Source organism: Phocoena sinus, chromosome 19 (genome assembly GCF_008692025.1).
Source record: "Phocoena sinus isolate mPhoSin1 chromosome 19, mPhoSin1.pri, whole genome shotgun sequence".
Lineage (NCBI taxonomy): Eukaryota > Metazoa > Chordata > Mammalia > Artiodactyla > Phocoenidae > Phocoena > Phocoena sinus.
This window is the reverse complement of record NC_045781.1, coordinates 2,643,854-2,885,403: the sequence shown is the minus strand read 5'-3', so window position 1 is coordinate 2,885,403 and position 241,550 is coordinate 2,643,854. Positions and strand designations below refer to the sequence as shown.

Genomic DNA, 241,550 nt, shown 5'->3' with positions numbered 1-241,550 from the left:
ACATAAGCTAATACTCAGTCTGTATTCTTCGTCTCCCAATTTTCTGTTGCCGCTTCAGTTGAGTCAGTAATCAGTGTCAACATGTGACTTTGAAGGAACTTTTTTTTTTTTTTTGAAGTCTAGTTGACTTACAATATTGTGTTAGTTTCAGGTATACAGCATAGTGATTCTTTTTTTTTAAAAATTTATTTATTTATGGCTGCATTGGGTCTTTGTTGCTGCAGGCGGGCTTTCTCTAGTTGCGGCAAGCGGGGGCTACTCTTCACTGCAGTGTGCGGGTTGCTCATTGCGGTGGCTTCTCTTGTTGCGGAGCTCGGGCTCTAGGTGCGCGGGCTTCAGTAGTTGTGGCACGCAGGCTCAGTAGTTGTGGCCTGCAGGCTCTAGAGCGCCGGCTCAGTAGCTGTGGTGCACGGGCTTAGTTGCTCCGCGGCATGTGGGATCTTCCCGGACCAGGGCTCAAACCCGTGTCCCCTGCCTTGGCAGGTGGATTCTTAACCACTGTGCTACCGGGGAAGCCCCTGAAGGAACTTTTGATCACTCTGCCTTTCGTATTATTTGAATTTCCCCCACAGCATGTTACCTATTCAAAAACTAAAACTAAAATTAAATAATGCGATGATGACCCTTCATTCAATGCTTATAAGGTGTCAGGCCCTGGCTCTTTATTTTTTAACTTTTTAAAATTCATTCAAGACTTTGTGGAGTCCTCCCGACAAGGCTTGGACGAGTAGGATGATGGCTTCCAATTTACTGATGGGGAAACTGAGCCCTGGAGAAACAGAGGCATTGGTCAGCAGCCAGAGAGAGGCAGAGCCAGGATTCGCGAGGGTCCGGGGACCCCAGGCCGTCCTCTACCACGCCACCACCCCACTCAGGCTAGAACTGAGTCCCTCCCCTGGGGGGCTGCAGGGCCTGCCGGGCAGCTGCTGGGCTGGAGCTGAAAGGTCAGGCTGCAGAGCTGGCCACCTGGGTCCCCCAGCGGGAGGGTGAGAGGGGCCGCTGCAGGCCTCTGGCCCTCCCCAGCCCCCCCAGAGGCTCACTGATGATCCGGGGAGCTTTACACCTCCCCATTTAGCCACACTGCCGCGTGGGGTCACCCAGAGTGACCGGGAGAGGCAGGTGTGATGGTGCGGGGGGGAGGCCCAGCCCAGGCCCCAGGGTGCACACACCCCTGTTAAAGCTGGGCTCTGGGCCTCCTGCCTCCCCACGCCCCCGTGTCTGCTGCTCTCCAGCTCCCGAGGACTCCTCCTGTGACTGTCTCCTGCTTCTGTCCCCCTGGCCAAGTGTCCAGCTGCCTCCATGCCTCAGTTTCCTCCTCATGAAATGGGAGCAATTGCTGGTCGTACTCAGAGCATTATTGTCAAAGAAACATTTAGAGTTTGTAACATATTATACACTGACAGTACATAATGATTGTACGTGATACAATCACAAATGCAACATACATGATCTTATATATAATTGTATATACTATGGACTATCATATATGTGAGGTCTGGTATATATCTTATATATTATTTATATACTTTATATATTTTTCCAAATAAAATATTTACTGAAAGATCACATCAAGAATTAACTGCACTTCAGGGCTTCCCTGGTGGCGCAGTGGTTGAGTCCGCCTGCCGATGTGGGGGACGCGGGTTCGTGCCCTGGTCCGGGAGGATCCCACATGCCGCGGAGCGGCTGGGCCCATAAGCTATGGCCGCTGGGCCTGCGCGTCCGGGGCCTGTGCTCTGCAACGGGAGTAGGCCACAGCGGTGAGAGGCCCGCGTACCGCAAGAAACAACAAACAAACAAACAAAAAAAGAATTAACTGCACTTCAGATGTTGTGCAGTTGGGGAATTCCCTGGCGGTCCAGTGGTTAGGACTCCGTGCTTTCACTGCCAAGGGCCCAGGGTTCAATCCCTGGTCGGGGAACCAGGACCCCGCGGGCCACATGGCATGACCCTCCCCCCCCCAAAAAAGAAAAAATGTTGCACAGTTGATTACTCACCTGCCCACCCCCATATCCTTGGACCAAAAAAAGAGATAAAAAGAAAAAGAAAAAAAAAACAAACCTGTAACATTAAATTGATGTGTCTCGTCCGGAAAGAATAAGATTACATACTAGTAGGGCAACTCTTGGCCATTAGCAGTTTTCGGGGTGCGTCATGAAGACTGGGCTGCCCTCCCCTCTGTGTTCACGAGAATCATGCTGGTTTCTCTCTGTTGCACCCGGGCAGGGGGCTCTGTTCCTACAGGCACTGGATAAATACTGTTAAACAAAATAATGGATGAGAACACTAGACATAGCACCTAGAACAGAGCGATTGCTCAGCGATACGATTACTCTCAACAAATACGCTGATGGCAGTTACAACAGGCCAGACACTGTGCTGGGGGCTTTCTTCACCCGTGCAGGAATCTCACGGAATCCTCACCACCTACCTGTCAGAGTGGCTCTAATATTTTTCAAGGCACACGCAGGCCACATATGACCCCTCACTGCCTGTCTGTCTGACCTGGTCAACACAGCAGTACAAACCCTTGCTATGGTTCCTCGTGCAAAAGAACATTTCAGGCACACACACACAAAATATCCCAAGTAACCATAAGAAGCACCTCCATGGCCACCACCGTCCAGCTGAAGAAATATAACTTTTCAAATATAACTGGAACCCTCTGTGTACTTACCCTTCTCCAAGTCCTTCCCTTCCCTCCCAGAAGTAATCACCATCCTTAAGGAGGTGTTGTTGTATAAACAGCATCAAAGGTTAAATGTTGTATAGATAGCATCACCTCTCTGACCTTCGCAGCTTGCTTTTGTTCTCACCAGCTCACCCCTATGAGTTTCATCCGTGCGGTTACACGGAGCTCAGGCTCACTCTTTTGCAAAGATGTTGAATAGTCTAGTGTATGGACACATTGTTATTTTATGGACGCATTCTTCCGAGCATGGACATTTTATTTTCCTCCACTATCGTGCTCTTCCAAGCAGGGGTGCAGAGAATGTTCTTATACGTGTTGCCCTGTGCTGAGTGGTACACTTCATAGGGCGCTGGCCTCAAAGTGGAATTCCTGGGTCGAAAGAAAAACGCGCAGCTAAGTTCTTAGATATTGCCACGTGGCTCTCCAAGGTGGCTGTATCTGACATCGCCTTTTTATTTTTATTTTTGAGTCCGCAGGTCTCTCGGAGAGTCTCAAGAAAGCTATAGAGACTTGCACTGTCTGGTATGAAAGCCACTAGCGGTGTGGAGCGCTTTCGCGCTTGAAACGTGGCTTGTCCAAACTGAGATGTACTGTGAGTACAAAACAGACCCCGGATTTCAAAGACTTAGCACGAAAAAGAGAATGTAAACTACCCGTTGATGATATTTATATTAATTACATGATGACGTGATAATGTTTTGGATATACAGTCGAGCTCATCATTGGCGGATTCCACATTTGCGAATTTGCCTACCCACTAAAAATGCTCCTGTGACCCCTGGATCTAGAGCACAGCGCTTTCGCGGGCATGCGCAGAGCAGCCAACAACGGGAGTCTCTGACACATGTTCCCAGCTAAGGTTGAACAAACTTGCATCCCGTAAACGAGTGTCCTTTTTGCAGTATTGGGCTATTTCTTGGTGATTTTACACTTTCAAACGCCTCTCCAGACATGAAGCCCAAGTGCTGTCTAGTGTCCTAAAGGCTGGGATGGGGCTTATGGAGAAAATGCATTTTAGATAAGCTTCCTTTGGGCATGAGTTACAACACTGTTGGCTGTGAGTTTAATGTCAGTGAGTCAACAATATGCATATTAGACAAGGTGCCTTTAAGCAGAAATACACATAAAACAAGGTTATGTATAAATCAGTTAACAACAACAGCAACAAAATTGTGACCAAAGTCTGGTAGGCAACTAACCCTGTATTTCCCCCCGGGACAGTGGCTCAGCATCAATTATTCAGTGTTCACTATGCCATTATAGACCATCACTACCGTGAATAAGGAGAATAAACTATATTGAGTGATGCCAGTAAAAAGAATATACTGTATTGAGTGAACTAAAACATATTAGTTACTTTCACCTTGTTTCTCTTGCACTTTTGTAAAAATGGAAACAGGATTTAGCAGACAACATCCAGGTTTACAGTCCCTGCCAGATCTCTCTAGAAATCTAGAGACAGTGGGCTCAGAATCAGGGCATTCTCCATGTCCACTGGGCCGCAGGCCAAGGGCCTGGCTGCATCTTCTCCCATGTGGACCATCAGCCCCGCTTCCTGCCCGACTCCAGTCTCTCCCCCTAGGGTGAGCCCCCGCCTCCGAAGGCATCTTCCTGACACTCAGAGATATCCTTTGTCCCTCAGCTTCTCAATAGCATCCCCTGGCTCCTTGTTCGTTGCCTTTGGGAAGGAATCCAAGCTCCCCAGCCTGGCCTCTGAGCTCTCCCGCAGCTGGCACCGGCCCCATCTTATCTGCTGCTACACCCATCTCACCTAACACCTCAGTCACAAGGAAGGACTCACAGTTCCTAGGGGCACCCTGGATTCTCTCTCCCTCTCCTTGGGAAATGTGCATAGGGTGAGGAGGTTGACGGATGGCCGAGTGAAGGCCGTGTGTCATGACTTCATAAATCCCGTGTGCTTAGCGATAATTATAGCTAGTACTTACTGAATTCTGTGTATTACCAGACCCTGTGCTAATCCTCGCTGCAGCGGGGAGAGGTAGATCCTATTATTAGCTCCGTTTTATAGTTGGGGAAAGGGAGGCTTGCCGAGATTCAATCTCTTGCCCAGTGTCCTGCTGGGGGTCACGGCAGAGTCGGGACTCACACGGGGACAGTTGGGCTCCACGCTTCACACTCTGGGCCTCTCTGCTGGGCTATGTGTCTGCCGGCCAGGAGCTGGTGACACGTGTGCGTCTAGTGTGCTGACTGTTCTTGTTTCCAATCAAATTCAACACGCATTTCCTGCGGCCTGAGGTGAGCAAAGAGCAGCAGATAGATTCTGTCCTTGCCGGGAGGAATCTGGGAGGAGTCTGGAGGGTGTCGAGTACAGGGATGCAGGCAATTATGAGGCAGGGTGTTACCTGCTCTAACGGAGGTAACTCTGAAAGGTGCTGATGGGACAATGGGTGGAGGAGAAAGAGGCTTCTGAGCAGAAGCCAGTGGTGACTGGGACTCAAACAGAAACAGATTAGTTAAGGGAATTCCCTGGCGGTCCAGTGGTTAAGACTCGTGCTTTCAACTGCCGTGGGCCCGGGGTTTGATCCTGGTCGGGGAACTAAGATCCCACAAGCCAGGCAGGGTGGCTAAAAAAAAACAAAAAGGAAAAGAAAAGAAAAGAAAAAACAGATTAGTTAAATTTAACTATGGAGCACCTGCCCGCTAGGGTGTATCCAACAGGGTTGCAGGTTCTGGGGACACATCAGAGAGCAAAGGGAACAACTCCCACCCTCAGAGGCAAATCTCAGAGATGGGGAGGGGATGAGTTGTCGCCCAGGGAATGGGTCACTGGCGGGGGGTGGGGGTGCGATGCCTAAAGGGTGTGGTGCTTCTTTTCAGGGTGATGGAAATGTTCTGAAAGTGATCGTGCTGATGGTCACACAACTCTGTGACGGCACCAAAAGCCCCCAAGTTGTACATTTTAAATGGGCATGTTGTGAGGTATGGGTATTATATTTCAATAAAGCTATAAAAAAAATCCCTGTCCCGGCAGAGCACACATTCTAATCAGAGGCCCCAGCGACCTGACGTATTGGACACCCAGATCATTTTAACACCCTCCCCCTCCTGTACGTAACAGAAAGATTTTCAGTCATTATCATGCATCCTTCTTGATTTGTGTTTTTTATTTCTCTTTTTAATTAATAAACTTATTTTTTGGAACTTTTAGGCTGACAACAAAATTGAGTGGAACAGGCCTTCCCTGGTGGTCCAGTGGTAAAGAATTGCCTTCCAATGCAGGGGACATGGGTTCGATCCCTGGTCAGGGAACTAAGATCCCACATGCCGCAGGGCAACAAAGCCTGCGCGCCACAACTACTGAGCTTGGGCGCCTCAACTAGAGGGCCCGTGTGCTGCAAACTACAGAGCCCACCTTCTCTGGAACCCATGGACCACAACTACAGAGCCCACATGCCCTGGAGCCTGCATGCCACAACTAGAGAAGAGAAAACCCTCATGCCACAACTAGAGAGAAGCTGGCGCATTGCCACGAAGACCCCATGCGCCTCCACGAAGTTCCCGCATGCTGCCACGAAGACCCGATGCAGCCAAAAATAAATAAATTAAATAAATAAATAAATAATAAATCTTAAAATAAAAATTGAGTGGAAGGTACAGAGATACACCCCCTCACCCCACCCATCATAGCCTCCCTGTTACCAACATCCCCATCAGTGGTACATTTGTTACAATCGATGAACCTATATTGACACCTCATTATCACCCAAAGCCCATAGTTGACATTAGGGCTCACTCCTGGTGTTGTACATTCTATGGGTTTGGACAAACGTATCATGACATGTATCCACCACTACAGTATCATACAGAGTATTTTTGCTGCCCTAAAAATCCTCAGCGCTCCCTGCCATCTCCTGGCAACCCCTGATCTTTTTACAGTCTCCATAGTTCTGTGTTTTCCAGAGTGTCATATAGTTGGAATCATACAGCACGTAGCCTTTTTAAGATTGGCCTCTTTCACTTAGCTGTATGCATTCAAGATTCCTCCATGTCTTTTCGTGACTTGATAGCTCATTTCTTTTTCGTTTTTAAATTTATTTATTTATTTGTTTGTTTTTGGCTGCGTTGGGTCTTTGTGGGCTTTCTCTAGTTGCGGCGAGCGGGGGCTGCTCTTCATTGAGGTGCGTGGGCCTCTCATTGCGGTGGCTTCTCTTGTTGCGGAGCATGGGCTCGCGGCACGCGGGCTCAGTAGTTGTGGCTCGCGGGCTCAGTAGTTGTGACTCACGAGCTCTAGAGTGCAGGCTCAGTAGTTGTGGCGCATGGGCTTAGTTGCTCCGTGGCATGTGGGATCTTCTCGGACCAGGGCTTGAACCTGTGTCCCCTGCATTGGCAGGCAGATTCTTAACTACTGCGCCACCAGGGAAGCCCCCTCATTTCTTTTTATCACTGAGTAATCTTCCATTGTGTGGATGTAGCACAGTTTATTTATCCATTCATCTCCTAACAGACACCTTGGTTGCTTCCAACTTTGGGCAGTTATACATAAAACTGCTATAAACATCCATGTGCTGGTTTTTGTGTACATGAGTTTTTGACTTATTTGAGTGGATACCAAGGAGCACAATTGCTGGATCATATGGTAAGATGATGTTAAGTTTTGTAAGAAACTCTCCCATATATAACAAATAATTTATCATCCTTTTCTGGATTTGTTACATTTTAAATGTATATATATGTGTGTATTTAAACATATGTATTTATTTTTGGCTGCGTTGGGTTTTTGTTGCTGTGTGTGGGCTTTCTCTAGTTGTGCTGAGAGGGGGCTACCCTTCGTCGCAGTGCACGGGCTTCTCATTGCGGTGGCTTCTCTTGTTGCGGAGCACGGGCTCTACGTGCGCTGGCTACAGTAGTTGTGGCTCGTGGGCTCAGTAGTTGTGGCTCACAGGGTCTAGAGCTTAGGCTCAGTAGCTGTGACACATGGGCTTCGTTACTCCGCAGCATGTGGGATCTACCCGAACCAGGGAATGCGTCCCCTGCATTGGCAGGTGGATTCCCAACCACTGCGCCACCAGGGAAGCCCTAAGTATATGTATTTAAAACGTCATGGTAACATTTGCAGCAAATGCTCAGAACTTAGACCAACAAAAGATATTTTGCAGGGAAGCACTGACCTTGTTTTACCACTGACCTTGTTTGCAATCGCCCGTGTGTGGTAAAAGTGAAAAGCAGACCAAACCTTTAATGGGTTTTATTCTTGCTTTTATATCTTCTGGGTGCAATATTCCCTTACTACCTGCATCTAGGGCAGAACCCTTCCACAGTCCCCACCACGGAATGGCACTGAGGGGAGATTCCATTTGACACCAAGTGGATAGGCAGAAATTAGGAAGTAGGGAAATGGGGACCCTTAGGCAGCGCTGGGGGTGTGTGTAGACTGGTGTGTCCTTCGGGGGAGCGAGAGGGAAGACATTCCCAAGTGTGAGGACTCCCCTCCTGGTGAACACCCTGTGCTGGTAGCCTTCCGCTTGTCCATCTCTCTCCTCTCTGTCTGGGTCATTCCTGCTGACTGTGTTACCTGGGCTGCATCTGACTTCTTGGGTTCAGCCACTGGAAGGTGTCATTAGGCTGTCGGCCAGAGGTGGGAGGAGTGCGGGACACGTGTTAGGGCTCCCAGGTCCCTCCTGGCCAGGCTGCCAGCGTGACAGTGGCACTGAGCTTGAGCAACTCGCTTCATCTTTCTGAGCCTCAGTTTCTCCCTCTGTCAAGTGGGAGTGAGGCGTGTTATAATCCTCCCTTCATTAACGTGTTGGACAATTATTTGCTGTGTATCTCTATCCCCACTTGAAAGACATGGAAAGAGGCTCAGAGAAAGAATTCGTCAGATGATTTAACAACAACAACAAAAAGTTAAGCACCTACTGTGTGCTAGGCTGTGCTCTAGGCTCTAGGAGCCCAGCGGGAAAACTCAGCCACAGTTTGCACCCTGGAAGATGACACATGTAGGTAGGGATGGTTTATGGGTTGAAGCCCTAACCCCCAACACCTCAGAACATGACCTTATTTGGAAACAGGGTCATTGCAGATGTAATTAGTTAAGAGGAGGTTGTACTGGAGAAGATGGGCCCTAATCCATTACTGCTGGTGCCCTTTCAGTAAGACGGCCAGGTGAAGACAGCAACACATGGAATAACACAATGTGACGAGGAAGGTGGCGATCAAAGTGATGCATCTACAAGCCAAGGAAGTCAAGGATTGTTGGTCAACCACCAGGAGCCAGAAGGAGGCAAGGAAGTCTCCCGTGCAGGCCTCCGACGGAGCACGGCCCTGCCCACAAAGGATCTTGGACTTGCAGCCTCCAGAGCTGTGAGACAGTACATTTCTGTTGTTGTAAGCCACCTGGTTCATGGTACTTTGTTATGGCAGCCCTAGCAAACCAAATACAGATGGATAGACTTGAAGCAATTAAGTAATCAAAGAAACCAACTTACTTTGGCAGTGAGTGCCCTGAAGGAAACAAAACAGAGAGATTGTATTTGTTTTCTGTGCTGGTAACAAATTAGCACAAATGTAGCAGCTTAAAACAGCACCCGCAGGACTTCCCTGGTGGCGAAGTGGTTAAGAATCCACCTGCCAATGCAGGGGACGCGGGTTCGAGCCCTGGTCCGGGAAGATCCCACATGTTGTGGAGCAACTAAGCCCATGAGCCACCACTACTGAGCCCGCGTGCTGCAACTACTGAAGCCCACACGCCTAGAGCCCGAGCTCTGCAACAAGAGAAGCCACCACAATGAGAAGCCCTCGCACTGGAACGAAGAGTAGCCCCCGCTCGCCGCAACTAGAGAAAGCCCACACGCAGCAACGAAGACCGAATGCAAACACAGCACCTTCTATTAGCTCACAGTTGTGAGTCAGGAGCTTAGGCTGGCTTGACTGGGTTCTCTGCTTGGGGTAGACAAGGAGGTTCCCGCCTCCTTGCTGGCTGTGGGCAGAATCCGCTCTGTTTTCAGAGGCTGTCTGCATTCCTTGTCGTGGGATCCCCTCCACCTTCCAAGCCAGCAACGGAGAATCTCCCTCCTGTAGAACGCCCCACATGCTTTGAGTCTCTTTTTCCAGGAAGAGCCCCATCTCTTTTGGAGGGTCACATGATGAGGCAGGCCCACAGAAGACCCAGTTCCTATCTGAGATTTGGAACCTTCATTCCAGCTGCACTGTTCCTTCATAGCAGCACCTAAATCAGCGTCTGGCTGAATAACTGGGAAGAGGTGTGTATTCACCCAGGGAGCAGGGATCTTGGGGCCCTCTTACCTGGGCCTATGACAGGGGATCGCTAGAGAAACATGGCATGTAGGGTGGGCCTCCTGGAGGAGGGGTGAGGGGGTCATCCCAGGCAAAGAGGCTCGCCCGTCCCAGGCCACGAGGTGAGATAGCTGATCTGTGCTAGGAACCAGCAGAGTTGTTGAGGAGATGAAACCAGAAAACGCGTGTGAAGTGCCTGACACCAGCGAATGGGCAAGGTAATAAATAGTAGCTACACTTATCCCATTATTAGAAGTCTGGAGGCCGCCCAGCTCTCTCTCTCTCTCTCTCTTTCTTTGACCCTCCCTCTCCCGGTGACCTTGGGTGGGTCATGTCCCTGATTCCACATCGGGGTCCACCAACACCCCCCTCCCTCTTTGAGACGAAAGAGCTGGTTCGGGAGGAGGGCAAAGGAGGGCAGCTGGGGCTCGCGCAGCCGGGTGAGTGGCAGCAAATATTTATGGAGGCGTTCGGTGCCAGGCACAGTGCTGGGCGTGGCGAGATAAGGGGCTGTGGAGGGTGGGGACTTGGCCTCGGAGGCTGAATTCCAAACTGCCCGCCCAGGGGGCCAGGAACAGGGGGTAGAAACCGCTGTGGGGCTGGTGCCTGGGAAAGGTGGGTGTGGCTCTGCGTGGCTGGATGTCCACGGGCAGGTGGCTGTCCCCTTGGAGCCTCAGAGCCCCTCACGTGCTCAGGTCCCTAGCTTCTCTGGACCAAGTCTTCAAACCCTCCTCAAAAGCCCTCCTCGGTCACCCAGCTGAAGTCACATCTCCCATCACACGCTGGCCAGAAACTCCTGCTTGTTGCTCAGTACTGCTTCTCTCTCTCTATTTTTAGTTTTGGTTTTATTTTTTTACTGACGTATAGTTGATTTACAATGCTGTGTTAGTTTCAGGTGTACAACAAAGTGCTTCAGTTACACACACACACACACACACACACACACACACACACACATCTATTCTTTTTCAGATTCTTTTCCCTTGTAGGTTATTACAAGATATTGAGCCCCCTGTGTTTGCTTCACTAGCTCTTGATGGCACCTGGCATCCAAACACAGGTGGGCTTCAAGGAAATACATAATGTGACATTGGACTATAATATAAACTATTTATATGAGATAATGTTGTAGTTGACTATCACCCAAAGTATAAAAGAAACGTCTGTGGATCCATACGGATACAAATAAATGATTGGGAATTCCCTGGCGGTCCAGGGGTTAGGGCTCCGAGCTTCCCCTGCAGGGGAGATAGGTTCCATCCCTGGCTGGGGAACTAAGGTCCCGCAAGATGCGTGGCGTGGCCAAAACGAAACAAAACACACACAGAAAACAAACAAATGATTGAATAGATAAATAAACAGGGTAAGGAGAAGGGACAGAATTCGCCAAAAGTGTATCTGGATACTTCCCCTCCAGAAGGGGGGGAGCTTTCTTCCCCTCCCCTCCATGTGGGCTGCAGCTCAGCGACTTGCTTACAAAGAGTAAGAGTCTGGAACGGGGAAGGGGCCACTGCACAGCGTGGAAACCACCAGGTGAGGCAGGTTAACGTCTTCAGTGGTAGTCACGTGGGTAAGGCGCAGCCCGGGAGCGCTGGGCACGTGGGCGTGGCCTTTCTTCCAGGGATTCCTCAAAATGGTCGGGATCATGAAAGACCAAGACAAGCCTGAAAGGTGACCACAGACCAGTGGAGATTCAGGAGGCAGGAAGTAAGGCCACGGTGGTGTCCTGGGTGGGATCCTGGGACAGAAAGCTATTAGGGACAGTGAGTAAAATCTGAGGAAAGGGTTGCATCTGCCAGTATTGGTTTCTTGGTTTGGGATGGTAGGGACATGATAACATTTGGGGAACCTGGGTCAGGGGCACACAGGACGGCTCTGACCATCGTAGCAACTTCTCTGTAAATCTAAAAACGATTCTAAAAGAAAAAGTTTGTTGAAGGAGAAAGGCAGGCAGGCATAAGAGGACCTCTGCTCCCACTCTCCACCAGTCTGTCCTCCAAACAGAAGCCAGAGGGAATCTGTTAAATCAGGAGAGGAATTTGTGCTACTCAGGTGTTCTGTATCTCTCAGAATTCATCAGATGGTAAGGTCTCAGGCATGCATTTCACGGAATTTAAATTTTATCAAGGACAAGAAGGTTCAATAAATATTTGATATCTTGTTATGTTATTCATGCTGAAGTATTTAGGGGAGATGTGGTCTAATGTTTGCAAATTGCTTTGAAATGAATTTTTAAAGGATAGACGGATGGGGACCATCTGTATTTCCACTCAGTTTTTCTGTGAACCTAAAACGGCTCTAGATAGTAAAATTTATTTATTTTAAAAAGATGGAGGACTTCCCTTGTGGCACAGTGGTTAAGAATCTGCCTGTCAATGCAGGGGACACGGGTTAGATCCCTGGTCCAGGAAGATCCCACATGCCGTGGAGCAACTAAGCCCATGCGCCACAACTACTGAGCCTGCACTCTAGAGCCCATGAGCCACAACTACTGAAGCCCGCGCGCCTAGAGCCCGTGCTCTGCAACGAGAGAAGCCACTGCAATGAGAAGCCCGCGCACCGCAACGAAGAGTAACCCCCACTCGACGCAACTAGAGAAAGCCCACGCACAGCAACTGAGACCCGACACAGCCAAAAATAAAAATTTTTTTAATTTTAAAAAGAGTTTGCATGCCACAACTAAGACCTGGCACAACCCAATAAATAAATAAATATTTTTTAAAAAAAGGGGGAAAAGGCAAGTCAAATTATGCCAGCCTCTTGTTGAATCCCTTTGGGGCTCTGTCTGCATTTCTTTGCTTTTTTTTTTTTTTTTTTAAGATTTTTTTTTGGTGTGGACAATTTATTTTTTAAGTCTTTATTGAATCTGTTACAATATTGCTTCTGTTTTATGTTTTGTTTTATTTGGCCGTGTGACATGTGGGATCTTAGCTCCCCAACCAGGGATTAAACTTGCACCCCCTGCATTGGAAGGCAAAGTTTTAAACCACTGGACCGCCAGGGAAGTCCCTCTGTCTGCATTTCATTTGGAGAAGAAACCAGAGTCTTTGCGAGTTGCTACTGGATCTGGACCCCCATCCCCGCCTCCACTCAGGCTGGCCTCTCTGCCCCCTGAACATGCTGGTCACATTCCCACCTCAGGACCTGTGCGTGCACTGTGCACCTCCCCTGGGACACATCCCCAGTTACCTGCGAGGCTCCCCCCTTTGGCTCCTGTTTGGACAGGCCTGCAGTTCCCACCCGACCCCCACCTCGTCCTGCATCACCCTGCTCCATAGCATCATCCCCTCCCAAGATGCTTCATCACTTACTTGCTCACTGTGTTTTCATGTCTGTCTCCGCCCACCAGGATGGATGCCCCACGTGGGGAGGGATTTGTGTCTGTTTCATTAGCCGGTGGACGATCAACACCTAGGACAGTGCCCAGCCCAGAGTGGGAGTTCGGTAAGTATTTGTTGAATTGATGTCCTAAGTATATTTGTTTATCTGCATCCCCTACCAGAATGTAACCTTGTTTGCTTGTCCACTGATGTGTCTCCTACCTGTAAGCACATGTTGCTCAATGAATGAATGAATGAATGAGTGATGAGTGAACAAGGTTAGGGTGAATCCTTGTATAAGGGGTTAAGAGCACAGGCTTTGGCATGGGTAACAACCCAGACTTTGATTGTGTCTGAAATTGGGGAGGGAAGATGCCGTCTTGGGGGACTGACCCCTTCATCTGTGGGATCTGACGTCATCCGCAGGTAGACAGTGTCAGGACTGAACCGAACTGCAGACACCCAGCTTTAGCTGCAGAACTGCTTGATGTGTGACAAATGTCACACACACATTTGGTGACCGGAAGTGTCAGAGGTGAAGTAGTCCATGAGTAGTGTTGTAGGAGAGTAGAGAAGAAAACCAGAAGAGTTTTTCTTTGCATACCTGGAGTAGTCATATTCATAGGGCCAGAAAGTAGAAGGGTGGTTGCCGGGGGCCGGATGGAGGGGGAACAGAGAGTTATTATTGTTTAATGGGGACAGAGTTTCAGTTGGGGACAATGAAAATGTTCTGGAGATGGAGGATGGTAATGGTTACAGGACAATAGGAGTGTCCTTAATGCCACTGAACTGTACACATAAATGGTTAAAAAAGGTAAATTTTATGTTATGTTTTACCTCAATAAACAAAGAACTGGAAAATGAAAAAAAAAAAAAGAAGAGCACAGGCTTTGGGACCACAATGCCTGGGGTCTTATCCAGATCTGCTACTTACTAGCCGTGTGACCTTGGGCAAGTCATTTCACCTCTCTGTACTTGAGTTTCCTTCTCAGGAAAATGGAGCCCCCTTGGGAAGCCCTCATGCATTGCTGGTGGGATGGTAAGTGGAAAATAGTCTGACAGTTTCTTAAAAAGTTCATTGTAACCTTCCCACACACTATGGCAATTCCACTCCTGGGAATATGCCCAAGAGAAACAGAAGCATACGTCTACGGGAAGACTTATACACACATGTTCGTAGCAGCACTATTTATAACAGCCCAAACCCCCATTAACAATGCACTGATAAAAAAAAAATGCGGTCTGTCCATATAATGGAATATTATTCAGCCGTAAAAGTAATGACGTGCTCTTACAATTTACAACATGGATGGACCTTGAAGACATCACGTGAAAGAGGCCAGATACAAAAGGCCACATATTGTATGATCCATGTCTATGAAATGTCCAGAAAAGGCAGATCTCCAGAAAGTACTTTAGCGGCTGCCCGGAACTGCAGGTGGAAACGGGACGTGATGATTAATGAGCACGAGAGATCTTACTGGGGTGATGGAAATGTTCTAAAATTGGATTGTGGTGATAGCTGCACAGTCCTGTGAACTTACTAAAAATCATTGAATGGGACACTTAAAATGAGCGAATTCTGTGGAATGTAAGGGATACCTCAACAAAGCTGCTTAAGAAGAAGAAAACAGAGCTCATAATAGTATCTATCTAATGATGCGAAGATTAAGTGAGCTAATCCACGTAAATCCCCCCAGAAGGAGATGTAGGGTAAATGCTCAAGAAATGTATTTTGTATTATTATTAACAAGTGTGTTGAGATTGTCCGTGTAAGATGCTCACCACAGGGAAAGACAAGCAATAGGGTTAGATTCATGAACACCACTACTGTTGCTTCATAATAATACAAATTACTTGGTTATGTTACCATTTCCTGTGCCTGTCCCACATACGTGGGCCTCAGTTTTCTTATCTGCAAAATGGGAGAACTGGGCTCCATCTCTAAGGCCCTTTTCTTGCCATAAGTTCTGTATTTTGTTCTAGGAATGTTTCTCTTCGGATGTGGCATGTCAAGGTTGAGGAAGCGTATGGGGTGGGGGAAGGTGGTGGGCAAATCTGTAGTGGCAGGGGTTGCCTTGGGGCTTGGAAACCAGGATGTGTGTGCGTGTGCGGGGGGAGCTGGAAAGGTGGGTTGTGTGGCTGGGAGCTGATTGTGAAGGTCACATGGGCCTGATGTTGTGTTCAGGGCATGGAGCTGGTCCAGCCTAGGTTCAAATCCTGTGTCCACCAGTTCCTAGCCATGGGATTTTGGACAAGAGACTTCCGCTCTGAGCGCTGTTTCCACCTCTGGAAAATGGTGAGGATGTTTCCCATCAAGAACTAGGATTCCATGAGATCATATTTATAGCAACCTGGGAGAATAATAATAACAAAGCAACAACAGCAAAGACTTCCTCCCAGGTGCCAACCATTGTCTTCAGCTCTTTCCACAAAGTAACCTTTTTTTTTTTTGGCTGCGCTGCCCGGCTTGTGGGATCTTAGTTCCCCGATCAGAGATCAAACCTGGGACCTCGGCAGTGAGAGTGCGGAGTCCTAACCACTGGATCGCCAGGGAATTCCCCAAAGTAACCCTTTAATGCGAAGGACTCAATTCATATTAGTGATCACAGAAGTAGGACAAGTGCCTTCTTAGCTTTAATCCTCAGTTTGCCCCTTCTATAAATGGGGCTATATAAACGTCTCCCTCAATGAGTTCTGTCCATGAGATTGTGCTGAAAAGTTTTCTGGCCCACATTGGGATGTGGTAATAGGGAGGCACTGAAGGTTCCTGGGCGTGGGGGGAGGTGGCTGGCCTGTGAAGAAAGCATAGCCCAGCCCCCCTTCTCCCCAACACCCAAGGTTAAGTTACAGATTCCTGTAGGATCTAGTGCATTGGAGAACTCAGCTCATTTGGAAATCCTAATTTATTTGTGCCAATATTTGATTCTTATCCGTCTTCCCCACTGGTCTGTAAGCTCCATGAGGGCAGGTGCTCAGCTGGTCTTTGCCCCCAGCATCCAGCACTGGGTGGTAGTGAACACAGGGCTGATCAAACAGGCTAGCACGTGTTGAGTGCTTCCTACGTGCCAGGCACCGTTCCAAGGGCTCGGCTAAGATGTGTCTCGTTACCTCTTGGACAGAGGGAATTCTGCAAAGCTCTGGGTGGTCATCATCTCCCCTCCCTGACTCTCAGCGGCCCTCTTTGCAGCTTCCCGCCCGCCCTCCCTCTGCCTGTGTTTCATCACACCAGGGAAGCAAACTTCCCTCCTGAGCCTCCAAGACAACTCGGTTTGTTGCCCTGGGAAACAAGCATGATGTCACCCCTCTCTGGCCTGGCCTTACAGGTGTCAGGATACCTAAGTAGTTAGTGTCATTATCTGCATAGAGCAAGGGAGAGCTGGGGAAGGCAGGATGTCAACGGGAGGAAAGAGAAGTTTAAGGAGGATTGGCTTGGAGACATCCTCCCCCCCGCCGCCCCTGCCCCACTACTAGGACCTAAACAAATGGGTTAAACGCACACACACACACACCTGGAGGATATGTAGAAAACGACGCTCCCCAACCCACCACCAATTCCTTGCGGTTTCTCAAACATGTAGCACCCAACCACCTCACACGCAGCCTTTGCCCCTGCTCTTCCCGCCCCTCCACCTGTCTTTGAAGGTCAAAGGTCAGATGTCATCTCCCCAGAGGCCCCGCCCTCCCCACGGGCTCCCTTTTCACAGTGCCCTGTAGTTTTCTTGGAAGCCCCTTACCAATACCTGATGTTATGTTGCAGATTGGTTTATTACCTAGGGCAGCAAGGTCCAGTGGAACTTTTTGCGATGTGGAATGTTCTAGATCTGTGCTGTCCAACAGCGTAGCCACCAGCCACAGGGGGATACTGGGCACTTGAAACAGTGTGACCGAGGAAGTGAACTTTTAATCTTATTTCATTTTAATGTAAATGCATTGATATTATTCTCAACTGGGAACAGCCGCCCGGGGCTAGTAGCTAAACCGTATCAGGCTGTGCAGAGCTACAATTCCAGCCCCTCACAGTGTGGCTTTCTGTGGGGCCTAGCACTGCGTCTGGTAAATGATGAATGAACACAAGCAGGGATTCCACGTAGGGATCCCTGAAGATGCCCAGGGCAGATGGCAGCTTGCCTTCTTCCACTCCTGTTTCTTGTGAGTTTCCTGCTTGGCTGAGAGCCCCATGGTCCCTGATGTGCTTATCTGCATCCTTCCCGCTCTGAACCCAAGCTCCGAGCCTGGTGGACTCTTCAGCTCTTTCCACAGCCTGCTCACCCAGATGCCCTCAGCCAGCCCTCACTCCCACAGACAGCCCCACTCTCTCCAGTTCCACGAACTCACATTTATTCACAGACAGACAAAGGGACAGGGACAGACCTTTGCTCACTGGGGACCCCCCATAGGGTCTGGCAGTTCCAAAGAGGTGATGGTGTCCAGTGTGTGTAACAGGGGACAGCCAGGCCGGGGGCCCCCGCCTCAGTGTCCATCCCTCTGGCCAGTGTCCCCCACCTCCTGAATCAGCGTCCTGCCTTCAGAAGTGGGGTGAGCAGTTTCTAACCAGCATCAGGGGGGTCTGGGGGTGGGCGATGGTGAGGGAGGGGCGGCCCAGCCTCCTCCCTCCTTAGTGTTGAGGGCTAGAAGGGGAGGGGTGGGTACACAGAGGAGGTTCCTCTCCTTCAACTTCCCTCCTTCATATTGCAAACCGGGAGGTCAAACGGAGGGGCTGAGGATGGGTGTGTGGGTCAGGAGGCCAGGCCCCCCAATCCGCGCAGGTGAGCCTTGCTGTCAATCTCTTCTTCCTCCATCTCGAAGGCCGAGTGGTCTTGGCTGTCAAAACAGGAGGCGCTGAGGAAGACGGGGGGTGCCGGCGGCGGCCGAGGTGGGGTCCCCGGGGAGGGCGGCTCCTCCTTGATGTGTGCGATGGGCAGCGGAAGCCCTTCCTCCTCCTGGCCAGCGGGGGGCGGCGGGGGCGGCGGGGGCGACGGCGGGGCCTGGGCCTGGAGCGCCTGCTGCGCGGCGGCGGCCCTCTCCAGCTCAGCGCGGTGGCAGCGTTGGTGGCGCAGGAGGCTATAGGCGCGCGAGAAGCGCCGCGAGCAGTGCGGGCACGGGTGCGGGGCCGGACCGCCCGCGTGGACCTGCGCGTGGCGGGCCAGGTCGGCCAGCCGCTTGAACTCCCGCTGGCAGCGCACGCACTGGAAGGGCCGCGCCCCAGAGTGGGTTACCCCGTGCTGCCGCAAGTGCGCACGGCGCCGGAAACCTTTGCCGCACTCGGGGCACCAGAATCGGGGCTCCCCGGCGGGGGGCCGGGCCGGGGCGGCATCCCCTCCGTTCTGCCCGCCTTCTCCACCCTCCGAGGCGCCCCCACACTCTGCCCCTTCGCCCCCCTCGGGCCCCTTCCCTGAGGTCCGTCCGCCCGACACCTTGTCGTCCTTCTTGCCCGCCGCGGGCAGCGGGGCCAGGAGGCTGAGCGCGCCGTGGACGCGACGGTGCTGGCGGAGGTAGGAGGCGAGGCGGAAGGCCAGGCCACAGTCCGTGCACACGAAGGGACGGTCGGTGGAGTGGACCAGCCGGTGGCGGGACAGCGACCAGGGCCTGGCGAAGGCCTTGAGGCAGATGGAGCACTGGTGGCGCTTGGGGCGGGGCGGGGGCCCCCCTTCGCCCTCCTGTTCGCCCTCGGGGCGCAGGCACGGGTGCGCTTTGAGCTCGCCCTTGGTGGCGAAAGCTTCACGGCAGCGGAGGCACAGCAGCGTCCAGTCGGCCTGGAGCAGGACCTGCTTCTCCTCCTGCCGTCCGGCCGCCAGCGCCAGCTCGGCCCTCAGCTCCGCCGCCCCGGCCTCGGCCTCCTCCTCCTCCGACTCGCGGGGCTCCGCGCTCGTGGCGGCCGCCAGCGTGGCCGGCTCCCCCGCGGACCACGTCTCGGGCCGCGCCGCCGCCTCCGCCTCCTCCTCCGCGGCGCCCGCTGCTGCAGAGGTGGGCTGCTCGGCGCCCTTGTCCTGCGGGCTCCAGCCGGACCCGGCCGCCTCCTTGGCTGCCCTCTCGATGGCCAGCTCGACCCCGCCGCCCGCGTGCTCCTGGGCCAGGTGGCGCCTGAGCTGGGCAGGCTCAGGGAAGGTGCGAGGGCAGGCGGCGCAGCGCAGCGGGGGCTGCGGCCCGTGGCCACGCAGGTGGCGCGAGAGGTGGGCAGGCCGGCGGAAGGCCTTGGGACATAGGGGGCAGGCATGGGGCCGCAGGCCCGAGTGGCTCAGCCGGTGCCGGGAGAGGTAGTAGGGGAAGCGGAAGAGGCGGCCACAGGTGGGGCAGGGCAGGGGCGCCCGAGGAGCTCCAGCGCCCCCCCTGCCACGGCCTCGGCCTCTACCACGGCCTCGGCCACGACCCCGGCCCCGGCCACGGTGAGGTGGGCTGCCCTGGGCTGGTGGAGGAGGCTGAGGATCCATGCCTGTAAAGAGATAGGGAAAAGGTGGAGATTTGGGGAGGCAGGGGGGTGCAGAGAGAGACAAGGAGACAGACAAGGAGACACAGAGAGGGTCAGATATTTAGCCGGGCAAGGGAAGGCGAGACAGACGAAAAAGGCCGAGATGAGAGGCAGAGACCAGGAGAAACAGAAAGGATGGTGAGAGGCAGAAACAGGAGAGAGAGATGGGGACACCCAGCAGAGACAGAGATGAAGAGAAAACAAAGAGATTTAGGCAGAGATGGTGCAAACACAGAGATCAGAGGAACCATGGCAGGGTGGAGGGAGGGAGAACAAGACAGAGACAGTAGAAGAGACAGAGGCAGACAAAGTCAGTGAACTGCTTTTCCTCCAGGGGCCCCACTGGAACGTATGGGGAGGGGCTGGGAAACAGCCCTTGGTGCCGGAGTGGAGGGGGTGGGATTCAAAATCGGGAGGCCCCGGAAATGGAGTGTGGGTGCCCAGTCGCCAGAGTCTGGGAGAGGCCGGGAGTAGGAGGGCTCAGACTCTTGGGCAGGGAGGGGGCTAGGGAGGGAGGGGGCGAGATCCCGGGCGCTGAGGTTGGGGGTGTGTGGGGGGTTGGGAGATGACCGGGGTCCAGCCCCTAGACTTCTGTACGTGGTGGGTATGGATTCCTGGGTCCCAGTGGTGGAGAGGGCTGGGGGGAGGGGGCTGAGCCCCCAAGACAAGGGAGAGGAGGGGGCTGGGGGCCCAGCTGCTCGAAATCTCCAGCGAGGAGGAGGCTGAGGGCCAGGGCCCTGGACCCCCCCCCCCACGTCCCCGAGGAAGGCTGCTGGGGGTCGGGAGCCCTAGGTCTCCAAGGGGGGGCCGCGGTCTCCCCGCTGGGCCCAGCCTTTGGTTCCCCGCAGGCATGATCTGCAGAACTGGGGCCGCGGGCCGAGGCCTTGCAGATTTCTGAGCCCGGGGCCTGGGGCTCGCCCCGATGACTGGGCGCCCGGCTCTTACCTCCGCCTCCTTTGCTCCTTTCTTCCGTCCCCGCGGCCGGCCGAGCGCGGATGGTGGTGGCAGGGAGGGAGGGCCCCGAGCGTGGTGGGGGGTGGAGGAGGCTGGGCTCGGTGTCACCGCCTAAGCCTTCCCCCCGGAAACCCGGCTTTTCGTCCGAGCCTGAGAGAGGAAAGACTGGCTGGGAAGCCGGAAGATGGTGGAGGAGGAGACCCAGGGGGCGGGGAGGGGGGCGCGGCTTGGACTCCTGGGTTCTGTAAGGGGAGGGGGCTGGGGCCCCGTCCTCTGGGCTCCCGAGGGAGGAGGGGGCTGGGTCCGGCCCCCCTTCTTACCCTCCCCAACAGACACACATATTCATTCATTCCTTCAACAAATACACATTTATCAGGTCCTGTCTGTGCCAGGCACTGTGTTGGGCGAGGGGGGTGGCCGGGAAAGGAGATGAATGAGGCAGTGACAGAGGCTTCAGGGAAAGTACCGGCAATCTGGACTAAAACCTGACAGCAGCCTTCACGTAGGTGCCTGAGCAAGCGACTTTCCCTTCTCTGAGCCTCAGTCTCCTCCTCTGTGATAAACCCCGCGTATATCCACTTGACCCTAAGAGACCAGTTACTCATTTTGCAGCATATAGTCACTCGATCCTAAGCCACCAATATTAACTGAGCACCTACTATGTTCTAGCTCTGTCCTTGGTGCTGGAGCTGCAGTGGCAAAGACAGAGGCCGCTGGACCCTGTCCATAGGGAGCTCAGGGTCTGGCCGAGGAGGCAGACAAACACAGATCCAATGGCCCTTCTGGAGAGTGTGCTCTAAAGCCAGAAGCAGGATGCAGTGGGATTACAGGGAGCAGAGACAACACTGAGTGAGAGTGATCCCTGAAGGCTTCCTGGAGGCAACGATGTTTCCGCTGAAACCTGCAGGATGAAAGCCGAGGGTTAGGAATGGGAAGCGGGAGGCAAATGGAAATGGGAGAGAAATATACCAACACAGACACTATTCTTCTGATAGTTCTACTCAGAAACATGCCACAAACGCTGTCTGTACCAGGTTAATCGTTGCAGTATTGTGCGTGACTTCGAAAGACAGGAAATGAGCTACCTGCCCATCGGTCAGGGATTTGAGTGATAAATCGTGATTGATCTACCCAGCAGAACGCTATGTGTCCATAAAAACAAGAATGAAGAAGTTCACTTCCATGTAAAAACATGGAAAGGCTCCAAATGATAACGGAGAAAACACGGAAGGTGGAGCACAGCCTGCAGCCTGTTCTGTCTGCACTTACCAGCGGGTTGCCTCTGGGAGAACTGGAAGGAGAGAGAAGAAACTGGCAACATTCTAGCTCCCAGGCCTGAAACTTACTACTCTCTGCCCTTTTGTACTTTTGGAATTTGAAACCACGGGAATGTGTTTCATACTTAACAAAGTAAAGGAAAAAGAAACAAATGATGGGGGATAATAAAAATAAATACAATGAAAATAAATGATAGCTTACTCTTGTAAGTGCTTTACAAATACAAGCCCATTTGTTCCTCCTTACGTTAAGAAGTGTGTAACATTCTCCCATTTCACAGAGCAGTAAAGTGAGGTACTGAGAGGTTTCAAAGTAGTGAGTCTAAGTCTTTGCATTTCACAAAGAGATGGGAGAAATGATGGTGAGGAGCATGATTTTTCAAAACATCTGGTCAATAATACTACATTTTCAAGGACGTATACATATAGAGCAGAAGTCTAAACACATCCATGGAAACAGTAAGCACCAAATTTGGGGTAAGAGTTACCTTTGAGAAGGGAGAGGCAATCAGATCTTGGAGGGGGGGAGGTCTATGGAGTCAGGTGTACCTCTTATGTTTTAATAAAACTGGTAGTCAATATATGGGTGTGTGTGTGTATACTTTTTATTTGTTGAAATACATGTAACATAAAATTTACCATTTTAACCATTTTGAAGTGTACAACTCAGTGTCATTAAGTACATTCTCGAGGGGAATTCCCTGGCTGGGCAGTGGTTAGGACCCTGCGTTTCCACTGCAGGGGGCACGGGTTGGATCCCTGATAGGGGAACTAAGATCCCTCCTGCCATACAGGGCGGCCAAAAGCAAACAAAAACAAACAAACAAACAAAAATTCACTAGTTCCACTATCTAGTTCCAGAACTTTTTCATCACCCCAAACAGAAACCCGGATCCATTAATCTGTCATTCCCCATTCCCTTCTCCCCCCATCTCCTGGCAACCAATAATCGTCTTTCTGTCTCTTTGGGTTTGTCTTCTGTGGATATTTCATATCAATTAAGTCATCTAGTATGAGGTCTTTTACGACTGGCTTCTTTCACTTAGCATAATGTTTTCAAGGTTCATCCACATTGTAGCGTGGGGCAGCACTTCGTTCCTTTTTGTGGCTGAATAATATTCCACTGTATGGGTGTACTGTATTTTTTTTTTTTTTTTTTTTTTTTTTTTTTTTTTTTGGGTATACTGTATTTTGTTTATCCATTCATTTGTTCATGGACCTTGGGTTGTATCTACCTTTTGGCTATTGTGAGCAGTACTGTTATGAACATTTGTTATGTATAAGTTTTTCTTTTAATGGCTGTTTTCAGTTCTTTTGCGTATATACCTAGGGTGTGTGAGTGTGTTATTATTTTATTATCTATATTTTGAAGCCTTAATATATATTTTTTCCTAAATGAAAGAAACGAATTCAGGAATGAGGTTGAGGGGAAAGAAATTTCAGAGAGATCAGCGTGTTGTATGTGTGTGTAGGCGTGGGCGGAGGTGGGGATCATGTCCTGGGGGAGATTTGGGGCCTTGGATTGGGGCATCAAAGGCGGCCAGTGTGGTGGAGAGAGGCCGGAGCTGCACGAGCAACTATGCCCGGCGTCCTAGTCCAGGCTGAATGCTGGACGCATTCCGAGTGTACTGAGAAGCCATTGAAAAGGTTTTAAGCTGGAGAGTCACAAGATCCGATTAGTGTTTTAGAGAAATTCCTGTGGGACCCGCGAGGAGGCCCGGCCGGATGCAGGGGAGAGCAAGGCGGGGAGCAGGAAGGAGGCGGTGCCCGGGTCCAGGTGAGAGATGGGGGGCCTGGGCGGGGCCGGCCTCGGGCAGGGGGCGGGACCTGGCGCTGATTGGCTCAGGGCTGCCCTCCTGGATGCCATTCCCACCGCCTCCACCTCCTCATTGGCTTCCCTGCTTCGGCCCCCCGCCTCCCTCGCGTGCAGTCTCCAGCACCTAGAAATCACATCACTTCGCTCCTGCGCTGAACGCCGTCCCGTGGCTCTCACCTCTTCCTCCCCACCTTCCTCGTCTGCACCTCACGCCCTACCGTCTGAACCCTGGAAGCTCCCTTCACGGATTCCTGTCTTTCTCCCTCTGCTTCACTCTGCTCCATCCACACTGCCCTCTCTGCTCTTTCGGACTCAGGGCCTTTGCACGTGCAGTTCACTGCCTGGAATGTCCTTCTCCTAGCTTTCCATAATTTTTCCCGTACTCCCCTCATTTCTTACAGATCTCCCCACAGACACCTGTCCCGTTCAGGTTACCTAAAACAACCCTCCTGGGAATTCCCTGGCGGTCCAGTGGTTAGGACTCCGCGCTTCCACTGCAGGGGCCATGGGTTCCATCCCTGGTGGCGGAACTAAGATCCCACAAACTGCGCAGTGCGGCCAATAAATAAATAAATAAAAATAAAATAGCCTTCCTGACACCCTCTAGTCCTTGCTCTGCCCTAATTTTCAACTTTGTACTTACTGCAAACATTAGGCTACTTTTCCTATTTTGCCTGTTTCCCCTTCCACATGGAATATAAATTCCCAGGGAGTTTATATGCCAGGCTTCGCCTGTGTAACTGCTCTACCCTCAGCAAGCCTCGCATATCAAGCAGTATTTGTGGGTGAATAAAGAGGGACGAAGGGTGAGGAGGAGTGAGGCGAACTCGGGCCTCAGGTTTTGGAGTGGGGGGCGCCCTGGAAGGGGAGAAGACTGACGTGGTGGGGAGATGCGAAGCGCATCACATCAGATGTGAGCGGGCGGTGCGGGTGGCTGGCTCCACCTGTCCGCATGTGAGAGTCAGCTCTGCCCACAGAGGCGTCGGAGTCGCCAGCGTCTGGCTAGTAACTGATGCTCTGGACCGGTTGAGATTACCCCCAGGGTAAAATCCTCCCCCTCTGCCTTCCAGCCTCAATTAGCACATTGATAAGATGCGGCCACGAGTTGGGGACGAGGTCCAACCCACCACCTGGCACTGAGACACTCGGGAAAGGGGACGAGTCCCTATTGCTACCCTCTCAGAAGAGAAAGGATTGGAGTGGAGGTGAGGTAGGCAGGAGGTCCTTATTCATCACCCCACTGCCTGGCGGACATCTCCATGACAACCCTGGCACTTTTCCAGGCCCTCAGCTCTGGAGGCCGAGCCAGTCTCCAAGTGGGCAGGTCTTGTCCCTGGGGGCGGCACCTATATCTAAGGAGGCGGGTCTTGTTTTTCCAACGCGAAGGATTTTTTTCCCCCCCCAAAGGGGTGAGTCTGATCTCCCTTCCTGTGCACTGGTGGCAGAGTGGAGAAGAATGTCTCCAAGGTTGAGCGTTCCCAGGGGCCGACCTGGAGCCTTTTCAAATGGGCAATTGTGGATCTCCAGGCAAAAATGTCTTCCTTGAATGCCAAACTCTTACTTGTTTGCCTCCAAACTTATCTCCCTCCTTTAAATGTTTTTCCTTGTGAAATATAAGACGTATAGATGAAAGGGGCACGATAAAAACGCACAATTTAACAAATAATTATAAAATAATCACCAGATTAAGAAACGGAATGTTGGCAGCCACCCCACAGCCCATAGAAGGTTCCACCATGTCCCACCCCGAATTTAACCCATCCAACTCCACTGTTCTGAGTTTTATGAAAAAAAAAAAGTTTTCCTTGCTCTTCTAGATGGCTCACATCCACAAGGCATCCTAAACAATATTACAGTTTAGTTTTGCTTGCTTAAATGTTATAGAAATGGAATGGTACTCTATGTACCTGGTTTCTTGCGTCCAGCTTCTTTGTAACTTTCATTCATGTAATTTTGTGCATCTGTACTCATTCGTTCTCTTGCTGTATAGTATTCTATGGCACAATATACCATCATTTATTTATCCACTGTATTGTTGATGAATGTCTTTATCTGTTGGGGCTACTATAACAAAATACCACAGACCAGGTGGCTTATAAGCAATAGAAATTTATCGTTCACACTTCTGGAAGCTGGGAAGTCCAAGATCAAGGTGCCAGCACGGTCACCTTCTGGTCAGGGTCCTCTTCCTTGTTCACAGGCGTTCCTTCTCGCTGTGCCCTTACCTGGTGGAAGGGGGTAGGGGGTCTCTCTGATGCCTCTTCTATAAAGGCACTAATCCCATTCATGAGGGCTCCACTCTCTTGACTTAAGCACCTTCCAAAGGCTCCACCTCCAAGTACCATCACATTGGGCCTTAGGATTTCTTTTATTGATTTATTAATTTATTTATTTGTGGGCTGCGTTGGGTCTTGGTTGCTACGCGCGGGCTTTCTCCAGTTGCGGCGAGCAGGGGCTACTCTTTGTTGCGGTGCGCAGGCTTCTCATTGCTGTGGCTTCTCTTGTCGCGGAGCATGAGCTCTAGGTGCACGGGCTTCAGTAGTTGCAGCATGCGGGCTCAGTAGTTGCGGCGCACAGGCTCTAGAGCACAGGCTCAGTAGTTGTGGCGCACGGGCTTAGTTGCTCCGCGGCATGTGGGATCTTCCCGGACTAGGGCTCGAACCCATGTCCCCTGCATTGGCAGGCGGAGTCTTAACCACTGCGCCACCAGGGAAGTCCCGGCATTAGGATTTCGACATATGAATTTGGGGTGACACAAACATTCAGCCCAAACCAATGGACATTTGAGTTGTCCTGAGTTCAGGGCTGTACATTTTGCTGCTGTGAATGTTCTTATATGAGTCTCCTGGTGCAGGTGAACATGAGTTTCTCTAGGATTCGTGCCTATCTTTGTCATATGGATATCTTCAGCCTTATTAGAGCATGCCAATCTCCCAAGCGTCTCAAATTTAAGAATCTCAAGATGGAACTCCTGACCCCTCTAGCCTCCACCCGAACTTGTTCTCTCTCCGTTTTCTGGTCTTAATACAAAGCAGCACCACGCAACCAGTTCCCAGCCCCGCCCCCATTCCTCCCTTTCCATTACGCAGGCGCACACATAACACACGCTCTCACATTCCACCTCCAGAATCCATCTTGGGCTCACCTAGTTCTGTCCATCCCTCTGCTCCAGGTCCCCACACCCCTCTCCTGGTGGACTGCAGTAGCCTCTGCTACATTCACTGCCCCCTCCAGTCCCTTTTCCACTCAGCAGACAGAGGGACCCTTGGAAAGTAAGAGTGGTCACATCCCTTCACACTTACAGTCTTGCTTGCCATTGCCCACAAAGCACAGTAAAATGCCCATCTTGGCCCACCAGGGTCTGTGTACCCTGACCCCTGCTTACCTCTCCACCTCATCTCACCCCTCCCTCCCCTCCTGGGCTCATCCAGGTGTCCACCTGGCCGGCCCCTCCTCGACCTTCTGGTCTCAAATCAAATGCGACCTCTGCAGAGAAGCAACCCCCCCCAACCTCCTCCCTGCTGGACCACCCCACCTAAGGTGGCACAGCCCAGCCACTCGTTTTCTTAAAGAGTTATTTTGTTCACTGTTGGATACCCAGAGGGGGTGACAGCACCTGGCACTGGGTACCGGAATGTAATCTAGCCCTTAGGAGACAATCTGAGGGGCCCGCCCATCCTTAGATGGGCGGATCCTAATCTAGGGGAAGGATCTAGCGGCTAAGGTACAAATTTGGTTGCCTGGGAGACAGAGTCTAAGGGGCGGGGCCTCTTCCTAGGGGTAGGACGTCTGTAAAGAGTTTGGTTTTCAGGGGGCGTGTCCTATGGGATTGAAGGTTTCTAGGGGGCATATCCGTCCGTTGGAGGTGGATTTTGTAGTTAAGATGCAGGGTTTCACTTAGATGAGATCGAAACCATCTCTGATATTAAGAGGGCCATGCACTGTCTAAAGGACTCGAAGTTTCTCAGGTGGAAGGAAAGATCTGCCTCTATTTAGGAGGCCTGTCCTAAATCAGAGGGGGAGGAATCCCCACCTACCTAAAGCCAAGGATCAGAAAATGAGACGGCAGTGGCTGACAGGACAAGGTTTATTGGGGTCCAGGAGACACTGGGGAGTGGGATAGGGGGCAAGGTCGAGGCTCACAGGGGGAAACCCCCTAGCCAAATCCCCCTTCCCCTTGGGGTTGGGAAGAACACAGAGACAAACTGACAGAGATGGAGAGAAAGACCGACAGGTGCTACAGCAGAGTGGGAGGGATACCCCAATGTCCCCCACCTCCCACTCATGAGTTCACATAATGCGGAATGACGTGGACCTGCCCACACGCTAGAGGAAGGGGAGGAGTGCCTGCCGTATGCATTCTAAGGAGGGTGGGGCGCAGGTGGCAACCTGGAGCAGCCCATTCCAGTGGACAGGGCGTGAGGGTATGTGTATCTGGATCAGTCCATCCCACTGGGCGCAGGAATTTTGAACCAGGCTATTCTAGTTTTTGGGGGTGGGGGAGATCATTAGGGTCGATCCATTCCTTAGTAGGGGAGGGAGACCTAATTGGGGAAGGGGTTGAGGGCAGGGGGCAACTACCCTGGTCCTCTTTCCGCATAGGGAATAAAGTCGGGGGAGGGGAGAGGCAGATTCCGGCTATATCCTTTATCTGGGGGCACCAGTGACTCTGGTGGGTAGCATTTGGAGGGGATCCAGGGAAATCCGGCGACATGGCTCCCCCCCATTCTCCGGATCAAGGTCGTCGGAATGATGGCTCTTAGGGAGAGGGCCAGTCTTCCCTTGGGGGAGGGGTGCCCATCTTTTATTGTTGGGCCCGCAAGATGAGAAGTACTCGTGGAGACCCATTTCTCATTCCTAGGTCCCGCAGCTTAGGAGCCTGTTGATTTGGGGGTGCTCAGCACGCATTCCGGGGGCCTGGAGCTGAGGAATCTCTCCGTTTATTCGCTGCCCCCCCAGCTCAGGGGCCCGTGTCTGGGTCTGGAGGGCCGGGGCCTCCCTCGTGGTCCCTAGGTCCCTTGGCCCGGGCCCTGAGTCCAGCCCTCGGGAGGGGTGGTCTAGCGGAGGGGCGCACGGCCTGGCCACGTCAGTCCATGCCCCGGTGCAGCTTCAGGTGCCTGGAGAGGTTGCTGAGCGTGATGAAGCCCTTGCCGCAGATGTGGCAGGGGAAGGGCCGCTCGGTGCCGTGCAGCAGCCGGTGGCGCTTGAGGTAGCACTCGTGGCGGAAGAACTTGCCGCACTCCAGGCACGGGAACGGCTTCTCGCCCGTGTGCACCAGCACGTGCCGCTCCAGGTCCCGCGGCGAGCGGAACAGCTTCTCGCACTCGGAGCAGCCGAAGATCTTCTTGCCGCGGCCCGAGCCGGACGCAGGCTCCCCAGACGCGGGCTCCCTCTCTGGGGCGGGCGCCGCCGCCTCCTCCGCACCGCCGCCCTCGCCGTGGCTGGCGCGCCGGTGCTCCTCCAGGGCCGCCAGGGCCGCGTAGAGGGCCCCGCAGTGGCCGCAGCCGTAGGTCGCGGGGCGCGAGTGCGCCTCCAGGTGGCTGGCCAGCGCCGCCGCCGACGCGAAGAAGGTCCCGCAGTCGCACTGGTAGAGGGTGTCTTCCGACGGCTCGGCCGCGGCCGCGGGCGCAGGGGCCTCCCCGCCGCTCTCGGGGAGCAGGCCCCCCAGCTCGGGCACGCCGCCCCCGGCGCGGCCCAGGAGCAGCCTGCCGTCCCAGGCCGTCTGAGCCTCGCCTGCCTCCGCAGCGCCGCCCTCGCCGGCCGTCTCGGGCACGGCGCCAGCCCCGGAGACCCAGGCCTGCGCGGGGGGCGCGCCCGGCCCCTGCAGGTCGTGGGTCAGCTTGTGCCTCTCCAGCAGCGCGGGGGCGTTGAAGTCGCGCTCACAGCGCGGACACTTGAAGGGCTTCACGTCGGTGTGCGCAGCCCAGTGGGCTGCCAGCTCGCGGCCCTGGTCGAAGCGCCGCGCGCAAGCACCGCACGCGAACGGGGGCAGTGAGGCCGCCGCCGCGGCCGCCGCCTCCGCCAGCCCCCAGCTCCCCGGGCCCGCGCCTGCCCCTTCTGGGCCCTCTCCGCCGCCAGCCCCCGCGCCCCCGCACACCGAGCAGGGCCCCACGTTGCAGCAGACCGAGCACGGAGCGCTCAGGGCGGGCAGGCCTGGGCCGGGCTGCAGGGGGGACGGGAGCACCCCACGGTGCTGGCGCTTGAGGTGGCGGCCCAGGCTGGAGCGCGAGGAGAAGCGGAGCTCGCAGACTAGGCAGCAGTAGGGCTTCTCGCCAGTGTGGACGACCTGGGAGGGCAGGAGGAAGAGCCCAGCGTCAGGGCTGAGGGTCTAGCCTGCGGGACAGATTCTTGGCCTCCCAGAGAGATGCGGAGGAAGCTCCCTGCCAGGTCCACAGGGCCAAGATCTAGCTTCAACCCTCTCATTCTTGTTCTCTGCTTCCGGCCACGTTAGCATGCTTTTGGCCCCTCCAGCCTCAGGATCCTTGCACTTGTTGTTCCCTTTGCCTGGAATGCTGTTCCATGGTGGATTCCTGCTCTTCCTTCAGGCCTCAGCTCAAATATCACCTTGCCCTGACCTCCCCCCCCCACACCGTGTGGTAGCCCATAGCTCTCCCCTCTTTACTCCTACATATCAGATGGTTATTATTGCTGTTGTTTTAACTTCCTTCCCAACGCTTCTCCTTTCCCAGATCATCCTTGCCTGTGTACCTGCTTTCTTGCTGATTGTCTACCTGGCTATGGACCACTCGCAATGGAATGTAAGCTCTCCGAAGGCGTGGACTTTATTGATTTCACCTTGGTATCCCAGGTGTTGGGAGCAGGGAAAAACATTCAATAGGTAATTGCTGAGTAAAGGAATTAAGTACATACGTGGTAAATCTATGTTTAAAAATGGTAACGGAATGATGAGCACAAAGTTGCAGACGCTGGCATATGAGAAGAGGCATGGGAGAGGGGAGGTGCATAGAGGTGGGGCAAATTTACTGTGAATGTTTTAGTTCCTGGGTTGGGTGGAGCCTGAAAGAGAAACAACTCATGCTTTGACCGGTCAGGGTGCTTCGATGAAGAGGGAAGGAGGGAGGGAGGGAGACAGAAATTTTCTTAGGGGCCAGCTCTCTGTTGCCCATAGTGGGTCCCCGGGGCTCCAAGGGCGAGTCCAGCCCAGGGAGGCCAGCTTGGGGCCGACCTGCAGGACTCACCTGGTGGTGCAGCAGGCCGGTGGAGTCTCGGAACCCCTTGGGGCAGGCGGAGCAGCGGTAGGGCCGCTCGCCGGTGTGCGAGCGCAGGTGGTTGGCCAGGTTGAAGCTGTGCTTGAAGCCTTTGCCGCAGCGCGGACACGCGTGAGGTTTGAGCGCGGTGTGCCGAGCGAAGTGGCGCCGCAGGTCCGAGCGGTAGCGGAAGCTCTTGCCACACTCACTGCAGTGAAACGGGACGCGGGGGGCAACGGCGGGCGGAGCCGGGGCAGGGACCGGGGGCGCTGGCAGCGGGGCGTCATCCATGGTGGCGTGGTGCGAGGGCAGTGGCGGGTGGGGGCTCTCTCTGGAGCGGGGAGACATGGAGTGGGGTGAGGGGGCCACGTCCCCATCAGCCTCCCCCTATCAGGCTCCTTGGACTCACAGACCTGTGAGGCCCGGCCTACTACCTTATAAGCCACGCCCATCTACCCAAGCCACATCTACTGCTCTTTAAGCCCCCCCCCTCTCCTACAACCCCTTCCACCACTCATCTATCTTCCCAATCACTTCCAAGTCACTTCTAAGCCACTGAATGCTTTTAAGCTCTCCCCTTCTTTGTGAATGAACTCCCGCCCCGCTCTAAGCCCCGCCGAGTGTGGTTAAACCCCACCCACTCGTGTTCAGGTCCCGGCTACCCCTTCCAAAGTCTCCATGTTGTTCCTGAAGCCTCTTATATTCCTTGATAAGCCCCTTCCCCTCCGAAAGCCACTCCCACTCTTTTTTGAAGATGAAAGTCATCTTCACATGAAGATTGACGACATTCTTAGCCAATGACAGTATGAAAATTTGGGGCTAAGCGCACCTGAGTCAACCTTCCAGGGAGACCAGGACTAGTCCTGGAACCTTGGATAAAGCCAACTGATTCTCTTTCCATCTGCAAAATAGGAATAATGGGAGGACCTACCTCATGGAGTGGTGGTGAGGACTAAGCAAACTTGTGGCCATGCGTGCGGTGTGCTTACTGACGCCTGTGCACAGCAAAGACTCAACAGGTAAGCTGTTTTGATTACCACTATCTGCAAAGTTCCTCCGAGTTTCCTCTTGAAGTCCCCCATCTCTTCCCCACTAAGATCCGCCTCCTAAACCCCACTCAAGTTTCCCTTTAAGTAAACCCCTTCCTTTCCAAGACCACCTGCCACTCTACCTCTCTTCCCATCTCAGCCCTTCCTCTCTGACACCCTCCCCATCGTAAGTCATTTCACCTGCAATATAAAGACTTGCTATTTCCACTACGACGCCCCAAATTACACGCTTAAACCCCACCCCCCTATGTCCACCACTTCCTGAAAGCCACATCCCTAGACAAACTCCACCCCTTCTACTCTAAGCTCCTCCCACCTCCACACCGAACCCCTTTACCCCCTCAGCCCCAATTAGGACCCTTCAACCTAGGGCCCTCCTACCATTCTCACTGAGCCACGCCCCTTTGTCAAACCTCACCCCTTTGCCTAAGCTCCTCCCACTTTCTACCCAAAGCCCCGCCCATTTCCACTCTAAACCACGCCCACCCATTGCTCCGCCCCAGCCACCACTAAGCCCCGCCTCCTCCCCACGCAGTCGCCCGCGGGACTGAGCCCCCCTCCCCAGTCAGCTCGAGGACCCAGGCCCCTGGAGTCGGCCTTTTGTACCCCTCCCCCCTGTCCCTAAAAGGTGCGGCCCCGGGCGCCCGGGGCGGGGGCAGGTCAGGCTAGACCCGCAGTCGGGCGAGTCCACCTTGCTCGTACGGAGCGGGGGTTCTGGAGCCCTGAGGCGGCCCCGGGAGGCCGGGAAAGTCAGTCGGCTTTCCTCTTTAATTACTTACACCTCCCTCTGGGCGCCGACATTTTGGGCAGCGGGGGTAGCGTCACTTCCACCCGGGGGGCCCCTCGACTTCCGCCTCGGCTCCCTTCTCCCCCGCACTCCCCCTTTCTCCCGCCTTCTTGGCTTCCCTCCTCCCCGCCGCCCTCCCCTCTCTCTCTTTCCCGTCCCTTTCCTAGCTACTGGAGGTTCGAGAAGCCAGGGTGGCGCCATCTTGGGTGAGGGCATGGAGAAGGGGCGGGGTTTAGGGTGGCCCCCGGCGCCATACAGGCTAAGGGCAACAAGCTCAGCGCGCACGGCCTCCTCCCTGCGGTATCGATGCTGGCGGGTGTTAACATAGATGAGGGCTGACATGATTCCCTTTTCGCAGCCTCAGGCTCCTCCTGGGTAGGATGTAGAGTTGCATCAGGAGAAGAGAGAAATCGAAGTTCGCTGATCTGCGATAGAGATAGGATAGAGCAGGCTCCATCTTGTGCTTAGGCTTCCCGTGGGCTTTGAAGCTAATCAGGCGCCATGTTACTTACGGGAATGAGGGGCCATTTTCCCGCTCTTTATCCTTTCGGTACCTTTCTTTGATTGGGTCACCCGGCTGGGTGCTTTGTGGGAGGAAAGACATTTCTATGTGTTTGGGATGTGTTGGTGGGGTAATTTCCCGTTCGGGGCTAGCGAGGGCGACGGGTGCGCAGGCGCGGCTTGCCGACGGGCATATGACCGGCTCTTAGGACCCAGCGGGTCCTCTTTGTTCCCCGCGGGCGCGGGCCCGAAGGGGAGGGGGAGGGGAGGGAGGGGCCGACCGGCATCCGCTCCGAGGGGCGGGGCAGTCCCGCGCGCGCGCGCCGCCGAGGGGCAGGGCCCCCTCGCCCCCGCCCTTTCCCACGCGCCGGCCCCGCGCCCCCGCGCGCGCACACTCGCGAGTCCAGGCGACATGCAAATGAGGTACCCGAGAGGCGGGGGGCCCGGGTGGGGGGAGAGGAGCGGAGGGAGGGGAGGCCCGGGGCCGCGCGCTCCTGGAGCGCGCCCCCCACCTGCTTCTGCTCTTGCGCTCGCTGAAGCGCGCGCGCCGACCTCGCGCCCCGCGGAGCCGGCCCGCCTGGGCGCGCGCGCGCAGACCCCCTTCCTGGCGGCCCTCGCCGTCCGCGGCCCGGCGCCGTTCATTGGCCGCCGCCCCCGCAGGGCCCGCCCCGCGCAGTCGGTGCTCACGGGCGCGCGCCTACACCGGGGTGGAGGAGGGCGGGGGTCAGGGGCACCGTTCCAGAGTCCCGTGTTCTAGTCCAGGCAACCCCAGCCGAGCGAGCCGTGTGATCATGGAAAAGTGGCTGCCGTTCTCTGGACCTTAATCTGTGTGCTTGTTCCAGTGGGGTGCAGTGGCACCTGTAACCCCTAATCCTAACTGCACCTGTGCTCTCCTCCCCCTCCACTTTATTACTCCCCAGTCCCATGGTCCCAGGCTTTGCTGCTGATGGTGGTGTTGGTGATGGTAGTTCATTTGGTGCTTACTGTATATATGCCGACCGACAGCCCTTCTGTATCCATTTTACAGAGATGGAAACTGGCTCAGATAGGCAAAGCCACTTGTTAATGAACGGTAGAGCTGGATTCAAGCGCAGGACTAAGCGACCTATGATGTCCCTTGGGTCCATTACTTCTCACTCCCTGGGCCATTGGGGTCCATGAGATCAAGTCTTGGCCCTGCCGCGTACCGCCAGAGGGAGCTGGGGCAACTGATTTCACTTTCCTGTGCCTTGGTTTCCCCACTTGCAAAATGGGCGTGATATACCCTTATTCAGAGAGTTGGTGTGAGCCTTAGCTGCTCACCGTGAAAATAAGAGCTAATATCTCCTAAGCACTTCCGTGTACTGAGCACTTTATGTGCGAGTAGGTGGAAGTATTCATCCTGTTTTGCAAAAGGCTTAGCTGACACTCAGAGAGGTGAGCACCTTGCCCAAGGGCACTACACAGAGAGTAACAGACTCAGGAATCGAACCCAGAACCTCTGGCTCCAGAGCCCACACTCTTTAACAGCTCTGATATATGTCCACATCCACAACTTAGGGGCAAACATCACCTGAGACCAATCCCTTTCTTCTTCCAGTCCTGACCCCCCTTCTCTCCCTCTGTCACTTCTGTCAGAAGGAGGGACAAAAACATTTCTGAGCCCTCTGTAGCTCTTCTGTTTGATGGGTTCTCTGTTTTGAGGATCGAAATACTTGCCTGCACCCTCAGTTGGACTCTATCCTCCTTGGAAGATTTTTCTCTATTTTGGCTCAAGTTGACCCTGAATGTCTAGGAGGGGTTAGGGAGGTCTGGGAGACACCTGTGGGGCTCAGGGCAGTGCCTGTTTACCAACTGGTACAGGATTATCTTACTATTTTACCCACTAGTGTGGCTTTGTGCGTCCAAGTGAATGTTGGCCACGCCCAGGTCGACAGACTCGGACCCAGGGATGGCGAGGTTTTGGGGGACAAGGGCGCTCCATACCCACCTGCACTGACGGCTACCCCTTCTCTCCTCTTAGCCCGGCTCCAGTGCCCAGACCCAAGCCCCCCACTGCTCAATGGACACGCCCAGCCCAGACCCGTGGCCTTCGCCTTTGCCCGGGGAAGAAGAGAAACCTCTGGCCTTACCTCCTTCTGTTCCCCGGGGCCGCCGAGGCCGACGTCCCGGGGGGGCCACCTCCTCGAATCGGACTCTTAAGGCCTCCCTCCCTCGCAAGCGGGGCCGCCCCCCCAAGTCGGGGCAGGAGCCCCCACTGGCACAGGGGGTGACAGCCCCGGTGGGCAGCGGCGGTGGCAGTGACCTCCTGTTGATCGATGATCAGGGTGTGCCCTACACAGTCTCTGAAGGGTCAGTAGCAGGCGGGCCCGAGAGCTCTGGCCCCAAGAAGGCCCCGCACTTCTGCCCGGTGTGCCTTCGGGCCTTCCCCTACCTCTCCGACCTGGAGCGCCACAGTATCTCACACTCAGAGCTGAAGCCGCACGAGTGCAAGGACTGCGGCAAGACCTTCAAGCGATCCAGCCACCTGCGGCGGCACTGCAACATCCATGCCGGCCTTCGGCCCTTCCGCTGCCCGCTCTGCCCCCGCCGCTTCCGAGAGGCGGGCGAGCTGGCCCACCACCACCGCGTCCACTCCGGGGAGCGCCCCTACCAGTGTCCCGTCTGCCGGCTGCGCTTCACCGAGGCCAACACGCTCCGGCGCCATGCCAGGCGCAAGCACCCCGAGGCCATGGAGGCACCCCTGGGTCCTCGGGACCCAGGACCTGAACCACCGTGGGACGACGAGGGTATCCCGGCCACGGCAGGGGCCGATGAGGAGGAGCTGGAGGGGAAAGAGCTGGCTTGACCCCCACCCCCGGCCACTGCTCCCCAGGCCAGGTTTAGAGCTGGGCGCTCAGCTGGCACTGAACCTGGGCAGGGAAACTGGGACACATTCTTGTCTGGTAGTCTTCCTGTTGTGGGAGAAGGTCGAGGGTGAGGACGTCCACTTCCGGGTCCTGCAGCCTTCTGCCACCCTCCCTCGGACTGACAGGCCTGTGGAGGCAGGGGCTGTGGAAATAAATATCTGCCTACTGGCTTCCTGTGTGTGTTCCGTGATGATCCCAGGGCTGGCGCCCCTCTTCTCCTCCCTTCAAATGTTCTTCCCCGCTGCACCACCCCCTTGTCATGTGCCTCGTTAGCTTGGCGCTAAAGACTGGCTTGGGGGAAGATTTTGACGCTTCTCCCATCTCCAGTGGACCTCAAAGCACTCCCTCTAAAGGTCCACTCTTAACATTGAACCTTCTGTGCAAACGTGACTCTAGGTGCCCCGCCAACCCCCGGCGCCGTTCTAACCAGATTCCCGGAAATTCTGCAGCCACCACTTTGGCCCATCTCTGTCCTGGCACTGTTTGCAGAGAAACACTGAGTTGAGGGTTGTGTGCGGCAGTAACAACTTTGGTAGGGCCGGAGGGGCGGGGCTAAGGACTCATGAGGCGGGGCTGAGGCTGAGGGGCGAGGCTTGTAGGGCAGTTAGGTGAGAACTGTGGGCGGGGCTGGCTGAGAGCTGGCTTGGGGCTTAAGGAGGTGTAAGGGTTGACGGGCAGAAATTGAGAGCATTTAGAGGGAATGGATAGCGTTTATCTGAGGGGAGGGGTTTCAAGGGGAAACTGCAGGAGAGCAAGGTGTTAGGAGAGGTAGGACTTGAACTGTTAAGATGCTGAGCGGTGGGTATGACTGCTATGCAGGCCAAGGGGAGAAAAGGGGGTACCTAAGAGGAGTAACGAAGGAAAGCCCCTGAGGGAGGGGGCGCTTAGGAGGAAGAGCTGAATAGAATCGGGCTTAGCTGCTTGAGGTGGGGCCGAGTTAGGGGCGAGGTTTACAGAGAGTATACGGGAGGGACCGTGTAAGGTGTGGTAAAGCTGTGGTTCGAAACTTCAGCCTGCATCAGAATCACCTGAAGGGTATTTTAAAACCCAGGTCCTTAGGCCCTACCCCCAGGGTCTCTGATTCAGGAAGTCAGAGGCAGGGGGATCTGAGAATTTACTTTTCTAACAAATTCCCTGGTGATGCCAATACTGCTGGTCTCCAAACCATACTTTGAGACCCACTGACTTCAGAGAACGCTTTGGAAGTTCGAGGCAGAATTAATTTAGCGTGAAAGTCATGAGAAAGGTGGGACTTAAATGCTATGGACGGAAGGGGCGGGGCTTAGACGCAGGGGCGCGGTTCTGCCTAAGGAGCTCTGAGAGGAGGGGCTTATGAGGGAGAGCTGGAGTTCTAGAGATTAGGGGATTGGAGGCGGGGAAGAACAGGGTAAACTTTACGGGGCTGGGTCGAGGAGGACGGATTCTGAGACGACGGGTGGGGATTATGATAATTAACATCTGAAATAGGCGTGATTCGGGGACCAGGGCGGGGCTTAAATGTGAAATTTACATGAGGGGCGTGGCTTAACCGGATGTCCGGAGGATGTGGGCGGTGTCCTAAGAAGAGGCGGGCGCACAGGACGCAGGCGCACTATGCTCAGCTCGCCCACAGGAAGCGGCCGGGTCTTCCCCCGCCCGCTGTCCCGTGCCAACGCGCAGGCGCACTTCCCCTTCCCGGTCGCCGCCGCCGCCTCCTTTTTCCGCTGCTCCACGCCGGCGCCGCGGAGACGGGCGCGATTTCCGCTTCCGGGCGGACGGGCAGGCGGGCGGCGCGGGGCTGCCGGGGAGGGGGAGGGGGCGGCACTTCCGGTCGGGCCCTCGGGTCTCCCCGGAGCGGCGGCGCCTCCTCCGCCTCCTCGGCTTCCTCCCGGCGGAGACCCCGGCGCCGGTGAGTGACGGGGCTCGTGGCCCGGGGTCCCGGGGGCAACGTGGGCGGGGGGCCCCGCCCTGGCCCGCCCTGGTCCCCAGAACGTTCCCATCAGTGCTTCTCCCGCCGAGCCCGCGCCAGGGGCCCCCCAGTGACTGCTCCCCCAAAAGGCTACTCCAGATATCTCCCCATTAATGCCCCCATGTAGGACAGCTGCCAGAGCGCCCTCATTCGTGGCGATGCCCCCAACTGCTGCCAGGGCCCCCCCACTGAGGCTTTCTCATAGGATCTCTTCTACATACCCCCCCACCCCGTCATTGCTTCCTCCAGTACAGCCCCCAAAATGCCACCGGCATTGCCCGTCCCCATGCAGGGCAGCTGCCCGTGAACCCTCCCTTTAGTATCCCCTGTAGGTTGCCTCCAAAGAGTGTGGCATTTGTGCTTTACAGCAGATCTGTCTCCCATTATTTCTGTCTACACACAACAGCCCCCAAAGCTCCTAACCAGCGCCCCCCCCAAAACGCCCCCTTCATTAGTGTAAAAATACTTTGCATTCTGGTCAGTGGCCAAGAATGCCTTCTTTCATTCTCCAATTCCCCCCCCCCCCCAATAATTCCCCTTGAGAATAATCCTTTCAATCACCGACACCCCTCACCCGCCCCCCCCCCATAAACAGCTCCGTCTAGAGTTGTGCTCTCACACCCACATCCTCTCCCCCTTTAGGTAGAAATGGCTGCCAGTTTAGCCCCAGGCTCCCATGAAACACTCTCACCCCACCCTCCTCCGGGTCAGCTCCTGTCTGCCGTGCTCCCACAGAGCAGTGCCCTACGTGAGGCTTTACCTCTCAGGATGCTGTCTTCCCCTGCCCCTGGCAGCTCTCATCCTGACCTTCCACTTCTCACTCCCTTCTCCTGGACTCCCTGAGGAAGACTCCCAGCTCCACTAGGGCATGACTTTTTTCCCTAGACATTCATTCATTCGCTCTTTACAGAATGAATATACACTGTTCTAGGTCTAGGACGTACATCCATGAAAGAGAGAGACACACACAGTCTTTGTTTTGTGGGTCTTTACAGTCTAGTTGAGGAGACAGATCAAAAGCAAGCAAACAAACAAGACCAATGCTGTTTTCTGGGTTTTCTGAGTCTTATTCACTTATTCACTGAAGTTTCACTTCAGAGGTGAAACCTGAATTAGCAGAGGCAACTTCGCCATGTAAAGATGTGGGTGAACTGTTCCAGGCATCCAGGCAGAGGAAGAGCACGTGCAAAGGCCCTGAGGTGGCCGTGATCGTGATGATCAGAGGGGCGGCAGGGGAGGCCAGTGAGGTTGGAGCAGAGGAATTGAAGGGAAGAACGAGGGGAGAGAAGGTTTGATCTCATAGGGCCTTAGAAGTGAGGGCATTGTGATCACTCACCTGGCCTTTGTCAGCTCTACAGAGCCCAGAATGTTCTACATTTGTTCATTCTTTCTTTTATTCAACAACTGTTTAATGAACACCTATACACACTGGGGATGCAGCAGAGAACAAAACAGACAAAATCCCCTGTCTTGGTGGAGTGTATATGCCAGTTCATGGGGCACAAAATTAAAAAGCAAACTACAAATGTTTGTGTGAAGAAAATACAGTAGGATAAGGGCATAGAGTTACAGGGGCTGTGGTGTCAGAGGGCGTGGCAGGAAGGCCTCTTTCAAGAGATTCCTGTGATCCTCTTGTCACCCCCCCCAGAAAGCCACACACCAGAAAGTTACACCTGTGTGTAAACTCCTCTCTTGGACAGCTGTGGCCCACCAGGGGGCTGCCTTACTGCTCCCCTCCCCCGAGAGTGAAATGGTTACAAGGATGAGCCCTGGATCCCACCAGCCGTCGTATCTCTGAGCAAACTATTCCCTATTTCCCAGGCTTCATTCATTCACTTATTTAACAAATACTTGAGACAGGCCCTGTTCTAGGTCCTGGGGATAGAGCAGTGAACAAAACAGGTACAAAATCTTGACTGCTTGGACCCCGCCTCCTAGAGTGGGAGCCCAACAGCAAGAAGACAGACACAGACCATATGGTTTGTCAGATGATGCTGACAGGACAGGAGAGAAAGGAAGGAGGCTGGGGTGAGCAGGAATGTTGGTTTGAGTGACAGGTTACAGTGGTCTTGGAGCACCTCACTGAGAAGACAGCATCTGAGCAAAGACGTGGAGGAGGTGGGGGAGTGAGAGCCTTCCAGGCAGAAGCAACAGCCAGTGCAAAGGCCCTGGGGCAGGAATAGAGCTGGCACGTTGGTGGAGCAGCCAGGAAGCTGCTGGAGCTGTGGAGGTCATCTCTGACGCGCTTTAAGATGGTGTCACTGAAGGTTTTGAGTGGAGGAGTGACAGTGACATGGTTTGGCCTTAGTCCTCCTGTCTACTAAATGTGAACAGTAGTAATGCTTATCAGATGAGTCTGTTGTGAGGTCTGCTTGAGACAAGCCACATAAGACACCTAGTGCGGTGCTGGTTAGCATTCAGTAAATGCCAGCGGCTAGTCCTGGGGCTGAGTGCCAGGGAAGTGGATGGGGCAAAGTATCTTTCCAGTATAAGGTGGAGAGAGGGCTTTCCTTTATTTTGAAGAGAGAAATACGCGAAGACAGCATGGGAATTCCCTGGCGGTCCAGTGGTTAGGACTCCACTGCTGTGGGCCCGGGTTCGATCCCTGGTTGGAGCTAAGATCCCACAAGCCATGCAGTGCGTCCAAAAAAAAAAAAAGGAAAGACAGGATGTTGTAGGGGTAACAGCGCGTACTCTGGAACCCCACTGCTTGCCTTCAACTCATGGCCTTGCCACTTGTTAGTGGTATGACTTTAGGAGATTAATTGACCTCTCTGGCCTTCAGTCTCTTCCTCTGTAAAATGGGGTTAATAATCCTAACCGTCTTCTAGGGTTATTGGGAAGATGCATTGAGTCGACACATGTAAAGAATTTAGGAGGGTACTGGACATGTAAAAAGCACTTGGTTCAGTGTTACGTGTTACTACTATTGTTATTACAGACTAGAGTTTCATCACAAGGCAGCTTTGTTGTACCAGAATGGCCCACAGGTCCTGGCATCAGAGAGACCTGGAATCTAATACTTGCTTTCCCCTCCACTGGCTACATGACCTTAGGGAAATGACCCCCACTTCTCCTCAGTTTCCCTACGTATAAAATGGGTCCAACATGGTACAGCACTATTATGAGGCATCAAGGTGATGGTACGTGTGAAACTGGTCAAACAATAAACACGAGTTGTCATGATTGTGATTGCGGTTGCTGTGGGACTCCGGCCCCTTGGGAGGGGTTCCCCCCATCACACCACTCTGTGCATGAAATCCATGGCACATCTTCCCTTAGAAAGATAGCAGTTTGAGGCTTGGGTCCCCTGAGAAAGGAAATGTCTCTCATTTACCATTGGAAATAGTTGTGAGCCTGAGCAGTTGTGTCCCCCAGGAACACCCACTGTGCCTCTCCCAGCAGCAGTCCTTCAGCATCTGCCCACCTGCCCTTGGGGCCCTCTTCGTAACCTCACTTCCACCGGAATTCATTCTCCTGGGAACGCCCTGCCAGTATCAGCTCCATCTCCACTAAATGTCCCCCTTCCTCCCTCAGGTAGTTCTGGCCAGCATAGTCTCATCCCGTCATTCATTCAACAAATACGTATCAGTAGACATCTACAGCTATAAATTTATCTCTGAGCACAGCTTTAGCTGCATCGCCTGTTTTGGTATTTTGCTTTTCCATTTCTTGTTCATCTAATTTTCCTTGTGATTTCATTGTAGACCCCCTGGTGATTTGGGAGGGCGCTGTTTAATTCCCACATTTCAACAAATATTTATCAAGTACCCACACTGTGCCAGGTGCTGTGCTAGGTGCTAGGGGCCCAGTGGTGAAAAAGACAGGCCAAGTCTTCACTGTCTTAGGTGAGGAGGCCAGACAGTAAATACACAGCAAAGGAAATATACGCAATAAGTTGGTGGCAATGACTGTGGTGAAACAAATGCGTCAGGATGAGGGGCTGGTGAGTGGTGGGGTTAGAGGTCTTCCCTCTCTTGGAGATAACATCCGAGCAGAGACCTGAAGGAGGCACGGGAGGGAGCCTTGAGGTCTGGGGAAGAATGTTCCAGGCAAGAGGGAACGGCCTCACCACATCACTTCTCCATCTGTTCAGGATGGTAAATACCTCCCCCAGCCACGTGGCCCCTTCTGTGAATGCCCCTCATAATGCAGAGAGCACCCACAAATAAGGCTCCTGTCCCCATGGTTCCACCCTCCCCTTCGTCCTCCTCAGGGAACAGTCCTGTGTGTGTGTGTGGTGGTGGTGGTGGTAGTGGTGGGGTCCAGCCACAAACTTGCTCTGTGACCTTGGCCAAGTCACTTGCCCTCTCTGTGCCTCTGTTTTGTCAAATGGGGATAACAAGAGTCGCCGTGTCAGTCTCACAGGACTGTGCTGGGGATTCAGTGAGTTAGTGTGCGTGACCTGCTTGGAAGGGTGCTGGCCTGTGGGAAATGCCCCGGCAGAGCTAGCTGTTAACATGTGCTCTGATGGAGGCGAGCCAGGGCGGGGCTTCCTTCCTGGGACCCCCTCCTCCCATGCCCCCACCGTAGCACCCTAACTGCTCCCCTACTCCCTGCACCCTTCCTCCATGTACTTTCTCCCTGTCCCCCAGCCCAGCCCAGCACCGTCTCCCAGACTCAGGTTCTGCCCACAGGCTTCCACAAGCACCCAGGCACTCCTCTGCTTCTTCCGGAGGTCAGCTTAACTAGGGGAGTGTGAAGGCCATAGGATGTTGAGTCTCATCCAGGGACACCCAGAGCTGGAGGCTAAAAATACTGACCTCCGGGCAGGTGTGGAAGAGACACTCACCTTTCACCTGTCTGGGGAGACAGTCAGCCAGATGGATGGGGGTTGATGGGCCCTGGCGTTGGTAGCCCCCACTGCCCCCTGTGGTGGGCTGGGCGCAGAGCCAGCGAAGGGGGATGGCGGCCAAGAACCATGGCAGACCTTGCGGGCCCTTCTCCCACTGGCCTTCCACCCGCTTAGTGGAGGCGTTGCCCGAAGTCCCTGGCGGGTCTGAGGCTCAGATCAGTTGCAGGAGACGAGGTTGGGGGGTGGGCAGGCAGGCATGGACAGCTGCAGCCTGCAAGTGGGAAGTCCTGTAAAGGAGGTGCCCAGAGAGTAACTGCCATCCCGGACGGGGCAGGAACCCCGCACCCCCAGGGGCAAGGACAGGAACCCACACTCCCGGAGCATCTGCCATCAGGCTCCTCCTAGGTGTGCGATGTCACTGAAGGTACAGATAGCTCCAGGGGCTGAATGAGCTCTGCCAATGGCTGTGTTTCCTTACCTCCTATTTCAGCCCCCTGAAGCCCCCCTGCCTTCTGGGGGTCACCGCCCCCTTGTAGAAGTGGAGAGGGTGTGGGTCAGGAAGGAGACGGGACTTGAACCCAGGGCCGGGGCCCACGTGTTTCCTGCTGTCAGGCTGCCCAGCTGCACTGCTGTAAGTTGTTCCGCCAGGCAAGCAGAGTCTCTTCCTACCCAGTAAGAAGAGTAAAAGAATGCCCCCTCCCCACACTGCCTTCATCCCAGCTGTCCTCATGTGTCCTGATTTCCTCTTTGTGCTACTAGCAGTGGGAGGGATAACTAGAGTCCCGTCCAGTGTGCCGGGAAGCATCCACCGACACACATAGCTTGCTGGGTCCTCACAGCAGCCCTGTGAGGTAGGGATGTGCTCTGTCACCTTCATTTGTAGATGAGGAAATCCAGGCACAGAGAGGAACTTGTCCTTGGTCACACAGCTAGAGAATGGCAGGGCTTAGATTCAGATCTGGCATTCTGGCTCCAGAGGCCACCCTCTTAACCGCTCTGATGGAAACTTATCATTTGACAAAGGCAAAACCTGAGGGGATTGAGAGCAGGGGGCTGGGGATAGTGTGTGTGTGTTGGGGGTGAGGGGGCTACAGAGCAGAGGGCCTGGGCAGACCCAGAGTGGAGGCCTGAGAGAGTGTGCACAAGGGAGAGAGAGCAGAAGCCAGGGATGCTGGAAGAATTAGAATCTGAGGAGAGGAAGTCGGGGGCCTGCAGGGTCTGCAGGGTGGATAGAGATGTGTGAGAAGCCTAGAAAAAAGGGGAGAGAGAGAAGGCATCCGAGAAACAGCAGGGAGACGAGGAGCGAAGAAGACTCAGAAAGGGGACAGGCCAAGGGGGAGAGGTCAGTGGGGCCAGCGGAGCCAAGAGGAAGGCTGGCCTGTGGGGTGGAAGGACAGAGGGACGGGTGAGCAAGGCCGGACGAGGAGGGAGCGGATCTCGAGCCGGTGGGTGTGCGTCTTCCAGTGCCCGCAGCTGGGGGACCCCGCGCGAGGCCCTGCCTCCTCAGCCCCGTCCTCCTCTCTGCAGGGTCCCCCATCTCCCACCCGCCCAGGATGGAGGCCAACGCAGCGGGCAGCGGCGCCGGGGGCGGCGGCAGCAGCGGCCTAGGGGGCGAGGACGGGGTTCACTTCCAGAGCTACCCCTTCGACTTCCTGGAGTTCCTCAACCACCAGCGCTTTGAGCCCATGGAACTGTACGGGGAGCACGCCAAGGCAGTGGCGGCGCTGCCCTGCGCCCCCGGGCCCCCGCCCCAGCCGCCGCCCCAGCCGCCACCCCCGCAGTACGACTACCCGCCCCAGTCCACCTTCAAACCCAAGGCCGAGGTGCCCTCCTCATCCTCGTCGTCCTCGTCGTCCTCTTCGTCGTCGTCCTCCCAAGCCAAGAAGCCCGACCCGCCCCTGCCGCCCGCCTTCGGGGCGCCCCCTCCTCCGCTCTTCGATGCCGCCTTCCCGGCCCCGCAGTGGGGCATCGTCGACCTCTCGGGACACCAGCACCTGTTCGGGAACCTGAAGCGCGGAGGGCCGGCAACCGGGCCGGGGGCGACGCCGGGGCTAGCTGCCCCCACGGGGACGCCCGGGCCGCTCCCCGCGCCCTCGCAGACGCCGCCGGGCCCCACCGCGGGGGCGGCCTGCGATCCAGCCAAGGACGACAAGGGCTACTTCCGGAGGCTGAAGTACCTGATGGAGCGGCGCTTCCCCTGCGGCGTGTGCCAGAAGTCCTTCAAGCAGTCCTCGCACCTGGTCCAGCACATGCTGGTGCACTCGGGGGAGAGGCCGTACGAGTGCGGCGTCTGCGGCCGCACCTACAACCACGTCTCCAGCCTCATCCGCCACCGTCGCTGCCACAAGGACGTGCCGCCGGCCGCGGGGGGCCCGCAGCAGCCAGGCGCCCCGCTCCCACCGCTGGGCCTGCCCGCGCCCGCCGCCGCCGCCGCCCCCACCTCGGCGTCCTCCGGCCCCCCGGCCACGCCCGCCGCCCCCGCCGACGGCAACGCGACCCCCGCCGCCCCTGCGGGTCTGGGGGTACCCCCTCCGGCGGCGGCGGCGGCGGCGGCGACAGGGGGCGGCGACGGCCCGTTCGCCTGCACGCTCTGCTGGAAGGTGTTCAAGAAGCCCAGCCACCTGCACCAGCACCAGATCATCCACACGGGCGAGAAGCCCTTCTCGTGCTCCGTGTGCAGCAAGAGCTTCAACCGCAGGGAGAGCCTCAAGCGGCACGTGAAGACGCACTCCGCCGACCTGCTGCGCCTGCCCTGCGGCATCTGCGGGAAGGCCTTCCGCGACGCTGCTTACCTGCTCAAGCACCAGGCGGCCCACGCGGGCGCGGGCGCGGCGGGGCCGAGGCCCGTGTACCCCTGCGACCTGTGCGGCAAGTCCTACTCGGCGCCCCAGAGCCTGCTGCGGCACAAGGCTGCCCACGCCCCGCCCGCGGCCCCCGACGCGCCCAAAGACGCGACGGCCTCTGTCCCGCAGCCCCCGCCCACCTTCCCCTCGGGACCCTACCTCCTACCCGCCGACCCCCCGGCCACAGACAGCGAGAAGGCGGCGGCGGCCGCGGCGGCGGTGGTGTACGGCGCCGTGCCCGTCCCGCTCCTGGGCGCTCACCCGCTGCTGCTCGGCGGGGCCGGTACCAGCGGGGCTGGAGCCTCGGGCGCCAGCGTCCCCGGCAAGACGTTCTGCTGCGGCATCTGCGGGCGCGGCTTCGGGCGCCGCGAGACGCTGAAGCGCCACGAGCGCATCCACACGGGCGAGAAGCCACACCAGTGCCCGGTGTGCGGGAAGCGCTTCCGCGAGTCCTTCCACTTGAGCAAGCACCACGTGGTGCACACCCGCGAGCGGCCCTACAAGTGCGAGCTGTGCGGCAAGGTCTTCGGATACCCGCAGAGCCTCACCCGCCACCGCCAGGTGCACCGGCTCCAGCTGCCCTGCGCCCTGGCCGGGGCCGCTGGCCTCCCCGCCAGCCAGGGCGCGACGGGGTCCTGTGGCCCGGGCGCTTCGGCCACGTCCGGGGGCGCCGCCGATGGACTGAGCTATGCCTGCTCGGACTGCGGCGAGCACTTCCCGGACCTCTTCCACGTCATGAGCCACAAGGAGGCGCACATGGCGGAGAAGCCGTACGGCTGCGACGCCTGCGGCAAGACGTTCGGCTTCATTGAGAACCTTATGTGGCACAAGCTGGTCCACCAGGCTGCTCCCGAGCGCCTGCTCCCGCCCGCGCCCGGCGGCCCCCAGCCCTCGGATGGCTCCAGCGGCACCGATGCGGCCAACGTGCTGGACAACGGGCTGGCCGGGGAGGTGGGGGCGGCCGTGGCGGCGCTGGCAGGGGTGTCTGGGGGTGACGATGCGAGTGGGGCGGCGGTGGCCGGGGGCGGCGGGGCTGCTGGCGCGGGCCCCGAGCGCTTCAGTTGTGCCACGTGCGGCCAGAGCTTCAAGCACTTCCTGGGCCTCGTGACTCACAAGTACGTGCACCTGGTGCGGCGGACCCTGGGCTGCGGCCTCTGCGGCCAGAGCTTCGCGGGTGCCTACGACCTGCTCCTGCATCGCCGCAGCCACCGGCAGAAGCGGGGCTTCCGCTGCCCGGTGTGCGGCAAGCGCTTCTGGGAGGCGGCCCTGCTGATGCGCCACCAGCGCTGCCACACGGAGCAACGGCCCTACCGGTGCGGCGTGTGTGGCCGAGGCTTCCTGCGCTCCTGGTACCTGCGGCAGCACCGCGTGGTGCACACGGGCGAGCGGGCCTTCAAGTGCGGCGTGTGCGCCAAGCGCTTCGCGCAGTCGTCCAGCCTGGCGGAGCATCGGCGGCTGCACGCGGTGGCCCGGCCCCAGCGCTGCGGCGCCTGCGGCAAGACCTTCCGCTACCGCTCCAACCTGCTGGAGCACCAGCGGCTGCACCTGGGCGAGCGCGCCTACCGCTGCGAGCACTGCGGCAAGGGCTTCTTCTACCTGAGCTCCGTGCTGCGCCACCAGCGCGCGCACGAGCCGCCGCGGCCCGAGCTCCGCTGTCCCGCCTGCCTCAAGGCCTTCAAGGATCCTGGCTACTTCCGTAAGCACCTGGCGGCTCACCAGGGCGGCCGGCCCTTCCGCTGCTCCTCCTGCGGTGAGGGTTTCGCCAACACCTATGGCCTCAAGAAACACCGCCTGGCCCACAAGGCCGAGGGCCTCGGGGGGCCTGGAGCAGGGACGGGCACCTTGCCCGGGAAGGATGCCTGACCAGGGCGCGCGGGGTGGGGGGGGGTGCTTCCCATCTGCCGCTCCAATCAGGTGTCCTTTTCCGGACTCGCCCCTTCGGGAGGCTGATCAGACTCCTTCCCCTCCTCTCTTTGTCCCATCCATCCTTCAGAACTTCAGACAGACTAGCCTCCTTCAAGGCCCATGTCATGCAAACTCAAGACTGAACCACTCCCATCTGGACCTCTCTGGCCCCCTTCTCCTCCTATCAGACGCTGAACTTGATCCTCCGTCCAACCCCGTTTTGTAACCCTCATCAGTGCCCTGCCCCAGCAGCTGTTCAGTCCCCCAATCAGCTTGGTGGAGATGGGCCTGAACCGCCCCTCCCCCTTCCTTTGGAATCTGGCGGGACAGTGGAGTACAAGCAGTTTGGGAGGGCACAGGGGGGACTGGGCGCTCTTGGTTTGTGGGGGTGGGGGGCGGGTGGCAGACGCGGCTTGTACAGAGCGGAGAATAATAAATCTTATCAACAGGGCCGCTGGAGTCCTTTCTTGCCTCCCAGGGGGAGGGGATTAAGCACTGACAAACCGAAGGTTGAGAAGTTTTGTTCCCTGGGATTTTGATTTCCTGACACCTCCTGCCTCACCCTCGCTCTCTCTGCTTTTCCTCCTTCAGCTGGTAGTTACCAAGGGTTCACCATATCCAGGCTCTAGGCTTCCAGTCGGGCAAATGGGAGATGAACAAAGCAGGTAAGTCGCTGCTTTCGGGAACTGACGATGTGCCTATACTCCTTCCCCTTCAAGAAGCTTTTGGCATTTGTTCACTCAGCCAACATTTCCCCAAGGCCCCTGTCTGCCGGGTCCTTCGATGGACTCTGGGGAAACATGAATTGGACGTGTTCCTTGCCCTCGAGTGAGATGGAAAAGAACCGGTCAACCATTACTGTGTTCCAGCCTTGTGGAGATGCGTGTTTATTATACACCTCGCTCGTAGTAACCTCTCCCTCCAGGGTGACTTAGGCGAGCTTCAAAAGCCCTTTCACAGCCCTCATTGTGGTTCTTGGAACAGTGAAACATATGACCTGCAAGGTTCATTTAGTTATCCTTGTTGGAAGAGGGTGCTGAGCTCGTAGAGAAGAAAGAGGCCCCAAAGATCCCTAAGAAGTTCGTGGTAGCACTGGGACTACAGTCCGGGGTCCCTCAATACTGAAACCTGAAGACAAAGCCGGCTCAGCGGGCACTGCCTAGGTGAGTCCGGTTTGACCCACGAGAGGGCGGCAGTGTGGCCACCATGCTCTAAGGCTGGAGATCCAGCAGGCGACAGACCTCGTACCAGGGCTCAAAAGTCACATGGATGTGGACCACCATAATATAAAGGACATGGAAGTTTCACCGGGGGCTGAGAGCATGGAAGAGTCACTTTATCAGACTAGGGGACTAACCAAGCTTCCTGCAGGAGGAGGAGGAAGATGCCCGAAGGACGACAGAGCCACAGGAGCTTGCCAGGTAAAGTGGGCAAAGAATTCCAGGTGGAGGGTTTTGTGTGTCTAACTCAACCCAGCTCTTCCAGAGAGTTTCAGATAGATTGGTACGGTTTGAGAGGCTGGCGGTAGGAGGCTGGATACTGAAGGGCCATGAATTCCCAATAGCGGGGCTTGGGTGATCTCGTAGGCCCGGGGCTGGCAGCTGGTAGCTGCTGGATATAAGACACTGACACATTTGGTTTAGCCCATACATAAAAAAAAAAAAAAAGGCTGAGTTATCTGCCAACATTTGAAAATCAAGAGATTTTACATAATACGAACTAATGGGACTTCTGAAAAATTTGGAAGATCTAGCAACACAGTCTGCATCCTCCCGGGGTCAAGTAGCCGTTGCTCCCTTTGGACGTGGCATATATCCTCCAGTTTGCTGCCATTTCCCCGGCACTGTCAAATCCCAACGCTGAGCCCGAGTGTCAGTGGTCCTATCTCACCTCGCTGGTCCTGGTGTTTCCCCTCAAAGCCGGCTACCTTCCTCACTTAGTTACATTGCCACCACAGTTCCTGTAGGCACTCACGTCTGGAATCCCTTCTCACGGCCACAAGGAGCTGTGGGTTGGTGACAAGGTTGGGGTCTGAGTTTTGGAAGGATGGATCCGCGTGGCCACAGTATGGAGAATGAAGCGAGCAGGGCGTGGACGTGTGAGACCACTGTCGGCTTGGTCTACAAGAGTAGTGATGATGAAAAGAAGCGTTCAGATTCCAAAGATATTTGGCTGAACAGCAGGAAATTGATAGGGAGTCAGACAAATGGATGAAGGAGGAAAAAGACTCAAGGAACCTGCCAAGGCTTCTAGCTTGGGTGGTGATGCCAGTGATGGGAGACATGGGCGTTTCCTTGGTAAAAACTGAATTCTGTTCCCCTTATGAGTTGTCTGTGGGACAACTTATGGGGGTGTTGGGTGAACAGGAAGGGGTGCAAATCCAGGGCTCTCCCACCTTTAGTATCCTGACACGGGAGTCCCTTCGTTTTGCCAAACTTCCCTGACCCCCAATCCCATAGCTGAACGACATAGCTTCTTTGAATAGCCAGACGCTGTCTACCCCATTCTGAAGATGAGGAAACAGAGGTTTGGAGAGAGTTGCAACTCACTGCTGGGGCCAGGACCACAGTGGCCCTTGTACCCCCAGCCCTGGAACACAAGACCAACATAGAGAAAACCCTTCATAAAGTCCTTTAATGGGAACAGAACTGGAGGCTTCCCACCTGCAGCTCCTCCTCTGCCCAACCCCCCAGTGACCCAACTCCTGTTCCCCAGCCGCCAGACACCAGCCAGGCCACCACACTGCCACCCACCAACCATTCCTTGGCATAGCTTGGGACCAGGCTGTAAGCCGTTTGCTTCAAATTGGGAGTGAAGGTAGTTAGAGAAACTTGAGGCTACTTTGTAGACCTGGGGGACCATGGGCTCTGAGCCTGAAGCTTTAGGAGGGGGATGTTAGGTGACTGTTCATGGTCTGGGTTTTCAGTTGCCTTGGAAGAGGAGTCTGGGTGGCTTAGGGAGGGACCACATAGGAGCAGGGCTAGCAGCTCCTGCAGTCAAAATTCTTACGGTCAGGCTTCCATCCTTGTGACCTGAGCGCTCTTGGCTATGACTTGGGGACCCTCTGGCTTTGAGGTGATGGGGTCCCAGTCTCTTAATGGAGGACCCGGTGGGCGTCTTCTGCCTGAGGACGGGTAGGCATCCCATGGTCAGTGCAATGCAGTGAGGTAGGCAAAAGGTTCCATCCTGGTCCCCCCTCTGCAGTGCTCAGCTCTGCTGCCGCAAGCTGTGTCTTGCGCGAGGACAGCCCATCAGGGGGGCAAATGGGGCAATGAAATGGAGCCCGTGTTCCTTGCGTTTTGCTGGGCATCCACAGGGCTGCCTCTGTGCCTTCCTCTGAATCTCACGGGGGTGCCGTGTGGCTCGTGAGCGTCCTGAGCCCGCTTCTCCCTCTGCTCGCCCACCCTGGCCGCTCATGGCCATCTCTGTGGGCTCTTACGTCACCTCTCCCCCAGCCTCTCCCCTTCCTCCCCCGCCTCCGTTTCCCACCCACCCCTCCCCTGCAACCTGCCGCCTACCTCCCACGTTCCTGCTCTCTCAGACTACTGGTCGATCTCCACCTTCACTTTGGCGGTCTCCCCACGTCCCTCTTCCAGAGTGTTTCCTGCCTCACACCCACTCCCTGACCCGTCGGCCCCCGATGCCAGCTGGCTTCCAGAGTCTCCCAACCCCGGTCCCGGCCCGTGGAAGTGGGTGCGCTGATGCTTTCGGAAGTTGGAGGAGTTGTTGAAAGTGCGATCGCAGAGGGTGCAGCGGAAGGGGCGTTCTCCAGTGTGGATGCGGGCGTGGCCGCTGAGCACCGAGGACTGGGTGAAGCCCTTGCCGCACACGCCGCAGTGATAGGGCCGCTCGCCCGTGTGCACCCGCTCGTGGTCTCGCATGTCTGAGGAGCGGCGGAACGGCTTGGCGCAGAACCTGCAGGCGAAAGGCTTCCCCACCGCCGCGCCTGCGGCCGCCGCAGCCATCACCACCTCCGACCTCTCCTGGGGCACCCCGGGCCGCTGTTCTTGAGCCGCCGCCGCCTCCGGAGGCCTTTGAGAGGTCCCCGGCTCCACCCCGTGTCGGTGCTGGTGCCGCAGCAGAGGTGCCAGGGCCTTGAAGGCCCGGGGGCAGAGCGGGCAGCGGTAGGGCCGCTCTCCCGTGTGCAGGCTGTAGTGGGCACGGAGGCTGGCGGGGCCTGGACAGCTGTGGCCACACACATGACACCGGCTTGGGTCCCCACCCTGCCCACCACCCTCAGCCCCCGCCAGGTGGCCGTGTTCGTGGAACAGCAGCTCGGAGACCAGCCGGAAGACAGCCGGGCACAAGGCACAGTGGAGAGAACCTGGCTCCGGGGGCTCAGGTACCAGCGTGGTGTCCGTCACCTTCACCACCTGGATCTCGATGAGGTCACTTGGGGGGGTGGCCGGGCGGCTATCATCAGGCACCAGGACCTGGGTGAAGCGGGGGTGGGAGGGGGAAGAAACAAGGAGCCTGTGGAATCTGCCTCAAGGCCTCCCCAACACGCCTTATTAAACACACTTACTAAAACACACTCTGTAACATACTGAGCCCCTTAATTTCTAGATTCGGCTCTCCTTCCTCTGAGATTCTGCCGTATGACCACCAAGACTTCCCCTCCTGTCCAAAATACATCACAGATCCAGCCATTTCTCTCCTCCACCCCACTTACAATTAAGCCAATCATTTCTTGCCAAGTCCCCTGACCCTCTGAATGACTCTGTTCCTACACCTGCTCCCTTATAACCCACCTCCCCAAAGCAGCCCGAATGACCTTTTGAAAACGGAAATCAGACGGCAGTCATTTTCCCACTCAAAACCCTCCCATGATTCCAACTGCTCTTAAAATCCCAAAACGCCATCTACTATCCATCATGATCTGGCTCCCGCTTATCTCTCTGACCCTAGTGTAAATATAAGCCAGCACACAGCTGACTTCTCTCTTCTAAATTTAGTTTCCCTACCCCCCAACTCTGTCAGCTCACTCTTTTTTATAGAACGTAACACAATAAGTCTCGTCTATTGTCTCTCTTCCCTACCCAACTGCAAGCTGCAAAAGAATACAGCTTATGTGTCTCATTCACCTCTCCATCTGTCTAGCCCAAGTAGGAGCTGAGTAAATGTCTGTTGAATGAATGGTTGTCCTCAGATACTCTCCCATCCTGAGTGGGGTTCCAAGGTCACCTGGAGCAGTCATTTCTCCCCCCAAATCCTCCCCTGGGCATCAGGACGCATCACTCAGACCCTTGCAGAATCATCCCCCCACCCCAACGTGCATGCCCCAACCATAACCCCACACCTTTGTCTTTCAGGGTCACCTTCCCAACCTTCCACCTTAGAATTTCTGAGGCCCCGCCCTCTGAAGGCTCCGCCCCCTAATTAGACAAACTTCATCCCTGGGACTCCTCTCTCTGGACCTATCACCAGCTCAGATGTTCCGCCCAACCCCCCTCCTCAGGCCCCACCCCCACCCAGGCCCCGCCCCTCCACCCTCATAGGCTCCGTGCTAAGCCCCACCCCTCGCCCACCCCGAGAAGCACCGCCCCCAGGGCCGGAGCGCTAAATACCTTCCCCGCCCAGCCCTAAGCCCCGCCCTGGCCCCGCCCACCCCTGCGCCCTCCTCCCGCCTCGAGCTCCCCGCCCAGGCCCCTTCCTCGCCCGCACCAGGTCCGGAGGCTCCGGGGATCTCGGCTCCGGGGCCGCTGAGCTCGGACTCCGGGGCTCCGGGCGCGCAGCGGCCATCTTGTGCCCAGGCCCCGCCCCCGAGGCCCGCGGTCGCTCCGGGAGGGGGCGTGGCCTGGGTTGGCGTCAGCGCCTCGGCGCAGGCGCACTGGAGGACGGGCCGGGGCTTCCCAGGAGCCGGGTCTCCCCCTCCCCGGGGAGAAAGTGATGAATTTCTTCCTAATTGCCTGTCACTTCCCGCAGGAGACAGCTTGCGTGGGTTACTGGGTGGCTGCGAACTAATTCGAATTTCTCTTTTTAATCTATATGAGTAAGCTCTGGCAGTCAGTTGACACTGACCAGAATTGAATAACCTTTGTTCTCCTTTCATGTTACACGTTTTTGTGGTCACCTCCTCTGCATGGCTTGTGATAACCCAGTGAGGCAAAGTTTATGCATGTAAGGTGTTTAAAGTCCGTTTGCAGAAAGATACTCAGCAAACAGCAACACTGGTGATACTGGGATTTATTTGCAAAAGACCTTAGGTGGTGTGACGTTTGGGAAACGCCTTTTTTCTCAGCCACGCGCAACGGCATGCGGCATCTTAGTTCCCGACCAGGGATGAACTCGTGCCCCCTGCAGTGGAAGTGCGGAGTCTTAACTACCGGACCGCCAGGGAAGTCCCGGGAAATGCTCTTTTGGAGGAAAGAGCCCAAAGACTGGCGGTTTTCGGCAGCACCAAGGACAGGGCTGAGGCCTTAGCCCTCCAACTGTTAATTTCATGGCCTGGCTGCGTGACCTTGGAGAGGTCAACATACTTCTCTCGACTGTGCCTGCATTTTCTCATGTACAAAAGTGTAGAGGGTTGTAAAACCTAATAAGAAAGAGATATGCAAGATCTTTGGAACAACCTTAAGTTGTTTTCTTGGCGGGGCAGGGTAGGAGATGCTAAACATGAAGGTCCTTCCTAAATGCTCTGTTTCTCCTCCTTATGGGAACGTGATTAAGATTGCATTTTCCTTTGCAGTTAGACGTGGCCATGTGATTCCCTTTGCCCAATGAACTGTAAGTGAAACCAATGTGTGTCAACTTCAGCACAAGATAAGAGCCTGCAAGCTGTTCACCACTTTCCATCCAGGCTGTTCTGTGTGTGGGGATCTGTTGGGTGAAGTGAAGTTTCCATCAGCCTGAATTCCAGAGTATGTATCTACAGTGACCAGAAACTGATGCTCATCTTCCTTGGATATATAGCATTTAAAATTATCATTTGTTTGATTAAAGCCACTGAGCTTTGGGGTTGTTTGTTACTGCAGCAGAAATCTATTGTATCTTGACTGATAAACCTAGGGAGTCTTTTTTATTCTTCTTTTTCTTTTTTATTTTGGCTGCATTGGGTCTTGGTTGCTGCAGGTGGGCTTTCTCTAGTTGTGGCGAGCAGGGGTTACTCTTTGTTGCAGTGCGCGGGTTTCTCATTGTGGTGGCTTCTCTCGTTGTGGAGCGCAGGCTTTAGGCGCGTGGGCTCAGTAGTTGTGGCACGCGAGTTCAGTATTTGTAGCGCGTGGGCTTAGTTGCTCAGCGGCATGTGGGATCTTCCCGGATTGAACATGTGTCCCCTGCACTGGCAGGTGGATTCTTAACCACTGTGCCACCAGGGAAGTCCTAGGGAGTCTTTTCTTAATTTTATTTTGAACCATTTCTGTATACAAAAATTATTTGGAATCATGTAAATGGCTCCCTATCCTCACTAATAAACTTAGAAGACTATACAACTTTACAGAAGCAGTCTAAGCCCTCTGTGTAACCCCCCATCCATTTTCCTCCCTCCCTCCCCTGAGGTTATTAGATTTTGCATTTTCTGCTTATCATTCCCACGCATGCCTTCCTATTTTGCTACATATCTGATACAACAGGATATTGTTCTGTGTATGTTAACACATTTAGGATAAATGATATCATTTCAGTGTAAGCTTCTCTAACTTTTTGCCCCCTCGACATTGTTTTTTATATTTGTAAACATGGATACCTGTAGTCTAGTCACTCATTGTCAATGCTGGTGTGATAGCCCACTGGTGATGATGCCATAGTACATTTTTTCATTCTCCTGTTGAAGGACATTGGGTTGGTTCCAATTTTTTTCCTTTTTATTGAAGTATAGTTGATTTACAATATTGTGTTAGTTTCAGGTGTACAGCAAAGTGATTCTGATATACATATATATATACATATATATTCTTTTTTGGATAGAAATATTCCTTTAAACATTTTTTTCCGTTATAATTTATTACAAGATACTGAATATAGTACCCTGTGCTATACAGTAGGTCCTTGTTGGTTATCTTTTTTTTTTTTTTTTTTGCTGCAGAAAGCTTTATTGTTTCCCTTTGGCCCAGGGCTCGCAGAGGGCTCCAGGGCGGTTAACAAGCTGCCCAGTGGCTGCAGGGACAGGCTGCAGGCAGAAGCCCTGACCCCAGAGGGGCTCCTCACAGGCCGCTGGGCTCCAGGGGCTCCTAGTGGTGCCTGAGGCTGAGCCTTTGGAAGAGACACTCGCCCAGCCCAGCCTGGGGGCCGAGCAGCCTGCGGAGGTTGGTCAGGTGGTCGCCCATCTTCTTGATGAGTTTCACCTGCTCATCCAGGAAGTGGCTACAGGAAGTCCAGAGGTGGAGTCTGCGCGGGCAGAGCCCAGGGCCTGCGGACCCACAGGGCCTGGCGCAGGTTCTTCTCCGTCAGCCGGGCGGCTTCCACGGCGTCCTGGGCTTTACCCACGGCTCCTGGGACGGCTTCGGCACGTCCTGGAAGAGGGCGCGGCCACAGCGCTGCTTTTGCCTTTTCCAGTGAGCTCGGGCCGTCCGGCTTCTCCTCGGCCAGTTCGCGAAACGATGTCTCTGGCCCTCGCGAGCTGCTGCGTCGGGTCGGAAGAGAAGCGCAGAGACAGGTAGGTGTGGGAGAGCGGCAGATGCACGTTACCAGGTGGGTGACTGCGGCCTCCACCTGGCGGAGTAATCGTGACGAATCTGGGAGCTCATGCTTGGTCGGCAGTAAGGAGCTAAGCTCAGAAAATGGTGTTGGCTGGTCCCGGAGGGCGAGGAGAGCTGAGTGGGTGATTCCAAGGTTGTGACTGGAAAAAAGCTTGGAGGGTGGTCAGAGTCTGGAGGAAGGGGCGCCCTTGGGTCTGTTCAGTCCAAACACTGTGGAAGCAAGAGACACACGCGTGGCACCGCCCAGCACGCTACCGGTTATCTATAGTACTGTGCTTCTGCTATAGTACGACCCCATACTCCCCATTTATCCCTTCTCCCCATTTATCCCTCCCCCTACATTTCCCCTATGGTGACCATACGTTTGTTTTCTATGTCTGTGAGTCTGTTCCTGTTTTGTAAATAAGTTCATTTGTACTATTTTTAAGATTCCTCACGTAAGCGATACTGTATAATGTTTGTGTTTCTCTTACTTACTTCACTTAACATTACCATCTCTAGTTGCATCCATGTTGCTGCAAATGGCGTTATTTCATTCTCTTTTATGGCTGAATAGTATTGGATCATAGATATATGATGGAATAGGTGATGGATATATGACGGATATATATGTGATGGAATACTACTCAGCCATAAAAAAGAATGAAATATATATATCTCACAACTTGTTAATCCCATCATCTGTCAATGGACGTTTAGGTGGCTTCCATGTCTTGACTATTGTAAATAGTGCTGCTATGAACATAGGGGTGCATGCATCTTTTCGAATTTGAGTTTTCTCTGGATATATGCCCAGGAGTGGGATTGCTGAATCATATGGTAATTCTATTTTTAGTGTTTTGAGGATCCTCCATACTGTTCTCCATAGTGGCTGCACCAATTTAGATTCCCACCAATCGTGTAGGAGGGTCCCCTTCTCTCCACACCCTCTTCAGCATTTATTATTTGTAGATTTTTAACGCTGGTCATTCTGACCAGTGTGAGGTGGTACCTGCATGTAACCAGTTTTTGATTATTACAAATGATACTGCCATGAAAATTCTTGCTTACATCTCCTTGAACCCAGATGGGAGTTTTCGCTAAGTTATATACCTGAGAGTTGAGTTGCTGGATCAAAGAACAGGAACATCTTCAACTTCCATCTTCAATTTGGTAGATATCACCCAACTGCTCATCATAGTATCTCCACCACCTACTAGCTGGGAAATCTTGGGTAAGTTCTGTTTTTTTTAAAGGAACATTTATTTATTTATTTATTTATGGTCTACGTTGGGTCTTTTTTTTTTTTTTAACATCTTTATTGGAGTATAATTGCTTTACTATGGTGTGTTAGTTTCTGCTTTATAACAAAGTGAATCAACTATACGTATATCCCCATATCTCTTCCCTCTTGCATCTCCCTCCCTCCCACCCTCTCTATCCCACCCCTCTAGGTGGTCACAAAGCACCGAGCTGATCTCCCTGTGCTATGCGGCTGCTTCCCACTAGCTATCTGTTTTACATTTGGTAGTGTATATATGTCCATGCCATTCTCACTTCGTCCCAGCTTACCCTTCCCCCTCCCCATGTCCTCAAGTCCATTCTCTAGTAGGTCTGCATCTTTATTCCTGTCTGACCCCTAGGTTCTTCTGACCATTTTCTTTTTTTTAGATTCCATATATATGTGTTAGTATACGGTATTTGTTTTTCTCTTTCTGACTTACTTCGCTCTGTATGACAGACTCTAGGTCCATCCACCTCACTACAAATAACTCAATTTCGTTTCTTTTTATGGCTGAGTAATATTCCATTGTATATATGTGCCACATCTTCTTTATCCATTCATCTGTCGATGGACACTTAGGTTACTTCCATGTCCTGGCTGTTGTAAATAGAGCTTCAGTGAACATTGTGGTACATGACTCTTTTTGAATTATGGTTTTCTCAGGGTATTTGCCCAGTAGTGGGATTGCTGTGTCGTATGGTAGTTCTAGTTTTAGTTTTTTGAGGAACTTCCATACTGTTCTCCATAGTGGCTGTATCAGTTTACATTCCCACCAACAGTGCAAGAGGGTTGCCTTTTCTCCACACCCTCTCCACCATTTATTGTTTCTAGATTTTTTTGATGATGGCCATTCTGACTGGTGTGAGATGATATCTCATTGTAGTTTTGATTTGCATTTCTCTCATGATTAATGATGTTGAGCATTCTTTCATGTGTTTGTTGGCAACCTGTATATCTTCTTTGGAGAAATGTCTATTTAGGTCTTCTGTCCATTTTTGGATTGGGTTGTTTGTTTTTTTGATATTGAGCTGCATGAGCTGCTTGTAAATTTTGGAGATTAATCCTTTTTCAGTTGCTTCATTTGCAAATATTTTCTCCCATTCTGAGGGTTGTCTTTTCGTCTTGTTTATGGTTTCCTTTGCTGTGCAAAAGCTTTTAAGTTTCATTAGGTCCCATTTGTATATTTTTGTTTTTATTTCCATTTCTCTAGGAAGTGGGTCAAAAAGGATCTTGCTGTGATTTATGTCATAGAGCGTTCTGCCTGTATTTTTCAAAAATATGGAACGCTTCACGAATTTGTGTGTCATCCTTGCACAGCGGCCATACTAATCTTCTCTGTATCATTCCAATTTTAGTATATGTGCTGCTGAAGTGAGCACTGCATTGGGTCTTCGTTGCTGTGTGCAGGCTTTCTCTAGTTGCATCGAGTGGGGGCTACTCTTCCTCGCGGTGCGCAGACTTCTCATTGCGGTGGCTTCTCTTGTTGCGGAGCACGGGCTCTAGGTGCGCAGGCTTCAGTAGTTGTGGCACATGGGCTCAGTAGTTGTGGCTCTTGGACTCTAGAGCATAAGCTCAGTAGTTGTGGCGCACGGGCTTAGTTACTCCGCGGCATGTGGGATCTTCCCGGACCAGGGATCGAACCCGCGTCCCCTGCATCGGCAGGCGGACTCCCGACCACTGCGCCACCAGGGAAGCCCTAGACGACTTTTTAAATCTGATTTTTGAAAACGTCAAATCAATCCCATGGACAATTATTATCAGACTGTAAGCTCCCTGAAGGCAGAGACCACGTCTGTATAATTTCCTGCTGCGTCTCCAGCACCCACACTCGTGTCTGGGCATTCAGTACTGAATACAGGTATTCAGCAGCCGTGTATTGAATTAATGAATCAATACATAAGTGTGTGGATGAATAAGAAGATGGTGATTATGGCTGTCTGAAGTCATAAGCCAACAGTCATCCTTAAATTGTAGATCATCCTCAAGCCTTCCTATTGGGTCTGCAGATTACAATAATACTGACAATAATAACTAGTGTGTGTTTATTTATTTTAAAATGGTTTATGTGTTCACTAATTCAACAAGCATTTCTTTTTAAAAATAATTAATTAATTGATTGATTTTCTTTTGGCTGTGTTGAGTCTCTGTTGCTGCACACGATCTTTGCTGTGGCCAGCGGGGGCTACTCTGTTGCAGTGCACGGGCTTTTCATTGCGGTGGCTCCTCTTGTTGCGGAGCACGGGCTCTAGGCGTGCGAGCTTCAGTAGTTGTGGCTCGCGGGCTCTAGAGCGCAGGCTCAGTAGTTGTGGCGCATGGCCTTAGGTGCTCCATGGCATGTGGAATCTTCCTGGACCAGGGCTCGAACCCATGTCCCTTGCATTGGCAGGCGGATTCTTAACCACTGTGTCACCAGGGAAGTCCCACTAGTGTTTATTGAGAACACACTGAGTGTCGGAGCAGGGTCAGATCCAGGTTTTGTAGGGTGTGAACTTTGTACAGCTTAGAAATACAAAATTTTAAATACAAAAAAGAGGTATACAAGAGAACATTTATTTAGCATGAGAAAATAAGTTGCAACCAATTACGAAATTCAAAAGGTGACAGTTGCCACGCACAACCCCCCAAATTGAAAAGCACATATAGATAGCATTTTAATTAGTTTACTACCTGACTCAGCTCTATAATGCTTTCCCTCTATTTTCTTTGATTGGCTTTTTATATGACAACAATATTATAATATCATTTTCTGTAGATAGAATAGAAAGATTATCTGATCTTTCCTGTAATGTGATTGATCAAAACATTTCTTTACTATTAACTTAAGAAACTTTAATTTCAGATTCACAGTTATTTTAGTATTGTTGTCAAGTTTGGGAAAATTCTAAGCAAGATTCCTTCACCTGTGAATTTAAGGTTGCAGAGTGTTGCAAGTTTTTTTTTAATGTTATTTATCCTTTAAAAAATTGTTTAAGTTGAAGCATAATTGATTTACAATGTTGTGTTAGTTTCAGTTGTACAGCACAGTGATTTGGATATATATATATTTTTCAGATTCTTTTCCCTTATAGGTTATTACACAATATGGAGTAGAGTTCCCTGTGCTATACAGTAGGTCCTTGTTGGTTATCTATTTTATATATAGTAGTGTGTATATGTTGATCCCAAGCTCCTAATTTATCCCTCTCCCCCTACATCTTTCTCCTTTGGTAACCATAAGCTTGTTTTCTATATCTGCGGGATCTTTTTCTGTTTTGTATATAAATTCATATGTATCATATTTTAGATTCCACATAGAAGTGATGTCATATGATATATGTCTTTCTCTGTCTGACTTACTTCATTTAATATGATCATCTCTAGGTCCATCCATGTTGCTGCAAATGGCATTATTTCATTCTTTTTTTATGGCTGAGTAATATCCCATTGTATATACATGGCCCATCTTCTTTAGCCATTCATCTGTCGCTGGACATTTAGGTGCAAGTTTTTTGTTTTTTTTTAAGCAGTGACTAATCTTTTTTTTATTTTTATTATTATTTTTTTTTGCGGTACACGGGCCTCTCACTGTTGTGGCCTCTCCCGTCGTGGAGCACAGGCTCCGGACGCACAGGCCCAGCGGCCATAGCTCACGGGCCCAGCCGCTCCGCGGCATGTGGGATCCTCCCGGACCGGGGCACGAACCCGCGTCCCCTGCATCGGCAGGCGGACTCTCAACCACTGCGCCACCAGGGAAGCCCAGCAGTGACTAATCTTAAGCACTCTTTGAATTGTCAACACTCACTACCCAGGGAAACCCTCGTGCAAGTGAGAAGCCTTGGAAGCTTAAGGTTCACTAGCTTAATGGTGAACCCACCTCTGCAGTTATGCTTAACTACTTTTGAAGGAAAGAATTACATCTGCTTTGCTATGTGTTAAGGAGAATCCTTGTAGATCGGGTTGGCAATCAGACTGGAACCTGGATGTGATGGTCCTGCATGCCTGTTTTAGGAGCCTTGCTGTTACTATCTACGTCACCTATTTTAAAACAGAAAAACCACTGAGGTTCTGGGAACTGGGAACCAGGAGACCCTGGCTTGATTCCCATTTGGTTCCTGGTTGACTAGTTTTGAGCAAGTTCCTTCCCCATTCTTGGCCTCATTTTCCCCAGCCTGTGTAAGGAGGCGGGCATTTCCCGATTTCCTTGTCTCTGACACCGTCGGAACAAAAATGAAAGGAGAGACAGGAAACTCCTATAGACAGTGATCCTTTTGGGATCCCACTTATTAGAGGTGGGCCCAAGTGCAAATTGGATCCTTCCTCTCTGGGCCTCGTGTTTCCAGCCAGAGCATTTTCGCAAAGGGCCTGAAATGGGCCGCTTTAGCGGAGGGTCACCCCTTAGAAGTGCGGGGTCCCTCCTTTGCAGGGCCTTCCCTAAAAGCACTTCGCCATTGGCAGCCGTTTCTGCTCGGCCTTACCAGAGAGGCAGCTCAGAGGCAGTATGCATCGGTATTGAGCGAGGGGTCGGGGGGCTGATGGCCGATATTGTGGAGTTTAGAGGAGGAGCCGATAAGTACAGAACTAGGGAGAAGGGGGACCATAGAGAAGTTGGCGGTGGATAGAGGGGCCAGGGTGGGAGGCAAACGAGAGGCAGCGTGTGGGTAGAGGGGTGGGAGGGGGCAACCATAGAGAGGCTGGCCTGGGCTAGAAGGGCCGGGGTGGGGGGGAAATGGAGGGAGGTGTGGGGAAGAGAGTTGGCCTCCGAAGGTGGGAACTGAAGACGGAAAAGAAAAGACTCTGGTCAAGGGTTGGGGGTTTTGGCGTATGGTGTGGGGTGTTGGGTCTCGCTTAGTCACTACCACCGTGCCCTTGAGCAATGAACTCACTCACTGAAAACTGAACGGATTAACCTCTTAGAGAAATTAAATAAAATCACGTATGAAAGTACCTAGCACAATAATGTCTTTGCACGGACAGTATGTGACACGTGGGAAGTAATGCTAATATATTTTCGCATGTTGACTCCTTTCTGCAGCTCTGAAATTCTTGAGGGCATTAAAATCCGGCATTTGAGCATTAACACCAAGATTTTGGAGGGATTTCTCAATCCCCACCGCCCCTTCCGTAGCTCAAACCTCGTTCTTCCTCATGTAGATTTCAGCACCAGACTGTTCCATAGTCCCCCAGCTTCCACTCTCTAGCCCACCAACATAACCAAACAGACCTTTCAAAAATTTGGAACTAATCTTGTCCTTTCCCAGCTCAAAATCCTTCCACGGCAAGAGGGCTTACCGCAAGACAAAAATCCCAACTCCTCTGCCTGGAGTTGGAAGCCCTGCATGTTGTAGTGCCCGCCAAGCTCTCCAGCCTCCTCTCTCGTCATCTGAGACATACAACGTGTGTCACGCCCCCATTGGAACACTCACACTTTCATTTCTCCAGGTGCCAGGTCTTAGGCTGGTCTTGCCGCCCAGAGTAACCTTTCCTGGGGGATCCTGGCCATTTTTTCAGGCCTTATTTCCTCCAGAAAGCAACCTCTGACTCCTGCCTACCTCAGGCTCCCAGGCTGGGTGAGGCACCCCTTCAGGCTGCCAGTTCCACCGGAATGCCTGTGAAGCCCTCACATGATAGTTCCCTGACTAGCTCCAGACTCTCCTGTGATGCCTGCAGCACAAACTCCCATGTTCTTCAGTCTGGTCTTTGTTGTCTCCAGTCAGCATCGTCCCTGGCTGGGCACATGGTGCCGAGTCACTCTGAAAGAAGAATAGTTGGGCTGTTTTCTGTCCTGGCTAACTCTCTTGTCCTCCAAGACTGAACTCAGGTGTCACCTCCAGGAAAACTTTCCAATTATTTTTCTTTTAGTTTTTTGGCCGCACTGCACAGCTTGCGGGATCTTAGTTCCCTGACCAGCGATGAGCCCATGCCCCTTGCAGTGGAAGCACGGAGTCCTAACCACTGGACGGCTAGGGAATTCCCAAACTTTCCAGTTCTATACTCCTCCCCCAGTTGGGTCCTGAGCCCCTTCTGGCCCCCTGGAGTGCCCTGTCATTGCACTTACGACCTTACATTGTAGCTGCCTGTTTGTTAGTTGGCCTCCTCTAGATTTGTCTGTCCAGTATGGTAGTCACCAGCCATGCATCGGTATTGAGCGCTTGAAATAGGATTAGGCCAAGTGGAGATGTGCTGTAAGGTGGCAGCTGGCCACTACTAGCAAATACTGTTTTGAGAATGGCTGGTGCTGGCCTTGAGTCTGATGCAGTTCGGAAGATTCAAGTTCTCAGTGTTGCAGGAATGTGTCTGAAACCACATCTACACTGGCCACCCAGCTTCATTTTGGATGCCTGAACCATGGTGACTCCATTTTGATTTTTTTTTCCTTTCACTTATTTATCTTTTAAATTAATTTTTATTGGAGTATAGTTGCTTTACAATGTTGTGTTAGTTTCTTGCTGTACAGCAAAGTGAATGAGTCATACGTATACATATATCCACTCTTTTTTAGATTCCCTTCCCATCTGGGTCACCACAGACCATTGAGTAGAGTTCCCTGTGCTATACAGTAGGTTCTCATTAGTTATCTGTTTTAGACATAGTGGTGTATATATGTCAATCCCAATCTCCCAGTTCACCCCCTCCCCCCATTTTCATTTTAAATGCGTTCTTTTCTTTAATGGTTAACGCAGCTGGGCAGTGTCCATCTGACAGGCCATAAGACAGGCTGTTCTGGTTAGCATAAAGTTCAAGTCAAATCATGTATCAGCCAGAAGGACTTCCCCGTACCTCAACGTATGAAAATTTCTTCCATCATAACTTCCATCTCGATATAGAAAAATAAAATTAAAAGGAAAAACAAAGAATGGTGGCCTCTGCATGACAGATGGGGAAACTGAGTCACCAAACAGGGAATGGTGTCACACAATGTTCTTCAGATTTCCCTGGAGAAGGGACTTCCCTGGTGGACCAGTGGTTAGGGCTCGGTGCTTTCACTGCCTTGGACCTGGGTTCAGTCCCTGGTCGGGGAGCTAAGATCCCACAAGCCTCTCGACCAGAATTGGAACCCTACTGTTTCTAAGCTGCCTCATTAACACCTGGTGTTTGCTATGAAATCCGCATGGGATGCCTAATCCTTCCAGACAGTCTGTACTGAGGCAAGAAGGGGCTCTTCATGACTTTACAGGGCTCCTTGCGGGTGGGAGCTCGGAAGCCCAGCCTTCTGGCTTTCCCTTGCCAGCATCTACAGCTAGCCTTGAGGGCTGTTTCACACTCAGGCAGCTCTTTCCCTAAACTTCTTTTAGCTTCAATCCTGTAACTCTCGAGGGCCATAGAACAATTTCCCCATAAGGAAGATATTAGAGTTTTTTTGTTTGCACAGCGCAGCAAGCGGGATCTTAGTGCCCCGACCAGGGAAGCACGGAGTCTTAACCATTGGACCGCCAGGGAAGTCCAAAATGAAGATATTGGGGTGAGAAAGTGTAAAGATCTCCGCGCTTTAGGATTTAGGATGTAATCCTGGCTCTGGCACCCCCTTGCTCTGGGACCATCAGCGTCTCACGTAACCTCTCTGGGCCTCAGTTTCCTCATCTGCGAAGCACTAGGACTGAATTTGAGACAGCTTCTCGTTTGAAGTCCTCCTCTCGGGCTCAGTCAGATCCTTTAGGGACGCTGTCCGTCGTTGAGCTTGTCTCGTGAATGTCATCCCTACCTGCTTCTCCCAGGTGCTAAGGTGGGGGCAGACATTTCAATATTTTGGTCTCTGTCGCCCCCAGGAGGCTTAGGAGAGTTCCTTGTCGCAGCAGGTGTGCAATACCTCTAAGGTATTTATTGGCCTCTAAGGTAGAGAAAGGCAGGGACTACCTCAGTCTGGTTGGTTCATGTTTTTACCCCCGGAAGCTGGCGTATGGGAGACACTAAACAAATATTTGTTGAATGAATGACAGAGATTCAGGCCTGCGGAACAGAAGGCACTTGGAATTCTTCCTTTGAGGGTTTGTGTTTCCGGCCGGAAGGCTTTCTTGTGAACCCCATCCCTCTCCTGGCTGGTCGGAGCGCTATGGCTCCACTTAGGGCTCCCGGAAGGTGTAATCTTTTCGCCTCCTGCATCGCGGGATCAGACTCTCGGGAGGCCTCTCCTCATAACTCACGGACAGCAAAGGCCATGCCTGGAGGAGGGGTCCAGGAGCACGAGGACGGGTGGGCAGCCGGGTGTGTGTGTGTGTGTGTGTGTGTGTGTGTGTGTGTGTGTGTGTATGTGTGTCAAAGACCGGACCCGACTGACCCATTGCGGGGACGATTGGGGAGGATCGAGGAGGTTCGTGTCGGAGGGCCCCTCGGGGACAGAGAAAAGGCAGAAAACAGGGAGGCCTTGGTGGGCTTCGGAAAGGGATGGTGGGGAGGTGGTGGAGTGGGTCGAATACAGACTCTGGAGGCGAGAGACTTCTTTCTGGGCGGATGGAAACACTTAATGGTGTCGCAGGACCAGCATGAAAGGAAGAAATCTTGGATCTGGGCAGAAGAAGAAACTCGGGGAGTTTGGGGGAGGTCCTAGAAGAGAAGAGTGATACCCTGATGGGGAGAAATGGAGACAAAGGAAAAGGACACCCTGCCCACCAGGGGTTTGAAAGAGGAGATGGAGGACAATATAGTAAAGCATGGGTCCCACAGATTCTGGGGCGTGTGAGATGACTCTGAGTGCACATCATAGGAATCGATTGATAGATGCAAGAGGCCTGTGCAAATCCCAGGAGCATGGAGATGTGGTAAAGTTAGAAAGTCTAGGGTTTGGGCACATGGAGAGAGGCCCATGAAAAGTCCCCCAGCCCCTCGGAGAGATGAGGGGTTTAAGGAGTAGGGGGTGGAGGATGACGTAGGTAAGCAAAGATTGGGGGATGCAGAGAGGTCCTCTGGTCATCTCAACCCTTAGCTTACCTCTCTGCACCTTCAATCAATGCAGTTTTTCCTTCCTTTAGCTGCTCCTCTGATTCAAGGATGACCATGACTCGGACTTCCCCGGAGGTCCAGTGGTTAAGACTCCGTGCTTCCACTGCAGGGGGCGCAGGTTCGATCCCTGGTCAGGGAACTAAGATTCCGCATGCTGCGCAACGTGCCCCCCCCTCCAAAAAAAAAGGATGACCATAATTTTTTTTTTTTTTAGATGTTGGGGATAGGAGTTTATTAATTTATTTATCTTGGCTGTGTTGGGTCTTCGTTTCTGTGCGAGGGCTTTCTCTAGTTGCGGCAAGCGGGGGCCACTCTTCATCGCGGTGCACGGGCCTCTCACTGTCCCGGCCTCTCTTGTTGCGGAGCACAGGCTCCAGACGCGCAGGCTCAGTAGTTGTGGCTCACGGGCCTAGTTGATCCGCGGCATGTGGGATCCTCCCAGACCAGGGCTCGAACCCGTGTGCCCTGCATCGGCAGGCAGATTCTCAACCACTGCGCCACCAGGGAAGCCCGACCATGACTTTTTTCTCATCAACTGTGGGTTCCCCCGCCCCAGTCAGATGCTCCTCCCACAAGCCAGAAGTTGGCCCTTCAGCCTCTGGCCGGATGGGCATACAATACACCTACACACACACAGTGCGAGTGGAGAAGCCCAATGACAAGCACGAAGTTTTGCCCACCCTACAGCTGTCCCGAGTGCCTACAGGGCTTCCAGAATGCTGTCTGTCTCAAGGCCTATGGCCTCTCACATCCGGTCGTCTGGGGCTTCATCTCAGACTTGTGGCAAGGCCTTCCAATGCCCCAGCAGTCTTTGCCAGCCTCCGCTCATCTACTAGGCTCCCTGTACCTGCTCCGTCTGCCCCCGGCTGGTCAGGCTTGCCAGGGACCTGGCTCAGCATGTCCTGGTGTATTAGGGCAGACTGACTCTCCTAAAATGGGCACAAAACTGATGCCTTTGGGGAGCCACGTGCTGGGAATCTTTCCCAAGTTGCCAGCGTCCAGCTTGAGAGATGACGGTTGCAGAGCTAGACCCTGGCATCTCTAGTGGGCAAGACAACACCCTTTTCTGGGCTATTCTTGTTAAGACTGAATGATCTCTAGCCTTGGGGTGTGCTGCAAGTCTATGGGTGGCAGGGGAAGCAGGAGAAAGTAGCAAGAAAGATGCCCTCACCTCCCAGGGCCATTACTGGTCTCCTTTTCCCCTTTAGCCTTACCCAAGAGGCAGGGACCCTGGGTTTTAACTGCACCGTGTGGGCTTTGTGACTGGTGGGTTCACTCTCTGGCCTCAATAACCCCTTTAAAAACTAGGGATGAATTCTCTCCTCCCTGTCAGCGGCCAGATGGTAGCAATTTGCCAAATCTGCTGAGACATCTGTGTTCTTGTCTGGTTCTTCTTGGTTTCTTCCTCTCAGTTTTAAAACTGGGAATGTCCCGGGATGCATCTCAAACTCAGTCACCTATTTTGTCCTCACCTGTGCTCGCAAGCTCAAGTGGTCACTTATTGATCACCACACACATCCTACTGTGGCTTGAGGAAGCAGCTCAGGGTGATGCAAAAAGAGACGGGCCAACTCCCATCACACTTCTGCCCCATGTGCTTACAAACGTGTAAGAGCCTGTTTTACCTCAGGTAGCATCACGTCCTGCACTCGGAACTCTGCCCCTAAGTGTGTGGCCCCAGTGGGAAGGCATTCAAATGCTCCAGCCACCGCAGCCAGCACCGGCTAACCCACCTGGGGTGGGTTGACCACTTTCCAGGGGGTGGCCCAATGCATCCTGGTGTATTCATCAGGGCAGGACTTCCTGGCTGGCTGTGGAGACTGAGGCCAGGAGTTCAGGTGTTCTCTAGACCCGGGTGTCACTTCCCTCCACCACTCCAGCCCTGTGGAGGGACTGGCATCATACAAGCCAGCCCCGACTAGCTGTGTGACCCAGGGCCGGTGACTACCCCTCTCTGGCCTTGGCTTTACCACCAACACGGAGAATGACACCTGACTCCATTTTCTTGCCATGTAACACATTAAATCACAAGGCCTGGGTTTCCTCAGCTGTCCCACCGGCTGAATAATTCTGGCTCTTTGTCTTTGCTGTGTAGCAGCCGACCAGTCACTAGCCCTTTCTGGTTTCTGTTCCTATTTGTAGGTAGACGGTCTATTTTCTTTCCTATTGAAGAAAGTATTTATTTTAGGACGACTAGTTTCTTCTCCAGCCCAGAAGGATAAAGCGACTTTTTTGTTTAATGTGGAACTTTTTTTTTAAAAGTCTTTATTGAGTTTGTTACAATATTGCTTCTGTTGTTTATGTTTTGGTTTTTTGGCTGCCGGTCATGTGGGATCCTAGCTCCCAGACTAGGGATCCAACTCAAACCCGCACCCCCTCCATTGGAAGGCTGAGTCTTAACCACTGGACTGCCAGGGAAACCATAAAGTGACTTTTAAAGAAAAGTCACAACTTTTCGGACAAAAAGCCATCCCTTTTGTCTTCCCTCCCTCTGTATCTACCACGTCGCCAATGACTTTATATTGGCTTTTCTCCGCCTTATTGCAGAGAAGTCAGGCGGGCAGACACCCGGAACCATTGTTCGCGGGTGTTTGTTTCCCGCCGGGGCGGATTTCTGGGGCCGCGCCTGGCCGAGACGGAGGCAGGAGTGGGAGCCGTCTCCGGGCTCTCCGAGTCCACCACCCGGCGCGGCGGACTTCCTGGGGCCGCCCCTCGAGCCGCTTCCCACCGCGCTCGGACCCGAGAGACCTCCGCACCGCGAGCCGGCGCCGGGAGGTAGGCGCTGAGCTCCGGGCGCCCGGAGAGGCCCGAGTGGTGCGTCCGCTGGGTCACTCGCTTAGACTCGCGGGCGCGGGATGGAGAGGCTTTGAGCTGGTGAGTTCCGGAGAAAGAACTTCATCTACTCGCCCGTCTGTCCTCCCCTCAGCCTCCCAAAGTGTACCTTGACCCTGAATCTCTCTGGAGGCCATGGGCCTCTCCCTCCCTAGGGTGGTCCCCGCCCCTAAGCCGGCCCCCTCCTCTTCCTCCACCCCCGCCATCCCCATCCCGCGGCCTCAGCCCGCCTCTCAGGGACCGTCACCTGCTCACTGACGGGAATGGTGTTCCCTACACGTGCACACGGAGGAGGCCCCCTGGCTGGAGCCCAACACCCCCCCACCCCCGCAAGGCTTCAGTTGTCCCCAGCGTTTTCAGGTCTTCAAGAGCTGCCCGCACCGCAGGAGCTACAGCATCTCCCACTCAGAACTCCGGCCCTTCGTCTGTGGCAAGGCCTTCAAGCGCCCCGGCGAGGTATCGCTTCATACGCCAGCTCCGGTTGGGTCGGGCTCACACCTGCCCGCTGTGTTCTGGCGTTTTCAGGATGCCGGGCAGCAGGCGCAGCACGTTCTGGACCACTTGGCTGGAAGGAATTTCCTGGACCATGGAGAGACTGCAGGGGCTCCATAGAATCTCGTGTTTCTGGTACAGAAGGTAGAGGCTGGGGTTTTGGCCTCACTGTTTACTTGCTGTGTGACCTGAGGCTGCCTCTGTGGGCCTCAGTTTCCTCATCCTGAAATAGGGAGTGGCTTCTGTTTCCCAGCCATCCTGGCCGGGGGTGAGAAGCAGGAGTCTCTTGCTGAATTCCTGACTGTGCCACAGCCTCTGTTTATAGCCTGAGTTAGATCACCATCCCATTCTGGAACTCAGTTTCCCAATCTGTAAGATGGGATAGAATGAAACATCCTTATCAGGGGAGCTGCAAAGTCACCTAATACGAAGGTAGCACCAACTGCTCCATCACTTCTTTACAGCAACTCGTGGTGCCTGCTGAGACAGGTGCAGATAACGTTAGTTAGTTTTGATTCTTTTTTAATCGCAGGGGTGGGGCTGGAACACAAGTGAGGTGGGAGCCTCTCCTCTGCAGTGTGAGTTATTGGCTGGAGTGCTTTCCTAGGGCCACGTCCCTAGGTCCCATTAGGGGACTGTGAGATGCCATGTGGGGCTGGGATGAGGTGGATTGGCTGGGCCACCTCATGAAGGGCTTCAAATCCCAGGCTGAGGAACCTGGGGACTTGGTCCTGAGGGTCATGGGGGCCGTGACAAGATTTTGTGCAGAGGTTACATATGAGACAGCTGTGAGAGGAGTGTCAAGGAGAGCGGGGGCAGTACTGGGGGCCAAGATAGCAGGGAGAAGGCTGGTGCAGGGGCCCTGCGCAGGAAGGAGGGGCCAGAGCTGGGGCTTGGGGAGCAGAGGGGAACATTCAGGATGAGGGAGGGATAGAACTTGGTGCCTTCTGGCTTTGGGGAGTGTAGAAGTGGGGGGGGGCGGGATGAGGATGTTAGCGCTTCCAGACTGGTGTGGATGTGGGGCTTGATTATGATCCTGTCCCAGGAGAGAAGCAAGGCTTTTTGTTTTGGTCGGGGGGATGCTTTACCTTTGGACGGGGTGACTGAATTCATTCATTCAACCAATGCTGAACCGAGCCCCCACCCTCTCCCCAGACCTTTGCTAGGTTCCGAGGGTAGAATGTTGCCTAGGACAGAGCGGGAAAAGCAGGCAGTAAAGTAGCAAATCCAAAAACGAGCAAGACCGCTACGGACTGCAGTACGAGATGCGGAGGGAACGGCCTGACCAGACCAGAGCAGGGCCTCACCTGCTCACCAGCTTGAGCTCTGACACAACCAGCAGCCGCTTCAGTGACGAAGGATTACTCGAGTTGAGACCTGAATGGCCAGAAAGGGTGTGTCCTTGTGAGGGGCTGGGAGGAGTATTCCAGAGGGCAGAACAGCAAACACAAGGCCCTGGAAGTGGGCCGGGTGGGCTGGGCGGCACTGTGGTGGTGGCAGCTTCTGAGTTTTATTCCAAGTGCAGCAAGGAGGGTTTTAGGTCAGGTGATGACATGATTCTGTGGGTTAGCGTCATTATACTGCTGCAGTGTTGCCATAGAGAGAAGGGACGGGCGGGGGTGGGGGTGGGGGTGGGGGTGGAGGCTGTCATGGTGAGCTGGGCCGGTGGCGGCAGTGGGTTGGGGAGAAGCATGAGGTGCTTGCAGACAGTGGCCATGAGCTCTGACTCGGTCAGTTAGAAGCACGTGCTGTCCAGCGGATGTGTGACCTCAGTCCCAATCATGTGACCTCTCGGAGCTTCTGTTTCCTCATCTATAAAATAGGCATCCGCATGGCACCTCCCTCCTGGGTCTGCTCTGAGGGTTCAGTGCATTTAGTGATGGCTGGCACCATAGGAAGGGCCCAATAAACGTTGGTCCTTGTCATTATTTCCAGAGTTCGGGGTGGGCTGGGCTGGGCTGGACTGGGCGTGGCTCTCATGGACAAAGTAAGTTTCATGGGTCTGAAACTCAAGAAAGGGATCTGGGTGGGAGACTCCTGTGGTAGTTGTGTGTGGAGCCCAGGATCTATGTTGCCCCCTTGGGAGACATTTGGCCAAGTCTCTTGTCACAGCTAGGGGGGAGTGAGATTGACGGGTGAGAGACGGTGCTCTTGGCATCTGAAGCGTGGAGGCCAGGGATGCTGCTCCATATCCTACAGTGCACAGGACAGCCCCCCACAACAAAGAATGATCCAGCCCCAAAATGTCAGTAGTGCCAAAGTTGAGAAGCCTGGTGTAGACAGAAGGTGTAGTTACCCCTTTAAACCGCGCACACCCTTTCAGTTCACGTTTCCACTCTCCCTACTGCCCCCACCCCATAAAATTACAAAAGAGGAAGAACCTCTAGGACAACAGTTTCCAGTAGAGAGCCATGCTTTAAAAAGTGAAGAGGAACAGCTGAAATTAATTTAATAACATACTTAACCCAGTCAGTATACCCAGAGTATCATTTCTAAATGTTATCAACATAAAAGTCATTCATGAGATACTTTACACTCTTTTCATACTCAGTCTTCAGAATCTTTTAGGTGTCTTGCATTTATGACACATCTCAGTTCAGACCGGACACATGCCAAATGCTTAAGAGCTGTCTGTGGCCGGTGGCTGCCCTTTAGGACGGCACAGTTCCGGAGGCTCTTTAATTGAAGCCTAAGATCACGGTTGTTGGGTCACTGGAGGTTTCTTGAAGGTTTTCTGAGAATGCTTCATCAGTTTCAGTTTACTGTTGCCCCATCTAGAGACTTTTTTCAATAGCTGGCAATGTGTGTGTGCATCTTCTGGCTTTTTACATATTGCCCAGTAAAACACTAAGACATATCTGTGATCCAAACCAAATATAACTGTGCCCTCTCTGGCCCGCGGGTCTCCAGTTTGCAACTGGTTGAGGGTGGTTTAGGAGCTGTACCGTAAGGTGGGCAGCGGTTAGCCACCTGTGGCTAATTTAGATTTAAATTAAGAGAAATGAAATACCATTTAAAATTCAGGTCCTCAAGCCCTAGCCACATTTCTAATGAGCAGTAGCCTCACGCGGCTAGTGGCTGTCCCAGTGGACAACGCGCAGATCATAGAACTTTTTCATCATCCCAGAAAGTTCTTTTCGGCAGCTTTCTCGGACGCACCTGTGGCCAAGCCGGGGTCCTTGGTCTGGGCGCGACCGTAACGCCGGTTCTCTCCCTTCTGTGCCCCCAGCTGCCTCCCCTCCCCAGCTGCAGCGGCCGCCCCCCTCTGGTTCCCCCGGCGCCACGACCTGCTCGTGGACACGCGCAGCATTCGCTACTAGTTCACCGCGCAGCTGGAGGACGAGCTGCGGGCGCCCCCCGGCGCTGCACTCGACGTTCCAACCTTCGGCGTGCGCCGCGTGCCCCAGGCCTTCCAGCGCTCCGGCCACCTGGCGCGGCCTGGCGCCGACCGCCGCACTAGGTTCCGGATCTGGCCTGGCTGCCCTGCCTCTTTCTGGTCAACGCGCTCCTGCACCAGGACGCGGCCGCCGGACCTCGGTTTCCTCTCTTCGCGCGGGAGCATCGGGCCCACCGCGCTTTGTGCCGACACCACCCAGACACTGTCGCTGCTGCTCCTTGCGCCTCAGTCTCCCCCTTCCTCGATGGGAAGAGCCACTCTTGCCCACCTCTGCGTCTGGCAGGGTCTGGCCCTCTCGGGCCGTCCGTCTCCCCACCTGTCCGATGGGAAGAGCCACGCTTGCCCACCTCTGCATCTGGCAAGGTTTGGCCCTGTCTGCACCTCGGTCTCCCCATTTGCCCAGCCGACACAAACTTCCCTCATCCCGCTCTCTGCCTCGTTTGGAAGGGGATGCAGGCGGGTCGGCCAGTGGGAAGAGGACGGATTGGGCGCGTCCGTTCCTTGTGGGACTTCGGGAAAAGACAGCCTCGCCTAGTCTCGTCTACTAATCAGTCTCTGTCCCAGAGAATGAACTGTCCCCGTAGAGGATGGGAAGGGAGCGGGGGGCAGGGGGCGGGCTGTGTGGTTCCCGCGCGCTCGGCCCCTCTCCTTTCTCGCGATCCCTAGATACTCAAAAAAAGCGGGCCGTCAGAGCGGCGGGCTGTGGGGTGGCGGAACCTTCCTTGAGGCGCGCGCGTTTCCGGTCGGCGCCCTTTCCCAGGGACGCCGCCGCCCCTCGCGCCCCCGCGCCCCCCGCGCCCGCGTCCCCGGCGCCGCCGGCCCGGAGCTCCCCCAAGCCTCGGTCCCGCCGCCGCCGGCACTCGCGAGGGGAAGCCCGGGCCGCTCGGGACCTCGGCTTGCTCCTCCGGACCCGAGAAGCCGCTGTACCGGGTACGGGGGCCGGGATGGAGGGAGGAGCCTGGCTCCGGGACGGCGTGAGGCCGGGCAGGGCTGGGGGAGGGGCTGGTGATAACGGGGGTGGGGGTGGGGCTGGGGCACGGCGGGGAAGGAGCCGGGGCTCGGGGGACAGGCAGGAGGGAGTGCGGGAGCGAGGGGTTCCTGGGGGCGTAGTGGAAAGGGGGACACAGGGGCTCTGGGGTTACAGAAGGAAGCGGAGCAGAGAAGTGGGGTGGAGGCGCTGTGCTGGTACAGCAGGGATAGGAATGGGGACATAAAGATGCCAGATGCATGCAGAAGAGAGGGAGAAGGGGGCTTGGGAGAGGGACTCGGGGGCCCTGGTGTGTGTCACGGGGAGTGAGAGGAGGCCCCGAGGGGTATAGAGAGGAACAGCAAAGATGTCAGTGGCTTATACCTAAGGGCTGGGGAGAGAGAGGGACCCTTGGGTGGAGATGTAGCAGGTGGCAAAGTTCATGGGCCGTGGGCTACGTAGAAGGCCGTCAGTTGAGGCGTCCTAGGTAGGCATACCTGAAATTTCGAGGACAGGTTAGGTAATGGGAGAGGATGTTGAAACCTTAAGGTGCTAAATGTAGGAACAGGATAGAGGAGCCCTGGGTGAAAAGTGGGGAATTGGGTTAGTGGGGCTCTGGGGATGTACCTAGAGAGGAAATTAAGAGAGGCTACAGCTGTATCCAGAGATGGGAGGCCTTCCAGGGAACCTAGTGGGGATGGAGATCTAGGAGGGTCTGGAGGCCAAAGAAAGGCTGCTGCGGTGGTCCTGGGGGGAGAGGATGCAACCTGAGCTGGGGCTGGGAAGAAGAGGAAGCGACCCATTAGAGAAATTCTGGAGGCAAGAGCCCTGGCGTGACATGAAAGAGGCTATGAAGATGTAAAGGGGGAAATAGAGTTGGAAATTGATTGGCTTTTGGGGTGGAGGAGGAGGGAAGTGGCTGGGTGAAGCCCTCTGGTCCAGCTGGGGGATGAGAGGAGGACCCGGGAGGAAAGGCAGGTCGGGGCCCTGAGATGCTGAGCTTAGTTGTAGAAGCCCCTGAAGCTGCTTGATGCAAGTAGAGCGATCTGGCCTAGAAGCAGTTTCTTTTTTTGTAGGGAAGGTAGGTCAGTGGTACAGAGAGGGTAACAAGCAGTGAGAATTGGTACACTCTCCCCAGGAAGTGGCGGTTTTAATTTCTCTCCCCTCCGCCGCTCCCAGCTGCTGCTCCAGATGCTCCTGCTGCCGCCGCGGCCACCCCACCCTCGGTCCTCCTCTCCGGAGACCATGGACCCGCCGCCCCCCAAGGCTCCCCCTTTCCCCAAGACGGAAGGCCCTTCCTCCACTCCTTCCTCGGCGGCGGGGCCCCGACCCCCGCGGCTGGGCCGCCACCTGCTCATCGACGCCAACGGGGTCCCCTACACGTACACGGTGCAGTTGGAGGAGGAGCCCCGGGGCCCGCCACAGTGCGAGGCACCAACGGGAGAGCCAGGCCCTCGCAAGGGCTACAGCTGCCCTGAGTGCGCCCGGGTCTTTGCCAGCCCTCTGCGGCTTCAGAGCCACCGCGTGTCGCACTCGGACCTCAAGCCCTTCACGTGCGGCGCCTGCGGCAAGGCCTTCAAGCGTTCCAGCCACCTGTCGCGGCACCGTGCCACGCACCGTGCCCGCGCCGGCCCACCGCACACCTGCCCGCTCTGCCCACGCCGCTTCCAGGACGCAGCGGAGCTGGCGCAGCACGTGCGCCTCCACTAAGTTCCAGACCCGGCCTGTGCTGACCGGCCCCTCTCTGGGCCACCACGTCTGACCCACACAGCGTCACTCCCACACACATTCCCTTACTCCGCTGAGGTTACTGCCTTACCCTGGGCCTCAGTTTCCCCAACTATCTAAAGGGAGAAACATTCCTTCCCTCCCTCCCTCTCTAGCTGTGTGATGTAGACCAAGTCGTTGCCCCTCCCAGTGCCTGGGAGCCAGTCGGAGCCCAGTTTCCGCCCAACTGTGCTGTGTGAGCCTTTGCAAGCGGCGTAACCTCTCTGAGCCCTGGTTGTCCGCCCCGAAGTGGTGAACTGTTGTCTGCGTGGAAGATTTGACAAAAGAGCACGGGCACAGTCTGGCTTATTTCTGTGTCGCCCCATTTCCACCCACCACCCTCACCCTTTACTCAATAAACATTCCGCACTCCATTTTAGGGCTCTTATTTGCTTATGGGAGCGGTGGGGGCGGACGGGGTGAAGCAGGCAGCGGGGTTGGGGGATGGAAACCGGACCATAAGCACCTGGGAACCTTCATCTCGGCCTGTGTTTCTGGCCGGAGCCGTTTCCTGATGGCCCAGGCGCCCCCGCCCCCACCGCCCTCCCCTGGACCCTCTTCTCTTTACCCTGCTCTTCTCTCCCCTTACCCGGCGCCGCCAGCTCTTGGGGGATACCCTGAGGCCACCGACCCGCCGCCATCTGCAACCACGGGAGTAGCCCGGGGCCGTTCCGGAGTCGCCCGGACCCGAGAGGCTGCTGCACCGGGTACGGGGGCCGGGAGGCGGGAGGGAGCCGGAGCGGGCCGTAGGGAGGGGCGGGGCCGGGTGAGCGGGTACCTGTGCGCTGGGCGGGGAGGGGCTGTTCCGACGGCTCGGAGGGGGCGCTGCCGAGAACTTGCGTAGAGAGGCCTGAAGGCCCGGGCCGCTGGTGGAACCCTAGAGAGCGCTGGGACACTGCCAGGACTGGGGGGTGGATGGGCGCGGACTGGAGAGAACCTGCAGGTAGCCGGGCGAGGGGAGGTGGGCGGGTTAGGACGTGGGGTTCCCAACGTGACAGCCCATTTGAGAAGGCCTGAGTGCATATAGAGGGGGTAGGAAATGCTTCTTGGTGGAATATGTAGGATGGACTGACACCCAGACTGGGATCAGTGGCGTGGACAAGGGAGAGGCCTGGAGGTCTATTAGGTGGGGCCTGCGGGCAACCTGTGACCTGAGGGGGGCACAAAGCGGAAAGATAAAGAGAGCCTGTGCGTACAGTCGGTGGTGGAACAGAATCGGAGAGGTTTTTCAAGGAGGGGGTGCGTAGGAGCCTTACAGAGGGTCACAGAGTTCAGGACCGAAGGACTGGAGAGGAGATGGGGGATGGGGGTTGCAGAATTCCTGAGTAGGCTACATAGAGAGAGGAGAACAGAGCCCGTGGGGCTGAGCTTCCCTCCTCTACTGTAACCTTCTCATCCTCTCTCCCCTCCACCAGGCCTCAGTCACCCCTCCGGATGCTGGTGCTGCCGTCCCCCTGCCCCCAGCCCCTGGCGCTTCCCTCCGCTGAGGCCATGGAGGCGCCTCCCCCTCGAACAGGCGGGTCCCCAGAACCCGGACCTTCCTCTTCCACAGGATGTCCCCAGACTTCGTCCCCTTCGAGGCCCAACCACTACCTGCTCATAGACACCCAGGGCGTCCCGTACACCGTGCTGGTGGACGAGGAGTCTCAGAGAGAGTCCGGACCCGATGGGGCTTCGGCTCAGAAAAAGTGCTACAGCTGCCCAGTGTGCTCCCGGGTCTTCGAGTACATGTCTTACCTTCAGCGACACAGCATCACCCACTCGGAGGTCAAGCCCTTTGAGTGTGATACCTGCGGGAAGGCATTCAAGCGGGCCAGCCACCTGGCGCGGCACCATTCCATTCACCGGGCAGGTGGCGGGCGGCCCCACGGCTGCCCGCTCTGCCCTCGCCGCTTCCGAGAGGCGGGCGAGCTGGCCCAGCACAGCCGGGTCCACTCCGGGGAGCGCCCCTACCAGTGCCCGCACTGTCCACGCCGATTTATGGAGCAGAACACGCTGCAGAAGCACGCTCGGTGGAAGCATCCCTGAGCCAGGCTGCGGGGTACCTCGGGTACCATGGGATTCTGTGGGGAGCGTGGACTCCCGTCGCCCTCAGACAGCCGGGAGCGCCAGAGGCTGGGCTGCGGGGGCCCTGGACACAAACACAGGACCCCCCCCCCCCCTCCGTGGGGAGGCTGAGCCCTGCCTTGAGGAGTAATCTTCGGGTCCTCAATGTTTTGGAGATAAGGATGGGAAAAAGACCTCACGTTTACAGAGTGGAGTCCTCTAACCTCAGAGACATCAGCGAGTCCACGGCTGAGTCCTGACTGGAGGGGTAGGGAGCAGAGTGCTGTGCGTTGAAGTTCTCGGGCCTGGAAACCCGTGGTTGGGGGCCATCAGGAATCTGCAGCATCTTGCTGAGGCCCCCCTGCGAGGCTGGGGGAAGGGGCCCCAGACCTGCTTCCCACTCCCCAGCCAGGGTCTGAGACTGGACACTCACTAAACACGGGTTCCACTTTGAGCGTGTGAGGTTTTGGGGGACCGTGTCTCTGCCGACTGCCTAGCACAGAGACTGAGCAAGTGCCTGGCCCACTTGGGCCTTGGCTTGCCTGGGAAGGTTGGCCTGCACTGGGGTTCGTCCTAGCTTGGCTCCTGACCACCTGTGTCATATAGGCCGAATGTTTTCAAATATTTCTTTTTTTTTTAAACCACGATCCATTGTAAGAAACATTTTATATGGCAACCCCGTATAGACACACAATATATGCAAAACAAAGGTTTAACAGTAGTTACCTCTGCCACGTGCAGATCTCTGTTTTTTTCCATCTACTTTTTTTTTTTTTTAAGACTGCCAATTCCAGATTTCATTCTACCATATTATCTGCGCATGAACCTGTAGTTTGAAAAACACCGATCTAGGGCAGGTGCCTCCCCCTGGACGTTTTGACTGAGGCTGCAATTTATCCGTAGTGTGAAGTGGGTAGGAGGGGAGAGTGACACTTTCTAGGTGGCACAGACATTTAGGTTCTCCTGCTGCAGGGTTAAAGCACGACTCTCATAAGGGCTGGCAGAAATTCCAGAGCATGGAAGCTACCTGAGAATGGGAGGAGAGGCAGGTGGAGCTGGGCCAGAAGCTGAATAAACATCTGCCTTCTCAATGAATTTTCCTTGCGTGTCGGATTTGTGCCAGGCACTGTGCTGGGCCTCATTTCTTCTTCCGACCTCTTCTTGGGTGGAGGAAAAAATGGTCTCTACTTCCCAGAGAGGGAAAGAGCTTCCCACCATCTAACTTCAGATAACAGTAACAGTGCCCTGTCTTGAGCTCTCACTGCGGTCAGGCGCTGAGTTGAGCGTTCTGCGTGTCATATCATCCTATATACCCACAACAAACCTAAAAGGGATTATAATCTCCCCACTTTACAGGTAGCCTGAGGCTGTGAAGGAGCGGCCAGGACTGGAATCTAGGTCTGAATGTTCCAAAGCCAGCTCTTAACAACACGGGGGTGATGGTGCAGGGGTGGGGAGTGGTTTCTAGGCCTTTATTTTCGGGGAGGAGTAACTCTCCCTACCCCATGATCCTGGGAACCCTGGGGTCTGGCTGTGCTGAAGCCCAGTGGGAGATGAAGGAGCGAAGGAGCGGAGCGGGTTGCAGGGGTCCACACCGGCCAGTTCCCAGGGTATCTCTTAAGGGGATCCTCCCTGTGTTTCAACTTTCCCGGCTGTTTCCTATATTTCCCCGCCTCTCCCGGGCCGGACTCGGCGCGCCGTCGCCCCCCACTCCCCCACCCCTGGGGACCCCCGGAGCTGCCAGCTCTCCAGGAATTGGGAAATTCGTGACGTTCCCTGCCCAGGCTTCGCCAAGGGCGGGGGTGCGCTGCAAGGGGCCATCGCGCAAGTGCGGCCCCGGCCTCCGCCGCAAACGGCCGGCCTCATCTGGGGCCGGGGACTCCTGGAGGAGGCACGCCAACAGGCGCATCGGGCGGTCCTGGCGTCCCTGCCTTTCCCATCGCCCGGCTCCGAGATTCGCCGCCTCTGCCGCCCTGCCCGCGGGTGTGCGGTCGCTTCCCTCTGCTCCCCGTTATTCTTTGCAGACGCTCCCCGGCGCCGGGCATGGGCGCCGCCGCCGCCGCTGCCGTCGGTCCTCGGGCCGGATTCCGCGCGCGGGTGGGTGAGCGTGGGGCCCCGGCCAGTCCGACCCCGGGCACCTGCGGGCCGTGGGGGCGGTGGTGGCCGCGTCGGCACCTGCGGCCAGGTGCATCCCCCACTGAGACCACTTGCCACCGTCGCTCCCCCTCCCACCCGCGGGACAAAGGGCGGGGGCGGGGGCGCGTCCCCACTCACGACCTTCCCCCGCACTGCGCACGCGCCCAGCTCCCCAACAGGCGATCGCCTTGATCGCCCACGCGAGTGCGTGGGGTGACCGGGGGTGGGGAGGCGCGGCTCGTGGCTTGGGCCCCCACCCTGCCTGGAAGTTGGGGCACACTCTCCCTCCCCCGCACCTCTCACTTCTTTGGCCCCGAGGCGACCTGTGATGAGGTTCTGTCCTATTTCGGCCAGGATGTGCCTGCTCTGTCAACCCCACCGGTCCTTCTTCTTCCAGCACCCTCGTTCTCTAGAGTCTAGGAGTTTGTAACCCCAGGGGTCCTCCCTCAGTCCTGAGGGGTCTGGGTCCCCTCCTCCATCAGACCCAGGAGTCCCGGCCCTCAGCACGCCCTCCCACAGTCGTGAGCCCCAGCTCCCCCGGGATGTCCCCGAGGAGTCCGTCTGTGTTCCTTCATCTGTGGCTGCTGTTTCTGTCCAGTGCCCCTGAGGCTCTCAGCTGCTGGGGTCCGCAGGAGGCCGCACCATGAATGAGCGAAACATTAGCCGGAGGAGGACAGGTGAGGAACTGGACCTTGCTCCACCCTTGGTCCCACAGCTGCTGCCCTTTCCTCTCCAGGGCTGCGTGGTTGGGGGCTGGTCCGAGGCTCCTTGGGACTTCCCTGGGGTGACCCCGGCCTCTTTTTTCCAGTGAAGAAGGACAATGAGGCCTTCGAGATTTCCATCCCCTTCGACGAGACGCCCCACCTAGACCCACAGATCTTTTACAGTCTGAGCCCCTCTCAGGGAAACTTCGAGGGTGAGTTGGTTGAAGGGGGACTTGAGTCAGGCAGGGGTCCAGGGCCCTGAGGCCTGGGGTCGACCAGGGTCCTCTGCTGTCCCTAGAGCCTCCGGAGGCTGCGTCCCCGACTGTGGCCCTGATGAACGGTGTTAGGGCCCAGCTGCACATGGCCCTGGAGAGGAACTCATGGCTGCAGAAGCGCATTGAGGACCTGGAGGAGGAGAGGGACTTCTTGCGGTGTCAGCTGGACAAGTTCATCTCCTCTGCCCGCATGGATGCAGGTGAGGCCGCCAGTCCCCTCCCCATCTCACTCCTGGGCCCCGGCACCCAGCTTGGCCCTCCTCAGGGACACAGGACCCTTCTCACCCACACTCATCCTCTGGCGGCTCAGGGGGACCTGTCATTTTGCCCTCTCCTTGCACCTGTGGCCATGTCTGGGGCTTCAAGCCCAGCTTCCTTCCTGCTTGAGTCCTTCTGCTGCTGGACAGGACACTGTGCCCTGCTGGTCCATGTATTCTGAACACTGCCCCATCCCATTCCCTTATAGGGCTTTTCTCTGCCAAATCTTTAGCTGTGTTTTGGTGGATCCAGACTCTCCTCTCCCCTTCCTGCCGTTCAGCCCCTGGCTGGCTCCCTCAAAAGCTTCTGCTTCCCTCTCTGTGAAGTCAGCTGAAAGTCTGGGCAAAAGGCCTGTGTTTTTTCAACACCTACTTTACTGAGGACCCCTTTGCTCCTGAGCCACCTCTAGCCTGGGTTGCTGGGGCCTCCCACCATCCATCCACGCTGACGGGAGCCTACCAAGGATGGTCAGGCCCAGGGTGTTCTGGATTTACGCGGTGGGAACCCCAACACTGGACCTCCAAACCCACCCTTCGGAGGGCCCTGCATCAGAACCCCCGCTGCTTCCTCTGTCTGGGTGAGGGTGGGCGCCTGCCCTTCCCAGCGCACTAGACCCAGAGACTAAGGTTTCCCTCCGGGTCTGCACTCCCACCCCCACCCAGGCTTTGCCTGCCTCTCCGCTTATAGAGGCCTCACTGGGTCCCCAGAACACCCCTCCTCCACCGTGGGAACCCCACAAAGTCAAAGACTCTCTCTCGAGGTCCCCGGGACTCTCTTGGTCCACTGGGCCCCTCCCCCAGACCTCTTGCCACCAAGTTGAGGAGCATCCTCAGCCCATGCCCCCCCCCACAGAGATGTGGGACCTCTGTCCCCAAATCCCAGCTGCTTGTGGAACTGCAGCATCTACAGTGCACTTCCTGCCTGTTCCCTCCTTGGGGACCCCTTCCTGGGGACCTGTGTGACAGTGCTGTCGGTCCCCACCTGGCCGACTCCTCCTCCCTCCCTCCCTCCTGTTCGTGAAGTTCACGCATGCGCGTGTCTCCTCTCACCTCTCCAGAGGACCACTGCAGGCTGAAGCCTGGGCCCCGGAGGGCTGAGGGGGACGGCAGAGGCGGGCCTGGGGGCGAGGCCTCAGACCCCGAGTCGGCTGCCTCCTCACTCAGCGGAGCATCTGCACAAGGCAGTAACGGGGAGAGGAAAAGGCAGAAGCAGAAAGGGGGCACTGGCCGGAGGCGCTTCGGGAAGCCCAAGGCCCGAGAGAGGCAGCGGGGTAAGTGAAGCACAGGGCGTGGGGGTCTCTGGGGCTCTGGGCTGGGGACTTGCTGTGTGACCTCCAAGGAGCTCCCCCTTGTCCTCCCAAGCCTTGGTCTCCCCATCAGCAAAGAGACCAGACCTGGTTGTCTGTCCTGGCCTCCACGTGTGGTCCTGGTTTACAATCCTTAAATCTGTGTCCACCCTCACCGCCGCCTGGGGCTTGACCTTCCTGAGCCTTGGGCTCCTGTCAGTAACAGGGAAGGGGGCCATGGCCCAGGTGGGTTGGGAACTCCACCCTTGAACCCACTCCCTCCTTCATTTTTCCTCCTCATCCCCCTCCCTGGGCTTGCCTTCTCTGATTTTCCTCTGGTCCGACTTCTGTCTACATTTCTTCCGCCTCTTGTAACTCTCACTGCTTTTCCTCGTTCTCTGTTTTGTTCTCCTGATCTTCTGGCCTCCCCTTCCCACTTCCTCTCTCTGCCCCCGCCCCCCCAATGCCTCTCTCTCGCTCTCTCCCCTCGGCCCTGCAGTGAAGGACGCCGACGGTGTGCTCTGCCGCTACAAGAAGATCCTGGGCACCTTCCAGAAGCTGAAGAGCATGTCTCGGGCCTTCGAGCACCACCGAGTGGACCGCAACACGGTGGCGTTGACCACGCCCATCGCGGAGTTGCTCATCGTGGCCCCCGAGAAGCTGGCGGAGGTGGGCGAGTTCGACCCCTCCAAGGAGCGTCTGCTCGAGTACTCGCGCCGCTGCTTCCTGGCCCTGGACGATGAGACCCTCAAGAAGGTGCAGGCCCTCAAGAAGAGCAAGCTGCTGCTTCCCATCACTTACCGCTTCAAGCGGTGATCCCGCCCCACCTGGCCCGGGACACGCCCCCGGCCCCTCTTTCCCTCCCCCTCCGCCCTCCCGGCATTGGTCAAGCGTGTGTAGGAGTGGTGGGCCCTCACGAGGACATGGGGGCGGATGGGTGGCCTGCTTCTGCGCGTGCCTCTCTCCTAACCCTCCTGCGGACCGCCACCCGCTTCCCGGGTCCCTTGTATATAGATCTGCCCCTTTGCCTCTCTCATTCTTAGCATCCTCCCCGTCCCCCGCATTCCCTGGGGTGGGGGCGGTCCAAGAACTACTGTCCAGGGGCCGGTTTCTGCCCTTTCCTAAACACTGGCACCCCCTCCCACCTGAGCGGCACCGTCCTGCCGTCACCCGGCCCTTGCTCCTGGGAAAAGTGCGGGACCGCGAGGCGAGGGCACTGTACATACCCCGTGGCCGCCCCCAGCCCCAAGGAGAGCCTGGCCCACCTGCCCGCCCTGCAAGGAGCTCCCAAACCGCGTTCCGGGACCGCCTCGACTCCACGTGAAACAGATAATTATTAAGTGAATTTAAATTAAAAAGAGATGATAAAATTTGGAATAAACTGGGCCCTGGCCTTTTCCTGGGAGGGGGTGGCCGTTGCCGCGAAGACGGTGACGGAGGCTCTGAGGGGTTCCGGGGCACGGACGGTCAGGCGGGAAACGGTGAGGTTGGGGAGACAGGGTGTAATTAGCTCCCCGGAGACAGGGGTGGGAGGGGAGAAGGAGCTGTGCCCTGGGGATCTCGGAGGGGCAGAGCTCCGGAAAAAAGGCGTGAGCACTACCCGCTGGGCTACTTGGACTAGAGGCACGGAGGCAGGAGGCGGGTCTGAATGAAACCTCTGGCGGAGGCGGCCAACGAGGGGAACGGGGAATCTCTGACCGTAGGCTTCCGCCAGGAGGCGGTAAAGCGAAATTATCTGCCTCCCGGAAGTGTCCGCTACGTCGCCTGCTGCGCCTGCGCGGCGGGTGGGTGGGTGGGGCGGGCGCGCTTGTGCGGTTGCCACGGCAACCAGGAGAGGGCGGCCTAGCTTAACGGTCGGGAATGCAGTACTTTCCCTGGAGGAAGGGAAAGACTCGCGCACGCGCTCTGGGGGCTCAGGAAGCGGGCACCCTTCCGGAACGGTTGAGAAACCTCGCCTCAGACCGGCTTCTACGCAGGCGCAGAAGCCCACCTCGCGCCCCGCCTCTTCCCCCTTGCGCAGGCGCACAAAGCCGCTCTGGCAACCTCCGCAGCGGCCGCGCGCACCCTTCACCCCGCTGGCTGATTTTGTCTCGCGCAACCTTCTTAGGCCCTCCGCAAGATCAGCCCTTCTTTTCCTCCCCTTTCCCCACCCGGAGAGCCAGGTTCCGAGAGCCGGGACCCTCCCCCTTCTCCGTTTCCCTTCCCCTGACCCACCTCTCCTCTGTCCTCCCTCCCTTTTCGGTTCCCGGAGCCGGAAGGAGCCGAAGTCCCGACGGAAAAAGTCGAAGCTATCTCCCGTGAGTGAAGCCTTCCCGAAGCGGTGGCGGAAAGAGCCGAAGTTCTCCGAGAGGGGAGGAGGGTGCTCCTGGAATCTCCGGAAAGAGCCGAAGTTTGGAAACGAGCTTCATCTCTGGTTGGGTCTGAGGGCGAGCTCCGGAAGCCTCGGAAAGTGACGAAGTCCGGGACGGTTAGGCTTGTCGGAAGTAGCCGATTGCTTGGACAGGGCCGGCCGAGAAGAGCGGGGAGAATCTGCGCAAGCAGTCAAAGATTGGGACAATTTCAATTTTCGGAAGAAGCCGAATTCTTAGAGGGGGCTGGGTGCAGAGGAACGCGAGGATCTACGGAAACATCTGAACGTTGAAGAGCTAATATCCGAAAAGTTACGAAAACCTGGGAAGGCGGCGAAACCCTCGCTTCGGGTGTTTTCGGAAGCAGCCGTAGCTGCTGCTCCCGAGGCTTTCCTCTACGGTCCGGAAATAGCCGACGCGTTTCGGAGCCAGGCCCGGGGGGGAGGGGCACCTCGCGGGCGCGCAGGCGGGGAGAGGGGCGGAGCTGGGGTGGGGCGGGCGGCCCGGGCTTGATTAGGTAGGAGGCGGTGGAGCGCCGGCGGCGGCCGGAAGTAGCCGAGGGAAGCGGCGGAAGTAGCCGAAGCGGCCGGAGCGGGCGCGCGGCAAGGCGAGGCGAGAGCTCCACAGGGCCCTACGCGGCCGCCTCAGCATGTCGGACTTCGACGAGTTCGAGCGGCAGCTCAACGAGAATAAGCAAGGTGAGGGCGCCGGGGGTGTGGGACGGCGGGCGGGGCGACTCTTGGCTTCCCTCCGTGTCCCCCGCCATTTTCCTCCTTGCTTCCCCCTCCTCTCAGGGCCGCGCGGCGCCCCCCCCCAACCAAGTGCCGCGGCGCGCGCCTCGCTCACGTGACCTCCCGGCGTGCCGCCGCGCAGGAGGGGAGGGGAGGGAGCGGCGAGCGCAGGCCCGGACGCATGCGCTCCTTTTTCCGCGCCCCACGTGGTCCCCGGCACGCGCGGCGCGCTCGCCGGGTGTCCCCTCGCGGACTTAGGTTTTTTTAATCTGGAAAGGAGATTATATAGATTCGGTCTTGCACCTCCTCCTTTTCTGTGGCTGCCTTGGCACTTCCGCTTCCGGCCGGGCCCGCGGCCCGGGTCTCCACGCCCCCTTTGTTCCAAAATGGCCGTTGTGGGACCCCCCCCCCCCCCCCGCCCTTCACGTGGGCACGGGCCGGGCCGCGCTGGGGGGCGCTTGTAGCACCGCCGCCCTTTGCGCCTAGTCCTGCGGACCGGCCGCCAGTGTCACGCCGGGCCGCTGCCGTGGGGCGCCAGGGTCGGCACTTGTGGAAGAGGCCTCATTGTGCGTGCTCTGTGTTCCTCTCGCACGCACGCCTGTACCCCTTCCTCGGGGCTCTGGCTCTCCCGGCGATCACAGTGCGGAATGTTTGCGTCCCATCGCTCCCTAGCTAGAGAGGCAAACCCCACGTCCTGTAGGATCGCAGCTCGGGACACCTAGACTCAGCCTCGTAAATCTCAGCGTGGAGGGGAGGAGACTGAGGCTGAGCGAGTAGGGGGATCTGGTTCAGTCGGGAGGGTGGGAGGCACGTCCCCCTCGGGTGACGCCGAGTCCAAGCACGGGGCCGTGCTAATGCTGATTACTTTGGGGGCCCCAAGAGTGTCAGCACTGAGAGAAGCGTTAGATAGTTAACAGGTTTCTTTTGTCTTCTTATTCCGATTTGAGAGTGAGGAAACTAGGCCGAGGGAAGGTGGTAGTCTTGAGGCTTAAGCTACCTGTGTTCGGAGGGCCCCATGGGGCGCTGGGATTCCCCTTTCGGCCCACCCTAGAGTGGGGTAGGGGGTGGCTCGATTAGGAGACAAGAAGTCACGTTTCGGGGTGCCCACGGGGTGTCTGTACGTACATGATGTACCGTTTAACAGTACAGGCTCTGGAGGTGAGCAGACCTGGGTTTTAGTACCTACTTCATTGCTCAGTAGTTGTGTGCTTATTTTTTTTGTACGTATAGGGTGACTTTTTTTGTTTGTTTTTGTCGTTGGGATGTTGGGAATAAACAGGGATGATAGGAATGATAGTTGCAGGTAAACTTTGAGCATGTGTCAGACACTTTGCTAAGCTCTTTTGCACAGTTTTTCTAAGTGGATCTTGTAACAGCCCTATGAGGCTGAAGTGATTTCCTGCCCTTTGCAGAGGAGAAAACAGGCTCAGAAAGTAAAAACTTTCCCATGTTTCAGCTGATTAGAGGCAGAGCTGAGATTAAATGGGGCAACATATGTAAAGTGTGTGGCATGGGGGTTGGCATACGTTGAGCACCCGATTAGTGACATTTTTTATTGTGAAATAATTCCTAGTGTAATTTCTTACTTAGGGAGGAAGTACAGAGGCAGGTTTGCAGCTCACTCAGAGATGGTGTTAGAGGTGGGGAAGGGCAGGGAAAGTTGCTTTCCAAACGTCCTTCTGCCCGGTCCCACACCTGGTGGTAAGCATGAGTCTCATTTAAAGAAGAGAAAAATGAGGTTTAAAGGTTTGGTTGCTGTTGCATGGTTTTATGCAGAAAAGCTGAAACCGATCCCGAGTCTGCCTGGCTGTTTGAAAGCCATGTTCTGCTAGGCTGGAAAGCCAAGTGGAACTGATGGAGCCTTCCTTGGGGCACTTGCAGGTGTGCTGCCTGCTTTCTCCCTGGGTGTTCCTACTGGTACTGGGGGGCCAGGCCCTCAGCCGGGGCATGTCCCTTGGGTTGGTGGAGTTGTTCCCACAGCAACGTGGCCACAGCATTTTGAGCAACTGTAGCTCCCTTTTCTGTTCTGATCTGTGCTGTATTATTGTGTGTGTGTGTGGGGGGGGGTGTTACTCTTGCCTCAGGGGGAAGCTTTGCCCATGTGTTGCTCTGCCCATGGGTCTTTGTGCCTGTGGGTCTTTGTCTGTGAGGTCCCGCTTCCTCCAAGTGTCAGTCTGCGTCTCCAGGGAATTAATTTCCTTTTCTGTGTCCCAGGCACCCAGTAGGTGCCACCGTTTCCTCTGCCACCGTTTCCTCTGTGTTCGTCGCTTTCCCTGCTTGTGTCTGTTTTAGAGTCTCAGCCACAGCAAAGGGTCTCCTGCTCACAGCCTGCCCATCTCACAAGCGTGGAGCCAGAGGCCCAAAGCCTCTGGCCAGGGCTCCTCCCCGGGCCCAGTGCCATGACTCTGTGCTTACCTCTGGCTTCACACTGCTTGCCCGTTCCCTCCTGTCCCCTCCAGGTGCCAGTTTTCAGTATATTTTTTATGTTCAGTCTTTTTATCTTCAAGGAGGCAGTGCCACTGTCGCTAGTGGTTCCAGTGTTTTAGGAGTACTGTTTGCTGCTTAGCTGCCTTAGCTGACATTTCAAGGTTCACATTCAGGCTTCACCATTTTCAGGCTTTTTGGCTCTGGGTGAGTCACATGATCTCTCTGCGCCTTAGGTTTCTCATCTCTTACGTGAGCAAGGCCCCCTCCCCAGTGTTTTCCCGAAGTAACAGTAAGGATCGAGTGCAAGTAAAACTAGCGCAGAATATGGTTTTAGGTGGCATCCCAATGACTGCTACAACGTTTTTTCCTTTTTAAGGTGCAGGTTTATTCTGTTGTAGTGAGGTCCATGGCATTCTCTTACCATCTCCATCCCCCCGCCGCCCCGTCCCCAGACACGTGGTAAAGGTAACACGTGTTTGAGGGGTAGTCGAGGATAGTTGAGGAATCAGTGGCGTCTTTGAACCGAGCAAATAGAGTACAAACAGCGTGGCGCAGGAGCTGCACCTCCTTCAGAGGGGGAGAGGTCTGCTGGGAGCCAAGGTTTCTGTGCTTTGCTGGCAAGGCTGTGCTCTGTTCCTAGGCGCCGCCCCCAAGGCGAGTTGGGGGAGGCTGAAGGCGCCAAGGGGAGCTCTGGAGAAGGCCCCCGCCCCAGCTTCTGCTGTCCTTGGCTCTGAGGGAGTGTGGGAATGGGGGGTAGTGGGCCGGCACCTCCCCCTGCCCCCCAGATTCTGAAAGACACGCCTTTCTGGAGGAGGGGATCCTGCATTGTTCAGCTGGTGGGGTGGGGATGGGCTGGGTGTCCCTGCTTCTCAGCGAAGTGGGTCCTGCCTGGCGCCTGACCCCGGGGCCTGATGGTGGGGCAGTGGGGGCCAGCTGGTTGAGGAGGTCTCCTGAGGGGCTGCTGGGTCCCTTCAGGAAAACATCATTGGGTCTCTTGATTCCCCAGCCTCTAGCCCTGCCCCTCTCAGGGACGACCCTGGGGTCAGGCCCCTCAGCCCTCGAGGGGGACCAGGAGCCAGCCTCCTCTGTCTTCTCTGGCTCCCCAGCTCCTCCTGAGCATCCTCAGGTACCTTACACCCCGGGGGCACTTCCAGGCCCTGTCCCCTCAGGTAACCAGCTCCCTCCCCGGTCCCGAGGGTCTTTGGACTCGCGTGTGGACCCAGGAAGCCTGCTCTCCCTTCCTCCATCAAGCCCCTTCCCCTTGGGGGTGGCCTCCCTGGGGCTGGGGCGAAGCCAGCAGTGCGCGGGTGGGCTGGGCCGCGGCCTCCCTCAGCTCATCCTCTCCCCTGCCTTGCCCAGAGCGTGACAAGGAGAACCGGCACCGGAAGCGCAGCCACAGCCGCTCTCGAAGCCGGGACCGCAAGCGCCGCAGCCGCAGCCGGGACCGGCGCAACCGGGACCAGCGCAGCGCCTCCCGGGACAGGCGGCGCCGAAGGTAACAGGGCGGGGAGCGGGCGGCTGCGTCCCGGGGCGCTGGGGCTCCTCTCCTCGTGGACCTGGGGGAGGCGCTGCTGCTCACCTGTCTGAACCAGTTTCTTCCCTGTTCCTGGGGTTTCCTTCAGTTTCTGGTGGGTCGCTGGTGCGGCAGGTTCTTTATCTCCAAGGCGAGTCTGGTGACAGGGAGCCGCTCTGTCTGTCCCTTGGTGAGGGGCTCCCTCCCCTTCCCGGCCCTCTTGTGCCCACTGTGCGGGTCTCCGGGGTGCCGCCCTGGGAGGGGGACGGCGGTTTCCGCTCTAACGCCTCTTCCCTCCCCAGGCTCCCCTCTGTCCTCTCTGCCCCTTGGGTGAGGAAGGGCGGGATAGGTGGAAGTCTTGCCTCCTCCCACCTCAGTCTCTTCAGCTAGAAAGTGGTCTGTCTGGCCCTTCCTCCCTTCCTCTTGCTTGGGGGTGGGGGGCGTGGGGGAAATGGCAGGGCCGAGGGGGTTTGCCCGCTGCTTGTTCACCTCGGCCCTGCCCCAGCCCTGGACTCAGCGGCCTTGGGGGGTGTGGTGTGTGGGGAAGACGAGGGTCCCCAGTCACCCCTCCCCACACCTTTCCCTCCCACCCCCCAGCAAACCTTTGACCAGAGGCGCTAAAGAGGAGCACGGTGGATTGATGTGAGCTTCTCCTCCTGCCCCTTCCGCCCTGACGTCCGTTCCCTTCGCCTCCCTCCCCGCTGTGCACCCTGCCCTGTCCTTGTCCAGCCCCGGCCCGAGCACTGGGGAGAGCCCACCTGCCTTGCAATAGCACCCTCCCCGGGCCTGGGCACGGCCCTGACCCGGATCCTCTCCCTCCTGGAGAGAGCCGAGCTGGGCGGGGGAGCCGAGGGGAACCTGGGGGGACTTGCAGGCCCACCTTTGGTCAGACTGAGGTCGCCCTGCCCCGCTCTCCCCTCCCCCCTCCCCCAGTCGTTCCCCCCGCCACGAGAAGAAGAAGAAGGTCCGTAAATATTGGGACGTGCCACCGCCCGGCTTCGAGCACATCACCCCCATGCAGTACAAGGCCATGCAAGGTAGGCTCCGGCCGCCGCCCCGCACCTGCTGGTCCTCTGGCTCCCTCACCCTCTCGTGAGCTAGAGTGGTTGTATACTGGGGTGGTCAGGAAGCAGAGCCTTGGTTTTGGGGGGGTGGCGGATGGGGTTTTCACCCTGGGTTTTCTGGCCTCTGCCTTTTGAAGCCCCTTGACAACAGCCCTTACTGTTGCAGTTGACAGCAGGGATGAAGCTGTCAACAGACCTGGTTTCGCAGAGGCGGTGGTTGCCCATGTCTGGGAGGGCGCTGCTGCTGAGCCACTCCACGGGCGCCCTGATGTCCTCTAATCCTCGTCTCTTCCTTTTGAAGCTGCCGGTCAGATTCCAGCCACCGCCCTTCTCCCCACCATGACCCCCGACGGTCTGGCTGTGACCCCGACACCGGTGCCCGTGGTCGGTAGCCAGATGACCAGACAGGCCCGGCGCCTCTATGTGGGCAACATCCCCTTCGGCATCACTGAGGTACTGCCTTCTCCCTGCCCTCCCCCTGCCCCTGCCTCTCCCTGTCCCCGCCACCTGTTCCTCCCCTTCCCTCCATTCCGTCCCCCAACCTGCACGGGTGAGACTCTGCTCCTGCAAGACCCCCCGGCCCCCTCCCAGACGGACCGATGGAGTTGAGCCAGCCAGGGGCCGGGCTGGGGGTGGCCCTCTCCCTCCCTCCTTTCCCTCTCCCGTCTCCCTTTCCCAACCTCCTCCAGCAACCCAGAGAGCAGGCACACACGTAACGTACCTACGAATCCACGAATCCGATTCCGTGTGGAGAGAGACAGAGAGGGAGACTCGGACACGCACACAGGCACACGCACACGCACGCTCCCCCTCAGTGTTTCTGACACGCCTCTTGTTCTCTGCCGCCTGTGTCCCCCATCCTCTCCCCACGTCCCTCCCATGGTCGCTGTTCTTTTATTTTGATCGCCCCGACCTCCCCTCACCTTCCCTACCGCTCCTCTCCCCTTCCCCTCTCCCCCACCCCTTCCCGTGACACCCCCTGAGAATCCCGAGATCAAAGAGTTGTTTCCATTTCTCTTTAAAGTGAAATATTGTGGGGCTGAGATCCCTCGTAGCAACAAAAAGTTTGCTACCGTCGTCGAAGGCAAGTAAGGTCCATTCTGACTTTCTCAACCTGCACTTTGCTACATTTGATAAACCAGCCCCCGGACTCCAGGGCCAGATTCCTCCACATCACTCTTTTCTCCTCCCCTCCCGCCCGCCCTTCCTCCCCAACCCTCTGCCCTGCGCTCCCCGCCTCCCGCCCTCTTTTCTCCATCCCTTTGCTTCTTTCTTTCTTTCTCTCTCTCTCTCTCTCTCTCTCTCTCTTTCTCTCTCTTTCTCTCACTCGGGTTTTCTCTATGTTCTGCCTGCTGCTGCTTTTCCACTTCCTTGCCATTTCTCTCTTGCTGTCGCCACTGGATGTTTCTTTTTCTCACACGTTCCGTTTCCTTGTTCTCTGTTTTATGTTTTTTTTGCCTCTCCCTGTTGTTTGCCGCATCTTTCTTGAGCAATCTTTCTCTTTCCCCCTGGTTGGGGCCCTGTGGCTCTCTCCACAACTCCTGTCCTGCCTCCTGGCCCCTGGCTGTTTCCTGCTGCTGCCTCCCCCCCACTTTCTCTGATCTTTCTCCTGCTTTTGTTCCTACTGTTGATCTCTGTGCCCCCACCCATATTCCACTGTTCCCTTCCCTCCCCCCCGCCCCCCATCCCTCTCCCCTTACCCCCAAACCCCTCTGTGTCTCCCTCTCTCACCCTTCCCCTCCTCTCTCCACCTCCCTTCCCCCGCCCCCCCCCTGTCTCCTCTTCCCTCTGCAGGAGGCCATGATGGATTTCTTCAACGCCCAGATGCGCCTGGGGGGGCTGACGCAGGCCCCCGGCAATCCCGTTTTGGCAGTGCAGATTAACCAGGACAAGAACTTTGCCTTCTTAGAGGTGAGCCAGGCATGTGGTGGGGTCAGGCCCAGCCCATCTGCAGCAGCCCTTGTTCCCACTGGGCTCTTCTGCAGTCCGTTCTCTACCAGGGTGCTGTCCCAGAGCCCTTGGGGGTTGGGGGGGCTGGCTGGCCACTCACCCTGTCCCTCACCACCTCCTTTTCTTTCCTTCAGTTCCGCTCAGTGGACGAGACCACGCAGGCCATGGCCTTTGATGGCATCATCTTCCAGGGCCAGTCGCTGAAGATCCGCAGGCCTCACGACTACCAGCCCCTGCCTGGCATGTCAGAGAATCCCTCTGTTTATGTGCCTGGTGAGTGGGGATCTTGCCCACCTTTCCCTCTGTAGGCCAGCTGGAGCTAACGGGGAAGCAGCACGAGTGCTTCAGAGGGTATGCGTCGTCTTATCCAGCCCTCGAATTTTTGGGCGTTGGGCGTCTCCCTGTTTGCAGAGGTGGCGCCCGGCACCCAGAGAGGGTGAGCTGTGGTCTGCTTGAGGACTCATAGCTTGTAAGTGGCGGAGCCAGGGCCAGACTGAACGTGTTGTGGGCAGTGAGAGGCCGCTGCTCTGGACCACGGGGTCAGTACGAGCGTGGGTGAGCCTGTGTGGATGGGCAGGTGGTCAGTAGAGCTCCTGGTGCGGGGTCTGATGTGGATTTTCCGTCGACCCCTGTGCTCCGGGCCAGCCTCCGCAGCCGTGTTTAGTACCACCTCAGGTCAGTAGGTAACATAGTAGACCTGGGGTCGGCAGAACTTTCTTCTGTAAAGGGCCAGAGAGTGACTGTTTTTTGCTCTGCAGGCCGCGTGGTCTCTGTTGAAACTACCCTGCAGTTGTAGCAGGAAAGCAGCCACGCGTGCTCCCTAAGCGAGTGGGTGTGGTTGTGTCCCATATGTCTTAACATCCGTGGACCCTGATGTTTGGGTGCCGTGTAACGTTCACATGTGGTAAAATAACCTTTCAGAAAGCCTGCAGGCTGTACAGAAACAGGAACCTGCAGGCTGTTTGCTGACCCCTGTGGTTGACTGCCGAGTGGAAGTGAGGATTTGGGCCTGTGAGGGGCCCTGTTGGGGGCCGGGAACGCTGTGGGGTTGGAGGGGCCAGTGCTGTGGTAGCCGAACTGGGGGCCCAGCTCTCAGGCAAAGGCAGGGTGAGCACCGGGTGCTCTGGGTGTGGGGGCCGTGAGCCCCACCCTTGGGGGCTGAGAACGTGGCGTTCTGCTGGCTGAGGCTTCACGCTGAAGGGCACCTTTTGGAAACTGAGTTGGCTCTTCACCTTGTGAAATGGGGGATGTGGAGTCCAGAGGGGGTGGCACCTTGGGACTCAGGGCTGGGTCCCTGGCTCATCCCCAGTGTCTTCCACCGTACCAGTTTGGGTAAATTCAGCACATCTCTCTAGCTTATAAAAAAAACTTGAGAAGTTGCTGACTTTCTGACGCTCTACGTGCACGTGTGTCTGTGGGGCCACCTCCCAGATCAAGCCACGGAACGTTCCTTTGTGTCTCTTTCCAGTGAATTCCCTGCATTTTAACTCATTCCTATTTACACAGGAGCCCACTGCTTCTCCCGCTTCCTGGGCCAGCACAGTCCCAAGTGTGCCCCGTGGATCAGGTGTTCGTCATCGTGACTGTCCTGTAGTACAGGGTCGGCAAGTGACAACTAGGGGCCAGATCTTTAAGATCTATCGGCACGTAGCCACTCGCACTGGCGCGTGGTTTGAGTTGCTTTCGTGCTGCAGTGGCCCTTGACTCCTGGGGTAGGTGCTGGGGCGCCCTCTCACCAAGGAGGGGAGTGAGGCAGGAAGCGAGAAGTGATGTGCTCAGAGGCGTGATTGCTGGGACCCCGGGTGGCGCAGCCTGACCGCAGAGTCTGCCTTGCCGTCTCCTGTGCTGCCCCACTTGTCACCTCTCTCCTGTGGAACCAGAGGCATCGCAGGGGCAGGGACAGTGTTCGGTCGCAGGCTCTGTTACTACGGCTGACTTCCTTTCTGGGATTTATCTCCCCAGGGAGGCCGGGGGTCCAGCCACCAGTGGCTGGGCGAGTCTGTTCCTTCCTTGGGTGCCGGGATGGCAGGAAAAGTGATGGTGGCTGCAGGTTAAACGTTCTTTGCAATAAAGGTCGTATTTCGATCTCCTGTTCGATAAACGGGAGAAGCATTTGATAAAAGCGTTTGATAAAATTTGATAGACACGCTTGGTTGGAAAAGAAACAATGTAGGAACCTGGAAGGTAACTTCGTTATCTTGGTAAAAGGGGACTGACCTGAAACTGTAAGTGTACATCATCTGCAGGGGTGAGACCTTAACTGCGCTCCCTGATCTCAGGCCTGACTGTGCAGTGGGGCCCTAAAGACGAGATGGAAACTGGGGGCAGGAAGGCATAGCATCTTTGAATTTGTGAATTTAGCTTCACTCTGAGTGCCCGTCCTGGATCAGGCTCACCCCTCAGTTCAGGGGCGAATCTGACTCTGCCTCCGGAGGCCCCTACCTGTGGGGCTTCCTCCACTCCCCCAGGAGGATCCTACAAAGCAGTGCCGGGGGTGCCAGGGGCACAGCAGTGCACGAGGCGGTCACGGTCCTCCTGCCGAGGGGCAGGTGACGCTGCAGGTATGAGAAAGGATTGCTTGGCACCTGGGGGTCCAGGGCAGCCTTGTGGCGGGTGGTGAGGTTTTAGAGCTGAAGGTGAGAGGTAGCCCCTCTGGAAGAGAACAGGTGTGTGAAGCAGGGCGGCACCCAGAGCGTGCCGTCAGGAGATGAGCTGCTCGGGGCTTTGACTTTGGGCATCAACACCGGCCTGGGTTCCCCATTTATCTTGTGCTTTCCTGGTCGTGCGACCCTGAAGAGCAGGCCCTTCTCCCCTGGCAGAACCGAGTGAGCACGGAGGGGCTGTGGTTGCTGAGGCGCCGACCCGCTGCTCCCTCGTGCTGGCGCGGCCTGGCCTTCGTGGGGTGGCGAGCCTGGCCGCCAGCCCGCGTCCAGTGCTCGTGTGGCTCCGTCGTGCTCATCCACGCGCTCGGGGTGGGGGGGTGCGAGCTTCTCCCCGTTCCACAGATGAGGCCACTGAGGCCCAGAGGAGCCTCACTCAGTCTCGTACCCCAGACTGGAGCCCAGGGAGCCCAACTCCGGTGCCCTCGGTGCCGTGCGCTTCCCTGAGGTGTGTAGTGGGGCAGGCTCCAGCCCCAGTGCTGCCGCTGTGCAGTCTTGTACCGCAGCCCATGTCCTGTGGCGGCACCCTCGCAGAGCCCTTCCCTGCCTGTGAAGTTGGCGGTTCTGGAGTGTGTGACCTCACGTGGTGCCTGCTCCCTGGGCCTCAGTCTCCTCCTGTCGTGCTTTGGGTAGGGGTGGGAGAACGTGAAACGAGTAGCTGGGAGGAGTTGGGCCAGGGGTGCCCGGTGTGGAGTGCTCGCTCCGTGGCCCTGGCTCCCAGATGCTTCTGCTCATCTCTCCTTGCCCAGGCTGCGTCTCAGAGGATTGCATGCCCTACCCCGATGCGGCTGGGCTCTGCTGGTTGGAGTGGCAGGGCTGGAGGGGCTGGACTGGTGGGTGGTGGTGGGAGAGGGAGCCCTTCTGCGGGCGCAGTGTCAGTGTCTGAGGCTCTTTCCCATCCCCCGTGTCGCCTGCTCCTCTCCAAGGTCAGGAGGAGGTGGAGCGGGGCCACCTGGTGCCGGATTGCAGAGGAAGGCAAGGTGGTGCGTCTGGCAGTAGTGGGCCTAGTGGGCCTTGAACTCAAAGTGAACAGCAGGTCCGGCCGGGTGGGTGGTGGTCCACGTTTCTACCCTCTTTGTGTCCAGCCGGCGTCCTGGAGCTCTGTGTAGTTTACGCCCTGTGGGGAGGCTCCAGGAATTGAAGGACAACGTTTTGGAAGCGTGCGAGACGTTGGGCTGAGTCCTGGCAGGCACCCGAGTCAAAAGCTCAGTGGAGAGGGCAGGATTGGGGTGGACGCACGGTGGTCATTAAACCTGCTTGGCTGATGTGGGCCCCGCCTTGCCAGGGTGCTGAGTGAGCCGGGCATGTCCCAGCCCTCACGGACACCGAACAGCAGACTCCTCCGAGGTCACCTGTGACTGAGGCCAGAGAGCGGCTAGGGACACCTGTAGCTGTGCATAGCGCAGGCCCACGGGGAAAGGTCGTGGAGGCTTCCTGGGGAGATCTGGTCTCGGCAGAGGCAGGTTGGGGGAGGGCTCTGAGTGGAGGCTTGAGGCTGAAGGAGAGGTCGTGTATCCCTATGATGCCTCTCCAGCAGGCCGAGAGCCGAGGGAACCTGCCCAGGTGACGCAGCAGCAGGTGGCAGGTTGGGGTGTGAGCTCGTGTCTCTGACCCCAGGGCCCCGATGTGCCGCTGTGCTGGGGTCGCTCTGCGTCCCGAAGAGTGCTGCAGGGGTGCGCCTCCGAGGCGGGGCTGGGGAGGGTGCATGGGTGGGAGGGACGCGGCCTGACCGGGACTGCCGGGCCTCTCCCTGCGGACGTCTGCCAGGGTCTGTGAAACGACCTGGTGCTGGGACTCACAGTCCGTCTGCTCCCTTCTGCCCTTAGGAGTCGTGTCCACCGTGGTCCCGGACTCTGCCCACAAGCTGTTCATTGGGGGCTTACCCAACTACCTGAATGACGACCAGGTAGACCCTTCGTCTCTTCCCGCCCCTCCCCCGTCACAGCCTTCGTCCATACTCTCATGGCGTCTTGGCCTGCCGCAGGTAAAAGAGCTGCTGACATCGTTTGGGCCTCTCAAGGCCTTCAACCTGGTCAAGGACAGTGCCACAGGGCTCTCCAAGGGCTACGCCTTCTGTGAGTACGTGGACATCAACGTCACAGACCAGGTGAGCCCTGGGACCCTGCGCTGGCGAGTCTGTCCTTGTCCTCACCCTGCTCTGTATCCTCGCTGAGGTCTCCCTTATTCAGGATGGGTGGGAGGAGGCCACCCCGAAGCAGGGCTGGGCATAGGGGCCCCTTTCCTTCGGTTCTAGCTCTTGCCAAGCTCTCACCCCTTTGCCTTGCCCTCTTCCCTACCAGTGTCCAGCTATGGGGTAGTGGGGCTTGCGGGGGAGGTGTCAGGCTACTGGCCTCTGACCTGTACCTCTCTCCTGCGTGCCCCCATCCCGCGTTCTCCAAACGCAGGCCATTGCGGGGCTGAACGGGATGCAGCTGGGGGATAAGAAGCTGCTTGTCCAGAGGGCAAGCGTGGGAGCCAAGAATGCCACGCTGGTGAGCCCCCCGGCACGTCATCTTCCATTGGCTAGGGGACGGGACATCTGGGGGTGGGGGGTGGGAAGGGGCCGGGGGGCGGGCTGGGTGGGCCGTCCTAAGCTCTGCCCCTGGCTTTCCTGGCCAGTGTTGGGAGTGGGTGCCTGGGTCTTCAAGGGCAGAGCAGGGTCTTTCCCTGGGATGGCGTCTTGGGGGAGGGCTCAGGGGAAGTGGGCACGGAGGGGGCGAGGGCGGAGCTGCCCCGTGACGCCCCTGCCCCTGCTGCCCCACAGAGTACCATCAACCAGACCCCCGTGACCTTGCAAGTGCCTGGCCTGATGAGCTCCCAGGTGCAGATGGGTGGTCACCCGACTGAGGTCCTGTGCCTCATGAACATGGTCCTGCCCGAGGAGCTGCTGGACGACGAGGAGTACGAGGAGATCGTGGAGGACGTGCGTGACGAATGCAGCAAGTACGGGCTCGTCAAGTCCATCGAGATCCCCCGCCCCGTGGACGGCGTGGAGGTGCCCGGCTGTGGAAAGGTGCGTGGGAGCGTGCTCTCGTGAGCGTCCCCGTCCCCACACGTGTGCGGGCACATGCACACCCACACCCTACTCTGACCCAGAGAGAGCGGGGCCTCTGGGGGCCCAGGCCTGCGGCGAGAGGCAGCGCGTGTGCTGTGCCGCTGTGGCTGAGGACTTGCCTCTTGCCTCTGTATAGAAGCAGCTTTGGTTCAGAACCTGGGTTTCATGTGATCTTGGGTAAGTGGTTTGGCCTTGTCTATGGAAGGGGGAGAAAAGTGCTAAAAGTAGTCCCCAAAGCAGCAAACCCACCTGTGTCTTCCGGCTGCCAAGGACTCTGCTGAGCCCACCTGTGTCAATCCTGAGTCCGAGCAGCAGCTCCGAGCCCTTGTCCACAGTTAGGTTCTGATTTCTGGGGTCTGATTCTGAGCCCACCTGTGTCAATCCTGAGTCCGAGCAGCAGCTCCGAGCCCTTCTCCACAGTTAGGTTCTGATTTCTGATTCTGAGCTCACCGAGTCACGTTGTCTCTGGCACTGTGCCAGGTGCCAGCATCTCACGCCCCCCCCCCCCCCCCACCCCGGGATGCCTGCAGCCTGTGTAGCTGCTCGCTTTGTGGGTCAGCGGGATGCCCACATTAAGAGACAGCGCGTGTGCTGCTTCCGGTGGTGGCTGGGAGGGGAGCAGCGTCGCACTGGGCCCTGTGTTCAGGTACGCAAGTCAGGAGCTGGTGAAGCCCGAGTGACACCCAGTTCTCGTGGCAGGCAGGTGGGGTCCTGGCAAGAGGCAGCGAGGTGGCTGGTGTAGCCGGAGGGCGTGAAGCGGAGAGCAGTGGGGCCACGTGGGTGCTAGGAAGCATGCTGGCTGTTCTTCCGAGTGAGGATGGGGGGAGCCTTCGAAAGCTCTTAAACGTGGGAAACACCTGGCACATCGAGGTGGTGCCTTACAGTGGGGGGGGTGGGGTGGGCATGGAGTGCAAAGCAGAGCTGGGAATTTGGAGGGGTGGGGGGTGACAGCCATGTGATGTTTGGAGCTTTGGGAACTAACAGCTTGTGGTCATCTGGGTGAAAGACGGTGACCTGATTTAGAGCAGGCAGGAGGATGGAAAGAAGACAGTGGCCTGTGAATGCCGGGACCATGGCGGCTGATCTGGGTGTGCCCGGGGAGGGGGAGGAGCCAGTGAGATGCTCAGCCTTCTGGGTTTGGTAACCTGGCAGAGATGGCAGGTGAGAAGCAGGGGACCTGAGCAGGTCTGAGGGGAGGGGACGATGGTCAGTGTTGGGGGGCTGGCTTTGAGGTCCTGAGACCCCAGCAGAGATGTTGCGGGGAGCAGTGGGCTGGACAGAGCTGCTTCCAAGTTTGAGGTCTGGTAGGCACCCTGATCCCTGTTCAGGTGTCAGTCCGGACAGACTTGCCAAGGAGCAGTGGAAAAGCATTGCGGGTGGGGGCAGAGGGGGGTGGGGCGGGGGCAGGAGGGGAGGGGAGGGTGGGCCGCACTGGGTTTGGCCTGCGCTCCTACCTGCTCCTAACTGCTGCACTGGAGACACCCCGTCCATGACAGGTCAGTCTCCTTAGTGCGGTCGTGGCTCAAGAGAGGAGAGCCTGGAGGCTGCCTGGGGGCTGAGGACGTGTTTGGGGGGGACTAATTGAAAGACCCGGCCTGGTCTCAGGGATCAGTCTATGTGATTTGTTTTCAAACTTTATTATCATTCTTTTCAAACGTGAGAGTTGAGAGAAACCTTCATGGCGATAGAGTTAAGGTTATAGTATAATGTTTTTAAAGTCGTATTCTAGTATGTGTAGCAGTGTCTTAGTGGCCCGTCGCCCAGCTTCAGGTTACCAATATCTTATCATTCTTGATTTCTATATATTCAGCTTCCCATTCCCCCCGCTTTTTTCCCCCCTGAAACAAGATATATCGCATATATCACTTAAGTACAGTTCTCTATCTGAACTCCTGATGTCTTGGGCCTGGTCACTCTTGCTTTGGGGCCTGTGCTGTGTGCTGTAGGATGTTTAGCCCCATCCCAGCCTCCACCCACTAGATGCCAGTAGTGTTACTCATGCCTTTGTGACAATGAAAATCATCTCCAGACATTGCCAAATGTCCCCTGGGGACAAATTCACCTTGGTTGAGAACTACTGCTATAAACAGATGACTTTAAAAAATTATTTTAACGAAACCATACAGTACCATTAGTACATTAACAAAATTACCATTAGTATCTGTCTACCCAAGCCATGTTCCGATTTCCCTTACTGTGTCAAAAATGTCTTTTTATAGTTGCTTTGATCAAAATAAGGAACCTTGCAGTTTGGTTTCAAAATTCCTTAAAATTTATCAGTTTTGTCACTTCTTGTTTTGTTTTGCAAGCCGTTTTGCTTGTTGAGGCATTAGGGGGCATGTTTTTATAGAACTCCCCATGTTCTGAATTAGGCTGGTCATATCCACCCCTCTCTCCACTTCTGTAACTGGTGGTTCAAGAAAGATGAGAAGCTTGAGCAGATCAAGGTTCAGGTGTTTTTTTTTTTTTTTTTTTTTGAATGAACCTGGGTTTGAGTACTAATTTGTTAGCTTTCCTTCATCCCTTGTTTGGGGGAGACACCCATGGCCCTTGGGGTGGCTGGGGGAGCACCCAGCATGGTGCCTGGTACAGGGGAGACACTCAGTATAAGTGACCGGTCTCCTTGAGCTCACCCCTGTCCCCTGCCCTTTGGGGCTCTTGACTTAAGCTTCCTCTGCTCTCATTCTCCATGCCTCTGCATGTCTCTGTCTTCTGTCATTCTTTGATCCTGGGATGCTGGAGGATGTTTGGTAAACCTCCCTCCCTCCCGCGGAGTTCTGGGTTTGGGTAGATGCTGGCTGGTTGCTGTGAGTGAACCGGCGCATCCTTGGAGGCCGGAAGGCCTTGGTCTTCACAACCTGTGTCTTGTTCCCACAGATCTTCGTGGAGTTCACCTCTGTGTTTGACTGCCAGAAAGCCATGCAGGGCCTGACGGGTCGCAAGTTCGCCAACAGAGTGGTTGTCACAAAATACTGTGACCCCGACTCTTACCACCGCCGGGACTTCTGGTAGAGGCGGCGGGGGAGGGCAGGGGCAGGGCTGGCTGGGGCTTCTCCCCCTCCAGCTCCCCCTCTTTTCCCCCTCTGAAGACGATGGGCAGAGGAGTGACAGCCGAATGACAGCCGGCAGCAACTGGAATGGCACCGATTAAGGGTGGGGGGGGTTGGGGGCGGGGAGGGGACGGGGGAAGTGCGCACACAGACCCACACAGACACATGCACCCACAGACACAGAGGGAAGGGGTGGGGAGGGGGTGCACAGCAGGGCGGGGTCGGACCCCCCGGCCCTTCCCCAGAAGTCTCTCTTCCCTTATGCCCCCTTTCGCTCCCCTTCCCCACCGTAGAAACAGCGTGTTTATATTTTATGGCCAAATGATTTTGAATTTTGTTGTCCGGCCCCGATACCCTGCTCTCCCCTTTCAGGACCACAGCTCCTGTCCTTTTGGCCTCTGGTCCTCTCCACCGTGTCCTCCCTGGTTTCTTACATAGTTGATTCTCTCCTCTTTAGTCTCCCCAGACCTGCCCCCCACCCCGTGGCCCCTGTCCCTCTCCTACTCTCTGTGGCAGTTTCATATTTGCTAAGACGAATTTGCTCATTAAACATTTTGTTGTATTTTACTTTATGGAGCTGCTCCGTGTCCGGTGTGTGTAACGCCCTCCCCTCCAGTTCTCAGGGGTTCCCTTGGCCCCAGGCTGAGGCTCGGCCCTGGGAGGCCCAGCTGTCCACACTGTCGATCTGGCACGGGCACCCGTGCCCTTGGCACACCCGAGGTGGCACACCCCGCCTGCGTGGCCTGCTCCTCTAGGACGGGCGTAGGGCGTGGCCCCGGGGAGGAGGGTGCAGTGGACGGGCCCCCGTATGAAGTGGGGAGGGGCGCATCCGGGTAGCCCTGTGGGCGCAGGAGTTCAGATCGTCCCAAGGCACCGCGGTGGGGCATGGTCTAGCGGGGCTGGGGCTACCGCGCGGGGGCGGTCTGGGGACGACGATGCGGTCTCTTCGCCTTCGGCCGAGCTCGCAGGCCGACCCCCCGCTGCGCCCCGCCTCTCCGTGCGCGTACCCGGGGCTTCGCGGAGGCGGGCGGAAATGAGGCAAGTGGATCCTGGCGACAGCTCCCGCGCGCCGGAAGTGACGGCACGCGGGAGAGCGTGTCCTCGGAAGTAGCCACTGCGCAGGCTCGCCGCAGACGGGGCGGCTGGGCGGGTCGCGCGGCCACTTCCGCTTCCGGTCCGTCGCCTTCTCTGGTTGCTTCCCGTCCGCTCGGCGGCTCCCCTCCCCCGCCCGGTTCTCCGCGCCCCTCCCGGGCGCCGGGGCGCCGGGGCCGTCGGCGTGCGGCCCTCCGTGCGTCCGCGCGTGCGCCCAAGCGCGGCTCCGCGTCCGCCGCTCGCGGCTCGGCGCGCACCCCGCGACACCGAGGCCGAGCGGGGGCAGGGGGCTGCCCGCCATGACCCCCTGGAGCGCGGCGTGAGGGGGCCGAGGTGAGCGCGGGCCGGGGCGCGGCGGGCGGGCGCGCTCGGGCGTCTCCGTGGCCTTCGTGTGTCTGCTCCCGGCCGGCCTGGGCCGCCCGCGGCTCTTCGTCTCTCCCGCGTCTGCCTGTGTCTGTGTGTCAGCGCCGCTGCCTCCCGCGGGCCTCGCCTGTGCTCATGTCCGTGTCTGTTTCGGCGTTTTTGCAAAGCATTTGTCTCCGTGTGTCTGTTCCGGTCTCGTTCTGCTTTTCTGTCACGTTTCGGCGTCTGAGGGTCAGGATTAATGTTGGTGTCTCCGTTCGCCAGGTGTCTCTAGTCTCTGTGCATCTCTCCCCGCCGTCTTCCCATCTCATTTTTGTCCTGGTACCCGTGTCCTCCAAGCCCGAGTCCCTCTTCGCGGGTCTGTCGCTTGGTCTAGGGTCTGCCCCTTCCCCCAGGTTCTTGAGTTAGTTTTGGTGAAGAACCCGGCTCTGGAATCAGAGGTCCACTTTTTGAGAGCCTGTAAGATTTGTCAGGTGATTTATCACCAAACCTTAGTTTCCTAGTCTTTAAAATTAGTGTGTTTATGTTTCCTGCGTAATAGGGCAGCTTTGCCTAATAACGGAGGTGATGCTTTTAAGTGCCTAACCCTGGCGCGTAGTAAGTGTGTAGTTAACTGCTGGCAGCTCTGGTTTCCATTATTATTTGTAGATTTTTTTGTTTCACACAGATGACGTTTGACATCGTTTGATATCTGACTACCCTTTGGAGAATTTTGCCGTATGATTTGTCTTTTATTCGATCTAGTAATTCTCTTTGGGCTAAGCAATTTTGAAAAACGTAGTCTTGTTTTAAGCAGTATCTGTGAAGTTTTAGTTTTGCTGTGAAGGTGGAATATATCTTCTAATGCCCGTTAATATAAATACATGGTGTTAAGATAACATTTTCTGATGGCCACCCTTTTGGAAATAGTTCTGTTTTTTCTCTGACAATAATAGTAGCCAACGTTATTGAACTACTACCCACGGGGCGCAGTGCCAAGAACTTTATGTATCCATTGTATTTAATCAACAGTTCTGCCGGGTGGAATCTTTTCCTTCATTTCAGAGTTGAGCAAACTGAATCTCAGGGAGGCCAGAATTTGGACCCAGATTTCGTGTTCTCCATTTTTCTTGTCTCTTATTTCCCTGTCCCAGGTTACTGCCTCTTTGCGTTTCAGGGTCTCCATCTTTTCTGGTTGCCCGCCTGCCTCACTCTCTTCCCGTGTTTATCTGTTTCTCGTGTCTTTGTCTGCCCAGCTTTCTCTGTGCCTGTTTTTCTTCTCTCTCTTTCCCTTTCCTTTCAGTCTCCTACTGTTAGCTGTCAGATCAGCTCTTCGTCTTAGTGTGTCTGGCTGAGTCCGTCTTGGCACCCTGGCCGTCCTTTTTCAGCTGTTCACATCTGTCTCCCAAGTGCCTGCTTTCCTGTGTTCAAGACAGGGGCCAGCTGCCTCCCCTGGGACTCAGGTTGTAGGAGATCTCCGTAGGTCTCTGCCTGTGGCTAGCATGCTGGAAAGGTTGTGGACCGTGTGGTCAGAGCCTGCTCTGCAACCGGGCTGCTCCGGAGGTGAGGCCTGTGCCTTGGGTTCCTCCCCTGTGAGGTGTTTGTGAATCACGGCGCCATGGGGATGAACGGAGTTACCGTGTGTAAGGCACTCAAGAGCACACCTGGCACGGGGCAAGGGCTGTGTGAGTGCTTGCTGTGACGGGCCTCACTGGCCTGATCCCCTTCTTTTTTCTGTTTCTTTCCCATCACTCTCCTCTCGGCACAGGTTAACTTAAAAGTGTATGTTCTGGAGCCCAGGGTGGCCTGGGGTGGAGTCTGTGCCGCCATGCCTAGTGTGTGACCTTGACTGGGTTGTTTCACCTACGTGAGCCTCTGCTTCCTCAGCTGGTAGAACCCCGCCCGCAGTGTTAAATGAGATAATGGATGTCTCGTGCTCCAGGAGTGCCTGGCACGAAGCTGGGGCCTAGCCAGCGGGCTTGTTCCTTATCTCTCCTCCGCGAGCCTCCGCGTTGGGACACCTCGTCCCCCTGGCATACTCCCTCCTGTCTATCTCTGCTCCCTTTGTCGGCCTCCTCCCTGTGTGTCCTTGTTTCTGCAGCGGATTCTGCCCCCCTCACTCCTGCTCCAGAGGTCTTTCCTGCCCTCCCTCCTTCCCTTCCTTCCTGCACGGTTTATTGAATGGCTCTTCCGGGTCAGCTCCTCTGATGGGAAAAGCCACGTCCAGACAAACGTGGTCTCTGCCCCCATGGGGCTCTCAGGGCGGCCTCAGCCACAGAGTCAGACAAACGAGTAGAAAATCACCAGGGCGAGTGAGCCTACCGACGAGGCCCCCTGGGGAATGGTGGCTGTGGTGTCGGGGTGGGGTGTTCCAGCGGAGCCCGCGGGTGGGTGCGAGGACCTCGTGAGGGGGACTGTCTCTTGACACCACCCACGTGGATAGCGCGTTTCCTGTGCAGCAGCCTCCCTCCAGTTTTCTGGACTCCGAATGAAGCGCCGTCTCACAGAGGAGATCACTGCGCTGCGGGAAGTGGTGGCTGGGGTGCGCCTCCTTCAGGCCTGTGGCCTGCCACTGCACGCTCTGCCTCGCTGAGCCGCGCCCTGGCGGGAAGGATCTGGGCACGACTGAGGAACTGAAAGGTGGATGGGGTGACTAAGGCCGAGGTTAACCAGGGCCAGAGCCTCGCAGGCCACAGTGGGGACCTGGTCCTCCACCCCGCAGGCAGCGGGGAGCCGGGTGGCCGCAGATCCCGTTTGTGTTCCCAAAGGTCCTCTCCTTTCCCCAGATGCGGTGACCTGCCAGTCCCTGCCGCGGCCTCCCTCCGCCCCGTCTCTGCACGCCCCGGGGGGCCTGCCCCCCTCCCCACCGCCAGCCACCATGTCGACCTCCTCACTGCGGCGCCAGATGAAGAACATCGTCCACAACTACTCGGAGGCCGAGATCAAGGTTCGGGAGGCCACGAGCAACGACCCCTGGGGCCCGTCCAGCTCCCTCATGTCTGAGATTGCTGACCTCACCTACAACGTCGTCGCCTTCTCGGAGATCATGAGCATGATCTGGAAGCGGCTCAACGACCACGGCAAGAACTGGCGGCACGTCTACAAGGTCAGTGCGGGGTGCAGAGCTGGGTGGGGGCATGCCCACCAGGGGGCGTCCAGAGCTGGGCCGCCTTCCTGGTTTCCAAGAGGAGCTGGAGTTCTGTCTTTACGTAATTTATGTAAACTTCTCTCCTTTAGTGAAGGCAACAAAGAATTTTGGTCCTTGTGGTTTTTGAAGAAGTGGCACGTTCTCAAGACTGATCCACTTAGAAGGCCTAAGTGGGTGCCCAGTGTCCACCCCGCCCTCAGAGGCGGCCGTGTCCCCAGCTTCTGTCCTCTCTGGTGATCTGTGCGTGGAGGTCCAGGCAGGTGGGCAGCTCCGGGCAGTTTTGGGGGCCACGGACTGGTTCTGTATCTTCGTTGCAGCGGTGGTCCTGTGGCTGTATGCAGTTACCAGAGCGCTAAGCAGCGTGTAAGGAAGAGTGAATTTTACCGTGTGGAAGTCATTCCCTACTTTTAAAAAGGAAAACAGGCATACGTGTTAGGGATCGTTTCTCATCAGGACAACAAAGACTTGTCACTCTTTCTTTTTTTTAAACAATTTCCTGTCTGCTGTCTGCGTTGATCATAATTGACGTAGCCAGCTACCTGGTGCTGGAATTTTAAGTTGTTTGCAGTGTTCTGCTTTTACAAACAAGACAGCCATGAATGTCCGTGTATGTTTGCCATTTTCCAGAACTGGAATTTCTGGGCATGTGCCTGTGCCATTTTGATAAATGTGGCTAAAGTGCCCCCAGTGATACACACACATGCCCCGATCCAGTGAACGGACAGAAGGACAGACCACAGGCTTTGGGTAAAGGGAACTCGGTTGCAGGCAGCGCTCAGTGGGTGGGTTTCTCGTTTGACTGCTGTTCTGGGGACCTGGGGCCTGGTGTCTCAAGGTGGGTCAGGAAGTGGTAAAGGGCCTGGGCTGGGGCAGGTGGCGAGGCCCCACCCCCAGCACTGCGGCCTCAGGCCAGTCCCGGGACCTCCCTCTGTGGGAGAGTCCGACTCCTGGGGCCCAGGGGTGTTGGTGAGTCCTTCTGTCGCTGTTCCTTCAGTAAAATGGCAGTTGAGGGCCTGCTCTGTATGTGGGGGTGGGCAAGGTGGGTGAGGCCCCTGGTCTCGTGGACGCGGACTGGGGCATGTCTGTCCTCCGGAGGCTGGGGTGGGTCCCTGGTGGGTTCCAGAACGAGGAGCCTGAGGCCTGGAGAGGTGGCGCTGCTTATGTTCCAGCCGGGATCTGAGGCCCGTTTGCTCTGGCTCCTTTCCACGCCCCTCCCTACAAGCCACGCTTGGGTCTTGGTCTTGGATTCGATTGAGTCATTTCTTGTGAAGGGAAAGGGCAGGGGGAGCTGGGGAGCCTTTGTGTGAGGTTGGGGGGAGGGGCAGAAGCTGGGTGGGGAGGGGGCCGGGCCAGGTGTGCGAGGGGAGGTGAGTCCTGAGAGGCCACAGGTGGCAGGTTCTTTGTGACCGGTGCCTGTGGGCGGAGAGCAGCAGAGGTACTTCTTCCAGGTGGGGGAACTGAGATGCAGAGGTTCAGGGCCGCCCTCGCTGTGGTGGGGCTGAGAGGGCCATCCCTGAGCCCACCCTCTTGACTCCGGGCTGTGTCACCTGACTTCGCTGAGGAGTGCAGGGTCTCAGTCTTTATTTCTGAAAGCAGGGGTCAGTAAACTACAGCCCACGCATCACACCTGGCCCTGCGCCTATGTTTGTAAGTAAAGCTTTATCACACGTGGCCTGGTGCAGGGCTGAGCTCTCAGGAGCGGGAGTGCACGGCCTGAAATGCTGACGGGTTTATCACCCAGCCCTTTACAGAGAAAGCTTGCTGACCCCTGTTTAAGAGGATGCTCGCATTCTGATGGCCCGGGACATCCTGGATCAGGCCGTTTTGGAAACCTGTGATGTTTTCCATCGAGGCGCATGTTCTGAGTGCACAGCCCAGCTGGCTCTTAGGTGTGTGCACCCCTTTGTAGCCACTGCCCAGGTGGAGATAGAGTATGTGGCCCCGGGAGGCACCGTGCCCGGCCTTCCGTCTGCCGAGATTGTTCCAGGCGTGGAGTCCTGTGGCCTGTGAGCCTTGGTGCCTGCTGTCTTTTGTCTTTGTTCGCCGTCACGTCTGGGGGGTTGACGTGTTGGAGCAGCCACTCGTTCACGTACGTGGCTGTGTGTGTGGGGCTCCTGTCATATGAACACCCCACGGCTCATACGTGTGTATCTCTTTCCCCCCTGTGGGGTGTTTGGGTTATTTCCATGTTCACAGTCTTTAAACTGCAGTTCCAAAGTCCCCAGAGCTCTGAGAACGAAAGTTTTCAAAAGGCATTTGGCACCAAGGCCCCATCTGGACTGTGGTGAGGTGGATTACCTGTCATTTGAGGGTCCCACAGAGTGCGACCGTTGGTGTCACCCTCCTCTGGGGGACTTTCGTTACACGTGGTGTGTGCAGTCTTTATGGCGCGAACTCGTGAAAATTCTGAATTCCAAAGCACCGCTGGCCCAGGGGTTCTGGAGCCTGCCTTCCACACGCAGATGTGCTTTTACTTCTTTCCGTTCTCCTCTAAGGCGTAAACATCTCTCGATCAGTTAAAGACTAATCTCTAATTACAGAGGTGAATAGTGTCAACACACCTTCAGGACCCATGCCAGATACAGGTCAGGCTCCCTGGGAAGCCTGAGGAGACGTGACCCTGGCGGATTCCCTGTTCCGCTGCGGTTCAGACAGCTTCCCCGGGGTGGCCTGCCCCTCCCTCTCTGTTTTGTTCTGCTCTAGGCCTAGGAGCCCTGGGTGGGTCTGGGAACTCTGGGAGGCCCCTGGTGTCACCTGCAAAATCTAAGGTGTTCCCTTTTCCTGCGGACAGTGGCCATGGCCTCCCACAGAGCCTGAAAGGGGCCAGGACCCCTCACCTCACTCCCCAGACTGCCTGGATTCCAGGCTCTTCAGACCACAAAGGCCTTGCCTGGGGTGAGGAGTGGGGGGGTATTTCCTATTAAACCTTGCTGAAAAGGGATTTGTTCCCATGTCATAAAATGCAGAAGATCCCAAAGAGTGTTCTCACTTCCCTGCCCGCGTGGTCCTCCCTCGGGGCGCCCAGGCCTGGACGGGCCCTGCCTGCACGGCATCTCCCTCCTCCGCCATTGTGTTCAGATTGTGCCCGGGTGGTGTGAAACTTTACGCGTGGGGTGACACTTTCCAGACTCACAGGGTGCTAGAGAAAGCGGGCGGATGTGTCGTGCACTGGGCACCCTGAGCGGGACCTAACAAGCTGCCTTCCGGCTGTGCGACCTTAGATCTTCGTTTTAATGAACAAGGCAGGGTCTGCACCGATCGCTTGGCGATCCCCACGTGGGCTGCGGTGATGCAGCGGCCGTCTCCCCTTTCCCGGTGTTTATTGAGATGCGCGTAGGTCACGGAACACACGGTTCACCCTTTTAAAGTGCACAGTTTGGTGGTGTTGTGCAGCCATCACCCCACCTAGTTCCAGAATATTTTCGTCCCCCTGGACATAAGGGGGGATCTCCCTATCCCACTGAGAGTCACCCCCAAGTCCCCGGGCACACTTTGTGGATTTGCCCGCCCGGACATCTCCTGTGAATGGACTCCCGCACACTCTGCTCTTTGGGGCCCGGCTTCGGCCACCCCGCGTGGTGTTTTCAAGGTCCATCCCGGTGGCAGCTCGTGCTGCAGAGGGCGTGGGTGAGCTGGGCCTCGGGTGACAGTGCGTCCCCCCTGCAGGCCATGACGCTGATGGAGTACCTCATCAAGACGGGCTCGGAGCGCGTGTCGCAGCAGTGCAAGGAGAACATGTATGCCGTGCAGACGCTGAAGGACTTCCAGTACGTGGACCGTGACGGCAAGGACCAGGGTGTGAACGTGCGCGAGAAGGCCAAGCAGCTGGTGGCCCTGCTGCGCGACGAGGACCGGCTGCGGGAGGAGCGTGCCCACGCGCTCAAGACCAAGGAGAAGCTGGCACAGACCGCCACGGGTGAGCCAGGGTGTCCGGGCCCTTCACCTGCGCGCCCCCTCTGGTCTGTCTGGAGGCGGCCTGTGCCCGAGAGGGGGTGCGCGGCCCGGAGGAGGTTGCTGCCACCGCGGGAGCTGTGCTCAGGCAGAGGGCAGGGGGCTGAGGCCCTAGGTGGCTGCACAGGACGGAGGAGGGCCAGAGCGGTGGTGAGGGGGACTTGGAGGAAGTGTAGGTGCTGGGTGGCGACCAGCGATTAGGAGGACAAGAGGTGACATAGAGGAGATAGAAAGGGCGTCCTCCGTGATGGGAGGTCCAGCTGTGTCGGGAAGCTTTCAGTTTTATATATGGGTGTGCAGGATCCTGAGTGCTCCTGGGAAGGGCCTTTTATGCTGGGACTGGCTGGGTGTCGAAGGTAGAAACATTCCCCAAGTGGTGTCGTGAGCGCAGGTGGAAGCCGTCTGGGCGTTTGAAGCGGGAAGGGTAGAGATGGGAGTAATGCCGAGAGGTGGGCCTGGCAGCTCTACCTGGCAGCTCTTGGATGGGGGTGGGGGTGGGGGTCTGGGGAGGCGGGACCGTATAGGAGGCCCAAGCAGTTTCCGGGTGATGGAGGTGGTGTCTTGGTAGGTGGTCAGGATGGAGAGGCAACGTGTGATGGCGAGCGCTCCCTGGCCGGCAGGAGCGAGCCTGGCCCGTGGAGGGAAGGCTGGGCGCTCCCTCCTGTCTGGGCCCATGTCTTGTCTCCATCCTTTCCTCATTCGCCCCTTGTCCCGGGATGGGGCCCCGGCCCTGGAGACCGAGGCTCCAGGCTCCCCACTGGGGGCTTTCGCACCTGGGGACCAGGGAGGAAGGCCCTCCGTCCCCCTGGGGCCTGAGATGGGGCCCTGAGACAGGCCACAAGGCATCTCTGACCCGGTGCAGGAACTTAGCTCACGGGCTCAGAGGTTCCCCAGGGCCCTCCCTCTTTATCAGCAGACTTTTGTCTTGGGCCATCAGGGCTGTCCTCCTTTGACCCTGTCCTTCCTGCAGGTAGGGCCACCGCACCCCTCCGTGGGTTTGCATGCACACCACACCCCCTCCCTGACCACGGAGCCTGGGGTCTGGGCCCCACTGGGGATCTTGGGGGAGGGAGGCCAGGCCCGAGGGGAGGTGGGGGGTTTCAGGCTCTGCCAGCCTGGCTGCCTGGGCCGTGGGGTCCCCTCTTCCATCTGGGCCTCAGCATGTGTGTCCCCTCAGCCTCCTCCGCAGCCGTGGGCTCGGGGCCCCCGCCCGAGGCAGAGCAGGCCTGGCCGCAGAGCAGCGGGGAGGAGGAGCTGCAGCTCCAGCTGGCCCTGGCCATGAGCAAGGAGGAGGCCGACCAGGTACGGCCGGGCCACAGGGCACGGGGCTGACCGCCGTTCTGCTGTCCGTCTCGACGCCTCGCCCTCAGCCTCTGCCTGCCCCTCCTCTCCCGGCCTCCCTCCTCTCCTCGCCCTCTGCCCCGTCTTTCCCCGCTCCCTTTCCTCTCTGGGTGCTTGGCCTTCCTGGCCCTGCCCAGCCCGGCTCCCACCCACACCCCAGGCTTGTCTCTTTGCTGTTCTTCACCAGTTCGGGGACTACGTCTGTGTGTGTGTCTCTTGCTCTGCCCGAGCCTGGCTCTCTGTCTCCATCCTTGTGTGTGCTCGTCTCTCTCTCCCCGCCTCTGGGCCCCACCTGTCTCCCCCAGCCCCTCACACTCTCTCTCCCCCAGCCCCCGTCCTGCGGCCCCGAGGATGACGTCCAGCTCCAGCTAGCCCTTAGTTTGAGCCGTGAGGAGCACGATAAGGTCAGAGCAGCCTCCCCACCCCGAGGCTCCCCTGAGACCCTCCCCAGGTCCCCGCCTCCTCTCACCTTGAAGGGCCCCACCCCCACACATCCTTGCTGCAGCGTTTTCAGTGGGACCTTGTGTCTAATGGGTCCCCGGAAGGATACCCGGCACGTGAAGCAGATGCCTTGTGGCTGCTCTGGGTGGTGAGGGTGCCCTTCTCTCCATCACAGCCCCAGGGCTCCACCGCCTTCACCCCCTGCAGAAAACACCCAGAGTCAGGCACCCTGTGCTTCCCCAGCCCGTTAGAGCAGCCCGGCCCGGCCCAGCCCGTCCTGTCCTGGCCCCTGCACAGCACCCAACTGTCATCGTCCCCCCCGCCCCGGCCTGAGACCCCGTGTCCCACCCCATCCCACACATCGTCCGCATCCCATTTTAATTTTCAGTCGCCATTGTCTGGGTGGGAGGGTTCGGGGCTGTCCATTTCGGGGTGGGGTAGGGGGAAGTGCAGTGTCAGCCCCGTCGCTCAGAGTCTGACCCCTCCCCTGCCTGCTGCTTCTGGCCGGAACAGGAGGAGCGGATCCGCCGTGGGGATGACCTGCGGCTGCAGATGGCCATCGAGGAGAGCAAGAGGGAGACTGTGGGCCAGGAGGAGGTGAGTGTGGGCGCCAGGCCGGGCCTGGGTGGGCGGGCGGACTGGCGGAATAGCGTGTCCAGGCCGGCCTTGGCCAGAGGCCCCATCAGTGTCCGACGCAGCCCAGGAGGATCTCGGTCCTGCCCTGCCTGCTCCCCTGCCCCGGGAAGGGGTGTGCAGGGTCTGCGGAGGCACCTCCCACCCAGAGCGAGCTGGGCTACCCCCGGGACACGCGTGGTGAGCTGCGGGTGCGGGGCCGAGGGCGGCGGCTGTGGCCCTGTCCTCACTCCGTCGGGGACTGGTCAGTGACCTGGGCTGGGTGGGAAGCGGGTGTGTGGTGTTGCAGAGCCAGCCGACTGCTGTGCGGAGAGTGGACGGAGGGGCTGCGGGGAGGAGGGCCGGGGCGGGTGGGGAGGTGGACAGGGTGGAGCGTGTCAGAGGAGCAAGCAGCTGGGCGTCTGCCCCCGCTCCCGTCCTCTCTGGGCGCTAGGAGGTCCCCTGGCTAGGTCTGCCTCACCTTGACACCCGGCTCCCACTGCCCTTTCTGCTGTGTGGCTGTCCCGTCTCCTCCGGCGTTCTCTCTCTCGGTCGGGGTCTGCCCCCGCTCCGCATTTTCTCTTTGTCCTCTCTCTTCCCTGCAGTCGTCCCTCATGGATCTTGCTGACGTCTTCACGGCTCCGGCTGCTCCGCAGGCCGCGGATCCCTGGGGGGGCCCAGTGCCCGTGGCTGCTGCCCTCCCCGCGGCGGCCCCCACCTCAGACCCGTGGGGGGGACCCCCTGTGCCTCCCGCTGCTGATCCCTGGGGTGGTCCGGCTCCTACACCGGCCTCCGGGGACCCCTGGAGGCCTGCTGCCCCCGCGGGGCCCCCGGTTGACCCTTGGGGTGAGACTGCGGCCCCTGTGGCTGGAGAAGGACCTACCCCCGACCCGTGGGGGAGCTCAGATGGTGAGTGCCCACTGCCTCCCTGGCCCTGTGTGTGGCGTGCAGTCCGGGGGTGGGTGCCCAGCGGCTGTGGGGGCTGTAGGAGGCAGGGGGGGGGCCTGGGTGAGAGGCACACATGAGACCCCTCACCCCACCCTGGCCGGGGGCCTCTCGGGGGCTTTCTGGAGGCCTCAAGGCTGAGGGGGGCTTTGCCAGAAGAGGGTGCCTGGCAGTGTGAGCCGCAGGGCTGGAGAGTGGGGACATGGTGGGAGGGGCCAGCTGGGGAGGGGCCTGAAGCCTCAGGGCTGCCTGGCTTTGGGGGGCGGGGTGGGCTGCCAGCCCCTCACCTGCTTTCTTCCTCACGCAGGCGGGGCCCCAGTCGGCGGACCCCCAGGCTCCGATCCCTGGGCCCCGGCCCCGGCTTTCTCAGACCCCTGGGGGGGGTCCCGTACCAAGCCCAGCGCCAATGGCACCGCAGGTACTGGGGGGTGGCCCGGGGGGGCCGGGCCTCGAGTGTGGGAGGAGTCGCGTCACCTGGGCCCCTGGGGAAGCTGAGGGCACACCCTGACCCCACAGCGGTCGGGGGGTTTGACACGGAGCCGGACGAGTTCTCCGACTTCGAGCAACTGCGCACAGCCCTGCCCGCCTCTGGGAGCAGCACGGGTGAGTGTCCCCGCCAAGCCCAGGAGGCCTGTCCTCCAGGCTGGGCGGCTGCTTGCGGGTTGAGACACAGCAGGATGGCTGCAGTCCCCAGGTGGGCCCGGCCCCCAGGGCTCCCCCAGGGCTCTTAAAACAGCGTGACCGAGGTGGAGCTGGTCGTTCACCCATTGTAAAGAGGAACTTCTTACTTTGTTTTCAAATAACTTCAGACTTAGAGAAGAGGTGCAAAAATCGTACAGAGATTCCCTTTCTCCAGTTTCCCCAAATGCTGCTGTCACCCTGGAATGTTTCTTGGAGTGCAGTGCAGACTCTGGGGGCCTCCGGGCGGTGTGGCGCCTGGACTGGCCTGATGGCTGCCCCTCCCTCTGGGGACCGCACGCCTTTCCTCACCTTCCCACCGGCGTCCTGGGGCAGGGGCGTTTGTGCGCCCCTCTTCCTGGAGCTCCGAGCACCTGTCTTCCGGCCAGAGTCCGGGCTGGCCCTTGTGTCTGCAGGTTGTCCCTGGGCTTGTCCTCGAGGTGAGACCCCGAGTCTGTGTGGTGTTGGGGGCTCTCTTCATAGTGCCCACCTCCCCGCCCTGGGTAACATTCCTTCTGGGCCCTTGGTTTTTCTGCGTCTTCGAGTGCAGCAGGCTTTGTGGAGGGAGCAGGCCTGGCACTAGTGCCTCCCCCACCCCAGGCTGACCGTAGGTTGCCATCCAGTCTGCAGGTCTCACTCTTCCAGGCTTCTCTTCAGCTACATGTGTGCATGTCTTTCAGTAGCAGATGGGGTTCTTTAATCTTAAGAAACAAAAAATCAGGCCTCACGCTAATGGCACATCACCCAGTCTCCTGGGACGGTGGGCACCTGCCACTGTCCCCCCGCGCGTCCCCTTGGGGCAGTCGTGACCTGTCGTGTGAGCTTCCCAAAAGCGGTGCTGTTCTGCTGTCACCCGCTGGGGTCGGTCCCCGACCTGGAGGCTGTCAGAGAGCGGTCCTCCTGGCTTTGCCTCTTGGCCTCACACCCACATGGTTTGGCTCTGGGGCCGCCTCCTCAGGGTCCCCACGGCAGCCTCTCCCCTGAACCCCCTCTGCGGCCCCTTTCAGGGGAGCTGGAGCTGCTTGCTGGAGAGGTGCCCGCTCGTAGTCCCGGTGCCTTCGACATGAGTGGGGTTGGGGGCTCTCTGGCCGAAGCTGTGGGGAGCCCCCTACCTGCAGCCGCCCCGACGCCCACGCCGCCCACGCGGAAGACCCCTGAGTCGTTCCTGGGGCCTAATGCCGCCCTGGTAGACCTGGACTCGCTGGTGAGCCGGCCAGGCCCCACGCCGCCAGGAGCCAAGGCCTCCAACCCCTTCCTGCCGAGCGGTGAGTGTGGCCCGGGAGCAGGGGTGCTGGCCCACCCGGCAGACCCCTGACTCAACTCCGCTCCCTGTCGTCTCCCCCTGCAGGAGGCCCGGCCACCGGCCCCTCCATCACCAACCCCTTCCAGCCCGCACCCCCCGCGACACTCACCCTGAACCAGCTCCGGCTCAGCCCCGTGCCCCCGGTCGCTGGAGCGCCACCGACGTACATCTCTCCCCTTGGCGGGGGCCCTGGCCTGCCCCCCATGATGCCCCAGGGACCCCCAGCCCCCAACACTAATCCCTTCCTCCTATAATCCAGGGCGGAAGGGGGCTTCCCCCATTCCTGCTCCCTGGGCCACCAGTGTTGTGAGTGCATGTGAAGTGGGGGACCCCTGCCCCCACCCCAGCGTCCTTCCCCCTCCTGGGGCCCACTCACACTACACCATCTCCCCCCATCCCCGACCCTGCCTCCCTGGAGAGAAACTGGACCTGGGGATGGGGAGGGGTGCGGCCGGAGGGGGACCCCTGCCCACGGCATTAGAAGGGGGAGGGACAGCGGGGGGGGGGGTCCCCCCACCCATCTCCCTCCCTCCCAACTCCTGACTGGCCCCTCAATCAGTGTTTGAGCCTCCTCGTCCCCTCATGCACCCTTCGGTGAATCCTTGGTGATGATTTTGGCAACTTCGGGAATAAATGGCAATTCTTACAGGCATGGTGCCCCCAAGTTCCCATTCATGGTTTCTGTGACTCCTTCACCTGGGGCACCCAGGGCTCCGAACCCATTGTCCTCCTGGGGGCAGTTGGGAGCTGGCACCTCGTGGAAGCCTTGATTTCCCTGATCCTCTGGGTGCCGTTGGGTTCTGTGCTGAGGGAAGGAGGGGGCACTGAGTCCTGGTGGAGCTGTGGCCCACTCAGGGCCAGTTACCCTTATGAGGGTCAGGAGTCCCTCTGGAGAGCTGACGGGGCCCGGGGCTGTGCCAGCGGACAGCACGTTGAGGTTGGGGTCCAGGGCTCATGAGTTGGCGGTGAGGACGGGGGGAGTCCTTACCGAGGCGGCACGCACTTGACACACCTCAGACACACTCCAGCCATCCTCCTGTGTCCAGCGTGGCACCGCTGGAGCCCCGCTTCGGCTGCTGCTGGCTGAGCTCGGAGACCACAGGTGCCTCCTGCCTGTTTGTTCCCCAGGGTGTCTGCAGGCCAGCCGGCGAGGTGAAGCCACTGTCACCCCTAGGAACAGCGAGCGTCGCCTGGTCCAGGCCCCGTAGTCCCGCAGTCCCGGCTGGGTGATGGGGGCTCCACGTGGGATCCCTCCACGCTCGTGGGGTCAGGTCCCCGCCCCGGTTTGTTACTGAAGTGATTCCTTTTAACAGCTGGCTCAGGGGCACGGGGGTACTCCATCCCACGGGCCGGGCACCGCGGGATCAACTGGCCTTTGTTCTTTCCCAGGAGGTGCCGTGGCATGGGGCGAGCGAGGGCACAGGTACATGCAGACCACCGGGGGCCAGAGGGTGTGCTCCCCACTTCCCACGGTGTGGGGGGGTGACTGGGGAACCTCAGACACAGCTGTGGCACGGTGGCCCCGATGGGTCCTAGAACAGGAGCGAGTGTACAGGTCAGAGGCGGGGGTTAGAATCAGTGGCCCTGGACTGGTCAGGTCAGGCGCACTCCTGCACACCTGCGGTGATTGGAGCTTTGTGGGGTCCGGTTAGATGGAAGAGGGGACCACCACCCTTCCCCAAGGAGGACGGGGCCCAGGGAACTCGGTCCAGTCGGTTGGTTCAGGACTCAAGGTGCTGTGTCTCTTGGGCTTACGGGGTGTGGGGGGCGGGCTCCTGGCCACCTGGACTGTGGGAGTGGGGAGGTGGCCCGGGGGGGTGGTGGGGCAGTTGCCAAGGGCAGGGGTACCATTCCTGGGGGCCATCCTGATCCCTGCTCCTGACTCTCGGGCTCCTGAGCCTTCTCGTTGCAGCCCCTGGGGTCCCCGAGGACCCTCCCCCTCCAGACACGAGCCAGACCCTCTGTTTCACTGGGCGTGATGCCGCAGAGCCTGCCCGCCACCTAATCTTAAAAAATGCAGAGCAAGGCAATGACGGGAATGTGGGACTTCGATTTCCGCTAGTGGAAGTATTAGAGGTTAGAGACTGCAATCTTTCTGGTGGTTTCCTTATTCGTCAAAACGAGGAGAGACCACCACAACCCGGGCAGCCACGTGCCCATGAGGCAGCATCACCTCCCGGGCGTCCTCCTTTTCGTTCCTTACAGCGTGAAGTACACGGGAGCTCCAGAACCTTGGGTCTCCTCATGTATCATGCTTTCCAGAGTGTTCCGGCCACCATCTCTCAGTGGGAGCTGCCGCCTGAGGGCGCCCGCCTCGTAGGCCAGAGCGTTTGGTCTGTAGTGACCCGTCCCTTCCTGGTGGTTCACGCCCGCCGCCCGGGCCGTTGTGCGTGCGCCTCCAACCGGGCGTCTGTGTCCAGGGGGGTTGAAGGGACAAGCCCCCCACCCAGGGCTGTTCTGGTTTAGGGTCGGGGAGCGGCTTGTGGGCCTGTGGCCAGCAGGTGGCGCCAGAGACCGAGGGCGGCGGGCGTGGAGGCGACGCAGGGCAGCTGGGCGCCAGCGCTGGACACACTTCCTCTCCCAGGCACCCTGGTCCCGTGGCCCGTCTGCACGTACGCCCTCGGCCCGTCCCCACACTCACCTGCACCCTCCCTCCTACCTGCCCCTGCAGATGCCCCCTTCTCACGCAGGTGCACGTCCGTACTGACCGCCCTGCGCTGCACAAGCTCACAGGTTTTCAGTCTCACCCCGTCTTAATTTTTCTCACACGGAAACTCCAGTTCAGGCCCAGACTCGGCCTCAGCCAGACTCTGCCTTTGCCCCACGTTTCCTTTAAAGCAGAAATACTTTTCAGAAAGGTCTGCTTTCTGCAGAACGCCCGTCCGTCTCCTGCCACACTGGAACCAACGCCCTCATTCCTGCTTTGAGTCGGTGTAACCAGACCTTTACTGTGCGGGAGTGAAACCCACACACGTCAGCTGATGCCCCAATTCAGGGGTCTGTGCCTGTGGTCGGAGGGTGGGAAGGGACGCTCACTGTGTAAAGTTTTACTGGCATGCAGCCACACCTGTTGTCTAGGGCAGCTTCTACATACAAAGGCAGCGTTAAATAGGTGTCATAGAGACCCTCCGGCCTAAAGTATTTACTACCTGAGAAAAAGCTTGCTCCCAGCAACTCCTTGTACTTTGCGGGAATTCCAGTGCCCACCAACCATACCAGCTGAAAGCCCACAGGGCCCCCAACCCCCGGGACAACCATAGGTTTCCCAAGAGCTTTTCAGCAAGTTCTTCTTGCTGTCTTTCGTTTCCTATTGAGTGTGTCTTCCTGCTCTTATTCTACTTCTAGGGCGAATTCTTTGTTTCATCCACATCAGTTTACTTCTGTTCGAACACTTATAATTTCCAAGAGTACTATTTAACGTTTGCTCTTAAAATACGATTTTAATGGACGTTTTCAAGCACACAAAACTGTAGATAACAGGGTCATCACTTGCCCCCCCCCCCCCCCACAGCTGGGGAACTCGTGTCTACCCTCAACCATCGTTTACATCCAGGAGATCTAGTTTCATCTACACACCCCCTCGCAGCCCCTTCCCCTGGAGAATTTTTAAATGATAATTGTACCCTGGCTGGGAACAGTTTGGTGTTAGTGCATATATGGGGGGAGGGGACCGTGTAGCAGTTAACCCGACACATTCAAAGGGGTAATAAACAATGGGGGAGAGGTTCACGATAGGACTATGGCAGAATTGCTTCCGTGTTGCCTTTCGGAATGTTCCAACTGATGACTTCAAATCGCCTCACTTCAATCACGCAGGCAAACCTGATTAAGCCTCATTAACTTCAATCATTATAAAGGCAAATGACGATTATTTGAGAATTAAATAAGAAGACAAATTAAACAGAAGACAAATACTAAAAATGGCACCATGATGGATGTAGTTTAATCTCCACTCATATCCCCTTTCCCTGGATGGCACACCTGCAGTGACAGACTCACCAGTCTCTAAAGAACTGCGCCCCCCCCCCCCCACTCCCACCCCGCCCATAGCAGCAAACTACTGACTGGTAGAAAATATTTGTGAATCTTATACTGAAAAGGATTTAATATCCAAAATATATAAAATACTCTGAGAAGCTAACAACAAAACCAACCCCAGGGTTGGGACTTCCCTGGTGGTGCAGTGGTTAAGAATCCACCTGCCAATGTAGGGGACATGGGTTTGAGCCCTGGTCTGGGAAGATCCCACACCAGAGCAGCTAAGCCCACGTGCCACAACTACTGAAGCCCAGGTGCCTAGAGCCCGTGCTCCACAACAAGGGAAGCCACCGCAATGACAAGCCTGTGCACTGCAACAAAGAGTAGCCCCCACTCGCCGCAACTAGAGAAAGCTCATGCATGGTAGCAAAGACCCAATGCAGCCAAAAATAAAATATACTATTAAAAAACCAACCCCATACAAAAACGTGCAAGGACTTGAATAGACATTTTTCCAAAGATAAACTGCCAGTAAATACTTGAAAAGATGCTCAACATCATTAGCCATTGGGGAAATGCAAATCAAAACACAGTGAGACAATGTTCATTGCACCACTATTTACAATAGCCAGGACATGGAAGCAACCCAAGTGTCCATCGACAGATGAATGGATAAAGAAGATGTGGCACACATATACAATGGAATATTACTCAGCCATAAAAAGAAATGAAATTGAGTTATTTGTAGTGAGGTGGATGGACCTAGAGTCTGTCATAGAGTGAAGTAAGTCAGAGAAAAACAAAATGCCATATGCTAACACGTATATATGGAATCTAAAAAAAAAGGTTCTGAAGAACCTAGGGGCAGGACGGGAATAAAGATGCAGACCTAGAGAATGGACTTGAGAACGTGGGGAGGGGGAAGGGTAAGCTGGGACGAAGTGAGAGAGTAGCACGGACATATCTACACTACCAAATGTAAAATAGATAGCTAGTGGGAAGCGGCCGCATAGCACAGGGAGCTCAGCTCGGTGCTTTATGACCACCTACAGGGGTGGGATAGGGAGGGTGGGAGGGAGACACAAGTGGGAGGGAGACACAAGAGGGAGGGAGACACAAGAGGGAGGGGACATGGGGATATATGTATATGTATAGCTCATTCACTTTGTTATACAGCAGAAACTAACACAACAATGTAAAGCAATTATACTCCAGTAAAGATGTTAAAAAAAAAAAAGCGAGATACCACCTCACACCTGCTAGGATGGATATAGTCAAGAAATGGAAAATAACAAGTATTGCAGAAGATGTGGAGAAACTGGAATGCTTGTTCATTGCTGGTGGAAATATAAAATATTGCAGCAGCTGTGGAAAAGTTTGGCGATTTCTCAAAAGGTTAAACATAGAGATACCATATGACACAGCAATTTCTCCTAGGTATATATTCCAACAAAACTGAAAGCAGGGATTTGACAGATACTTGCACACCCATGTTCATACCAGCACTATTCACAATAGCCAAAAGATGAAAACAACACAAGTGTCCATCAGCGACTGAATGAATAAATGAAATCTTTTATGTACATAGAATGGACTAGATTTCAGCCATAAAAGCGAAAGTTTGATATCTGCTACAAGGTGGGACAACTTTGAAAACATTTCAGTTAGAGAGACAAGGTAGATGCAGAAGGACAAATACTATATGACCACTTATATGAAGTGCCTGGAACAGGCAATCCAGAGAGACAGTGAGTAGAATAGAGGGCCCTTTGGGCTGAGAGAAGGGCGAGTGATTCTTTTAATGATACCAAGTCTTGGGTATAGGAAGTGGTGATGGCTGTATGCATTGTGAATGTGTTTAATGTCACTGCATTATACACTTAAGGATGGTTAAAATCATAAGTATGAAGTTATGCATGTTTTATAACAAAGTTTATAACAATGGGTAACTGGTAAATGATGACTAAATGTAGTAATTGTGGATGTTATAGAAGCTGACATACACATTTAACATTTCAACCGTGATTTCAACAACTCCCAAGCAGACCCTAGGAGTTCTAGGATCCCTAAGGATCAACAGGAAGGGGGTAAAAGTGGGGAAACATAAAGCCAAAATATGAATGCCCTGCATTAACCACAGACGAGAATCTATAAAAGTAGTGGTATAAAAAACGAAAATGGAATTTAGCATGTAAAAGTTGACAAAGGTGACCACCAGCATTAGGATGGTGTGGGTGGCTCTGGTCTCCGGGGGACATTTGTGGTAGCCGGTGGGGGTGTGAATATACGGCACTCTCCTGTGCTGTCTGTGCAGGAGAAGCACCATGTAGCCACTGGACCAGATCATAAGGCCAATAAACATGGCGTCAGAGGTGGACCACAGGATGACAATGTCTGCAAAGGGACTGGAGGATGAACAGAACCACTACCCTTGGTTGTCGGTTTCATTTCCCATGTACTGTGGACCAGTGACTGTCACAGAAACAAAGATATTCATTAAGACCCTAAGCATCCAGCAGGTGCAACAGGAAGGACCAATGACCTTGGGGGCTCTACTTCTGAGCATCATCCACTCCACTCCCCTCCCCTGGGGATGAGGGTGAAGGACTGATAGGTGCTCAGGATACAGGTGGAGCACAGGGTGGTGCTGCGAGCCACTCTCTTTATATAATATACAAATTTAAACCCAAGACTGGACAGGGAGTTCCTTGAAACAAAAGCTGCCACTTTGTGGGGGAATCCCAGAGGTGAGAGGAACCAGGAAATTAGCCACAGCCATGCGGATGGGCCTCTGCTTGTGGCCAAGCAAGATTGGAGAGACGCTGTGGAAGAAAATGATGACATTGGCCGGAGACCCAACCGCTATCTGTATAAGATACGTGGTTTCTCAGAGCTGCCTGGTTTGCAGTTCTTAGGACATCTTTCTGAAAAGACATGGAGAGGGCTTCAAAGTGGCCTGAAGCAGAAAGGAGGCTGTGCTGGTGCTCACATCAGCAGCCTTCTTACATAACCAACATTGGGAAGGGATTCTCACTCTTTCTTCTCCTGAGAAAGAAAGACACCATCATACTCCAGAGAAATGGCTTTACCTGGAGAAAATACACCTGACGTCAGTTATAACTTTCACCATTATTATTTTGTACTTATTACTCTTCACCTGTATCAATATGCCCTGTTCTCCCCATTCATGTAAGGTCCGTGAACTTAGGAACCATGTCTGTCTTGTTCAACAGCACTGTTGGCACATAATAGGTGTTAAATAAAATGTACTGAGTACATGAATAATTGACAGGAGACAAAGAACGTACTCTACCCCTCTTAGAATTCATGATCATCCTGAATATTTCAAGAATGTATCGGGATTCAAGATGGAAGAGGAGTAGGTGGACATGGAGTTCATCTCTCTCTACACTTGCAGCAGGAATACATCTATAGATGCAACAGTTCTCACAGAATACCGGCTGAAAACTAGCAGAAGACCCTGGACTCCAGAAAGGACTATGAAGATCCCTTCATAACTGGAAGGGAAGCATTTGAGGCCGTCAGGAGAGGGTGAAGCAGCCGGTCTATGGCAGACCGGACAGAGTGACAACTACACAGACGGTCCATACCACGGCCCTACATGCCCCCAGACGGGGACGTGTGTTCACAGGCTGCCCCTCCAAGAGAGAGGACGTGTGTGCACCAGTCTGCATGGGGAAGCAGTAGGGACAGAGCCCAGCACCACCTCCTGGTTCTCCCTCCAGGGAAGCCAGGAAAACAAGAACTAGCAAGAGCTTGACAAATGCCTGGCTTCGAATTGGAGACCATTCACCTGCCTATTGCTTCATTCCTGGAAATTTCACTGCAACTAAGTGAGAAAAAAAACATACCTGAAAGAAAGAAAACAAAGAACAGAAATACCCCCAGAATTCCTAAAGAACAGGTCTTGGTGCTCTGGCCGGGTGTCAGGCCTGAGCCTCTGAGGTGGGAGAGCCGAATTCCAGACACTGATCCACCAGAGACCTCCCGGCCCCATGTAATATCAAACGGGGAAAGCTCTCCCAGAGATCTCCATCTCAACGCTAAGACCCAGCTCCCCTCAATGACCAGCAAGCTACAGTGCTGGACACTCCATGCCAAACAACTAGCAAGACAGGAACACAACCTCACCCATTAGTAGACAGCCTGCCTAAAATCATAATAAGGTCACAGGTACCCCCAAACACACCACCAGACCCGGTCCTGCCCACCAGAAAGACAAGATCCAGCTTCATCCACCAGAACAGAGGCACTAGTCCCCTCCACCAGGAAGCCTACACAACCCACTGAACCAAGCTTACCCATTGGAGGCAGACACCAAAAACAATGGGAACTACGAACCTGCAGCCTGTGAAATGGAGACCCCAAACACAGTAAGTTAAGCAAAATGAGAAGACAGAGAAATACACAGCAGATGAAGGAGCAAGGTAAAAACCCATCAGACCAAACAAATGAAGAGGAAATAGGCAGTCTACCTGAAAAAGAATTCAGAGTAACAACAGTAAAGATGATCCAAAATCTTGGAACTAGAATGGAGAAAATACAAGAAACGTTTAACAAGGACTTAGAAGAACTAAAGAGCAAACAAACAATGATGAACAATACAATAAATGAAATTAAAAATTCTCCAGAAGGAATCAATAGCAGAAAAACTGAGGCAGAAGAATGGATAAGTGACCTGGAAGATAAAATAGTGGAAATAACTACTACCACAGAGCAGAAAAAAGAAAAAAAGAATGAAAAGAATTGAGGACAATCTCAGAGACCTCTGGGACAACATTAAATGCACCAGTATTTGAATTATAGAGGTCCCAGAAGAAGAAGAGAAAAAAAAAAGGGACTGAGAAAATATTTGAAGAGATTAAAGTTGAAAACTTCCCTAATATGGGTAAGGGAGTAGTCAGTCAACTCCAGGAAGCACAGAGAGTACCATACAGGATAAATCCAAGGAGAAACATGCCAAGACACATATTAATCAACCTACCAAAAATTAAATACAAAGAAAAAATATTAAAAGCAGCAAGGGAAAAGCAACAAACGATGTACAAGGGAATCCCCATAAGGTTAAGAGCTGATCTTTCAGCAGAAACTCTGCAGGTCAGAAGGGAGTGGCCGGACATATTTAAAGTGATGAAAGGGAAAAACCTACAACCAAGATTACTCTAGCCAGCAAGGATCTCATCCAGATTCAACGGAGAAATTAAGAACCTTACAGACAAGCAAAAGCTAAGAGAATTCATCACCACCAAACCAGCTCTACAACAAATGCTAAAGGAAGTTCTCTAGGCAGAAAACACAAGAGAAGGAAAAGACTTACAATAACAAACCCAAAACAATTAAGAAAATGGTAATAGGAACATAAATATCAATAACCACCTTAAATGTAAATGGATTAAATGCTCCAACCAAAAGACAGACTGGCTGAATGGATACAAAAACAAGACCCATACATATGCTGTCTACAAGAGACCCACTTCAGACCTAGGGACACATGCAGACTAAAAGTGAGGGGATGGAAAAAGATATTCCATGCAAATGGAAATCAAAAGAAAGCTGGAGTAGCAATTCTCATATCAGACAAAATATTCTTTAAAACAAAGACTGTTACAAGAGACAATGAAGGACACTTCATAATGACCAAGGGATCAATCCAAGAAGAAGAAGATACAACAATTGTAAATATTTATGCACCCAACATAGGAGCACCTCAGTACATAAGGCAAATGCTAACAGCCATAAAAGGGGAAATTGACAGTAACACATTCATAGTAGGGGACTTTGACACCCCACTTTCACCAATGGACAGATGATCCAAAATGAAAATAAACAAGGAAACACAAGCTTTAAATGATACATTAAACAACATGGACTTAACTGACATTTATAGGACATTCCATCCAAAACCAGCAGATTACACTTTCTTCTCAAGTGCTCATGGAACATTCTCCAGGGTAAATCATAACTTGGGTCACAAATCAAGCCTTGGTCAATTTAAGAAAACTGAAATCGTATCAAGTATCTTTTCTGACCACAATGCTATGAGACTAGATATCAATTACAGGAAAAATTCCGTAAAAAATACAAACACATGGAGGCTAAACAATACACTACCTAATAACCAAGAAATCAAAGAGGAAATAAAAAAATACCTAGAAACAAATGACAATGAAAACACGACAACCCAAAACCTATAGGATGCAGCAAGAGCGTTTCTAAGAGGGAAGTTTATAGCAATACAATCCTACCTCAAGAAACAAGAAACATCTCAAATAAACAACCTAAACTTACACCTAAAGCAATTAGAGAAAGAAGAACAAAAAACCCCCAAAGTTAACAGAAGGAAAGAAATCATAAAGATCAGATCAGAAATAAATGAAAAAGAAATCAAGGAAACGATAGCAAAGATCAATAAAACTAAAAGCTGGTTCTTTGAGAAGATAAACAAAATTGATAAATCATGAGCCAGGCTCATCAAGAAAAAAAGGGAGAAGACTCAAATCAATAGAATTAGAAATGAAAAAGGAGAAGCAACAACTGACACTGCAGAAATACAAAAGATCATGAGAGATTACTACAAGCAACTCTATGCCAATAAAATGGACAGCCTGAAAGAAATGGACAAACTCTTAGAAAAGCACAACCTTCCGAGACTGAACCAAGAAGAAATAGAAAACATAAACAGACCAATCACAAGCACTGAAATTGAATCTGTGATTAAAAATCTTCCAACAACAACAAAAAAAATCTTCCAACAAACAAAAGCCCAGGACCTGATGGCTTCACAAGCGAATTCTATCAAACATTTAGAGAAGAGCTAACACCTATCCTTCTCAAATTCTTCCAAAATATAGCAGAGGGAGGAACACTCTCAGACTCATTCTACGAGGCCACCATCACCCTGATACCAAAAGCAGAAAAAGATGTCACAAAGAAAGAAAACTACAGGCCAATATCACTGATGAACATAGATGTAAAAATCCTCAACAAAATACTAGCAAACAGAATCCAACAGCACAGTAAAAGGATCATACACCATGATCAAGTGGGGTTTATCTCAAGAATGCAAAGATTCTTCAATATACGCAAATTAATGTGATAAACCATGTTAACAAATTGAAGGAGAAAAACCGTATGATCATCTCAATAGATGCAGAAAAAGCTTTCGACAAAATTCAACACCCATTTATGATAAAAACCCTCCAGAAAGTAGGCATAGAGGGAACTTACCTCAACATAATAAGGGACACATATGACAAACCCACAGCCAACAGCATTCTCAGTGGTGAAAACTGAAACCATTTCAACTAAGACCAGGAAGAAGACGAGGTTGCCCACTCTCACCACTATTTTTCAACATAGTTTTGGAAGTTTTAGCCAAAGCAATCAGAGAAGAACAAGAAATAAAAGGAATCCAAATTGGAAAAGAAGAAGTAAAACTGTCACTGTTCGCAGATGACATGATACTATACATAGAGAATCCTAAAGATGCCACCAGAAAACTACTAGAGCTAATCAATGAATTTGGTAAAGTAGCAGGATACAAAATTAATGCACAGAAATCTCTTGCATTCCTATACACTAATGATGAAAAATCTGAAAGAGAAATTAAGGAAACACTCCCATTTACCATTGCAACAAAAAGAATAAAATACCCTAGGAATAAACCTACCTAAGGAGACAGAAGACCTGTATGCAGAAAATTATAAGACACTGATGAAAGAAATTAAAGACGATACAAACAAGATGGAGCGATATACCATGTTCTTGGACTGGAAGAATCAACATTGTGAAAACGACTGTACTACCCAAAGCAATCTACAGATTCAATGCAATCCCTATCAAACTACCGATGGCCTTTTTTTCACAGAACTAGGACAAAAAATTTCACAATTTGTATGGAAACACAAAAGACCCCAAACAGCCAAAGCAATATTGAGAAAGAAAAACGGAAGAAAAGAAAGTATGGTACTGGCACAAAAACAGGAATATAGATCAATGGAACAGAATAGAAAGCCCAGAGATAAACCCACACACATATGATCACCTTATCTTGGATAAAGGAGGCAAGAATATACAACAGAGAAAAGACAGCCTCTTTAGTAAGTGGTGCTGGGAAAACTGGACAACTACATGTAAAAGAATGACATTAGAACACTCCCTAATGCCATACACAAAAATAAACTCAAAATGGTTAAAAGACCTAAATGTAAGGCCAGACACTATAAAATTCTTAGAGGAAAACATAGACAGAACACTCTATGACATAAATCACAGCAAGATCCTTTTTGATCCACCTCCTAGAGAAATGGAAATAAAAACAAAAATAAACAAATGGGACCTTATGAAACTTCAAAGCTTTTGCACAGCAAAGGAAACCATAAACAGGACAAAAAGACAACCCTCAGAATGGGAGAAAATATTTGCAAATGAAGCAACTGACAAAGGATTAATCTCCAAAATATACAAGCAGCTCATGCAGCTCAATATCAAAAAAACAAACAACCCAATGCAAAAATGGGCAGAAGACCTAAACAGACATTTCTCCAGAGAAGATATAATACAGATTGCCAACAAACACATAAAAGGATGCTCAGCATCACTAATCATTAGAGAAATGCAAATCAAAGCCACAATGAAGTATCATCTCACACTGTTCAGAATGGCCACCATCAAAAAAATCTACAAACAATAAATGCTGGAGAGGGTGTGGAGAAAAGGGAACCCTCTTGCACTGTTGGTGGGAATGTAAATTGATACAGCCACTATGGAGAACAGTATGGAAGCTCCTCAAAAAACTAAAAATAGAACTACCATACGACCCAGCAATCCCACTACTGTGCATATACCCTGAGAAAACCATAATTCAAAGAGAGTCAGGGGGACTTACCTGGTGGCACAGTGGTTAAGAATCTGCCTGCCAATGCAGGGGACACGGGTTCGAGCCCTGGTCTGGGAAGATCCCACATGCCACGGAGCAACTAAGCCTGTGTGCCACAACTACTGAGCCTGCGCTCTAGAGCCTGCGAGCCACAACTACTGAAGCCCGAGTGCCTAGAGCCCGTGTTCTGCAAGAAGAGAAGCCACCGCAATGAGAAGCCAGCGCACCACAACGAAGAGTAACCCCCGCTCACCGCAACTAGAGAAAGCCTGAAAGAAGCAACGAAGACCCAATGCAGCCAAAGATAAATAAAAAAAAAAAGAGTCATGTACCACAATGTTCATTGCAGTGCTATTTACAATAGCCAGGACATGGAAGCAACCTAAGTGTCCATCAACAGATGAATGGATAAAGAAGATGTGGCACATATATACAATGGAATATTACTCAGCCATAAAAAGCAATGAAATTGAGTTATTTGTAGTGAGGTGGATAGACCTAGAATCTGTCATACAGAGTGAAGTAAGTCAGAAAGAGAAAAACAAATACCATATGCTAACATATATATGGAATCTAAAAAAAAAAAAGGTTCTGATGAACCTAGGGGCAGGACAGGAATAAAGATGCAGACGTAGAGAATGGATTTGAGGACGTGGGGAGGGGGAAGGGTAAGCTGGGATGAAGTGAGTGGCACGGACATATATACACTACCAAATGTAAAAGAGATAGCTAGTGGGAAGCAGCCACATAGCACAGGGAAATCAGCTTGGTGCTTTGTGACCACCTAGAGGGGTGGGCTAGGGAGGGTGGGAGGGAGACATAAGAGGGAGGGGATATATGTATACGTATAGGTCATTCACTTTGTTATACGGCAGAAACTAACACAACATTGTAAAGCAATTATAGTCCAATAAAGATGTTAAAAAAAAAAGAGAATGTATTGGGTGATGTCACCATGATGGCAACGCAGGAGGCTCCATCCTCTCATGGACACACTGAAAACACTTACTCACAGATTAATTCCTTCTGAGAGAAATGCAGAAACACACCAGATGACTTAGAAAATACCCACATCAATGAGTGGAAGGAAAGGAAGAGAAACGAAAATGAGGACGCCAGGCACCTCTAGGTGATGGTGTTCTGGATCTAGGAAATAGGAGAATCTGAAACAGGAGGCTGCCTTTTATAAATTAATGAAACAAGGAAGTTTTATAAAAATATAAAACTTCAGGTTAAATGAACAATATGTAAAGGAAATTAAGAATTCCATTCACAGGGCTTCCCTGGTGGCGCAGTGATTGAGAATCTGCCTGCCAGTGCAGGGGACACGGGTTCGAGCCCTGGTCCGGGAAGATCCCATGTGCCACGGAGCAACTAGGCCCGTGAGCCATGATTACTGAGCCTGCGCGTCTGGAGCCTGTGCTCTGCAACAAGAGAGGCCGCGATAGTGAGAGGCCCGCACACCGCGATGAAGAGTGTACCCTGCTTGCCGCAACTAGAGAAAGCCCTCGCACAGAAACGAAGACCCAACACAGCCATAAATAAATAAAATTTAAAAAAAAAGTATTCCATTTACAATACCATCAAAAGATTAAATTCTGAGGAATAAACCTAACCAAGGAAGAGAAAGACTTGTACACTAAAAATTTAAAAACATTGATGGAAAACACTAAAGAAAACACAAATACATGGAAAGATATCCTGTATTCATGGATTGGAGGACTTACTATTGTTTTTTTTTAATTTTTTAAAAAATTTATTTTTATTTTTGGCTGCTTTGGGTCTTCTCTGCCGTGTGTAGGCTTTCTCTAGTTGTGGCGAGCGGGGGCTACTCTTCGTTGCGGTGCACGTGCTTCTCATTGCAGTGCCTTCTCTTTGTTGCGGAGCATGGGCTCTAGGTGTGCGGGCTTCAGTAGTTGTGGCACGAGGGCTCAGTAGTTGTGGCGCGCAGGCTCTAGAGCGCAGGCTCAGTAGTTGTAGCGCACGGGCTTAGTTGCCCCGCGGCATGTGGGATCTTCCCAGACCAGGGCTCGAACCTGTGGCTCCTGAACTGGCAGGCGGATTCTTAACAACTGTACCACCAGGGAAGCCCTTAGTATTGTTAAGATGTCAATACTGTCTAAAGCTATTTACAGATTCTGTGCAAATCCTATTAAAATCCCAACATTTTTTTGTTCAGAAATAGAAAAATCTACCTTAAAATTCATAAGGAATTTCAAGGGACCCTTGAATGTTCAAAGCAGTCTTACAAAAGAACGAAGTTTGTGGTCTTACAATTCCTGATTTCAAAACTTACCGCAAAAAATTATTAATGAAAATAATGTGGTACTGATAGCAAGACAGATATACAGGCCAATGGAGAAGACTAGTGACCCCAGAGATACCCCACTGCATTTATACGAGCAAATGATTTCCGACTAGGGTGCCCATATCTCTCAGTGGTGAAATAGAGTCTCTTCAACAAATAATGCTGGTCCAGTTGGATATCCACATACATAATGAAGAAGCTGGACACTTACACCATATACAAAATTAATTCAAAATATATTAAAAGTTTAAACACACAGTGCCAAACTATCAAACCCCTATAAGAAAATAATGGCTGAAAAATTCTTGATGTTGGATTTAAAATCGATTTCTTGGATATGACATGAAAAGCACAGGCAGCAAAAGCAAAAATAGACAAATGAGACTACATCAAACTCAAAACTGCTATGAATCAAAGGATACAATCAACAGAGCGAAATATAACTTATCACATATCTGATAAGGTGTTAATATCTAAAATATGTAAAGAACTCCTGCAACTTAACTAAAAACAAATAATCTGATTAACAAATGAGCAAACGACTTTAAATAGACACTTCTCTAAAGATGATATACAAGTGGCCAACCAGAATATGAGAAGGTGCTTAAGATTACTAAATCTTTAGAGAAATGCAAAAGGGAACCGAAATAAGATATCATCTTACCCAAATTAATATAATTACCCTTGAAAAAAGCCAGAAAATAACAACCATTTTTTGAGGATCAGGAGAAATTCAAACACTTGTGCACTGTTGCTAAGTTTATAAAATGCAGCAACCCCTACAGGAGACATATGGCAGATCCTCAAAAAATCGAAACTAGAACTACCATACGACCAGGTCATCCAAATACCAGGTACATATCCAAAATAACAGAAAGCAAATACTTGAAGAGCCATTTGCAAACACACGTTCATAGCAGCACTATTTCCAATAGTGAAGAGGCAGAAACAACCCAAATGTTGATCTTCAGATGAATGGGTAAATAAAATATGGTGTAAACCCTCCGTGAAATATTATTCAGCCTTTAAAGGGAACTCCTTTCACATGAAACGACATGGTTGAAACTTGAGGACAATATGCCAGTGATATAAGCCCATCACACACACAAATGCTTTAGAATTCCACACACATGTGGTACCTAAGGTCATCAGGTATATATAGAACATCAACGTAAAATGGTGGATACCAGTGGCTGAGGAGAGAGGAAAAAGAACAACTTGTTTTTTAAAGGGTATAGAGATCAGCTTTGTAAAGATGGAAAAGTTCTGGAGACCCACAGCATAACAAGAATATACCGGATACAACTGATCAGTACAGTAATAGCTGGGATTATTTTCAACTACGAACATTTTTTTGAAATGTAGTTTTTCAGCATAACACGAATTAGTCAGTATAATACAAAACATCCTTCGAGGGAATTAATCAGTTTTCTGAAAAGGATTCCAGAAAGAAAAAAGTCACAGTAATGCTAACTTTTCTAAATAAGATTAAGGTTCTGTGGGTAGCAGTATAACGTTATATTACATGCATTGTCTCTAATGAGTGAAATAAGTAATTTCTGATTACAGATGAGAAGAATTTTCCTAAAATTCAAAAATAAAAGTAACATTTTCTTCAAAAGAAAAAAAAAAGAAAAGCACTCAAACTTTATACATCACAAAACTAAAAAGAACAAACTAAGCCCAAAGTTAGCAGAAGGAAGTAAATAACAAAGACCAGAGCACAAATAAGTGAAATAGAAACCAGAGGAACAATAGAAAAGGTCGATGAAACCAAGAGTTGGTTTTCTGAAGAGAAAACATTCATTTCATTACTTACCACTGGCAGGAATGCGAGGGATGATAACATTCAGGGTCAGGAAACTAACTGCATTTCGCACCTATATGGTCCTCTCCTCCTTTTTCTCACTAAGTCCAGCTGAATTTATTTCCCTTAAAAAAGCAAGAATCACGTTTTACTTTCATCACAGCAATTCACATTCTCCTTTCTTCCTGGAATTCCCCACTTCAATTGCCTCACACCTCCTCGGACACCAGCCCAGCTGATTTTACCTGCTCATAGACACCTGATGGCCATCCTCAATCACTGTGACCAAGTCACTCTTTTAGCCTCAAAACAAAACTCATACTTTTGTTGTCGATGTTATACTCCTTTTTCCTCTGTCTTCCTAATACGTTGAGAGCTAGGTGAAGACAAGTCCTATTCCCCTTATTGACTGATACTCAGCCCACAGTGTCTGGACACAGGGAGCTTCCTGGGAGCCTCACCTACCCCTATTCCACAGCATCTCCAACAACTGAGGGAGGAAATACAGAAGTTTATTTATTCTGAGCTCTCCTCTGAATTATAATTACCAGCAAATTCTCTGGCACTCCAGGATGCTAGGTTTTACTGTAGCCCCAATGAATCTCATTTTAAAACTTTTCTTAGTAAAAGTCCTGACTTGAAGTTCACTTCCAGTGAATCCTCACATGACCCCACTAGAAACCCCACCCTATGCTCCCTAGATCACAGCTCCATCCAACCAGATCATGGGTTTGTTTGCTCAGAGCGAGGCAAGGTCAGCATGTGTCCTGCCCAATGTTAGCGCACAAACACAGCTCCAAGGTCCTCTCCTCTTGGAGACTTCCTCTCTCCCGTTTGTTTTCTCCCTGAGACTGAACGTAAGGAAGCACTCACCTGCCTGGTCTCTGCTGCAAAGCTCTGTGCAGGGAAGCGTCGAGCAGGATGGGTCAGAGGCTCTTGAGTCTACACTCATAGGGACACGGTCCACAGACCTGCTCGCCCCACAGAGACGCCACCGTCCCATCATCTGCTGTCTCGGCCACACTGTCTGCATGGAGAGTGGGGGGCGTCTCCCCTGAGGAGCCGGTTTTATCCCCAGGGCTAACCATCATCATCGTCCTCAATTGATTTAATCAGTTAAAGACGATCCTAATGAGCAGCCAGACCGCAGGTGGAAAAAGTTTTCTGCGTTCCCTGAGGAAAATCAATGCTTCAGAGCCAAAGTTGTCCTCGGGCATTAAAGGGACACTCAGGGGTGCATCAGTGACTTTTCCTATATTTTCAGCTGGGTGTGTTCTACAGAGCTTTTCATCTCCTCGCAATACTGAGGGCCATCTTGGCCAGGAGTCTGGTTCCAATGAGTTTACATTCCGTGGTTCTTCCTATTGAGGGCCTTAGGTCTTTTCTTAATCTGGAAAATATCCCATTTTGAAGTCAGCTTTCCCACCTCAAATTACTGTGTATTCCTCATGCCCACGTGTTTCCATGGGAAGATGATGCCTTTTATTGGAACAATTATTGGACTGCTTTATTGGAACCCAGTCACACCCATGTTTATGTTGTCTATGGCAGCTTCCACCTACAAAGGCAACGTTAAGTAGGTGTGCCAGAGACCACATGGCCCACGAGCCTAAAATATTTATTATCTGATGCCATAATAAAAATTTCCCTCGTGCAACTCCTTGAACTTTGTAGGACTTCTACTGCCCACTACCTACCCCATCTAAAGGTCCATAGTGCTCCCAATACCTGGGACAGCCACACATCCCCATGGATTTCCAACAGGGTTTTCACTGAGAAATTACTTTTCCTGTCTTGTTTCTGAGTATGTCTTCATGTTTTTATTCTTCTTTTTTTTTGCGGTACGCGGGCCTCTCACTGTTGTGGCCTCTCCCATTGCAGAGCACAGGCTCCGGACGCGCAGGCTCAGCAGCCATGGTTCACGGGCCTAGCCGCTCCGCGGCATGTGGATCTTCCCGTACCAGGAAACAAACCCGTGTCCCCTGCATCGGCAGGTGGACTCTCAACCACTGCGCCACCAGGGAAGCCCTGGATAAACTTTTATTTGCAGTAAGAAAGAGGTGGGGGAGAGAGCGAACACATTACCTGTAGTAAAAGAAATGAAGCAGAGACATCACTACAGACGCTGTAGATGTTAACAGGAGAATAAGAGAAAATAAGAGGGTAGAGCCCAGAAACCTTGCAAAATAACATAAAAGGCACTGGCCAGCTCTCATCACAAAAAGTATTCTAGCCCAAAATGTCAATTTTGGTAGTTTTAGAGATGCAACCTTATAAATGTCATCATTCTCTTGCAACATTTAAGATTTTCTCTTTACCTTTGGCCTTTATTAGTTTGAGTATGATAATGTCTAGGTATGGTTTTCTTTGGTTTTGTACTTAGGGTTTCTTGAGCTTCTTGGAGTAGTAGATTGAAATTTTTTTTGGCTAAAATTGGGAAGTTTTCAGCAGGTACTTCTCTGTCCTTTTCTCTTTCACTACAACTTCCATGACTCCAATTACACGTAGGTTGAAATGCTTCATATTGTTGCACACACCGCTATTAATTTTATTCAGTTTTTTTTTTATTTTTAGAGAATCATAGCAAAATACACAAAACACGAAATGTATCACCTTAACCATTTTAAGTGTACAATCCAGTGGTATCAGCTACATTCATGTTGTGGTGTAACCATCACTATGCCTCCAGAATTCTTTTTGTTTGCAAAACTGAAACTCTGTACCCGTTAAACAATAACTGTTTTAGCACCAATTCCCAGGCCCTGGCAACCACCACTCTTTGTCTTTATAAATTGGACTCCTTAAGTGTCTTATAAGTGGAATCATAGTGTATTTTTCATTTTAGATGGGCTCCATTTCACTTAGCACAATATGTTCAAGGTTCACCCATTTTGTAGCAGGTGTCAAAATTTCCTTCCTTGTCCAAATGTCGTCAATAGTCATAATAGTCCAGATCTACCTCAGAATGAGAGTAAAACGATATTTCATCTATATGGTTAAAAATGATTAAAGGAAGTATTTTAGGTTATAAGCTTTAACATTTTTGAAACGGTCCCTATTCGAAGAATTGCAAAATAGGGCAGAAGGAGCAGGAGGCTTTAATAGAATAAAGAATAAAAAACAAGGAAGTAAATGGTGCTGGGAAAACTGGACAGGTACATGTAAAAGTATGAGATTAGATCACTCCCTAACACCATACACAAAAATAAGCTCAAAATGGATTAAAGACCTAAATGTAAGGCCAGAAACTATCAAACTCTTAGAAGAAAACATAGGAAGAACACTCTATGACATAAATCACAGCAAGATCCTTTCTGACCCACCTCCTAGAGTAATGGAAATAAAAACAAAAATAAACAAATGGGACCTAATGAAACTTCAAAGCTTTTGCACAGCAAAGGAAACCATAACCAAGACCAAAAGACAACCCTCAGAATGGGAGAAAACATTTGCAAATGAAGCAACTGACAAAGGATTAATCTCCAAAATTTACAAGCAGCTCATGCAGCTCAATAACAAAAAAACAAACAACCCCATCCAAAAATGGGCAGAAGACCTAAATAGACATTTCTCCAAAGAAGATATACAGAATGCCAACAAACACATGAAAGAATGCTCAACATCATTAATCATTAGAGAAATGCAAATCAAAACTACAATGAGATATCATCTCACACCAGTCAGAATGGCCATCATCAAAAAATCTAGAAACAATAAATGCTGGAGAGGGTGTGGAGAAAAGGGGACACTCTTGCACTGCTGGTGGGAATGTGAATTGGTTCAGCCACTGTGGAGAACAGTATGGAGGTTCCTTAAAAAACTACAAATAGAATTACCATATGACCCAGCAATCCCACTACTTGGCATATACCCTGAGAAAACCAAAATTCAAAAAGAGTCATGTACCAAAATGTTCATTGCAGCTCTATTTACAATAGCCAGGACATGGAAACAACCTAAGCGCCCATCATCGGATGAATGGATAAAGAAGATGTGGCACATATACACAATGGAATATTACTCAGCCTTAAAAAGAAATGAAATTGAGCTATTTGTAATGAGATGGATAGACCTAGAGTCTGTCATACAGAGTGAAGTAAGTCAGAAAGAAAAAGACAAATACCGTATGCTAACACATATATATGGAATTTAAGGGAAAAAAATGTCATGAAGAACCTAGGGGTAAGATAGGAATAAAGACGCAGACCTACTGGAGAACGGACTTGAGGGTATGGGGAGGGGGAGGGGTGAGTTTTGACAGGGCGAGAGAGAGTCATGGACATATACACACTAACAAACGTAGTAAGGTAGATAGCTGGGGGGAAGCAGCCGCAAGGCACAGGGATATTAGCTCGGTGCTTTGTGACAGCCTGGAAGGGTGGGATGGGGAGAGTGGGAGGGAGGGAGACGCAAGAGGGAAGACATATGGGAACATATGTATATGTATAGCTGATTCACTTTGTTATAAAGCAGAAACTAACACACCATTGTAAAGCAATTATACCCCAATAAAGATGTTTAAAAAAAAAAAAAAAAAAACAAGGAAGTAAAAAATAGAAAATATTTGATTGAATATTTGATTGGCTGGGGCCACATACAAAAGGTTGTTTGGGCGAAAAGAAGCAAGGAAATTAGTAGAGCATCCAGAGGTGGCTTGGCTATTAGAGATTGGCTGACTGGATATGTTCTGTTTATGATCCAGTGGAGCACTTACAGGGAGACAAGAATTACATTAGATTCAGTCTGCTGACCTGGTACCGCTAAGTAGGAGCAGCTCCATCTGAGACCTAGAAAGTGATTTCAACACTATTAACAGAAATAAAGTGACTCAGGATAAATGGTTTTCCTTTGTTTGTGGTCACCTCCCTATCTTCAATAAAATGTCACGTATTCCAGAAATAAATCAAAATTTGACTGGATTAAAGGAGGGGAGGTGGAATGTGAATAAGGAGGAAATGGGAACCATCTCCAATAAAAGCCCCTGCAGGGGAATCTCACTCCAGAGCTGCGCGGTCAGTGGAAGCAGGTGGAGGCCACAGGAGAGCCTAGTGGACTTGAGGTGAGTCCACTCTGATGGAATTTCTTCTTCACGTCTCAGATTTCTCCAAAAGGCGTATTTGAGAGACAAGGTCTGCAGAATGGGGCCGTTTATTAATTCAGCAAGTGTTGTCTGAGGCCATCTCTGCGCCAGGCAGTGTGTGTGCATTTAGGGGCAATGGACTGAATACTCTGTCCTGAGAGAAGTAAACTGACTTCGATTTTTACGCAAAAGCTGGAGAAATGACAGGGTTTCATTTTTTTAATCGTCATGGCTTCACATGTTGCATAAGACGGTGAATGTCCCCTGTTGACTAAAACAACTTCTCAGGTTCTGCAAGGCCTCCTGCCATAGCCAGATGGGTCCAGCTGGGGGTAGAAGGGTTTGGAGCACGACCGGCAACGTCCAACAGAAATGGAATACGGCCCGCAGAGTTCAAGGTGCACTTGAAATGAACGTGTGTTTTTCAGCTGTTGAGTGAAACTGAATACGTGCACACTATTTTTTTTTTTTACCGTTGAAACATGTCTTATTTCCATAATATGTAGAAAAATGCATCTGTAGAGTCACAAATGAACTTTAGTTTATAATCTCCATCATGCACTAAGTTAAGCTTACGGGAAATTAAAAGAAAACATTTGGAAATTGAAAGAACATAATAATTGGAACAGAAATAAACAAGTCCATAACACTAATTCTGGAAATGTAATTTTCCCTAATACAATTTGTGTTAATGATTCATGAATTGTTCCATAATTTTCTGCTACATGTTTGTACCATATGTGTAGCAAAGAGGAACATTCCCATCCACGGCTATGTGTACACAAGAATTTCCTATCCACGTTTCCATAGTCAGAGTTTCATTTGCTTTGCCCTGGATTCCACAGAGGACCGTCAGTGCCTAGACTCATCAAAGGACAGATTCTCAGGAAGCTTTGATCATCTTCAGTCGGATATGCAGGAGAAAAAAACGGACGCAGTGGCTCCCCAGCTGAAACTTTAGTGAATGTAAAAATATGGGATCCATCACCAACGTGATAAAAGGAAACAATTCCAATATTCATATCCAGGAAAATCCCCACTCGATGTAACCTGGGGCTCACCTTGAGAACAGTGGAAGGCACAGTGTGGGCAGAGAAGATATCTCCATTTCTCAGACTCACAGTCCAGAAGCCAAGATCTGGAGCCAGTAGAGTCTTCCCTCGTCGACGCACAGATTCTTTGCAAACGCCCACATCCCATTCTTGGCTGGACCCCAAGTCCACCTCCCAGTAATGGCGGCCAGAGGTGAACAGAGGGAATCCCAGGACACAAGTTGTACGGCTGAATCTCTCAGGTCGGGACCTCTTCTTCTGCTTGAAAAACCCACAACGGACAGTTTTCAGGTCCTCAGAAATGATGAGGTACTTGTTGGCTGTGTCAACATCCAAGGTCACATCCACTGTGGAAAGAAAAACAAGCAATTACATACACTAGACACTACAATCCACGGCTTCTGAAAAGTCCCAAATGTTTCACTCACTTTCACTTCTTTAACTCTACACTTCTTTCCTAAGCAGAAGGTTCCTGGGGAAGATTCCCTGACCTGGATTAGATCCAATTCCATGTACAGAATGAATGATTAAAATGGAACTAGTCTTTCTGATTCATACTGCTGTTTTCTTTACATTAATTGGATTATTGGATTAAAATATTTCTTCTCTTCAGTACATGATATAAATGAAAAAAAGAGTCCATGGGTGTTGATTTTTCTCAAAAATTTCCAGTTGACATAGACTGTCAAAATATAGACATCAAATATACATTTGAATGATGGTGATTTAACATATTGCAGAATAATTTTGAAATAGTAAGGTATTATTCTTTTTCTTCTTTTTGCATCTACTTTCTTTGTTTAGAGTTGTCGAATAGGCAATTGCATCCCAGTTCTTTTTCATTCTCTGGAGCTATAGAAAAATATAAAGAAAACATGCTAGGAGTCTTTGGATAAGATGGGTTAACTCTGGAAGTCAAGACAGAGGAAGGGATTCCCATAGACATGGGTAACGATGTGCTGGGATCTTGTAGCAACTTAGACCCAGAACTGGATGGGGCAGTGCTCACGGGCCAGGTAAACTGGAGAAGTACTGTGTGTTTTGGCAACATCTCCAACTAACCCTGTGATGAGGATGGGTGCATAGACCTGCCTGTCCTAACGTGACCATGTGCATAGAGCCTCAGGAGCCTCAGAAATAAACCCTCTGGACCAAAGGCCGATGACTTCACTCGGCTCCCTTATAACATGGTTCTTTGGGAGGTGCTCAGACTTCCTGACCGTTGGAGAGAAATTGTGAAGGCTTGTCAAGTTTCTGTGACAGGTTTCACCATCATAAATAGAGGTTTGCATGGAGCAAAACGGAAACTCACTCAAGAAGTAAAACAAGTGGTTGCTTTCCCGATGACACTGCTGGCTGGATTGTGTATCATTGCACAATCATCACACCCCGTTCACACCCAAGGGCCCATCGTAGGAGGCAGGGAATGGGCGACAGGATGAGACTGTGGCACTCTCCAGTGAGCCTGGGAGGTCTGTCCTAGCATCCCGAATCAGACACGCAGCTAAGCTGTGATAATTCCCCTTTGCTCAGAATTCTGAGCCTGAATCGGGCATCTTAGGTCCAGGTCAGGGAGTGAAGCACAGGCTGCAGTGCTCAGGTCCAGACTCGGCAACAGGACTGAAACCTACAGTCACGACCGCATGCACTTTTACCATCCTTTTCCCTGGGGGGCTTGTGCTCTAGGTATTCCTTGTCCACACTCACTGTGCACAGAATCACCTGGGGCTTTTAAACAGTGCATATCTCTGGGCCTCGCTACCTGAAGAGTTCAGATTCACTAGATGCAGGGGCCTGTTACTCAAAGTGTGGGCCATGAACCTGCTCTAGCAGCACCACCGGAGCTCAAGTCAGAAATCCAGATTCTCAGGTCAGCCCAGCGTTCAAGAAGAGGAAGCTACATTTAAACTGGATGGTCAGGGAACTTATACATCCTCAAATTTGAAAAACCATGTTGTGTTGCAGTGCCACCCAAAGAAACGCAATGAGAGCCCCGTGTGGATTTTAAATTTTCTCACGTTTAAAAATAACAATCAGGTATAATTGATTTTAACAATACATTCCGTATCCTCCAATATATCCAAATCTGATTTCTACTTGTGGCAATCGCCACGTTTCAAGTGATCAGGAGCTGCCAGTGGCCATTGGAAATATTCCAATGTATCTAATATTGGATAGCACAGGACTAGGGCATGGCCTAAATATTATCTTTTCTTAAAAATCTACAGGTAGAACACTCTCGCACTGCTGGTGGGAACGTGAATTGGTACGGCCACTATGGAGAACAGTAAGGAGGTTCCTTAAAAAACTACAAATAGAACTACCATATGACCCAGCAATCCCACTACTGGGCATATACCCTGAGAAAAGCAAAATTCAAAAAGAGTCAAGTACCAAAATGTTCATTGCAGCTCTATTTACAATAGCCCGGAGATGGAAACAACCTAAGTGCCCATCATCGGATGAATGGATAAAGAAGATGTGGCACATATATACAATGGAATATTACTCAGCCATAAAAAGAAACGAAATTGAGTTATTTGTAGTGAGGTGGATGGACCTAGAGTCTGTCATACAGAGTGAAGTAAGTCAGAAGGAGAAAGACAAATACCGTATGCTAACACACATATATGGAATCTAAGAAAAAAAAATGTCATGAAGAACCTAGGGGTAAGATGGGAATAAAGACACAGACCTACTAGAGAATGGACTTGAGGATATGGGGAGGGGGAAGGGTAAGCTGTGACAAAGTGAGAGAGTGGCATGGACATACATACACTACCAAACGTAAAATAGATAGCCGGTGGGAAGCAGCCGCATAGCACAGGGAGATCAACTCGGTGCTTTGTGACCACCTAGAGGGGTGGGATAGGGAGGGTGGGAGGGTGGGAGGGAGGGAGACGCAAGAGGGAAGAGATATGGGAACATATGTATATGTATAACTGATTCACTTCGTTATAAAGCAGAAACTAACACACCATTGTAAAGCAATTATACTCCAATAAAGATGTAAAAAAACATCTACAGATAGGGGGAAGCGGGGGAGGGATAAATTGGGAGATTGGGATTGACACATACACACTATTATATATAAAACATAACTAATAAGGACCTCCTGTATAGCACAGGGAACTCTACTCAATGCTCTGTAATGACCTACATGAGAAAAGAATCTAAAAAAGAGTGGATATATGTATATGTATAACTGATTCACTTTGCTGTACACCTGAAACTAACACAACGCTGTAAATCAACTCTACCCCAATAAAAATTTTTATAAAGTCAACAGATAGTTCTTATCTATACTTACAGGTGAGAACAACGGTTTCTTGGAAAGAATAGAAATTTCAGGTGCCAGAATTCAGCTAGTGCCCTTATTTACTGGAGAGCTTTTTTTTTTTTTTTTTTTTTTTTAAACATCTTTATTGGGGTATAATTGCTTTACAATGGTGTGTTAGTTTCTGCTTTATAACAAAGTGAATCAGCTATACATATACATATGTTCCCATATGTCTTCCCTCTTGCGTCTCCCTCCCTCCCACTCTCCCCATCCCACCCTTCCAGGCTGTCACAAAGCACCGAGCTAATATCCCTGTGCCTTGCGGCTGCTTCCCCCCAGCTATCTACCTTACTACGTTTGTTAGTTTGTATATGTCCATGACTCTCTCTCGCCCTGTCAAAACTCACCCTTCCCCCTCCCCATACCCTCAAGTCCGTTCTCCAGTAGGTCTGCGTCTTTATTCCTATCTTACCCCTAGGTTCTTCATGACATTTTTTTCCCTTAAATTACTGGAGAGCTTTTGAAAAGGTGCTTTTCCCAGGGCCCTTTATGGGTTGAGGGTAGTTTGTATAGATGTCTTACCTTGGAACTTCCGCATCCTTGGGTTCATCTGGAGAACAGCTCTCAGCTGGGGCTCTAACTCCTTAACCTTTGAAACCAGAGCTCCGAGCTTGAGAGCGCGCCTGAGGTCATTCTTCTGTGAGACCACAGAGCAGTTGGGGCACAATAAACCACCCCCATCAACCTCCTTCTGCAGTGAATCGAGGCACCGGAAGCAGCAGACATATCCACATTTCAGGTACATGGGGTTTTCAAGATAATTCAGGCAAACCATACATTTACTTGCTTCCTTAAAGTGTTCAGCCATGGGTCCTCTATGGGAAAAATGCGCATGAGATTGGAATTTCCATGAGTTGAATCGATACTATTCCCTGGGTCACTTTTATCTTTACATGCATAGTGATTTGAAATCATTATTACTATGTAATGAAGACATAAGTACAAATATAAATGACTCATAGCCCCAAAGTTCTGATTTTTGAAACGCTGTTTGGAATGAAGGACATGATTCATCCTTGGGGTATAATTTAGGTGGTGAGAGGGTTTATACTACACCTGAGCTGTCAGATATGGTGTCCACCAGCCGTGTATGGCTACTGAGGTGGGGCTCATCCATATTGAAAGGTGTTATAAGTGTCAGATGCACACTCAGTTTGGAAGACATGATTAGAAAAAGATAACATAAACGATCTCCTTGAGAACTTTCAAAAGTTGATTATAAGGAAGATAAAAATCACATGATCATCTCAATAGATGCAGAAAAAGCATTTCACAAAATTCAACATCCGTTCCTGATAAAAACCCTCATCAACAGGCTATAGAGGGAGAACATAACTCACACAATAAAGCTCATTTACAACCAATCTACAACCAACATAATACTCAGTGGTGGAAAGCTGAAAGCCTTTCCTCTAAATTCAGGAACAAGACAAGGATGCCCGCTCTTACCACTCTATTTATCATAGTATTGGTAGTCATAGCCATAGCAATTAGACAGGAAAAAGAAATATAAAGCATTCAAATTGGCAGGAATGTAGTTAAACTGTCACGATTTGCAGATGACATGATACTCTGTATAAAGAAACAAAGTCTCCATGTCAAAACTAATATGAATTCAGCAAGGTTGTAGGATACAAGATTAATATACAGGAATCTGTTGTGTGTTTATACACTAATAATGAACTATCAGGAAGAGGAAGTAAAAAAAAATCCCATTTAAAATCCATCAAAAAAATACCTGGGGGCTTCCCTGGTAGCGCAGTGGTTGAGAGTCCGCCTGCCGATGCAGGGGACGCGGGTTCGTGCCCCGGTCTGGGAGGATCCCACATGCCGCTGAACGGCTGGGCCCGTGAGCCATGGCCGCTGAGCCTGCGCGTCCGGAGCCTGTGCTCCGCGACGGGAGAGGCCACAACAGTGAGAGGCCCGCATACCGTAAAAAAAAAAAAAAAAAAAAAAAAAAAAAAAAACCTGGGGGAAAAATAGTATTAATGAACTTATATACAAAATAGAAATAGACCCACAGACATAGAAAACAAACTTATGGTTATCAAAGGGGAAAGGGGGGAGGGATAAATTAGGAATTTGGGATTAACATATATGCACAACTATATATAAAATAGATAACCAACAAGGACCTACTGCATAGCACAGGGAACTATACTCAATATTCTGCAATAACCTATAAGGGAAAAGAATCTGAAAAAAAATAGATATATACGTATGTATAACTGCATCACTTTGCTGCACACCTGAAACTAACACAACACTGTAAATCAACTATACTTCAATTAAAAAAAAAAGAAAGAAAAAAAGAATTATTAATAGCAAAACAAAACACCTGGGAATAATCTTAACCAAGGAGGTGACAGACCTATACTCTGAAAACTATAAAACACTGATGAAGGAAATTGAAGGTGATTCAAAGGAATGGCAAGATATCCAAAGCTCTTGGACTGCAAAAATTAATATTATTAAAATGGCCATATTACTAAATGCAACCTACAGATTTAATGAAATCTTTATAAAATACCCTTGATACTTTTCACAGAACTAGAACATATAATTCTAAAATTTTATGGAACCATAAAAGACCTGAAATTGCAAAAGCAATCTTGAGAAAAAAGATAAAGCTGGGGACATAACCCTCCCAGACTTCAGACTATACTACAAAGCTACAGTAATCAAAACACCATGGTACTGGCACAAAAACAGATACAGAGATCAATGGAGCAAAACAGAGAGCCCAGAAAAAGACCTACACACCCCTGGCCAGTTAATCTACTACAAAGGAGGAAGGAATATACAATAGAGAAAAGACAGTCTCTTCAACAAGTGGTGCTGGGAAAACTAGACAGCTGCATGTAAAACAATGAGATTAGAACATTCCCTCACACCATACACAAAAATAAATTCAAAATGCTTTAAAGACTTGAATATAAGACCTGAAACCATAAAACTCCTAGAATTGAACACAGGCAGAACATTCTTTGACATAAATTGCAACAACATTTTCTTGGATCAGTTTCCCAAGGCAAAAGAAATAAAAGCAAAAATAAAGAAATGGGACCTAATTAAACTTAAAAGCTTTTGTACAGCAAAGGAAACCATCAACAAAATGAAAAGACAACATAAGGAACGGGAGAAACTGTTTGTAACTGATGCAACTGACAAGGGGTTAATATCTAAAATATACAAGTTATATAACTCAATATCAAAAACGAAAAAAACCCAATCAAAAATGGGCAGATGATCTGAATAGATACTTTCCAAAGAAGACATACAGATGGCCATCCAGAGCATGAAAAGATGCTCAACATTGCTAATCAGAGAAGTGAAAATCAAAACTGCAACAAGATATCACCTTACAGCAGTCAGAATGGCCATAACCAGAAAGTCTACAAATAACAAATGTTGGAGAGGATGGGGAGAAAAGACAATACTTGTACACTGTTAGTGGGAATGTAAATTGGTGCAGCCACTGTGGAGAACAGTATGGAGGTTCCTTAAAAAGCTAAAAATACAGCTCCCATATAATGCAGCAACCCCCCTCCTGGGCAAATATCCAGAAAAAATGAAAACTCTAATTTGAAAAGATACATTCACACCAATGTTAATAGCAGCATTATTTAAAATAGCCAAGACATCGGTGCAACCTAAGTGCCCATCAACAGATGATTGGATTAAGAAGATATGAATATATCTAATATAATGGAATCCACTCAACCATAGAAAAGAGTAAGATACTGCCATTTGCATTAATGTCAATGGACCTACAGATTATGCATACTGAAATACGTCAGAGAAAGACATATACTGTATAGCACTTATATGTGTAATGTAAAAAATAATACAAATGAATGTTTATGCAAAATAGAAACAGGCTTGCAGATATAGAAAACAATTGTGTGGTAACCAAAGGGGAGAGGGCAGGGTGGAGGGCAGTGCTATGCGATGAACAGATAGAAATTACTATACGTAAAACTTATAAAACAACAAGGATATATTGTATAGCACAGGGATATACACCCATTATCTTGTAATAACCTATAATGGAGAATAATCTGCAAAAATACTGAATCACTATGCTGTACCTCAAAGTAACACAATATTGAAAATCAACTATTCTTCAATAAAAAATAATTGTAATGAGGATGTTAGTGTCAATGCAAGTAAATAAAGACTAGTTTGTCTTTTAAAATAAGAAAGCTGCTGTTGCAATGATTACATTTTGCCTTTTAAAATTGATTAGTTTGATTCTCCTTTGTTTATGTGGATACTAGGAAATGAATTTATAATCACATCTGTGGGTCACCTTGTATTTCTCCTGGACAGAGCTGGTCTAGACCCACACACCCTCCAACTCCCCACCTGTCCAACCTGCATGTGGCAAAAACTCACAGCAGAACTTGAGAGGTGGAATAAGTCTGTGGCTGAAACTTCATTCATCTCTCACAGAGTCTGCCAAGCCCCGATTAGACTCAGGATAATGAAGATATTATTTCTCCAACCCGAGTATTGAACATCTACGTTCTGCCTATTCTCCCATCAGAGGTCCTTGTGCCTCCAGGTGCACATGCTGTGCTTGGGTTGAGTTGGCCTCAGATAACACTTGCTGAATTAATAAATCACTCCATTCCTGATACCTTGCTTTCTTTTTTTTTTTTTTTTTATGGTACGCGGGCCTCTCACTGCTGTGGCCCCTCCCGTTGCGGAGCACAGGCTCCGGACGCGCAGGTCCAGCGGCCACGGCCCACGGGCCCAGCCGCTCAGCGGTATGCGGGATCCTCCCGGGCCGGGGCACGAACCCGCGTCCCCGGCAACGGCAGGCGGACTCCCAACCACTGCGCCACCAGGGAAGCCCACCTTGCTTTCTTATATTTGCCTTTTGTAGAAAATTGAGAAGTAAAAACAAAATCCAGTAAGACAGGCTCACCTCTGCTCAACTAGGTCCAGCTGCTTCCCCTGACTGCTCAGTTCTGGAGTGAGATCCACCGAAAGGGGCTTTTTCTTAGAGGCGGCCCCTCCCATCTCACTCCCGTCCTGCCTCTCTTCATTAATCCAATCAGGTTGTGATTTAATTCTGGCATCAGTGAGATTTTTCCCCCTCCAGTCTTAAAGAGATTAACACACACACACACACACACACAAGAGATAATTGTATCTTGAAAGTGTTATTTTTAAACTAATATGAACCAAATTTTGCCATATTATCATTCTAGTTTAGATCTCGAGTATTCTGTCTGTTGATGATAAGAATTGGAATTAGGGTTGAAGTTAATAGAACATTGCCATCATGATTAATCCTAAAACAAATGGACTAGTTTTAATTTATTTTTTTTTATTTTTATTGGAGTATAGCTGCTTTACAATGGTGCGTTAGCTTCTGCTGTACCGCAAAGTGAATCAGCTTTACGTATACATATATCCCCTCCTTGATCTTTGAAGTAAAATCTCCCATTTTGATTAAGAGAATTAATTAAACTACTTAGGAATCGTCCCTAAAATCGAACTCCCTAGACCACAGTCATTTCTTCGAAAGACTGTTTTCTCCATTAGTGTGAAGATGCTTGCTTAGAAGTTTGGTAAATAAACCTAAAAACTGTTCCCTGACAATTAGAATAGTACCTTAATGGCTGGCTATGTTAGTTACAAAATAAAAAAGAATAGTTGCGAGTTACTATATAATATTACTATTTTTGTTACTTCACAATATATATGAACTGAGATAAATTTCTTTTTAAAAATATTCAGGGGACTTCACCGGCGGTCCTGTGGTTAGGACTCTGTGCTTCCACTTCAGGGGGCACGGGTTCGATCCCTGGTCAGGGAACTAAGATGCTGCGTGGCTCGGCCAAAAAAAAAAAAATTCAGGGCTTCGCTGGTGGCGCAGTGGTTAAGAATCCGCCTGCGGATGCAGGGGACACGGGTTCGAGCCCTGGTCCGGGAAGATCCCACATGCTGCAGAGCAACTAAGCCTGTGCACCACAACTACTGAGCCTGCGCTCTAGAGCTCGTGAACCACAACTACTGAGCCCGCGTGCCACAACTACTGAAGCCCACGCCCCTAGAGCCTGTGCTCCGTAATAAGAGAAGCCACTGCAATGAGAAGCCTGCGCACCGCAATGAAGAGTAGCCCCCGCTCGCCGCAACCAGAGAAAGCCTGCGCACAGCAACGAAGACCCAAAGCAGCCCCCAAAATAAATAAAATAAATAGATAATTTTTTAAAAATTCAAAAATTGTTCCCTGAGATTTTGTGTGACTCATTAGTGATGACGGTTTAAGCAGTAGAATGTAAAATTGGGAGACTGTGGGATGGGTGTCAGGGTGGAAGGGCTTAGACTAGATTGAGGTGATTACGTTACCATGGCTTTCATTTCATTTCCACACTAGTCATTTGATGGCATTTTCCGGATCCTCTCATTATTTCACGTCCAAAGCAGCGGCACTCTCCCTACCCAGTGCTGTCCCATCCCCTCCGGGTTCTCACTTGCTGTCCCATCACCGTTCTCCCTTCCCCGTGTCCAAGCCTGAAGGTTCATTTTTGCAGACAGGAGGATGAACCTCTGTGTCTGTTCTTGATTTGCTCACAAGGTACCTAACACAATCTCCATTTTTTCTTAGATTCATAAATATAAAGCAAAAGTCCTTGTAATTCTAATCGATGGCTATGTGGTTGATTTGGGAAATGGTGATTGGGCAGTACAGAGGGGAAAAATAAGTTCAATATTTCAAAAATAATTCTGTCACATATTTTGTATTGCTTCCTGTCTTCTGTCAAAATGTTTACTAATTAATTAGTTAACTATGATGAAGCAGGATCTGTGTTCACTTGAGTCATTAATTTAATCCTAGTTGGGAAGTTTAGGAAGATTTGTGTGTGAAAGTTTTAATGTCTGCAGAAAGAGCAGTAATAAACCAACTTAAATGAAAAAGGGCTATTTGGGCCATGTGGTCTGTCCATTTGTGAAAGGACTTACTTTTTCTCCACCATGGATGTGACCTTGGATGTGGCATGGTCAATGCTCACCTCATCATTTCTGATGACCCGAGGAGCTTGTGATGTGAACATATCAAGCAGATTCAGAAAAAGCATGATGAGAGGTTCAGCTTTGAATTATGTGCCCTTGGCTTCCCTTCATTTACCTTTGGCCCCATCGCAGGGAGTTGGATATGGAACCAGCCATGATTGGCTCTCAGCAGCAACATGGACCCAGGACTTGAATGGGGGTAGTCCTCAAAGGAAAGGTGAAACTTGAATATAAAAGGTTTTCTGGATGCCACCACCTCCAGCTACTCTTGACTATCAGGTCAGGGGACGGTCTGCTTGTCCTAAAGTGACCTTGAGGGTGGAGCCAATAGGAGCCTCAGAAGGGAACCCTCTGATACAAGAACCAATGAATTCACCAAACCTCCCTCATGACTCAGCTCAGTGGAAGATGCTGGGTTGTATCTGACAATCTAAGAAGGGTTGCCAATTACAAAGACATCTAGATCGCATTTCACAAGCCCAAGCCCAAGTTGGCATGGAGGAAATTCTAATATCACAGGAGATATTGTGGATTGGATTATGTGCCAAAACATGCATTGTATTCATCCCAGCAGGGCCACCACTGATTCTATGACCTATTAGAAGAGGCACAGAGAAGAGAGGGAGAACAAGGGGGACTTGGTGCATCCAGGGAGCCTGGCCTGGGAATCCGGTAGGCTCTGGTCTGGAATCTAGATTTTAGTGCATTTCAATATGCAGCCGTGCTCACATAATGCACATTAACTGTGGACCTTTCTTAAAGGCCCATCACAAACTTAATATAGAGTTAACATGTGCTTTGAATTAGGAATTATTTCCTGTTGTAAAGGTCAGCCAGTGAGGGAAGCATAGGCTACAGCGCTCAGGTCCGGAGTCTGTAACTGGACCTAAGCTCACAGCAATAGCCACCAATGCACTTTGACCACCCTCTGCCTGGGGGCCTGGGCACTGGAGTAAATCATTCATGTAGTGGCTGCCCACACTCACTGTGGATTACAACCACCTGGATGTGATTGTGGACAAGACCCAACAAAATTTAAGGAAGATAGTTGCTCCACTCTCTTCCTCCTACCTGCTGGGATTTTATGACTGTTCCACACAATGCGGTGGAAGTAGCAGGGTGTGTACCTCATCATAGATGAGCACAGAAATCAGGGCTGGTTTGTAGACCTTTGAAGAGAAGTCGTGAGACCTAGAGATTGTCATACAGAGTGAAGTAAGTCAGACAGAGAAAGACAAATACTGTGTAACATTGCTTATATGTGGAATCTAGAAAAATGGTACAAATGAACTTGTTTGCAAAGCAGAAATAGAGATACAGTTGTAGAAAACAAACTTATGGTTACCAAGGGGGGAAGGGGAGTTGGGATGAATTGGGAGGTGGGGACTGACATATATACACTACTATGTATAAGATAGATAACTAATGAGAACCTACTGTAGAGCACAGGGAACTCTACTCAGTGCTCTGTGGTGACCTAAATGGGAAGGGAATCTAAAAAAGATTGGATATACGTATATGTATAGCTGATTTGCTTTGCTGTACAGCAGAAACACAACACTGTAAAGCAACTATACTCCGATAAAAATTAATTTTAAAAATTGAATTAAAAAAAGAGAGAGAGAGGGGTTTCCCTGGTGGCGCAGTGGTTGAGAGTCCGCCTGCCAATGCAGGGGACACGGGTTCGTGTCCCGGTCCGGGAAGATCCCTGTGAGCCATGGCCACTGAGCCTGCGCGTCCGGAGCCTGTGCTCTGCAACCGGAGAGGCCACAACAGTGAGAGGCCCGTGTACCGCAATAAAAACACACACACACACAAAAAACAAAACAAAAGAAATATATAGAGATACTAGAATTCTTTAAATTTGACATTGAATCAATTTATATTTAGAAATTTCAATTGATAACTGAATATTTGAAACAAACTCCATCAGCTGGCAAACGGGCCTGATGCAATTTTTCTCTTAGACTATAGAGAAGAAAGGGCACATAAATCTTCCCATCAGGTTCCTTTTGCAGCAAATGGATGCACTGAGGGCACCAGACAAGTCCACATTTCAGGTACGTGGGTTTTTCAAGATAAGGCAGGCAGCTAGGACAGCTAGTGCTTATTTAAAGTGTGCAACCATGGCCCCCGCTTGGGAAAAATGTGCATGATAATGAGTTCAATGTGTTGAATGATTATTAATCATGTAGATCTGTCCCCACACATTTAAACACAGAGAGAGACTGTGCACCTACTATGTGCCATCCCTAGCACTAGGTAACAAAGGTCCAAACAGAAATACTCGTGTCCTTGGTTCTGATATTGGAAATGCTGGTTCTATGAAGGACATGATTCATCACCAGACTTTTAGCTGAGCTGGTGAAAGGGTGTAGATGCCGGCTGTCCATTGTGGAAGCCTCCAGTCCCTTGTGGCTATTGAGCTCCTGAAATGGGCTCATCTGAACCGAGAGATGTTGTGGGTGTAACATACATACTGGATTTCAAAAATGTAGTAAGAGAGGATGTAAACTATCTTGTCCATACCTATTCAGAGTCGATTACAGCTTGAAATGACAATATTTAGGATATTAAAATAAGCTAGAGGTTTTTTTCCCCTTCATTTTCTTTACTGTGACTGCAGGAAGATTTATAATTATATCTGGGGGTCATGTTCTATTTCTGTTGGACTTTGCATGTCTAGACTCAGAAATTCTTCACCTGCCCCAGCTGGACCTGTAACAGGGAAGAAAACCTGACTACATATTGGATCTGTTTCTTTTACTTTAACCTTTGCTTCTCATTTGCTTTTGTTCACTAAAAGGATACTGTCTATACATAATAGCCTGCCTCGGGGAACTCTGCCCTCTGCCTAAACAAAGTGCCTTTGTTCAAGGAAACATCCGGACTCTGTTCCACCTGTGGATGGCCTGCAAGAAAAAAGAAATTAAAAAAAAAAAAGAGAAAGAAAAAGGAAGAAGAAATTAACACATCCTCTCCCGGAGGCTGGCCATTCCAGGAGAAATTTGCAAACCTTATGGTCTTTTTACTTTACTTCCTCATCTCCTCCCCCTCTCTGTACTAGAAAAGAAACTGGCACCCAAACCCCTATAAGATGGTTATTTTGAGACACTAGTCCGCCATCTTCTCGGCCTGCCAGCTTTCCAAATAAAGTCGTATTCCCCGCCTCAACACCTCGTCTCGTATTTATTGGCCTGTCGTGCGGTTAGCAGAGCGAGCTTGGACTCGGTAACAGACCCACCTGTCGTAAAAGCTTGGCAGAACAAGTCAATGGGGGAGAACTCACCATTCTTGCAGCCTGTGAAGCTGTAATGAATACAGAAAATGAAAACACAGCCATTCCTCCAGCCGTGTCCTATAGAGCCAAGTCAGCCTACTGCTCTCAGGGCACATATTCAGTGCAGGGTCCCTAAGTGCACGCACTATGCCTGGCATTGAGTCGGCCTCAGACTACACTTGCTGAATTAACAAATTACTTCATTGTGGGACCTTGCTCTCTCAAAAAGTAAACTCACTTAGAAAACAAAGGACTCGTTTTCTCTCACAATGAAGTTGCAGACTAGAATGCCCTCCGAAGCACAGTCACCACACCCCATTCACACCCGAGGCATCCGCCACTGATTACACGGCCCATCAGAGGAGTTCCCAGGAAGAGAGGCATACGGAGCAAGCACTGGTCACCCTCCAGGGAGCTTGGGAGGTCTGGTCTGACGTCCAGATTTCAGCACATTAGACATGTAGCTGAGCTCTGAGGGTTAGGGTCTGCATCAGGCATTATTTCCCTGAGTTCAGGTCAGGGAGGGAGGTACATGCTGTAGCCCTCAGGCTCAGAGTCTCCACAGGACTTAAATCTACACACACTGGCCTTCGTTCATGGTAGCACTATTTACAATAGCCAGGACATTGAAGCAACCTAAATGTCCATCAACAGATGAATGGATAAAAAAGATGTGGTACATGTATACAATGGAATACTACTCAGCCATGCAAAAGAACAAAGTAATGCCATTTGCAGCAACATGGATGGACCTAGAGATTATAATATTAAGTGAAGTAAGTCAGACAGAGAAAGACAAATATCGTATGATATCATTTATATGCTTATCACTTATATATCTAAAAAAAATGGTACAAATGAACTTATTTACAAAACAGAAAGAGACTCACAGATGTCCCCACGTCAAACTAAAAAGCTTTTGCAAAGTGAAGGAAATCAACAACAAAATTAAAAGGCATCCGAATGAATGGGAGAAAATAGTTGCTAATCATGTATCTGATAACGGGCTAATAGCCAAAACATACAAAGAACTCATACAACTCCATAACAACGGCAATAACAACAACAAACAATCCAATATAAAAATGGGAGGAGAAACAATAGACCTTTTTACAAAGAAGACTACCAATTGGCCAACAGGCACATAAATATCAACTCACGCTTCTTAGAATGGTTATCATCAAGAAGAAAAAGAGAATAAGTGTTGGTGAGGATGTGAAGAAAATGGAACCCTGATACACTGTTGGTGTGAATGTAAATGAGTGCAGCCACTATGGAAAACAGTATGGCGTTTCTTCACAAAATTAAAAATAGAACTGCCATATGATACAGCAATTTCTGCATCTGGTTATATATGTAAAGGAAACGAAACCAGGAGCTTGAAGGGCTGTCTGCACTCCCATGTTTGTTGCAGCATTATTAACGATAGTCAAAGTATGGAAACAACCTAAGTGTCCATCAACAGACAAATGGATACAGAAGTTGTGGAATACACAACGGAATATTATTCAGCCATGAGACTGAAGGGAATCCTGCCATTTGGGACAAAATAGACAAACCTGGAGAACATTCAGCTAAGTGAAATGAATCAGATGAATCAAGACAAGTACAGTATAATATCACTCATCTGTGGAATATAAAAAAGCCAAACTCATAAAAACAGCGAGTAAAATGGTGGTTACCAGAGGCTGGTAGGTAGGAACCTGGAGATATGTTTTTTAAGGGTATAAACTGGGAAGTAGATAAATCAGTCCTGGAGAGCTAATGAACAGCATAGTGATTATATTCAACAATACTGTATTATAAATTTCAAATTTTCTAAAGAGTAGATCTTAATTCTTCCCACTGTCCATAAAAAGATACATATGTGGTGTGATAAAGATGTTAGCTAATGCTACAGCAATAAACACACTGTGTGATATATAAATGTATCAAATCAACACACTGTACACCTGAAACCTGCACATTATGTTTCAATTAGAAAGGTAAAAACAGATCATTGTTTCATGTGAAAAGTTGGTATTCAGTGAATGTCTACTGGACAGTGTAATCATGACGATTGTTGAAGCTGATCGTATATATTTTTTTAGATCCTCAACAATCATTGTCAACAATCTTCACTACCATCACCATCATCATCACCGTCTCCATTTTACGGAGGAGGGAAATAACAGAGAAGTTAAGATAGCTGCCAATAGCCACACAGAGAGCCTGGATGAATGTGTGTTGAAACTCAAGTACTTAACAAATTTTAACCTTCAGCTATCAGGAAATCCCCCTCAAAAGGAAATCAAGACACAGTTCTCTAATGTGTGAGCTGTGGTCCAGCCAAGGATGGTTTAGACAGTCAGTATGGAGATGTCAGGTCAGAATTTTGGTGGTGGGCGTCTGGGTTAACGAACGAAGACCTTGGAGAGAAAAGAACCAATTAGTCTCGCAGCTCAGTCTCATTAAGCAACACTAAGCCACACCTGCCCACTGATCCAACCTAGCCCTCGCCAAACCCCACTGCCACTGATGCTGCCTAGGAGGCAGTTCAGCAGAAAGGTTAAAATTTGGGCTAAGTAGGGATGTTCTCAACTCTGGCCTCCACCTGATGGCCAAGATTATCTTTGAAAAGGGGGGGTGATAATACCACCTACTTCAGAGGGCTGAAGACAATCAAATCTTGCATGAAATGCCCTAACCTGGAGGGTTCTTACATCATTAGCATCCAATGAATGTTTGGGGTGGTGGAGACAATTAGGAGAGTCAATGGCGGGTGATGGTGATTAGAGTGAAGATGGGGCAGAGTCCACACGAGTTTCAATGATGACAGTAATGGGGTATTAAGAGACACCTGCCGTGGAACATTACTCAGCCTTTGAAGAAAATCCTGCCATACACGACAGCACGGATGGACCTGGAAGATTGTATCCTCAGTGAAATAAACCAGCCACAGAAGGACAAATACTGCATGACTCCGCTCATATGAAGTATCTAAAATAGCCAAATTCATAGAACCAGAATAGAATGGTGGTTTCCAAGGGCTGGAGGGAGGGGGAAGATGGGGGTTATTGTTCAATGGGTATAAACTTTTGATTATGCAAGGTGATTAAGTTCTAGAGTTCTGCTGTACAATCATGACTATAGTTAATACTACTGTATTGAACACAAACATGTAAGAGTATAGGTCTCATGTTAAGTGTTCTTATCACAAAAAAAGGCATTTTCAAATTCTAACTTCTGCCCTTTCCATCCAGAGCTAGTTATTGGGGAATATTCATTGATTTCCTGATCTACGAATGCTTAATTTTAGGTTTTGCTATGAAAGGTGAGAAGGTGCGGAAGATACTCTCCCTCGGGAAGCGAACAGTATCGGAGAAGTCAGATATTCAGATGCCGAGCAGAAGGTTCCCGTTACCAGTCTCCAAATGATCCCTCAATGGTAGTGGGAGAACATTGTTCACAGAAGCCCAGTGATGATATTATATAGAGAGAGCTATGAATAGCATTGTGGGACTACCCAGGAGTCAGCAACTCCTGAAGGAATTATTCACTGACGCATGAAGGAAGACCATTCCCACCTGAGGTGGAAAACAAGCCCAAACAGTTTCACATCGCCTTTGGAGACTAGTCAATCAAGAGTCACGCCAGCCAATGGGAAGGGAGAGATTCTATGGCCAATCAAGGGGCAGGCACAGCCTTTAAGTCTCAGTTTCTACAGCTGTTCTTTGATGGGGACCAACCAGGAGGACCAGGGACCAGACTGGGTGAGGAAGTCTTATCACTGATCTTTCTTTTTCTTAATTTCCCCCTCTCAGAGCTTACTACAGGTCTGGGGTGCTTAAAGAACAAGAGAGCGGGGTATGAGAGATTGTCAAGTCTTCCCTTTTGTTGTGGCAAGGATGTACTACAGTGGAAAGCATTTAAATTCACAGAGAGGTTGTGTATCCAGCACCTTCCCTCATTAAATCTCCATGGTTCTCAACTTTTAGGAGAACGGGACTCTTCCAGGCTGAGCTGGGGCTCCCTATTTTTCTGAAATTGAATCGGAGGGGACTTCCCTGGTGGTCCAGTGGTTAAGACTTTGCCTTCCAATGCAGGGGGTGAGAGTTCCACCCCTGGTCGGGGAGCTAAGATCCCATATGCCTTGCAGCCAAAAAACCAAAACAAAAAACAGAAGCAATATTGTAACAAATTAAATAAAGACTTTAAAAATGATGCACCTCAAAAAAAAAAAAAAAAAAAAAAAGAAGAGGGCTTCCCTGGTGGCGCAGTTGTTGAGAGTCCGCCCGCCGATGCAGGGGACGTGGGTTCGTGCCCCGTCCGGGAGGATCCCGCTTGCCGCGGAGCGGCTGGGCCCGTGAGCCAAGGCCACTGAGCTTGTGCGTCCGGAGCCTGTGCTCCGCGACGGGAGAGGCCACAGCAGTAAGAGGCCCGCGCACCGCAAAAAAAAAGAAAAGAAAAATTGAATCAGAGACATAGAAAATTCGAGGGCCTTGGATATTGGAGAACTAAAGAGAAATAATGAAAAGACCAAAAGTCCAAGAGCTGTTTCTGACTTGGCTGGTCTATTGGTTCTGATTGTGAGATTCATGTAACCTGGGGAGACAAATGAAAAACAGTTTCGGAGCCGGGGCCGAGGGGCCGGAAAGCCGGAGCCCGTGCCTCCGAAGAATAGTGGCCGCCACGGTGAGGCAGGAGGAGGGGAGGGGAAGGGAAGCAGTTTCGGGGCCGGGGCTGGGAGCTCCGGCTGGACTGCGGGCGGGCGCCGCGCGCACTTGCGTTCCCGCGTTCCCGGCGGGGGGCGGGGACTGGGGTGTCTCAGCCGGGGGTTACTGAGGCGGGCGCTGGCGACCTCGGGGCCAGGGAGGGCCTTCTGGCTGGAAGGCAGGGCGTGTCTGGCGTGCCGGGAAATACCGAGCAGACGCAATCGCCGTGTGCGCCAGCCACGTGCCGGCAGCCCAAGGTGGAGGTAAGTCCGGCCCGCGAGCCCCTGCTCGGTCCCCGAGCTAGTTGATGGTGTCGCCCTATTATCGTCCCCATTTGAAAGCTGGTGAAACGGGCTCCGGGACTTTCACGAGGAAGTGGCAGAACTGGGACTTGAACCAGACCCTGCAACACCGAAAACTGAGCGTTTCTGCGGTACCATTGGCCCTAGAGCCAGCCCACAGATCTGGGCCACACTGGCTGCGTCAGGTCACCTGGGGACCTTTAAAAGTACAGGGTCCTGAGCTCTGTCCCCGGATAGAGGATTGTTGAGTGATTTTGGCAGTGGGTTTGGGGAGCCACTTATTAACGGATAGTGTTAAGGATAAGGTAAGAGCTTACAAGTGCCAGGCCCTGAGCTGAGGCTTATGTAGATTCCCATTTAATTCTGAAGAAGTCGGTGCTCTCATTGTCCCCATTTTACAGATAAACAGTCTGAAACTCAGGGCATCTGACTTTTCCAGGGTCACTCATCCCAGTTTTGAGCCCAGCTGCTCTGTGTCCTGAGACTACACATAGAGGCACATTGTTCCTGCCTTGTAATAGTCACTGCCATTTTCCGAGGACCCCGCCCCCCACCCCAGCCGGGTCCTTCACACACATTCCTGCATGTGGCTCTGGAGGACTTGGTACCTTAAAGGAGAAAGCAGGCAAGTCCGTAAAATAGGACAATATTAATAGGAAAATGACATGAGCTAAGTCTTTATATATATATATCTATAAATTTGTTTATTTTATTTATTTATTTTTGGCTGCGTTGGGTCTTCATTGCTCGGGGCTTTCTCTAGTTGCAGGGAGCAGGGGCTACTCTTCGCTGCGGTGTGCGGACTTCTCACTGCAGTGGCTTCCCTTGTTGTGGAGCACGGGCTGTAGGTGCGCGGGCTTCAGTAGTTGTAGCACACAGGCTCAGTAGTTGTGGCTCGCGGGCTCTAGAGCGCAGGCTCAGCGGTTGTGGTGCACGGGCTTGGCTGCTCTGCGGCATGTGGGAGATGTGGGACCTTCCCGGACCAGGGCTTGAGCGCGTGTCCCCTGCATTGGCGGGCGGATTCTTAACCACTGCGCCACTAGAGAAGCCTGACGTGAGCTAAGTCTTGAAGGATGTTGGGATTAGACAGTATTGGAGTAGGAGAGAGGATGTTCAGTGGGTTAATGGGTATGGAGTTTTGGGGGGAGGGATAATGAAAATGTTACACAGCTCTATGAATATCCTAAAAAGTGCTGAACTGTGCACTTGAAAAGAGTGACCTGGGTGGTGTATGAATGCAGAGTAAAGGAGGGGAGCCGATCCTGGAGTAGATGGGCGTGGCTACAGTACGTGATGTGGAGAGCAATGAGGGGAGAGAAAACTAGAGAAGTCATTTGTAGCCAGAGCTGGGGATGCCGGGCTGGGGGTAGCCTGAATTGGCTGGCCGTGGCAGCAGAGGTAGGGTATTGTGTGCGTGTTTTGGGAGGATGGCCAGAACCCTCCTTCAGCAGAGGGAGTGGGAGGCATTTGGAAGCCCTGTCAAGTGTCACGTTCATTCAGATGTGTATCGGGCACCTGCTGTGCTAGCCACAGCCCAGGCTCTGGATATATCATGGCAGATGTGACAGTTGTGGTCCTGACCTCCCTCCCTCCTAGTTGTGATGCCAGCAGCTGTTTGCAGGGGCCCTGGGTGAAGAGAGCCCCCTTTCTATCTCCATGTGTCCTTGAGAAGAGGGTGAGTCAGTGGCTGTCTCTACCCACCAGCTCGAGGAACTGTGCCTTGAAGGGAACTTTGCACATCCATCTGTCCAAAGCCAGGTTGCCTTCTTGATGTGCTTCGCACAGGACAAACCACATTCCTTAGGGCTTCCCAACCCCCCCCCCCCGCCCCCACTGCCTGTGGTCCTTTGCCCCGGCTGCAGGGCTTTGGTCCCGCATTGTGCCACGTGGCTCTCCAGGCAGGAAAGCATATGTACCATCTGCAGTGTCCCAGGCATGGAGTCTCATGGCTCTGACCTCTGCTCCTTGACCAACAGCTTGGCCTGAGTTGGATGCTGTGTTGGCCAGTTGCTCTTGCCCAGGGTCTTCAGGCCCGAGCATCAGTCAGTGGATTATGGGGTGTTTTAGGGCTTTCTGGGAGAGGCCTCACCAGTAACTGTCTTCATCCCCTGTGGTAGCTGCAGCTGGCACAGCTGTGCTCCCCATGAATCCTCAGCTCTGAGCACAGCTGACGCACCTGGCACTTGGTGGGTGTCTGGGTATTGAGTAGGTAGCTGAGAAGCTTGGCTGCACCTCTCATCTCTAGATCATTCAGTACCAAGCGGGATCTGGTCTGGAAGCAGAGGCAGCTGTTGAGCTACTCTGGACCTGCCACTGTCAGGTGTCAATTTTTCACATGCCTTGCCTTCTGAGGGCCTTAGCCCTCCTATAAGGGGGATATTATTCTCCCCATTTTGCAGATGAAAACTGAGGTTCAGAGAGGTTGAGTGATTGCCAGGGCCACACACACACACACACACACACACACACACACAAAACAAGTTTTGGCAATGGGAAACTCTGAAAGGGAGACGGCAAACAACAGGCAAATGGAAGAATTCAGTTTGGGACCTATTGTTACGGTAACTTGATTGATTGGCTTTGAGCAAATCGATTACCATCCAGAAGTTTCTAGGATGTCCTAATTTTATGCTAAATTGTATGTAAATACTTTGTCCCTAATGTTTGCTCTGTATGACCTTAGAAGTCATATTAGAGTGGGGGTGAGCCAGGTGATACAATTGGTGAGGAATGCGGCAGCCCGTGCCACAGACCATGGGTACATGCAACATGAAAACATAACGGGTGATGGAGCCTCAAGTCTGCCTGATGAAAGTCCGTGAGGTGTTAGGGAGTGTTGGTGAGGATAACCAAGCCCACAGCTGGGTCCTGTAGCAGGAGGGACGGGATGGTTAAGCAGCCAGCATTTCAAAAGGCTTCAGGGATCACCGTCTTCAGGTGAAGCTTTCAGCTAGAGAGGGAATGAGGAAAGAATGTTTAGAGAGAAAACGTTCAGAACACATGAGAGGTTTTTTTTCATTATAAAGTATCCATAGAACAAAATTTACTTTTTTTTTTTTTTTTTTGGCCACACCGGTGCAGCATGCAGGACGTTGGCTCCCTGACCGGGGATCGAACCCGTGCCCCCTGCGGTGGAAGTGCGGAGTCCTAACCACTGGACCGCCAGGGAATTCCAAAATTTACTCTTTTAACCATTTTTTACACATTTGAAAGTAGTTTATTTTAATGATCAGATTTACAGGCATGAACAGAGGACTGTTTTCTATTGTTTTGTATAATTTGCCTGATGGTTTTTTTAAATAAAAAGTGCAACTTTTTTTCAGTTATACATATGTTTATTCTTTTTCGGATTCTTTTTTTAAAATTTATTTTATTTTATTTATTTTATTTTTGGCTGTGTTGGGTCTTCATTGCTGCGCGCAGGCTTTCTCTAGTGGTGGGCGGGGGCTACTCTTCGCTGTGGTGCACAGGCTTCTCATTATGGTGGCTTCTCTTCTTGCTAGGCACTTGGGCTTCAGTAGTTGTGGCACACGGGCTCAGTAGTTGTGGCTCACGGACTCAGTAGTTGTGGCTCACGGACTCTAGAGCACAGGCTCAGTAGTTGTGATGCACGGGCTTCGTTGCTCCGCGGCATGTGGGATCTTCCCGGACCAGGGCTCAAACCCATGTTCCCTGCATTGGCAGGCGGATTCTTAACCACTGCGCCACCGGGGAAGCCCCTTTTTCATATTCTTTTCTCTTATAGGTTATTACAGAATATTGAGTAGAGTTCCCTGTGTTATACAGTAGGTCCTTGTTGGGTATCTATTTATACATAGTTGTGTGTGTATCTTAATCCCAAGTGCCTAATATACCCCTCCCACCCCCTGCACCACGTTCCCCCTTTGGTAGCCATAAGTTTGTTTTTGAAATCTGAGTCTGTTTCTGTTTTGTAAGTAAGTTTATTTATATCATTTAAAAATTAGATTCTACCTATGAGTGATATCATATATTTGTCTTTCTCTTTTTGTCTTACTTCACTTAGTATGATAATCTCTGGGTCCATCCATGTTGCTGCAAGTGGCATTATTTCATTCCTTTTTTTTTTTTTTGAATTTAATTTTATTTATTTGTTTTTTATACAGCAGGTCCTTATTAGTTATCTATTTTATACATATTAGTGTGTATATGTCAATCCCAATCTCCCAACTCACCCCCCCACCCCGCAACTTTCTCCCCTTGGTGTCCATACGTTTGTTCTCTACATCTGTGTCTCTATTTCTGCCTTGCAAACCGGTTCATCTGTACCATTTTTCTAGATTCCACATACATAGATGTGTTAATATCCAATATTTGTTTTTCTCTTTCTGACTTACTTCACTCTGTAGGACAGTCTCTAGGTCCATCCACATCTCTACAGATGACCCAATTTCATTCCTTTCTATGGCTGAGGAATATTCCCTTGTATGTATGTACCGCATCTTCTTTATCCACTCCTCTGTCGATGGACACTGAGGTTGCTTCCATGCCAGTTTCATGGCATTAAGTTTTCACACTGTTGTGCAAGCATCGCCACTCTCCATCTCCAGAACTTTTTCATCCCCCAAATGAAACTGTATACGCACTAAACAACTCCTGTCCTCCCTGCCCCAGCATCTCTATTCTCTATTCTACTTTCTCTCTCTATGAATTTGACCCTTTTAGGTATCTCCTATGAGTGGACTCATACAATGTTTGTCTTTCTGTGTCTTCTTTCACTTAGCATAACATTTTCAAAGCTCATTCTTCTTGTAGCATGTGTCAGAATTTCATTCCTTTTATGGGTGAATAATATTCCACTGCATGTCCATACTACATGTTGTTTATCCATTCATCCATTGAACATTATGTAGTAAATACGATGGTCCATATGTCATGACCTGTAATTACAAAACTAGAGAAATACACGCTTGATTACACAAAGCTACACGTGAACGCTTGTTCAAAATGATAAAACCTAGAGAAATGTGTGCTTATTGTCACTGGGGTGCATGTGAAAGTTTGTTGATAGAAGCATCACTTAGGTTATAAAACAGGTCCCTGACCAAGGATCGAACCCATGCCCCCCGTGGTGGAAGCATGGAGTCCTAACCACTGGACTGCCAGGGAATTCCAAGTGTAGCATTATTAAACTGTGGGAATATCAGTGTAATACTGTACACCAATATAAATGAACCACTTAGAGCTACACGTAACAACATAGAAGAATGTTACAAATGTAATGCCAACCAAAAGAGGCCAGGTAGAAACTACTTTAGCATTCCACTTACCGAGAATAAGCGTATGCCATCAAGCTATATTGATAAAAATGCATATCTAAGTTTTAAAATCATAGAGCAAAACTTACAAATTAACGTGAGAATAGTTGTACTCTTTCAGGAGGAGGGTATAGATAATTGGCAAGGAGAACATGGGACATGATTTCCTACTTGACCTGGTTGTGGTTACATTGGATTTGCTTTAAGTTTGATAAACTATACGTTTGTTTTATACAATTTTTTTACTTACGGTGTTTTACAACTTACAAAGTTAAACAGAAGCTACTCTATTATTTTTGTTCCTTTGTTCTCCCCTGTTTGTTGTATTCCATATGAACCTTCTTTTAAAAAATCATTTTATTGTATCTGAATTTTAAGTCATAATTTGGAAATTCTTCCTACATCTGGTTACAAGAGAATTCACACGTGATTCTCTTAATACCTGCAATTTTTCAATGTTCACATTTAGATCCTGGATCCTTTTGTGCTGTATTCTTGCATAGTAGATGAGGTTTACATTTAAGTTTAGGTCTTTCTAACTGGCTAATAAGTTCCTGAACTATTTATCGTAAAGTCCATCTTTGCATTCGTGGTTTGAAATACCTGCTTTATCAGTTACTAATGTCCATATGTGACTTGGTTTATTTCTTTGTGTTCTTTTCCACTGGTCTATTCATTTGTGAGGACCACTATGCTTTAAGTATAGATACATTAAGAGTACGTTTTAATAGCTGGCAGGGTAACCCCTTTCTACTTCGCAGTTTTTCAGTTTTCCTCATTGTTATGAGTGTTTTAAAGTTTTTCTCATATGGATTTGTACATTTCCTGTTGAATTTACTCATAGGCATTTTCTTTGTTGATATTATAAAGGGGTTTTCTTTAACATTAAATCCTCTAAGTGGGTATTGTTTGTCTATATTAAGACTAATAATTTTTGTATTTAATTTCATGTCCTGATACCTTAGTGAATTAAAAACATTTTTACTGAGATATAATTGACAATATAACATTGTATTAGTTTTAGGTTATACAACCTAATAATTATATATATACATACTATGAAAACTGATCTTAGCAGATATGTCCCTAGTGTGTTACCACCTTTTTGATTAATTTTTTGTTTTCTCTGACTATATCCTCTGCTGAGTCAGAAGATTTTTGCATGGTAAACTGTGAATATCTTCATGTCTGAAATGGTTTATTTTTTCTCTTGCATTTGAATGGAAGGTACCACCCAGCAGAGATGTCGAGGTCAACAACTCTCCACTCTAAATTGTTCGCAGATTCTTTCTTTGTACTGCTGACTTATATTCAGGGTGGTCAGAAAGGATTCTCACAAATGGATTCTTATCCTCTTGTAGACAAAAAACGATATTCAGTGCATTTTTGGGAACGTGAGTGATTATTCAATATTAAATCATTACATAATTTGAATATCACCCCTTCTTGTTGGTAAACTGCTTTCATTTCTAGGAGTCTAGACCTACACTGTCTAAAACAGTAGGCACTAAAAAAAAAAAAAAAATAGTGGGCACTAGTCACATGTGGTAACTGAGTACTGCAGTGTGTCCAGTGAGACTCAGGAACTGCATTTTTAATTTTCATTAATGCAAATTTTGACTTTAAAACTGATACTCAATTCAGTTTTTAGAAGGTTTATGTATGTATTAAATAATGAGTAGGAGAGTTTACTTTTTCCAATGCGTATTTTATAAAACCTAGGTAGAGATCAAGTATTTCCAACGACAATTTACCTTCTGAAATAAGATATTCTGTAAGTATAAAATACACAGTGGATTTTGAAGACAATATTAAAAAAGTAAAATATTTCACTGATTACAAAAAATATTGTTTACATGTTGCATTGGTGTTTTAGATAGACTAAGTTAAATAATATAATATTAAAATGAGTTTCCCCTGTTTGCTTAAATTCTTTAATGTGGTTACTCAAAAATTTAAAATTACAAACATGGCTCACATTATATTGGACAGTACTCCTCTAGACTCAGGACTTTCCTTATTTTTGAAATTATGAAAGTTAAATATCACGTGATCTTTTATCTTTCATTTTCCTTAACACTCGGCAAGGTCTTTTATTCTGAAGATGCACGTCTTTTCTTCAAATCTGGAAAGCTTTCTTCCATGAATTATTTCCTTCCCTCTATTCCCTCTGGGTTTTTGTTTTTGTTTTTGTTTGTTTGGAACGTCAATGAGATAGATGTTGGAATTTCTGGAACTATTAACATTTTTCATCACTTCTCTTTGCACTGAGTGCTGAGTTGGCCACGCTCTTTGAAACGTACTTCCGTGAGCCATCGTTGAGATGGCTGTTCAGAGTTCCTTCTTTCTGTCTAGGACCACAGTATGTAAGCTGGTGTGCCCTTGGATTTGTCTTTTCCTGCCCTCATTTTGAAATGTTGAATTTATTTTTCCAGGCACAGCTCTCTGTTTTCCATCTTTCAGGGTTTCATCAAAACTTTCATGTACCAAAGACGTATCTTTAGGCTTTTGATTTCTTTTTTTTTTAAAGTCTTCAAAAGTTAGTCAGCCTAGACCAGAAACTGTTTTCCTTCAAGGAATGTTCGGTATAACATGGGCTTTTGAGCTTTAGATAGACTGTCCCATGAGAACACAAGGTCAATAGTCAATTCTTCTCAGGAGTGCTCGCAATATACGGTAGGGACACAAGGTCAGAAATACCCTAATTTTTCCTTGCCTGGCCACACTGATAAACCTCAAAGCTTTATTATGATTTTAGGTAGTTAGAATGCTCCCTGACATTTGATTTAGTATAAACTACATTTTTAGTTGCTAGCACTGAATTCACATACATGATTTCGGAATGTTGAGAAAGGATGGGGTACCTTCCCCAAGTGAAGCTGGGAAGATAGGTTTTAAACAAGAAATGCATGATATCCATCATTTTAAGCCCCTTTACACTGCTGAGATTTAACTCCATAATGACGACATTCTTCCCCAGGTATCACTTAGTCCTTGTTTTTGAGGATCCTCCCCCCACTGCACCCCACTGGAGAAGTCCAGGCTCCACAATCCTGTGACGAGATGGCCGAATCTTTTTTTTCTGACTTTGGTTTGCTCTGGTACCTGGAGGAGCTCAAAAAGGAAGAGTTCTGGAAATTTAAGGAGCTGCTCAAGCAAGAATCTCTGAAATTCAAACTCAAGCCAATCCCATGGACCGAGCTAAAGAAGGCTTCACGAGAAAATCTGTCACAGCTGTTGAGCAAGCATTACCCAGGAAGAGTGGCATGGGATGTGACCCTGAGTCTCTTTCTACTGATCAACCGGGGAGATCTCTGGACGAAGGCTCGGGATGAGATCAGACGTAAGTGTCATGAAAGGGATGCAGCACAGGGACCCTTGGGGGAGGGTTGGTTTACTGGGAGCTTCTAATAATGAAGGTCACATTGTTATTGTGTTAGTGGCCATGCCTCCATCAGTTGAGAATATGTATAGGTCAGTAGGACGCTTGGAAATAGTAGAAGAATTGCAAGCCAACTTCGGTCATTCATGGGCCAGTGATGGACCGTGGATGAGTAGTGTCCTGAGACAAATCGTTCATCTAAGTGTCTGCTCCCCATTTTTCTGTTCCAAGCTGAGTCAATGCTATTCCAGGAGATGACCTGGGACTTAGTGTCTGCACAACCAGGACTGCTGAGATGGAATTCCATTATGGTTGTTGTCCATCCTTTTTTTAAAAATTTATGCAAACATTTTTTTATTGGAGTATAGTTGATTTGCAATGTTGTGTTAGTTTCTCCTGTACAGCAAAGTGAATCAGTAATATATACACATATCCCCTCTTTTTTAGATTCCTTCCCCATGTAGGTCACATCCTTTTGACCAGACCTGCACAAGAGACTGGGCAGAGTCCTAAGATGAGGAAATAATTACAGAGAACATATGCCCCTGGTGCTATAGGAAGAACTTTTTATGCATAATGTCTTTTCATTCTTACCACGACTCTGAGGTTTACAAGTGAAAAAGATGCAGGTCAAACGGTGTCTCCTCATGTTAGATGACTTTTCCAAAAGGGGCAGAGCTGACCCAAACCAGTTATTTTTGGCTCACTGATTGCTTGATATCCTCCTCTGGGTGGATACACCGTTTTGTCTCCCCTCAGAAAATAAGATGAGTTGAGTTGTAAATCCTGGGAAATAAAAGTGACAAAACATGAGACAAATCACCCATTAAAGTTGTTTTCTCTTTATATATGTTCTTAGTTATTTTTGAGTGTTTCACCTCAAACTGGAGTTCATGACCATAGAAGCTCTCCTGGCATTTCTATATATTTTATATTTCTGCTCTCCAGATTCTCTCTCTCATCTGTTTTCATGGCTTTATTATGATTTTTTTAAATTGAAGTATAGTTGATATATAACGTTGTGTTAGTTTCAGGTGTACAGTAAAGTGATTCAGTCATTTGTGTGTGTATATATATATATATATATATATATATATATATATACGTACATAAACATATATATTCCTTTTCGTATTCTTTTCTCTTATAGGTTATTACAAAATATTGAGTATAGTTTCCAGTACTATACAGTAGGTCCTTGCTGGGTATTTATTTTATACATAGCAGTGTGTATATGTTAACCCCAAACTCCTAATTTATCCCTCCCCCTCCCTGAAATCACCCATTTTTATAAACAAATCTTCCTCTGTCCCAGAGAGAGAAAGGCTCCCTAATTTCCAAGGCTCTTTTCCTAGTCACACATACTTAAACAAAACTAGCAATGCCCTTTGCTCAGAAGACAGGCAGAAAGGCCTCACCTACTGTTCAGTGCAGGGTATGGTCCTTGTCTACATTTGTAATTTGTTTATCTCCCCTAGTGCGTAGCCTTGAACATGGAAGGTACATAATAAGGGCAGGTTGAAAGAATGACGGTTCAAGGGTGCATTTCTGAAATTAAATTGCAATCAGCATGGTCTTAACAGAAAAAGTCTAGACTTTATGATTTCAAGTCAGACAACTGAGACAAATACCTGACCCTAATATCTGTTCATTAACCAAATTAGCCAAGTAACATAAACTCTCAACACTTTTCTGTAAAGTAGGCATAGAATGAATCTTAATGGGTTGTTGAAGAGATGGAAGATGAAGTACCAGTGACAACTTTCTCAGCCCCGATTCCTGGGTGGCCCTCGGTAAATAAATAGTAGTGATTATGAATTCTTGACTGGGGGGCTAGCACCTCTCTTCTAGTTTGAAATGTAATCCCCAAGTATTCACACTTTGTGAAGCCTGTAGCTCTGAGATGGGCTTCCAGTCTTGATCAGGTGTTTCCACGGACATGAATTCAGATAGATTTTGGTTTTAACAAAACTGAGTTCAGCAGCCTGGTCCCATGTGGGCATATGCATCAGTCTTTGCATGTGTGTCTGAGTAAATCTGTAGGGGTCATTCTGAGTCCCAAGGATGGAGTGTATTTTATTTTTTTAATAAGGACTTTGAGTTACTGTTTATTTTCATGGCCAAGCATGTGCATACATGCATATGTTTATTTTATTTTTAAAATTTATTTAAATTAATTTTTGGCTGCGTTGGGTGTTCGTTGCTGCGTGCAGGCTTTCTCTAGTTGCGGCGAGCGAGGGCTACTCTTCATTGCGGTGTGCGGGCTTCTCATTGCGGTGGCTTCTCTTGTTGTGGAGCACGGGTTCTAGGCGCGTGGGCTTCAGTAGTTGTGGCACGCGGGCTCAGTAGTTGTGGCTCATGGGCTTAGTTGCTGTGCGGCATGTGGGATCTTCCCGGACCAGGGATTGAACCCGTGTCCCCTGCAATGGCAGGTGGATTCTTAACCACTGCGCCACCAGGAAAGCCCTGGAGTGTATTTTTTAATTGTCTTCTATTCTGTCCCTGTTAACTCAGATAAGCTAAACCCATATAGAAACCACATGAAGAAAAAATTCCGAGACATATGGGAAAAGGAGACCTGCCTTGAAGTTCCTGAGGATTTCTACAAAGAAACCACAAAGAATGAATATGAACAACTGAATGCTGTCTACCTTACTGCAGACAAGCCTGGAAATCCCTCACCCACTGTGATCTTGCAAGGTCCTGAAGGAGTTGGAAAAACAACCCTTTTGAAAAAAGCGATGCTGGAATGGGCGGAGGGAAACCTGTGGAGGGACAGGTTCTCATTTGTCTTCTTCCTCAAAGGCAGTGAAATGAACAGTATTACAGACACGAGCCTAGTGGAGCTCATCTCCAGGGACTGGCCTGAGTCTTCAGAGCCCATCGTAGACATTTTTTCCCAGCCAGAGAGAATCCTGTTCATCCTGGATGGCTTGGAGGAACTGAAATTTGACCTGACGCTTGACGCTGACCTGTGCGGTGACTGGGAGAAGCAACGGCCAGTGCAGATTGTCCTGAGCAGTTTGCTGCACAGACAGATGCTCCCAGAATCCTCTCTGCTTATCGCCCTAGGCAAGATGGGTATGAAAAAAAATTATTTCTTGTTGTGTCAGACAAAATGCATATTTCTCCCGGGATTCTCTGAACGCCAAAGGAAGCTGTATTTCTCCCATTACTTCCGTGAGAAGAACAAATCCTCCAGAGCCTTCGGTTTTGTGAGAGAGAAGAGACCGCTGTTTGTCTTGTGCAAAAGTCCGTTTGTTTGCTGGTTGGTTTGTACTTGCTTGAAGTGGCAGCTGGAGAAAGGAGAAGACCTGGAGATTGCCTCCGAAAGCATCACTTGTTTGTATGTGTCCTTCTTGACAAACGTATTCAAAGCAGCAAGTGGGAACTGTCCACCTAAGCAGAACAGAACCCGACTACAAAGCCTGTGTACCTTGGCTGCGGAGGGAATGTGGACCCGCACGTTTCTGTTTTGCCCTGGGGATCTCAGGAGGAATGGGGTGTCCGAATCCGACACCTCGATGTGGGTGGACATGAGACTTCTTCAAAGGAGCGGCAACTACTTGACCTTCATCCACACGTGTATCCAAGAATTTTGTGCCGCCCTGTTCTATCTGTTCAAACGACCCAAGGACCGTCCTCACCCAGTCATTGGAAAGGTGACCCAGTTTGTCACAGCAGCCATGAGCGAAGCCTACTCCCATTGGTCCTGGATGGGGCTATTCCTGTTTGCATTTTCAACTGAAAAAATAACAAACATGCTGGAGACATCTCTTGGTTTCCCACTGTCCACAGACATAAAGCAGGAAGTAACTCAAAGCCTTGAGACTTTAAGTCAGTGTGACCCCAGTAAGATCGTGGTGAGTTTTCAGGAATTGTTCAATTGTTTGTTTGAGACCCAGGACCAAGAATTTGTAACCCAAGTGATGAATTTCTTCGAAGAAATTGACATTTATATTGGTACCATTGAAGAACTGACAGTATCTGCATTCTGTCTGAAACATTGCCAAAGTTTGCAGAAATTTCACCTGTGTATAGAAAATGTCTTTTCAGATGAATCTGGATCCATCTCCAAGTGAGTCCATCTATTAATTCTCTCCCTCTAACCTACACGCACACCATATTTATATTTAGCTTGCTCCAACCCCCAAGGGGTATTTCATAAATCATTGTACTTAAAAACATGGCTTTTGCAGTCAGAAAGACGTTGATTTGAGTTCTCCTACTGCCATTTGCTAGCCGTGTGGCCATGAACTCTGTTTCGTAAGTATTTCTGTCTGTATAATCAGGGGTAAATGTCTTCATAGGGCCAATGTCAAGTTGAAAGGTAAGCATTTTTTATTGTTGCCAGGACTATGCTTCTTTTTTCCCCTTCCCATAGCATTTTAGCATATCCTGGTGAATCCACTGGGAAGGGACGCTCGGAAGCTTATTCCTAGTTTCCTCTGGATTTTGCCCATGTGTCTTTTTCTCTTTGCTGATTTTTAGCTTGTATTCTTTCATCAGGCTCAGGCTACCAGCTCACACTTCAGCTCTCAAATACATACCCCCTTTCATGGTCTTTTTTTTTTTTAATTAAAGTATAATTCCCTGGCGGTCCAGTGGTTAAGACTCCGCGCTTCCACTGCAGGGGCATGGGTTTGATCCCTGGTTGGCGAACTAAGATCCCACATGCTGCATGGCCTGGCCAGAGACAAAAAGTATAATTAACATACAACATTATATTAGTTTCAGGTGTACTACATAATTTTCAATATTTGTATATACTGTGGAATGATCACCATAGTAAGTCTAGTTAACATCTGTCACCATACTTAGTTACAGAATTTTTTTTTCTAGTGATGAAGACTTTTATATACACCCCAATGTTCCTAGCAGCCTTGTTTATAATAGCCAAGTTATGGAAGGAACCTAAGTGTCCATCAACAGATGAATGGATAACAAGATGTGATATTTATAGATATTGTCAGATATATGGAATATTACTCAGCCATAAAAAAGAATGAAATCTTGTCATTTGTGACAACATGGATGGATCTGGAGGGTATTAAGCTTAGTGAAGTAAGTCAGAGAGAGAAAGACAAATGCTGTACCTTTTCACTTACGTGTGGAATCGATTCAAGACAAAACAAACGAGCAAACATAAGAAAACAGAAACAGTATGGATAACAGAGAACAAACAGTTCCCACAGGGGAGAGGAGGATGGAGAGGGGGAGGGACAAAATAGGTAAAAGGGACAAAGAGGTATGAAGTAGCCATTATGAAATAAAGAAGTCACACGGATGTAATCTACAATGCAGGGAAGAAGTCAATATTTCATCCTAACATAGTATAGTGTGTAACCTGTAAAAATATCAAAGCACCATGTTGTACACCTGACGTCCATATCATATTGTAAATCAACTGTAGTTCAACAAACTGAAAAACAGTCATGCAGAACAGCAAGACAGAGAGATCTGCTCTCTCAGAAGCTTTCGAATATGTAATTTGGTATTATTAACTGTGGCCTTTACATCCCTGCGACTTACTTATTTTACATCTACCTGTACAGTCATGTTTTTGGACACAGTTCCTCGTTTGCTGATGGGTCACCAAATATCAACCTTTGTCCACATAACAGTTGAGTGTTGTCACCCCAAAGAGGAGGAAACAGAGGCAGAATAATGTTGAATGCTTGCCCAGTGTCACATAACCCACAAGTGTTTCAGATGGGGCTTGATCCTCATCGCCCTGGCCTCACGGCTCACTTCTTTGACCGCCATGCGTGTTGACTCAGTGCATCTGACTGCTTCTCTCCCTGTTCAGGTTTGACTGTGACTGTCAGCTTTGAGGGCCTCTGGGAATGGTGTTCTCCTGTGTTGAATATGTCTTTTTTTTTTGGTTTTTTACCTGCATTCTTTTTTAAATTTATTTTATTTTATTTTTATTTATTTAATTTTATTTTTTTGCGGTACGCGGGCCTCCCACTGCTGTGGCCTCTCCCGTTGCGGAGCACAGGCTCCGGACGCGCAGGCTCAGCGGCCATGGCTCATGGGCCCAGCCGCTCCGCGGCATATGGGATCCTCCCGGACCGGGGCACGAATCCATGTCCCCTGCATCAGCAGGCAGACTCTCAACCACTGTGCCACCAGGGAAGCCCTGCATTCTTTAAAAAAAAAATTTTTATTTTGTATTGGAGTATAGTTGATTAACAATGGTGTGTTAGTTTCAGGTGTACAGCAAAGCGATTCAATTATACATATACATGTATCTATTCTTTTTCAAATTCTTTTCCCATTTAGGTTATTACAGAATATTGAGCAGAATTCCCTGTGCTATGCAGTAGGTTCTTATTTGTTATCTATTTTATATATAGTAGTGTGTATATGTCAGTTCCAAACTCCTACTTTATCCCCTCCCCACCTTTCCCCTTTGGTGACCATAAGTTTGTTTTATAAGCCTGTTGAGTCTGTTTCTGTTTGTTTTTTTTTCTGTTTCTGTTTTGTAATAAGTTCATTTGTATCATTTTTTAAAGATTCTGCATATAGATGATATCATACGATATTTGTCTTTCTTTGACTTACTTCACTTAGTATGATTATCTCCAGGTCCGTCCATATGGCTGCAAATGATATTATTTCATTCTTTTTTATGGCTGAGTAATATTCCATTGTATATATGGACCATATCTTTTTTTTTTTTAAATATGAACAGCTTTTTAAAAAATATTTATTTATTTATTTAGGCTGTGCCAGGTCTTAGTTGTGGCACATGGGATCTTCATTGTGGCATGTTTAGTTGCGGCATGCAGGATCTTTAGTTGCGGCCTGTGGGCTTCTTAGTTGCAGCATGTGGAGTCTTAGTTGCAGCATCAAACTCTTAGTTGTGGCATGCATGTGGGATCTAGTTCCTCGACCAGGGATCGAACCTGAGTGCCCTGCATTGGAGGTGCAGATTCTTACCCACTGGGCCACCAGGGAAGTCCCTGGACCATATCTTCTTTATCCGTTCATCTGTCAGTGGACATCTAGGTTGCTTCCACATCCTGGCTATTGTAAACATTGCTGCAATGAACACTGGGGTGTCTGTGTCCTTTTGAACCATGGTTTTCTCCAGATACATGCCCAGCAGTGGGATTGCTGGATCACATGCTAGCTCTGTTCTTAGTTTTTTAAGGAACTAGTTGAATTGAGCCACTGGAGAATCACGGTGTTTGTCTTCCTGTAGTACCATCGAGAAGCTCTCCCTCTGGCGGGATCTCTGCTCCGCATTTACTGCCAGCGAGAACTTCCAGATGTTAGATTTGGACAACTGTCAGTTCGACGAGGCCTCCCTGGCGATTCTCTGCAGGACGCTGGCTCAGCCTGTCTGTAGACTCCAGAAGTTCGTGTAAGTCGGATCTTCACCTATTCTTTAAGTCAATAGCAGGGTGTCATTCTTTCTACTCTGGCTCCTTTTGAAAACCCAAGCTACAATCCAGTGTTTCAAAAGAAAATGCTGAGTGCTTTCCTTGATTCAAGTGTTTTACTGAGTGAGACACAAACTGTGGACAAACAGGGAGACTTTAAAACTGAACGTGGTCAAGAAGCTCAGTTCCCAGTAGCTACAGCTCAGGTTACAAAGCCTGGATGAGAAAGGACATTTTTTTTGCTGCTGTGAGTGGTCCCTAGAACTATACCTTCCTTCCCATGGCATCAGCTCACTTGTGCACAGCCAGTTAGCTGGGGAGTTGCAAGTTCATGCTGACTTGGAGAAACCTTAAGTTTGTTTAAGAAGCAGAATCGGCATTTTGAGGAAATCGGTTTTTCCTTTGGGTTACAAGACTGCGTGTGTTTTGGTGTAGGGATGTGTTTGAACTGTGGCCCCCGTTTCCGTTTCTCTGTAACAAATGTTCTAACTATAGTGACGTGTACAATAAAACTTGCTTGGGGAACCTAAGAGGGAACAGTCCTGGTGGTTGGTGATGTTTGCTTGGATGACGATGGACTGAGAATAGATGTTTCCCAGGTAACGCAGGAGAAGGGTGCTGAGGACAGGTGGGAAAAGAGCCTGAAGTTCATAAAAGAGAAAAAGAAGAAGAATAGCACAGAGAATAGGTAACATGTATAGAACACTTCTTTGGCACAGAGATGGTTGCTTAATATTAATTTTCTCCTTTGTCTTTTAACCCTCATAACAATCTTGTCATCACCCTTTTACAAAACAGGTACCAGAAGCACAGAGAAGCTCACAGTCCTTCTCTGATGTCCTGGTCCAAAGCGGGTTGGAAAAGAACGAGGCAGAATGTAAAGAAGACAATTTATTAGAGGGAAGTGTCGCTACCAGAACAGCGGGCGGACTTCCCAGTAGGCTGGGAGAGTCGAGCCCAAACATGTGCTATTGATCACTTTTTAATAGCCAGGAAACAAAGGAATGGTCCGAGGTGAAAATTTCGTTTACTGATTGGTTGAGGCACATATAGCTTCCTTCTAGATGGTGGGAGTGGGGCAGGCCAGATGCCTTTCCTTATTTGGGACCGGTCCTGTTGCCTAGGTGGGCGTCACCCAGGTGGGCTCGGGAATTTCATAACCATCACAACAGGGTGGGGAGGGCGATTAAGAGTCCAGTAGGGGGTGTAACGCTGCAACTTTTTCAGACCGTGTCATGCTTTGTCCTTAAAGCACCGTTGTCCTTGGAGCCCCACATCTGATACTTTTTTTTTTTTTTTTTAGGGTAAAAAGAATGCTTTTTATTAAAGGTAGGTAGTCAGGGAAAGGAGGTGTTTCTCTAGTGGAGAGACTGCATTTATGTACAGAAATACTTTTTTTTTCTATGTAAATTTTTTAAATTTAATTTTTATATTTGAGTATAGTTGATTCACAGTGTTTTGTTAGTTTCAGGTGTACAGCAGAGTCATTCAGTTATACATATAGTCATTCTTTTTCAGATTCTTTTCCCATATAGATTATTACAGAATACTGAGTAGATTTCCCTGTGCTATATATACAGTAGGTCCTTGTTGGTTATCTATTTTATATATAGTAGTGTGTATATGTTAATCCCAAACTCCTAATTTATCCCTCCCCCCCCCCCACCTTTCCCCTTTGGTAACCATAAGTTTGTTTTTGAAATCTGTGGGTCTGTTTCTGTTTTGTAAATAAGTTCATTTTTTTTAAGATTCCACATATAATATTTGTCTTTCTCTGTCTGACTTCACTTAGTATGATATTCTCTAGGTCCATCCACGTTGCTGCAAATGACATTATTTTGTTCTTTTTTATTGCTAAGTAATATTCCATTGTATATATGTAACACATCTTCTTTATCCACTTCTCTGTCGATGAGCATTTAGGTTGCTTCCATGACCTGGCTATTGTAAATAGTGCTGCAATGAACATTGGGGTGCATGTATCTTTTTGAATTATGGTTTTCTCTGGGTATATGCCCAGTAGTTGGATTGCTGGGTCATACGGTATTTCTATTTTTAGTTTAAGGAACCTCCATACTGTTCTCCATAGTGGTTGCACCAATTTACATTCCCACCGACAGTGTAGGAGGGTTCCTTTTTCTCCACACCCTCTCCAGCATTTATTGTTTGTAGATTTTTTGATGATGGCCATTCTGACTGGTGTAAGGTGATACCTCATTGTAGGTTTTTTTAAAATAAATTTATTTATTTATGTATTTACCTTTGGCTATGTTGGGTCTTCGTTTCCGTGGGAGGGCCCTCCCCAGCTGTGGCGAGCGCGGGCCACTCTTCATTGTGGTGCGCTGGCCTCTCACCATCGCGGCCTCTCTTGTTGTGGAGCACAGGCTCCAGACGCGCAGGCTCAGCAGTTGTGGCTCACAGGCCCAGTTGTTCCACGGCATGCAGGATCCTCCCAGACCAGGGCTCGAACTCATGTCCCCTGTACTGGCAGGCAGACTCTCAAGCCACTGCTCCACCAGGGAAGCCTCCTCATTGTAATTTTGATTTGCATTTCTCTAATAATTAGTGATGTTGAGCATCTTTTCATGTGTTTCTTGGCCATCTGTATGCCTTCTTTGGAGAAATGTCTATTTAGATCTTCCGCCCATTTTTTGATTGGGTGGTTTGTTTTTTTGATATTGAGCTGTACAGCTGTTTGTATATTTTGCAGATTAATCCTTTATTGGTTGCTTCGTTTACAAATATTTTCTCCCATTCTGAGGGTTGTCTTTTTGTTTATGGTTTCCTTTGCTGGGCAAAAGCTTTCAAGTGTAATTAGATCCCATTTGTTTATTTTTGTTTTTATTTTCATTACTCTAGGAGGTGGAGAGATTTTTTAAACAATAAATTGTGCCGTGAAGTCTTTTTCATGATTTCCCATCATTAGGAAAATATTCAGAATCTGAGCTTTTCCCTTCCTTCTCTCTGGTTTATCCTTCACCTGCTTCCCCATCGTATGCTGTGGCCCACGGGACTTAACTTTCTTTCAGACCCCTGACTGAGCTCATTCCTGACTCAGAATGTTTGTTCCAGCTGCTCTTCTTTCTGGTCAGTCTTTCCCTAGACTTTCACCAAGCAAGCTCTTCCAAATGTCTTCTCTGACCACCCCTCCCCCCAGTTAAGCAGCCCGGTCCCCCCAGCCCAGCCACTCTAGAACCTCATCCTATGTTTGATTTCAGTATCAGTTATGAAATTGCCACTCTTCTGTTATAATTGCCTCCAAGCAGAAGGTAAGCTCTGGGTTCTGGGTCCTGGACTGTCATATTCGTGTCTATATACACCCAGCACCTTGGCATCTAGTTGGAACTTAAGTATTTGTCCAGTGAAGAGAATGAACAGGTAGTTTGGCGTGATTGCAGAGACTGAGGATTGCTCTTTGAAGTGAGAAGATCTTGAGTTAGTAAGTAGCTCTTTGACCTGGAGCACCCTTGAAATGACTTGCCTTTCTTTTGCTACCCACTTCCCACCTTGTACCATCTACCTCCCGTGTAGATACCATGTGGTATCAGGTTGTTACTGACAAGTGTGTGCCTCTTTTAGACACATTTGCCAATTTCTTAGCTTATTCTTGCTTCTGTGACTCATTCTTTCCAGCCGAATTCATTGTTCATCCTATGTCACTATACCAAGAGCTTTTCCAAGACTCCCTACCAGGAGCAAATTTGAGTCAAAAGTTTGAGTCAACTTGAGTCTAAAACCATCTCCCTTGTAACTGTATCCTTTAATGATGAGAATACACGTTGAATATTAAACCTTTTTCCCCTTGTTTCTTTGATTTTTTCTTAAATTCATCTTTTTTTCTGAACATCTTTATTGGAGTATAATTGCTTTACAATGTTGTGTTGGTTTCTGCTCTATAACAAAGTGCATCAGCTATATGTATACATATATCCCCATATCGCTCCCTCTTGCATCTCCCTCCCACCCTCTCTATCCTACCCCTCTAGGTGGTCACAAAGCAGCAAGCTGATCTCCCCGTGCAATGCAGTTGCTTCCCACTATCAGCTTTTTAAAAAAAATTTTTTTTGGGGGGGGGGGGCACACCATGTGGCTTGTGGGATTTTAGTTCCCCAACCAGGGATAGAACCCAGGCCCTCGTCAGTGAAAGCAGAGTCCTAACCACTGGACAGCCAGGGAATTTCCTTAAATTCAGCTTTGCAGATGCAGATTTTTTCCCAGTTTTTATCAAGGTGTAATTGACATAGAACATTGCATTCATTTTAGGGGTAATTGACATAGAATTGTATTCATTTTAGGTGTAATTGACATAGAACATTGTATTCATAGTAGGTGTAATTGACAGAACATTGTATTCATTTTAGGTGTAATTGACATAGAACAGTATTCATTTTTAGGTGTAATTGACATAGAACATTGTATTCATTTTAGGTGTAATTGACAGACATTGTATTCATTTTTAGGTGTAATTGACATATAACATTGTATTCATTTTAGGGGTACAATGCAATGATTTGATACATGTATATATTACAGTGATCACCACAAGAAGTTTATTTAGTTAACATGTATTGCCCTGCATATGTAGTTACAATTTTTTTTCTTGGGATGAGAACTTTTAAGATCTACTCTCTTAGGAACTTTCAAATATATAATACAGTGTTGTTAACAACAGTCACCATTAGACCCCCAGGACTTATTTATCTTATAACTGGAAGTTTATAACTTTTGACCACTTTCTACCATTTCATCCTCCCAACCCACAATCTCTGGCAACCACCAAATATTTATGTTTAGTGTTTTTCTAAGATCCCATATAGAAGTGAGATCATATAGTATCTTTCTCTGAATTATTTCACTCACAGATGTAGAGATTGATCATTTCCATTCTTCAGTTATAGATCATTTTATAAAAAAAATCCTCTCTTTTGGTAGTCCTTAGGTTTCTTCTTTATCCCTAATAGTCTACAAATTTCAATATTATGGATCCCTGTGGAAATTTTGTTTAACCTAATTTTACTGGCTCTCACTGGGGCCCTTTCAATCTTGGAACTGACAAATGATTAATAAAGAAAATAATTTGGGGGAAGGCTTGTGTTTAAGTTTAGGAAAACGATCAGGATTGCTTATCTCTGTTACAGTAGGGAGGTAAAACTTGAAACCATCCCTTTTAACATCAACAAGATAAACTTAAGATTTTTATAGGGTTAGGACACAGAATGTGAAGAAAAGATTAGCAAGCTTATAAAATATTTTTATATCAGTGATTATTCATTGTGTCAGGTTTTTACACTAACCATTGATTCACTTACTCCATCAAAATAAGAGCTCTTTAAATCTCAAAGAGATTGAATGTCCACTTAGCTCTCACTATAGCACTCACCATGTCCAGCAACTATTACAGGTATTTCACAGTATTAGCTCATTATATGCCTTTAATTACTTAATGAGGTGGTCAGTCTCAGTACCTCCTGGTACACACTAGAAAACCACCACCTGGGAGGATTCAGAAACATGCCCAAGGTCACACAGATAGCAAGAGGTGGAGCCAGGTGTTGAACCCATCAGCCTGGCTCCAAGGGTGCATGGTTCTTAGTTCACCAACATTATAAGTTGCTGATGGTGGAGATTCTGCTCTTCTTGCTTTTTTTTTTTTATTGGCATATAGTTGATTTACAGTGTTGCATTAGTTTCAGGTGTACAGCAAAGTGAATCAGTTATATATATACATATATCCACTTTTTTCTTAGATTCTTTTCCCATATAGGCCATTGCAGAGGATTGAGTAGAGTTTGCTGTGCTAGACGGTAGGTCCTTGTTAGTTATCTGTTTTATACACAGTAGTGTGTGTGTGTGTCAGTCCCAATCTTCCCATTTATCCCTCCCCTTCTTACCCCTCTTTTTGCTCTGTTAACTTTTTCCTTAACTCTAAGGAAAGCAAAAAAACCCCAACAAACTGCGTTACTGTCAACACTTCCATTTTAGTCTGTCTCCTTTCCAAGAGGTTGCTGATCCGCACTGATGATGTAGATGGTGACAATTATTGATTAGATGTTCACCCTTGTGATTGTTTTCCCACCGTTTGTCTGCTGACTCAACGCTTACTGCCGGCCTGGTGTTGGAGTCCACTGCAGCTGCCCGGCCTGTGAATCACCGTGTGTTCAGTGGCAAGGTGGCTCAGAGGACCTGCTGATGCCCCCGTTTCTCACAGGTGTTGCCGGCATATCAAGGGCCTTCCCTGTCTTTCCATGGTAGCACTTCTCCTTGCTCGCTGGGCCAGCCTGTCTTATCCTGACAGTACTAACCCCCTCCCTCAAATCCCTACAAGTCCCACCCTGCTGTCCTGGGCTGCATCCATCTCTGGGCAGGAAGTGCCTTGGGTATTGCTCATACGTTTAGGGCATCACTCTGCCTGGAATTCCCACAAGTCTTCCAGGCTGTTGTGTCCCTCACATCTGTCTTTTATTTCTGGCCAATGCATAATTCACATTTTAGTGCTTGAACATGGCAGAATATTTACTTTGTTATTTCTCAAAGTCGATTAGGAGGGGAGAAGTCAGGGTACACTTAAGTCATGACACCGAGAGCCACGCTGTGTGGCATGTATTTATAAATCATATATAAATTTATAAGAAGTATATATATATTATACATTTAATATATGTTATTAAAAAAATCAAAACCTGGGACTTCCCTGGCAGTCCAGGGGTTAAGACTTCTTCCAGTGCAGGGGTGCGGGTGCAGGTTCGAGCCCTGGTCAGGGAGCTAAGATCCCACATGCCTCATGGCCAAAAAACCAAGACATAAAAAAGAAGGAATACTGTAACAAATGTGGGATAGGGAGGGTGGGAGGGAGGGAGATGCAAGAGGGAAGAGATATGGGAACATAGGTTTATATATAACTGACTCACTTTGTTATAAAGCAGAAACTAACACACCATTGTAAAGCAATTATACTTCAATAAAGATGTTAAAATAATAATAATAATAAACAACCTATTAAATGGGTGAAAAAATATATAAGTAAATCAATAAAGTAAGTGCAAATAAAAGATAATGAAAAAAATGATCCACATCCAAAAAACATCTTAAAAAAAACCCTAAAAAATCAAAGCCTGGTTATGTTCCAGGAACTATAATAAATCATGATTTCTTAACCATCATGACCCTATCTACTTGTTTCATGAAGAAACTCCACCATTAAGTTAATTTGCCCAAACTTGCAAAATATCCAGGAGAAAAGCAAGTATTCTAATGTGGTTTTCTCTATCTCAGGAGCCTGAGTCTTGAATCATGACATATTGGGTTGGTTAAAAATTTCGTTTGGGTGTTCCCGTAACATCTTACAGAAAACCTGAACGAACTTTTCGGCTGACCCAATATATTGTCTCCTTTGTATTTATTTTATTTTTTATTTTAACTTTTAAAAGTTGTCTCCTTTAAAAAGAAATCTGTTTTTAAACTCAGAAATTTTATTTCAGTACGGATTTCAATAGTAGATCATATGTTCAATATAAATTCAACCCAAGTTGTTACTTTCTATTTTTAGCTACTAGTAATTCTATTTATTTATTTTTTTAAATTTGTATTGGAGTATAGTTGCTTTACAATGTTGTGTTAGTTTCTACCACACAGCAAAGTGAATCAGCTATACGTGTACATATATCCCCCCTTTTTCGGATTTCTTTCCCATTTAGCTCATCGCAGAGCACTGAGTAGAGTTCCCTGTGCTATACAGCAGGTTCTTATTAGTTATCTATTTTATACATATTAGTGTATATATGTCAGTCCCAATCTCCCAATTCATCCCACCCCCACTTCCCCCCTTGGTAACCATGTTTGTTCTCTACATCTCTGTCTCTATTTCTTCTTTGCAAATAGGTTAATCTGTACCATCTTTCTAGATTCCACATAGAAGCGATATTATACAATATTTGTTTTTTGCTCTCTGACTTCACTCTGTATGACAGTCTCTAGGTCTGTCCACATCTCTGCAACTGGCACTATTTTGTTCCTTTTCTTTTAAAAATTTTATTTATTTATTTATGGCTGCGTTGGGTCTTCGTTGTTGCGCATGGGCTGTCTCTAGTTGTGGCGAGCGGGAGCTACTCTTCTTTGCGGTGTGTGGGCTTCTCATTGTGGTGGCTTCTCTTGTTGTGGAGCACAGGCTCTAGGCAAGTGGGCTTCAGTAGTTGTGGCGCACAGGCTCAGTAGTTGTGTTGCCCTGGCTTAGTTGCTCCGCGGCATGTGGGATATTCCCGGACAAGGGCTCGAACTCGTGTCTCCTGCATTGGCAGGTGGATTCTTAACCACTGTGCCACCAGGGAAGTCCCCTATTTTGTTCCTTTTTCTTTTTTTTTTTTTTTCTGCGTTATGCGGGCCTCTCACTGTTGTGGCCTCTCCCATTGCGGAGCACAGGCTCCGGACGCGCAGGCTCAGCGGCCATGGCTCACGGGCCCAGCCGCTCCGCGGCACGTGGGATCTTCCCGGACCGGGGCACGAACCCGTGTCCCCTGCATCGGCAGGCGGACTCTCAACCACTGCCCCACCAGGGAAGCCCTTTTGTTCCTTTTTATGGCTGAGGAATATCCCATTGTATATATGTACCACATCTTCGTTATCCATTCCTCTGTTGATGGACATCTTACAGAAAACCCAAGCAAACTTTTTGGCCGACCCAATATATTGCCTCCTTTTAATTTATTTTATTTTTTATTTTAGCTTTTAAAAATTGTCTCCTTTTAAAAACAACTTCAGTTTTTAAACAGGAGTGGAGCCTTTCCTTGGGGAAGAGTCTGGCTTGGCACACAGTAATTTGAACATGTGTGTCTCTATTGGATGGGAAGCGCCGAGCCAGGCCTGGGATGCAAGGAGGTACACACATGGTATTTCTCCCCTCGTGGTGCTTAGAGGTTAATAAGGGGTAGGTTTGATTCTCTTCCCTTGTAATATCTGTGGTAGTATTCAGAAGTGGAAGGACTTCGCAGAAACAGGCGCCATCTCATCTGGCGTCTGAAGATCCCGGAGAGAATTTATGGGCAGCAGTAACCAGATATCCAAAAACAAATTTTGGGAGCCTAAGCATGGGAAGTAGGAAGAACTGTGCAACAGGTATTTTGCTCTGTGCTTGGACTTCATTGCATGAGTTACCGTATTTCCTCATCTTTTGCAGGTATAACTTTGCTTCGAACCTTGCAAATAGCCTATACTTCTTTAAGGCCATTCTTCATAACCCTCATTTGAAATACCTGAACCTCTATGGCACTGGCCTCTCCTATATGGACGTCAGGCAGCTGTGTGAGACGCTGAAACACCCAGTGTGTAACATAGAAGCACTGCTGTAAGTCTCGGGGTTGTCCATGATATATTTTTTTTCCAGTGTGAACTTTGCAGTTCGAATATGCCCATTTTCTTTCGTGTCTTTGTCTCTTACTTATTTCACCACTTCCATCTCAATATCGGTAGACCTCCTAGTAAGATGAGGATGGATGGATTCTAAAGGGCAAGGCTTCCTCTCAGGTCTGTCCCGTCTTTCCTTTCTCTGGTACTCACTTGAATTACTTCTCATGGACACCTTATCTGATTCTCCTTGGCTCTGCTCTCAACTGACCATACCAAAACCATAACTGCAATTTCTTTTTCCTGAAGATAGTCAGAGAAACTTAAAATGAGAAGGCTTATGGATGGTCACAAGTGTGATCTTGTAATCTGCCAGATGATAACGTTGAGGCTGGAGGGAAAGTGATTTGCCCAAAGTCATTTCTTCATCTTGAAAATGATCTGGGATGCCCTTAGCATCACTGGGTGATTTCTTAAACAGGCTCAATCCGTTTTTCAGCAGGAAGAACAAAAGGGAGTAATAGAAGTAGCAATAAACAAAAACAACTCATTAAACCTACCGAGAGAATACACTCTTCTCTCCACCAGTAATACAATAGATGATCACATACACTTGGTTAATTTCACCTGTCAAGATTCATCAGGAGAGACAGGGTCCATGAAGAAGAGTGGTTTGAACATACAGGCTTGCTGTTGACCCTATCTATCATTCTAGCTGTTTCCGTATCGTGACAATTCTTTTCTTCTACACTAGCTCTCTCTACTCAGGGGGAGCTTACAGAATTCCTTAGTATTGGCCCTGTTTCACATTATGCCATTGGCATGGAGCGTTTCATTTTATTATGGTAGCATAAGACTTGGGTAGCAGATCTAGGAAACCAGGAGTCAGTTGTACACAGCTTATAGGTAGAATCGTTGCTTCTTTGGGGCAGACCGACTGTGCTCTTGCCTTCAGTTTGGTATTTTGGGAGTGGGAAGTCCTCAAAATCAGGTTCTCTCCAGCCCAATAATTCTCAACAGAGGATAGTTTCATCCTCTGTTAGGAGGTGTCCATACCTAGAGACTTTTTTTTTTTTTCATAGCAAGGAAGATTTCATTTAAGATGATCGCGGGACTTCCCTGGTGGTCCAGTAGTTGAGACTTCACCTTCCAATGCGGGGGGTGTGGGTTCGATCCCTAGTCGGGGAACTAAGATCCCACATGCCTTGCTCCAAAAAGCCAAAAAAAAACCATAAAAAATAGGGGCAATATTGTAACAGATTCAATAAAGACTTTAAAGATGGTCCACATCAAAAAAGATTTTTTTAATTAAAAAAAAGATTTTGCAGTAGGAAGGAGTTCAGACTATGGCAATAGGAAAGAAAGTTGAACTCACTCTGCTCAAACAGAAGAGGGGTGAGCTAATGGAAAAAGCACTTTAGGGAGGAGGTTGTTCTAAATGATTAGGTCACTAGTGTTTGTTAATTGTGGAGACAGTTTTGATGGTCATGATTACATGGGAAGGATGCTCTAGACATCTGCTGGGTAGAGGTCAGGGATGCTGTTCAACATCCTACAACACACAGGAAGCCCCCACAGTAAGGAATGATCTAGCCCACCGTGTCAACAGTGCTGAGGTTGAGAAACCTGCTCTAGCCCGTGAGATGTTCTTTTAAGCTGCATTAAGGCTCAGACCAGGGTTTCTCAACCTTATAACTACTGATGGTAAATAATCAGATAATCAGACTTATTGAGGTCCAGATCATTCTTTGCTGTGGACGGCTGTCCACAACAGTGTTGAGAAGCACGGGCTCAGACGTTTTCCTAACTTACTGCTTTCCTAAAGCAATAAGGGATTCGTGAGGAAAGTCATATAATTACATCCGTGCTTTTACAAAGTCTGGAACTGGCAGGTGCGGGATTAGGAGCCAGGATGTGGTCCAGGGTCGGTTGTGCATACACCATTCCACCACATGTGTCTCTCGTGTAGGTTGGGAAAATGTGACATCACGGACGAAGCCTGCGAAGACATCGCCTCTGTTCTCGTCCATAACAAGAAGCTGAAGCTTCTCTCCTTGATAGATAATCCCCTGAAGGACGAAGGAGTGAGGGTGTTGTGTGACGCCCTGAAGGATCCAGCCTGTGCCCTGGAGGCACTGCTGTGAGTCAGCGTGGGGGAGGGGAGGCCTGGGGGAGGGGGCAGACGGCAGAGCATGCCCATGGGCCCTGAACGGTCCAGCAAAATGGAGCAGATGCAAATATTTGCCCCACAGAGGAGCCATGAGGTTGAATTCAAGAGATGTGAGACTAGCCCTTAGATGCCTGGCATCTGATTTGGAGCCCAATAAATCTTGGTTATCATGAAGAAGGATGATGTCTCTGTAGGTGTACTGGGGGCTGGGGAGAGGGACAGTGTAAATAATGAAGAAAAAGGAATTCATTTGATTACTCGCCGGTGTGGGGTTGCATAGGTTCTAGGTTATCGCTGGGAACAATGTCTCCACTTCTTTCTTGTTGCTAAGATATAAAACAAACTGCTTCCTTGTTAGGGGCAAGAGAAAGGGTTTTCTATTTACCCAGTGAGGCCACGGGAGAAACTCAGTGCTAAATTAAAAAATGCCTTAAAAAAAAAAAAAAAAAAAAAAAAAAAAAAAAATGCCTTAAAGTAGGGTACAGGTGCAAAAACACCCAAGTCTATGGAAGCGAATAAGTCGTCTAGAAACAGAACTTTTCTTTGTGTGTGTGTGCATGCACAGGTGTGTTTGTGTACACAGACCTGTGTATTACATACCCACCCAAGGTGGTACTTACCGTAGAAGGTGAGAATATTATTACTCAGATGACTTTTTAGACTGTCAGAGAAAATCCAAACTAAAGTAAGGTCCAGGAACATTAAACATTAAAACCAAACTATTAAAAAAAATAAGGAACAGACTCTGCACTATAAAGATTAGACCAAAAAATCTTTAGAGGTACAAAAGAAATGACATATTGGAAGATGAAAGGATTTGGCTATTAAATCCTGTGGGATATTATACAATAAGTAGAATTAAAGTGTATTCAATAACTGGTCACTTAACCAGGCTGTGTTTATCTAAGAGTCCTTCAAAATACATCATTTAACGTTTTTTTTTTGTTTTTAAACTTGAATCTTTATTCCTTAAAAATGAAAGACTACTAAAGACGCAAGAAAGTCACTAGTAATTTTAAAAGAAAAAAACGTTCAACCTATTTTTTAAACTTTATTTTGAACTAGTTTCAAAATAAAAACTAGACTTGCAGAAAAGTTGGAAAAATAGCACAAAAATTCTCTTATAGCCCTTACCCCAATCCCCTAATGTTCAACCTATTTTTAGTAGTTAATTTTTTAATATTTAAATGTTTAATACCCTTTTAAACAAAAGCACAAATTTAAAAAATATATTCCACTTGGCCAGAATTCTGCAAAATGGGCAAATTTATAGTCTGATCGAAAGCACTAAGTTTTTTTTTGCAAAGTAGGTTGGCTAATAAATCAAGAAACAAATGAAAAGTCTATTTAATAATAAACCTCAGAACTTCCAAAAATTTTTGATGCAAGATATTAATTCTGTATAACTTAAAATGGCAGAAAGTATAAAAATACAAATGCAGAGATTCAGGGAATGTATAATTGTAGGGTCATGGACCCATCAGAGATTATATTATGCAACCATTAAAGTCTTAATTTTTTTAAATGTTAGAGAAAGCATATTTCATCAAAAAAAGTATGAATCAGTTGCTTATTGTCTGATTTCAAAAATTCAAAAACTGAAAGGGAAAACCCACCATGAGTGAGTAGTGTTTGCTAATCAAAGACTTGAGTATTCTTCCTGCCAAAGGTCTGACATTCTGAGATGCCCCTGAAGGGGCCAGGGAGGTAACAGGAGTTGGCGGGTGGATGGGGGAGCTGGGGGAGTGAGGTGAACTGGACCATGCCTGCCCCACCCAAGGTGGGTTCCTGATCCTTTCCACCTGTTATTTGCCATGTAACCATCTGCTGTGGAGTCCCAGGTATCTGGCTTGTATGTGATAGTTAGAAGTGTAGAATTCCGCATGAAATGTCAGCTAAACCAACTACATTCAGAGGTCACATTCAGTCTTGATCTACCCGGTTGCAACTTGTATCATATGCTTCCCTCTATTTTCTAAATTCCCAATAGTGAGTAGACAAGAACTCATAACCACAAATTTTTTTCAATAACATTTTAAAAGAAGAATGTGAAATAGGACGTTGTCCAGCTCTTATAAATAATAAGCACACTGTGTCACAGTGAAGGGATGATTTTGTCCAAGTTCATCCAGCTGGTGGTGATCTGACTTGGAACTGGGATCCGAGATTCCGTTCCCCAGTTTGGGACCCTGTAGTCCACATCCTTCTGTATTTCCACACCTGCTGCACATTTTAATCCTCCTGTTTTTCTAAGTGACCACGAAGTACAAGAAAGTTTTTACATGGAGTTTCATGAAAATATTACCCTATAGAGCTTAAGTAGGTTGACGGATGAAGTATGTGTGTCTTTGCAGGTTGACGTACTGTTGCCTCACCTCTGTAGCCTGCGACTACATCTCCCAAGTCCTTCTGTGCAACAAATCCCTGTCTTTTCTCGATCTGGGGTTAAATTTCCTGGAAGATGATGGAGTGATAACGCTATGTGAATCACTGAAGCACCCGAACTGCAACCTAGAGGAGTTGTGGTAGGTCTGGCTGTGATTTGCTTGAATGTCAGCGTTTCCTTTTTGGCTGTTGGCATCCTGGGAAAGAAACAGGAAGGGGGGAAAAGCATGGAGTCTGCTGAAGAAAAAAAAAAAAAACTAGGCTACATGTTTACCCTGCGTGATATTTCTGGGGCTCGCTGATGGGTGTGTGTCTTGACTATAGGGCTTGTCAGGACTCGGTAGGGTCTGCCACTCTGGAGTTGGGTCTCTGTCCTTGGAAAGACCGGAAATGGAGTCCCAAGTGTCCTAAACTAGCTGTGTGAACTTGTGAGGGTGCCTCACCTCTCCCCAAGTGTAACATGAGGATAATTATATTTCCCACCTCAAGAGATGGAGGTGGGGTGGTGGGATGAACTGGGAGATCGGGATTGACATATATACACTACTATGTATAAAATAGATAACTGATGAGCACCTGCTGTATAGCACAGGGAACTCCACTTCTCTGTACAGTAAAAACTAACGCTGTAAAACAACTATACCTCAATTAAAAAAAAAAGATGGAGGCGACCACTGGGAATAATGCACATAAAGTACTATTATCACTGGCTGGCCCATCGAAGCACACAGTGAACAGGCACAGCATGAGGATCAGTCGTTCCTTTCACCGGGCAGATAAGGTAAATCGGTAAATGAAACCCTTTGTCATCCCTGTTCCCACGGAGTGGCAGGCACACGCATAGATACACGTGCGCGCACACACCTGTGAGTGTGAAGTTGCCAGTATGTGTGCATATCTGCATCTATCATGGTTTCTCAGCACTACTGACTATTTTAAATTAATTTTTATTGGAGTAGAGTTGATTTACAATGCTGTGCTAGTTTCTCCTGTACAGCAAAGGGAATCAGTGACACATATACATATATCCACTCTTTTTTATGTTCTGTTCCCACAGAGGTCATTGCAGAGTATTGAGTAGAGGTCCTATGCTAGACAGTAGGTCCTTATTAGTTATCTATTTTATATATAGTAGTGTGTATATGTCAATCCCAATCTCCCAATTTATCCCTCACCCCCCTTTTCCCCCTGGTAACCATAAATTAGTTTTCTACAACTGTAACCCTATTTCTGTTTTGTAGGTAAGTTCATTTATACCCTTTTTTAAGATTCCGCATATAAGCGATATCATATGCTATTTGTCTTTCTCTGTCTGACTTACTTCACTCAGTATCTAGGTCCATCCATGTTGCTGCAATGAACATAGGGTTGCACGCATCTTTTTGAGCTATGGTTTTCGCCACATATAAGCCCAGGAGTGAGATTGCTGGGTCATACGGAAGCTCTACGTCATGAGCTTGGGGGCAGGAGATACATAGGAGATATAATATGAAATACTCAGTGAAGTCCTCAGCGTGGTGACATTTGTACAGAGACTTGGAGGGAGTAAGGGGGCAGCCCTGCTGGTATTTGGACCAAGAGTATGACAGGCAGCGAGAGCAGAGGCCCCGGCGGGGAGAGACCAGGCAGCACAGAGAACTGCAGGGAGCCCGGGCAGAGTGAAGAAAGTGGAGAAGCGGAGTCGTTGTTTCATCTCTACCATCATCATCATCTTAGGAGTACTTGAGTGTTTCTACCTTTACAGGAATAAGTGAACATAAGTGAAGCCATTCCAGATTAGACCTCATGGTCGTATATATTTGTGTATATGGACCTCATGATTGTATATATTTGTGTATATGGACCTCATGATCGTATATATTTGTGTATATGGACCTCATGATCGTATATATTTGTGTGTATATGGACCTCATGATCGTATATATTTGTGTGTATATGGACCTCATGATCGTATATATTTGTGTATATGGACCTCATGATCGTATATATTTGTGTATATGGACCTCATGATCGTATATATTTGTGTGTATATGGACCTCATGATCGTATATATTTGTGTGTATATGGACCTCGTGATCGTATATATTTGTGTATATGGACCTCATGATCGTATATATTTGTGTATATGGACCTCATGATCGTATATATTTGTGTATATGGACCTCGTGATTGTATATATTTGTGTGTATAGGAGAATTTTGTGTATTTTTTTTTTCTCCAGGTTGATGGGCTGTTGCTTCACTTCTGTTTGCTGTGTGGACCTCGCTGCTGTTCTTATTCACAGTGAGAAACTAAAAACCCTGAAACTAGGGAACAATAAGATATATGATGCTGGTGTCAAACAGTTATGTGAAGCTTTGAAGCATCCTAAGTGTAAATTAGAGACTCTTGGGTGAGTGTCCACTGATGTTGGGAAAGCTTACCTACTTCAAGAAGAGGAAAAGCTAGAGGATTAAAGGGATGAAGGGGAAGCATGTTTGAAAACAAGTGTGTCTGGAACAATCTGATAAGTAAAATGCCGGCCGTGAAACCAGGGTTTGCTCACGCCTGGCGCGGCTGATATCTGGGACTGGGTGGTTCTTTGCTGTGTGGGGAAGCGGGCTGTTCTGTGCATTGTGGGATGTTTAGCTGCATCTCTCCACCCATGAGATGCTAGTAGCACTCCTCGTGTGTGTCAGATGTCTCCAGACACTGCCGCATGTGCCCCAGTGGAGGAGGACGCGTCTAGATTGTAAAGTCTCCTCTCTGAGGCGTGGCATCCGCATTTCGAGGTGGTGTTTCCCCATGCAGGTTGGAGATGTGTGAGCTCACCTCTGCCTGTTGTGAGGACCTGGCCTTGGCTTTCACTCTCTGCAAATCACTGAGGTGCATGAACTTGGAATGGATTAGCATGGACCGTGATGGGGCGGTGGTGCTGCGTGAAGCCTTGATCAGTCTGGAATGTGGCCTGCAGACGCTTGGGTGAGTGGACACTGTTTCCCCTGGTGGTGAGTGACCTCAGAGGGAGGGTTAGACTGCCATGGGTTTGCCCCACATGGGCATGGTTCACATTTGGGCTGGAGATTTCTTTGCTCTGGGGAGCTGTCCTGTGCATCACAGGAGGTTGTGTAGCATCTCTGGTCGCTGCCCACATGTTCCATTCCCCGGGACACCTCCCTCCAGTCATGATGATCAAAAATGGAAACTTCAGGGACTTCCCTGGTGGTCTGGTGGTTAGGACTCTGCGTTTTCGCCGCTGTGGCCCTGGTTCAATCCCTGGTTGGGGAACCGAGATCCTGCAAGCCATGTGGCCAATAAAAACAAAACAAAACAAAACAAAACCTCAAAACTGCTGAGAGACAAGATTTTAATCGTTCAATCAAAAGAGAGAGATTGTGCAATATGATAGAGGTGTTAGTTACCGGTGTTGTTAACGCTGTGGTGGTAATCATTTTGCAATATGTAAACATATCAAACCAATGCATTGCATACCTTAACCTAACACAATGTTGTATGTCAATTATATCTCAATGAAATTTTAATTAACTAACTTTTAAAAAGAATGCCTATCACATCTATTCCCTGAAAAATTTTTAAAGGCTCCTGGCATTGTCAAATGTCCCCCCGAGAGGCAAAATCACCCCCAGGCAAGAATGACTGCTTTCCTGTAAACAGCATCTCCTACTTACCTTGCCCGCAAAGACGTAACCCCAACTCAGAGCTGGAAGGGGTTCCATAAAGGACTGAGCGGAGTCTTGACCCAGAAGTACATTTCCTCAAGAGTAGCAGTTAATATTGTTTGGAACATTATGTTTGCATTTAGAGTGTGTGTAGTTGATGTCTATAGAATGAATATGTGAATGCCTTCCGTTTGCCCCGACCCCGATGACCTACAGAGGATAAACAGAATGGTTCACATCCCTCCTCCTCACTTCCCTAGTCTCTAGGAAAGTTTCGTGCATTCTTTGCACAGTCAGTACAACTCTCCCAGCCGTTTCTAGGAAAGAGTGGAGAGGAAGTAGCCACTGGGGTGTAGAGAGGCCAACCATCATGGGTCAAGTCAAGAAAACTCTTTTTTTTTTTTTTTTGTATTTTCCCAGCCTGAATAAATCTTCCTATGATGAGGAAATCCAGATGCTGCTGACAGAGGTAGAAGAGACGAACCCCCAGCTGACCATTTCACACAGTCTCTGGATTGATTACGAGCACAGGCTCAGGGGTGTGCTTGGCTGACCTGGAAGGTCCTGAAGCAATCTTCTCACAAAGGCTTCCCCTGGGTCGCAATGGGCGTTTCTCCTCCTGACACACCCTCTGCTGTAAATTGTTCGCCAGGGCAGTGGGGACTGTAATTTCAGAGCTCTTCCTTCACAGTATTCTAGCAATACGATTGTGGGATGTGCTGTCTGTGCCTAAGTCCTCTAATGCCCCATCTTTAAAGTTCCCATCCTGCCTCACAATGTTTAGAAGAACAAATACATTAAATGGGTAAACACCTGGGAAAGCATGACTTTATTTTCTTACCGGATGTCTTGGGATGTAGGAACTTGGATTTGAAGGAACCACAGTCCTCTGACACTTCTGACAGAACTGCTGCTAGAATGTATCTATAGATTTTAGAATCTATTCACTACCTCTAACATCCCAACAGGACCTGTCATTTTTAGTTTGTTCAAATTTACTTTTCATCCGTTTTTCTGGTTTAGTAAAAAGGTATATTTCCAGATCGCTACTTATCCTTTAGCATATGCTACTCCATTTTTTTAAAAATTCGGTATTCTTCAAATGTATCTACACAGTTTAATTCAATGTTTTCTTTTTCAAATACACATTAATACCTCACTGTCATCATCAAACATTGCCTCATTCTCTGTTGCCTCTACAATAAATTATTAATGCCTTACTGGCCCTATATAGAGTTTTATTTTTGTTGAGTATAATACATTTTAAAGATTTATTTTATTGAAGTGTAGTTGATTTACAATGTTGTGTTAATTTCTGCTGTCCAGCAAAATGACTCCGTTATACATATATATACATTCTTTTTTTTAACATCTTTATTGGAGTATAATTGCTTTATAGTGTTCTGTTAGTTTCTGCTGTATAACAAAGTAAATCAGCTGTATGCATACATATATCCCCATATCCCCTCCCTCTTGCATCTCCCTCCCACCCTCCTTATCCCACCCCCCTAGGTGGTCACAAAGCACGGAGCTGATCTCCCTGTGCTATGCGGCTGCTTCCCACTAGCTATCTGTTTTACATTTGGTAGTGTATATATGTCCGTGCTACTCTCTCACTTTGTCCCAGCTTACCCTTCCCCCTCCCCGTGTCCTCAAGTCCATTCTCTGTTCGGTCTGTGTCTTTATTCCTGCCCCTAGGTTCTTCAGAACCATTTTTTTTTTAGATTCCATATATATGTGTTAGCATATGGTATTTGTTTTTCTCTTTCTGACTTACTTCACTCTGTATGACAGACTAGGTCTATCCACCTCATTACAAATAGCTCAATTTCGTTTCTTTTTATGGCTGAGTAATATTCCATTGTATATATGTGCCACATCTTCTTTATCCATTCATCTGTCGATGGACACTTAGGTTGCTTCCATGTCCTGGCTATTGTAAATAGTGCTGCAGTGATCATTTTGGTACATGACTCTTTTTGAATTATGGTTTTCTCGGGGTATATGCCCAGTAGTGGGTTTGCTGGATCATATGGTAGTCCTATTTTTAGTTTTTTAAGAAACCGCCATACTGTTCTCCATAGAGGCTGTATCAATTTACATTCCCGCTAACAGTGCAAGAGGGTTCCCTTGTCTCCACACCCTCTCCAGCATTTATTGTTTGTAGATTTTTTGATGATGGCCATTCTGACTGGTGTGAGGTGATACCTCATTGTGGTTTTGATTTGCATTTCTCTAATGATTAGTGATGTTGAGCATCCTTTCATGTGTTTGCTGGCAACCTGCATATCTTCTTTGGAGAAATGTCTGTTTAGGTCTTCTCCATTTTTGGATTGGGTTGTTTGTTTTTTTGATATTGAGCTGCATGAGCTGCTTGTAAATTTTGGAGATTAATCCTTTGTCAGTTGCTTCGTTTGCAAATATTTTCTCCCATCCTGAGGGTTTTCTTTTCATCTTGTGGTTTCCTTCGCTGTGCAAAAGCTTTGAAGTTTCATTAGGTCCCATTTGTTTATTTTTGTTTTTATTTCCATTTCTCCAGGAGGTGGGTCAGAAAGGATCTTGCTGTGATTTATGTCATGGAGTGTTCTGCCTGTGTTTTCCTCGAAGAGTTTGATAGCATCTGGCCTTACCTTTAGGTCTCTAATCCATTTTGAGTTTATTTTTGTATATGGTGTTAGGAAGTGTTCTAATTTCATTCTTTTACATGTAGCTGTCCAGTTTCCCCAGCACCACTTTACATTCTTTTTCATATTCTTTTCCATTATGGTTTATCCCAGGATATTGAATATAGTTCCCTGTGCTATACAGTTAGGACCTTGCTGTTTATCCATTCTCTATATAACAATTTTCATCTGCTAATCCCAAACTCCCACTCCATTCCTCCCCCATTTTTAATAAACTTTATTTTTAGAGAAGTTTCATATTCACAGCAACATTGAAGGAAAATACAGAGGTTTCCCATAGACCTGCTGACCCTACACATACCCCTAGTTTGATCTAAAGAGTTGACAGATCCCAAAGATAATCCAATGCTGCTTGTGTTGTTTTTGTTCTACCACCATTGTTTAAACTGGCAAGTTTATTCTAAAGATAATATGAAAACGCAAAAAAATACAGAATATCCAAATTGATCTTTAAAAATTGAATGACTTGTCATCATTAACATTCATATGATTTAGGGTGAATCTTTTCGTCCATCTTGTGAAGTTTCTCTTTATTATTTTGCCCAATTTGCCATTTGGTTTTTGGCCTTTTCCTCATTTTTAGAGCATTCTGGTGCTATCCTTCTATCTGTCTTATGTATTAAGGTCCCCTGAATCCTGTCTGTATGTCTAGGAATACTACTTCCTGAGATAAAATCCTCAAAATAAAGAAGGAAAGACTGGTTGTCCAATGAGGGGCAAGGGACCAGTCCTCTTTTTTTTTTTCTTTCTTTCCTTAGTTTTTTTGGCCATGCCATGTGGCTTGTGGGATCTTAGTTCCCCGACCAGGGATTGAACCCGAGGCCCTGCAGTGAAAGCGCTGAGTCCTAACCACTGGACTGCCAGGGAGTTCCTGGAAGCAGTCCTCTCTGGGTGATTTATGTAGCACATCATGTTCCCCAGTGGAATCAGGTGGACATTGGGGATGCTCACGGATTCTGAGGTGGGATACACTAACTTTACATGGAATACCCTCCAGGCTTAAAAGACCTGGGGCTACGTGTAGCAAGAATCATGGTATTTAAGGGAGAGGCCAGATTCCATATCAAATGGAAATGTTCAGTATGAGCCAATCATAGGTGACAGTCCGATTTGAGAAACATGAGAGCATTGACCGAAATGCCCATTGGGAGTTCATGGCAGCACTGTCCACAATAGCCAAGACATAGAAGCAACCTACGTGTCCATCGACAGAGGAATGGCTAAAGAAGAGGTGGTAAAGAACAAAATAATGCCATTTGTAGCATTGTACCTAGAGATTATCATACTAAGTGAAGTAAGCCAGACACAGAAAGGCAAATATATGCTATCGCTTATACGTGGAATCTAAAACATGACACACATGAACTTGTTTACTAAACAGAAAGAGACTCAGACATACAAAACAAACTTAACGGTTATCAAAGGGGGAAAGGTGGGGAGGGATAAATTAGGAGATTGGGATTAACATATACACACTACTATATATAAGATAGATAATGAATAAGAACCTACTGTATAGCACAGGGAACTGTATTCAGTATTTTATAATAACCTGTAAGGGAAAAGAATCTGAAAAAGAACATGTATATATATATATAATGTGTATACACATACATATATATATCTGAGTCACTTTGCGGTACACCTGAAACTAACACAACGTTGTAAATCAACTATACTTCAATTAAAAAGAAAGAAAGAAAATGCCCATTGGGAAAAACCGTATAGTTGTATAGTAGTGTAAAAGGAACCCTAGACCCAACCTCGAGTTCCAACTCCACCACAGATTACAACTTTGACTCTGCACTTCCACAGGGAATGTGGAAAACTTTCCTTGCCCTTTGCTCAGCTGCTCATGTAGATCTTCTCAGTAATTACCAGGAGCTGTCACTAATCCCCAGACGTGGATGACGGTGATGAGCACTGAGGATACGGTTTTCTCCTCACTGGAGGCACCCCAGACTCTCCATGCAGACAGTGTCACCTGTGCTACAGATGACATGATAATGGCACCTCTGTGGGGAGATCGGGTCCAGGCACCCTGTCCCTCTAACTATGGCCCATCCTGATTGACACTTCCCTGCGCAGAGCTCTGGAGCCAAGTCCAAACAGGTGAGTGCTTCCTTGTGTTCAGTCTCAAGGCAGAAAACAGGACAGAAGGGCTCTCCGACAGGAGAGGAACTCAGAGCTGTGCCGTTAGTACAATTGGGCAGGACAGGTGCTCACCCTGCCTTGTCCTGGGGTGCCCCATTCATGCCCTAGCTGGGCTGGTATCTGGTGGGCATGGGCTGGGGACTGTTGTAGGGTGAGACCACGATGGTGAGATTCACTGTAGGTCGTTCAGTCCTAGTGTTGACAATAGGGAAGAAAGGGTGGGGTCTCTTTGGAATCTCAGTCGTGCGTGATCAGGGCCACTGCAACTCAGCCATGTACGAAAGTGTCTGCTTATTTTCTCAGACCTAACATGTTTTGGCTTGAGTGTGAATACACATGGGAAATTGACGTGCAGACTCTGGGTTATAACTTCAGACTCCTGACACATCAGATGAGTTCCACTGACATATATTTACTTACATGCACAGACAGATATTCACAGAGAAAAACAGTGTGTGGTAAAATGACATTATGTTTCTTTTTTTTCTTTTCTGAAACCTTTTGCAGTAGGATGCAGTTGACTCGGTGTTCCTCCAAAGATTTGGGGGGTCAGATTTTTCTTCTGTTTTATGTGTGTGTGAGAGAGAGTATCGCTTTGTGTGTGTGTGAGGCACCCAGGGGAGAAAGAAAAAATTTAATGAGAAGAACTCTATTAAATTTTCAAGTCTCAGAAAGAGTTTTACCGGTGGAGCATACCTGACCTGTCCTTCCCACTTTACATTTTAATATCCTTCCCTTCTATTCTTAGTAGTGAAGGATAATCAAACAATATTTACTATAGTTTTTACTACTACTTCTACTAACGCTAGATTAGAACAAACTTTGTTCAAGCCACTATGATCAACAATGAACATGAGGGCTTCCCTGGTGGCGCAGTGGTTGAGAGTCCGCCTGCCAATGCAGGGGACATGGGTTCGAGCCCTGGTCTGGGAAGATCCCACATGCCACGGAGCAACTAGGCCCGTGAGCCACAATTACTGAGCCTGCGCGTCTGGAGCCTGTGCTCTGCAACAAGAGAGGCCGTGATAGTGAGAGGGCCGTGATAGTGAGAGGCCCGCGCACCGCAATGAAGAGTGGCCCCCGCTTGCCGCAACTAAAGAAAGCCCTTGCACAGAAACAAAGACCCAACACAGCCAAAAATAAATAGATAAGTAAATAAATAAAATTTAAAAAAAAAAAAAAAAAAAAAAAAAAAAACAAAAAAAAAACAATGAACATGAAAAACATGTGTTCACGCCGGCCTTTTTTTCTGTTTTTTTCAAAATGAAATAATTTTTTTTCGTGAGAAGAGCTTTGATGATTATTATTGTTTTTACTAGAAAAGAACTTTTAATGTTCCTTTAAAAAGGCACCATGTAGTGACAGGAATCCGTCATTCCTTGTCCCATTTGACCCCAAACTTTCCACCCCCATGCCTGGAAAATGGAAGAGGGTGACCCAGAATTGCGTGAGTTTAATCACTGCCCTCTGGCTATAGAATATATATGATTATATTGTTTTCAGATTTTTTCCCTTATCGGTTATTACAAAATATTGAATATACTTCCCTGTGCTATACAGTATGTCCTTGCTGTTTACCTGTCTTATATATAGTAGTGTGTATCTGTTAATCCCAATCTCCTAATTTATCCCTTCCCCCACCCTTCTTCCCCTTTGGTCACCATCAGTTTGTTTTCTACGTCTGCGAGTCTCTTTCTGTTGCAAATGGAAGTTATCTTCTGATGCAAATAATTCCAACATGCACAACCGTATGGACAGGAGTTTTGAGGTCTCATTTTCATTTCACTGTCACGCCAGCCTTTGGATCTATGTTCTGCATTAATGCCTACTTTACATTTCTTATGAGGAATAGAGACACAGTGATAAGTAAAATTCCCCAAGTTGGACTAAGCTAACAAGTGGGTGATTTTGACATAAAACAAGAACTCTCTGGTCCAGAGGCTGAAATTTTAACATATGCATGGCTTCTACCCACTGTGCTGTTAATACCCCATATTATAAATGAGGGAATAAGGTTTTGAGACTTTAAAGAGGTCCCAGCACCAGTGAGGGGGCAGTCAAGAAAAAGACCTGGTGAATCACAAGCTGATGGTCAGAAGCTCTTCAACTGTGCCACTTCCCGCGATTTCTGCATAGATCATCACAAGATACACCCGATTTTCCAGAAGAGGAGGGAATTTTGGTAACTCTGGGATTTTTTTGCAAATTCTTATCTCCTTTCCTATACCTGACAATGGCTTCTGACTCCTACAGAAATATTACAGATTGCTGCCTCTGGGACACATTACTCCCTAAATCAGAATATGTCAACCTTTGTACTCTGATGGAAACTTGTTATTCACTCATAAGGGCTCAGATCAGACTTTAACATGATACCTTAGGTGCTATGGGTGATTTTGAGCTCAGATAGCTAGCTGACTCTGATTTGTAAAACCCAGAACAAAGTAAAAGAGAAGATGTAGGAACACAAAAGCTAATGAAGATGTAAAACGATCTGCTGTGTAATGGGTCTAACATTCAAAATGTTAATTTTTTTAATTTTTAAAAATTCATATTTATGGCATATTTTCAGGTTTATAGTATAAATATTTATAATTTTCCAATAGCAATTTTAAATTCTCTGAATATGTGCATAAATGTGGATAATCATAATATTATATCTTCAGAGAGAGAAAATATCTTTTAAATGGAAGAGTTTATTTATGTAAACCAGGAATTTATATTCGTGAAATTCACTTTGTCTCTGCTCATTCTGTTTCGAAGTGATTCCATTATACTGAAACCAGATTACCAGACAAGATTTTAAACTGAACTGTCAAGCATTGTCTAATAATATTATATTATCCATTTGTTTTTTGTAGATATCCTAAGGTACATTCCCACCAACAGTGCAAGAGGGTTCCCTTTTCTCCACACCCTGTCCACCATTTATTGTTTGTAGATTTTTTTTTTTTTTTTTTTTTTTTTTTTTTTTGCGGTACGCGAGCCTCTCGCTGCTGTGGCCTCTCCCGTTGCGGAGCACAGGCTCCGGACGCGCAGGCTCAGCGGCCATGGCTCACGGGCCCAGCCGCTCCGCGGCATGTGGGATCTTCCCGGACCGGGGCACGAACCCGTGTCCCCTGCATCGGCAGGTGGACTCTCAACCACTGAGCCACCAGGCAAGCCCTGCCCCAAGTTTGAACAATGGAAAGTCTAAAGCTCCCATAATTTAACAAAAGGAATTGTTGCAGGCTTCTCAGGTACTGGTCCAGATGTATCAGTCATTTCGCCAAAGAATACTGATTCCTTCAAATGGAGATCTGATTTCAGAATCCAAGGTCTACTATTCGCTTTGCCCACTGCTGCCAGTAGGTTTCTGGTTCCGGGAACTCTCAGCAAAAAGAGCTCAGAGTTACTTTGGCTTCATACTCGTGCACACACACATCCCAAATGCACAGACATATTTATAACGAGCTATGGGTTACTCATCATTCCTCCAATTCAGAGCGAACCCTAAGAACTCATTCTAGCCTTACCCTCTTCTATACTTGTAAATATGCCACCAAAAGGACTACGTCCACCTTAACATATTTATTATTGGCTCAGTCTTTTTCTTGCAGGTTTAGGGTCCCAGTCTCACAGCCACACTGCCTGTCTCATCCTGCCCACCCCCACATCTCCTCAGCACCCTCCTGAAATGCAGGTTCACTGCTGCCGTTCCTTCACATGGCTCCCCACCCCCTCACGGCAGCATCCCGGCCTTGTGACTAAAACACCCGACGACAAGGTCACAATGCCCACCCCCTCCCTCACTGCCCTGCCTATCCCGCTACCAACGTGCGTATCTGCAGCTATGCCAACACCATCGTGGCCTAAAGAGGTGAGAGGAAATGACAAGAAAGGGCTGAAGTGGATAAAGAGAAATACAGAGACGAAGGTGTCGCCCTAACATCTGAAGATCGTTCTCACTGGATGCAAAATTCTGGGCTGACCCTTGGTTTCTTGCATTTACTCGAGCTATAACAGCGGGGCCAGGATTCGAAAATAGATAGGTCCGATAGGGAGTAGGAAATGTAAAAGGGATGATGCAAGTCGAACAGAGTGGTTTGGCAACCACTGTAGAAAAAATACAATTGTTTTATAGCTATTAAAAAAATCTGTCGCACGACCCTGTGACTAGACCAAAAGGATCCACTCTACTGAGTCCCAAAGTTGTTCTGGGGAGAAGCTGATGCAGTCCTGACGTTGGCCAACCAAAGGGTAGGAGCTTCTGCTCTGACTCTCCCTGAAGACAGTGTCACTGACACAACAGGTGATGTAATAATGGCATCTGTGCGGAGAGATCAGGGCCAGGAGCCTGGTCCCTAGAACTGTGGCCTCAGGGCCCAGGGCTCATCCTGAGCGACACATCCCTGCCAGGAGCTCTGAAACAAAGACCAGCCAGGTGAGTGCTTTCTTCTGTTCAATCTCAGGGCAAAAACCAGGAGGGAAGGTATCTCCAACAAGAGAGGAGCTGCATTAAAATTGGGCAGGACAGGTGCAAACCCTGCCTCACTCTGAGCGTCCCATCCATGCTCTGGCTGGGTGGAGGGGTTGTGTGCGCTGGGCAGTGTCTCAGGGTGGGACCAGGGTGGTGTGGTTTGCTGGAAATTCCTGGGCCCTGGAGTTCTAAAACTGAGAGAAGAGGGCTGTGGTCTCTTTGGAGTCTGTGCCAAGCCTTGGATGACCAGAGTCGCTGAGCTCCCCCTTGTTGCCGACAAGGACTCTGCTCTTTTTATCAGACCTTGTGGATCTCGGCTTGCAGGTGAACGGGTTCCCCCGCCCCTGTTCTCAGTGCGTCTCTATCCAGGGCCTTATTCCGGCTCCTTTAGTCCTGCTGCCCTGGGCTCACGAAGATGCTCTAAGCAGCTCCTTCTCGGCCGTGCCTCAGCACTTCGCTGCAAACCAGCCCTGGTTTCTGAGCTCACCTGTGACGAGTTACCCACTCTGTTACCAGCACATCAGAATGAATTCCTGCTTCCACTGTGCTGTAGGCATTTGTACTAACAGAAGTGTTAAAATCCCACAAGATACGAGGAAGCTAGTGGAGGAGAAAAAGCGCAGGCACAAGAGAGACACAAGTTTGGAAAAGCAAAACTTTTTAAGATTAAAATTTTTTTTCACAAAATTTTGCCTGTGAAAGCAGAGCTGTCATCAGAAGAGGTGCTGGAAAAGAGGGCTTTGGGCTTCTATTTTCCTCGTAAAAGTTGCCTCCAGCTTGCCCTGTTCCATGGAAACTGAGCTGCCCACGCCGGTCCCCGACTCCTGTGGGTGAAGAGAGGCTCGGGGTGGGGGGGGCGGGGGCGGCGGCGGCGCTGGGACGTGCGTTCCCATCAGAGCACAAGGGCCGCTTCTGCGGCTTCGTTTGACGCTGGCTGTGGTGGTGCCCCGTGTGTGTGACCGTGTGGGGCTGGGGGTGATTCTCTGTGCAGGGTCAGGCGTGTCCTTCTGCAGTTCTGTCTGGTGATGGATTGTGTCGGGGAGACGCCTCACCTGTGGCTTGGTCTCTGCTGCACCGAATCCGCAGCTGGTAGGTCTGAGCACATCGCTCACCCCGGGAAACTCTCAGCCCCACGGGCGGGAGGCCATGGGCCATGTTGGTGGGAGGAGAGGTGCAAGGGGGTGAGGGGACCCGCATGCACTTAGGAGTCGCTGGGAGGTGTGAGGTAGGGAGCAGGGAGGGGTTTTCGGGGGGATCCCGTGAGGATTTACTGGGCGTGAGACGCCAGTCATACATGTTGGCCTGTAAGTAAGATTCAGTAGGATGTGCTGAGGCCAGGGTAAAAGCTAGCACCTGGAGCGCCAGGGGCTTTTCAGTTAATTAAAACGAAAGGGGCGCTCTGGCCGCCGTAGGAGCAGACATGCAGCAGCCGTTCCCTGCGTCCAGGCCCTGTGGGCCCAGCATCTGCGAGGCTATAAGGAAACCCTTCCTTGCCTCTTACAGCTCTCAGCTTATTAGGAGGACACAGGATAGAGAAGCAAAAGAACAAAAGAGGTATGACTTCCCTTCTGAGGTGAAGAGAGCAAATCAGTCAGTTATCAGCGTGACCGACGCTGACGGTCAGGTGATTGTGAGCAGGTGAAGTCAGCTGGGCCGGAGCCCAAGAAGGAGCAAAACAGTGCAAGTGATGGGAGAGGGGATTCCAGAAAGAGGGAGGGTGGCAGCTCCTGGGATGCATCCATACACGCTTCTGGTTTTGTAAAGACAGGAGTTCAGCTGCCGCTAGCAGGAGAAGGGAGAGAAGACGGGGCGAAGCCAGAAACGCCCGAGGTGCCCGACCGTGAATGTTCTCCCTCACGCTCCTGCCAGTGGTAAGTGACAAAACGAACGCTAATCTTTTCAAAAACCCAGCTCTTGCTTTCACGGATCTTTTCTATTGTTTTCCTGGTGTCTTTTCATTTATTTCCGCTCTGACCTTTGTTATTTGCTTCCTTCTGCTAACTTTGGGCGTAGTTTGCTTGCCGGGAGGAGGGGAGACGTGGTGGTGGTTCTCGTTTTCAGTTCCTTGAGGTGTAAGTGAGCTTGTTTATTGAGATTTCTTTTTTCTTATTGTGGGTTTTATCGCAATACATTTTCCGATTACAATAGCTTTGCTGAATCCCATAACTTTTGGTGTGTTGTATTTCCATTCATGCTTGTCTCAAGATATTTTTAATTTTCCGTTTGATTTCTTCTTTGACACATCTGTTTAGGAATGTGTTGTTTAATCTCCATGTATCTGTGAATTTTCCAGTTGAACTTAGGCATTGCCAGTCCTCCAGTGAATCTGGGGCAAGGCAAGGGAAACTCTGACTACAGACACATGGATAGAAAACTCTCTTTTTGTTTTAAACATCTTTATTGGAGCATAATTGCTTTACAATGGTGTGTTAGTTTCTGCTTTATAACAAAGTGAATCAGTTATACATATACACATGTTCCCATATCTCTTCCCTCTTGCATCTCCCTCCCTCCCACCCTCCCTATCCCACCCCTCTAGGTTGTCACAAAGCACCGAGCTGATCTCCCTGTGTGATAGAAAATTCTTGTCTGCACATAGCCAAAGCTATGAACCTTTCTGCTTGTTACATGTAGGGTACAAATGTAGAGCAGAAAATTATGGAACAGTTAATGAATCATAAACAGAAATCATTTCCTATAAACGGAACACTGTATTTCCTATATTAAGTATTCTTATTGAAGTATAGTTGATTTACAATATTGTAGTAGTTTCATTTGTACAGCATAGTGATTCAGTATTTAATTTAGAGATTATACTCCATTAAAAGTTATTGCAGGTTAATGGCTATAATTCCCTGCACTATACAATATATCCTTGTTTTTCTGTTTTATACATAATATGTTGTATCTCTTAATCACACATCCCTATCTTGTACTTCCCCCCAAGAAAAAAGAGAGGGGAAACTCTACCCACTGGTAACCACGAGTTTGTTCTTTCTATATGTGAGTCTCTTCCTGTTTTGTTATATACATTCATTTGGTTTATTTTATAGATTTACATATTTGATAACATACAGTGTTTGCCTTTCTCTGTGTGACTTATTCCATGAAGCATAATAATCTCTAGCTCCATCCACATTGTCGCAATGGTGGAATTTCATTTTTATGGCTAAGTAGTACTCCATTGTGCCTGTAAAGACCACATCTTCTTTATCCATTCATCTGTTGATGGACACTCAGCTTGGTTCCATATCTTGGCTATTGTAAATAATGCTGCCATGAACATTGGGGTTCATGAATCTTTTCAAATTGGTGTTTTCATGTTTTTGGATATACACCCAGGACAGGAATTTCTGGATTACATTATAGTTTTTTTTTTTTTTTTTTGCGGTGTGCGGGCCTCTCACAGTTGTGGCCTCTCCCGTTGCGGAGCATTGGCTCCGGACACGCAGGCTCAGCGGCCATGGCTCACGGGCCCAGCCGCTCCGCGGCATGTGGGATCTTCCCGGACCGGGGCACGAACCCGTGTCCCCTGCATTGGCAGGCGGACTCTCAACCACTGCGCCTCCAGGGAAGCCCTACATTATAGTTTTTGACGAACCTCCATAAAGTGTTCCATAGTGGCTGCACCAATTTATATTTCAAAAACAGTGTACAAGGGTCCCCTTTTTGCCACATCTTCTCCAGCATTTGTTACTTGTAGACGTTTTGATGATGGCCATTCTGACAGGTGTGAGGGGATACCTTAATACGTTTTGAATTTGCATTCCTCTGAAGATTAGCAGTGTTGACCAACTTTTCATGTGTCTGTTGGCCATCTGTATGTTGTCTATGGAAAATTTTCCATTCAGGTCTTCTGCCCATTTTTAATTGGCTTTTTAATATTTAGTTGTATGAACAGTTTATGTATTATGGATATTAACCCCTTACCGGTCATATCATTTGCAAATTTTTTTTCCCCATTCAGTACATTGTCTTTTCATTTTGTTGATAGTAACTGTTTCTGTGGAAAAGCTTTTAAGTTTAATTACGTCTCATTTGTTTGTTTTTGCTACGTTAACAAAGTGAAGGATAAAAATCACATGACATCTCAGTAGACATAGAAAAGACATTTGAGGGAATTCCCTGGCAGTCCGGTGGTTAGGACTCTGCGCTCTCACTGCTGAGGACCAGGTTCAATCCCTGCTCTGGAATTAAAATCCCACAAGCCTTACACCACCGGTTTTAAAGTTGTTGTTACAGGAATCGGCCACAAGGCGGCGGCATTTCCCCATGCCCAACTCTGGTTACTGTGGCAACAAGAGCCTTAGGGAGAGTCCCGCTTGGTTTCCCGGTAGGAAGGCCTGGGGGATCTGGAGAGTGTGGTCCAATGCAGAGGACAAGGCACTCCGAGTGCAAAGGGAGCCCGTTTGCCTGCACACCCTCCCAGCTCCCTCAGCCGCTCGACAGTCCAGCCTTGGGACCCAAGACTTGTCCGGCTCCAGGCCTGTGAGACCAGCCAATGTCACCAAGGCCTCGGTTAGCGTCAGTGTTTCTTTTCTTTCTTTCCTTCCTTTTATTTTTTATTTTGTCTTGGGGCATAGGTGAATTATAATGCTGTGGAGGGTTTTTTTGGGGGCGTGGGTGATTTCCATCCCCTTGTTTCACTTATACCTAGACGTTTATATGTACTTTTTTGGGTTCCCTTCTGATATAGCTTATCCCAGAGTGTCTAGAAGGGTTCCCTGTGCTCTACAGTGGGTCCTTGTTGATTATTCTATAAAGACTAGTGTGTACATGTTCATCTCAACGGGATCATTTCTCTGGGCCCACCACCCTTCCCTTTTGGAAACCGTAAGTTACTTTTCTAGGTCTGTGAGGCTGTTTCTCTTTTGTAAAGACGTTCATTTGTATCCATTTCTCAGCTCCACCTATAGGCGATATTATATGAGACTTTTGTTTCCCAGTTTCCCTTAGTTGACTTAGTAGGATCATCTCTGCTTCCTTCCCGGTGGCTGGAAATGGCATTCTTTCATCCTGTATTATGGCTGAGGAATATGCCATGGAGTGTATGGACCACGTCTTCCTTATCCATTCATCTGTCCTTGTCCGCGTAGGTTGCTTGCTTGTCTTGACTCTTGTACACAGTGCTGTCAGGATCGTTGGGGTGCAGCTGTCTTCTAAGAGTTAGTTTTTCTCCGGATCCATGCCCAGGAGTGGGGCGGCTGGGTCACATGGTACTTGTCTGTTTAGTGTTTTAATGAACCTCCACAGTGTTGTCCGTAGCGGAGGCACGGATATACGTCCCCACCAAGCGTGTAGGGGGGTTCCCTCTATTCACAGCCTCTCCAGCATTTATTGTTGCCCGTTTTTGCATGACGGCCATTGTGAGCTGTGTGAGGTGATACCTCATTTCCCCCACTGATTTGCATTTCTCTCCTAATCGGGAATGCTGAGCACCTTTTCATGTGGTTTATGGTCATCTGTGCGTCTTCTTTGCAGAAATGTCCATTTAGTTTTTCTGCCCATTTTTTTCTGGGTTGTTTATATTTTAGATATTGAGCTACATGAGCTGCTTGTTTGTTATGGAGATGAATTCCTTGTGGGTGTCTTGGTTTTCCACTATTGTTTTCCCATTGTGAGGGTTGTCCTTTTCTTTCGTTTCTGGTTTCCTTTGCTGTGCCAATGCTTTTACGTTAGATTAGGTCCCATTTGTTTATTTTGTATTTAGTTTTCATTGTTCTAAGATATGGATTCAAAGAGAACTTGCTGCGATTTCTGTCAAAGCCTGCTCTGCCTAGGTTTTCCTCAAGAGTTTTATGGTATGCGGCCTAAAGTTTAGAACTTTAACGTCTTCGGAGTTTACTTTTGTGTATGGTGGTGGGGAGTGTTCTAATTTCATTGTCTTCTCGATCATCTAGGCACCCTCCCCACTGGGGCCCATAGTGGCTGTTACAAGTTTATATCCCTACCGATAGTGTAGGGGCGTATCGTTTTCTCCACACCCTCTTCAGCATCTATTGTTTGTAGACTTGTTGACGGTGGCCATTCTGACCGGTGTGAGGTCATACCTCGCTTTAGTTTTGATTAGCATCTCTCTACTATTTATCGACGAGGACCTCTTTTCATGTGGTATTTTGTAAGCAGGGTGAGTAAAACTAACTTCTTGAAATTGGCTTCTGGAATGTGGTCCCGGTTTTGAATTCTTTCTCGCTGACCTACATGAGGACGTTTCTTGAGGGCAGGTGTTTCTTCTTTACAGCCCCGCAGGCCCTGTGAAGAGCAAGTGCCCCGTCAGCCCAGGTGTTCAAGGTGTAATTATGGAAAGCAGCTACAAGGCAGCAGCTTTTCTACATGCCCCCCGTTTTGTGTTTTTCTCCTTGTTTGTTTTTTATTTAATTTTTATTTCGTATCAGTGTACCGTTGATTTCCAGTGTTGTGTTTGTGGTAGGTGTACACGAACTGGATTCAGTTATCCATAGACGTATATTGATTCTTTGAAGGGTTCTTATCCCATATAGGTTATTAAAGTATGTTCAGAAAACTTCCCTGTGGTTTTCAGTAGGTCCTTGTGGATTACTTACTTGACATATATTGGCGTGTATATGTTAATCTCAACCTCCTAATGTATCGCTCCAGCCTTTCCACCCATTTTGAAGATCATAAGTTTGTTTTCTAAGTCTGTGAGTCTTTTTCTGTTTTGTAAATTAGTTCCATTTCTATGAACGTAAGGATTCGCCTGTAAGGGATATCTTATGATATTTGTGTTTCTCTCTGTGCCTTATTTGACTTAGTATCACAGTCTCTCGGTCCATCCATCCATGGCGTTATTTTGTTGTTTTTTATGGCTGAGCAGTTTTCCATCGTACATATGTACCGCATCACGTTCACTTTTCTTTGGATGGACCTCTTGGTGGATTCCACGTCCTGGCTACTGTAAATAGCTCTGCCCTGGAGATAGGGCGGCACGTGTCCTTTCGAATTATGATTTTTTTCCGGATCCAAGCCCAGGAGTGGATTGCCACATCATAGGGTAACTCTGTGTTTACATTTTTAAGGAACCTCCTTAGAGTTCGCCATAGTGACTGCACGCACTTACATCCCCACCAGTGGTGGAGGAGGATTCCCATTTGCCCACGGCCTCTCCAGCACGTACTCTTGTAGATTTTTTTGAGGATGGCCATTCTGACCGGTGTGAGGTGACTTCTTATCGGTTTTTTTTTTTTTTTTTTGCGGTACGTCGGCCTCTCACTGCTGTGGCCTCTCCCGCTGCGGAGCACAGGCTCCGGACGTGCAGGCTCAGCGGCCACGGCTCACGGGCCCAGCCGCTCCGTGGCACAACAGTGTAAATCAGATATACTCCAATAAAAATTTTAAAATAATAAACAACAATATCCTACTGTATAGCACAGGGAACTCTACTCAATATTTTGTAATAAGCTATAATGGAAAAGAATCTGGAAAAGAATATATATATATACGAATCACTGTGCTGTACACCTGAAACTAACCCAACCGTGTAAATCAACTATACTTCAATGAAAAAGGGAGCCAATTTCCAAATTAAAAAATAAAACCATAGTCGACAGAAATAAAAAAACGGTTTAATATACATGTATGTATATGCTATATGTGTATATATCTATGTATGTGCATATTTAGATGTATAAGAAAATAAAGTGTAAATATAGTGTATCTACATAGGAGTGGCTAGTGAAGCGTTTAGTTCTGTAGCACCCAAGCCCAACCCCATCTTGTATACCAGATTCTCACTCACCATTCAGCTCCATCTGTACCCGAAGACACAGTTCTGCCTGGTCCATCTTGGCGAAGATGTCGTGAGTCACCTCCCAAGCGAGGCGTCCAGAGAAGGATTCGATTAGGAGGTGAACCACCTCCGCCCACCGGGCTGTCTTCAGCTGGTCCCAGCTGATCTGGAGAGAGCCAGGTCTGGGGCTCTCTTCCACTAAAAGCTGCTTGAAACTCTGTAGATTCTCCTTGATTAAATAGACCATGTACAGCATGACTCTGTCTTTGAAAGAGAAAGCGGAGGAGGAAGAGGAGGGGAAGAAAGAAGGCGAGTGAGCGGAGGAAGGAGGTGGGGAAGGAGATGAGGAAGAGCGCGGGGAAGAGTCAGAATCCCAGCTCACGTCACTCATCTTTACCCGAGGCCGAGAGCCTCAGCGCCAGCGATAAGGAGGACCAGTTGGAAGACAGAAGAGACGCGACCTGGGGAGACATGAAGTTATAGGAACGTGAGAACACCACCCCAGGGGACAGATTTATGTAATCCATACTTGATGGAGCATACCATGTGCTGGATATCCTCTTCCCCTCCCTTCCTCCAAGATTCTCTGGCCTGCGGAAAGACCTGGGAGCCCCTCCACTATTGGGGCTCAGTGTTTAGACTCAAAACCACTTTGTAGTTTTTAATTCTCTATGCCACTTATTAGCAAGGTGACTTTGTGCCTCTTTTCTCATCTCTGATACCAGGATCTTATCATATGTGCTCTTGGGGTTGTGAGGATTGTCAAAGAGATACACCCACAAGTACATTTAAGACAGTGCCTGGTTCATCATAGCTAACAATTACTCGGGGCTTCCTTCTATTGTGTGTAAAAAGTGGAATGTGGAGGAGAAAAGAATGAAGTCACTAGGGGGAGTGGGGCTTTCGCCTTGGTCTACCTACTACTCCTATCCTATTGCTTCTCTGAGTTATCTTTTTTATTATTATCATCTGTTAGTTCTCATCTCCATCACCCGAGAACTTCCTGGATACTTAAGTCATCATGTATTGGGCACTGACTCAAAGTTTTATCTCCCTCAATTCACTGCAGTAGTTTTGGAGAATTGCAAGCTCCCTGCGGATGACGACAACCTCTGAAGCAGCCACGTGACTTAACCTTCACCTCCACTCTTGATTCTGTTATTCTGATATTTGAGCAAAAAGAAAAAGTCTACCTTAAGAAAAAAGAAAGGTCTCAAATAAACAACCTAACTTTACACCTCAAGGAACTGGAAAAAGAAGAACGAACTGAGCCCAACTGGACCTGGTGAACTCAAGTATCTGGTGTAGTAACTGTAAGAAAGTGATGTGGAAAAATAGGAGGTAGAGAGAGGAAAACAACACCACCACTCACCGCTGAAGGGAATGAGGCTTCCTGTCTCCTTCCTGTCACAGACATCTCCCAAGGCAGAAGGAAAGAGCACTTGGTCTGCCCCACTTTCCACCTTAATAGGCTCTGGGGTTCTGGGCAACGTGCATCCTCCCTTCCCATTGGCTGGGGCTGGTGCGTTATCATTCTTCTTCACGGCACAGATTTGAAAGCATTTAGCATCCTCCGTCAGAGGAATTGGGCTACAAGGCTTATTCTCACAGGTGCTTCCAATTTGTGAAGGATCTGCTCCCCTACCTCTTAGATTCAGAAGAACAAACAACTTTAGAGAATTAGAGGATTGGAGTGTTCCCCAAACTCACAGAGGGCTAACACTGCTGTCAGGCCAAAGGTGCTGCGTCCAACGGAAAACATCTAGAGCAATTAATTGGATGATCTCGTTCACATGAGCATCTCCTATTTGGAATGTAATCTTACTAAGCAGAAGGAGGGTTTCAGTATCACCGGGACCTAATGTGGGTCCCAAAGCAATAGATCCTGTCAAAGGAGACTCAGAGATAGAGCAGGTAGGAAAATGACACACACACACACACAGAGACATATATATAAACACATATATTGGTAGTAGATTTCCTTGCGGTCTTTTGGGTCTTCTGAAATGTAATCAAGTTATCTGCACATATAGTTTTACCGGTTCCTTTCCAATTCTTATGCCTTTCTCTAATTGCTGATTTAAATTTAAAATTAGTTACAATTGTCAACTGCCTGTATCCCCAGAGCCTATTAAATTGGAAGGTGGGGCAAACCAAGTGCATTTTCTTTCTGCTTTGGGATGATGTTTGTGACAGGGGTGAGTTAAATTAGTTAAAATTGCTAATTTAATTGGCTAATACCTCCAACATGATGTTAATTAGTAGTGGCCGTGAGATCATCTGTCTTGTTCCTGACTTCAGTGGAAAAGCCTCCGTGTTTATGATGGAACGGCTTCATAGGTGGTTTTCCTGCCATTGGGAGAAGAAGTGGTCCCTAGATGTGCTTGCCTCCGTGATTTTCAGGGCTCATAGACTCTTTTAAAATTGTATTGAAGTATAGCTGATTTACAATGTTATGTTAGTTTCTGCTGTACGGCAAAGTGATTCAGTTATACACATATATGCTTTCTTTTTAATATTCTTTTCCATGATGGTTTATCCCAGGAAATTGAATATAGTTCCCTGTGCTATACAGTAGGACCTTGTTGTTTATCCATTCAATACATAATAGTCTGCATCTGCTAACCCCAAACACCCAGTCCTTCCCTCCCCCACCTCACCTTCCCCTTGGCAACCACTAGTCTGTTCTCTGTATCTGAGGCCTCACCGCACTCTTGATTCCTTTCATCTTTCATTGTTCTACAAGATCCCTCAGATGGTGGGAGAGGTATTCACATCCGTGACCTTTGGCTAAAGTGGAAGATTCCATTTACAACATATGGGTTTTTAACTAGAAACCCATCGCTACCGCTCCTCTCCCAGGTGGGGATGATTTACACCTAAAAGAGGAGGACTCAGCAATTACCTGTAGCAGCTGAGTTTTGACCTATGCGGGGATAGGCTGCAATGGAGGGGGCGGGACGTCCAGAGACAGATCTGATAGGAGCTGAAGGGACCCGAGGGCCAATCACAGGCTGGGGAGGGCGTGGAGTTGCCTTCATCTTTGAGGTTCCCTGCAAAGGGCATCTGGAAACTTGTATGAGATTAGAGATCTGATGGGTAAGTGATGTCTCCTTTCTCTGGGGCTTCAAACTTTCCTGTCCTTTGATTTTTCTTTTCTTTTTTAAGAGAACAGCTGTATTGTGATTGATTTAAAGTAGTGGGGTGGGTAGAAACAACCAGCTTTTTTGAGGTATAATTAATATATGAAAAAAGCACTGCATGTATTTAACACACGTAACTTGATGAGTTTGGACACAAGCATACACCACAATCAGGGAATAGACATAGCCAGCACCTCCAAAAGTTTCTTTGTGTCCTGTGTGTGTGTGTGTAGTAGGAACATTTAACGTGTCACCTGTTCTCTGAAAATTTTCAGGGTACAGTTCAGTATTGATGACTATGGGCTCTTTGATGTAGGGCAGATCCCCAGAACTGATTCATCTTGCATAACTGAAACTTACACCATGGGTGATACATACAATAGAATCTCTTTTGTTTTTTTTTTTAACTTTAACGAGAACAGGGTTAAGCACATTTATTTATTTATTTAGGCTGCTCCGGGTCTTAGTTGCAACATGCGGGATCTTCGTTGCAGCATGTGGGATCTTTTTTTTTTTTTTTTTAGTTGTGGCATGTAGGATCTAGTTCCCTGACCAGGGATGGAACCTGGGCCCCCTGCATTGGGAGCGCAGAGTCTTACCCACTGGATCACCAGGGAAGTCCGTATAGAATCTTATTCAGCCTTAAAAAAGAAGGAAATCCCTGCCATTTGTGACAGCATGGATGACGCCGGAGAACATTATCCTAGGTGAAGTAAGCCAGTCCCAGTAGGAAAATACCGCAGGATTCCAGTCTGTGAGGTACAGAAAAGACTCCGACTTCTATAAGCAGAGACTAGCAAGGTGGTTACCAGGAGCCTGGGGCCGGGGAGCGGAAGGTGGGGAGTCATTGTTGCTGGCGTTTTCTTAATCAGCAGGAATCTGTTGCACCTCTGTCCTCTTGTAAGTGAAAGTGGGATCAGGCTGCTTACCGCGCAATAGCCAATAAAGAGGCAAGGTTGGTGGAAAGGGAAGTCTGCTTTATTTTGCATGCCAGCAACTGCGGGGCGGGAATGAGGACTCCTGTCCGAAGGCCGACTCCGCCCTCCTTGACAATCAAGGGGCAAGAGCTTTTAGAGATGGAGGGAGGGGCTACATGCAGAAACAGCACAGTCACCTCTGACAGTCATCTTGGAATTGGTCATCCGTGGTCTGATCAGCTTCATTGATTGTTTTAAGTACCGTTAGTCTTCAGGTCCAGGGTCATTTTGTTCCCGTTTCTTTGAGGCCAGTTCTCAGAATTGTGGCAGCTTATGTCATGGCTACAGTCTGGTCATCATCTAGTTAACTTCTTCCTCCTGGTGGGCATTTCAGTATCTACAAGACAGCTCACAGGATATGGCTCAGAATATTACTTTACAGCCCTTAAGGAGGAACTAAAGTCCTTGACTATGCTTAAAGACTAAATGATTATTATGCAGTCTTGTTGGAGGGTTTCCCTTCGTTTCTGCACTTTTCTACTTCTCTGGTTAGACTTATTCTTTGACTAAAGTTTTCCCACAGACAAAAGGCAGGCCGAGGACGTGGGGGGCAAGGACCATAGGGTTCTGCTCTGTTCATTTGAAGCTTCCCACTTCCTAGACCCAGGAGATTCGACAGGTCTTTGAGAAACTGCAGCTGAATTTCTCCCTTCCTGTATTTTCTCCCTCCAGCGTTTCTGCACCTGTTTTCACTGACCACTGCCCTGTAACCCTCTTTCCACCCTCCTTGCCTCAATCTGATGCATCCTTCAAGTCTCTTATAATTCCCTTTCCTAGGCTTGCTTGTCCTACACGATATCATCTCGTGGACCCTGCGGGATCCCGTCTTACACTCAACACACATGATGCTAATTACAGCTGATCTTCCCTATTCATGGATTCCGTGCTTTTGAATTCACCCGGTCACTAAAGTTGATTTGTAACTCCCCAAGTCAGTGCTCGTGGTGCTTTCCAAAGTCATTCTTAGGCACGCACAGAAAGGTGGAAGAAATATTTTTTAAAAATTGAAGTATTGTTGATTTACGACGTTGTGTTAGTTTCTGCTCTACAGCTCAGTGATTCAGTTACACCTATATATGCTTTCTTTTTCATATTTTCCATGATGGTTTATCACAGGATACTGAATATAGTTCCTTGTGCTACACAGTAGGACCTTGTTGTTTATTCATTCTATATAGAATACTAATTTCCATCAGCTAATCTCGAACTCCCAATCCAACCCTCCCCCTGCTTGTTCACTTCGTTATTGAGATGTGTGTTTAAATCTCCAATTATTCTTTTAGTTCTGTTTTTCGCTTTATATATTTTGAAGCTGTACTATTTGGGACATAAAATTTTAGACTTGCTGTATCTTCCCGCTGGACTGATTCTGTTAAGAAGTGTGCTGTATTCAGTAACAATTTTGCCTTAAAATCTATTTTGGTAATGGTATAGCTGTACCCATGTGTTTCGTGTTGGGGTGTGCACACTGCATTTTCCCCATTAATTTATGTTAAACGTTTTATGCTCTTGTACTTGAAGTGTACCTTTTATTTTTTATCTAATTTGACAAAGTCTCCTTTAGTGTTTAGCCCCCTTATGCTTGTATAATTGCTGACACATTTGGAATTTAGTATATTTTGTTTTCTGTTGTTCCTTTTCTACCTTTTTTTTTTTTTTTTGCGGTACGCGGACCTCTCACTGTTGTGGCCTCTCCTGTTGCGGAGCACAGGCTCCGGACGCGCAGGCTCAGCGGCCATGGCTCACGGGCCCAGCCGCTCTGCAGCATGTGGGATCTTCCCAGACTGGGGCACGAACCCGTGTCCCCTGCATCGGCATGTGGACCCTCAACCACTGCGCCACCAGGGAAGCCCTCTACCGTTTTTTGAATAAACGAAACACTTTGTAATATCATTTTTCTTTAACTTAGTTACACTCTTTTATTCTTAGAGTGGTTGCCCCAGAGAGTTCAATGTTCATCTTTCACCAGTAGTTGACCTGAGATTACATCCGGACTTTACAGTCAATGCAAGAACCTTGAAACAGTTGTTGCATTTACTTTCTTTCATCCTTTGTGTTATTGTTTTCATATTTTACTACGTATGTTATGAAGTCCAGAAGATGTTGTTGTTGTCAAGGGGTGATATTCACATTGATTCACACACCAGCTACTTCTGTGCTTTTTCTTTCCTTCTGTGCTGCTATACTTTCATCTGAAAAAGTTTTTAGACGGTTCTTAGTGGTCTGTATGTCTGCTGGCAATAAATTCTGTTTTTAAAAGTTTAAAAATTTACGGCTTTATCGAGCTAAGATGGACAAATAATTGTTCATGTCTAAGTTGTACAAAATGATTTTTAAAGCTATTCAACATTATTTAACACACATACACATTGTGAAATAATCACTACAATCAAGTTAATGAACACATCCATCACCTCACGTAGTTGACTTTGTGTGTGATGAGAACACTTAAGACTTACTCTCTTTGCAAATTCCAAGAATACAGTAGAGTAGTATTAACCATAGCCACGAAGGTGTGCATTACATCCCTAGGTATTATTCATTGTGTAATGGAAATGTGTACCCTTTGACTAACATCTCCCATTTCTCCCACCTCCCGGCGGCCCCTGGCTACTCAGCATTTGATTGGAAATCTCTTTATTTTCCCCTCATTTTTAAAGGATACTTTCACTGGACATAGAATCTAAGTGGCAGGGTATTTTATTCTTTACAGCATTGTGAAGATGTCATTTCATTTTCACTTTTTTAAACATCTTTATTGGAGTATAATTGCTATACAATGGTGTGTTAGTTTCTGCTTTATAACGAGGTGAATCAGCTATACGTATACATATGTCCCCATATCTCTTCCCTCTTGCATCTCCCTCCCTCCCACCCTCCCTATCCCACCCCTCTAGGTGGTCACAAAGCACCGAGCTGATCTCCCTGTGCTATGCAGCTGCTTCCCACTAGCTATCTATTTTACATTTGGTAGTGTATATATGTCCATGCCACTCTCTCACTTCGTCCCAGCTTACCCTTCCCCCTCCCCATATCCTCAAGTCCATTCTCTAGTAGGTCTGCGTCTTTATTCCCGTATTTGCCCCTAGATTCTTCATGACCATTTCCTTTTTTTTCTTAGATTTTAAAAAATAGAATTAGTAAACGAAACTGTGCGTGACTGGTTGTTTAGAGAATGAAATGAGGGTAACAATTCATGGTATATAGGAAGTGCTTAGTGTTGATGTAAATAATAAACAACCTGTAATAAGATTAGAAGACAGTTTTGGAGCCAAACTGAGGTTTATAGCCTGGGAAACAGCCTCTCAGTAGCTGTGAGGGGACTCTCCAGAGAGGTAAAGGAGGGGCCAGGATATATGATTTTTTTTTTTTGGTTGGGAAATGCATGCAGTCAGTCATACATCTTTGTAAAAGATGACTGTTAATCACAAGGAACAGGTCTCTCAAGTTGATTTTAGTGTTTATCTGTATATGGGAAGATGCCAGAGTCTGGGGTCATTGAAATTCTTCCTTAGATATGCATTTCGCTATGTAGGAGCCTGAAGATGAAAACACAGAAAGCTTCATCCTGTTTTTCCCATCCTGAATTCCCTTCAGGGCACTGATGGTGGGAGACTGCCGGGGGTGAGACTTAACCCTTCCTATAACTGGATGATGAGCCACGCTTCATGGTCAAAGCAGCTGGACAATGTGTGTGTGACAGGCCCGAAGACAGGCTGTTCTAGCTAGCATCAAGTTCAAGCCAAGTCGTGTATCATCCAGGAGGACCTCCCCGTACCTCACGACGTGAACATTTCTTCCAGCAGTATCGTTTTTCCTTCTCCTTAGAGCCGAGGTCCTCATGTCTGTCCAGTGCTTTTCTAGGCACTGGTGGTACAGCCTAGGACAGGCAAGGTCTGTGTTTAAAGCGACTTGACATTCACGTGGAAGAGAGAGAGAGAGAGAAATAAGCCACACAAACACAGAGCAGGAGGTGCTGTGAGGAGGAAACAGGACACGTGGCTAGATTAGACAGTCTTGAAGGAGGTGGAAGTCATGGTTCATGGTCTTGGCTGTCTATCTTCTACAGGTACTATTCGTTTTGTGGCTGTCAGCGTTCTTGAGTGAAGCTGGAAACCTTGCATGTTGGGCCAGATGACTTCTAGCGTCTTTGTAGATGATGGCTCCAGTGATAAGCTACTGTCTCATCTGACGGGCTGGGATCGGTATCAGCTGGAGGATTTCAAACTTTGCTTCCGGTCCCCACAGCTGCTGCTTGAGAACATCCAGTAGATCTCCTGGGCAAACTTGAAAGCCATCAGGCCCACTCACCTGCTCGGTCTGTTGAAGGAACACTTATCCGTAAGGCAGATGTGGGACGGGACCCTCCGCATCTTTGAGCACACGCAGCTGGCTTTGCTGTACAAGCAAATGAGAGCAGAGATGAATGGTGAGTGGGTCTGTGCGGGGGATAGCTTCCTGGTGCTCGTGGGAGCAGGAAGGTTGCTGCTGGATTTCTACAGGGTCCTTCCAAGCTGCTGGTCTCCCCCTAAGAAAGACTCCCTGCCGGGAGTGAAAGTTTAAAAGTACGGAGGCTGTGAGAGCTTGGAGCTCTAGCCTCGGAGAGGATGGTGATCAAAAGCAAGAAGAGGGAATTGAAACGTGCATACCTAGTTCTGTTCCAAGGCTGCTTTCAAAAATGCAAATTTGTGCCAGTGCAATGGTTGCACTAGGGGATGATTTGCTCACCACAGGAATTTCATGTTTGCTTATGCATGATTTTTTCCAAAGAGGTAAATGCAAAAAAAAAAAAAAAAAAACCTACAACGAGGGCTTCCCTGGTGGCGCAGTGGTTGAGAGTCCGCCTGCTGATGCAGGGGACACGGGTTCGTGCCCCGGTCCGGGAGGATCCCACAGGCCGCGGAGCGGCTGGGCCCGTGAGCCATGGCCGCTGAGCCTGCGCGTCCGGAGCCTGTGCTCCGCAACGGGAGAGGCCACAACAGTGAGAGGCCCGCGTACCGCAAAAACAAACAAACAAAAAACCCACAACGAGACTGTACCCGGCTGTAGTATTCATTTATTTATTGTAATATTGTAGTATTTATTGTAGCATTGCAGTATTTATTGTACCAGTCATGTGTTTCGCAGTTAGTTAGCAAGTATAAAACTGTACTACCATCTTAATTGTTTGTCTTTTTAAAATGTATCACAGATCCCGTTTTCCATCTGGTTTTTGCCTGCGACTTTACCTACTGCAGAGAGTTTGAGGGATGCATATGTCACTTTCTGGCAGACCTGGCTGCCTCTGAGACCTGTAGAAATTAATAACTTTTGCTGGTGTTTGTTACAAGGCAGGCACTACTCTTAATGCTTTCTGTGCATTGGTACTGACTTTTCACACTCTCATAAGAAGGGGGCTCTGTTATTCCTGTTTTACAGACAAGGAAACTGAGGCACAAAGCTCAAGTAAATTGCCCAAGGTCACAGAGGTGGGATGTGAACCCAGGCAGTGGGTCTCCACATCCTCTGTGCTTGACCATGTACTGCTTCTCTTGCCCTAGAATGAGAGCATGAGTTCAAGGAATGGGATGGGAGTTGGCAACATGAAGTCTTCCCCATCAGAGCTTTGGGCATTGGAGGTTCTGAGTCACAGAAATTCAGGCTTCGAGCATCTTCTGGGCAGGACGAGGGGATGGGGACTCAATTTCCCTGCATCTTCAGTTCCGTCTTCCTCTCCTCCCCTCTCCCCATCATAAATCCCTTACATATGGTTGTCTGGAATAGGCAGATGACGAGCAGAGAGCTTGGGAATGGGATCTAGAATCCTTAAATCCCATTTGGCCATCGCGGAGAGAGACATCGGCACAGAGGAGAATGACGTTAAAGGAAGAACTTCCCTCCTGGCCACTGGTCCTCATTGGCAATGTCAATGCCCTGCTTGAAGCTGCAGGAGCCCCTTTTCCCCAGTCCTTACCTGGTTCCCACCTGGCCTTCTAAAGGGGTGGGGCTTGTAGAAGATACCTCTTAAGCAGGAGGAAGCCCTAGCCCACACCCATCCCACAGCAATGTGGGAGATGATGTAAAGGGACGGTGGACAGGTCAGGATAACTGGTGCCCCCATCAGCTCCATCTTCTAGGAAACATGGCACCGAGTTTCTGTGCTTGAATGGTGCTATGGCAGAGGGATTTGTGACTGAGTCTGTGAGCATTCGCCATGTTCATAGGCACAAGTGTGCTGTCTTTTAGGGACTATGGGTTAGAGTTCAGGTTTTACCAACGGAGCTGGATTCAAAGGCTGGTTCCACGTCACCAATTGTAACCCAGGACAAGTTATGTACCACGGGGCCCCGTTCTCTCTTATTGAAAACAGCTAGCTGCACCTAACTGAGTTTCTAGGGTGAAAACTTACAAGGCATTGGGTTCAGTGTAGATTCTCAATCATTTGTTCATCTTTGGGACAGTTTTTCTCTTAACAGTATCACCTTCCCTGGTGGTTTCCAGATCCTACATCATCACTGACGGTGATGCCAGACAGGCAGTATCGAAGTGGGAGGGTCTTTAGCATCTCACTGTACACACCCTCCACCCCACCAAGACTAGTTCATGAGATCTGGGAGAAGGGGTGAATCTTTAGTTCAACAGGCTTCCATAGATGGCCAAAGGGAAGTGAGAACTGTTTTTTCCTTTAATTAAGAAATTAGATTTAAATTCCAGGCTGTTCATTTGGAACAGCCCAGCTTTTTTTTTTTTGGTACTTTCTGATTTTTTAAAAATTTTAGTTCTATTGGAGTATAGTTGATTTACAATGTTTCAGGGGTACAGCAAAGCGATTCAGTTATACCTATACATATATTCATTCTTTTTTAGATACTTTTCCCACATAGGTTATCATAGAATAGTGAGTAGATTTTCCTGTGCCGTACAGTAGGTCCTTGTTGGTTATCTATCCTGTGTGGATGTCAATCCCAAACTCCTCAATCTATCCCTCCTCCCCAGTGTTCCCTCTCTTGGTAACCGTAAGTTTGTTTTTGATAACTGTAAGTCTGTTTCTGTTGTGTGGATAAGTTCATTTGTACCATTTTTAAAAACATTAGATTCCACACATGAGTGATATATGGTATGTGTCTTTCTCCATCTGACTTACTTAGTGTGGTAACCTCTAGTTGCATCCACGTTGCTGCAGATGGTATCATTTCATTGTTTTTTATGGCTGAGTAACACTCCATTGTACATATGTGCCACATCTTCTTTATCCATTAGTCTGTCGATGGACACTTAGGTTGATTCCGTGACCTGGCTATTGTAAATAGTGCTGCAATGAACATTGGGGTGCATGTGTCTTTTTGGATTATGGTTTTCTCCAGATAATATGCCCAGGAGTGGGATTGCTGGATCATATGGTGCATGGGGAGACATGGAAGGGGTCCTTTTAGTTTTTGAGAATAGGACTTTGTGAGTGGTTATGTGAAACACATCAGGGGGCTGGGGTTAGACCATTTCTCGGTGCTTTTCTTCCGTGGCATTTTATTTCCCAAATATTAGAGTGGCTTCTGTGTGCTGGCATTGCTCTGCACACTTGGGGTACATCAGTGAACAAACACAGGTTGGCGACCGGTCTCCTCCTCTGGTGTGGGGAGACGGGTAATGGACGTGATGAATAAGTACATCATAGGGTGTGCTAGAAGGTGACAAACGCAGTGGACAGTGGTTGGGAGGGCAGGTGGGGTCTGCCTAAGGTGTGTGCTTCAGGAATCAGGTGCAGTGTTGATCGGGACCATCAGGCACCACTGAGGCGCTAAGATTCGAGCAGAGACTCGGAAGGGAGTGAATGAGCCAAGTGGATGTTGGGGCTGGGGGAGAGCGTTCCAGACAGGAGGCTGGCTGCATCAAGGCCCCCAGGCAGGGATGTGCTCTTACTGTGTGCTGTGGTCTTTGCAAAGTAGTATGTTTCCAAAGTAGTTGGGTTGATGAGGCTTGAAGATAACGATTTTCAGTCTCTTCAGTTCCAAGTCTGTCAGAGAAATGGTTGGTTCTCCTAAGACCATCCATCACTATTAACTTTCTTTTTTTGTTTTTTTCTGCGGTACGCGGGCCTCTCACCGTTGTGGCTTCTGTTGCGGAGCGCAGGCTCAGCGGCCATGGCTCACGGGCCCAGCCGCTCCGCGGCATGTGGGATCTTCCCGGACTAGGGCACGAACCCGTGTACCCTGCATCGACTCTCAACCACTGTGCCACCAGGGAAGCCCCATTATTAACTTTTTTTTTCAGCCAGGGGAAATCTCACTACCCCATCATCACTTTTATTTCAGAGATGGCACAGGTATGGGGACCCCAAGATCCAAACCAAGAAGAACCAGAGATGCTGGAAGAAGAAACAGGTTTGGCTACTACTTTGTGATGATTACAGACAAATTGCTTGATGGAACATTCATTTTATGGGTTCCACATTGGCCACCTCCTTTGAAACTGTCTTCAATTTATGGTCTGCCAGAAACTTGCCAATCTGTTCTTCCTGGGCTGCCTACTGAGGAATAGGTTACCATAAACTGGACATTTCCTCTGGGTCCCCTCCAAGGTCTGAGATACCAGTGTCTGTTTCTGGTCTTTGTGTTGCATTAATAGGTATATGTATTTTTTAAATTTTTCCCACAATTTTTAAAGGTTGCCCTCTCTTTACAGTTATTACAAACTTAGCTATATTCCCCGTGTTGTACACTACATCCTTGTAGCCTATCTCACACACAATAGTTTGTACACCCCAGTCCCCCACCCTCTCTACTAGCCCTCCCTGCTTCCCTTTCGCCACTGGCAACTACTAGTTTGTTCTCTATATCTGCGAGTCTGCTGCTTTTTTGTTACTATCTCTAGGTTTTTTGCATTTTTTAGATGCCACATGTAAGTGATATTGTATAGTATCTGTCTTTCTCTGTCTGACTTACTTCACTGAGCATAATACCCTCCAAGTCCATCCATGTCACTACAGTGGCAAAATTTCTTTCTTTGTATGGCTGAGTAATAATCCATTGTGTATATGTTCCACATCTTCCTTATCCATTCACCTGCTGATGGACACAGAAGTTGCTTCCATATTTTGGCTATTGTGAGTAATGGAGCTGTATTTTTTTGTATTGGTGGCCCCATGGAGATTTTTCACACGGACAAACTAATACCTACTGTGATGGAACAAGTTAAGTTGCATCAAAGAAATACATGCTGTACTTGTGTATAATCCAAAAAGAATCACAGAAAATGCAAAACTTGCAATGAGAAGCATTGATCCTTTGCCCAACCCTGGACTTCTGTGGAATCAACCACAGCCTCTCTTGGCTGCCAGTTCGGCTGTTTATTTCTATGTTCATAAGTGATTAACATATACTGCCATTTCTTGGGTTTTCAATCAATTATCTGCTGACTCATCATGGCAGGTAAGTATCTCTTCTCATTTATCCTCCAATAAAAGTATGATTTGGAGGAACAGGTATTGAGTGTCATGTGGATATAAGTCAATGCTGACCCATGTAATTAATCAGGATTACATGCTATATTCATTTTCTAGGGCTGCTGTAATAAACTAACACAGACTGGGTGCTTAAACAGTAGACGTTTATTTTTATTTTCTAAGCGCTGGAGAGAAAATGTCCAAAACCAAGGGGTCAGCAGGGCTGTGCTTCCTCCAGAAGCTTGGGGAGAGAATAGGTCCTTCATCTTTCCAGCTTCCTGTGGCTGTTGGCATTCCTGGGGTTGTGGGAGCATCACTTCAATTCCCACCTCTGTGGTCACATGGCCTCCTCTTTTGTCTCGGAATTCTCTCTGCCTCTCTTTTATGGAAACACATCTGATTGCATTGGGCGCAATCCAGGGTAAGCTTCTCGCCTCAAGGTCCTTAATCACATCTTTTGTCACATAAGGTTCTGGGGATTCAGATGTGGATATATCTTTTGGGGGGTCACTGTTGAGCCCACTACACATGCCTTTTTGGGGGAACCATTTTCTATTTAAAAAAAAAATTTATTTAGTTTATTGGGCTTCCCTGGTGGCACAGCGGTTGAGAGTCCGCCTGCCGATGCAGGGGACACGGGTTCATGCCCTGGTCTAGGAAGATCCCACGAGCTGCAGAGCGGCTGGGCCCGTGAGCCGTGGCAGCTGATCCTGCGCGTCCGGACCCTGTGCTCCGCAACGGGAGAGGCCACAACAGTGAGAGGCCCGTGTACTGCAAAAAAAAAAAAAAAAAAAATTTTAGTTTATTTTTGGCTGCGTTGGGTCTTCGTTGCTGTTCGTGGGCTCTGTCTAATTGTGGTGAGCGGGGACTACTCTTTATTGTGGCCCATGGGCTTCTCATTGCAGTGGCTTCTCTGGTCGCAGAGCACAGGCTCTAGGCATGTGGGCTTCTGTAGTTGTGGTGCGTGGCTTAGTACTTGTGGCACTCGGGCGCTAGATCGCAGGCTCAATAGTTGTGCACAGGCTTAGTTGCTCTGTGGCATGTGGGATCTTCCTGGACCAGGGCTTGAACCTGTGTCCCCTGCATTAGCAGGCAGATTCTTAACCACTGCACCAGCAGAGAAGCCCCCATTTTCTATTATTGTTTGAGGTAATCATTGCTTTGTTTTGTTTTAACTTTCTATGCAACGACCATTACATCACCCCAAAGTTCTTTGGGGAGCATAACACCATCAAACATATCAAGGAATCAGTCGGCTCCCTTGTCATAATTTCTAGACAGTTTCCAGAAGCCGCATATCCTTCTCCATTCCATATCGGTTGCCACATAGCTGCCATCCTGGGACTCCATTTAATCTTGAATTCCACTTTCTTTTTAAATTGAAGTATAATTGATGTACAATGTTGTGTTAGTTTCAGTTATACAGCACAGTGATTCACATATATATATATCCACTCCTCTGTTGATGGACATTTAGGTTGCTTCTATGTCTTGACTATCATAAATAATGCTTCAGTGAACGTTGGGGTGCATGTATCCCTTCAGATTATGGTTTTCTTCAGATACATGCCCAGGAATGGGCATATGGTAGCTCTATTTTGAGTTTTTTTTTTTTTTTTTTTTTTTGGCGGTACGCGGGCCTCTCACTGCTGTGGCCTCTCCCGCTGCAGAGCACAGGCTCCGGACGCGCAGGCTCAGCGGCCGTGGCTCACGGGCCCAGCCGCCCCGCGGCGTGTGGGATCTTCCCGGACCGGGGCACGAACCCGTGTCCCCTGCATCGGCAGGCAGGCTCTCAACCACTGCGCCACCAGGGAAGCCCTATTTTGAGTTTTTTAAGGAACCTCCATACTGTTCTCCATAGTGGCTATACCAATTTACATTCCCACCAACAGTGTAGGAGGGTTCCCTTTTCTCCACACTATTTATAGATTTATAGATTTTTTGATGATGGCCATGTTGGCTGGTGTGAGGTGATAACTCGTTATAGTTTTGATTTGCATTGCTCTGATAATTAACAGTGTTGAGTATCCTTTCATGTGCCTTTTGGCCGTCTCTTTTGCCCCCCTTCTGTTTTAGCTCACAGAAGAAGATACAGAGAGAAGATGAGGATGAAAGTATTGGTTCTGTGGGACAGCAGCCCTTGGCCTGATGACCATATATATCTCCACAACACGGGGGAGCAGGGACCCAGAGAGCCCAGGAGACTACTGCATCCGAGCCGGCCTGGAGCCCAGCCACCGACGATAGCATTGGAGGGCCTGGCGGGTGTTGGGGGGACTACCCTGGCCATGAAGGTCATGCTACACTGGGAAGAGGACATACTCTTTCAGCACCCGTTCTCCTATGTTTTCTACATCAGCTGCCATAAAGTGGGAGAGATCGTGAACACCACCTTTGCTTGCCTGCTTTCCTGGGACTGGCCTGACTCTCAGGTCCCCATTGAAGAGTTCAGGAGAGATCCCGATAGGCTCCTGTTTGTCACTGATGGCTTTGAAGAAATGACTGTGTCTTCCAACTTGTACGAAAGCCCACCCTGTACAGACTGGTACCAGCAGCTCCCAGTGGCCGGAATCCTACTCCCCTTGTTGAAGAAGGAGTTGGTTCCCACAGCTACCTTACTGATAACGACCAGAGACTATGGTAATCAAGATCTTAAACATTTGTTAGTGAATCCATGAAGCTTGGGGAGAGAATCGGTTGTCGTCTCAGGGTTCACAGAGGGAGACCGGGAGGAGTATTTCATCAAGTTCTTTGGTGACCTAGACAAAGCTCATAAAATCTTGAATTGGTTAAGAAAAATGGAAACTCTTTTTGGTTCCTGCTCTGCCCCGCTGGTGTGCTGGACTGTGTGTTCCAGCCTGAAGTGGCAGACGGCAAGTAATCCTTCTTTCCGGCTGGCCACACAGACCACCACCAGCATCCATGCCTATTTTTTCTGCAGCTTCTTTGCCACAGTGGAGGTGAGCTTGTCATATCAGAGCTTGCCGGAACAGTGGAGAGCCTTGTGCTCTCTGGCTGCAGAGGGGATGTGATTCTCAAACTTCACATTTGCAAAAGAGGTCATGGAACAAGGGCATCTGGAAGCCTCTTTTACTGATTCTCTCTTGAGGTTGAATATTCTTCGAAAGGTCAGTGACCGTGAAGAGCGCATTTCTTTCACTCACCAAGGTTTCCAGGCATTTTGGGGGGCCGTGTTTTATGTGCTCTGGGGAACAAGAGGATCCCTTGGTGGTCCCTCAAAGCATCAAGAGATGAGGGTGTTCCTGAATGACGCCTTTGCTAACACAAACTTCTGCTGGCATCAGATGGCTCTTTTATCCTTTGGTCTTTTAAATACAGACCTAGCAAGAGAGCTAGAAGATACTTTACGCGGTGAAATGTCTCCCAGGGTAATGGACGAATTATTAGATCGGGCAGAAGGGTTGGAGAAGCGTGATGCTGTCTCAGTCCACTTCGGATTCCTACAATTCTTCCAGTGCTTATGTGAGACTCAGGACGAAAATTTTATAAGGCAGATTTTGAATCACCTCCTTGAAGCTGATCTCGACATTCATGGGTATCAGCGCCTCCAGGTTTCTTCCTTTTGCCTAAAGCACTGTCAAAAGTTACATAAGCCGAGGCTCTCTGTCAGCGGTCCCATCCTTGAGATGAAATTAGCTTCTGCCTTGGAAACTCTGGAGTGAGTCATGCAAAACCGTCCCTTCCCTAAGTTTCTCTCATCTTCACAGGCTCTGCCCAAGTTCTTCCACGAAAAACTGGGGGTCTGTGGTTGTGTTATCAATGGTTATGATTGACCCGACATTCTAGATCAGCTCCAGTCTGTGAGAACATTTTCCTTTAGGTGTCATGGAGGATTCCCTGGGTACTCTACTCATCTACTTAGAGGTAGATTTTATATCTCAGGCACTGCGTGTTGAAGGTGTATGTGCCAGGCATTGTACTATAACACCTACTTGTGTCAAAATGATGCCCATAACTCAATGGAGGGGGATCTCTTATTGTCATTCAGAGATGAGAAAACGGCAGAATAAAAGCACAATTTTCTTAGTCAATGTGACTGTTAAGTAGCCCAGCTCCCTTTCGGAGCTCCAGACCTTAAATAAAATGCTGTATGCCTCTCCTTTGAGCATACATTGGAGCCAGGGTGGGACCGGTGGTGTCGACGAAATCTTCAAGCTTGTTCTGATGAGTTTGTCCCTTTGTCCTCCTGGAAGAAGAAACTTAAAAATCCTTGAGCCACTTTTGGTTCTTCTCCTACGACCTTATCCCATCACTGACACTTCTGGCTTCTGAGCTGGAAGGTAAGGAAACCTGACCGTTCTGCTACTTATTTCAGGTCCCGGGAATGTTTTCTAAATTCTTATCTTGAGACAGGAGCTGCTGTTCATGTCTCAGATCCTTTCCTGTTTAACCCTCAAATCTATAAGAAGCACTAGTCCAATTTGGATTGAACAAGTTAAGATTCTGAGTAGACTAATTGCTTTGTGTTCACCCACATTGGAGTATTAGTAAGATGCTTGGTTTGGGGGTCTGGGGTAATTAATGTCCAATGCACATAAGACTATCATTTGTCCTATTTGGAATCCGTAAAACTTAAGTAGGGGACTTGATTTAGGTAGCATTCACTGTTGGGTCATGTGAGTAAGTGCCCTTTACTATAAGTGATTTTCTAAGGATCATTCCGTTTGTTATGAGAATTAATGCCCAGACAACAGTCCTCACTTTATGCATGACTTAAGGAAGTTTAAGACCTTCCCTAAAGTTCGTAACAGATCTTCTGATGTTGGGTTATGTCCTACTTTTCTACAGCACAGCTTCTTACTGCTTTTTCTCCTCAGTGGTTTTAAACTCTGTATATCAGTATTAACTGGGGTGTTAAACACATGAAAGTACAGGCGTGTATACACAACACACACGCACACACATACAAGTACACTTAAGGTTGGAAACTACTTTAACCAGTTACAATTCTGGACTATGGAGTAGAACTTTATATATCCTCCAGGTGCTTTCAGAATATATTCTTTGTTTTACTTCCCTCTTCTCATCTGAGATAAAAAAATGTAATTTCTGACTGTATTGCTCTTTTATTGTTAACGTTGAGAGCCTACTGCATAAGCAAAATTCTAAATAATTAGAATTCTAATAATTCTAAGATCTAAATATTTGCATGAATCTTCTTTAATCATCACAAAATCCTATGAGAGTTAATTTTTTTTTTTTTTTGCCGTACGCGGGCCTCTTACTGTTGTGGCCTCTCCCATTGCGGGGCACAGGCTCAGGACACGCAGGCTCAGCGGCCATGGCTCACGGTCCCAGCCGCTCCGCGGCATGTGGGATCTTCCCGGACCGGGGCACGAACCCGTGTCCTCTGCATCGGCAGGCGGACTCTCAACCACTGCGCCACCAGGGAAGCCTGAGAGTTAATTTTACTAGGCACATTTTGGAGATTGAAAAGTGGAGCACAGAGATTAAATACTAAGAGGCAGAACTCTGAATCTGTCTTAAGTCTATTTAACTTTAAGTCTGAACTCTTAAGGATTATACCTGTGGCCCGCCTCACTTACGTGGTTGCTTTCCTCCAAAAAGAATTGTTAAGGATTGTGGGAATAAAACACCTGGTGTTGTGCGAACTATGCTTTTTTGGTTGCACATTTTCCTATTCAGAACTCCAGTGAGTCTCTTTGGTTAAGGTCTTTTCTTGCCTCCTGTAGATCATATTCTGGGTGTTGGTTGAGTTTTATTTACTCTCATCAGCCTTCTCTCTCTCCCTCACAAAGGACAGGGGTTGCCGATTTCAGGAAACATCAGTGGGAGGACATTTGCTCTGTGTTTTGCAATGGGAACATGAGAGAGCTGGACCTAACAGCAAGCGTAATACTTCATCTATGAAGGAACTCTGTTATAAGCTGAGAAATCCAAGGTGCAAACTCCAAAAACTGACGTAAGTGTGAGACTCTCGTGGTTTGAAGAATGCAATAGGAGAATAACCCACTTTTTTTTTTTTTTTTGATGACTGCCGTGAGTTATCTATTGGCCAGAAAGTAAGCTAGGTACGAAGGAGAATAAAATAAAGGGACTTACATTCATGAAGCCACTAATTAGGCAAAGTAGATTGAAATTTAAAAAAATAGCCATCTGCTACGGCAGTAAATGGCAAGTTGGTCAGAAGGGATTTGACCATTCTAGAGCACATTGTTTTAGAGCCATTCACAACTCAATTATTGTCATGAATATGGCGTTAGAATTCAGTTAGTATATGACATTCCCTTGTAAATGGCATCCTTTATTTCTGCTTGGTTTATTTGAAGCTGAACCTTTAATAGTTTAGGTATCACAGCGGCAACTCAGATGGGGGGTTCTGGCATCACAGAAAGTTGTACAGTGTGATTTTCTGAGAGGAAATACCCACAAAACATAGAAGATGGAATATTTAGGGTACCATTGTGAAACTAAAAATGATGACTCAAAAAAATAATTCATCTCATATTTTTAACTAAAAAAGGGCAATCTATCTTGCACTAGAGATACATGTAGACAAACTACTTTTTCCTTAAGACGTTTAAGGTGGACTGGTTTTTGAGCCAAATATGAAGGAATAGAAAATTTCTAGGGCATGGTAGGGGCCAAGTGTTTGAGAAGAGCTAAAGGTATGTGGAGTCCATGAGACGTGCTCTGTGTCTTAAGGAAAGGTGAGTCATTTGTGGTACAGCATTTATTCATTCAATAGATATTTATTGAGCATCTGTTATCTGTTCTGGGGTTATAACAGTGAACAGAACAGGTAATTCTTGCCTTCATGGAGCCTACACTGGGTTGGAGAAACAAACTTAAATAATCAGGATGGTGTATGAGATGGTGACATCTCCCAAAGCAGAAGGAAATCAGTTCAGCAACTCAGAAAGGGTGTGAAAGAGGGAAGCTTTGCAGTTTTAGATAGGGGAGGCCCCCTCTGCCTTCCGTATCTACCTGAAAGATATTTGAGTAAAGATCTGTACATTGGATATGAAGCATAATTTGGGATTGAAACTTAGTGGTCCTGTAGCATGCTGCAAGTAGAAACGACAGATTCTCAAATCTGGCTCAAAGATAGGGAAGAATTAGCAGGTGGAGTTCGACCTTGAGGGAGAAGCCAGGGAAGAAATTAACTGATAAAGGACACAGCAAGTAGTACTCAGAGTGGAATTTGAGATGGAATTTGGTTAGTTGTTCTGGAGTCTAGGACAACTAACTCTATCCTACTTCTCCTCCACCTTTCTCAAGGTCATGCCTCAAGGTCTAAAAATCAGATGCAGGCACTGATTCAATGATTTAAGAGCAGAAGAGTTGACGATGATGTTTTTCCTCACACTTCTGTGTGTTGAGTGAACCGGATCAAATACACGGGTGGCAGGCTTAAACAGCCTTTGACGTCCCCTCCCTCCCTCCCTCCCTCCCTCCCTCCCTCCCTCCCTCCCTCCCTCCCTCCCTCCCTCCCTCCCTTCCTTCCTTCCTTCCTTCCCTTTCTCTCTCTTTCTCCCTCTCTCCCTCCCTCCCTCTCCCCCCCTCCCCCTCCCTCCCCCTCCCTCCCCCTCCCTCCCCTCCCTCCCCTCCCTCCCCCTCCCTCCCCCTCCCTCCCCCTCCCTCCCCCTCCCTCCCTCTCCCTCCCTCTCCCTCCCTCTCCCTCCTTCCCTCTTCCTCCCTCTCTCTCCCCTCCCCTCCCCTCTCCCTCCCTCCCTTTCTTTTTCTTTCTTTCTCTTTCTTTCTTTCTTCCTTTCTTTCTTTCCCTCCCTTCCTTCCTTCCTTCCTTCCTTCCTTCCTTCCTTCCTTCCTTTCTTCCCTTTCCTTTCTTTCATTTCTTTTCTTCTATTTTCATTCTATAACTTAGTTCTCAAGATAAGGAGAAACAAGTTCAAGAAAAAAACGAGAGAGTTGTTCTCACCAGTCCTCTCTGGGTTGGTGTGGGATGGGTGGTCGCCTCCCTAGAAGAGTGTCGGCAGCCCCAGGACATCTTACATTAGATCTGGGGAGGAGTGGGGAGAGGATGGATTCCTGACTTCATACATCCAACTGAGCTTAGTGATCATATTTGAGATTGCCTTTTCAACATTTTAGTTGACGACTCAAATCAGTGTTTGGACTCCTCTTATGTTTTTTTGTTTTAAAAAATTAATTAAATTTATTTTTGGCCGCTTTGGGTCTTCGTTGCTGCACATGAGCTTTCTCTAGTTGTGGCGAGCGGGGGCTACTCTTTGTTGTGGTGCGTGGGCTTCTCATTGTGGTGACTTCTCTTGTTGCAGAGCATGGGCTCTAGAGCACAGCCTCAGTAGTTGTGGTGCACGGGCTTAGTTGCTCCGCGGCATGTGGGATCTTCCTGGACCAGGGCTCGAACCTGTGTCCCCTGCATTGGCAGGTGGATTCTTAACCACTACGCCACCAGGGAAGTCCCTCCTCTTATGTCTTGTACATCATCCTTGTAGATCAATAGATATTTATTGAGCATCTGTTATCTGTTATGTGTGTTAGAAAGGAAAGATGAGGAAGCAGGCTCCTCTCCCAAAACTTTCTCACTGCCTCTCTTCCTCAGGTGCAAGTTGGTGTCTCCTGTGAAGATTCTGAAGGAGCTTGTCATCGTGCTTCATGGTAACCACAAGCTGACCCACCTGGATCTGAGCTCTAACAACCTAGGAATTACTGTGTCCAAGATGATTTTTAGAACTTTGAGGCACTCAGCCTGCAACCTCAAGTATCTGTGGTAAGTCTTTGCTCTTCCAGATCTGTCCCCAAGATCACACGTAGGTTTGATGATTCATTGGGAGGACAGGGGTCAACACTGCAGGAAAAGAATACAGAGAAAGACTAGCAAAGAGGGAAAAAAATGCATGGGTGTAGAGCAGTTGTTCTCAAATTTTAACGTGTATCAGAATCACTCAAGGGGGCATGTTAAAACACGGATTCCTGGAATCCACCCCCAGGATCCAGCAGGTCTATTGAGGGGCCTCATAACTAGCATTTTTAATAGACTCTGAGGTGATGCCGGACTGTGGACCACACTCTGAGTAGCACTAACTTGAAAGGGTGTAGCCATCTTGTCTTTGAAGGGATGAGAAACAGGGAGAAATCAGCTCTTGTTCATGGAGCAAGGGGGTCTCTAAACAAAGACCACTCTTCCCAGGAGTAACTGCCTATCCTGGGGCCTCTTTGACAGGTTGGAGTCGTGTGTGGCCTCACCCCTAGGGTTTGTCATCAGCTCTTTATGGAACTCAGCAAGAACTCAAGTCTGAAATTCCTCAGCCTGGGAGACGATGATCTCTCTAACATTGAGCTGAAAAGACTGCAGGGGCCCATTGGGATGTCCAAGTGCCCCCTGAAGCAGCTGTCGTAAGTCCTCCTGCTTTTTCAAAAATACTTTCTTTGCAAGTTTGAGTGGCAGTGTGGGGTTGGCAGTGGGACTGTGTTTTGGGAGGCTTGGGGATCCCCCTGTTGGTCCCCCATCCCGCTCACACAGTTCTTGTCATCTTCATCCTTCTCACCGTTCTCCTTAGGGCTCCATCTCAGCCAGCTTTGCCTTCACCTTGGTCTTGGGCATCTTGACCATCAGCTTCTTTTGTATAACCTCCTTAGGCTTCTGCCAGCCTCCTCCAAACACAGTGGTTTTCAGCGAGGGCCAGTTTTGTCCCCACTGGGAACATTAGGCAGTGTCTTTCAGCTTTGGGAAGGGAGGATGCTCCTGGCATCTAGTGGGTAATCTCGTGCTCCTGGCATTGACCAGGTGTGATCAATATCCTATGATGTCTGGAGGGCCCCCTACGATCAAGAATGATCTGCCCTAAAGGTCAGTAGGAATGAGAATGAAAAATCTTACCTTTACCCACATTATTCTCCTCCATGAAAATTATGTTCCGTATCTAATTTAACCTTTCCATGATTTTGGGTCCCAGATGTATGGCCCAAGGGACTGAGAGTTTGAGAAGGAGATAGGAAACCGGGCATAGCTGTGGCTCACCTTGCGTCTTCACCTCCCACAGCCTGGAGAAATGCAGCCTGTCGGCGGCCCACTGTCAGGACCTGGCCTTGCTTCTCATCAGCACCCAGGGAATGACTTGACTGTGCCTGGGAATTAATCAGCTCCAGGATGACGATATGAGACTGCTGTGTGCTTCCCTGCCTCATCCCCGAGTGTGTCTGAGAGAGACTGGTGTAAGTTCCTCCTCATTTGGTGTCTGGAAATGACCCTCCGTAGGGTTAGGCATTGAAGAAGACAGTGGCTCCTTCATTCGGGATCCAGTTATGTCATTGAAAACTAACATTCATGGGGCATTTACTCAATGTGCTAGTCATTGCTCTAAACACAGATTCTGAGTAGCACCCCCAAATCTGTTGAATCAGTCTCTGGAGATTGTGACAAGAAATTCAATTTTAACAGGGACTCCAGGAAATTTTTTAAAGATATTTATTTATTTATTTGGCTGTGCCAGGTCTTAGTTGCGGCATGTGGAATCTTCACTGCAGCATGTGGGATCTTCAGTTGTGGCATGTGGGATATTTTTTTTCTTTTAATTAATTTTTATTGGGGTATAGCTGCTTTACAACGTTGTGTTAGCTTCTGCACAGCAAAATGAATTGGCCGTACATATACATATATCCCCTCCACTTCGGACACTACAGTGCATTAAGTAGAGTTCCCTGTGCTATACAGTGTGTTCCCATCAGTTGTCTATTCTATACATAGTATTGATAGTGTATAGGTGTCAATCCCAATCTCCCAATTCCTCCCACCCCACCCCTTTCCCCCTTCATATCCATACATTTGTTTTTTACATCTGTCTCTGTATTTCTGCTTGGCAATTAAGGTCATCTATACCATTTTTCTAGATTCTACATATATGCGTTAATATACGATATTTTTCTCTTTCTGACTTCACTCTGTATGACAGTCTCTAGGTCCATCCACTTCACTATAAATAACTCAATTTCGTTTCTTTTAATGGCTGAGTAATACTCCATTGTATATATGTGCCACATCTTCTTTATCCATTCATCCGATGATGGACACTTAGGTTGTTTCCATCTCCGGGCTATTGTAAATAGAGCTGCAATGAACATTTTGGTGCATGACTGTTTTTGAATTATGGTTGCTCAGGGTATATGCCCAGCAGTGGGATTGCTGGGTCGTATGGTAGTTCTATTTTTAGATTTGTAAGGAACCTCCATACTGTTCTCCATAGTGGCTGTATCAGTTTACATTCGTACCAACAGTGCAAGAGGGTTCCCTTTTCTACGCACCCACTCCAGCATTTATTGTTTGTAGATTTTTTGATGATGGCCATTCTGACTGGTGTGAGATGATATCTCATTGTAGTTTTGATTTGCATTTTCTCTAATGATTAATGATGTTGAGCATTCTTTCATGTGTTTGTTGGCAGTCTGTATATCTTCTTTGGAGAAATGTCTCTTTAGGTCTACTGCCCATTTTTGGATTGGGTTGTTTGTTTTTTTGTTATTGAGCTGCATGAGCTGCTTATAAATTTTGGAGATTAATCCTTCGTCAGTTGCTTCACTTGCAAATATTTTCTCCCATCCTGAGGGCTGTCTTTTCGTCTTGTGGTTTCCTTTGCTGTGCAAAAGCTTTGAAGTTTCATTAGGTCCCATTTGTTTATTTTTGTTTTTATTTCCATTTCTCTAGGAGGTGGGTCAAAAAGGATCTTGCTGTGATTTATGTCGTAGAGTGTTCTGCCTATGTTTTCCTCTAAGAGTTTGATAGTTTCTGGCCTTACATTTAGGTCTTTAATCCATTTTGAGCTTATTTTTGTGTATGGTGTTAGGGAGTGATCTAACCTCATACTTTTAAATGTACCTGTCCAGTTTTCCCAGCACCACTTACTGAAGAGGCTGTCCTTTCTCCACTGTATATTCCTGCCTCCTTTATCAAAGATAGGGTGACCATATGTGCGTGGGTTTATCTCTGGGCTTTCTATCCTGTTCCATTTATCTATCTTTCTGTTTTTGTGCCAGTACCATACTGTCTTGATTACTATAGCTTTGTAGTATAGTCTGAAGCCAGGGAGCCTGATTCCTCCAGCTCCGTTTTTCGTTCTCAGGATTACTTTGGCTTTCGGGGTCTTTTGTGTTTCCATACAAATTGTGAAATTTTTTGTCCTAGTTCTGTGAAAAATGCCAGTGGTAGTTTGATAGGGATTGCATTGAATCTGTAGATTGCTTTGGGTAGTAGAGTCATTTTCAAAATGTTGATTCTTCCAATCCAAGAACATGGTATATCTCTCCATCTATTTGTATCATCTTTAATTTCTTTCATCAGTGTCTTATAATTTTCTGCATACAGGTCTTTTGTCTGCTTAGGTAGGTTTAGTCCTAGATATTTTATTCTTTTTGTTGCAGTAGTAAATGGGAGTGTTTTCTTAATTTCACTTTCAGATTCTTCATCATTAGTGTATAGGAATGGCAGAGATTTCTGTGCATTAATTTTGTATCCTGCTACTTTACCAGATTCATTGATTAGCTCTAGTAGTTTTCTGGTAGCATCTTTAGGATTCTCTATGTAGAGTATCATGTCATCTGCAAACAGTGACAGCTTTACTTCTTCTTTTACGATTTGGATTCCTTTTATTTTCTTTTCTTCTCTGATTGCTGTGGCTAAAACTTCCAAAACTATGTTGAATAAGAGTAGTGAGAGTGGGCAACCTTGTCTTATTCCTGATCTTAGTGGAAATGCTTTCACTTTTTCACCATTGAGGACGATGTTGGCTGTGGATTTGTCATATATGGCCTTTATTATGTTGAGGAAAGTTTCCTCTGCCTACTTTCTGCAGGGTTTTTATCATAAATGGGTGTTGAATTTTGTCGAAAGCTTTCTCTGCATCTATTGAGATGATCATATGGTTTTTCTCCTTCAATTTGTTAATATGGTTTATCACATTGATTGATTTGCGTATATTGAAGAATCCTTGCATTCCTGGAATAAACCGCACTTGATCATGGTGTATGATCCTTTTAATGTGCTGTTGGATTCTGTTTGCTAGTATTTTGTTGAGGATTTTTGCATCTATGTTCATCAGTGATATTGGCCTGTAGTTTTCTTTCTTTGTGACATCCTTGTCTGGTTTTGGTATCAGGGTGATGGTGGCCTCGTAGAATGAGTTTGGGAGTGTTCCTCTCTCTGCTATATTTTGGAAGAGTTTGAGAAGGATAGGTGTTAGCTCTTCTCTAAATGTTTGATAGAATTTGCCTGTGAAGCCATCTGGTTCTGGGCTTTTGTTTGTTGGAAGATTTTTAATCACAGTTTCCGTTTCAGTGCTTGTGATTGGTCTGTTCATATTTTCTATTTCTTTCTGGTTGAGTATTGGAAGGTTGTGCATTACTAGGTATTTGTCCATTTCTTCCAGGTTGTCCATTTTATTGGCATAGAGTTGCTTGTAGTAATCTCTCATGATCTTTTGTATTTCTGCAGTGTCAGTTGTTACTTCTCCTTTTTCATTTCTAATTCTATTGATTTGAGTCTTCTCCCTTTTTTTCTTGATGAGTGGCTAATGGTTTATCAATTTTGTTTATCTTCTCAAAGAACCAGCTTTTATTTTTATTGATCTTTGCTATCGTTTCTTTCATTTCTTTTTCATTTATTTCTGATCTGATTTTTATGATTTCTTTCCTTCTACTAACTTTGGGGTTTTTTTGTTCTTCTTTCTCTAATTGCTTTAGGTGCAAGGTTAGGTTATTTGAGATGTTTCTTGTTTCTTGAGGTACGCTTGTATAGCTATAAACTTCCCTCTTAGAACTGCTTTTGCCGCATCCCATAGGTTTTGGGTCGTCGTGTCTCCCTTGTCATTTGTTTCTAGGTATTTTTTGATTTCCTCTTTGATTTCTCCAGTGATCACTTCGTTATTTAGTAGCATATTGTTTAGCCTCCATGTGTTTGTAATTTTTACAGATCTTTTCCTGTAATTGATATCTAGTCTCATAGCATTGTGGTCGGAAAAGATACTTGATAGAATTTAAATTTTCTTAAATTTACCAAGGCTTGATTTGTGACCCAAGATATGATCTATCCTGGAGAATGTTCCATGAGCACTTGAGAAAAATGTGTATTCTGTTGTTTTTGGATGGAATGTCCTATAAATATCAATTAAGTCCATCTTGTTTAATGTATCATTTAAAGTTTGTGTTTCCTTATTTATTTTCATTTTGGATGATCTGTCCATTGGTGAAAGTGGGGTGTTTAAGTCCCCTACTATGAATGTGTTACTGTCGATTTCCCCTTTTATGGCTGTTAGTAATTGCCTTATGTATTGAGGTGCTCCTATGTTGGGTGCATAAATATTTACAATTGTTATATCTTCTTCTTCGATCGATCCCTTGATCATTATGTAGTGTCCTTCTTTGTCTCTTCTAATAGTCTTTATTTTAAAGTCTGTTTTGTCTGATACGAGAATTGCTACTCCAGCTTTCTTTTGGTTTCCATTTGCATGGAATATCTTTTTCCATCCCCTTACTTTCAGTCTGTACGTGTCTCTAGGTCTGAAGTGGGTCTCTTGTAGATGGCATATATATGGGTCTTGTTTTTGTATCCATTTAGCCAATCTGTGTCTTTTGGTGGGAGCATTTAGTTCAGTTACATTTAAGATAATTATCGATATGTATGTTCCTATTCCCATTTTCTTAATTGTTTTGGGTTCATTATTGTAGGTCTTTTCCTTCTCTTGCCTAGAGAAGTTTCTTTAGCATTTGTTGTAAAGCTGGTTTGGTGGTGCTGAACTCTCTCAGCTTTTGCTTGTCTTAAAGGTTTAAATTTCTCCATCAAATCTGAATGAGATCCTTGCTGGGTAGAGTAATCTTGGTTGCAGGTTTTTCTCCTTCATCACTTTTTTTTTTTGTGGTACGCGGGCCTCTCACTGTTGTGGCCTCTCCCATTGTGGAGCACAGGCTCTGGACGCGCCGGCTCAGTGGCCATGGCTCACGGGCCCAGCCACTCCGTGGCATGTGGGATCCTCCCGGACCGGGGCACAAACCCATGTCCCTTGCTTCGGCAGGCGGACTCTCAACCACGGCGCCGCCAGGGAAGCCCCACCCTTCATCACTTTAAATATGTCCTGCCAGTCCCTTCTGGCTTGCAGAGTTTCTGCTGAAAGATCAGCTGTTAACCTTATGGGGATTCCCTTGTGTGTTATTTGTTGTTTTTCCCTTGCTGCTTTTTAAAATTTTTATTTATTTATTTATTTATGGCTGTGTTGGGTCTTCGTTTCTGTGCGAGGGCTTTCTCTAGTTGCGGCGAGTGGGGGCCACTCTTCATCGTGGTGTGTGGGCCTCTCACTGTCACGGCCTCTCTTGTTGCGGAGTCCAGGCTCCAGACGTGCAGGCTCAGTAGTTGTGGCTCACGGGCCTAGTTGCTCCGCGGCATGTGGGATCTTCCCAGACCAGGGCTCGAACCCGTGTCCCCTGCATTGGCAGGCAGATCCTCAACCACTGCGCCACCAGGGAAGCCCCCCTTGCTGCTTTTAATATGTTTTCTTTGTATTTAATTTTTGACAGTTTGATTAATATGTGTCTTGGCGTATTTCTCCTTGGATTTATCCTGTATGGGACTCTCTGTGCTTCCTGGACTTGATTAACTATTTCCTTTCCCATATTAGGGAAGTTTTCAATTATAATCTCTTCAAATATTTTCTCAGTCCCTTTTTCTCTTCTTCTTCTGGAACCCCTATAATTCGAATGTTGGTGCATTTAATGTTGTCCCAGAGGTCTCTGAGACTGTCCTCAGTTCTTTTCATTCTTTTTTCTTTATTCTGCTCTGCAGTAGTTATTTCCACTATTTTGTCTTCCAGGTCACTTATCCGTTCTTCTGCCTCAGTTATTCTGCTATTGATCCCATCTAGAGTATTTTTCATTTCATTTATTGTGTTGTTCATCATTGTTTGTTTCATCTTTAGTTCCTCTAGGTCCTTGTTAAATGTTTCTTGCATTTTGTCTATTGTATTTCCAAGATTTTGGATCATCTTTGCTATCATTATTCTGAACTCTTTTTCAGGTAGACTGCCTATTTCCTCTTCATTTGTAGGTCTGGTGGGTTTTTATCTTGCTCCTTCATCTGGTGTGTGTTTTTCTGTCCTCTCATTTTGCTTATCTTACTGTGTTTGGGGGTCTCCTTTTTGCAGGCTGCAGGTTCGTAGTTCCCGTTGTTTTTGGTGTCTGTCCCCAGTGGCTGAAGTTGGTTCAGTGCGTTGTGTAGGCTTCCTGGTGGAGGGGACTAGTGCCTGTGTTCCGGTGGATGAGGCTGGATCTTGTCTTTCTGGTGGGCAGGTCCACGTCTGGTGGTATGTTTTGGGGTGTCTGTGGACTTATTATGATTTTAGGCAGCCTCGCTGCTAATGGGTGGGCTTGTGTTCCTGTCTTGCTAGTTGTTTGGCATGGGGTGTCCAGCACTGTAGCTTGCTGGTCGTTGAGTGAAGCTGGGTGCTGGTGTTGAGATGGAGATCTCTGGGAGTTTTTCACCATTTGATGTTATGTGGAGTTGGGAGGTCTCTTGTGGACCAGTGTCCTGAAGTTGGCTCTCCCACCTCAGAGGCACAGCAGTGACTCCTGGCTGAGCACAAGAGCCTTTCATCCACACGGCTCAGAATAAAAGGGAGAAAAAGTAGAAAGAAAGAATTAGTAGAAGTAGAAAGAAAGAAAGGAGGGAGGGAGGAGGGAAGGAAGGAAGGAGGGAAGGAAGGAAAAATAGAAAGAAAGAAGATAAAGTAAAATAAAGTAAGATAAAATATAATAAAGTTATTAAAATAAATAATTATTAAGAAAAAAATTTTAAAAAAACAACGGACGGATAGAACCCTAGGACAAATGGTGGAAGCAAAGCTATACAGACAAAATCTCACACAGAAGCATACACATACACACTCACAAAAAGAGGAAAAGCAGAAAAAATCATAGATCTTGCTCTCAAAGTCCACCTCCTCAATTTGGGATGATTCATTGTCTATTCATGTATTCCACAGATGCAGGGTACATCAAGTTGATTGTGGAGCTTTAATCCGCTGCTTCTGAGGCTGCTGGGAGAGATTTCCCTTTCTCTTCTTTGTTCTCACAGCTCCTGGGGTTCAGCTTTGGATTTGGCCCTGCCTCTGCGTGTAGGTCGCTGGAGGGCGTCTGTTCTTCACTCAGACAGGACGGGGTTAAAGGAGCCGCTGTTTCGGGGTCTCTGGCTCACTCAGGCTTGGGGGAAGGAGGGATACGGAGTGCAGGGCGGGCCTGCAGTGGCAGAGGCCGGTGTGACGTTGCACCAGCCTGAGGCACGCCGTGCGTTCTCCCGGGGAAGTTGTCCCTGGATCCCGGGACCCTGGCAGTGGCGGGCTGCACAGGCTCCCCGGAAGGGGTGTGTAGAGTGACCTGTGCTCGCACACAGGCTTCTTGGTGGCGGCAGCAGCAGCCTTAGCGTCTCATGCCCGTCTCTGGGGTCCGCGCTGATACCCGCGGCTCGCGCCCGTCTCTGGAGCTCCTTTAAGCAGCGCTCTTAATCCCCTCTCCTCGCGCACCAGGAAACAGAGGGAAGAAAAAGTCTCTTGCCTCTTAGGCAGGTCCAGACTTTTCCCCGGACTCCCTCCTGGCTAGCCATGGTGCACTAACGCCCTGCAGGCTGTGTTCACGCCGCCAACCCCAGTCCTCTCCCTGTGCTCCAACCGAAGCCCGAGCCTCAGCTCCCAGACCTGCCCACCCCGGCGGGTGAGCAGACAAGCCTCTCGGGCTGGTGAGTGCCGGTCGGCACCGATCCTCTGTGTAGGAGTCTCTCTGCTTTGTCCTCCGCACCCCTGTTGCTGTGCTCTCCTCCATGGCTCCGAAGCTCCCTACCTCCGCCACCCACAGTCTCCGCCCGAGAAGGGGCTCCTAGCATGTGGAAACCTTTCCTCCTTCACAGCTCCCTCCCACTGGTGCAGGTCCCGTCCCTATCCTTTTGTCTCTGTTTATTCTTTTTTCTTTTGCCCTACCCAGGTACGTGGGGAGTTTCTTGCCTTTTGGGAGGTCTGAGGTCTTCTGCCAGCGTTCAGTAGGTGTTCCGTAGGAGTTGTTCCACGTGTAGATGTATTTCTGGTGTATATGTGGGGAGGAAGGTGATCTCCGCGTCTTACTCTTCTGCCGTCTTCCCCTCGTCCCCCGATCCCAAGTTTTGATCTAAGAACAGCCAAAGAAGATCTGGTTAACCTCTTGACAACCCCTTATGAGGCACAGCACATCTGGAATATGATGTCCAGCATCTTTCAGAAGATCCGTCGTAAAGATCTCTCTGAGATCAACACCAGATGAAACCATGAGTCATGGGTAAGGATGGGGGCAGTTTCTAGGAAGCCTTATGATTTTGATAAACTAAGAGTCAGCCTTCAGATCTGGAAGCCATAAGAAGACCAGTGATAGACTAGATGTGAGTCTTGTCCTGTCTTGGGACTTTCTGATTCTACCCAATTTTCTTCCATCCTTCTCTTAGGAAAGCAGCCAGCCAAAGGATTAGACCCAGCCAAAGAAAGTGGTCAAGCTAATGTAGATTCCAAGCATGACACTTTGCCATAGAACTGTAAGATCTGGCCAAAGAAATCCATGGACGTGTGTGCAAAGGTTATGGAGAATTAACATACGAAGTATTCTGGGAAGTATATCATGTTCATTGGTTCATTAAGATGATTAACAGACATCTCTGAGATAGATGTAATTACTCCAACTGAAAGAAATGTAGTATCTGAGACGTTAAGAGAAATTACCAAGATCACGAGTCTAGTCCAAAGTCACTTAGGGAACAGAGCGAAGACGCTAAGCCAAGTGTAGCCAAGTCTAAATGCTGGGATCTTTTCTCATATCTTTTCCATCCCTTGTATGTTCTCCATCCATCTAGAAAGACTCAGATATGTACAGGGACCATCAATCCAGGAAATACAAATGTGCAAAGTAGTTGCCAGTTGTAGACAAAATGTGTATTGAGGTTCACTACTATTCCTCAGTTCATGTTACCTTCCAGACAGTTACAACTTGTCTTATGGGAAAAAGATGCCAGTTTGTCTCCAGTCCTAGCCGAGAATAGATTATAGGGTATCCGTGTTAAACTGTTGCTGACTTTTTTATGTTAATGAGGTCCCAGTGTTTCCAGATCTTCTGATGTGAGAAGAGAAGTCCGGGATCTGGAATGTTTGTATCTTTCAACTCTTAACGGTTGAAAAATATTTCAAATGAAAAGAACATGGCTTATAATTCAAGGAAAACCATCTTATGGGACAGGTCTTGGTTTAGTGATGCTTGCTTTAAACCTCTGGCATGAAATGAGAGAGCACTGGGGCGGGCAGGAGGGTGTGTGGGTGTGTGTCTGTGGCTGTGCAGTAGGACCTGGTAGGCGATAGAGAAACTTGGCTAGGACATCTCACACACCCACCTTTTTTGAAAGCTGAAAATTGCTTTTTTTGGAGTTATAATTAACACACAATATTATGTTAGTTTCAGGTGTATGATGTAGTGATTCGTAGTGTATGACGTACATTATAAAACAATCACAGCAGTAAGTCCAGTTACTATCTGTCACCATTCCAATTGTTACAATATTATTGGCTACATTCCTTATGTGTACATTACATCCCTCTGATTTATTTATTGTATAGCTGGAAGTTTGTACCCCTTAATCTATTTAACCTGTTTTGTTCAACCCTCCCAGCCCCCTCCCCCTCTATGTACCAGTTTGTTTTCTGTATCTATCTGCTTTTCAGATCTGCTCCCTGAAGATGTGTTTATAGTCAGAAAATATAAATCTAATAAATAGCAAAGCATGTAAGGAGAATACAAAAAATTAGAAAAAGTCAACTGAAATTATCCCACCCTGAGCTATATCCAGTAGCTTATAATAGCCGTATCCTTCAGGAATAGCCATATCCTTCAGCCGTATCCTTTCTTTTTTAAAATTTATTTTAATTTATTTATTTTGGCTGCTTTGGGTTTTTGTTGCTGTGCGTGGGCTTTCTCTAGTGGTGACGAGCGGGAGCAACTGTTCGTTGCGGTGCGCGGGCTTCTCTTTGCGGTGCTTCTCTTGTTACAGAGCACGGGCTGTAGGCACATGGGCTTCCCTAGCTGTGGAACGTGGACTCAGTAGTTGTGGCACACGGGCTCTAGAGCACAGGCTCAGTAGTTGCGGTGCATGGGCTTAGTTGCTCCGCAGTATGTGGGATCTTCCAGGATCAGGGCTCAAACCCTTGTCCCGTGCATTGGCAGGCAGATTCTTAACTACTGCTCCAACAGGAAAGCCCCCTTCAGGAACTT

General features: G+C 49.6%; 13 protein-coding genes and 1 non-coding gene across 34 annotated transcripts; 9 read left to right on the top strand and 5 right to left on the bottom strand.

Moving 5' to 3' along the window:
* Positions 1-17,585: 17,585 nt before the first annotated feature.
* On the bottom strand, positions 17,586-20,788 carry ZNF579 (zinc finger protein 579). Its single transcript, XM_032614861.1, has 2 exons — positions 20,681-20,788; positions 17,586-19,699 (listed from the first exon to the last, which is right to left on the bottom strand). The coding sequence occupies exon 2, from the start codon at positions 19,695-19,697 to the stop codon at positions 18,006-18,008; it is 1,692 nt and encodes a 563-aa protein (XP_032470752.1). The 5' UTR covers positions 19,698-19,699; positions 20,681-20,788; the 3' UTR covers positions 17,586-18,005.
* Positions 20,789-27,858: 7,070 nt separating this feature from the next.
* FIZ1 (FLT3 interacting zinc finger 1) lies at positions 27,859-33,953 on the bottom strand. Of its 5 annotated transcripts, none has more exons than XM_032613216.1 (5): positions 33,840-33,953; positions 33,339-33,410; positions 32,819-33,251; positions 30,982-31,321; positions 27,859-30,068 (listed from the first exon to the last, which is right to left on the bottom strand). In XM_032613216.1, exons 3-5 carry the CDS (start codon positions 33,166-33,168, stop codon positions 28,869-28,871), a joined length of 1,890 nt encoding a protein of 629 aa, XP_032469107.1. In that variant the 5' UTR covers positions 33,169-33,251; positions 33,339-33,410; positions 33,840-33,953; the 3' UTR covers positions 27,859-28,868. The 5 variants fall into 5 exon arrangements, with proteins under 5 accessions (XP_032469107.1, XP_032469108.1, XP_032469112.1 ...); XM_032613217.1 differs by having other exon boundaries at positions 33,083-33,251; XM_032613221.1 differs by lacking the exons at positions 33,339-33,410; positions 33,840-33,953 and adding an exon at positions 31,820-31,891 and having other exon boundaries at positions 32,819-32,837.
* ZNF524 (zinc finger protein 524) lies at positions 32,941-36,385 on the top strand. 3 transcript variants are annotated; one of them, XM_032613223.1, is made up of 2 exons: positions 32,941-33,032; positions 35,330-36,385. In XM_032613223.1, the coding sequence occupies exon 2, from the start codon at positions 35,369-35,371 to the stop codon at positions 36,152-36,154; it is 786 nt and encodes a 261-aa protein (XP_032469114.1). In that variant the 5' UTR covers positions 32,941-33,032; positions 35,330-35,368; the 3' UTR covers positions 36,155-36,385. The 3 variants fall into 3 exon arrangements, with proteins under 3 accessions (XP_032469114.1, XP_032469115.1, XP_032469113.1); XM_032613224.1 differs by lacking the exon at positions 32,941-33,032 and adding an exon at positions 33,129-33,201; XM_032613222.1 differs by lacking the exon at positions 32,941-33,032 and adding an exon at positions 33,230-33,750.
* A 1,482-nt stretch (positions 36,386-37,867) lies between these two features.
* On the top strand, positions 37,868-48,151 carry ZNF865 (zinc finger protein 865). 3 transcript variants are annotated; one of them, XM_032613213.1, is made up of 2 exons: positions 37,868-38,103; positions 44,486-48,151. In XM_032613213.1, the coding sequence occupies exon 2, from the start codon at positions 44,512-44,514 to the stop codon at positions 47,662-47,664; it is 3,153 nt and encodes a 1,050-aa protein (XP_032469104.1). In that variant the 5' UTR covers positions 37,868-38,103; positions 44,486-44,511; the 3' UTR covers positions 47,665-48,151. The 3 variants fall into 3 exon arrangements, with proteins under 3 accessions (XP_032469104.1, XP_032469106.1, XP_032469105.1); XM_032613215.1 differs by lacking the exon at positions 37,868-38,103 and adding an exon at positions 39,403-42,263; XM_032613214.1 differs by lacking the exon at positions 37,868-38,103 and adding an exon at positions 39,403-43,589.
* A 1,031-nt stretch (positions 48,152-49,182) lies between these two features.
* ZNF784 (zinc finger protein 784) lies at positions 49,183-53,463 on the bottom strand. The gene is made up of 2 exons (XM_032611766.1): positions 53,371-53,463; positions 49,183-52,139 (listed from the first exon to the last, which is right to left on the bottom strand). The coding sequence occupies exons 1-2, from the start codon at positions 53,446-53,448 to the stop codon at positions 51,249-51,251; spliced, it is 969 nt and encodes a 322-aa protein (XP_032467657.1). The 5' UTR covers positions 53,449-53,463; the 3' UTR covers positions 49,183-51,248.
* Positions 53,464-56,167: 2,704 nt separating this feature from the next.
* CCDC106 (coiled-coil domain containing 106) lies at positions 56,168-84,059 on the top strand. Of its 5 annotated transcripts, none has more exons than XM_032613454.1 (6): positions 56,168-56,299; positions 80,755-80,833; positions 80,965-81,072; positions 81,159-81,335; positions 82,451-82,663; positions 83,178-83,545. In XM_032613454.1, exons 2-6 carry the CDS (start codon positions 80,800-80,802, stop codon positions 83,492-83,494), a joined length of 849 nt encoding a protein of 282 aa, XP_032469345.1. In that variant the 5' UTR covers positions 56,168-56,299; positions 80,755-80,799; the 3' UTR covers positions 83,495-83,545. The 5 variants fall into 5 exon arrangements, with proteins under 5 accessions (XP_032469345.1, XP_032469342.1, XP_032469346.1 ...); XM_032613451.1 differs by lacking the exon at positions 56,168-56,299 and adding an exon at positions 57,478-57,555; XM_032613455.1 differs by lacking the exon at positions 56,168-56,299 and adding an exon at positions 69,375-69,393.
* LOC116744124 (zinc finger protein 580) lies at positions 57,441-76,348 on the top strand. 4 transcript variants are annotated; one of them, XM_032613449.1, is made up of 2 exons: positions 57,441-57,555; positions 75,387-76,348. In XM_032613449.1, exon 2 carries the CDS (start codon positions 75,399-75,401, stop codon positions 75,915-75,917), a length of 519 nt encoding a protein of 172 aa, XP_032469340.1. In that variant the 5' UTR covers positions 57,441-57,555; positions 75,387-75,398; the 3' UTR covers positions 75,918-76,348. The 4 variants fall into 4 exon arrangements, with proteins under 4 accessions (XP_032469340.1, XP_032469337.1, XP_032469339.1 ...); XM_032613446.1 differs by lacking the exons at positions 57,441-57,555; positions 75,387-76,348 and adding exons at positions 69,582-69,987; positions 73,073-74,165; XM_032613448.1 differs by lacking the exon at positions 57,441-57,555 and adding an exon at positions 69,876-69,987.
* ZNF581 (zinc finger protein 581) lies at positions 57,466-79,115 on the top strand. Of its 4 annotated transcripts, none has more exons than XM_032613457.1 (2): positions 57,466-57,555; positions 77,390-79,115. In XM_032613457.1, the coding sequence occupies exon 2, from the start codon at positions 77,409-77,411 to the stop codon at positions 78,000-78,002; it is 594 nt and encodes a 197-aa protein (XP_032469348.1). In that variant the 5' UTR covers positions 57,466-57,555; positions 77,390-77,408; the 3' UTR covers positions 78,003-79,115. The 4 variants fall into 4 exon arrangements, with proteins under 4 accessions (XP_032469348.1, XP_032469350.1, XP_032469347.1 ...); XM_032613459.1 differs by lacking the exon at positions 57,466-57,555 and adding an exon at positions 71,132-71,237; XM_032613456.1 differs by lacking the exon at positions 57,466-57,555 and adding an exon at positions 76,478-76,681.
* LOC116744856 lies at positions 58,879-58,985 on the bottom strand. Its single transcript, XR_004347184.1, has one exon. It is a non-coding gene; the product is annotated as a U6 spliceosomal RNA (small nuclear RNA).
* Positions 84,060-85,573: 1,514 nt separating the features above from the next.
* Positions 85,574-101,766, top strand: U2AF2 (U2 small nuclear RNA auxiliary factor 2). Of its 2 annotated transcripts, none has more exons than XM_032613445.1 (12): positions 85,574-85,724; positions 89,544-89,679; positions 90,295-90,339; positions 90,631-90,734; positions 91,063-91,214; positions 92,556-92,672; positions 92,846-92,984; positions 97,198-97,277; positions 97,356-97,478; positions 97,777-97,863; positions 98,136-98,384; positions 101,304-101,766. In XM_032613445.1, exons 1-12 carry the CDS (start codon positions 85,676-85,678, stop codon positions 101,436-101,438), a joined length of 1,416 nt encoding a protein of 471 aa, XP_032469336.1. In that variant the 5' UTR covers positions 85,574-85,675; the 3' UTR covers positions 101,439-101,766. The 2 variants fall into 2 exon arrangements, with proteins under 2 accessions (XP_032469336.1, XP_032469335.1); XM_032613444.1 differs by having other exon boundaries at positions 85,608-85,724; positions 97,777-97,875.
* Positions 101,767-102,639: 873 nt separating this feature from the next.
* EPN1 (epsin 1) lies at positions 102,640-115,998 on the top strand. 2 transcript variants are annotated; one of them, XM_032613442.1, is made up of 11 exons: positions 102,640-102,901; positions 105,697-106,016; positions 109,725-109,974; positions 111,187-111,311; positions 111,680-111,754; positions 112,305-112,388; positions 113,009-113,312; positions 113,656-113,766; positions 113,865-113,951; positions 115,034-115,291; positions 115,375-115,998. In XM_032613442.1, the coding sequence occupies exons 2-11, from the start codon at positions 105,789-105,791 to the stop codon at positions 115,581-115,583; spliced, it is 1,731 nt and encodes a 576-aa protein (XP_032469333.1). In that variant the 5' UTR covers positions 102,640-102,901; positions 105,697-105,788; the 3' UTR covers positions 115,584-115,998. The 2 variants fall into 2 exon arrangements, with proteins under 2 accessions (XP_032469333.1, XP_032469334.1); XM_032613443.1 differs by lacking the exon at positions 111,680-111,754 and having other exon boundaries at positions 115,375-115,993.
* Positions 115,999-116,342: 344 nt separating this feature from the next.
* LOC116744041 (ret finger protein-like 4A) lies at positions 116,343-142,601 on the bottom strand. The gene is made up of 5 exons (XM_032613326.1): positions 142,316-142,601; positions 138,233-138,800; positions 117,533-117,739; positions 116,676-116,861; positions 116,343-116,499 (listed from the first exon to the last, which is right to left on the bottom strand). The coding sequence occupies exons 1-5, from the start codon at positions 142,599-142,601 to the stop codon at positions 116,343-116,345; spliced, it is 1,404 nt and encodes a 467-aa protein (XP_032469217.1).
* Positions 142,602-165,437: 22,836 nt separating this feature from the next.
* NLRP9 (NLR family pyrin domain containing 9) lies at positions 165,438-191,250 on the top strand. The gene is made up of 9 exons (XM_032613325.1): positions 165,438-165,717; positions 168,271-169,834; positions 172,967-173,128; positions 182,317-182,484; positions 184,453-184,623; positions 187,008-187,178; positions 189,260-189,430; positions 189,829-189,999; positions 191,118-191,250. The coding sequence occupies exons 1-9, from the start codon at positions 165,438-165,440 to the stop codon at positions 191,248-191,250; spliced, it is 2,991 nt and encodes a 996-aa protein (XP_032469216.1).
* A 28,901-nt stretch (positions 191,251-220,151) lies between these two features.
* Positions 220,152-231,491, top strand: NLRP13 (NLR family pyrin domain containing 13). The gene is given in 6 exon segments (XM_032613324.1): positions 220,152-220,218; positions 223,356-224,307; positions 227,081-227,139; positions 227,142-227,223; positions 229,846-230,013; positions 231,287-231,491. Coding segments are annotated over 6 exon segments (1,533 nt in total).
* The last annotated feature ends 10,059 nt before the right edge of the window (positions 231,492-241,550 follow it).

What these genes read in the sequence shown, in the direction of transcription:
- ZNF579 (XM_032614861.1), bottom strand. Translation starts at nt 19,697, where the DNA reads ATGGATCCTCAGCCTCCTCCACCAGCCCAGGGCAGCCCACCTCACCGT.
- FIZ1 (XM_032613216.1), bottom strand. Translation starts at nt 33,168, where the DNA reads ATGTCAGCCCTCATCTATGTTAACACCCGCCAGCATCGATACCGCAGG. An exon ending in GTCGGCGCCCAGAGGGAGGT is followed by an intron (nt 31,322 to 32,818) that starts GTAAGTAATTAA and finishes TCCCCGCTCCAG; the next exon opens with AGAGAGCCCCCACCCGCCAC. An exon ending in CCGGCCTGCTGCACCACCAG is followed by an intron (nt 30,069 to 30,981) that starts GTGAGTCCTGCA and finishes CTGCCCTCCCAG; the next exon opens with GTCGTCCACACTGGCGAGAA.
- ZNF524 (XM_032613223.1), top strand. Translation starts at nt 35,369, where the DNA reads ATGGACACGCCCAGCCCAGACCCGTGGCCTTCGCCTTTGCCCGGGGAA.
- ZNF865 (XM_032613213.1), top strand. Translation starts at nt 44,512, where the DNA reads ATGGAGGCCAACGCAGCGGGCAGCGGCGCCGGGGGCGGCGGCAGCAGC.
- ZNF784 (XM_032611766.1), bottom strand. Translation starts at nt 53,448, where the DNA reads ATGGCCGCTGCGCGCCCGGAGCCCCGGAGTCCGAGCTCAGCGGCCCCG. An exon ending in CCCCGGAGCCTCCGGACCTG is followed by an intron (nt 52,140 to 53,370) that starts GTGCGGGCGAGG and finishes CGCTTCACCCAG; the next exon opens with GTCCTGGTGCCTGATGATAG.
- LOC116744124 (XM_032613446.1), top strand. Translation starts at nt 69,615, where the DNA reads ATGGTGTTCCCTACACGTGCACACGGAGGAGGCCCCCTGGCTGGAGCC. An exon ending in TCGTGTTTCTGGTACAGAAG is followed by an intron (nt 69,988 to 73,072) that starts GTAGAGGCTGGG and finishes CTGTGCCCCCAG; the next exon opens with CTGCCTCCCCTCCCCAGCTG.
- ZNF581 (XM_032613457.1), top strand. Translation starts at nt 77,409, where the DNA reads ATGCTGGTGCTGCCGTCCCCCTGCCCCCAGCCCCTGGCGCTTCCCTCC.
- CCDC106 (XM_032613453.1), top strand. Translation starts at nt 80,800, where the DNA reads ATGAATGAGCGAAACATTAGCCGGAGGAGGACAG. An exon ending in CTCTCAGGGAAACTTCGAGG is followed by an intron (nt 81,073 to 81,158) that starts GTGAGTTGGTTG and finishes TGCTGTCCCTAG; the next exon opens with AGCCTCCGGAGGCTGCGTCC. An exon ending in CTCTGCCCGCATGGATGCAG is followed by an intron (nt 81,336 to 82,450) that starts GTGAGGCCGCCA and finishes TCACCTCTCCAG; the next exon opens with AGGACCACTGCAGGCTGAAG.
- U2AF2 (XM_032613444.1), top strand. Translation starts at nt 85,676, where the DNA reads ATGTCGGACTTCGACGAGTTCGAGCGGCAGCTCAACGAGAATAAGCAA. An exon ending in GAGGAGCACGGTGGATTGAT is followed by an intron (nt 90,340 to 90,630) that starts GTGAGCTTCTCC and finishes CCCCTCCCCCAG; the next exon opens with TCGTTCCCCCCGCCACGAGA. An exon ending in ACATCAACGTCACAGACCAG is followed by an intron (nt 97,479 to 97,776) that starts GTGAGCCCTGGG and finishes CTCCAAACGCAG; the next exon opens with GCCATTGCGGGGCTGAACGG.
- EPN1 (XM_032613442.1), top strand. Translation starts at nt 105,789, where the DNA reads ATGTCGACCTCCTCACTGCGGCGCCAGATGAAGAACATCGTCCACAAC. An exon ending in GCAAGGAGGAGGCCGACCAG is followed by an intron (nt 111,312 to 111,679) that starts GTACGGCCGGGC and finishes TCTCTCCCCCAG; the next exon opens with CCCCCGTCCTGCGGCCCCGA. An exon ending in AGACTGTGGGCCAGGAGGAG is followed by an intron (nt 112,389 to 113,008) that starts GTGAGTGTGGGC and finishes TCTTCCCTGCAG; the next exon opens with TCGTCCCTCATGGATCTTGC.
- LOC116744041 (XM_032613326.1), bottom strand. Translation starts at nt 142,601, where the DNA reads ATGGCTGAACACTTTAAGGAAGCAAGTAAATGTATGGTTTGCCTGAAT. An exon ending in GCTCCCGTGTACTTCACGCT is followed by an intron (nt 116,862 to 117,532) that starts GTAAGGAACGAA and finishes CTCCTGTTCTAG; the next exon opens with GACCCATCGGGGCCACCGTG. An exon ending in GATCCCGCGGTGCCCGGCCC is followed by an intron (nt 116,500 to 116,675) that starts GTGGGATGGAGT and finishes CGCTGTTCCTAG; the next exon opens with GGGTGACAGTGGCTTCACCT.
- NLRP9 (XM_032613325.1), top strand. Translation starts at nt 165,438, where the DNA reads ATGGCCGAATCTTTTTTTTCTGACTTTGGTTTGCTCTGGTACCTGGAG. An exon ending in TGTAACATAGAAGCACTGCT is followed by an intron (nt 182,485 to 184,452) that starts GTAAGTCTCGGG and finishes TCTCTCGTGTAG; the next exon opens with GTTGGGAAAATGTGACATCA. An exon ending in TGTGGCCTGCAGACGCTTGG is followed by an intron (nt 190,000 to 191,117) that starts GTGAGTGGACAC and finishes GTATTTTCCCAG; the next exon opens with CCTGAATAAATCTTCCTATG.